This window comes from Lissotriton helveticus, chromosome 1_1, assembly GCF_964261635.1.
Source record: "Lissotriton helveticus chromosome 1_1, aLisHel1.1, whole genome shotgun sequence".
Classification (NCBI taxonomy): domain Eukaryota; kingdom Metazoa; phylum Chordata; class Amphibia; order Caudata; family Salamandridae; genus Lissotriton; species Lissotriton helveticus.
In genome coordinates, this window is record NC_136057.1 from 1,422,650,146 (window position 1) to 1,422,938,503 (window position 288,358).

General features: G+C 47.1%; 1 protein-coding gene across 1 annotated transcript; it reads left to right on the top strand.

Annotated features, from left to right (window-relative positions):
- The first annotated feature begins 76,916 nt into the window (after nucleotides 1-76,916).
- KRI1 (KRI1 homolog) lies at nucleotides 76,917-237,622 on the top strand. The gene is made up of 19 exons (XM_078685298.1): nucleotides 76,917-77,087; nucleotides 134,931-135,007; nucleotides 136,333-136,438; nucleotides 151,463-151,556; nucleotides 152,651-152,708; nucleotides 154,353-154,402; nucleotides 178,516-178,615; nucleotides 179,053-179,130; nucleotides 180,038-180,156; nucleotides 194,504-194,636; nucleotides 195,501-195,596; nucleotides 215,763-215,933; nucleotides 218,143-218,215; nucleotides 220,947-221,062; nucleotides 221,244-221,397; nucleotides 221,844-221,974; nucleotides 222,504-222,568; nucleotides 234,581-234,676; nucleotides 236,541-237,622. Exons 1-19 carry the CDS (start codon nucleotides 76,979-76,981, stop codon nucleotides 237,082-237,084), a joined length of 2,370 nt encoding a protein of 789 aa, XP_078541424.1. The 5' UTR covers nucleotides 76,917-76,978; the 3' UTR covers nucleotides 237,085-237,622.
- The last annotated feature ends 50,736 nt before the right edge of the window (nucleotides 237,623-288,358 follow it).

The window sequence follows — 288,358 nt, forward strand, 5'->3', positions numbered from 1 at the left end:
CCCACTCTGGTGTAGATATTTTATTCGCTAAACCTGCTATATTCCATGAGAGAAGGGACAGTAATGATGTCTCTTGGTGTTGTGACACCTGACATTTCTCAGCATTATTGATAGGTGCCTCGTATTCAGCAATTGGGGTTTCACCATCCATCAATATTATTTTACTTTCATTTGCCTTACTAGCCCTGTTTATACTTTTAAGATCTAACTTTGTCCCTCCCAGGGCAAAAATTGGGGGTTCCCTAGAGCCTATTTTCCGGTTATTTGGTTGAGTACAACTCATAATTTCTGCTTTTTCATTATTTAGGATTATCTGTTTTCTAGGAGAGACAGGTTCGTAACTTGCGAGTCAGTCGCATTCATTTAAATCAGATAAAGCTGAGTAGCGATTTACCATGTTTAGTCCCCAGTCACAGGTGGGATCTACCCTGGCCCTTCTATTTCCCACTACTGACCACTTAGTTCTTAGTATACTTGGCTTGGCTACAAGACCTCTTCTAGTATAGAAAAAATCGAACATTAGCGGAATTATTTCTGCCGTTCTACGTTGTGGAGGGAAAATATTATGCAAAATGTCCGGTAGTACCTCAGGGCCCTTAAGGTTTAATACCACACAATCACCTGCGAATTTCTTCGATTTAGTCCCTATCCACTTTACCCGTCTCGCTGATAGCAGGTCGTCTAAAAGCTTTTCTTTTCCCCGGGGAGATATATGCATATTGTTACTCAACCACTGCGAAGCTTTGTTTAATAAGGAATCTGGCGACTCACCCTGGCCTGTTTTTAGAGGTGGGACATTAGCAAGTACTAATATCAATGGTGAAGCTTCTACAATTAATTCCATGGGACTTGTTTCAGTGTTAGGGTCGGGGGATAAGGTATTCCCTTGATTTGACAAAGGATCTAGGGTTATATAGTTGCTAGGGACATTGCTAGGTCTGGTACTAATTGGTTGATTAGGAACTGGAATATCTTCTATTCCCTCAGGGATATTTCCCCCTACTGTGTTGCCCATCACTTGCTTTTCATCAATTTTATTTAGTACCAGATTCGGTATCTCTCCCACACTATCATTTGTTGTTTTTAGGAGGGACTCCAATTTATTAACTTTATCAGTTAGGTGATCTATTTTAGATATGAGTGGTTTGATTAACCGAGATATCTTGGATTCCAACATGCCCATGAACTTACTTGATAACATATCATCCCATCCATTATTGCCGTTCCCCTCCTCCCCTATCCCTTCTGAGGAGCTCTTGTGTTTATTTCTAGGCGGATTTGTTGGTTTATTCCTGCTAGACCGAAGCCCTTCTCTTTTGGGGGGGGCCTTTGTAGACCCTCCTGTTACTCTTGGTGCAGGTACAGGCATTGGAGGAGAGATGCTTTCCTTGTCTATCCCTGTCTCGTTACAAGATATATTTAACTCCCCCCCAATCAGTAAATCGAGATTTGTATCGAGAACTGGAACAATAGATGCCGAGGAAACATTTAGCGCTATACAATCATTGGTCTCTTCCTCATGCAAATCAATGACATTTATTTCGTCTGAGTCCAATTGGGTTGCACCAAGGTCTACTAGTTGAGCACAAGGTGGTGAGCCTACTAGTTGCGCACATGGTGGAGAGTCACTAAGCCCCAGGGAAGACCTTTGTACACTGTTAATTTTTGTCACCACTTGGACTAAATAATTGTCCATTGTATTAGCAGGCGTGATGGGGGTCTTCTGTCTCGACATATCGAAACCACTCAAAACCTAATACGAACAAAATAAATTTCTTTCCAATAGCAAAATTATCAGGTTTAGGAAATTTGAACAATTATAACAGCTAAATGAGAAAGCAGCTAACTCACAGCACAATCGATGATAGAGTCCTGGCCCAGTCCAGTCGTGGCCAGTCTTGGACTGTCTTAGACTGTCCGCCCTTTGTCCGGGCTTCGTCCGGCGTCCCGCACACGCGTCCCGCTATGCGTCAGTGGTACGTTTTTATAGGAGGAGAAGGGGGCGGGAAGAGGAACCAGGTGCGCGCGGTGGACGGCGCAAGCACTGCTGGACCTCGCAGTCCCGCTCCCTATGCAGGTGGCGTGTCAATCACTCCCCCAGCCGAGATGACCGAGCCGAAGTGCTCCCAGGTCACTAAGAAAGGGCAGTCACAGGGCTCCGCTACAGGTAATGCCTCAAAAACGGCCAGAAACAGAGTCCAGTATTCCTCACGCAGCACGAGCGGCACCCCCTATAACTTTGTTATACAAGCTAGCAGTAAGGAAGACTGGCTAACATTATTCTGCTTGAGTTTTGTTCTTTAGGGATGCCACTAAAATGTTGTTTCTTCTTCCTTTTACTTTTTTCAGTTTTGTGGCCTTTGATCTAAAGATGCAGGGTTTAGTTTTATGTTTTAGGTCTAGTTTAATTATTTTATAAACTGTAGAGAATCAGAAAATATCAAACTCATATTTGATATTTTGGCTGCATTTGTTTCTTTCACTGATAGGTAAAATGGCTGGTTTCATAAAAATCTTTCCTAACATGTGTCATCACATTTATCCACAGAGAATGGGTAAAAACCCTTAATACATCAGACCATAGTTTCTAGTGGGTCAGTATTGATAGTAGGTGAATTGCCAACACCTCAGGCTTTAAACATTAAATGCAAGGTATAGTGACAAGTATATATATCACCAAGCATCTGGGATAGTGGTGAAAACATGACACCAGACTTTTGGAAAGCATTGAACTCAGAGTCACTTGTAATGCTCAGCAAAAAAGGTGCTTTCCCAGTTCAACAAAGATTGGAGTGATATTGTTTGTATTTGCAGTGATTCAGCTACGTATATAAAAAAGTTGTGTGATGTCCTGTCAAAATTGATACCCGAGCTGAAGTGATACCCTGTAAGAGATCGTTCCCACTTGTTAGATTGTATGCTGAAAGTATCTTTACCATCTTCAGAGTTAATGAAGGATGCTATTGACTTTTTAGTCCATTCTGGTGCTCTGTTTTCTTATGCACAGGAACTAAAACGCAACTATCTATCATTTTGTGCTTTATGTGGCATCAAAGAAAGAGTCATCCCAACTGTGTCCCTTAGCTGATGGTTCTCAGCCCAAGGGGCTGTGAATTCTGAGAGGGGCTTTTCACAGAAGATTACATGGGAAGGAAAGAGTGAGCGCACATGACCCAAAGACTCACTGAAGAAGTATTTCATGGTGTACTACAATAAGATTAATTTGCAAAAATCTATTTGGACCTCATATACACTATAAGTACATTGTCTATATACTATGTTCTTTCAGTGCAGAAAGCAAGCAATAATAAAAGCAAAACGTTCCATAAACACCGGAAAAACACTTTTTCTGTTTTTTTTAGTGGCACGAAAATGTGTAACCACTGATAAGTACTGTTTTTTAAGATATTGAAAACACTGAAAAACCCCCACCAGAATTTACCAAAAATAGAAACTGAAAACAGGAAAGCCTAACCATATACAAAAATAGTGGTATAAGAACCACTATGGGGAAAGTGAAGAGGCCTAGGGCCTGGGGAATCGCTGGAGCTGTTCGGGACTAGCGGTGATGAAGTCGGGAAAGGCCCGCGGGACTCAGGTGCAGTGCGGAAAGTGCACGCACGCACCAATGTAATGTCAATGGTGCGTAAAAGTTACAAAGTTAGTTATTAAGGAACCTTCCGAGTGACCTAGAAGAATGAAACTTTAGACACAGACCCTAGAGGTGTGTACCAGTGTGGGAACACCGGCGGTGCTGAGTTACCTCACCCACAGGAAGCGGGTGCATAGAGTCGAAGTAGTGTTGGGTTTCGTCACGCAGGTCGATGGTGCTTGGAGCTGAAGATGCTGCAGGCGACTCGATGTGAAGAGTTCCGGTGGATCCAAGGGTGGATCTGAAGAGGTGAAGACCTGAAAGCAGAGGGGACAATGTTCAAAGTCACTAGCAAGTGACTACCGTGGAACCAGGAAGGAACCAGGCGATGTTGGGTGCAAACAGGTGATGTCATGAAGATTGTCTCTGCAGCCACGTGGACACGAAGAGGTCAAGGACGTCCAGGAGTCGGTCACGAGCTGTCCCACGTAGGTTCTCGCTGTTGGCGGTGTCCGCAACTTGATTGGAGCAAACAGGCCTTGACTAAAGCAAGCCACACAGGAAGTGATTCAAGCTTCTCACTCGGACCAGCAAGGTCAGAGCGGGTGCTCCTTTTTAGGGGAGCAAGGGCCAGTCTGGAGCAACCAGACCAGCGGTGTAGTTTGTCGTTTTCGTCGCCAAGATGGCCGCTAGCCACGTGGCAAGTGGCCGGGATGGCGCGTTGAGTGGCACAGTGCAAAAGGGCCCCACGCAGATCGTGGAGATGCTGGGGGGCTGATCTTCGGTGCAAGGGCTGCTCGAGGTTGGGGCTTCTCAAACCCCAAAGCACAGCGTCGAGGGTGCCTCGGGTGCTGCGCAGTCAGCTTCTCGGGGGTCTTTCAAGAGGTCCGGTCCCACGTCTCTCGGTGCCTGCACGGGTCCCTTCTTTGCAGGGACTGTGGATCGGGCTGTGAGAAGTCTGGGAGTCTGGGTCTTGTCAGGCTCTGGGCTCGGGCTCCGGCGGGAGGCGGTGGCAAAGCAGATGTCGAGTTGCTGGATGGTGCCTGTGTTCACAGGGTGGCCACTCCTAGGCCACAAGGGAGATGCTCTTCAGTCTTCTGTGCAGCAAAATGTCGAAGTCCAGTCGTCTTCTTAGTTTCAAGTTGATTCAGGATGATCTGAAGTCTCAAGACACAGCTCCCACTCTTATTCGAATCTGGGGGGCCGGATCACCTACTAGGTCCCTCCTCTGGGTGGGACCAGGATGGGGAGTGGTTACACCCCCTTTCCTTTGTCCACTTTCGCGCCAGGACTGGGGCTGGAAGGCCCCAGCACCGGTTTGAACTGGCCTATGCACAGGGACACCTGGTGTGCCCCAGGCATGTCTGATTCTATTCAGCCCTGTCCTACCCAATACACAAAATCCTGTCTGGGGTGGTGCTGGCACCTCCCAAGGCAGGAAACCCTTTGTCCAAGCTGCCCTCGCTGGAAGGACTCCCAGCAACAGGAGGTCAGACTTGTGTCTGTGGTGGCAGCATCCATTTTGTGATGCTAAGGCTCAGTTTAACTTTAACCGGGGTTCAGGTTAGGTACATGTCGTGTCCCTCTAGAAGGGTGGAATGCTACCCCCGTCGCCAGAATTGGCGAGGGGGTAGTATTCCAATTCGTATGACACCTTACTTGACATGTTTTGATAAAGCCAAACCTAAGATAGCATTTAACCGCGAGGATTATAATGCACTTTAGAGTATATGGTATGGCAGTATCATGAAACAGCTAAAGGACATGGTTCCGAAAGCTGCAGACAGGCTCAGCTCATGCCAGAGCACCATCTCACATATTTCCAAGCACTCTGCCTCCAGGATTGATGAGGCCTTCCATAGGAGTGACTGATAGGAACATATGTGTCCATTTTAGGTTAGGTATAGGCATACTACACCTAAGTAAGGGGTGGTTACACCGACTTACCCCAGCTGAGTGATCAGCCAGTTGTGTCAAATATGGAGGCCAGGCCAGGGGTGCACAATACGTTATGCAGCCCCTGGTAGGCCTTGGAAGCACCTATGTCCTGGGTACCTGGGTACACTGTTACAGGGGCCAATAAGGTGAACCAGTTCCAATTTCGTTATGCACCTAAGGTACATGGGTAATAATTTAGAGAGAGAACAGCAGGCTGTGGGTCTGATTAGCAGGCCCACAGCCACATTAAGTCATAAACCAGTGAAGCAAAAAGCAAAAATGTGGGGTGACCATAGCATAGCAGACCCTACTCTCCTACAATCTCCATATCTAGTCATAGCCCATGCAGTCCAAATACGGTAAGGCTACTCCCTTAGACTCCTAGAAAGTACAACGCGTTCTTTAAACAAACCAAGCCTCCAGCAGCCCGGGAAATCCCCCTGCTTTTGTTTTGATTTGCACAAGAACTCCTGGAGTCCAGAAAGAACTGTTAGTTCTTAGTGACGTCTTATGTCCAACCTTACGTCAAACTAGGCACCTTTCAGGTATAAATATACCAACAGTTGCCTTAAGCAAACACACGGTGGTTTGGAGCAGAGCGGCTATCTACTTGCCCGACGCCCAGCTGATGCGAGTGCCGAAGGAAGCCGACCCTCCCATTTGACGCACTGAGAGACGCTGTCTTTTCTCCTGCCGAGAAATCCAGCTCCAGTGTTTCCAGTCACCCGTGCGGGTTGCTGGGAGATCGAGTCCTGAGAGAGAGATACAAGACCTCCTACATTCTATTACCAAGGTACGGAGCTGACTAAACCCTTAAGAGAATTCTTGATTCAGATTCTTGGCAAAAAACCAACTTAACTTAAACTGCAACTTACTTACTCCTTCCCACGTATTAGGCTTAGGTCAGGTACACCGGGGTAGGCGTATTATAGAAGCACCAGTTGAGTACGTTTAGTCAATGTTTTTATGTATGTATATATTTTATCCATTTTAAAGTATCATATGGCTAAGAAACCATATCAATGCTTTTACAGTATTATTTCATAATACTCCTTTTACTGTACGCACTTTACTTTATGATAAGTATTGCATTTGTGGCAATTCATTTGTCTTGCATGAGAAAGAAGACTGCTCAATAAATAACACCTTTTATTGAAAACTATTTCTCTGCACTCCTGGTGAAATTAAGCATGCACGATTGACTGAGTGAAATAACTGTCTATTGTTTTCACACGACTCCAGAGATATACTCTTTATTCTGAGGGAGCAAAGTTGTCATGATTATGCGGTTGTCAGAAACTAATCCCTTCTTGTCTATTCAGGAAAGTTAACCCCTTCCTGTTCACTCGAGAAAGTTTCTAGTGACCTCTGAGTTAGCTGGCAAAACTAATTAAGTCTAACATAGTCAGTAGAGACCTAGATGACCTCAGTCCTACGTCTAAACTGCTGTTTATGTTATTCCAATGCGCAGAGCCTAATGGGAATATAGGAACTACACTACAGAGCCAATTGAGGCTTCTGAATGGTTGCCGCTCATTGTAGTCGCGCCAAAGGATGGTGGAAAGAAGATTTGTTTATGCATTGATCTCCGCGATTTAAACAAGAATATATGGGTAGATCGCCAACCCCTACCCAATATATCAGAAATGCTCACTGCAATGGGTGGGGGGAGTGTGTTTAGTGTGATAGATATTTCGGCAGCATTTCATCAGATAGACCTTGATGAGAAATCTAGACACCTGACATCGTTTGTAACCCCGTTAATGCATTCCGCTACTGTCGAATGCCATTTGGCCTGGCATCGGCCTCAACGGTTTTTCAAAGAGTCATGTAAAAAGTGTTGCAAGGTTTGAAAGATGTGCTATGTTTTCAAGACGATGTACTTATTGTAGGCAGGGATTATGAACATCATGATATAGTGATGGAAAATGTTCTCTCGCATGCAACAAAATGGTTTAACAATTAAGAAGGAAAAATGTCAATTAAGAACAGACGTAGTATGTTATTTGGGTCATGAAATTTCTAAGTATGGAATTAAACCGAAAAAAACATTGTTTTGGCTATTAAAGATGCACCTACACCTAAAAACAAAGAACAACTTAAAAGTTTCTTGGGATTAGCAGAGTACTGTTCGAAATTTGTGAAAGGGTTTACGAACATTGTTGTACCTCTGCGATTATTAATGAAGACGGGGGTAGAATTTGTTTGGAGTGATGTTTGTGAAAGAACATTCAAAGAAGTGAAGGAGGGGATTTTATCTGGCCCTTGTCTAGGACATTTTGATGTTAAGGCGAAAACGTATGTCACAACAGATGCTAGTGCTGTGGGCATTGGGGCGGTGTTGTCACAGGTAAAGGATGGTGAAGAGAAGGTAATTGGATTTGCGTCCAGGAGATTGCAGAAAGCAGAAACATCATACTCTGTGATAGAAAAAGAAGCTCTAGCGTGTTGTTGGGGAATCAAACACTTCAAGTATTTTGTTTGGGGCATTCCTTTTAAGCTTCGAACCGATCACAAACCCCTTGTGCACTTATTTAAAGGAGGGAAAGGATTGGAAGGGAGTGTAACTCCGAGGATTTCAAGGTGGATTCTTTCTGTATTGGAATATAATTTTGAAATTGAATACTTGAAAGGTTTAAAAAACATTGTGGCTGATTGCTTATCAAGGATGCCTATTAAAATGAGTAGTGAAGAGGAGGAAATTGAGGAAGATTTGATATGTTATACTGAAGAACAATCTTTTGATAAGGAAGAATGGGATGCAGCAACGTTGGAAGATGTTGTATTAAAGGAGGTCATTCTAAGGGTGTCTAATGGTTGGAATGGTGATTCTAGTCATGATTTGTCTTTCAAGGGTTACAAGAATGTGGAAGAAGAGTTGAGTGTAAGAGAAGGAAAGTTATGGAGAAGGAATAAACTGGTACCACCTCAAGGTCTTAAAGCCAAGATCATCAATATTGCACACAAGGGTCATATGGGAAGGAATATGACTTAAAGACGTATACGTCAGTCATTTTGGTGGCCAAAAATAGATAAGGATGTTGAAAATACTGTCAAGGATTCTTATGCTTGTGCTGCTAGCGACAAAACCAAGGTTGTTCGTCAACCACCCCTTTCTTGTGTTAAATTTCCTGATCATCCTTGGGAAGGAGTAGCAATAGATTTCCTAGGTCCCATTTCTAGGTTAGGGTCAGTAGGACTTGGCTCTTTCCCCAGAATTTTTCGTTTTTTATTCCTTTAATTTAGGGTGCCCCCTATTGTAACAACAGGGTATATGCCTTGTGTAGTGAAGAAAGCCCTGTGTATGTCAAACTAATGTTAAGGTTCAGGTGCTTTCTTCCCCTAACATGGCTGCCACTGACCCCTGCTACTGCAGCGCGGTCTTTGTGGGCGCATTCTAGTAGTCAGGAGCTGGCTAGAACCCTCAAACAATGTATCCATACTAGCCTGCCAGCCTGTCCATAGCCATAATGGTGGAACCTCCTAGAACCTCCTGGAACCTTCTGGAACAGGTGAGGTGGCACCAACTGCCACTGCCAACTGTCAACTGGGACTAAATAAGGAAAGGGAGGGAAACTTTCCTGTCAGACTGAGGGAGCACAGACCTGGGGAAGAACCTACGCAGGAGTTTTAGGCAATGGGGCCCAGACAGGGACCTATGACACTGGGAGTGACAGAGCCTAGGTGCTGCCTACCAAGTGTTGAGGGATCCTGAACTTGCTCCCTGATCTGGCCCGGCGGGAGGGGAACCCAGAGTCCACCTGAAGGAGACCGGCTGAGGAGATTTGATACCAGCCATCAACTCCAACACCCCCACCCCCCTTCAAGGAAACCGGAGACTGCAATTTACAAGGGCGTAAGAAATATAAAGCGCCAAGAAGAAACCAAATCACCACAGGACCATTGAGAAATCAACCAGGTATTGGCGCTGTATCGCTTCCCGCGCTCCCTGACGCCACCTGGGATCCCTTTTGCTGGTTTGCCACTGTTGTGTGGCCTGTCCTGTTGGTCCTGCTGACCTGCTTCCAACTAAAATAAACTGTCTGCTGGCTGAGCGCTCTTATTCCCTGGCGCTAGCATCCTGCACTACCTGTCCTGAGGAAAGTGCCCCACAGAAGTGAATGCTAAGCGCTATCTCTGCGTAGCGCTAGCCTCCTGAACTGCTAGCCTAACTGAATTGCCTGAGGCTCAAGCACTGTAACTAACCCTGAGTGCCCAGCGCTGTCATTTGAGGATCTGTAGCTGCCAGGAGCACTATTGTGGAAACTGCCCAAGCGCTACTGCTGTCTGAGCGCTAGCTCCCAGAACTGCTGTGTCCCCTGCGAAGCATTGTACCAGAGAAGCGCTATCTCTAGGACTGCCATATTCCCTTCCCCTACAACTGACACCAGAAAGCCATTACCAGCGCTGTTACTGCGAAGCGTTGTGAACCTGAGAGCTCGGCTGCTGCCTGGGGACCCTTGAGGTACTGTCAAGCGCTGTACATCCAGCATCTGTCATTAACTTCAAGCGCTGCATCAGCGAGGCGCTGTGTGCCCAGGACCTGAATTTGCTGCCTGGCGCTGTGTCAGAAGGCTCCCTGAACTGGGGAATAGCTCCATTGGCCCCTTCAAGTACTGGTACTGGGCCAGGGCCCCCCCAAAAGACACCGAGGGGGCCTCAGCTAATAAAAGTTAACCCCTGCCTGGGGTACAGTTGCATGCCAGTTAGTGTAGCCCTATGCATCTTTATGGCTGAGTAATGCAGCGTTTATTCTCTCATGAAATGTCGAGCCTTTTTATGGGGTACTTACCTAATGGAATGTTTTATACTCCTGCCCCAGTGTTCTAACTTCTACCTACCAAAAACGGATACTCTTGAATACTGAAATGTTTTATCCCTGCGTCAAGAACTGCAGAGCAAGGAATTTGTTAATTGTGCCTGTCTAATGAAAGGTTTTGTTCCAACCTGAGAATTCCTGCTCATGTGCCATTGTCTTACAGGTTCTTAGGCACAGGGTTTAGATATAATTAATTGAAGGTTGATCCCTGCTTGAGGAGAATGTTATTTTGGGTAAATGAAATGTTTAGTCCTACATAAGGGGCTGTTATTTTTAAGCTGCAGGAGCTAGGAAAACCTTATTACAGGCCCTCCCGATTCGAGGACTTGCTGCGCAAAATTGCTAATGGGGCCTGGGTTCTAATGACCTGTCTATTCCTGATTAACCACTTGGCTGCTAAGGTACATCCCCCTCTTCCCATTGACTTTCCATTGAAATCAATGGAAACTCCATGACGAGTTACCCTTGTCATTAGCACTGAAGGGGTTAAGGAAATGGTTACTTCTGCTAATTGAATGTTTTAACCTTATTTGAAACAAGTTATTGCTATTGAGAATATGAATGGCTCCACATGAAATGTTGTTCTTACCTGCGAACAGGATAATTCCTAATGAAAGGTCCCTTCTAGATTAGGGGGGTGTTTACCCTGGTATTGGACTGTTTTAGAGGTCCCAAGGCCCACAGTTTATAGGCCTTAATTCATAAAAAGGTTAACCCCTGATTAGGGGCTGTAATAGAATGCCTACAGTACCAGGATGAAGAGAATTAGCGAGGGCTAGGCCCAAACCTTGGGATTATCCATATTCCGCCTAGTGTCCTGTTCAGCCTAGGCCTTATGCATGGTTTACCTGTTATTAAATGTTTACTTCTGCTCAGAGAAGTAGTTACTTCCTGGATGACATGTTAGTGCATAACTAATGAGAAGTTCTACTTCTATTATGGAACTGCTTAATGCTCATTCTTGCTGGGAGTGATTCTTAAAATGGCTAATCCTGCACAAGGGGATGTTTATTCTTAATGAAATGTTTTTCTCCCACTTAGTGCTGTATTTACTGGTAGCCTACAGTTATTTATTTACATGTTTACTGCTGTAAAACGCTCACCCTTGCTTGGTGAGAAGTGGGTAGAATGCCTGCAGAACCAATGAGATGCAATGTAATTTGGTTGTCTCCTTAATGTATTTCTTACAGGTGCTGACAAGAAGCAAGGCTACGGTCAGGCCTGTGGTTATCTACACTTAATGTTATCTAATATTCAATATTTATCTGATATTTAATATTTATTCCTCTAAGTATTTATTACAAGTGTTGAAACCTATGTATTCTGGAGGAAAACTAAAAAGTAATTGATACTGTAATTTTTGATTACCCTGACTCTGCGCTATATAAAAGTTATCTAATTTTTATACAAACTAACTGGAGTGGTGTCACTCATTGCGTGCCCATTTTTACCGTCTCAGTGGTTGCGTGTGCTGTATGGTCGCTTTACACATAACCTTTCGGATGCCTACCCGCTCGTGCCATGCTACCCTCGGGGAACTGGTGACCCCAGTTCCAACATATTGGTGTCGAGCGGTGGGATCCAGGACCTGTGACCATGCAGCACCCTCCAGTGGGACAGGGTGCACAGCAATTAGCCTACACACCTATTGTGTTTGCAAGCCTGAGTATTTGACCCCTCCACTGTCTAGCTTGTAGAGTGTATCAAGACCTGTTTGACCTAATCCTGTCACCCACGTCCTGGTATCTTTTCCCAGATTTATCTGAGTCCCCACCTGGCATAATGGAGTTTTGTCAGGGGATGGGGGTGCCTGTTGGGCGGAGAACCGGGAAGAAGGAACTCCGTACCGCTTTGAGGGCATGGATAGGAGCCCACCCAGAGGGGAAAGGGGATGGGGGACAGGAAGGGCAGGTCACACCCAGGGAGGCGGGCACACCAGAAGACCCAGGCCTACTCGACATTGTTGTGTCTGCTAATGTGCTTCCGGGAAGATGTTCTGGGGCAGGGAGTAGAGTATCTCGGGGGTGTGCGCCGTCGAGGATGCTAGAGCATGAGAGGGAGAGGGAGAGTCTTGCAATGGATGAAAGGTAGCTGGCGCACCAGCTTCAGCTAACAGAGTTAGAGCTGAAAGCCTTGGAATTATGGGCGCCAGGTACTCCTAATGGTGGCAGCGTACCCGAGGTTCGGGGTTCAGACCAGTCACAGGGTGTAGAACCTGGACTGGGGTTTCAGGTTCAGGAGTTGCCTGACCTGGAGGGTGGGGTACCGGTAACTAAGGACCCTACCGGTGTGACTTCCAGGGGTACCTCTCCGGGTAGGAGGGTGCGGAACCCTGGAAGGGGGTGCGGAGGGAGGAAGGACTCTCCTCTGGCACCGGTCCAGCCACAGGGTGCAGATCCTGGGTTGGGTGGCCAGGTTCAGGGGTTGCTTGACCTGGCGGGAGGGATCTCTGTAATCAGAGTCCCCCCGGTTGTGACTCTTAGGGGTACTACTCCAGGTGGGAGGGTGAAGAACTCTGAGAGGGGGTACAGGGAGAGGGAGGACTCGCCCCTGTCACCAGTTCGACCTAAGGGTTTAGACTCTAGGTTGAGAAGAAGAGTGGTCCAAAGGTACCACGGGCCCGGGGCTACTGCCCCCACTCTGAGAGAAAGCAAGGGCCAGAGGCTTCTGGATTGCCTAGAGGTCAGTCCTGGCCGCATCCCACTAGGAAACACCAGTGGGGTGGTTTGATTGGTGAAGAACTGGCAGATGCCATTGAAGTAACGGGCCTGCGACCACCTTTTTCCGCCCCAAGCAGGGAAGCCCATCAAGGTGATGATCAGTCTACCCTGGCTTTTGGCTGGGGGGGAGACATGTAGGACTTGGACCTTTCCCCAGAATTGTTCGTTTTTTATTCCTTTAATTTAGGGTGCCCCCTATTGTAACAAAAGGGTATAGGCCTTGCGTAGTGAAGAAAGCCCTGTGTATGTCAAACTAATGTTAAGGTGCAGGTGCTTTCTTCCCCTAACATGGCTGCCACTGACCCCTGCTACTGCAGCGCGGTCTTTGTGGGCGCATTCTAGTAGTCAGGAGCTGGCTAGAACCCTCAAACAATGTATCCATACTAGCCTGCCAGCCTGTCCATAGCCATAATGGTGGAACCTCCTAGAACCTCCTGGAACCTTCTGGAACAGGTGAGGTGGCACCAACTGCCACTGCCAACTGTCAACTGGGACAAAATAATGAAAGGGAGGGAAACTTTCCTGTCAGACTGAGGGAGCACAGACCTGGGGAAGAACCTACGCAGGAGTTTTAGGCAGTGGGGCCTAGACAGGGACCTATGACACTGGGAGTGACAGGGCCTAGGTGCTGCCTACCAAGTGTTGAGGGATCCTGAACTTGCCCCCTGATCTGGCCCGGCGGGAGGGGAACCCAGAGTCCACCTGAAGGAGACCGGCTGAGGAGATTTGATACCAGCCATCAACTCCAACCCCCCCCCCTTCAAGGAATCCAGAGACTGCAATTTACAAGGGCGTAAGAAATATAAAGCGCCAAGAAGAAACCAAATCACCACAGGACCATTGAGAAATCAACCAGGTATTGGCGCTGTATCGCTTCCCGCGCTCCCTGACGCCACCTGGGATCCCTTTTGCTGGTTTGCCACTGTTGTGTGGCCTGTCCTGTTGGTCCTGCTGACCTGCTTCCAACTAAAATAAACTGTCTGCGCGCTCTTATTCCCTGGCACTAGCACCCTGCACTACCTGTCCTGAGGAAAGTGCCCCACAGAAGTGAATGCTAAGCGCTATCTCTGCGTAGCGCTAGCCTCCCGAACTATTAGCCTAACTGAATAGCCTGAGGCTCAAGCACTGTAACTAACCCTGAGTGCCCAGCACTGTCATTTGAGGATCTGTGGCTGCCAGGAGCGCTATTGTGGAAACTGCCCAAGCGCTACTGCTGTCTGAGCGCTAGCTCCCAGAACTGCTGTGTCCCCTGCGAAGCGCTGTACCAGAGAAGCGCTATCTCCAGGACTGCCATATTCCCTTCCCCTACAACTGACACCAGAAAGCCATTACCAGCGCTGTTACTGCGAAGCGTTGTGAACCTGAGAGCTCGGCTGCTGCCTGGGGACCCTTGAGGTACTGTGAAGCGCTGTACATCCAGCATCTGTCATTAACTTCAAGCGCTGCATCAGCGAGGCGCTGTGTGCCCAGGACCTGAATTTGCTGCCTGGCGCTGTGTCAGAAGGCTCCCTGAACTGGGGAATAGCTCCATTGGCCCCTTCAAGTACTGGAACTGGGCCAGGGCCCCCCCAAAAGACACCGTGGGGCCCTCAGCTAATAAAAGTTAACCCCTGCCTGGGGTACAGTTGCATGCCAGTTAGTGTAGCCCTATGCATGTTTATGGCTGAGTAATGCAGCGTTTATTCTCTCATGAAATGTTGAGCCTTATTATGGGGTACTTACCTAATGGAATGTTTTATACTCCTGCCCCAATGTTCTAACTTCTACCTACCAACAGGGATACTCTTGAATACTGAAATGTTTTATCCCTGCGTCAAGAACTGCAGAGCAAGGAATTTGTTAATTGTGCTTGTCTAATTAAAGGTTTTGTTCCAACCTGAGAATTCCTGCTCATGTGCCATTGTCTTACTGGATCTTAGGCACAGGGTTTAGATATAATTAATGGAAGGTTGATCCCTGCTTGAGGAGAATGTTATTCTGGGTAAATGAAATGTTTAGTCCTACATAAGGGGCTGTTATTTTTAAGCTGCAGGAGCTAGGAAAACCTCATTACAGGCCCTGCCGATTTGAGGACTTGCTGCGCAAAATTGCTAATGGGGCCTGGGTTCTAATGACCTGTTTATTCCTGATTAAGGAAATGGTTACTTCTGCTAATTGAATGTTTTAACCTTATTTGAAACAAGTTATTGCTATTGAGAATATGAATGGCTCTACATGAAATGTTGTTCTTACCTGCGAACAGGATAATTCCTAATGAAAGGTCCCTTCTAGATTAAGGGGGTGTTTACCCTGGTATTGGACTGTTTTAGAGGTCCCAAGGCCCACAGTTTATAGGCCTCAATTCATAAAAAGGTTAACCCCTGATTAGGGGCTGTAATAGAATGCCTACAGTACCAGGATGAAGAGAATTAGCGAGGGCTAGGCCCAAACCTTGGGATTATCCATATTCCGCCTAGTGTCCTGTTCAGCCTAGGCCTTATGCATGGTTTACCTGTTATTAAATGTTTACTTCTGCTCAGAGAAGTAGTTACTTCCTGGATGACATGTTAGTGCATAACTAATGAGAAGTTCTACTTCTATTATGGAACTGCTTAATGCTCATTCTTGCTGGGAGTGATTCCTAAAATGGCTAATCCTGCACAAGGGGATGTTTATTCTTAATGAAATGTTTTTCTCCCACTTAGGGCTGTATTTACTGGAAGCCTACAGTTATTTATTTACATGTTTACTGCTGTAAAACGCTCACCCTTGCTTGGTGAGAAGTGGGTAGAATGCCTGCAGAACCAATGAGATGCAATGTCATTTGGTTGTCTCCTTAATGTATTTCTTACAGGTGCTGACAAGAAGCAAGGCTACGGTCAGGCCTGTGGTTATCTACACTTAATGTTATCTAATATTCAATATTTATCTGATATTTAATATTTATTCCTCTAAGTATTTATTACAAGTGTTGAAACCTATGTATTCTGGAGGAAAACTAAAAAGTAATTGATACTGTAAATTTTGATTACCCTGACTCTGCTCTATATAAAAGTTATCTAATTTTTATACAAACTAACTGGAGTGGTGTCACTCATTGCGTGCCCATTTTTACCGTCTCAGTGGTTGCGTGTGCTGTATGGTCGCTTTACACATAAGCTTTCAGATGCCTACCCGCTCGTGCCATGCTACCCTCGGGGAACTGGTGACCCCAGTTCCAACAGGGTCAAATTGTAAATTTTTAATGGTTTTGGTGGATTACCATTCCAAATGGTTTGTTGTGGAAACTGCTGACAGTATTGTATCTGAGAAAGTAATAACATTTTTGGAGAAAGTCTTCATGAATGAAGGAATTCCCAAGATTCTAGTGTCAGATAATGGTCCTCAGCTGGTTTCTAGGGCTATGCAAGATTTTCTTCATAGCAAAGGTGTGAAACATGAAAAAGTTGCCATATTCAGACCTCAAGCGAATGGTTTGGTGGAGAGATTCAATCGGTTAATAATGGATAACATTCAACTTTCCTTGTGTAATGGGTTGTCATGGTCAGATGAGTTGAAAAAATTAATATGGTCTTATAGAGGGACGCCACATTCTGTGACTGGTGTGTCACCTTTTGTATCACTCAAAGGAAGGGAGACAGGGCTTAAAGAAATACCTGGATGGTTAAAAGACAAGGAATGTGTGTGGGTGGACCGGGAGAGAATTAGTAGAAATGTTAGGTGTCAGCAATTAGCTGCTGCCTCTCGGTACAATCAAATGAGAAGTATCAGGTTTCCTACTATCAAGGTGGGTGACTGGGTAGTGGTGAAACGGGGTGGTGTTGTTGTCAAAGGCGATAGTAAATTCTCTAAACCTTTTCAAGTCAAGGAAGTGAAGAAAAGTGTGCTGGTCTTAAGTGATGGTTCCATTTGGAGTTATGGAAGCATTTCTAAATGTTCTTCACCTTCATTGTTGCCATGTAATTGATTATTTTGATTTATTAGTATATGTATAGTATGTATATAAGTAATTTAAATGTTTTAATTACCATTTTGTAGGGGGGAAGGTGTGTAGAGATGTCTTTATTAGAATGTTCATATGTTGCTAGGTAACATAGAATGTGATCATTAAAAAGGCTGTGTACAGTACAGAGTGAAGCTGGTGGATAGAGAAGCTGGAGTTTCCTGTGCCTTATCTTCAATAAAGGATTTATATTTACAAACCTACAATTTTCCTGCTTTCATCTTTACAGCTCCCACCCCAGGGGTCCAGAAACATGTCTTGTGGTGGCAGGCTGGTGTTTACCAGTCAGGGAACCCACCAGAGGCTGGTTGTTTTTCAGGGGGCATCTCTAAGATGCCCTCTGAGTGCATTCTTCATTAAATCCCACACTGGCATCAGTGTGGGTTTAATGTGCTGAGAAATTTGATACCAAACGTCCCAGTTTTCAGTAAAGCCATTATGGTGCTGTGGAGTTCGTAATGACAAACTCCCAGCACCATATACTCTTAATGGCATTACTGCACTTACAATGGCTAAGAATCGGTCTAGATGCTGTAGGGGTACAGGGCTGATTCACCTGTACCCTCACCACTGGTATAGTTCACCCAGCCAGAGGGGTGGCTGACCTATGCCAGGGCAGTGGGTTGTAGACATGGCACACAGAGATGTGTGCCATGTCGATTCTTCATTTTGTTCTGCACCAAAACATGCAGCCTGCAAAGAGAGCAAGAGAGAGAGAGAGAGAGAGAGAGAGAGAGAGTGTATGTGTATGTGTATGTATATGTATGTATGTATGTATGTATGTATATGTATGTATGTATGTATATGTATGTATGTATATTATATATATATATATACAGGGCCTCTAAGGGTGCCACAATAAGTGACTCAGCCCTAAGGCCTTCCCTGGCCACAGTACCCCTGGTACCTTTTACAAGGTACTGACATGTGGCCAGAGAGGTGCCAATTGGGGGTACAAGGTACAGTTTTGGGAAAGATCACAGGCCCTGAGAACCTGATTGGCACGGACACAGGGCATATAGAGTCAAAGTCCATCAGTAGTCTGGCAAAAAGTCGGTGGGTTACTGCAACAGAAAGCCAGCTTCCTACACAGTTCAATGCTGGAATAAGACAATCTGCAATTGAAATGCAATCTGTTAACTTTTGCAAGAGGTTTGGCTTTTTGTAACTACCGTCTCATGCGTTTGTGCTGCTAATATTTTTATATCATAATATATATATTAATACATTTGTGAATTTTGTGTTAAATGTGGCAAATCTGTAACTATGCTGACGTCACTGCCACAGACTTGCATAATTTGGAAGTCAGGACTGTTATACAGCCATACTTGATTTCATCCGTTTGAATGTAGATTTTCCTAGTAATTTATGAAGGAAAGTCTCAATTTTATCCTTCTCTAATCTTGCATTTTCTTAATAGCAGCGTAGTTAGGCAAAGCCAACAACACTACAAATCCCACGAGACCTAGAAAAAATTAGCCAATGGTATAACCAAAGAACAATCTCTATCCACTGGCATTACAGAAGTGACTATGTGTGCCCCCTTGACTACAAACAGCTGTCTTTTCTTGTGAGAGAAAGTCAATGGTCTTTGAACAAAGGAAAAATAGATATCATAATAAAACAAGCCATAGAAAGAGCAACATTTCTTAGCAAATGTCCTTGAAACGGAGACTTGTAGAAGAAAGCTGAACACCAGGTGAAAATCCTCCAGGTGAATCTAACGACAGTGATGTGAAGGAAGAAGAACCAGATCCAAACAGAAACTTGTTAGGGTTAAGGAGGCAATGCTAGAGGAACTAAGGGAGGGAAAAGAAACATGTTAATACAGTTTGAGGCAGGATAATACTTGCATCCGTGTCTTTAATTAAATTAAGACTTTCCATCATAAAGTACTACTGAAATCTACATTTTATGTCAGCACCGCAGGCTCCTATTATACTTTTTTAAATCAAATCAGAAATAACAGAAGATGCAGTGTGAACAGGTTTGCAACAAAATGTGCGAAATACATTGGACCAATCTGCTGATCTCAGAATGTCCTCAAGACAGGAACCAGCCCAAAAGGCATTAGAAGCCATAGGCCCTCCGGAAAAATGGGCCCCAAAAATGGAGGTTTTAATGTAAGCGAGGGACATGAGCCAACGAGCCAGGGTAGGGAAGGAAACCGGTTTGTGGGGTTTTCTGAAAGAAATCAGGAGTTGGGAATGAGAGGACATTCTGAGATAAAGTGTTTTTTGCTCATACACTTTAAGGCACTGTTCAACACATATTTTAGGTTGATCAGGAAAGTAAGGATAGAACACTGTAGTTAAGTTTGTTTTTGTTTGTTTATGAACTGAAAAGAGAAGCCCTGTAGGAGTAAATTGTCGAGAAGTAACATCCAATGCTTTGATGTCAGAAAGGCGTTTGATAGAAATAAGGCAAAGAAGCATTGTAAGTTTAGCAGACGACATCTTAAGAGAGAGATCAGAGTTATCAGGCCATGAAATGAACAATTTCAAAGCCACATTTACACCCCACAGTTTGCTGTATTTTGGTACAGGAGGATTGCAAAATGTCAGTCCCTTTAAGGGTCGACAGATAAGCAATTGCTCTCCCACTGGTTTTCCCTCGATAAAAAGGAAGGTTTGTAGAAATTGCGGACCTGTACAAGTTAATCATATGGAAAGTTTATCTCTGCTAGCTTGGGCTGCCAAAAAATGTACAATGTACACTATATTGGATGAAAAGGAATTGACAGATTTTCCCAAACACCAGGTTATCCAAAGAGGCCAGGCCGAGTTGTAATCCTTGGTGGTACCTAGCGTCCAGGATTTGTTAATGTATTCTGAAGCTTCTGGCGAAATGAAATAGCAAGACCGGGGATCCCGCTATTCTCCAGGCAGAAAGGGTTAGAGAATTGTTCAAAACCAGGTCGGGAGGTTGCCCTAGAGGATTGAGAAGTAGGGAAGGAAAATGCAGGAGAAGAACTGGAAAGTCTATTGCTAACTTGAGGAGGGGAGGGAACTAAACCTGAGATTGCCAAGAGTCTTTCACTGGTGTCTGACCTGGGAAAGGACCCTATTGATCATAATGAAGGGGGGAAACGCATAGTTGCTGTAACTGCCTCAATCTTGTAAAAGCATGTCTGTGGCAAGGGCCAAAGGATCTGGCCGCCAACTGAAAAACTGAGGAAGTTGTGCATTGAGTCTGTAGGCAAAGAGGTCTATGTGGCACAGCCGCGTAGCTAAGGGGGGGGCGGTCCGCCCCAGGCGGCACCTTTTTTGAGGCGGCTGAGGCGGCCGGGCCAGCGGCACTCACTCACTGACTGACTGGAGGAGGAGGAGGCCCGGCCGAGGCCCGTTGCGGCCGCGGAGGCCTGTGACTGTAGGGCGGTGGCCGGTGGCGCTTTACACACACAGTCATAATCACCACACACTTTGAGTTTTGACCCGTGACACCCGTCGGTTACACTCACAGTGACAGCCATCTCCTATTCTGATTTCTGAAGTTAATAGCACTAAGGCTAAGCACACAAGGCATGCATGCAATTGAATAAATGTCGGTTCCTAATCAATCACATCATCAACTCAGTAGTGTGAACCCGACCGTTGTTGGGGGGCCCCACCTCCCAGCCTCGCTCACAGGGCCGTCAATCAGTGGTAGCGTGCGCGGTGCGCACATCCGCAACCAATGATGGCCCTGTAACATTTTGGGCCAGCCCTCTTGCCGCCGCACCATAGCCAGCCAGCCAGTGTGACGCGTTACGCGCTGCGCGCACACCGCCCCTTCCATCGTGCCAAGGAGTGTGGAGACAGGAGACCACCACCATTCTTCTTGCCTGGCCCTGCTGCAGCTGTCCTGTTGCTTTACAGTACTGTCTCTCTGTGGGCTGTGGCTGCGGGCGGGCGGCACTCTGCGCGACAGACACACACGACTATAAAATAATTGAGGTGAGAGAGAGTCGGTCGGACTCGGAGTCGAGTCCAGAGATGGGGGCAGACATACCAGGGTGGTGGGGCTATGATGCATAGCTGCCAAGGTTTCAAATCGCTATGTGTGACGACATCTTCATAATTTCAGTGTAATTATGAGTGACATTTCAACTACTACGAGGAGTGACACTGTCGTGCAAGCAGAATATCATGCAATGAAGACGAGGGAAACTTATAAATATTTGAAATTAGACTCACTTGAGCATAGAGAAACTCTGAGAAGATCTTAAAACTGCTGCAAATGCCCGAGATGGCTGACTCACAATTACGAAATAAATTATCAAAATCATGTCACACCTAGCAATCTGAAACCTTGGCAGCTATGAAAGAGGGTGGGCATCACTTCACGTGACAAAGCTTTGAAGACCATGCCCATACTTACATATTTCATAAAAGTGTCGATAGGAAGTATGTGTTTTATTCTATTGCTATTTAATTGCTGGCCTTGTACAATGCTGCTTGTATAATAAACTCGTGAATTTTGGATAGAATAATGTATTGACTAATAAGGAAAAAGGCGAAAATAATGCTAATTAGGCAAAAATAAAAGAGAAGGAGCATGTTAAAACAAGGAGAATAAAACAAATCACTTTAACCATGTGGTGGCTGTTGTCCAAGTCGGGATCATGCAAAAAATGAATGTGATGGGAAAAGGTTTATCTCATGGACTGTTGTGAACGTAGTCGGTAAAGCTGCACTGCAGGGGCCACCTTATTCATAAGCAAATGTTGTAATCTGGAATGTAAGACGTTTCAAGTAACTACTAATATCAGCCTCAGATGCCACCAAATAAAAAGCAGACATCTCTAAAACAGGTCACGTGGCTCTTCTAAGAATGAATACCAAGAAGAGCAAGGACTAGCGTTTAGACTGCAGAACCATAGGACCCTAAACCGGATGTGATGGTCCGAACACAGAGCTAAGCTGCCTCAGGCCTGTACCATAAATTAATCAGAGTCAGCTGACTCACCTACACAAGGAATTAAGGGAGTAGTACGCTTTAAGATTACACATATTAAAATCTTTGCACTTATGTAACTCACATCTATAATATATGAAACCTGTGGTGCCCATGCATTTGTGAAAATAGAAGATGCTCACATGTTCTCAGTGATTTTTATGGAGCGTGGTCCAGTCCAAGCATATATACAATTCACCCATATCTAAGTCAAAGGCCTAACTCGACATGTTCCTTTTTCAATCTGTATTGAGTTAGCATAGGTGGCAGGGTTCTTCAGTCTATCCTAACACATTTTGCTTTTGCACACAAACATATTTTCTCAAAGCCGCCATCTGGATTTAAAAGCTCTGTGTCAACTACTGTATTAATAAAATCCTTTAGGGATTATTTTTAAAAATTCCCTTGCATACATTCATTAGTGGCTCTACCCAGTATGTATTTGAAGGAGAAAGAGTGCATTCTTATGCCCAAATTGTGGATACCTGCAACGGTGTACAGTTCTGGTTGTGCATTTTTGTATTATTACTTGCAAAATGGTCTTGTGTGCATTTCTGTATGCAGTGGTGTGGCCTCAATTGTGCTGTGTCTGTAAGAGTTTGCTGCGGCTTGCACTACCACACTCCCACCAATTGCAGCTATCGAGCAACATAACAGTGTGAGTTTAAGGAATGCAGAAGTCTGCTCATCTTAGCCAATGTAAGGCAAGAATGATGGCGGGCGGCGGGCCTCTTAGGATGACTGCAAGGCTCCTAACTTGGATTCAAGCTAGATGTGTCTGACTTCAGACCTTAAAGAGGCCCTGAAAGACATCAAGAGCTGAGATTGAGATAACATCCATAACGTTGTATAGGTGCCTGATTATTCTCTACAGCTTGTGGCCGATTCTGTATGAGTGAAGATTTCCAGAAGCGCTGTGTAGGGAGGTGCCTTGTCAACTTTTTTGAGGGGTTCATCATGTGTCATCGCTATCGCCCTTGGCAGGCTCTTTTGTCCATTTGCTCTGATGCCCGGTATGGATGTTAAATATCAGTGGCTGAGCCACTGACACATGACCTCAGGACATATGAATTTCCAAGAACAATGACATTACTAGGGGTTTAACATATAGATGCACTGAGCAGGCAGCTTAGTTTTAGTTTTTTATTTATTTGCAAAGAGGCTAGCCCAGAGCTGCAGTGCCAAGTGCGTTAAGTTGTATGAGAGAGGAGCGAGCGCGGCGCGCAGCATTGATGACATTGATTAATTACACACACTGTGGAGACATTTTAGATTCAATGTATGCGGTGGGTTGCATAGTGCGCTCAGTAGCTCCAGAAGTTAGTTACAAAGATGGACAGCCCTACAAATGTTTTACTGTTGTTTCTAGAGCATTATATTGCCCAAAAGACCGCCACAATTTAACAAGCATTTGCAATGCAATAGGTCTCGCATTAGGAAAGTTTGAGCTATTGGTATTGTAAATGGCAAAGTTTTTATTTATGTTTTTTTTTTAAATAGCTAAATTAATAGCTTTGTCATTTACAATGCCAATAGTTATAACTTTCGCAAATGTGATACCTATAGCATTTGTAATGCAATATGTTTTGTATTTACAAACCGCGAGAGGACAAAAATACCGCAAATCAAACATTCTCGACGACAGAGAGCCCCTGAATTTGGTGTTGTCCTTGTCATTTTTCAACCCAGGTCATGCCAAAGTCAGTGGCGGAACCTTATCCGTGCGCTCAGGCTACCTGATCCGAACCCTAGTTTAAGGAATGCCGTCTTAAAGCTGAAAGCTTATTAAGTGCTATGGTAACCAAACAGCTTTTAACATCTAGTCATAAATTGCAAAAAACACCACCGGAGATGAATAATAGTGAAGGAGCAGCCGAGAGAGTGAAAGTATGGAGACATGCGTGACAGGGTTTAATGGTAAAGATGGGGAAGAGTGGGAGTGCAGACGTGGTGAGAGTGGAGGCGGCAGTTCCTGGCACAGAGCAATTTACTTTGGTTATTCATCGAGTCAGATGAGCGGAACATCTGTGCATTAGTGAAACAAATGACTAGAACAGGGTTTAAGAAGCACAGAGTATATTAGAGGGCGCTCTGCCTAAAGGGTACGCAAAAAGTTTAGAGGTGAAAATCTTGAGTGTGGTGCAACTGGCGAGTGGAAAAACCCCTTAACCACTCTATTTTTTGTATGTCAGGGCAAGCGGACATGCAACAGTGTAAATCTAAGAAATGCCTATGCACACACCAGGAGTAAGACAAACTTGTCTTACTCCTGGTGTGTGCATAGGCATTTCTTAGATCTGTGCATTAGGGAACATTAATTGCCCTTGTCCAGCAGCATTGTGCACTCGGCCAACCATGGTGCATTGTCCTACACACGTCAGGAGGTTTGACAACGCTGGTGTAGGGGCTTTTAAAGCAGAGAAGACGACCACTCCTTTCATAGCACCGTCCTCAGTCACCTATCATTGATGCCACTGTAACCAGCAATCCAGAAATAGCATTGCGCGCACGACAGTGCGACACTGTGCACTTTAAGTCCCCACACAACACAAGTGCACGCGATCAGACCCTTCACACCACCGGGCATACAGCGCACCCTCTCTCCCCCCACCAAGCGCCATAATCAATGTCAGCCACGGACACCCTGTCACCTTAGAAACAACAGTGTACACATACTATCACTGAACAGACCCGTGCACACTCGCGGCACTGCACACGTTCAGCGCTGATGCAGCAGTGTGCAGTGACACCTCCCTCGCTGCACTGTGCACCTGGCCAGTGAGTTTGCAGCGCCGCCTTGCACAGCACGTGCGCATTTGCACTGGCGCCCTGTACAGGACTGTGCACACTGCCAACCCCGAAAGTGTCAACCCTGGCACAGAACTTTCAAACTCTACCCGCTCTACAGAACCCACCGAGCTACCTTCCGGGGCCGTGGCCGCCCAGCCTGCAGGAGGGTGCACAGAAGGTGCCTTTATGCCCAATCTGCACTTTTTCCGCCGTAGCGCTTAAGCCTGAGGACACTCACTCACCCAGCCAGCACCAGCCTGAAGTTTGCCATCCCGGTCTCGGCTCCGCGGGTCCTACAGTTGGAGATGCCCAGGGGAGGCCCTAGCCCGTGCCCAGGTACCCGAGGGGTGTGGCGCAGTATCCTGCAGTGCCAGCACCTTCCCCCGTGTGCGCCTCACTCACTCAGCTCCAACCCTCACAAGTCCCGGCCGGTACACTTGGGCTCCCCGAGAGTGCGGCCGGCTTTAAGAGGTGGGAGGGGCAGATACCCGGCCCCGCCCGCTGGAGCCGCAGCTCTCACTGGATGCTGCGGGTCTGGGGGAAAGTGAAGGACTAGTGCACTGAGCTGTGTTAACCCGTTCCAGAGGGTGCGGAGAGGCCTGGACCACAGGGAAGGGGAGGGGGCACTGGGGCAGGATGGGTCTGGCGAGAGAGACCCTGGATCAGAGTGGAGAGAAGCCACGGGCGAAGGAAGAGAGGCCACGATCGGTCGGGGCAGCGTCACAGCACCCGATGGGAAGCAAAATGGGAAGCAGGCAGCCCGAGGTGAGGCTGCCGTAGCCAGTGCGAAGAAGATGACCTGTCTAATTAAGAGTCAACACACAGGCTGCTTAAGCGCGTGCTGCAGTCGCGCCGCCGGCCTGCGACCAGGAAGTCAGGCAGGCCGGGCGGGACAACAGGAAACAGGAAGTAGGAGGGCGGGAGCCTACCCCGCCTCCCACAGAAGAGCCGCGATTGTTTGGAGCACCGGAGCAGGCAGGAGCCTACCCTGCGCCCCGGTGCCGAAGAAGGAAGGAAGAGTCCTGCTGCCGGTGAGAGCCGCTGCACCAAGGAAGCCGGTGAGTGGGGCTTGCTGGGCGGCGGGGGGCATGTGTGTGTGCGCGCGCGTGCGGCGGCGGGCTGGGTGTGAGCGTGCGTGCGTGTGTGTATGTGTCTTGGAGTCTGTGTGTATGCGTGTGTGTGTGTGAGACTGTCTGGGTGCCTGCGTGTCTGTGTAAGTGCGTGTGCGCCTTGTGTGTGTCTGTGTGCATGCATGCGCGCGCGAGAGGCTGACTGCAGTGAAAGTGGGACAGGGGATGTGCACGGCGCCGGCCTGGGCGCGCGTGCGTGCAGGGGGGGGGAGGGGGGGCTGTGTATGTCTGTGTGCGTGCGTGCGTGTGTGTGTATGTGTCTTGGAGTGCGTGTGTGTGACTGTGGGGGAGGGGGTGTGTGTGTGAGCGAGTGTTTGTCTGTATGCGCGCGCATGTGTACGGCGCGGGACGCGACGTGCGCGTTCGCGCACACAAATCCAGGCAAAAGCTTGTCCGTCCTTCCCCCGTAACAGATAACTATACGTCTCCAGCTGGACACATGCATCCTTGCGGATGCATTGCCAGCGAGACCCAAAAAGGACATCTAGTTTCCATGATGTAAATGCTTGTTCTACTCTCAATGAAGACACTAAAAGTGCGACAAATTGTACATTAGAATGCCATGCATACCACACGCATGGACAAGTGACTCACAGATGATACACAGTAGGAAGCGTTCTACTGTGTACATTGTTGTTTTGAGTAGTTCCAACGTCAGTTGGTAAAGAGCAGCCTCAAAGTGCATAGCTGCCAAGCTTTCGGATTGCTAGGTGTGATATTTTCATAATTTTATTGTAATCATGAGTCCGCCGCCACAGACATTTGCACCAGTTTTAGTCCTTTTCGAGTGTCTCATTGCTGACTGCTCAAATGGGTGTAATTACACACACATTGTTTTTATTAGGTACTAGCAGCCCGTCCCGACGTTGTCCGGGGCAGTAGGGGGCTGGGGGCAGCACCGCTGCAGGAGATGCTCAGCAGAGTGGCCAGCAGCGGGAGCAGCAGGAGCGTCGAGTCTGTGTCTGTTTTCCTTAGGGAACCCTTTGCGTGGCGTCGTGAAGGCTGTGACGTATGTAATAGCAATAGGCGGGCCATGAATGTAGCGTTCCTACGTAACGCGTCTTGTTGATGGAAGCCACGCCGTTGATGGAAGCCGCGCCCCTTATAAGGCGTAGTTACAGAACTGATGCGCCGAGTGTGTCTGCCTGAAGTGAATACACATCAACTTCTACATTCATGGCATATGTGAATGTTTTTTCCGTTTACTTACACATGGCGACGTCCCTCAAACCCCAGACCATGCTGTTTATGTCACCTCCCTCAGTAAGTTACACCCGCCCACGCCCACGCTCTTTATGTGCCCACCGTCACTATCGCTTACTTCTATAGATGCTTCAATGTTGCAGCGAGTTTCTGTCTTCATGCAGCGAGTTTCTGTGTTACTGAACTCGCGGTGTTTTGTGTGTGCCTGCTGCGCTCTGTGTGCCGCAGCCCCTGGAAGCGAGTGACGTTGTATGGGCCATGCCCCTCTGCCAATGTTGCCGCCCACAGGTTTAGTTTGACACGCCCATGCTACTCCCTAACAGCAGAAGAACGCCCACAAGGAACTACTTTACCCCGAATATTGTTTTCACTTTGTAATGTATATGTTGCCCAAATGTATAGCCTATGTCCATCTCCTGGACCTCCCCTTTACAACGCTTTATTGGGTGTTGTGATTGGTGGTGTACTTTTTGAGTTTACCTGGCTCAAAGGACACAGTTCTCTCTTTATAATAGTAGTATAGATATGAGTGCATGTAAGCCCATTATGAGATTTAACAAACTGGATTTTGCTTTGGGGTTGTGCTAAAAAGTGGCGCAATCCCAATGCAACATCTGGGCCTCAACTTATTTTACATTTTTTTTAAAACCCTGCCACAAAGAAATTAATTGGCAACAAGGAGAAGCATGTTAGTAGATCTTTTATGCTTAATTGGTTACAAAGTCTGCATTTCCTAATATTTTTATAGGGTTAAGGCATCTGCTTCAGAGGTGCCCAGTAACTATCAGGGAATAACAATTGGTGAGATAACCCTGGAGGTTAAAGTATTTCTTGGAGAAATTTCTGTTTTGTGTACTCTCAGATCTGACTCGAAGTAGTATAGAAGGTTAATGTGCCTGCAAAGCACATCATGTAATATGCAGGTGACATATTTTGTTTTAATGTAGCTAGGTAAGGTTACTGTTTTTAACACAGTCAGATCCTTTGGTTACTTGCAGTTTATAAATAGTAAGCCTTTTAATATAGCACAGTGAGCTATGTAGGATATGTGACTGCTACTACTTTTAACCCTCACAGACTCATGCAACAACACATCTTGTTCACTGATTTACACGCTTGCATGATTTATTTTCAATCTGTAGGTGTTATTAAAATCGCTCTGACACTCTGCATTGGGATGTGTAGCGTTATAAAAGAAAGTAAAATAGTACTATTTAAATTGTGTGTAAATACTGGGACAGACCAACACATCTGAGATACTTTCAGTACATGCACTTACATAAAGGGGCCTAACAAAGTCAAAAGCATGCCTCTTAAGTACCTGTGAAGAGATAACCAGCTGTATGCTTTTGTCTCCGTTGTATTTACATTTAAGTGTGATGTTCCGGGCCACTCGATCAAAAGGAGGCCTAATGGCCCCTTAACTGAGCCGCGCTCTGACAGCTGGGACGTGATGTGACGCCCCCCTATGTATGGTACTCAACGTACAGGCTGTGTCAGATAACAAGACAGTGAGGGTTACAAGGTGTAGGAGTCGCATGCCCTTCTTGTCTCACTTTATTTTATTGCAATTGAAATGGAGCAGACTACAAGCTAACATTTTGAAATTGGATGTATTTATCCGTTATTCTTTTTATTATGAATATCTTTTTCTTATTCTTTCAAGCTTAGAGATGAAGCGAATAAAAGAAAGCGGTGCAGCCTTTAGAAAAAAGAAAAAGGCTAGAGAGGAAGAATTAAAAAAGTATGAAGGTTCACTACTGAAATACCTCAGTCACGAAACAGAAATTACTAGTACTACTACTACTACTGTTACTGAAGCAGAAACTACTAGTACTACTACTGTTACTGAAGCAGTTTCTGATTTTGAAGTCAATCCATCATCAAAGTCAAGTGATCCTTCAACTTCAACAAGTGATAAGGGGTCTGATGGACAACAAATTCCAGCTGTTGACTTAAAAGATGTTGGTCTTCGGCCAAGTAAGAAGATTAAAGATGCCACACGTATCTTGCTGGTACAACAAGGGTCGTCTGTGGTTCAACATCTAGATTCTGATTTTGGTGAAACAGAAAGTACTAGTACTACTACTACTACTGTTACTGAAGCAGAAACTACTAGCACTACTACTGTTACTGAAGCAGTTTCTGATTTTGAAGTCAATCCATCATCAAAGTCATGTGATCCTTCAACTTCAACAAGTGATAAGGGGTCTGATGGACAACAAATTCCAGCTGTTGACTTAAAAGATGTTGGTCTTTGGCCAAGTAAGATTAAAGATGACACACGTATCTTGCTGGTACAACAAGGGGCGTCTGTGGTTCAACATCTAGATTCTGATTTTGGTGAAGTCATTCGTGAGGGTGCTTTGATTAAAGGACGAACCAGAAAACGTACACGCGAGTGTTTTTTTCAAACTCTGCCAAATAATGAAAAAATGTTGAGGTCATGGTTGGTGTACTCTCCTTCAAAGAAAGCTCGTTACTGCTTTTGTTGTAGACTATTTGCTGACAGAAGTCATTCAAATTTTGATTCTGCAGATGGATTCAACACGTGGTGGAAACTGAATCCCAGAATTTTCGATCATGAATCTAGTGTTGCCCATGTTCGATGTTTCACACAATGGAAGGAGTTGGAAATTAGAATCCGATGTGGAGCTTCAATTGATAAAAAGGCACAAGAACAAGTTGAAAACGAAGTAAAGAAGTGGAGGGAGATACTTTCAAGATTGTTGGATATCATTAGATTCCTAGCTAAACAAAATTTGGCTTTACGGGGTCACCGAGAAGGAATTCATTGCAAGACTGATGATGAACCTGAATCAACAGGAAATAGAGGAAATTTTCTAGAATTAGTTCATTTGTTGGCAAAATACGATCTAGTGCTACGTGAGCATACTGTAAGAATTAAGCTGGGAAAAAAGTATGCTAAATCATATATGTCGCCTACTATTCAGAATGAGTTTGTAGAAATTTTGAAAGAGAAAAAGTTATTGAGCAAGTGAAAGAAGCAAAGTATTTTTCTACGATGTTCGACAGCACCCCTGATATTTCTCATAAGGATCAGACGAGCCAAGTTTTACGCTACGTTGTGATCAATGGAAATAAAGTAATGGTTGTGGAATCATTTGTCGATTTCATTGAAACTAAAGGTAAAACCGCTGAGAATATTTCAACTATGATTTTGCAGAATTTAGAAAGCAACGGAATTGATATTCAAAATTATAGAGGACAGGCATATGATAATGCTGCTGTGATGGCTGGTCAACATACTGGCGTTCAAAGACGCATCAGAGAAATTAATGGAAAAGCAGAATTTGTCGCATGTACAAATCACTCGCTGAATTTGGCTGGTTTACATGCAGCTTCTGTTGCTGTGAATTCTGTTACCTTTTTTGGAACTGTGGAGCAATTGTTCATGTTTTTTTCTTCCTCGACCCATCGCTGGGATATTCTGACTTCAGTCACTGGTCAGAGTGTCAAGCGTGTAATAGAAACTTGGTGGAGTTCACATGGAGATGCTGTGAGTGTTGTAAAAAAGAATGACTCAAAAATCTTAAGTGCTGTAGAACGTTTAACTGCGGAAGAAGAAAATAGAGTTACCAGGTCAGATGCTGGTGTGCTGCTTGTTGCTTTACAATCTTTTTCCTTCCTGTGTTTGTTTTCTTGGACTGTTGGAATCTGTCCTTGCAGAAATTAACGACACTCAGGTCTACCTCCAAACCAAAGTATTGAATATACAACAATGTGACATAAAGCTCAATGCTTTAAAATCATTTCTAACTGAAAATAGATGTGAATTAGTTAACAAATCAGTAGCTTACGCCAAATAAATTTGTGATGATCTTGGGATAGTCATGGATCGTCGGTGTAGAAAGAAGAAACGAATGGCAGGTGAAGAATCACGAGGTGCTGAATTGTCATACGAAACTGAGTTGAGGAGAGAAATGTTTTCTTCACTGGACAGAGTGATCCAAGAAATCACCACAAGATTTCAACAACTTCATGTTCTTGCTGAAAAATATGCTTTCCTTACTCCATCAAATCTTTTGGGTGATAAATACGAATGTCAACTAAATCATTATCATGATGACATTAACGAGGAAGAGTTCCTGGTTGAGAGAAAAAGACTTCAGAGTTTTATTTCTGTTGCTGCTACGCAACACGAAACAGAGACATGGAAGGACAGTCCCCTTGAACTTTTGCAGTTTATACTAACATACAGTCTTGAGAACTCCGTTCCAAATATTGTAATACTACTGCGAATTTTCCTTACAATTGCTGTAAGTGTTACTAGTTGTGAAAGGAGTTTTTCTTAATTGAAATTGATTAAGAATTACCTAAGATCTACAATGAGTGCCTTACGTTTAATAAATCTTGCCATACTGTCTATAGAACAGCAACTGAGTGATGAACTAGACTTTGATGATGTCATCGATGATTTGGCTAATAGAAAAGCAAGAAAAATAACAGTTTAGAAATTTAGGATTTAAGTTTTACTTGAAAATTCAACATGGTGTTTTCATTTACTTTCCTATACATCATTTTGAATTTTTTGTTGTAATTTTGATGTGTATTAAGAGGGGCTGCAAACTAAAACAATATTTTTTATATTATTACAAGACCGAAGAATAAAATCATATTAACCTGATGTGTTCTTTGTGCTGAGGCTGCTCTGAAGGAGAGATGCACTATTACAAGCTGGTTTTGTGTCCCAAGAGCACACGTCTTTTCAGTCCCAGGGAGTTGGTTGCTGCTGCTTAGAAGTAATGACAGGGCGCGACCCCTGGTTGTTGCCTTTGGGCCTCCAGAATGGGCTGTGTATCCAGTCTGTGTTGGCAAGATGGAGCTGACTGACCCCTTTGTGCTGTGTTTAGTTCTAAGGGCACACAGTGAGTCAGTCCCTGTCATAATAATTAATTAGCTGTTTTTGAAAGGTAAAGAAACACAGGCTTCGACACTGTTAAGTTGGTTTTGGGTCCCCAGAGCACATGACGTGTGTGCAGGTCCCCACTGCTTTAATGGGGGGACTATGATGTATGGTCATTTAATGGTCAGCTGTAGATGATGGATCCCTGAATAGTGTCATATATGTGCATGTTTGCTTTGTGCTGAGGGGTAATTGTTCACACAGCTCTCCGATGGATGTCACATGTGGTTTTTCTGAGTCCCCAGATAGATCATGCAGTCTGTGTGTTCTCTTTTGTACTGCCAGTCACCGGTGTATTCAACTGTCTAGCCATTGACCGTGTCATGTATGTGCATTTTTGCACACTTTGAACTATTTTTCCATCATCTCAAGAGTATCCCTAGTTTACAATATTGTGGCTTTTTATCATTATTGGTCTTGTGTTAAGTCTATGCATAAAGATACGTATTTTTTATAACTACTTGCGTGGTGTCCCTTTGTAATGTTCTTCACTGTGTTACTGTGTATGATCATAAATGCTTTACACACTGCCTCTGAGATAAGCCTAGCTGCTCGTGCTACGTTACCACAGGGTTGAGCAGGGGTTATCAAAGGGTATAGCCCCCTTACTCTGACTTAGGAAGAAGGGTCCCCACTTAGACAGTGGCAAGCCATTGCCAACTAGAGACCCCCATTTCTAACAAACAACCATTCTGATTTTGAGAGGAGTAAACATCTCAATGCCCATTAGATTCCCCATGTTAGACTAATGTTCTGATTTGTTACCTTTGCCTCAAATTGTAAAGCGCTCTGATATCCTTTGGGTTCAAGTTCACGCTATGTAAAACTTTATAAATAACTAAATGTTACTTTCATGATCGAGGTAACTGTTAGCAGCAATACTACGTCTCTCCTCGGATACTCTGACATCTTTCAAGTGCTCACCGTCCTTTTTCCCCAGCACCTCCCCTCCCCCAAGGGGCGGCAATCTGAGGGGTAGCCCCGGGCGTCACAAGCTCTAGCTACGCCCCTGATGTGGCAGGGACCGCATTTGTGCATTAGCGGGTTGAAAACTGAAGGATGAAGTTTCCAATCGTTTGAGTCGCGAAGATAGCGGGAATACCATTCGGCCATGACATTGAGGTTTCCGGGTAAGTATCCTGCACAAACCAAGATTTTGTTGAGCATACAGAATTCCCCAAAACTCTTTGCTTATTCTGCAAGAGGCCTGGATCTGGTTCCTCCGACATGATTGATATACTGGACCGCTGAAATGTTGTCCATATGAAGAAGGATAGAGCATTGTATTCTGTTTTTCACCAGGCTTTTGATTGCAAAGAAGCTTGCACGCATCTCTAAACAGTTGTTGTGCAATTTGGACTCCTCTGGGAACTATGCACCTCCAGTCAAGATTTCTCCACACCGGGGCCCCCAGCCCATCAAACTTGCATCTGATTCTAACACAAGATCTAGGCCTGAGTCGAAGATTGTTCTGCTGTTCCAGGTATCTATTTGATCTATACAACATTTGAGTTCTAGTCAAGACTCTGGGTCTAGAGCTATGGTGCGACTCAGCCAACCCTTTTTTTAAGTGACAAATTTGTACTCTTTGGAGGGCCTGATAATGGAGGGGGCCCGGGAAGATTGCTTGAATGGTGGAAGATGGAAAGCCTACAATTCTTGCAAGAGACCTTAGAAAAATAACAGAACTCTGAAGAATCTCTGACTTCATAGCCCTGACATTTGACAACGGGAGGTGGAACGTGGCAGTTGCAGAATTTATTAGACACCCTACAAATTCTGTCTGTTTAAAGGAGAAAAAACTGACTTGTCTGTGTTGATAAGAAACCCCAAATCTGAGAGACGGGTACACATGAGTTAAAGTTGGGATAGAAGAGTTTGTAGGTTTTGACACCTCAGAAGAATATCTTCCAAATACATTATAAGCCAGATCCCTCAGGACCTGAGGTATGCTACCACTGATTTCATCCGTTTTGTGAAGCACTGAGGTGCTGAGGACAGACCAAAAAGGAGAGAGGAAAAACAATAGTTCTGGGCCAACCTATGAAATTGAAGACATTTCTTGCAAGAGCGATGATTGGGATTGTCAGATACTCATCCTGAAAGTCTAAGCTGACCATGTAATCTTGTTGGGGTAAAGCATCCCTGAGATACAAAATCATTTCCATTTTGAAATAGCAGTAAAGGACAAAGTGATTGAAATGCCTGAGATTGATGACCAGTCTCATTGTTTTTTCTTTTGAACAAGAAAGATGGAAATGAAGAAATCGGAAGGATCTGGGGAAAAGTGTTGTATCACTTTATTTGCAATAGAGTCTAAATCTCTTGCGAAATCATGTTGGACATTTCCAAAGAGAATCTTGTGAGGGGCGGAAATACAGATTGGAAAGAATGTTTGTAAAGTTCTATAATATAACCTTGTATTGTGTTTATTACACAAGGGTCTGAAGTTAACATCTGCCACTTTGTTAAACAATTTAACCGGCGTCCTCCTACGGGAGGTTGGCCAGAAGGAAGGCTTATGTTGTATTCTCTTATTTAATTTATGCTTGTATGTCACTTTAATGGAGTACATTCTATCTTTGCTGATGTCATGATGCTCCTTGTAACTTGGGCATTCTCTACTTGCCAGTTGCTCCTAAGCCTGGACAGGGAACACCAGCTTAACCTCTGTATCTTCATTAAACTACCTATTCATCCATATTGCTTCCATGGCTGTTATCTTCAGTTACATCAGATGGCGACGATTGGCTTGAGGAGCAAGTTGAATACAGAGTGAGTTTTTCATAGAAAACTCGACTGGTGGAAAAGAACCTATGCGGTGAAATCGTAGAGAGAAGGTACTATTCAGAAAGAAAATACAACTACAAAAGGAAAAGGAGCGAAGGAGAATTGGTCTGCTCCTTGATCAATACACAAGAGAAAAACTAAACTGGGTACGATAACGAGCAAGCAGAGAGAGACCGTAATCTCTTCCAAAGAAAAGGTAAACTGAACGAAACGAAGAAAAAAGAGGACGATAACAAACATATTCAGCTACTAAAGCGGTGAGCGAGTAATTTTTAACATAAAGAAATTGTTTGTTTGGATTGCCGAGATTTACAATATCGAAGTATGTTTGAACTGTCATCACTTATTTGTGCGTCATTCAAATAACTATCCGCGCAACCTCACCATACTTTGGAGTCTTGGTCTCTTCGCTCTTTCTGACGTTGCAATTTGGACAGACACGACACGTAAGCGTAGAAAACGTCAACGCGCATGCGCAGTGCGTGAAACAACGTGGCGCCATTTTTTTTTGCGACTCTTCTTAGTGTATCCTAGCAACGGAACGAAGAGTGTTTCCGCAACGAAGAGCGTTTCGGCTCGCTTTCACTCTCCGACGAGAACTGACATTCGTGTGGAAATAGAATAACGCTTTGTCAATAAATATGACCCTGCTTGCGACTACTTAAAGGAATTAACCCAGGAAAAGACAGTGAGTAATAATTTGTCTTATTCACCACATATGCATTAAGGCGAGGAAATAAAAAGTGGAAGTAATTACGATATTACCTGTTAGTGAAGAGATAAACCAGTATGGAGAACCCAAGTGTCATTGCACCTCCCATGTTTTTACAGTCAAGTGGGGAACCTCCAATAGAGTGGGATGAGTGGATAGACATTTTTGAAAATTATATTGAAGCACTGGATGGCAAGGACTTCAGCGCAGTAAGGAAAAAAGCTCTGTTACTAAGCGTGCTTGGAAAAGAAGGTCAACATTCTTTCAAATATTTGCCTTTGGGATTGAACCAAGATGGCAGGCCGATTAACAATGTTTATACTGAAGCTAAAGCGCGAATGAAAAAACAATATTCGAAGGAAGTGAATATTGTCATGGCCAGGCATAAATTTTATACGCAACCACAGCGTGTTGATGAGTCCGTTGACCAGTTTGTAACTAGACTGCGCAAACTCTCCTTGAAATGCAATTTTGGCGAGATGCGTGACGAAATGATCAGAGATCAAATGATCGTCCAATGTAAGAACAAGAAAATACAGGAAAAACTTTGGGCAGCGAAGAATCCCACCTTGCAAGCTGCTATTGATATTGCAAAGGTCGTTGAAGAGTCCACAGCTTGTATGAAGGAAATGGAGAAGAAAGATGTTGCAAAAGAGGGTGGTAGTGGGTTGAATGTGTCGTCAGTCACTCAAAGTGAGGTTGCAGTAATGAACAAAAAACCCTTAGAACTTAATGAAAGAATAGAAAAGAGAGGTCCAGGAGGATACAACAGTGGAGAGAGGGGAAGGTATCAAGTTAGAATGTGCAGCAGGTGTGGCAGCACCTATCATGGTGCAGATTACAAATGTTGTTTTGCCATTGACAAGGAATGTAGGAAATGTGGTAAACGTGGTCATTTCTCAAGGATGTGCAAGACGTCAAATAACTGTGGAAAAGTAAATTTTGCCATGTTCTGTGTCCCTACGTGTCATCCATCATATGTTATGTGTGCATGATTAAATATGCATATGCATTCCCCATGTTCGATTAATGACGCAATTATAGTCGTGTCCACCTCTAATATGCCAGTTTCCAGTTCTCGTGAATACTACGAATATCAGGCCTATGTAAAGCTACGTTGCCACGTTTCTCAGAGTGCACGTTTTTCTATTATAAAGTCCCCGTTTCTAGGCCTCAAAAGGGCCTGGACACCAGATTCAGCTCCTGTCTCCTGAAGCCTCGCTGAGGAGCGATACAGCCCCCACCTGTATCCTCGACCCTTCACTTACTTCCTGCCTCGCAGTGCCCGGCCCAGCCTGGCTCAGTCTCTGAGTCTGCCAAAAGTATGTTATAGTTCCAGTTATCAGTTCAGTCCTCCTTCTCTGCATTCCTAAGCTACTGAACTGCATCAATAGTTTCCGTCATTGTCTAGCCTTCACGTCTCCACGTTAGAGAAATACTGCATTTAATGGTCATTTAATATTCTTCATCACGCACTACATGTAGAATAATGCATGGTCCAGTCTTAGAATTAAGTCAGCCTTTCCCCTCCTGACTTCTAGTTTATATCAACATGTTCTCTAAACATCAGATACTAGATACTGTTTAGGTACATGTCGCCCTGACTCTCCAGACTTCAGTCTCTGCTCCTAGCACAGAGTTCATAGCCCCCAGCTTCTCCTAGTAACACGTCACTGCTAGTTTGCGCGCACCACCAGGTTAGAGGTCCCGGCTCCTTAGGTAGCCCCCTCCATGGTTTCCGCCCCATTCATGACATATTCTGTTACGTTTGCATCACATGTCTATGTATACGCCCTGTTACACCTCTTTTCCCCCTTATCTTTCGCGACTGCTACGCGTCACGCCTTCTGCTCCACCCACTGCTACGCCTACTGCAATGTAATGCTATGTGTTTGCGTTATGTATATATGCTCATGTATTGTTATTAAAAGTCAGCGCGCTCATCCCAGATCCAGCCCCAGCAGCTGCTGGGCCCTGTCATCCTATTCCTATGCAGGTTGTCCTGTTCCTGTCCTTATGCTGTATTAAACCTGCAGAAACTCCTACTACCTCGAATCTTGACTCTTATTTATTGAGCTATCTGTTATGATATATGTCTAGTCAAAAAGAGAGGTATTATTTATTTATTTACCACATAATGGCGCCCGAACAGGGACTTGCCCTTTCCCCACGCGTCGGTGAAGCCACGCCGACCCCCTGACCCTCTGCAGTCGTGACGGAACTCTTCTGTGCACCGGCAGATATTTCTGCTTCAAGTATCCCTCAGGCCCACGGAGGAGACGGAGGAGGCGGTCCAGCATCCAAACGAGACGGTGGAGGAACGCGGCGAGTCCCGACCAGAGCCCAAGCCAAGAGTCCAAGGTCCGAGGTATCCGGAGGCCCACCCGTAACTGAAGTCCGAAGTTCGTCGTCCGTCGTCGTAGCAGTCCAGTCCAGTCCGAGGCCTTCCGTTCGTGCTGCCCGGTGAGTACCATTACTGGGGTAGTATCTAGACAGGGTCAATCTAAATTGACTCTGGTCCGTGGGTTGGTGGTACACAGACTCACAAACGAAGTGTTCACCTAGGTGGATACGGGTCTTGATGCGTCCCTTTATGGGACCGGTATGTTCCGTACTGTTTCAGCAGTGCATCCAGTAACTCTAGTCTGTTCCGTTCTCGAGAAATTCTTGTGTTTCTGTTCTCAGTATTCCAGGTAATATTCTGTCCGAACTGTTATGTTATGATGTTGTTCAATGTATTCCCAATGTCGTGGTATGCCTGAATTGTTCTCCAAATTGTTATTGTTTCTCGTGTATTGTATTGTGTTCCGATTCAAGTTTACAATGTCTCTCTTTTCGAGATTACGTCAGCTAAAAACTAGAAAGGGTTTGTTAGAAGAAGCAGTTTCTGTTCCGCCGAGGGACAGTCCAGGTCATTTTATGTATCAGAAGCATGGCATAAGCGCCATATTGTATCTAGATTTATGGGTAGAGTATACCAAACAGTTAGAAGAGAAGTATAGATGGCCCGTATCGGGTACATGGGATGCCGAGTGCATCATGCGAGTAGAAGAAGCATTATGGAAAAAGAAAGCCAGACAGTCACAGAAAGATGCCATCGAGTTATGGCGCAAAGAAGCTTATAAAAGAACTGAAAAGGAAATCAGAAAGTCAGAATTAAGTAGAGAATCCTTAGAACGAGCACAAGAAAAAGAACTAATCGAGATTGGTGAACAAGTCAAAGCCGAACAGTCAGACAGACAGAGGCATGCCCTTATTAGGGGTATGTATCCTCTCCTTGCCGAGGGCTTGCCAAAAGCGACCCCAGAGGCATCCAGTAATTTTCCGCCACCATTAGTTCCGACCAAGCTACGTCACAAACAGACCGCAGCTGATATTTTTATTTCGTCCTATTTGGACGACACAGTCCCAGAATATGCAAATCCTGTTCGCGCTCCGCCAGTCCCTGTAAATCAGGCACTTCCCGCTCCTCCAGACACCGGAGTACCTGTTACGATACCCCCGGTCCAGTCCGTCATACAAGTCCAGCCTGCATTTCCATTTCCCACTCTGCCAGGACGAAGAGCCTCAGTAGACCTAGACTCCAGTTTAGGGGCCGCAGGGGGAGGTACTCCTCAAACCCCGCCGCCACACAAGCGTTTAACGTTAGCCGAATTACATGCACAAGCGTCACAGCGTACGCCCAGACATCAGACTGTAGCAGAAATAAGAAAATCCCTTGCCGAATGCGGCTATGATCCAGTCCCAGGCGAGGATAATATGGTTTTATATTCATTCCGCGTAAGAAAGGTGGCCGAGTATCTAGTCACCTTACCGAATATGAAAGAAGATCTAGACAGAATATATCGTTTCATCCGTACAGGGGATGATCCAGAAAGTATTAGCGAGGCCATGTCTCAAAGGAAAGCCGAGATCCAGCTCATGATATTAAAGTTTCTGATCAATTGTCTAATAAGAGAACAAGATTACCCGTCTAAAGATCAGGCCGAAATGAAAATCCTGACAAGGTGGAGTGATAATATAGCCGAGGGTAAGCACAAGACCGTCGGTGCTATGGAGAGTATGTACAAGAAAATCCGTAGAGAAATAATAAAGATACACGAACAACGTAAAGCAGCACAAGTAAGCGAGAAAGAAAGTAACTCTGATACTGAAGAGGTAGAGGACGAGAATCCCGCCAGAATAGCGTATGTAGGAAAATCTAGATTTCCAGATCGCCATTTACGCCTAGAACACAAGTCTATTTTCCATTCTCCAGCACCAGAACAAGGTTCACTAGAACAAGTATTCCAAGCTACCGATCACATTCTGAAATCACGAATCGGTTACAGTGAGTTAAGTACCATGCATGAACAAGAACTAGCCCGATCAGCAGTCCAATGGATTACTGATTCTACCACTTTTCCAGACGAAATAGTGGCACAAATGTTTCTGAAAATGCCCCCAGCCGAGCAACGACTGGTGGGTATGTATATGATTCAGCACCTCATTACTTTGTATGAGGGTCAACATTCTGATCCAGGTCCGTTACATGATGTCCTGAACGAGTTACTCCAGTATAGATGGAAAGGTCTAGGTACCGATTTAATTAGTGTCATTCTAGAACAGCGTCACAAATATAGAACGTTTCTGAACCCGCATTTTGTTCATGCCTCACCTCCAGAAGGTAAACCATTTTACATGGAGAGACAGAATCCGTTACGAGAAGTCCACCCAGTTAAAGGAACGGGTGGCGAAATGCAGCGAGTGTTTGTTTACACTCCAATTACAAAGATGGAACTCCTCGAGATGAAGAAATTAATTCCCTGTCATGACAAAGATCCAGCAGGGTTCCATAGAGAATTAAAAGACATGCTCCGTATGGGAGAATACACGTACCCAGATATAATTAAAATGTTAAAGGTTCTGCTGCCCGCAGGGGTGTATGAAAAGCTCAAGGAAAAAGAATGGGAGGTGGGAGAGAAAAAGATCGATTGGGCAGTTCTAGAAGCCGAAGACAAGGCACGAGTACCAGGTACCGGTCTTGGAGATAAATGTAAAGAATTACCAGAATTATTAATACAAGTTTTACCTAGATTATTGACAACGAGAAAAGAAGACTGGGATGCAATCTCAGCCTGTAAACAGAAGCAAGACGAGGATATTAGTGATTTTTATTCTAGATTGGAAAAGTGTTTTAGTATCAACAGTGGCCTCAAGACAAGTAGTGAGTCATACCCTCACCTTTTTGTTACTAAATTAGTCGAGAATTCAAGCCCACCAATTAAAAATCGAGTTCTGAAAGTCGAAAGTACCTGGCAAGCTAATACCCCGTCCCAGATGTTGCAAATGCTTCAATACCACCAGAATAGAATCAGAGAAGAACAAGAACACGAAAGAAAACGTATGAAAGATACGAAAATGAAAGTACTAGTTGCACAATCTGTTCCTCAAGACAGTCAGAAGAGGGGTCCGAATCAAGCCAGTCATCCTGCAGCTCCCGTTAAAGGGAACTGCAATTATTGTAAACAGCCAGGTCATTTCATAAATGAGTGTGCAGTTCTGAAACACAACATAGCTACTGGTAAGACTAAAGAAAGACCACGTCCGCCTAGACAAGAACAAGTTTCACAGATTCTTCAGCCACAGAATGCACCACAGACAGTTACCGCACCGCAGCCTATCGCTGCAACACAGCACGTTACATCGCAGATGTACCAGTATGCACAGTCTGAGTATCCAGAGTACCAGCAGTATTCATGAAACAGCCTAGAGAGGGAGGTAGGCTTGCCTCTCATCGAGATACCTGTAGATCAAGAAGGTCCCTATGTTCACAGTCAAGTATTAGGGAAAAACAGAAAGTTTTTGATTGATACAGGGGCAAGTAGGACCACAATTAGTCACGCCGAAGTTCCAGGGGCTCCGCTCTCAGGCTCAAGAAATGTTTCCCTTGGATTTTCAGGAAAACCTATCGTAAATGAGATTTCAAAGCCAGTTACTCTAGAAGTAGGTCCATTGTCCCGCACTACTGATCTGTTACTTACTAAGTCATGTCCAGAAAACCTATTAGGCATTAGGACACTGAAAGAGTTAGGTGCAGTTATATGCTGTTCCCCAGAGGGAATACGATTGTTCCTACGTGACTTTAAGGGTCACTATGTATTACGAGATTTTGATTCAAGACTGTCCAATGTTCCGCAGCATTTATGGGCGCAAGGTCCAACTGATGTAGGTTACATGCAAATCACACCCTATCGTGTGACTCTCAAGCCAGGTGTAGTGTTACCACGAATCAGACAGTACAGATTGCCACCTGAGGCTGTAGCAGCCTTATCCAAAATTATTGACGAGCTCATGGCTCAAGGAGTGGTTGTAGAAACTGACTCCAATGTATGTAATTCTCCGATCATTCCAGTCATGAAACGTACTGATCCAAATGCACCCCCAGTATATCGATTAGTGATTGACCTACGAGAGCTTAATAAATGTATTATTCCACAGTACCCAGTTGTCCCAGACATCTCTTCCCTATTAACGGCCATTGATTCCGAAGCCACGTTCTTCACTGTCATAGACCTCAAGAACGCATTTTTCAGTGTTCCTATTCATCCAGACAGCCAGTTCCTTTTCGGATTTTGTTTAAATGGAAGGAGCTATATGTTCACACGAGCTCCTCAAGGTTTCACAGAAAGTCCTAGTATTTACAGTCAAGCACTCAAGAGACAACTAGACAACATTCACATGCCAACTGACACTGCCCTGCTCCAGTATGTCGATGATCTACTGATCACAGCCCGTTCTGAACGTGCTTGCGAGCGAGCATCCCTTACAGTTTTGTATTTCCTAGCCGAGATGGGGCACAAGGTGTCCCCTTCTAAGCTTCAATTCTGTGTCCAGCAAGTGGTCTACTTAGGACACTTACTGTCCAAGAGGGGTAGGCAGTTGACACCAGACCGTATCCAGTTAATAGCGAGTCTTCCTCAACCCAAGACCCAGAAGGAGGTACGTGCTTTTATCGGCCTTACTTCTTACTGCAGACAATGGATTCCCCAGTATGCATTTCTAGCCAAGCCACTGATACAGTTAACGACACAGGAGGCAGCCGTATCGACTGTCCTCCCTTGGACATCTGAACATACACTTAGTTTCAATGAGTTAAAGAAAGCCCTATGCCAAGCTCCAGTTCTAGCGACACCGAACTACAGTAAGCCTTTTACACTTTTCGTCACTGAACGCGAAGGTACAGCATTATCTGTTCTCACACAAGATCAAGCAGGACAATACAAGCCCTGTGCTTATTTTTCGAGCACATTAGATCCTGTAGCCCAGGCTCTGCCTGCGTGCCTCAAGTCAGTTGCAGCCACAGCACTAGCTATCAGACAAAGTGATTCCATAGTCTTAGGACACTCTTTGACAGTACAAGTTCCACATTCTGTGGAAGTTCTTTTAAACCGAACACAAACTCAGCACTTGACAATTGCACGTTTAACAGGTTATGAATTAACACTGTTCCAGCCACACATAGAAATCAGACGCTGCAACATTTTAAATCCTGCTACACTGTTACCATCAGTTAATTCAAATCCTGCCACACACGACTGTGTGGAAGTAGTTAACATTATGACAAAGCCAAGACAAGATCTGACAGATATTCCGTTACCAGATCCCGACCTGACACTTTATGTGGATGGTTCATGTATGAGAACAAGTACAGGAGAACTAGTCGCCGCGTATGCAGTGACTACTGACACCGAAGTTATTGAAACACACCGTATTGATACCCTGTCCGCTCAAGCAGCAGAGCTAGTTGCTCTGACACAAGCCTGTATACATGCCAAGAACCAGAGAGTTAATGTTTACACAGATTCACGTTACGCATTTGGAGTTGTACACGACTTCGGAGTGCTCTGGCAGGAGAGAGGTTTCATGACTTCTCATGGAACCAAGATTCAGCATGGTCTCCTTATTCAAGCTCTGTTAGATGCCATACATTTACCGACATCTATTGCTATCATGAAGTGCAAAGCACATACGAAAGTTACTGACATTATTTCCCAAGGTAATGATCTAGCAGATCGCACAGCCAAGCTTACAGCACAGACTCCAGACATTCAAGTTAATCCGACACAGACACATGCTCCAGATCCGACTACATGTATGACAGTTAAGGACCCTACACAAGATGTCATAGATATCCAGTTACATGCTACTCCCGAAGAAATCAAGAAATGGTCCGAACAAGGAGGGGTCCAGACAGATCAAGGATGGTTAACGAAGGGTAGAGCCACATGGTTTCTCCCCGACTCTATGGTTCAAGTCATTATTAATACCGCACATAGTCCAGCACATTTAGGAGAAAAAGCTATGTTAGACAGTATCCAGAACATTTGGTTCAACAAGCATTTACGAGCTGCAGCCAAGCAGAAAGTCCGTACCTGTATGATATGTTGTCAGTTTAATCCAGGTAAAAGTGTCCCGGTGGAACAAGGTGGATTCCAGCCCCCTGACCACCCTTTTGAAGTCCTCCAGATGGATTATATTCAGATGGAGCGATGTCGAGGTTTCAAGTATGTCCTTGTAGTTGTATGCGCTTTGTCCAGGTGGACAGAAGCATATCCAGTCCCAGATTACACAGCCGCGACCACTGCCAAGCAGTTGGTTCGTGAGTTCTTCCCCCGTTATGGACTCCCTAGAGTCGTATATTCTGACAACGGCCAGCCATTCTCATCTGAACTCATGAAGCATGTTTCCCTTTTGCTAGGGTACCAGTGGAAGTTTCATTGTGTACGCCATCCTGAAGCAGCCGGTCTCGTAGAGAGACATAACCAGACCCTGAAAATCCGTATTGCAAAAGTGTGTAAAGAAAAAGGTGTGGACTGGCTAGTAGCTCTGCCAGTCGCTTTGTTTTATATGCGCATGGTCGCACATTCCAGATCAGGTCTGTCCCCGTATGAGGTCGTTTTCGGCCGCCCCCCTAACATGTGGGGTACTCCTAGACCCCGAAGTATTACCGATGTTTCAAGTAATATGCTGACAGATTACCTAGCTTCCTTGATGTCTGCCCTCAACTCATGTCGTTCACAGGTTGCCGCCGCATTTCCAGACAATACCGAGGTGGCACCGCATGAAATCGTTCCAGGATCCATGGTGATGGTCCGCAACTTTGACAGATCAAGTCCGCTGGAGCCTCGTTGGAAAGAGCCCCGACAGGTCCTCCTCACCACCCGTACAGCCGTGAAGTTGGAAGGACGCAAAGGCTGGGTACACCTTTCTCATGTCAAACTTTTTAATGGACTGAAACCCGTCTTAAAGAACATTTCCCAGGATTTGAAGGATTGCCAAGGCATTGTTCTCAAGGACTGTCCCGCAAAAGACATTGCTACAACCCCTCCCCTGTTAGAGAAAACTCCGCAACAGGAGTATAAGCTAAAACTCCGGTCTAGTAAAATAAGTCAGTCAGTTTGATTGTCTAAGTCCTCCCCTAGGTGAAACGGTTAGACTGTTTCTGACATGTATAAAATAGACCCCCATAGTGAGAGAGTTAGTCAAAACTCAATCCGATGTATCGTTTTTCTATGTTTCATATTATTTCTCAGCCTTATGATTTCCTGCACCAGTTATGCATTTTTCTTGTATTTCCCAGTTCTTCATGTAAATAAGTCTGCTAATGCTACAGTAGAGCACACGTTTAGTGATCTGCCTCCTCATGAACTCTCTTACCGCCTCGCTATGCGAAATAACTCATTTATCCGTATGTTACATTACTCACACCAGACCAGCAATGCCACTAATTGTTGGGTGTGTGGTCGACTCCCCCCTTTCCAGACACCGAAGGGATTTCTGCCACTTTTTCCTTATCCATTTTCACATAATGGTTCGTGTGGAGCATGGTCCACGTTAACGTCATCCTCAACAGATATGTCTTCTCTTAACAGTACATGTTTTCCAGACAAGCAAGGTCTCCCCCACAGAACAGGTTTAGATCTAGAAAATGAAGTGTATAATTTAGGTAATTATTCGTCGAATTTCATGGTCTTGAATGTTCAGTCTGATACTACTCCAGACTTACCTGCTATTTCAGTACTACCAGTCAAAGGCGAATTATGTGTCCGAAATAAGGGTTCCATACACGTAGGACATAGTGATTGTACTACTATTGTCAAGTATAGTGACAGTGGGAAATCTATTTTCAAAGCTTCACGTCATTCTTATTTTATTTGTGGTCAAACCGCATATGTTCGTCTGCCCCTCGATTGGGAGGGAACCTGTTACATTGCCTTCCTACTGCCACCAGTTTTCCTAGCCCCATCTGATTATCATAGGAATACACATCTAGTACACATTAGACATAGAAGGGAGTCCCCAATTGTCGATTATACTGAAACTGCTCTAGAACAGTATACAGATTTCAACAGAGGTTTCTTCTTCTTTATAGGACCTATCCAGAATAGTAAACTGATCCGCAGGTTAACCAGAACCCTCGAAGCTGTAGTAAATGAGACTGCCTCTGCTCTAGGTAACTTAACCGAAGAGCAATCTGCTATGAGATTTGTCGTTTTACGGGGCCTGTAGAGTCATCGGATCTAGTTGCTGCATTTTCATTCCAAATAACGCGCCGTCTGTTTATTCAGCTATAACCAGACTCCATAAAATTGCCCATCTGATACACCAAGACCCAGGCACCTGGACATGGTCCGGTTGGTTCTGGAATATAATTTCCGCATGGGGATGGAAAATATTGTCCTTCCTAGGTATTGCAGTAGCGATCATATTCAGCTGCTGCCTCTGTATACAATGTGGCCCTGCGATTTGCGGCATTTGTGCTACCTCTTGTATTCCTAGTCCCAAGCCCCGTTCTAAATCCCGTTCCAGGATAATTCGAGACGAGCAAATGATACTGTATGAAATAATAGACGGTATCATGAAAATTGATGTTTCCTGATGGAAACGTAGTGACAAGGAGGGAATGTGGAAAAGTAAATTTTGCCATGTTCTGTGTCCCTACGTGTCATCCATCATATGTTATGTGTGCATGATTAAATATGCATATGCATTCCCCATGTTCGATTAATGACGCAATTATAGTCGTGTCCACCTCTAATATGCCAGTTTCCAGTTCTCGTGAATACTACGAATATCAGGCCTATGTAAAGCTACGTTGCCACGTTTCTCAGAGTGCACGTTTTTCTATTATAAAGTCCCCGTTTCTAGGCCTCAAAAGGGCCTGGACACCAGATTCAGCTCCTGTCTCCTGAAGCCTCGCTGAGGAGCGATACAGCCCCCACCTGTATCCTCGACCCTTCACTTACTTCCTGCCTCGCAGTGCCCGGCCCAGCCTGGCTCAGTCTCTGAGTCTGCCAAAAGTATGTTATAGTTCCAGTTATCAGTTTAGTCCTCCTTCTCTGCATTCCTAAGCTACTGAACTGCATCAATAGTTTCCGTCATTGTCTAGCCTTCACGTCTCCACGTTAGAGAAATACTGCATTTAATGGTCATTTAATATTCTTCATCACGCACTACATGTAGAATAATGCATGGTCCAGTCTTAGAATTAAGTCAGCCTTTCCCCTCCTGACTTCTAGTTTATATCAACATGTTCTCTAAACATCAGATACTAGATACTGTTTAGGTACATGTCGCCCTGACTCTCCAGACTTCAGTCTCTGCTCCTAGCACAGAGTTCATAGCCCCCAGCTTCTCCTAGTAACACGTCACTGCTAGTTTGCGCGCACCACCAGGTTAGAGGTCCCGGCTCCTTAGGTAGCCCCCTCCATGGTTTCCGCCCCATTCATGACATATTCTGTTACGTTTGCATCACATGTCTATGTATACGCCCTGTTACACCTCTTTTCCCCCTTATCTTTCGCGACTGCTACGCGTCACGCCTTCTGCTCCACCCACTGCTACGCCTACTGCAATGTAATGCTATGTGTTTGCGTTATGTATATATGCTCATGTATTGTTATTAAAAGTCAGCGCGCTCATCCCAGATCCAGCCCCAGCAGCTGCTGGGCCCTGTCATCCTATTCCTATGCAGGTTGTCCTGTTCCTGTCCTTATGCTGTATTAAACCTGCAGAAACTCCTACTACCTCGAATCTTGACTCTTATTTATTGAGCTATCTGTTATGATATATGTCTAGTCAAAAAGAGAGGTATTATTTATTTATTTACCACATAACGACAAAGTTGCAATAGTTGATATGAAGCGGGAAGATGGCATGCAAAACAATGTTGAAGGTGCTAATAAAATGTTATGTTTAGGTGGTATGAACACATTCCAAGGGGAACCTGGTAGAAAAAATAGACCCAAGGCAACCTTCAGCATCAATAATAAAGTGGTTGAACTGATGGTGGATCCAGGTTCATTTTGGACCATAGTACCAAAATCAATGTTTAAGGAAAATTGGGAGGGTACTACCTTATTACCTAAAGATATCTGTCCCTGTGGTTTCCAAGGTGAATGCATTGATTTATTAGGGTACATGGAAGCTGTGATTGAGTTTCAAGGACGCTCTATCCATGGGAAAGTTTACATTGCAAGTTCTGGTCCTGCAATATTAGGTTGGGGTCATCAATATGACCTTCATATCGTCATTGATCCCAGGGCAAGTCAACAAGTGATGGTTGTAGATACGATGACTGCTGAAGTGATAGTTGGAAGTATGCCAGACTTGTTTGCTGAACGCATTGGAGAATTGAAAGGGTTTGTCCACAAAATTGTGCTCAAGGAGGGTGCAGTTCCAATGCAGCACAAAGTGAGGAAAGTGCCATTTATAGCCAGACAGGAAGTGAGGAAGTTGTTGGATGATATGCTCAGTAATGGTGTGATTGAGCAGATAGAAATATCTCCGTGGGTTTCGCCAGTAGTGATCACGACAAAATCTGATGGCAAATTTAGGTTCTGTGTGGATCTTCGCACACTCAATCAGAATATCGTTGTAGACAACTTTCCGCTCCCAAATATCAATGAATTGATTTTGTCATTGAAGGGTGGGAAGTTCTTCTCAAAACTTGATTTGAGGAGTGCTTACCACCAAATAAAGCTACACAGTGATTCAAAGGCCTTGACTGCTTTCATCACTACGGAGGGAATTTACCAATTTACTCGCATGCCATTTGGTCTCGCGTCGGCGGCTGGTGTTTTTCAGAGGATGATGAGCTCGGTCTTGAAGGGGATAAATAATGTTGTGTATTTCCAGGACGATGTTTTGTTGTTTGGGGAGACAATGGAGAAACACAATCAGATTCTGAAAGAAGTTTTGAGTAGAATGGAGCAGCCAGGGTTAACCTTAAGGAGAGAGAAGTGTAAATTTGCAGTGGAAGAAGTAGAATATTTAGGTTACACGCTTTCTGCTTGTGGTGTGAGACCTAAGCGGGATCTTTTAGAATCAATAAAGAAAGCACCGACACCCTGTGATAAAGATCAATTAAGATCTTTTCTCGGTCTTATCGAATACTATGCTAAGTTTGTAGAGAATTTTGCAGCGAAGACAGAGATGATTAAACTGTTGTTGAGGAAAGGGTGCAAATTTGTATGGGGTGCCGAGCAAGAGGAATGCTTTGTCAACATCAAAAAAGCAATATGTGAAGCTAAGATCCTTACCCCATTTGATACCAGACGCAAATCGGTGTTGACAGTTGATGCCAGCGCGGTAGGTGTAGGTGCTGTGTTAGCACAAGAACATGGCTCCAAGTTAAAGACTGTTGCTTTTGCCTCTCGAACACTTACCAGTTCTGAAAGGAACTATTCTATCATTGAGCGTGAAGCATTGGCGGCTGCTAGGGGCTGCGAGTACTTCAGAATGTACTTATGGGGATTTGAGTTTAAGTTGTTGACAGACCACAAACCATTGATCAAATTGCTATCTCCAGGGGGTGCTGGAAAAGGATCAGCGCGGTTGGCGAGGTTAGCTGCTAGACTTCAGGAGTTTTTGTACAGAGTAGAGTATATTCCTGGGTGGCAGAATAGTCAGGCGGATGGTCTATCTAGACTTCCTTTACATTGGGATGTTGTTGACAAAGTGGGTGTTGAAGCTATGCAATCGGAAGGTTTGGTGACAGCTATTGAGGAGTTAGCAGATATATACTCTGGTGCCATTAACAAGGAAAGATGGAACTCCTGTATGGCCGATGATGAAGTGATGAAGTGCGTAAAAGATTTAATTGTGAAAGGTTCAAGGAGAGAGAGTACCCTACCTTTGGCTGCACGTCCTTATCTGAAAATCATAGAAGATTTGTCTATCTTGGATGTTGAGGGGAATATTATTATGAAAGATGATAAGTTTATTCCTCCTCAGGAGTTGAGGTTTGACCTATTTAAGTTGGCACATGAGGGACACCTGGGTCAGTCCTTGACGAAAAGAAGGATCAGGGAATTCTTCTGGTGGCCAGGAATGGACCTACAGATTTCTGAGTGGGTTGAGAAGTGCACGGAGTGTTTCGAGAGTGAGAAAAGGTTGAGGGTTGGGTGCCAGAAGGATTTTGGAAAGATAGATAACCCCGATTTACCCTGGCACACCATGTGTTGTGACTTTATTGGTCCTTTTTACTCATTAGGTCAGGACATGAGGTTTGGTTTTGTCATGATTGATGTAACTTCTAAGTGGCTGATTGTGAAATTCACTAAAGAAATATCCACCAAAGCAACAATTAACTTGCTATCTGACATTTTCAGAGAGGAGGGTTACCCCATGAGATTGGTGACTGATAATGGGACACAGCTAGTTTCGGAAGACATGGTAAGATTCTTGGATGCTTGTGGTATCGTTCACACCAGAACCTCGTTATACAACCCTCAAGGTAACGGTATCGTGGAGAGGGCTAACAGGATGGTGAAGGGAGCGATCCAGATGGCACTCTCTTCAGGTGGATCTGTAAGGGGCATGGTCAATGATTTAGTTTGGGCATATAGAACTACGGTGAATGGTGTCACTGGTAAAGTTCCGTTTGAGTTGATGAGGGGCCGTTTGGCAGGTACTAAACTTGTACCGGCTTGGATGAAAGAGTGTTTAGGACCGGCGGATGTGGATGACATACCCAGGACAAATATTCTAGAGAATGGGTCTGGAGTGTGTGGTAAGTTAGGTGCGGAACGTTTGGCGGTGAATGATTGGGTAAAGGTTAAACCGGGTCGCGTTTGTTCTGGTCTAACCAAGTTTAGAGGCCCATTCAAAGTAAAATCAGTTCATGACAAATTTGTCACACTTTTCAATGGCGAACACTGGAATTTCAGGAGGGTTGCCCTCTATAAGAAAGCGAAGAATGTTGATGGTGGTGATCTCCACCCGTGTTCTTCTCATCATAAAGAAAAGGGTAAAGATCCTGTCATGAGTGACGAAACCAGTGTTTCTTCGCAAAGGGTTAGAAGGCAACCTAGTTACCTTCGAGATTTTGTGTGTAGTTAGAAAACATCCTCATTTCTTTGTACTCTGTTTAGATTGCATATGGAAAGCCAATGCATATATTCTTGTTCTTTTAGTTTGCATATGAATAGCTGTTCTTTTAGTTTGCATATGAATAGCCAATGCATATATTCTTGTTCTTTTTATGGGTTTTTTTGTTGCTTTGTTTTATTTTGTTTACCTTTGATCGGAAGGAACCAGGATATGTTGTATTCTCTTATTTAATTTATGCTTGTATGTCACTTTAATGGAGTACATTCTATCTTTGCTGATGTCATGATGGTCCTTGTAACTTGGACATTCTCTACTTGCCAGTTGCTCCTAAGCCTGGACAGGGAACACCAGCTTAACCTCTGTATCTTCATTAAACTACCTATTCATCCATATTGCTTCCAAGGCTGTTATCTTCAGTTACATCAGCTTACCTTGCTGAAGTTCTTCTGTCCCTGAACTCTGTAGCCACGTCCTCTTTGTGGATTGAATTGGGGTTTATACTCTTGGTAGTAGGAGTTGTTGTAGCTATTTGAAGGAGCCTTGGTAACCCTGGTGGCTGTAACCACGGCCGGTAAAGCAGCCCTGCCTCTACCGGCCCTTCCAAAACCCACTGTGAAAAAACTTTTTGGAGGGATTGGTGAGCTTTATTGATGGATATAAATGTTGTGACATATTTACTAAGCTCTCTGATGAAAGAATCCCCAAACAAAAGTCCTTTTGCTTTCGTACCTGGGTCCAAGGAAGCTAAAAAAGGATCAAACATAGGGATACCTTCAGCATCTAAAACATTTTTTGTAACAGAAATAGAGGACAGAAATTTGGTAGAGGGGAGGAAGAAAAAGGGTCAGAAGTTCCAAAGATATGTTTGACGTCATCAGTGTTGGTATCCTCCATGTCGTCATCGGTATCCAAAATATTCGAAATTACAATTTTTGATGACTTATGTTGTATATTCTTTAGTTTAGATTTGTACTTAGAAGGTGTCTTAGTATTCCCCCTCCTTATTAGGAGGCCTGGTAAGAGCGCGGTCCTCCTCCATATGTGAGGAAACCTCACTGGTCAAAAGTGCAATATTGGGGGAGGAAGAACCTGAATGCACTTTCTTAGATAGCTTGGGTAGTGTAGTAGATTTTCTTTTATCTACTTTCCCCCACAGAATGGGCCATGAATGCCATAGACATTATATTCACTACTGAATTTTCAATATTTTTTGACATTTTCTTTATAGAGGATGCCACAATCTGCTCCACAGAAGAATGTGGCTCATAGCACAGAAGCTCATGTTTGAAGAGTTCTCCATCATCTTCCACAGTTTGGGACAAAGGAAAACTATCCAGCTCCATATTTCAGTAAAATACATTTTTGCAGTAAAATGAACACCATAAGTATAATAAATAAAATATGGAATGTAAGTAACTTTTTTGAAAGGGTGAAACCCTAACTGGAGTAAAAGAATAACATGTCCCTCCCACTGGGCGTGGATCAAACGGCAGTCTGTTTGCAAAAGGGGGATGGCTGAACCCCAAGGGAGTGACTACACAGCACTGTCGAAACCTCGAGGCCGGAGCTAACGGCAAAGACGGGTTCCGACACGGGACAGTTGTGAATGCAGGAACTTCTGAAAGGGGAACACCACACGAGGCTAAGTGCGAGCGGCGTGTGAGGAGATTAAAAATGTACGCCGCATATAGTCACTCCTGTAATGCCATTGGTTGGATATTGTTCTTTGGTTATCCCATTGGCTAGTTTTTTCTATGCCTCATGGGAATTTTTATTTTGTTGGTTTTTCTTTACTTTCTGTTTTGAAGATGACTCTCTGGACACTTCAATAGGTGAGTACAAGTAGTTTATTGTAGAGTCCAGCTAGAATCAACACAACGCCTGCTGACCAAACTACTAACTGACACTCTCAGAACATTAGAATAGAATAGAGAATACACACAGGTATTCTGGAAGGGTAAAGAAAGGAAACATAGAAGAAGGCACACAAGCAATACATTGCCAATATTACAATAAGTAACATGTACAACACACCTTCTTCCCTTATAGAAAAGAAATTTAAAAAAACAATAAAGAAATACTATAAATATATGATTAACAACAATAATCATTAAGATATGCTGGTGGTCTGCGACTCCTTGTGACTCTGGTGTTTGTAGACAAAGAAGCATCCTGAATATTAAGAAAGTTGTTAGAATTAATACTAGAATAACAAGTATTGCTTGAGTCATAGGCATCACCACCACCTACGCTCCTTCTACTGGCGGTAACAGACAATATGGTAGTATCATCCATAGTAGAAAACATGTAACCACTATTACCACTGTTAACTGAAGAGTGATAAGACTCTTGACCAACCACATCCTTACAATCAAGAGATTGTTTTTGATAAAGAGCAACACAGCGAAGGTTCCATTTCTCACCATTGGTCAAGACAACATAGTGAGGAAACACTTCTTTAACACAAAACGTACCTTTAAATTTAGATAAACCTTCTGAAATTCTTCCAGGTTTTACTTTGTCAAGATTACCTTTAGAAATATTAGAACCCACATTTTCTTTTTGAATGAATGACATGTGAGGACTCAATATGACCACGTTTAGAAACCCACTCTTTGAACCAGCAAGGAGTACGTTTTGTATTAGGTAGTCTGCCACGCATCAACTCAAACAGTGATTTTTCATTTGAACCATGTGTCATGGTACGATAGGCCCAAGCCATATCTTGAACCAAAGCATGAGCAAAAACACCACTAGAACAAGCCATTTGAATTATACCTTTAACCAATCTGTTAGACCTTTCACATAGACCGTTACCCTGTGGATTGTACAAAGATGTGTGATGATGTGTGACACCCCAACTAGATAAAAAAAAATACATGTTATGGGACACAAGCTGAGTACCATTATCTGTGATAAGAACATTTGGATATCCCTCTTCTTGAAAGATTACTTTTAAAAATGTAATGGTGCTTTCAGTAGTAATATCCTTAACAAAACTAACCGTAAGCCATTTTGAGAAAACATCAATGGAAACAATGGCAAAACGTTGACCCAAAGGTAGCTCTTCCATTGGTCCAAGAAAATCAAGACAAATGCTATGCCACGGACTACCAGGATTTGTTAACTGACCCATAGAAGAACCAACAGCGACCGTAAGCCTTTTTTCACCTTCCTTACATGCTGAACACTTTTCAATCCATAAAGTCACCTGTGAATCCATGCCAGCCCACCAAAAATTGGCTTTAAGTCTACGTTGAGACAAAGTTTGGCCCAAATGTCCTTCATGGGCAATGTCAAGTAACTTTTCTCTTAAATTAGAGAGAGGAATACATTTGTCACCCCACATGAGTATACTGTCTCCACAAATTGATAATTAATGAAGTACTTTTAAAAAAGGACGAGCAGAAATATGAACACAACTCTCCAGTCTGGAACTCAATTTAATAAGAAGAATAACTTCTTTGAGCACATGGTCGTTGGCCATAGCTTTGCACCAATCATCATGTGTAAAAGTGCCTTTGCTGAATGCTAAAACGTCTTGAATAGAAGCAACGGCCTCTTCTTCATTATCCAAATCAAAAGAAACATCATCAAGGTCCTCCCACTTAATAGGAAGTCTAGACAGACAATCCACTTGGAAATTACTCCAACCCTGAACGTGAGAGATCTCATATTGGTAATCTGGCTAACCTAGGAGAACCCTTGCCTGCACCACCAGGAGACAAACTACGAATTAAGGGTTTGTGGTCAGTCTTGAGATGGAATTTGGTGTCCCATATATAGGTGCGGAAATACTGGACACTCCAAGCAGGTGCTAACGCCTCTTTCTCAGTGACAGAATAATTCTGTTCTGAAGACGTGAGAGTGCGAGAGGCGAAAACAATTGCATCGATGTATTTCTGCAAAAGAACAAGACCCAAACCAGTGGCCATTGCATCAACCATGATAACAGAAATACTTTTTATGTCGAATGGAGCTAAAACATTGGCTTCACATATTTTTCTTTTGATTTGGTTAAAGCAAGAATTATGTTCATCCCCCCACACAAATTTTATTTTTTTATTTATTTTTTTAAAACTCTTTTTAATAATAAACAATACAACAAAATAAAATAACTCTCAGGTGAAGGCAATCAGTCATATCGCATAGGTCTGCATGGCACAGTGCAGGATGAAACAATCAAAGTTTAACACTAGGATTATGGGGATTCCTGCGCGACTAGGTCTGATTCATGCATAGGCGGTTCGCAAAGTCCTCCTCGATGGCTATTCCACGCTCCCCATATCTTCCCCCACTCCCGCGGACAACCCCTGGCTACATAGACTGCCCGCTCTCTGAACATGCACCAATCAAGGTCTTCCGCCCATTTATTGACCTAGGGCGGCTGGCGAGCACCCCATAATTGTGCAATATTGCGTTTAGCCACCATACATGCCAACGTGACCCATTGCTTCTGATAGTCGTTTAGATCGGTCGGCTCCCACACATTCAACAAACATCTCCGGGCCTCCAGTCGCACCTCCAGCCCCACCACTTCTCTCAGCTCATCATGAATCTTCATCCAATATTCTTGTATCACCACGCAGTGCCAAAGGATATGCATCAGGGTGCCCTCCTCCCCACACTCTCTTCTACACGCTCCACTCTCGGCTCGCCCCATTCTCACCAGACCCGGTTATATAGGATCTGTGTAGAATTTTCAGCTGCACCAAACGGAGCCACATCTGGATAGCGACTACCTTGGGGGAGGACACTGCTTCAGTCCAATCTTCATCATCTAATTCCAACCCATCCGCACTCCGCCCCACACAAATTTTGCACCTTTTTTTAACGGTAGTCTCAAATGTAACGTCTTGTTGGAGAAATTCTTCACGAATTTGGAGTAATATTCTATCAACCCCATGAACGACCTGAGCTGGACCTTATCAGTGGGACATGGGGCCGAATGAATTGCTTCCAAAAGGTTTTTCTTGGGTTTGACTCCCTGTGCTGATATTTCATAACCAAGATACTCTACATGTTGCACAAGAAAGGAACATTTCTCCTTTCGCAAGGTAAGACTGGATTCCAAAATCCTGTGCAAAACATCCTTGAGTACAAGATTGTGATCAGCAATAGAGTCTCCAAACACAAGAATGTCGTCTTGGATAAACGCTGCCTTCTGAATTCCTTTAAAAATTTCTGTAACGATGAGTTACAACACACTGGCCGCTGAAATTAGACCAAAAGGAAGTCACGTGAACTGAAACGTACCTTCTGTAGTTATGAACGCAGTAATATGCTTAGACTCCTCATGGAGTCTTATCTGATGGTACGCGCTCTTAAGATCTAATTTCGAAAAAAATGTGGCCCCTTGCAAAGTAGATACTAGTTCTCCAATATTAGGTAGAGGAAAAGTATCAGCAACAACCCATTTGTTTAAGGATCTTAAATCCACACAGAACCTCAATTTTCTGTCCGATTTTTTAGTAATAACAACCGGAGACACCCATAAGGAAGCTTCAACAGGCTCAATTACCCCGCTTTGTAACATTTCATTCAACAAAGATTTAAAATCATCCCTAACCGATAAAGGAATTTGTGGGAGTGCAGGGCGGATATACAAACGAGGAGGCTGAATATATTGTCGAACAGGGGTTTCTTTGTTATCAGTTGACACAGTTTTGGGTTTTACTACAGTTTCAGGAGTCTCTTCCTCGGGATGAGTCTTATCGCATTCCGGGTGGATGGATGAAGATGCCAGCGTTGGTCTTCCCTCTTCGGTTGGGAGACAGAGTTGATGGGGAGTTGGTGTATCCGTGACGCTAGTTTCACCCGGAGGCTCGCCAAGAGGAGAGAAAACGGAGCCTGTCAGTTTTCTGGCCCAACTGTTTATACCCGTCACCTACACCCGGTAGTGCAAAAGGATTGGATAGGCTGTGACCGGGAAGCGGTAGAAGGTAAAACGAATAAAGGACGCAGTGCCAAAGAAAAGAGACTCAGGAAATTAGTTGGGCATAGGGAAGTGATGGTATGACTACTAGCAATAATGATGTTTCCATGAGTATTTTAAGTTAACAAGTCTTGTGTTCCTTTCTTTACCCCAGTCCACTCTTCCACCCGCCTCCCTCAACAGTTCACTCTCCACCCACCTCCCTCAACAGTGCACTTTCCACCCGCCTCCCTCAACAGTGCCTTCTTCCACCCGCCTCCCTCAACAGTGCCCACACGCTTTCCCAGGACCGGCGTCACTCACCGGCTCTGCTGCAACTCTCTGGAGTTGCGGCTCGCTCTCCAGCCTCCTCCGGGGGATAACACCACTCCTCTGTCCAGGGCTCATCGGTCTCCCCCGTCTCCTCGCCGTTTGTGTCGTTGTCCTCACTCCCGGCGTTCGACTCCGTCTCGCGTTTCCTACCCTCGGCGTCCTGCTCCACGCGTTCTTTCTCTTCCGTCTTCGGCTCCTCCTTCAGCTCCGCCTTCCTGCTGGTCCAAGACGCCTCTTCCTGGGTTGCGTCTGTTTTCACGGGTGGACCGCTAATGCTTCTGGGTTCAGCTCCTCCTTCTGCCTCCGGACCCCGCTGCGGAGAAACAGGAGAGGGGGGTGTCTCTTTGCGTCTTTCCGGCTGGGGTCTGCTTTGTCTCCGTCTGGCGCATGCGGAGGATTCTGGGTGTGGTAGTCCCGGGCAATGTCGTCCCCCCGAAGGTCCCCCTCTCACAGAATTCTTCTGAGTTTATGTTGGATGGGAAGACTATTTTTCTTCAACTGAATTCAGCGTGAATAACCTTTCAATTCACCTAACTCATCATTGAATACAGACCTAGTTTCCTGTAATATGTCATCTAAAGAATAATCATCAACAATCATGACTTTAGAGGGTGCTCTGGGATTAATGATAATATGTAAATCATATTGATGAACCATCCTAGTATAGCAGGGCCATCAACAGAGACATACATTTTACCATAGATGGATCTGTTTTTGAAGAGTATATTAGATTCAAAATAACCTAAAATGTCAATGGTGTCACCCTGATACCCAGTTGGAGATGTGTCACTTTTAACTAGAGATTTAGTTCCCCATTGACTTTCCAACAAGGATTGTGGAATAATGGTGTATCTTGAACTAGTGTCCACCATTAGGGACACTTCCCTACCGTCAATCATAAAGAGAGCTTCAGACCTGTTTTGTCTCTTTTCGTTGTGAGAAACAACATCTACATCACCAATAGTTAACAATCTGTCTCCCTGTTTTTTGGTTTCACCCATTGAGCCTTGAATTACTGCAACTTTTATTTTATTTACCCTTTAGATCAGGCATTTAAGACACAATAAAAAATAGCATGGTTATGGTACATTTCATAAACATTCTTAACAATCAAGTTAACAATAGAAAAAAAGAAGACAACAGTTCGTCAGGGCCACCAGGCCCATAGGTACGAGAAAATGGCTGGGTTTCGCAGATTGGATAATAATAACAAACACAAATTACATTTTACTTCAGCAAATATCTGTTCCAATTTCATTGAATCCAATCTGATATTGGCAACCAAATTTGGCATCCCAGAGCTCTTTTTCTTCTCCCTTTAGTCTTATAAATAGATAGCTCTAGATTATACATAGCTAATAATCTTCACCGCTAGTTACTAAAAGTGGGCGGACCAGGACTGATCCACTCATTGGTAACACAGGCACGTACCACCGCCATAGCCATAAATACAAATGCAGTTGTAGGTCTTGATCTTAGATTAGCCTCCCTATCCGACCCTACCCCAGTCACTACTTATTCTCCTGTAATAGTAATCGGGGCTCCAAATAATGTGTTTAAGAACTTTTCTATCTCTTGAAAAAACCGCCCCAATTTAGGACAAGAAAAAAACATATGACTCGTGTCCGCGGCCAATAGTCCACACCTATTACACTATACCCCGTCGATGCTCCCCATTTTGCTAATTTTTCAGGTGTATAATAAAGATCAAAGAGGGCCATATAATGCTGACTTCGTAATCTTCCAGTCATTAAGACCTGAATAGCAAGATCAAGAGATTTTTCTATATTTATATCTTTTACTCCCAATTTACCCCCCCATTTCGTGTTCCACGAGCCAAGATCATCAGGGAATATTTCTAGTAGTTGTTGATATATCTGACCTATTGGCGTTTTTTTTCTCATTTTTTCAATTACGGGGATTTTTTCAATCTGTTGTCCAATTTCTGGCCCTATCTGATTCAGAAAACTCCGAATTTGGAGGTATTTTAAAAAATCCTGTCTGCCTAGAGTAGACCATACTTCTCCTGTAGATCTATAAATGACAAAAGTTGGCCTTTGTCGAATAAATCCCCTAAGCATGACAATTCTTTTTGACCCCATCTAAATGTTACTTGATCCCGGAAGATAATAGGGAGCAATCCAGAAGAAGAAAAAGGAGTATAGACATTTAGATTTAAAACATTAATTTTACGTTTAAAAATGCGGCCTTTAGAATCTTAAACTTTCTTTTTTTTTTAAAGTAGCTGGGCTCTATTACCCTAACTAAGCAGCGGGTGGTCTCATCTCCCAGCCCAAATTCATAAATTGATGCTCTGTGAAAAAGGGGGATCTCGGCTTTAGCCCCGACTACAAGGGGACCAATATATTGCATCATAGCGGGCCAATAATACAGCTTAAAATAGTGGATACCCCAACCCCCACGATGGCTGGGTAAAATCATTTTCTGATATGCCCTTTTCGGACTTCGATACCCCCAAAGAAACATAGAACACATCCTCTCTAGATTAATAAAACATTTAGAGGAAAATTCTAGGGGAATAGTTCTAAACATATAAAGTAATTTCGGAAGAACTGACATTTTTAACACATTACATCTCCCATGAAGGGAGAGATGAACATAGTCTAATCTTTCCAGTGTTACATTCACCTTTTCCATCACCCTTAGTAATGTTCAGGTCGGAAATCTTATCAACTTCCAAAGTGATTTTTATTCCAAGATATGTTGCTTCGGGGACACTAGGCAAATACCGGGGGATCTGTACCTGAATAAAGCATCTGAGTTTTGTCTACATTTAATGTATAGCCGGAAAAGCTACCAAACTGCATAGCTAGGAACTTAATTGTAGGAAGTGATGTAGATATATCACTGGTGAGTACAACCCGCAGACCCGACCGACGCCGCAGCCCACAGCCTCAGACAGTGGATCGACGACTGTGTCAACACCCTCGCCCCGCTCAAGAAACCCCCCAACACCCACACCAGCAAGAGAGCCAGCTGGTTCAGTGAAGACCTCCAGTCCTCCAAGCGAACCTGCCAAAAAAAAAAAAAAAAAACTGGACCCGTAAACAAACACCGGAAAGCTACACAGCTCACAAGAACGCCACCCGTAGACACCACCGCCTCATCAGATCCGCCAAAAAGACCTCCTGCAAAGACCGCCTAGACAACATCACACACAACAGCAAAGAGCTCTTCAGCATCGTGAAGGAACTCGCCAACCCCAGCTCCAACACCAACGACATCCCACCGTCTCAAGACCTGTGCGACTCACTGGCCACCTTCTTCCATCGCAAGATCGCCGTCATCCACGACAGCTTCAATGCCGTCACCACCCCAGAACCGCTGAGACCCCCGCTACCACGAACACCACCCGCACCAACCGCCTACTGGCCTGGACCAATATCAACGATGACGACACCTTCAAGATCATGAACACCGTCCACACCGGATCCCCGGAAGACCACTGCCCACACCACATCTTCAACAAAGCCAGCAGCACCATCGCACCCCACCTCCGGAAAACCATTAACATCTCCTTCGAGACAGCGACTTTCCCGGAGAGCTGGAAGCACACAGAGATCAACGCCTTACTCAAAAAACCCAAGGCGGACCCCAAGGACCTCAAGCACTTCCACCCATCTACCTGCTCCCGTTCCCGGCGAAGGTCCTCGAAAAGGCCATCAACAAACAACTGACCAGCTTCCTCGAGGAAAACAACATCCTGGACCCGTCCCAGTCCGGGTTCCGCAGCAACCACAGCACCGAAACTACCCTCATCGCCGCCACCGAAGACATCAGGACCCTGCTTGACAACGGAGAAACCATGGCCCTCATCCTCCTGGACCTGTCAGCCGCCTTTGACACGGTCTGCCACCGCACACTAAGAACACGCCTCCATGACACCGGAATCCAAGAGAAGGCCTTGGACTGTACCACCTCCTTCCTCTCCGGCAGAACTCAGAGCGTCCGACTCCCCACCTTCCGCTCCAAAGCCACCAAGATTATCTGCAGTGTCCCCCAAGGCTCATCCCTCAGCCCAACGCTGTTCAACATCTACATGGCACAGCTCGCCCACGTAGCACGGCGACACAACCTCACCATAATCTCCTACGCCGACGACACCCAACTGATCCTCTCCCTAACCAAAAAACCCCGACACCGCCAAAACCAACCTCCACGAAGGAGTGCAGGCCATCGTCGACTGGATGAGAAAGAGCCTACTGAAGCTGGACTCGGAGGTCCTCATCCTCGGACCCACCCCCTCAGCCTGGGACGACTCCTGGTGGCCGACTGCACTAGGAGCACCCCCTACACCTACCGACCAAGCTTGCAACCTAGGGTTCATCCTCTACTCCACCCTCTCCATGACGAAGCAGGTCAACGCCATCTCCTCCTCCTGCTTCAACACCCTCCGCATGCTCCGCAGGATCTTCAAGTGTTTCCCCACCGAAACGAGAAGGGCGGTCACCCAGGCCCTCGTCAGCAGTAGACTGGACTACGGCAATGCACTCTACGCAGGAGCCCCGGCCAAACTCCTGAAACGGCTCCAAAGCATCCAGAACGCCTCCGCCCGCTTGATCCTTGACATTCCTCGCCGCAGCCACATCACACCCTACCTGAGAGACCTGCACTGGCTCCCCATCAACCTTCAACCTCCTTACCCACGCACAAGGCTCTCCACAATACCGGACCAGCGTACCTCAACAGCTGACTCAGCCTCTACATCCCTACCCGCAGACCGTGTCCTCGCCACCGTCCCCAGCATCCGAAGAGCGACCGCCAGCGGCAGATCATTCTCCCACCTCACCACCAAGACATGGAACATCCTCCCCATCTGCCTGTGGCAGACCGAAGACCTCCTAACCTTCAGGAGACTTCTCAAGACCTGGCTCTTCGAACAGTAGCAGCATCTCCCCCCCCCCCCCCCGCCACCCCCTCCAGCGCCTTGAGACCCTCACGGGTATGTAGTGCGCTCTATAAATGCTATGATTGATTGATTGAATGTCATAAGCATAGGCCAATGCTCTATAGTCGATGTTGTCAAAGCTCACTGGTTTGATATCTATACTCTGGTTTAGTTAATTCAAAAATAAATCAATATATAAGGGCAAATAATAATGGGGAGCATGGGTATCCTTGCCTTGTACCCCTGCTAATACCAAATGATCCTGACTCCTGTCCTGAGATACCTATAGATGCTTCCGGGCATATATATAAAGGTCTGACTGCTTGGATAAACTGAGAACTAAACCCTTTCCAACGCAAAACATCCCACATATATTGCCAGGAGACCCTGTCGAACGCCTTCTCGGCGTCCAACAGGATGACCCCCAATGAAGATTCAGATCCCTGGGCCCAGTCTAAAAGAGCTATGACTCGTCTTACGTGATTAGCGGTATCGCTACCGGGGATAAACCCATGTTGGAAGTTAGAAACTAGAGGGATAATAACCAATCTTAGCAGACAAGACAACATTTTTGAGAAAATCTTGCTATCTGAATTGATTAATGAGATGGGCCTATATGAAGATGGATATAGCTCAGGTTTATCCTTTTTTTTTAAAGCAATAATGGTAGTTTTACGCCAATAGTCTGGCGCTGATCCACTTTGGGCAGCAAAAAACAGTATCAAGAGTTCTGGTTGGAGCACCTGCCGGAATGTGTTTTAAAACTCTAGAGGGATACCATCCGGGCCTACAGCTTTTCCTATTGCTAAGGACAATATTGCTCCCTCCACCTCCTCCCAAGTTATGCATGCAGCAAGTTTCTCCTTTTGATCTTGTGTTACTTTATTCGTTTCAATTTCAAGGCCAGAATCCTTCATCTTCTCCTCTACACCAATTGTTTCTTCCTCTGTATATAGGTTATAATAGTACTTGCGAAACACATTCAAGACTTTGCCCGGGGAATCTTGAATCCGGTAAAGATGGTCCTATATCCTATAAATTGTATTCGTTATTACCCACTGCATAAGTCTCTTGGCTAAAATCCTGCCAGAGGTTTCCCCTGCTTCATAAATTTGGGTCCTATATGAAGCCTGTTTCGTGGCTACTTTCATAGCAAAATGTTGATGGATTTTCGTATTTAAGATTGCAATGCCCTTTAAAGTAACTTCAGTGTTTTGGTGCCTAATTATTTCCCCCATAAGCTCTGTTTTTAATATCCTTAACTGATCAATCCAACCCTTAATTTAAGCCGAAATTTTTCGCTGTTTTACTATAGAAAAACTGAGTGTTTCTCCCCGAACACCGGCCTTAAATGCATCCCAAACAATAGGATCTGAAGCTGTATCCCGATTGTTTAAAAAAAATTCCTTGATCCAGGCCTCCATATACGTACAATATTCAGGATCAACCAAAAGTTTGCGTTCAAAAGTCCATGCTTTCGACTGTAACCTGGGACTAATATCTATCTCTAAAATAACCGGATTGTGGTCTGAGATGATCCTGGGTGTAATCTTTATTTTGGCACTTAAAACTTTTTCAACAGAGATAAAAAAATAGTCCAAACGAACATATTTCCTTCGTGGAGCTGAATAAAACGTGGCTCCCAGATCATCATTCTTGTGAGTATACCATACATCAGCCAATCCAAGTTCTTTAACTAAACAACAAGTATCTTTAAAAACTTTAGTTTTCTTACCCCTATATGGAAGATCATTTGTGATATCAAAGCTACCCTCCAAATGAAGATTGAAATCCCCGCAAAGGATTAAGGGGGATGGCCAAAGCTCTAATTCGACACTCAAATGATGCATCACTTCAGGGTCATCTACATTAGAACCATAAATGGAACATATCGTCAATGGAGATTCATTAACAAGAATCGCAGCAATGGCCCGCCGCCCCAAAGCATCCTCTTTTACCTGTTTACAAGTACCCAGGCCATGTTTAATCAAAATCGCAACCCCTCTTGTAGTTGTACTCTGTCTAGTACGTGCCACTATTTCCATGGCCAGGTCTCTCAGCTACTTGCGGTTATTCCAGGAAATATGGGTCTCTTGTATACAGAGTACATAAGTACCCATAACCAGTAGAATTTGGGCCATCACCCCTCTTTTCTTTTTGTCATATAAACCACATACATTCCACCTACAAATAGATAATCTACCGATCATTGTCATGGCAAAAAGACTATCAGATCCTGTCTGCCCAGCCCCAGACCTGGACTAATAGGCATATTATCAAGACCTGCGATAAAATTATCGACGATTTAGCGCCAGGAAACTGCCGCTAAAATGGCGATAATTGGCTTGATAATATGTCCTTGTGAATTCCCATAGCAGCCCAGGTTAACCTGGGCTGCTATGGGAATTCACAAGGACATATTATCAAGCCAATTATCGCCATTTTAGCGGCAGTTTCCTGCGCTAAAGCGGCGATAATTTTATCGCAGGTCTTGATAATATGCCCCTAATTTCTTTAAGAACAAAACAAAACATTATCTCTCTGATAAGAATAATTACCGTAACCATTATGCAATGTAGAAATCAAGTGCCGACAATGTCTCCCCCCAACCCCCCCACCCCAACAACCCCTTGCCCACCCCAACAACCCCTTGCCCACCCCGAGCTACCCCACCCCTCGCCCTCCCAAATGAGGCATAAGGACTAAGTCCTCTGTGATGGGAAGCGGATTAAGAACACTCTCCCCAAAACTCCTCCCCCCACCAATTAAATAACAAAGATAAGAAAACAAAAATCATTCATAAGGAGGGATCCCCCTGTTATTGGCTAAACCTCTAATCTTCCTCTTATCTCTTGAACCAACCCCCCTCAAATTGTATTAAAAAATCCTTTGCTGCAATTTCAGAAAGAAAGAAATGTGTTTTTTCTCTATATATGATTTTTAATTTGGCCGGATTGAGTAGAAAGGCCTGTGCTCCCTTCGCCTGAAAAAGTGGAATCAATTGGTGAAGATGCCACCTCTTTTGAACCATGGCCTGACAGAAATCTGGGCGAACGAAGAATTCACATCCTTTACCACTTCTCTTCCTATCTGGCAGTGCTAAATCATATAATGCTTCCCGCAGCAGAAAATTGCTAATACAGATCAATATAGCTCTTGGTTTTTCTGATGATTCCCCCCCCCCCACCTCCTCTTGCCCGCTGATTAAATGGGAACCTATGCGCTCTCTGAAGCTCAACTTCCCATTTCCATTGTTTCAGTTCTGGAAAGGCTTCTGAAAAATATTCGATAACAAACTGTCTTGTGTCTTTGCCTTCCCGTCCTTCGGATATTCCCAAGATATGTAAATTGTTCCTTTTAGAACGATTTTCCAATTCCGTGAGCTTCTAGGTGGTGTTGTCTTTTTGAGCCTGTAGAGATGCTATTGTAGCCTTCTGCTGAAACTATTTCGTCTTCCATAGCTGATATCCTTTCCCCAGCTTCCCCAACTCTCGTAGAGATCTCTGTACAAGTTTTTGCGACTCGGCGCACCGTGTTTTACAGTTTTCGAACGGCTCCCTGTGTCCTAAGCCACTCCGCCCTGGTTTCTTCTTGGTGGGCCATTATAATTTGATATATAGTGGATAGGGTGATTTCACCATCAGAAGCTGTGTCCATACTAGTAACTTCACCAGGATTACTACCGGGGTATTTGCCCTGTCCTGCATTTTCGTCAAATTGAGGAGAAAACGAGTAAACCCACACTAAAGAGCCGGCTGCTCCCAGTGTCTCTTTCATCAAAGGATTGTGAGTTTCTCTTAGTTTACGTAATGTCCCCTTATTTATTGAGACCTCCAAACCCAGTTCCTCTTCATCCGGCTGGCAGCTGCTTAAATCGCTCTTGTTGTCTACCCAGTCACCCCCAAGGCTCTCATTCTCGGAAGAGTTAGAGGGGTCCGACATGGAGTAGAACTTCCCCTCTGAATCACCCGAATCTAGATCTTTAACAGTGTCTTTGTTTACCTGATCGATAATTTGTGGAGCCTTAGTCTTATCCCGCCTCGCATGTTGTCTAACATCAGCATTCAGATTGCGTGTATTTAAATGTCTTTCCTACAGAACCTGATCGTCCCTCGATGTCTGGACAGGAAAAGATGCTGTCGGTATGGCCACGGGCATCTCCAATTCTTTTACTGGCTCTTTTATAATACTAGGGTTTCTATTTCCATCTGCCGACACCACACTCTGCGATGTGGCAGGTTGCGAAACATTTATCCTGCAGCTAGAGTCACAGTCCCAGTCTCATCGCTCCACATATCTCTATTTACATCCGCCGAACTCCCCTGAGCTCCGCCATCGGTAAGCAAAGGTAATGTTGTTGGTATCTGAATCGGTACATCTGTAGCTCCATTGTTACCTAGGATAGGCGCTGCAATTTCTCCAGAATTCGTAGAAGTGGTAATTTCAGTCTCCACCAGGCTCTTACCCTTGCCAATCTGCTTCCTAAATATCCTGGGAACAGTTTGGGGCTTCCTTGTAATGCCGCCACCTTTCTGCAAACCGGAAGAGGCCCCATTAGCTCCTCGGAGCGCTTCATTGTCTCCACCTCTGGCAGGTTTGATCGAGCTCACCAAGGGGGAAGAGGCAGAAGCAGAAGCAGAGGAAACTGAGGCTGTAGTAGCAGCGACCCCCCGGGTCTTAGCGCCTCTAGCTGCGGTCTTAGAAGTCATTGTAGCCGCCGGAGAATGCAGCGGAAGCTCGGTACGCTCAACACGCCACCAACACAGAGAGTGCAGACCGCGCTGACTCAGTGAACAAAGCAGAGTGGGGTGCAACGAACCGTAATACCCGGTACGTGCAGCTTTTTGCAGGCGGAAAAGACTATACTGCCACAACATCTTAGAAAGGGATCATTTTCTTGATCTGTATCTGATCTGTATCCAGCTTGACGGGGAGGGGAGGAAACTCCGGGAGAATGTCAGAGCTCCCGCTCACTCGGGCGCCCCCGCGACCGGCATCTTGCCTTCCGAATTACTGCAACTTTTGACTGACTTTTTGTTTTACACATTTTAGAAAAATGTCCCAGGCGACCACATTTTAAGCATTCTTTGTTCGAGGCAAAACAAAACCTAGAGTCTGACGTGTGACCATTACTGCCACGTCGTGAACAAAATTTATGTATGGTCTAATTTTATTCTTTACTATGGCAACTGATTCATCGTCACGTGGATCACTATCATCACCTGGATTTTTCTCAGATACTTCAGACACTTCTTATTGAGTGCTGTTTTTCTTTTGTATTTCCTTCATACAAGACTCAGATTCTTCAATTACTTTGGCAAGATCAATGGCTACTTTCAATGTAGGATTTTTTGCGGCCCATAACATTTGCTGAATCTTTTTATTATTGCATGAAAAATTAACTATTCCCTAATGAGTTCATCATTCATGGGTCCAAATTTACACTTAACGGATAGTTCTCTAAGTCGAGCAACAAAATCATCTATCGATTCTTCGTTCCGTTGATTATGAGTATAGAACTTATATCTATTCATCACTAGATTTTCTTCCTTTGAAAATCGTACTTGTAATCTACATATAGCTTCCTTGTATTCACCAGGCATGGGCTGCCCATTGGCTTGTAATGCTTGAGGAAGGAATCTGAAAATGTGTTGTCCCTCCTTCCCTAGAGTGCTGAGAAAAAGATCTTTTTTTCGCTTCCCAGAAAATTCCTGCCCATCTAAAGCATCCAAATAGTTATCAAAAATGCTGATCCAATCTTTCCACGGTATAGAAGGAGTACCAGGCTCTTTCAACAAGCATTTACAATGCAATGGTCTCTGCATTATTAAAGGTAGAGCTATTGGCATTGTTCATGAAATTTTATTTTAAATATTTATTTATTTATAAATCATAAATAAATGGCATTGTCATTTACATTGCCAATAGCTTAATTGTTAAATAAATGGCTTTGTCATTTACAATGCCAATAGCTTAATCGCTCGCATATTCATGACCTATTGCATTTACACCCACACAGAGCCACACACAAAGCCACCCACACACACATACAGAGCACCCACACAGAGTCATTCACATAGAGCCACCTACACAGGCAGAGCCACCCACACATAGAGCCACCTACAAAAAAAGCTATCCACACAGAGCAACACACACACAGAGCCACACACATACACACAGAGCCACACACATACACACAGAGCCACACACACACACACAGAGCCACACACACACAGAGCCACGCACACACACAGACAGAGCCACACACACACACAGACAGAGCCACGCACACACACAGACAGAGCCACGCACACACAGACAGAGCCACGCACACACACACAGAGCCACGCACACACACAGAGCCACACACACACACAGACAGAGCCACGCACACACACACAGAGCCACACACATACACACAGAGCCACACACACACAGACAGAGCCACACACACAGACAGAGCCACGCACACACAAACAGAGCCACGCACACACACACAGAGCCACGCACACACACAGACAGAGCCACACACACACACACTGAGCCACGCACACACACACATAGCCACACACACACACACAGAGCCACGCACACACACACACACACACACACACACACAGACAGAGCCATGCACACACACACAGACAGAGCCATGCACACACACACACACAGACAGCCACACACACACACACACACACACAGACAGACAGAGCCACTCTAAGAACTGGACATCAGTTAAAAATACAAGTCAAAGCTCTTTGGGATTTTAAAGTGTCTGTGGAATTTTATTTTCGAGACTAAAACTCCCCCCCCCACCCCGATTCACACATATATTTGGGAAGGAAGTAGAATAATGTGCCAACAGTAGAACACGGCAAAGTGTGCAACTGAAGCTAAAAAAAAAACACAAATAACTCTAAAGTGGGGCTATACACTGGCAAATTACCTTGCTGTAAACAAGGCCTAAAGTTAGAGATTGATTGTATTTCTTCACCTATTTAACATTATGACTGCACTCGTGTGCCACTTATTTTGTTGCCGGTCTCTCCTGGGATATCTCGGCTTCTCCCTTTGTCCTACCATCCACCCTCCAGCCCTTGGCTGTCTGTTCAACAGCGCCATAGCTTGACAGTCGCCTTGGTTTGGCACGTATAATATGCCCGTAAGGGCGTTTGTTTTTCTCTTGGCTGGTGATGTCACAGCAGCGGGGGCTATAACATAAACAGCAACTTCAGGAAGAAACCGCATTCCACACAACCCACAACCGCACAATGCTAGCACAATGCTAGCTGCCTACACAAACGTAGTGTGCACAACTCTGATTCAAAAACAATAGAGGGGCGACGCGCTGAGGCCAGGGGTGCTTATAGGTCCCAACTGGTGGTAAACAAGGTCCAACGGAGCTGAACACATGCCGTAAACAGAGTTGGACTCCCGCCTGCGGTCCTCCCCGCAGACCCTGGGAAGTCGCGTGCCGGGGCAGGGGAAACATTCGGCAAGAAGAATAGAAATAAACATGCAGGTGTGCGGTACGTACCCTGCCGTTCCCCACCTTCGGGATGCAGCACAGCGTGCGCTAGCCCCTCCTCCCCGTCTGGGATCCACTGCCGAGTCGTGGTATTCGCGTCCCGCCGAAGCCCCGCCTCCGTGGGCTCCTCCCGCTGGCTGCCTGATGTAAACAACCCTCGGCTCTATTTACAATCACTTGACTGGACGGGACTCGTGCCAGGATCCATTCGTTGAAAATAACAGTGCGCAACACGGTAAAAAAAAACAACAAAAAAAACACAACACGCAGGGACTGGCAATTTAAAGAAACGCACAATGTTGAAAAATTGTTGCAGTAAGACAATCAAGTGAGAAATGTTAAAAAAAAATATGCACGCGGAAATATTTCGAGCTCCACAAATGCTGAGGAACTGGATTCTCGGTATTCTGCCACCAGCTAACGACCGACGCTTTTAAATAAAAGGCATGTGCGGCGGTGCACACAATGCAGCATTGTTAATCCCGCTTGTATATGGGGATTGGCATTTGAGGATGATGGATCCTGGTGTGAAGGCTGCGACGCCCTGGCGTAACCCTCACAAACACACCCACTCCAGACGAGACACATCCCCGTATTCTGTGGCCACCAGCGCTGCAAACCTCGCGCTCGGGTCCGAGTGACACACATGCCTTCAGAGACCCACCTGCGTTGTCCCTGCCGCCTCGCGCCTTTGTTCTCATCTTAGAATGTTAGGATGCCGAGTAGGGAATGACGCAGCAACACTTGACAGAACGTGACTGTCGCCCTTTTTCTGTTTTTATTAAATCTTTCTCCCTCTGCCATGTGATGGAGTTTGGAAGAAAAAAAAACTTCCGGGTCTCATGACCAACTGAAACAAAGCAGACGAGCCAAAGCTGTCAAGGAGGGTCGAAGCACAACCATGTTTCTCCAAGGCGAGGAAGAAATGCCTCGGAGAAAGCACAGTCATTTTCCGATTCGGGGCGTGGTTTTCGTTCTCTCCTCTTCCCATTGGCTGGAAGATAAAATTCCAGCCAATGGGAAGAGGAGAGAAAGAAAACAAGAAAGAAGCTTAAAAAAACGCCCCCGAATCCGAAAAAGACGGGGTTTGAACCGAGTGACGCCCCTCTCCTCCAATGGTTGGCCAGCATTTACTAGGCCAGCCAATGGAGAAGAGGGGCGGGTTCCAAGCCCCCTCTAAGAAACATAAAATCTTCAGCTCCGCCCACTGCTACGCAGTGCGGCGGTCCTCGACCTAAAAATGGTGGTGGAAGAGTGCCAGTTATTTGTTGTGCCATGACAGCTGATAATACCAATAAACTTAAATGAAGGAGTAAATAGTTAATAATAAATGAAAGGACAGTAATGTAAAAATATGTACTGTTGAAACTGAATGTTATACAGTTAAAACTGGATGTTTACTAATTAAGGAACCACAGAACAACAAATGTTAAATAGATAACAACAGTACTATTGCGAAATGCTGAATATGTTGAAATGCTTGAAATACAAGGGTACGGAGGTGAGGATTATGCTTCTCATTTTCTTTACTAGGAAATGCGCAGCAGCCTGTCAGAAAACAGTAAAGAAAAATAACACTACAATACCAATGAAAACTCTGGGTATGACCTGACAACCATAATCACTATAAAATGTCCCCTAGAGAATACCATATCCTCTTTCTTTGGTAACGTAGAACAGTTAAAATGAAGAAAAATTCAGTCCAACATGAAGAACGTGGAAGAAACGATAAGCAGTGACCAACAGCAGTCCCCTGGGATGAAACGGAAGATGAGATGCTTGCATCGGTAGAAAAACTGGAACCTGTAGGTAGCCATCAGACAGTTCAAAGAGACAGGACAGGAAGCTTCATTTGGGATCAGAACCTGAAAAGAGACATAGAGACGCAATTTACCATTCCCCCATGGTAGAAAAAAGGTACTGCAAAAAAGGGGGGTGGAAACAAGGAGTATATATAGACAATATACAATTTACATCTGCAATAAATGCCAATAATGTCCACACATCTGAAATACTGAAAACTTCGGTGGGATAATCCTCGCCTCTGTGTCCTTAATAGAATTGAAAATTCTTGTCACGTATGTTTGCAAATTTTGAATTCTATGTCAGGACCGGAGGCTCCGATTATGCTTGTTTAAAGCTGCGCCACCACAACAGATGCAACATCTACAATTGGTTTATAATAAAAAGTTTTAAACATAGAATCAGTCGACCAATCCGCTGCCTTCATAATGTCATTTAAACTCACTCCCAATGAAAAAGCTTTGTAAGCCATAGCTCCACACGCTGAATGTGCACCAAATTTGGTAACATCAATACCAGCTTCATTCATGAGTCATCTTACCCATCTTGCCAAAGTAGCTGGGGTCACAGGACGAAAAGGCTTTTGCAAAGCAAGCAACAACTGACCATGCATATCTTGTCGAAATGGAGCAGTACTTACCTCATAATCCTTAACCACTTGGATGCTAAGGTGTTTTATGGCTTCGCATGTAATTTCCATTGAAATCAATGGAAACTCCATGACGAGTTACCCTTGTCATTAGCACTGAAGGGGTTAATACACTGGACCACACAAAGTTTTAGATTATTGGGAAAAGACGGATAAGTAATCGAGGACGTATTACACTTAGTGCGCCTGGAGAGAACAAAAGTAACTCTCTCAGGTGAAAATCTACGACCTGCAAGATCTAGAGCACGAAAATCGGAAACGTGTTTGCAAGAAACCAGGCACAATAACATAGTCAGTTTTGCTGAAGGTTGTTTGGGGGATAAAGAAACATTGGATGGCCAAGCCTCTAAGAATCGTAAAACAATGGAAACATCCCATAAATCAACATACTTCAGACAAGGTGGTTTTACCAGCCTGATACCCTGCGTAACTTAGAAACCAAAGGATGCTCTCCAGCAGATTTGCCATTGATAGTTATGTGGCCTGCAGAAATGGCAGAACGAAAATTATTAACCGTCCTATAAGCAAGACCGGAAGAAGCAATGGATGCTAGAAAATTCACAATCAAAGAGACATCTGCTGAAGCGGGATCCACCTCCTGTTGATCGCACCAACTACACCATTGTTTCCAAACTGCTGCATAACGTTTGTGAGTGTTGGGAGACCAAGCCTCGCTGATAAATCTGGTAGCGTCTCGTAAAAGGCCTGGGATTTGCCAGCGTTCCCCGAAACCCGCCATGCAACTGGAAGGATTGACCTGACTCTATCAGTGGATGCGGGTTGCTGAGAGGGTCCAGCAACAGATTCCACCGCTGCGGAAGAATGAGCGGCACTGCACAACTCATCTCCAGAAGAACTGGAAACCAAGCCTGAACCCTCGACAGAGGAGTGATCAGAATCAGTTCTGACTGATAATGCTTTGTGCAAGCCAAGACCCTGGGGATCATTACAAACGGGGGAAAGGCATAACACAGGTGAGACGGCCAGATCTGCAGAAATGCATCCGTAGCCAGGGCTTCCGGATCCGGACGCCAACTGAAAAACAGGGGAAGCTGAGTGTTGAGGCGAGAGGCAAACAGATCGATCTGACACTGACCCTTGAACCGGGACAGGGACCTGAATACTCGAGGATGAAGCCTTTAATCGCTGAAATCTCGGAGGTGACAAGAATTCCAGTCTGCAATCAGATTGTTGCAACCTGGAAGATACTCTGCAATAACTGTGATGTTCCTCTGAAGAAAAAAGTGCCAAAAATCCTTGGCGATTTCTGCCAGAATCTTGGACCTAGTCCCCCCTAACTTGACATACCGAACCGCTGATATATTGTCTATGCGGAGGAGTATGCAACAGTTCGTCATGCGCGGAGACAGACAACGAAACGCAAAAGACCCCGCCAGAAGCTCCAGAAAATTTATATGGAGAGACAACTCCTCCGGAGACCAGCGACCTCTCGTGGACAGTTGACCACAACGGGCTCCCCATCCCCACCGACTGGCATCCGATTCTATCACCACCTCCAGGGACACTCCGAACAGGGCACGCCCATTCCAAGACTCCATGTGTTCCAACCACCACAACATCTCCCACCTCGGTTCCTCCGAAAGAGGAATCTGATCTGAATACCGGAGGCCTTTCTGGAGATGGCAGATTTTGAGTCGCTGAAGCGCTCGGTAATGGAGAGGACCCGGAAAGATGGCTTGGATCGAGGAAGCCAACAGACCGACAATCCGAGCTACAGACCTCAACGACACAATCTGTTTATATAAAATCAATCTCAACTCCCTCTTGATAGATCTGATCTTCTGATTGGGCAAGAGGAGTTGGCAAGAGAGGGAATTGACGAGGAAACCCAGGAATTCCATCGATTGAGAGGGAACGAAAACAGACTTCTGAGGATTCACCAGAAATCCGAGTGACTGTAATAGATCTATTGACCACTCCAAATGAGTCATCAACAGATGAGGGCAACGAGCCATGATGAGAATGTCGTCCAGATATATTATCAGACGAACACCCCGGGCTCGCAGAGGTTCCACGACAGGCCTCAGAAGTTTCGTGAAGCACCAAGTTGATGACGAGAGGCCGAAAGGGAGAACTCTGTACTCGAACCAGATCCCCTGCCATTGGAATTGCCGAAACCGATAATGAGGAACGGAATCGACAAGTACGCATTTTTCAGGTCGAGACGGACCATCCAGTCTCCTTCCTGAAGAAGATCCCTCAGAAGATGGATACCCTCCATCTTGAAGTGGCGGTACACTACCCAGCCGTTGAAATCCTTGAGATTGAGAACTAGTCTGGAACTGCCCCTTTTTTTCTAGACCAGAAAGACGTTGCTGGAGAAACCGTGAGGATGACGAGAAGTCCGGACTATGGCCCCTTTTTGTAGAAGAGAATCGATTTCCGCGGAAATGACTTCCTGATCGTGAAGGGAAAAAACAGGGGCGAAGGAGGATGGGGTTGATTCGAACAACTGTAGAACTCTATCTTGTAACCCTTGACAGTCTCCAACACCCATGCATCGCTTGAGATCAGATGCCAATTTGGAAGAAAAAATAGAATTTTGCCCCCCAACACGACCTCTGATGCCGAGATCAAGCTCACCTGAAGTTGAGGAATCGTGATGTCCTCCTTGGTTACCACCATAGCGTCCTTTCTTGAACTGACCTCTTCCTTTGCGGGAAGGATAGAAGGAAAACGTATTGTTGGCATAGCCGGAATCCTGACCTCCTCCACGCTGGGACTGATATCCACGCTGGGTATTTTGGTTAAACCCACGGCCGAACGATCGTCCCCTATATCGTCCGGCCCGCCCAAAAACCGGGCAAAATGCCCTCCGAAGAGAGGACAGAGGTTTGTCAAGCCCACTAAATGTAGCCACAAATTTAGTTAACTCCTTAAGGAAAGGCTGACCAAATAACAAGCCCTGAGCCAAAGGGCCAGACTCCGAAGTAGACAACTCATCTAATTTGGGATCCAATTTTAACAGAATAGAGCGACGACGCTCGCAGGACATAGCACAATTGGCATTGCCTTATTAGCAAATGGCCCTCTGAGACCACCCAATCAATTAATCCGGGTCAATGACAGTGGAAGACTCCTTGGCCCGAAAGCCTAAATCCAAAATTTTTGTGAGTGGACCCAGTAAATCCAATAATTTGTCTTGACACGAGCGCCATGATCTGTCAATACCCTTTTTTGGATCCTTGGCATATTTTTTAAGGTACGTCACCATGGTTGGATTCACTTCAGGAGTGTCAGCTAATTTATCCACTAAGTCAGGGCGCGGACATTCCGACCGAAGACGGGTCCACACTTTCTTCTCAAATGGCTGGCGAATATGAGCCTCGACATACTCCGCCACCTCCGGAGACGGAAGCCAAGATGAGGAATTAGGGTGCACAATGTCAGCAGGATCAAATGTAAGAAGTTGGGGATGTGACGGTGCATCAACAAAATGCTCCTTACGAGCTTTCTTAGAAGGAGGAGCTGCGTCATGATCTGAGGACGAGGTAGAAGATGTGTCTCCATCGTCCGTCTGGTGAGCTTGAGAGGCCAGAGCCTCCTTGGAAGAGTGACCATAAGAATGCTCAGTAGACAGCGCCGTGGCCAGTTTTACAAAGTCAGATTTATGAGGATTCTTGGGAGACTTTGAAAAAGAAGAATGCCCTGAAGATGTAGGCAGCCAGCCCTGCTGCAAAGCAGAAGTTGACAGGTGACGTTGTAAGAGCTCAATAGCACGAACCAGCGCCTTATTTACAGTGTTGAATGGCCTGGTCCAGAGCCTCTACCAAATTCTGCTCCAAGGAACCGGAGGTGCCATCATCATAATAATATTCTTCCTCCTCATAATATTCTGCCATAATTGCACAAACGTAAAAATAATGCCCACAAGAGGAAGGAACAATCACTGCCAAGAAATATGCTGAAGGCAAATATAATGGGGGAGTGTCAAAACCCCTGAAGCAAGCCAAAGCAACAGGTAGCCACATGTAGTATTACAAATGTGAGTGCAGAGGGAGGGCTTGGCAACAAAGAGACCACTCTAGGCAAAGCCTATGCTTAATTATACTGCCCAAATGAATATTTAGCTAGATGGGTGTAAATTGGGAGCGTGACACACGCTGTGGGCAAAGAGCGTTTGAAAAGCGCAGCTCCCGCGCTGCAATAACCGTGTTTATCACTCAGATCAATAAAGAAAATGGCCGCCGCGCATGCGCGATAACGGCCGCCTTTATGAAAATAAAGAAAGGACTACGCGATCTATGCGCGTAGCCTTTCAGACCCCACTCTCCCGCTCCACAAAGAAAATAAGCGAACCGGGATGGTGAGCGCACGCTCCCTTCAACAGTGAAAGCCTAAATACTCAAAGGAAATAAAATGGAAAGGGGGCAGCGCGACGAGCGCCAAACGGCACAAATACAAGGTGCTAGTAGCAAAGCGCGAACAGCGCAGGCATAGAAACCGGTATGACAATAAATTATACACATGCCAAGAACTCAAATAAAGGCAAATCGGTAGCAACACAAGAAGAAGGAAAAAGCACTTCAATGGCGGTTGAGCATTTCCTAGTAAAGACAATGAGAAGCATAATCGGAGCCTCTGCGGTCAACAGAGCAATTAGGGGAGGGGGGGGGTCACTAAGACTTCACCAAAGCAGTGTTTATTTTTCAAGTCCACTTTCTCCACAACTGCTGAGCGGATTTTCAAGTGGTTTTCAGGGGTTTACTAATCTGGATTGACCTAATTCCGCGGTTGTCCCGGTGTAGTCTTTTTTCCATGTCGAAAACTGTAGGTCTGTGACTATCGCTCCAAGTTGTCTCTCTTTAATGTCTGTGGCTGTTGACACAAAGTTCAGTCCATGCTTCAGCATTCCTTGGACGGAAAAGGCGGAGCTAGCCTGTCTCTGTGCGCCGATTGGCTAAGCGCATGTCCGCTGTTTCCGTTTCAACCATGCCGGAGTCCTCTGAACTTCGAGTTAATGCCCGCTTCGCCTCTCGGTATGAGACGTACAGGAGGAAGGAGGAGCTGCAGCGGCGTGAGTGCTGGGGCACCTGGGTGGGGATTGGGGACTGTGTTGCGACAGACGACGCCTAATGGACTAGGACCCTCACCGCATGCGTTTGGCATTCTACACCCCCCCCCCTCCTTTGGCCGTCTAGCCATCTGTATGAGAGGAGGTTATATGGCGTTGGGTGTAGTTTACAATTGAAAATGGCTGAAGCGTTTTTTATGAGCCGTGCAGTATCCTAGGTTGGTGGGGGACAACTTGCTTGAAAACTATGCATTACCCAATACTGTCACTGTTACTTTCCGGAAATCTTTATTATCTCACAGTCAGTTGCTCGTGAGGTGGACTACCTTAATTGTCAGCGGACCAAAGCCGGTAGGAGTGGACTTCACCTAATCCCACTCCTATTAGCGTGGTATAAGATGTTGTAGTTCTAGTCTTTATTCCCATTGCTCCCTCCCCATCGGTTATTTCTTTGCGTCACTTGGAATGCTCACTCAGTATTTATATTACGTCACCACATTCCTCTTTGTCAGTTTCTAGACTCTGCCTAGTCCACCTCTTATCTCACAAGGGCTAGTATTAATAAATAGTAATAGAAACTTCTCAGTTTACGTGTCTTCAGTGATTGTCACTACATAAGATATGAACAATTTTGTCCTACTAAACCATGTAAGGCCAGAAGCTCCTGGGAGGGCCATTATGATTGTGACAAGGGCTAAGAGCAATGAAGATTATCGTTAAATCACCAGGACATTATCCATTCCTCCCGTGTTCTATTCCCAGTCAATTACTCATGAGGAATACCAAAGCGTACACTGGTTGAATAATCACTTCCTTCATTACTGCACTTAAATGTTTCCTTTAATAATAAAAGGAACAATAGAAAATCAAAGCAATATGAACCCTCAATGAGTGGCTGATTCCGAAACTTTATAACCCAAAGTGTCTTTCTCCACATGGTTCTAAAAGGTACGAGGAGTAACTCCTGTGCCTGGTCGGCAGACCTCTGCCAAAGAAACTACTTTAATGTCTGCCGCAGAAGCAGACACCTCTCTTGTCAAATGACCTTGGATACTCTTTTGTGGGGGGGGGGAGGGGGGAGATTGGCAGACTCCTAGGATGAAGACATGGTCTCTCAAACCCATCGACTTATAGAAATACTAGATGCTTTACCACCCTGGTTACCTCCCTTAAGGTAACAAACAATCTGTCTGTTTTCATGAAAGACTTAGTACGATCTAAGTGAATCACTATTGCCCTTTTCAAATCAAGCAAATGAAGCAGTATTCCATTCAGTAAGGAAGGATTAGGCAAAAAAGAGAGAAGAAAAATGTCCTGTTCTCTGTGTTAAGGAAATGGACCTTGGTTACTTTACAAAACTGGGATCAGTTCTCAAAATGATTGCATCTCCCACTATCCTCAAACCAGGAGGTTTCCAAAATAATGCTTCTAGTTCTTCCATCATCCTAGCTGAGGTGATTGCAACTAGGAATACAAGCGTCTAAGTTAACCATTTCAACTTCACCGGGGGAAGAGGTTCAAAGTAAAAATTTGCATGACTTTTGCACTTACGGTAAATCCAGCGGAGGACAAATGGGTTGTACCACAGGTCTAGAAATGGCAAAACTCTTTAGGAGCCTACAGACTAGAAGCCCATTATCATGGAATCCACCCAGACTCCTAAACGCCCTGATATCTGCAACCTGGGCTCTTTGTCCCAACTGAAAGGCCTTTGTTAAACCCATCAAATAAGAACTGAAAAACGATTCCGATCTCACAAGAAGAGGAAGAATGTGGTCACACTTCACATATTTTCTGGAAATTTCTCCAGTTAGACACTCTGGAGGGACATCTAGATTGTTGATTAACCCCATCAAGTTGGTCAGGAATGCCCTTCTTCTTCAACCCCTGCCTTTCAATTTTCAGACGAAAGAGATAGATAAGTGAGAGGAAGAGACCCCTGAAATTGCAGACGAGATGGAAATAGTGGCATTCTCCAGTGAGGGAGAAGAGACATGGACAAAAGAGGGAACCACTATAACGTCTGCCCCCTCTCTCTGAATGTGGAGGGAAGGTGTATAGGAGCTTCTGAGGTCAAGGGGTGGCTAATGCATTCACGCCTCCAGAGTTGGTGCCTGTGAACAAAACATCTTCAGTTGTGTGTTGTCTGGAGAAGCAAAAAGGGCCAGGTAAGACTTTCCTAATCTGCGACATATGTCCCTGACTCCTCTTTGACAGATGTTGGTCTCGAGATGTCACACATTTTCTGCTTGGAGTATCTGCTTGTATATTGTCTCTCATTGATGTATCTGGCTTCCAAAGACAGAAGTAACTGCTCTGTCCAATTCACAATCTTTACTGCGGTCAGATTCAAAGAGGAGGATTTCAATCCCCCTCTTTTTAGGTCGAGCCTAGTGCAGCGCATGCGCTGCTTGCTCGACTTTTAGTAAGGGGGTTTTCAAAGTGCTACTAGAGGCTTTTACTGGCGGTAACGTGTGCATGTGTAGCCGCCATCTGTGTTTTCTCCGTCACTGGTAATTGAGTGCATCGCGATCCCTTTCACTTTCGTCAATTAAGTGCATCGCAATCTTCTAGTTTCTGTACCTCCTCTCTACGGGTTTCAATGTGTAAAAGGAGCTAATCAAAGAAAGTGGAGGAACAGCTGGCTAGAAAGGCGCTATTGTGTAGTGTGTTATGTGTTATAACATTATTTTCAATCTGCAGAATGCACTTTTTATATTGTGGGAGAAGTGCTTGAGGAGATTTTCATAGCCTCTGTGTTTGGTATCTTGCAGAAGATGTTTAATATCGGACTTGGATGGTTGACTGCTTCATTGTGGCTGTTCGTGTAATAGCTGTAGTGCTTGCATTACATTTTGTCTGCATTCCCGTGGGAGCTTGCTATATTCATTCCAAATTCTAATGCATTGCACAATAAACAATGACGTTACAGTGCTTCATTCTGCGCCCCATACATACGGTGTGTGTGTGCATTGCAGAGAGCAGCATTCAATGAACACACGGCGGGAGGCTATTCACAAAGAAAATTGAAACTGTACGAAATGTGGCGGGCGCAAATTGGCACTTAAACAAGTGTGTAAAATGCTCCATGAGGGTGATTCACAAGCTCTGTATAGCACAAAGTGCAATACAAATGATGGCAGAGCTAGTTCTCATTATTATCGTCACATAATACCCACAATATATGTATAAATGCCTGTTACAAAATGAAAAGGTGCTCATGTTTCTTATTCTGTTTTCTCACACCTACGTTGTGTCCGAGTAAAACGATTTTGTTTATAAAATGTGATGGTGGCAGACGAACAGTCTTTTATTTTCTCTGGCCTGATTCCCTGTACCGTTTGGTTTTGTTATGTCCGTTAGTTTAAGAAAACAAGCATTGGCATAGCCAATAGGTCTCGCCTTTGGGACCTTATAAGTGTTTAGTTATCCAGCACAATATCCTTGGTGCAGCAACAAGTGTTGCATGGCTAAACACTTATAAGGTCCCAAAGGCAAGACCTATTGGCTATGCCAATGCTTGTTTTATGTAGACCATTGCTACCTGATTGTTCCTCTGATCCAGCACATGATGATGATGTAGGTGCTTCTGGAATTATTTCAGAGCTTTCCAAATTGCCGATATTTCTCTCCAGTTAGATGATTGTTGTTTTTAACTCCGTGACGACTTTCCCTGAGCGGAGAGATTCCAGAGTAGATCCTGATCAGCTGAAAATCTCTGGCCAGCGATGATTGCTTCAGCCACCGCTGATGTTGTGTTGAAACTTGATTAGTTAGAGGTATTTCCTTATCATACTTCATGGACCCTGGATTCCAAAAGTTGAGATGGTCTCGTATGCAACCTCGCCCAAGGCACCAGAAAAACACGCAATGCCAAGTGTCCTTGAATTCATCTTCAGACACAATCTTGCTGGGGCTGTGTTTTGCCAGCAACTGGGTTAAGACCTGTCTCAACCAGACAGTTTTGTCTTAAGGGAAATAGACCATGCCTTCCTGAGTATTTAAGAGATTCCCCAATAAACATTCTCTCTTGGCACAGGGTTCAACTTATATTTGGCATAGTTGAGAATGCAAACGTGTCTTTACACATTTTTCCATCTGCTGTATACCTTCCACAGCTTGCTGCTCTGATTCAGTCAGCAGGAGCTAGTCATCCAGGTATGGAAAAACATTTAACTTGTTGTAATATGATAGACTGTAGCCGAGTTATGCTGATTAAAGATGGTTTATTGATGAATTATAAAGGTTAAATCATATAATCATTAAAGCCCACCAGGAGCAGCTCTCTTGCTGCTCAGCCTTCTCTTCCAACTGTCATCCATCCACCAGGCATCCCACACATTCCAAATTACCTCACACACTCCAACATTCCACCATTCATCCGCATAGGCTGAGCAGCAAGACAGGTTAGTGAGAAAGGCACATGGCATCCAAACCAGTGTACCACACCTGTGCATATGTAGGGCAGCTATCAGAGGCACCATCATTTTTGTGAATACCCTGTGGAAGATTTGATACTAAAGGGCTGAAACTGATAGTGGATGCCAAAAACACAGAATCTCAGAAACAGCTGGTGCTACAACACAATTAGTATATGGAAGTATGCATCCATCAGATCTATGGTAATTAGAAAGTTCATAGGAAAACCATGGGAATTATCTTTTGTAGTACCTCAATCTTGAAAAGTAGATTTTCACCTGTTTGTTCACATTCTTCGGTTCTATGACAAGATGGAATCCTCCAGTTACTTTCGGAACCAGAAAAATGTGTGAGTAAATTACCTTTCCCTGCTGATGGTGTGGAACCTCAATTGTATCCTTCTTTTCAATTAGTGCTTGTATTGATGATTGCAAGGCCTCCTCCTTTCTTTGCCTATCAGTTCTCGAGTAAGAATGGTCCCCTTATCTGGCGGAGTGAAGAGGAACTCTATTATGTAGCCATTCTCCACTATCTGTAGGGCTCAAGCATTAGAGGTGGATTGTATCCAGGCTTCCAGAAAGCGAGCAATCCTTCCTCCAATTGGCTAATGTGAGCCATTTTCAAGTGTGGTCAGGATCTCTGTTTGTTATTCCCTGAAGGGCCAGGTCTGTTCTTACGGTTTATTCTGAGACTTGAGGGACTTCCCCGCCTGTCTCTTTAAACCTTGATTATAATTTCCCGAGATGGTTGGCAAAAATACTTGAGATTTAAAACTAGAAGAGACTGATGATGAAGATTGGTATTGTCTAAAAGCAGATCGCTTTTTCTCCTTAAAAAGTTTATGAAACGTCTCCTAAAATTCCAGTCCAAAGAGCCTAATACATTCAAAAGTCATTCGAAGGCTTGCATTCTTTTGTGCATAATCTGTATACCAGTCTCTGAGAAAAACATTACTTCATGCAGCTACTGTGGCCCCCGTGAAAATGCTGCTGCCCGTACAACTACAAAAGAAATGTCGGACAGAAATTCGGCTTGTTTATCATGGCTCTGTCAGGCCTGAACATTCTTCTGCCTCCTGAACTGCTTTAAAAAGCTCCTTAAAACCAGCCAGCATTGATTGGGTCGTATATGCTCCATAAATCTCTCCATTCATTGCTAGATTGGAACCTGCATTTGATTTTTTTTCAAAGACCAATTCCTTTTTTATCAGTAGGATCTTTGATAATATTTTCTGAAGCCATTGAAGTATTACCAACTAAACTGTCAATCAAGAAATCCACTGAAACTGATTCAAAAACGTATTATCTATATCTTTCAGAGGGTAGAGCTTTGTTATGAATCAAGGCATCACAATTCTGTCTGTCCTTCCATTCTCTCTGAATCACATCAGACTCATATTTATAAATAGGTAAAGAAGGTGTTTGAGATTTTACAAATTGCCTCAAGGCTGGTTCAATAGAAGTAGGAGGAAGCTCAAACGAAGAGAACCCCCATATTAATTTATACTCCGGACAATTTTTCAGGCACCATATCTTTAATTAGTTGCCTTTAAACTGATGATTGAGTAAGCTCTTTCTCTTTTTCATCACCACTGTAGGAAGATGTCAGTCCTTTTCTTATCCACCTTCTCATGCACTTCTTTCAAATCCCACAAGGTATCCAGTAGCATCTCTTAACTCTTTCCTCAAGAGTTTATCCCCATGAGGATCTAGAGATATTTTGTGCTTCTTCCTGGGGTGAGACCTGTACAAAGATAAAGAATCCAAACACATACCTGATGATTGCACATGCTTACTTTTTTATGAAGCTTCCCCATCTTGGCAGAGTATCGAGCAACAAAACAGGGAAAAATATTGACAGCAACTAATTCTAAGAAATCTGTAGAACCAGCAGTCAAAACAACAACTTACCTGCTTCCAGTGTTCCCTTAAATGGGCAGAAGATGAGCGCTGAGAGAAACAAAAGCCTGAATATGTGCATTATCCTAAAATAGCAGTGTGCAAGCTTCGCTAGCCGATACTGCTCTCCACACGCATGCACTTATCAGAGGGTGAAAATAGTTCAATGGCACAACATCGCCTGCACCAGTGGAGCGACTGGTACTAAACAACTATTACCAACCCCGGTGCTTCGATCGAGTTCACAGGTGAGAGAGCCACAAGAAAGTTTTTCTTCTCCCTAAACTACCCACTTCAGAAGAAAAGTATCTAAAACAATTGCCACGACCGTCTCGGTGGAGCTACTCACTTTCTCAGTGCCTTCTTCATGCTCCCCTGTAGGATAGAGGCACCACACCACAGCCCGGTAAGGCATGGGCTTCCTCTGTCAACAGTAGAGAACACCTGCTAGGCAGAGATCTAACTTCTACCTCCTTTTCTCAGTTCTCGACACAGGAACAAAAATCGTCAAGAGGGGCAAGATTGCCCATATTCTATATCAGCCACATCTGAGTGGAATTAGGTCAAGTCCACCCCTACTTCCTGACTTGGTTCTTGTCAATGAGGTGGGTCCACCTCACGAGAAATTGACTGGGCTGAAGACCAATCAATCAATCAAGGACCTTTATAGAGCGCACTACTCACCCGGAGGGTCTCAAGGCGCTTGGGGGGGGGGGGGGGGGTGCTGCTGCTACTGCTCGAACAGCCAGGTCTTGAGCTTCTTCCTGAAGGAGAGGTGGTCTTGGGTCAGGCGCAGGTCGGCCGGGAGGGAGTTCCAGGTCTTGGCGGCCAGGTAGGAGAAGGACCTTCCTCCTGTTGTTGTTCTTCGGATGCGGGGGACGGCGGCGAGGGCGTGACTGGCTGATCGGAGGTGGCGTTTGAGAGCGTAGAAGTTGATGCGGTTGTTGAGGTAGCTCGGGCCTTGATCGTGCAGGGCTTTGTGTGCGTGGGTGAGGAGACGGAAGGTGATTCTCTTGTTGACGGGGAGCCAGTGCAGGTCTCTCAGATGTCCGGAGATGTGGCTGCGTCGGGGGATGTCGAGGATGAGTCTGGCTGAGGCGTTCTGGATCCGCTGGAGTCTCTTCTGGAGCTTGGCGGTGGTTCCGGCGTAGAGGGCGTTGCCGTAGTCCAGTCGGCTGGTGACGAGGGCCTGGTTGACCGTCTTCCTGGTCTCGGTGGGGATCCACCGGAAGATCTTCCGTAGCATGCGCAGGATGTTGAAGCATGACGAGGAGACGGCGTTGACTTGTCTGGTCATGGAGAGGGAGGAGTCCAGGATGAAGCCCAGGTTGCGTGCGTGGTCTGTCGGTGTGGGTGCGGTGCCCAGGGCGGGGGGCCACCAGGAGTCGTCCCAGGCGGAGGGCGAGGAGCCCAGGATGAGGACTTCCGTCTTGTCTGAGTTCAGTTTCAGGCGGCTGGTCGTCATCCACTCGGCTACATCTTTCATCCCTTCGTGAAGGTTGGCTCTGGCAGCGGCGGGGTCGTTGGTCAGGGAGAGGATCAGCTGGGTGTCATCGGCGTAGGAGATGATGTTCAGGTTGTGTTGGCGTGCGATGGGCGCGAGGGGGCTCGTGTAGACGTTGAAGAGGGTGGGGCTCAGCGAGGATCCTTGAGGGACGCCGCAGATGACTTCGGTGGCCTCTGACTTGTACGGTGGTAGACGGACTCTCTGTGTTCTTCCGTCGAGGAAGGAGACGATCCATTCCAGTGCCTTCTCCTGGATTCCGACGTTGCTGAGGCGCTGCACTAGGGTGCGGTGGCAGACAGTGTCGAATGCTGCGGAGAGGTCTAGGAGGATGAGGGCCGCTGTTTCTCCATTGTCCATCAGGGCTCGGATGTCATCGGTGGCAGCGATGAGGGCGGTCTCGGTGCTGTGGTTGGCTCTGAAGCCAGACTGTGAGGGGTCGAGGGATCCATTCGTCTCGAGGAAGGCGGCCAGCTGTTTGTTGACGGTCTTCTCGATGACTTTGGCTGGAAACGGGAGGAGCGAGATGGGGCGGTAATTCTTGAGTTCGGTGGGGTCCGCTGTTTGTTTCTTTAGTAGAGCGCTGAGTTCGGCGTGCTTCCAGCCCTCCGGGAAGGTGGCGGTGTCGAAGGAGGTGTTGATGATGTCCCGCAGGTGGGGTGCGATGACAGTGTCGGCCTTGTTGAAGACGTGGTGAGGGCAGGGGTCGGTCGGAGATCCGGAGTGGATGGGGTTCATTATGCGGACGGTGTCATCGGTGCTGATCGGAGTCCAGGCGCGGTGGGTGGTGGTGGGCGGCGTTGCTGCGGTCGTTGTGTGCGATGGTTGAATGCTGAAGCTGTTGTGTATGTCCGTGATCTTGTTGTGGAAGTAGGAGGCGAGGGAGTTGCAGAGGTCTTGCGATGGGGTGATGTCGTTGTTTCCGGGGTTGGAGAGCTCTTTCACGATGTTGAAGAGTTCCTTGCAGTTGTGTGCGTTGTTGTCCAGCCGGTCCTTGAATGCAGTTCTCTTGGTGGCGCGGATCAGTTGGTGGTGCTTCCGGGTGGCAAGCTTGAGGGTGGTCATGTTGTCCGGTGTTGGTTCCCTTCTCCAGACTTTCTCGAGGGCTCGGCAGTTCTTCTTGGAGCTCTTGAGTTCGTCGGTGAACCATGGGGCTTTCTTGCTGCCGGGTCTGCTGGGCGGGGTCCTCAAAGGGGCGAGTTCGTCCGCGTAGTTGCTGATCCACTTCGTGAGGTTGTCGGCGGCCTGGCTGGGGTTCGCTGAGCTGGCGGGAGGGTGCTGACTCAGGGAAGCGGCGAGCTGGTCGGCTGTGATCTTGTTCCAGCTTCTTCGAGCAACCTGTTGCTGGTGGTGGTGGATCGTCGTTCTTCTGAAGGTGAAGTGGACGCAGCTGTGGTCCGTCCATTGGAGTCCTGTGGCGTGGCTGAAGGCGATGTCTTTGCTGGATGAGAAGACGGCGTCGAGTGTGTGTCCGGCGAGGTGGGTGGGGGTGGTCACCAGTTGCTTGAGTCCCAGGTTTGCGAGGTTATCCAGCAGGGTGGTGGTGTTGCGGTCGTCGTTGTTCTCCAGGTGGAAGTTGAGGTCCCCGAGGAGGATGTAGTCGGCTGAGGGGAGGGCGAGCGGGCTGATGAAGTCGTCGATGTCCTCGCTGAATTGTGTGCGTGGTCCCGGGGGTCTGTAGATGAGGGTGCCTCTGAGGGTGGTCTTGGGGTTGACGTGGATCTGGAAGTGCAGGTGTTCGGTGGGTGCGATGGTGTCGTCGGTGTTGGTCGTGATGCGGATGGTGTTCCTGTGAATGATGGCGATGCCTCCTCCTGTCTGGTTGACGCGGTCTCTCCGGATGATCTTGTAGCCGTCCGGGATGGCGATGGCGATGTCGGGCGCTGAGGAGGCGTTCATCCAGGTTTCCGTGAGGAAGGCGACGTCTGGGTCTGTGGTGTCGAGCAGGTTCCAGAGCTCGACGGCGTGTCTGTGGACGGAGCGGGTGTTGAGCAGGATGCACTTCAGGTGGCTGCTGTTGTTGTCCGTCTTGGTCTTGGTGGGTGCGGGTGTAGTGCAGGTCCGGATGCAGGTGAACTTGCAGGAGCGGCAGCTGAAGGGTCCGTGGGTGCGTCTCGGGGTGGCTCGGTAGCATCCAGGGGTTCGGCCGGCGTTGAGTGCGTTGAGGGTGGCGGCGTCGTACGTCCGGCGGGTGGGCTGGGGTCTGCGGGGGCCAGGGGTTCCGACGCTGGGCGCGGTCCAGGCGCGGACGGGCGCAGACGGGCTTACCTTTGGCGTGCCTTCGGCGCACAATCGGCGCGCCCGCTGCGCGTACGCACGGTCGCCATATATGGCGAAGTGCGAGGGAGGGCGGAGCAGCTGGGAGGCGGGAGCGGGGAGGGTACAGAAGAAAAGTGGGCGTGGTTAGCGGCGGAGGCGGGAAGCGGGCAGGGAGGACAGCGCTAAACAGGGGGACCGGCAAACAACGAGCACAGTACAAAAAAAACAAAATAAAGACCACAAATGCACAAGATAACTACTCAACAGTCAGGGGGCACACAGCAGAAAAAAAGGGGTACAGGAGTGCAGCGCTATCTCGCAGGAGACCACGCCGCTCGGTGGCAGGGGGCGTGGTCACACGGCGGGAGCAGGGGCAGCGAGGAGGCACACGCAGCAGCTGGTGGCCGTGCGGCGCGGGGGTGTCCTAGAATAGGACACACTCGCCTGCGTCGCACGGTCGCCATATATGGCCAAGTGCGAGGGAGGGCGGAGCAGCTGGGAGGCGGGAGCGGGGAGGGTACAGAAGAAAAGTGGGCGTGGTTAGCGGCGGAGGTGGGAAGCGAGCAGGGAGGACAGCGCTAAACAGGGGGACCGGCAAACAACGAGCACAGTACAAAAAAAACAAAATAAAGACCACAAATGCACAAGATAACTACTCAACAGTCAGGGGGCACACAGCAGAAAAAAAGGGGTACAGGAGTGCAGCGCTATCTCGCAGGAGACCACGCCGCTCGGTGGCAGGGGGCGTGGTCACACGGCGGGAGCAGGGGCAGCGAGGAGGCACACGCAGCAGCTGGTGGCCGTGCGGCGCGGGGTGTCCTAGAATAGGACACACTCGCCTGCGTCGCACGGTCGCCATATATGGCCAAGTGCGAGGGAGGGCGGAGCAGCTGGGAGGCGGGAGCGGGGAGGGTACAGAAGAAAAGTGGGCGTGGTTAGCGGCGGAGGTGGGAAGCGAGCAGGGAGGACAGCGCTAAACAGGGGGACCGGCAAACAACGAGCACAGTACAAAAAAAACAAAATAAAGACCACAAATGCACAAGATAACTACTCAACAGTCAGGGGGCACACAGCAGAAAAAAAGGGGTACAGGAGTGCAGCGCTATCTCGCAGGAGACCACGCCGCTCGGTGGCAGGGGGCGTGGTCACACGGCGGCAGCAGGGGCAGTGAGGAGGCATACGCAGCAGCTGGTGGCCGTGCGGCGCGGGGTGTCCTAGAATAGGGACTGGGATAATGCACCAAAATCCTCACCATAAACAATGCTATCTAGTTCCTACCAACCCAGAGGTCTCTCCAAATATTAGATGTGAACTTGCTTAATAACATCTCTCGCATTGTGAGATAAGCCTCCACTTCTGCCCCTCCTTACTGGTGGTGTTTCTTGGGTAGGCCTGCTATTAGGAGGGCCATTCTTTCTGTGAATTACCTCCTGTGGGAGATTACTTTGGCTACAGAGTTTATTTTTCCTACCAAGTACTGAGTCTCTATCAGGGTTGTCTTTTCCATCCCCACCATTGCTGCTACTTTACCTTTAAGTGCTAGGACCTTTTGTCTTGGGGCAGGCAGCAGTCACAGACTCCAGCTAATGAGTGCATCTCAATGCCCAAGAAGGAGAGGCAGATGACTGGATCCACCCTCTTGTCTCCAGCCAGAGAGATACTGCAGAATTCTGCTAAAACCTGAAAAGCCTCCAGCAGCTGAGCACATTTCCTCAAATTTGGTTCCTCAGCAAAGAGGAAGTTATCCATCTCATGACGCTCCACCTTTCTGGGTGCACCGTTCCGGGAAGGAGCTGAACATCTGTAAGTATGCACAGGAGATGGTGCATCCTGTAGGCATGAGTTTATCCAAGCAAATGACTGCCTTAAACTGAAAACCTAGAGACTGAAGCACTCTGGGTGAACTGGCAGGAACTCAAATGCAGAATTGGTATCAAATTTAGCCATCAGCGCTCCTTGCCAGTGAGCCCTCACCATGTCTGCCTCACCAGCAAATGGCTATAAGACTGTCCACAACTGTTGGTCTGGCCATCCTTGATTGAACCATCCCTGGCGAAGGTGAGGATTAGGTAGCACTGATCCTGTTCGACTCTTTTGGCGTCATCCACAAGAAGGAAGTCAGCAAAAGGGAGGTCAGTCGGTGGGCCCTGAAATCTTCCTAAGCACAACTTCTTCCTAATTTTATCTCTCAACACTCCTGGGAGATCACATTGCGATGGCGAACAGGTCCAACAGAAGACCTGTGCCACTAAAACTTGTTTTACTTGGGGCTGACCATTGTGGATTGGTGTTCAAGCCCCCCACCAAATTTGACTTGACCAAACCTGTGGTAGAGTTTTTGCTGACTCTCCTGGCCCCCTGCTGATCCGTTAACAGCGCTGCTTCTAGCATCTTCCTTCTGACAATGGCACTAAAATCCTCCCTCCTCTGCACTACAATCAGTGAAGTTACTCTCCTCCCCTTTGAAGGCCCTTGCTTCACGAGCCGGACCCCAGCCTTTGTCAAGGCTGTAAAGCTGACATTTGCATATGTATTCACCCACCCAGTGATTGTGGAGTTTGACAACTCTGTATTTGTAGCAAATGGCCACCACTCTGAATAGAAGTTTGGGTGCTAACTAAGTTGTGTACTTTACATATCTGATAGAGACTTCTTGCTGCAGATTCCTTTCCTCTTAATTTCCCAGGCATCAGACTCGATCCAGAAACTTTTGCATGAGCAGGGCCCCTGCACGCCATCGGGTAGCTCCATTTGGCTCTGTGTCGCAGTCGCCTAGATAGGCTCCACTCTGGCGCGTGGACGTCAGTTTAACACTGATCTGGAGGAGAGCTACCACTCTGTCTCTTTTTGACAGACTTTTTTCGAAGTTTTGTCAGTTTTCTTTCCTTGTGTGTTGAGGGATGATCTCCCCTTGTCACCATGCCATGTCAGTTACCAACCCAACCCATACCATGTGTGCTTATGGTATCTTAAGCGCGACCATGACTCGAAGTTGTGGCCATGGGGCCAAAGGCTTTATTGAAGCGGTCCCAAAAGGTGCTTGAGGCCCGGCATTCGACACCATATAGTGCGCCTCCTAGGAGGTCTCGATCCAGATTGAGGAAGAGAAGGTCACGGGACCGCTCCAGGAGCCCAAAGTCGTTTTCATCACACTCCGAGTCCTCCGGACACTCGGGGGGGAAAGCAGTCTAGACGTACTTTGACTTTTTTCTTGAACGTTGAGGATTGATGAGTGTGGAACATTGATGTTTAGACATGGTTTTGCTGAGCCTTTGCCAGGTCTGACTCTGTGCCTTCCCCTGTTTCAGTGAGCTGGAGCGACCCGCTTAAATAAAAGTTTTACGAGGCCATGCACCAAGTATTTGAGCAGGCGACTCCGCCGGTGCGCTTCCGGGCCCTGCGGGGTTGGAAGAGGCCCCATCAGGTTCCGTGCAGACTGCTCCAGACTTTTCTCTCGTGGGGTCTCATGGATCTAGATCGGAGCAAGTCATGCCAACGCAACCTTCCCCGGTGCCGGTCCCAAAGTCGATCCGTCCGACACCAGCCCCACTCTGATTCCCGACAGATTGATGCCGATTCCAGTGCCAACGGAGCCCAGGAGCTCTAGGTTGTTGCCTGAATGTTTTGAGGTTACAGGTATGGGAGAAGAGTGGGAGGGGTCACTGGACCCTATAGAACACCAGTTAGACATTCCTGGTGAGGAGCTGGACTGTATGAGGAGCTGGCGGAAGCCAGTGGACTTGACCCCTATCCAGATACTAGTACGCTCCCTCCACCTACGGTGGGTACAGAGGAGGGAGCGTCTTATGCTATGGTGGTGACGAGGGCAGCGGAGCTCCTTGGCCTGGACCTGCCCTTGGTGCAGGTCAAGACTAACCTGACTGAAGTGCTTCAGCCTGGGGCTTCCCCACCCGAACCTCTTTTGCCATTCAGTGAAGCACTGATGGATGCCAATCAGTTAATATAATCTTTATTCGGTCTTTGAGATAAAAATCATAAAGGTGATACAAACAATAGCAATCACATCAAATATGAATCATCCTCAATATGATCACATTAAAAACCCGCGAAGTAATAAATACCCTGATAAAAGTCCTAGAAGAAGTACTAAGAAAATGACGACTGTCCTGCCCACCCCAGGGATTTAATCACAACAATTCTCAGTCTAACAGCAACTTTTGAAAAGCTGAGAATGTTAAGAGTAATATCTCCTTGAAGCATTTGTAGGTACACCAGGGCGGGTTGAACCAGGATAAAATTGGCCCTTTCCAATACTGGGAGGATATATTGTTTCCTAAGTGCAGTATAAAAACTACAAAACGTGGTAAAACGTAGCGTGTCCTGCAGAGACTTACTGTTGTTGCCGCAGGACGGAAGATTAATGCCCCTATTCCCCTCCCATGAGGGTAGGCTATCAAGAAAGGTAGTAGGTACAACTGAAACCTAGTTAATAGAATGCGATTATACCTACTTTTGACACACATGAGGTAAGGCTTGGTGGAGGACACTGTTTTCAAGATTACATATCATTGAACACTAGGCTTCATGATAGCTCTCTCCTCCCTATCCAACTGCCTCTTTCTGAAAATAATGTATTTCACCCAGTTGTGTTCCTGCTTACCAATCCTATCTGGGTTCCTAAGTAAGTCTCCCCTGCCTAGCTTAGAAAAACAGTCCCTATTATATTAAAGCCAGGGGATATAAAGGGAGTAATCCAGGGCCAGGCAATCTTTATCTTTTTGCTCAGTTGGATCCCAGGTCAGGTCCAGATATTCATCCAGAGGGAGAGCGGGTGAAAGGCAGTGATGTCTGTTAAATAGGCCACTCCCATTTCTTCATGCCCTGAAAAAGTTGGGGTACTTTGCGGGACACACAAAGCATCTCAGAAAAGCGTTTTCCATGATTGGCAACTCTTTCTTAGTGGTGTATCCCCAGATTTTGCTCCCGTAAACTGCTTTTGAAATGCACTTAGACCTATAAATCTGTAAAAGAGCTCCAGTGGGTCTGCTGCCCAACCATGTAGCAAAATTAAATACGGCCGCGTTTGCCCTGACAAAATACTCTTTTTTTTTTTTTTTTTTTTTTTCCTGTTAACCAAGGGGCTCCAACTCAGGGCAGTCGAACAATATACCCAGATAAGAAAATACTCCGGTCTTTAGCACTGGAGAAGACCCAACTTTAGAGGAGATCGATATGATGGATCAGGGGCCTACAACCATAACAAAAGATTTTTTTATCATTAACCGATAAATCCTACTCCTCCCTGAAATGAACAAAAGGATTAAATAAAAAAATATGCAGACCCATGGCAGTTCTGGTCATAAGGACTGCATCATATGCTTATAATAAAGCTGGCTTATGCCGGTGCCCCAACTGCGGAGAATCTACATTTGAGCCAGAAGGAACCTGCTCCAGGTTGTTATCGGATGTCCTTCTAGGCATTTGGTCCAAGCATAGCACAGGAGCTCCTGTGAATAGGACAATAGCATGCCACCGTCGCACTGCCCCAGGTGATCCAAGTTTCCTCAGCTAACATCTTACCCCTGAGAGCTTGATAGTCCCAGCCTCAACATCCAATGGCGCATTCTCTTTTGCTCCCCGGACAGGAAATGCAAAAGGCTGGACGCACTTGGGAAGATGTTTTCTTTTGTCAGCCTAGCCGTCCGTGAATACCCATGCCTTTTAGCCCGTTTCTTGCATACCTTATGAGAAACGGTTGCGCAAGTGCTACCACGAGTCCTGACTGAGGCCCGGACTGTGCTCTCTCAAGCAGTGAGAGATGGGAGGGATGCAGCAAAGTTCATCATTAGATGTGGTCTGAATACGATTTATTCACTGGGCAGAGTAGTTTTGTCGATGGTAGCCTTGCAGCGCCACGCCTGGCTGAGAACATCTGGTATTTTGGGGGATGTCCAGGCCAACCTCATGGACATGCCCTTCGATGGGACTCTTCTCTTAGGAAAGAAGGCAGACTCAACGCTGGAGCGCTTCAAGGACTTGCAGGCTACGGCCAGGTCCTTGGGCCTCTCAGTGACACCTTGCTCCAGTCTGCCTTTTGCTCCTTTCGTGACAATGAAAGGGGCTTTTAATAACCGCGTCAGCCAAACCCCAGCCACCATCCTGCACATTCTTCCCAAGTTGTGAAAGGACATGGACGCTGTGCTTTCCGACCTCTTGGGAATGGTAGCCAGAAGTCGTCCGCCACTAAGCCGCCGTCCGCTGCAGGCTCTAAATCCTCCTAGTTTGGATCTGCAAGACCATGGGTGTCCAGTTGGAGGGAGAATCAAACATCATCCCCTACACTGGCAGTCCTTAACATCGGACAAATGGGTTTTGCAGATCATTTAGAGGTGTTACTCCCTCCTTTTCCAATCTTTCCCTCCCAGTAGGAAGCTGGATCTGTGTATATACTATACCAAAGTAAGGTATAGTGTGCACAGAGTCCATTGGATCCCCAGAGGTATAGCAGAGGCTAAAGTCGATAATACCTTACTCTCTTTTGTGGTAGTGTGGTTGAGCAGTCAGGCCTAGCAGAGGGTAGTGTTAAGCATTTGATTTACGCACTCGGGCAAGAAATGTCACATGATCAACAAACTGAATCCAGACCAGTTGGTTGTATAAAAATTTGTTACTTTGTTATTTTAATTACTAGAACCAAGATTTACTCCATAACAAGTATGTGATACTTTCAATACTTATTTTTATTAAGGAGTTTTATATAGCGATGGCCTGACCCGAAGGTATTTGAGCGCTTTATAACAATTCGTAAGGTGGAAATCACACGATATAGCAGTAGTAAACATATTGACTCATAGCGCATTGGAAGTCTCAGCGCTCTGTACAACATTGAAAGCAAGAAGGCCACATATTCTGGCAGTAGTGTGCACAATGACTCGAGCCCCACCTCCTTCAGGGAGGGGGGATAGAGGAATTAGCCGGGATAGGGATGAATGGGGATAGTGATACTGCTAAAGGTACAGTGTGTACTGGGTTTGTAGAAGCATACAAATTACTTTGCAGTCGAGAAAATGGGATGTAAGCTCTTTTGAATACTTGTAACTACTTTAGATTACTTTATAGTTACTTTGTAGTTACTTTTCTGGTTTGGGGTGAAACAAACAAATAACACAGTTTAGGGCAGACATTACAGTATATCTATAAGCAGGTTAACTCTTTTGAAGACACTAAGTTACTTTTGTTGCAGTACATGACAGGGTCAACCCGTAGATTATTTTTCAGTGAAAAACCACCATACAATCCTATGGAGAAAAATGAAGTGTTAAGTTTGCTGGTGCAGGTATGTAAACGATTTTGCAGTTCAGCATCGGGCTGGTAGCTTTGACACTGGGCAGGGATCAGGCAGGTTAGGAGAGTGCACCCTCAGCGGCACAGGGGTGGCCAGGTGCAGAGGTCAAAGGAGTGGTTGGGCCTGTTGCAGTGCTATGGAGACAGGGGGCACTCAGAAGATCACCGATCAATGGTAGGTGCCTGCGGTTTCTTGGTCGGGGCCCAAGGATCAAAGGTAAGCACAAAGGGGGCCTCCAGTTGGCCCCTGCAGTGCACCTCCAGCGGTACACAGGCTTCAGGGTGCAAAGTAGGCATCGGGCTCCCAATGGAGGATGTCAGGAAGAAATGCTGCAGGCTTGGGCCAGAAAGCTACACGAAGGCGACCGCTGGCTGGACAGGTAAGTTGGATAGCTGGGGGATACCTGGGCACCATCAGCAGGGCTCCCCCGAAGTCAGGGGGCAAAGGATGCATGGGTACCCTTTGTGTCTGGTTTCTTTAGCTGGCTCCGGTCGCAGTTAGGGAGACCCTACTGACAGAGGCTGCAGGTGTCAAGGATGGTCATCATCATCCAGATTACTTTATTCAGCATAAATCTAATATCATAAAAGTACAGTTAAAAGGAACATCACAGAAAAGGATTAAAACCGGGCTAGAATACATGTGCAATCAATTCACAGTAGGGCCGCTTCTCCAGTGTCATTCTTCTTAGGGGGTCATACATGAATTGTCCTGGGATAGAGTGGGTTGGCGTGCGTTTGATGGCGGGTTACATGTAAAATCAATCATATGTGCACAAGTAATTAATTCATTTATACTAAGAAGTGGCCCACCCCCACACAGTTCATTATTAAAATTACTAACAAAGAGGTACTACAATCATGTATATTCACCCCTCGCCTCTTGTATTTCAGAGTCTCACAGCTGACCTTAAAAAATGTACAGTACAAAAAAGTGTTAAAACCTCTGTGGACAGTTTCAGAAACAATAGGGCCACCTTTGCTTGCTTGAACCTAGCATTCTTTAGAATACGTTTTTTTTTTTTTTTTGGGGTGAAACTTTATTTATCATTTTCCAAAAGAAATATGCAAATAAAGGTGAGCATACATGTTGAGAACATTCAGATGATTCATAGTGTGTCACTCTGGTCACATACATGCAGTATACAATAATCCAAACATACTCGGATATCAGTCTTGGGTCAAAGTGAAAGGCACCTGGGGGGACGCAATTCCAATGATGGATCTCGGAAGGGGCGAAACCGTACATCAGTAGCAACTGGATATAGGCTGCGCCTGGGCTCCCCAATCAACTGGTGGTAAAGGTTAAAAGAATACAATGCAGCATACAAATCAAGTGGCACAGTTAGTGACCCTGTATAGTCCTTCAACCAATCCCCTCGGGATCCATATCATTAGTGGGGGTAGTCTGACCCTCGGCCACGATGCCGGCGAGATATGAGCGATACGGGCCCCAGATATCCTTGGGTCTGGAAGTAGAAGGAACCATATTGGAGTATTCCTCACTTTTGGCGTGGCAGTGCGCCATGCTCCGGAGCCAGGAATTGTGTAACTGGGGGCGACGGTCACACCATCGCAATGCCACCTCGCGTTTAGCCAATAAAAACCCAGCGCCGCTAGTCTGCGCACCGCCCTCGGAAATTCGGCCATGTAACCCAAAAGGGCAATCTCAGGAATGGGAACCAGATTCAGGAGCAGCATATCACTAAGTGTGCGGTGTACCCTAGTCCAATAGTCCTGGAGCACTGGGCACGACCACGAGAGGTGTGCAAAGTCCGCATAGGGTCCACCGCACTTGGGGCAGGCGTGGGGTCTTGCTGAGTCTATTTTATGCAGTCGCGCTGGAGTGTAGTATAATCTACGCAAGAACTTGAAATGTAAAAGCTTATGTTTACTATTGAGGGAGATGTCTTTGGTCGCCCTACAGCACCACTGCCACTGCTCATCTGAGATAGGGTAACCCAAATCCGCCTCCCACGCGGCCCGCACCCCTTGGTCCGGGGAAGGGAGAAGGTCGCAACACATATGATACAACTTAGAGACTAAATGATTCCCTGATGGGTGTTGAATAAGAAAGGTGAGGGGGGCATCTCCTCGGGGGGGGGGGGGGGGGTAACGAGGGGAACGAGGCACGCAGTAAAGAGCGCAGCCTGGTCTGTACAAAGGAGTCCATAAACGTTCTCTCTGTAAAGCGATGATCTTCTGTAAGTGAAAAGGCATGGCCGTCAGGGAACAAATCTCCAATGGTGGAAATGTGGAATTTGGTTAATGTTTGCCTCACTACAGACTCCCCAGTTATTGTTAGCCAGGTGGGATTGGGTAATGGGATGGCCGGAGAATATAGCTGGTCAAGACCAATAAGTCGGCGCAGCCTTCCCCACGCCGTAGTGTGCACAATGACTCGAGCCCCACCTCCTTCAGGGAGGGGGGATAGAGGAATTAGCCGGGATAGATTTATGCCAGTTTATACGTAAGCCCGAAAACTTGCCAAACCGGGTTATTTCTAAGATCAAAGGCTCACGGTTGATCTGGGGTTGCCTGACATAGAGGATGGTGTCATCCGCATAAAGCGAAATCAAAAGTGGGCCTGTGCGAAACTGGAGACCACGGTGTAAATGCCTCTCCTGAAAGTGACGGACCAATGGGTCCATTGCTAATATGTACAATAGTGGCGACGGGGCAACCCTGTCACGTGCCACGCGACAGGCGGAACTGGTTAGTGATGGTACCATTTAGGCGCAGCCGTGCCGTAGGAAGAGTATACAATAACTTCACTGTATTCACTAAGCACTCAGGTATTCCCATACGGCGCATCACAGACATAAGGAATGGCCACTCTAAAGAGTCAAACGCCTTTTCGGCGTCTAATAGAATCGCTGCTGCCGGGGTGGCAGGATCAACACGGTGCAGAATGGAGAACAGAGTGCAGAGATTGAGTGAAGTGGAGCGATGTGGTACGAAGCCAGATTGGGCCGGGGATATAATGGACTCCATTAGTAACGAAAGGCGGATGGCGATGACTTTCGCTAGGATCTTGTAGTCTAGGTTTAATAAAGAGAGAGGACGATAAGAGCCACACAGTGTGGGATCCTTTCCCGGTTTGGGCAAAAGTACTATGACCGCCTCCCTAAGAGTGGGGGGCAGACAACCCGTTTCGAGGGCCTCGGCGTACACTTCCACTAAGCGGGGGACCAACAGTTCTTTATAAGCCTTGTAAAAATCAGCCGAAAAGCCATCCAAACCAGGGGCTGAAGACCCCCTCATGGAGTCAATAGCCTTGATGATATTGTCAGGCGTGATAGGATCGGCCAGAAAGTCTCTCATCCAATTTTCCAAATACACCATCGCTATCTCATTAAGGTAGTTCCCTCGGTCAGCGGCGTCATCCGCTAACGTGGAAGTGTACAAAGATGTGTAATAAGTCAAAAAGGCATCACAGATAGCAGGTGTGGTGCGCAGAGTGTCTCCTGTCGGGCCTATGAGTTCAGTGATGTAGGAATACTTGTATGGGGGGCGAAGTAGTTTTGCCAACAATTTGCCCAGTCGGTCGCCCTCACCGTATTGCCTAGCCGTGTGTGACTGAACCAGGAATCTAAGTTCCCTCTCAGCTTCCTCTCTAAACTCCATCAATTGTAAGCGTTTTGTCTCCTTCTCCTCTCTATATTGTTGAAGTTGTTCTGCATGTAGTGTAGCTATGTCGCGCTCTGTCCGGTACAGGGTAGCGCGAATATCGCGCAGCACTCCAGTGTGTTTAGCAATGCATACTCCCCCAATGGTTGCCTTAAATTCTTCCCACAGGACCGCCCAGGTGTCTACCGTACCCGTGTTGAGCTCAAAATATTCCTCAATGGCCCCCCTGATTTCTTCCGTGAATACTGGATCCGATAAAGCTTTTCCGGGGAACGCCACTGCCTTTCATAACCACCCGCCCTAGGAATCTTCAGTCTCAACACTATGGGAGAATGATCCGACAGGGTACGAGGGAGTGTAAGGAGGTCGTCAACCCACCCAACCACTTACGGGGAAATCAGCCTATAGTCGATCCTGGTCCAGGTGTCATGGAACCCAGAGTAGTCTGAGTAAGCAGGTGAAGAGGCATGCAAAGACGCCTCGATGTCAATGAGGGAAAAGTGGGAGCATATATCAAGAAGGACTGACCGTGAGTGGGGTCTAGTGTCTGGAGCCGATGATGTACTGTCTCTGGTCGGGTTAAGCAGCAGATTAAAGTCGCCACCGATTATCAGCAGCCCCGGATCCGAGTTCAGCAGATGTACCTGTAACTCATTGAAACAAGCATTTGCAATGCAATAGGGCTCGCATTATTTACGTTTGAGCTATTGGCTTTGCTAATAATAATGCAACACCAATAGCTCAAACGTAAATAATGCGAGCCCTATTGCATTGCAAATGCTTGTTTACCGTTTGTTTTAAAGCCACTCTTGTTATTCCTATTGTTGGATGTCTTGGGGCCATTTCAGAAAAGTATACAAGAATACATAAAAGAGTACTACGGGGATTACTATTTCAAGTATTCCAGAATGCCTTTGTTAATTGGCCCCTATAGCCCTGCCCTAATTTGTAACTGACAAAATTCCACTCTGAAAGGGCCCGCAAAATGCACCAATCACAACTCTTACGTTTTCTGTCTGCGCGGGTATTGTTGGCCAGGCTCGAATGATGAAACAGGACAGGGCAGAACTCCCACTTCAAAGCACCTGACCAGCACAGAGCATAATCAGTTAAAGAATTACACAACGAGACATCTGCAGCTGCAGAGGGCCCGCCCGTTGTTAACTCTTAGATAACAGGAGTTTTGGAAAACAGATTGCCGATAAAAACATGAAACTTGTCAGCAAAGAGGGCAGCCTGACCCCAGGGAAGTGGGCGACCTTTAATTGTTATTTATTAATCTAATTCCTCGGATTTTCTTCCGATGTTGAATGCTGTGCACTTTTTTGGGAGGCGGGGGGTAAACGTTTACGTACATCAGGTACGTGGTAAAAGCGTGTGCATGAATGGCAGATCGTTGTGCCCCAGACGAATAGTTTTCGATTCAGCCTGCAGATGTCAAGGGTACATGTTGTGTGAGTTAGTGCACACCCACAAACTCGCTCGTAGTAGACAGTGTGCTCTCAGAATAGGGAAGGTACCGTACGGCTAGTAATTGATCTCAGTCTAGGTAACAGTTTTCTGCAGACGAAAAGAATACTTCTTTAAATAGAGGGGACAAATAGTTTGCTTCTGGAAGAAAAAGAAAAAAAATATAAAGTGCAAATGAGAAGAATTGAGCCCAGCAGCCTCACCGGAAGTCAGGCAAAGTCGCCTGTGACGGGGGCGGGGCTGCATCCGGACCGGAAGAGAAGGCGGAGTGAAAGCGTCTCGAGTCGCGACGCCAGAAGGAGAGCGGAGTCCCTCAGAATTCACCTGGTAAGTTGAGGGGGGCTGGGGCTCGGTTCCCTCGTTGTGTGTGTGTGTGTGTGTGTGTGTGTATGCATGTGTGTATGCATGTGTGCATGCATGTGTGGGACGGTGGGGGAGAGGGGGGTGCACTCGTGTGTGTGTGTGTGCGCGCGTGTGTATGTGAGCTGGGGAGGGTGTCTCTGTATGTATGTGCGTGCGTGGGCGCTTGTGTGTGTGTGTATGCGCATGCGTGTGTGCTTCTCGGGAGACAGCGCCTGGCCGCAGCGCTCGTTCGCGTGCGCGTGTCACTTTGAAATCGCCTTCAGGGCGATGCGCGCGGCCAGGATTGTCTCCTGGGAAGCACACACGCCGACAAAAGAGCTTCGGCGGAGACGCGCTTCCGCGCGTTCAGCCGAGCCCTAAAAAGCAGGAGTGTCTGTGTTGGGGCCATAGACTCCAACGAGTGCGATCTTGTGGCCCAAGAGGGTCCTTGCAACAATAACATATCTGCCCCCACTGTCAATGACCGTGTGAGATAGTACAAAAGGTATTCGCTTATGTATACAAATAGCGACCCCCCTGGAATATCTGCTATAGTGGGAGAAGAAGCGGTGAGGTCCCCAATTTCTGGCAACTTGTGAAGCAGCATCCGACGATAAATGAGTTTCCTGTAGGAAAACTACGTCAACCTTATGTCTGGCAATGTAATTGAAGACTTGCTTACATTTCCTGGCGTTGTTTAGTCCCCTAACATTCCAGGACATCAACGATAGGTCAGAGGGGCCGAGCTGTAACCCTAATCTGGCCATGAGTACAGGGATAGGAAAGGCGACCTATGACATGAGCAGCTCAGCACGAAGACTGCAGTTGTGAAAATGTCGTGACACATTCTAACAGAACAAAACCAAACAAAACCCCACTCCCACCCCCCCACCCAACCTCTCACAAACCCCAAAGAGGAAAACCCATCCCAATATGGCGGTGAAATGTAACATTGTGTGGAGAAAGAACATTGTAAACTAAGTCCACCGCAGTAAGCGAGTCAACAAATTCCCAGTGAATAAAGGCGTTCGCCATGGGGGGTAGCAACGCCACGACATCCGGGCAAACAAATACAAATATCCGTGCAACAGTCAAACCAATGGACCTTCAGACAGTTCCCAGAAAGTCCATGCCATTAGAGGAGAATCAAGGGCAAGAATCAAAGTGTCAGCCAGGGCCGGAGCTCGAGAACAGTTCCACGCTGTGCTGTGAATCTTCCTGTGCTGGAGAGGGTGCTCTGGAGTTAGCAGCGGCCTGTGTGTCTCTGGACTTATAAGAGTGACAAAACTCTTGGACCTCCGTCGGGGTGTCAAAGATGCGGGTTCTGCCGGCGACTTCCACCCTAAGGCGCGCAGGATAAAGCATACCATACTTAAGACCTAAATTGCGTAGAGCAGCCTTGACCCCAGTGTATTTCCGGCGTGCCTCTTGGACCATAAGGGTGAAGTCTGGATAAAAGGACAGGGAATCGCCTTGCCATCGTATCTTCCCTTTTTCACGAGCCGCTCTGAGGGCAGCATCTCGATCCCTTAAGTTCATGATCCTGGCTATGATGGGGCGCGGCGGCAGACCCGGTTTTGGTCGGGGTCCCACGGACCGGTGGGCCCGCTCCACCACAAACCCTGGGGTAAATTGATCCCTGCCGAACAGGTTTATGAGTAATTTTTCCACAAAGACGTCCATCCGACCAGTTTGGGTAGATTCCGCCATGCCTAAAATACGAACGTTATTGCGTCGTCCGCGGGCCTCGAAGTCCTCATTTTTTATGGTCACTTCCTTCAGGATCTTTTCAACTCGCTCAAGTCGCTTCAGTTCCTTGGCACCCGCGTCCTCGATCGGAAACACTGGCTTCGACAACATCTAGCGGGCGATCCATGTGCTTGCACCTTGGAGCCCGTGTCGGCCAGTTTTTGTTCTAAGGTGTCAAATCTGTTGTCAAGGGATTTGAATCCAGCCCTCATTTCGGACATCATGGCCGTGACCAGAGAGGTGGTGGTGTCTTGAGGGGGGGAGGCATCGATTCCGATGAGGATCCAGTTGCGGAGTCCGCAGCCAGCAGGGAGGCCTTGTCAAAGCTGAGCTTTCGTTGATTAGGGTCTCTTTTCCCCATGCTGATCAGTGGGGAGCTTGTCGCGGAATAACAGCCCGCAGGACAGGTGTAGAGTAGGCGAGTTAGTCTCGTGCAGGTGATCAAAAAGGGGAGTGCAGAGTGGAGGCACAGCAACAGTCATGTAAACTCCTCGAAGAAGAGGGGCCCTGCGGAGGTCAGGCGGTCAAAGGCAATGGAGTGGCGCCTATTAAATCAGGCAGTCACGAGGGCAGGCCACACACCGGGAGAGACACCCCCGCTACTCCGCATCTGGTTGTGAAAAATGCACCGTCTCCAGGTTCCAGAATGCTCAAGGCCGCTATGGAAGATTTCCCCAATAAAATGGCGGACCAAGACTGGTGCGTCGTCAGGTAAGGAGCGATCTATTTTGCCGCTTCAGCGCTCCGCTCATCATGTAGCTACAGGGGGAAGCCACCGAGGGAAGGCGGGGCCACCCAGCCCCGCAGCGGTCCAAGTCTCCGAGACGCCCACCACCACCCCCGCGTCCCCCCGGGCACCGGGGCCAGACCGTGCAACCCCCGGAACCGGCCGGGAGCAGCCGTCACCCGAGTCCCCGGCTCCGGCCTACGCCCCAGGCCCTAAGGCCACAGTGCGCCCCGGAGCCCCGGAACCAGCACGGGCAGCCCCCAGGCCGGACCGAAAGAAGCGTGACCAGGCCCCCAACGCCCCAGGCGAACCCGGGGGGGAAAGGCAACGCGTCCCCGGCGCAGAACTCACCGGATGACCAGGCGCAGATAGAGAGGACGCCGGTGGGGTGGCGCTCCGTCTCCTCCGGCGAACAGACCCCCGAGCCCAAGTCAGGAGTCGGATGGCGGCGAATCGCCGCTGCTACAGGATGGAAGTGCTGGGCGGGATCAGGTCGGGCGTATGCCCGCAGGATGGAGTAGATTGGCCGCCCGGACGGCGGAGCTTCAGTCGGTGGCGGCCATCTTGGTCGCCTCCGTGGCCACGCCCCCTAGATTACGTTTTAAAAATAACTTCTTAGGGCGGCCATAATAAAACAAAGTGAAGGATATCCTGCGTAGGCAGTTGGTCGCAGCCGCAGGGGCCCTTCAACTCTATGGATGGTTTATATCCAGCGGGAACAGCCAAAATATGATGTAATAGGTTCAACCTGAAACGGGTCATTATGAATCTGTCTTGTGCGTTGTGAATAAGGGCCAGATAGGGTTCGATACCCAGACAGGATTTGGTCAGCAGGTGTGCTCTCACAGATGGTTTAGTCCGCTCGCTGTCTTCCCTGAGAGATGCCACATACTTTAAAAATTCAGCCTTAACATGCGCCTTGTCCCGGGGTAGCAATTTTGTCGGGTTGTTAAAATAGTCCGCACATCCCAGGCCTGTTAAAGTTTCCCTCACATACTTAAGCGAGGGGATGTTCCGACCCCGGTCCCTGGTGATGCAGTCCATTATAATCTGTTTATAAAGTAGGGCTTCAGGGTTTGTCCAAATTTTAATCCAACATGTTAGGGGTTTAAGTTGCGACCTGTCTCTAATGTAAGTAACACCCAATTCCTCGTGGATAATACGGGAAGATGTGCTCTGGGGGACTTTCAGCAACCGCCGCAATTATTTATTCTCTTCAGTTTGTAACTGTTGTAAATCAGTAAAACCCCAGACCTCACTGCCATATAGAACTTTGGCACAACACATGGAACTATACAGCTAGCTAGTGTGCGGCATTTCTCATCTACTAGGGCTTTAAAACTGAGGCGGGTGTCAAATAAAATCCCCAAGTATGAGAGTGCATGCACTTTTTCCAAACAGTGAGTGCCAATCCTATAATGAAATTTCCTTTTCTGGGTTTGGTGGGACTGGTCTAAACTCTCCATATAACGGACAAAACCATCTATCAGGCACTGGAGCCCACGCGAGAAGCACCGTGTCATCCGCGTATAGCAGAACAGGGATCCCTCTCATTCCTATCCTTGGGGGAATCCACCCCTAGAGCACCAAGCGCCTGATCTAGGCCATTTATGTACAGAGTAAATAGAAAAGGCTCCAAGATGCAACCCTGTCTCACTCCGCTAGAACATGGAAAGGGTCAGTGGTGCTCCCCTCCTCATTATATCTAACCTGGGCAGAGGTGTTCTGGTGCAATACTCTAAGGATGTTTACCAATCCTGGATCTACTCCAAGAGCCCCCATTAATTCCCACAATTTCCTGCGATTTTACCCGGTCAAAAGCTGCCGTCAAGTCCATAAAAGCCAAGTACACTGTTTCTTGACTAGCAACAGTGTACTTGGCTACCAAAAGAAATAGATTAAGGCATTGATCGGTAGTTGAGCGGCCATACCTTAATCCATACTGAGTGTCAGTGATTATTTTGTGTTCATCCGCCCAATCCATTCGCCGATTGAGGATGACCCTATCTAGTACTTTCACTGTCACACAAAGGAGGGAGATGGGCCTATAACATAATGGGCTATCCCTATTGCCCTTTTTTAAAATAGGGACAATTGTAGCTGTGGACCAGGATGCTGACATACCGGACTCCACTGCTGCATTAATGACTCTAGTTAATATGGGCGCCCAAAGTTGTACCTGGCTCATGAAGAGATCAGGTGGGATCCCATGGGGACCCGGGGCCTTATTCCGTGTCAGGCCCTCAATACCCACCGTTATCTCTCCCAGGGAAAAAGATAAGCCCACACTCCCCTCCTCTGCTTCTATCTGATCATTGGTGCTGCCGTGATTGTAAAGGCCTTGGAAGTGCTCAAACCAAGACTCTGGTAGAATAAGACTTACTACCTTTGGCTTGTTTGTGTCTTGGAAACAGGGGTCATTTATAACTTTCCAGAAAGCGGTCGAGTCCTTCGACTCGGCCGCTTCTCTCCGGTTCTCCCACGCCTGCTGCTGCAATGTAGTTTTACGTCGTTTTATTGCCTGTTTGTACAGAGCCCTACATGAGGACACCTTCGTTTTATCTTTAGGGAGAGTTTTTAAAGCTGACTTCAGTTCCCTCAGGGCAATAGAGCATTGACGGTCAAACCACCTTGGGATATCCAATCCCTTTTTTGGCGTTCTACTCCTAAGCAGGCCATCAAGATGTTGGGAAACACCCTCAAAGGCTTTGATCCAATCTGCCCCATCCACTGTTAAATCTAAACACTTACAAACCTGCTGTTCATTATCTGAGATTAACGCTCTATAAAAAGCTTCACCATCGATGTGGGCCCATCTGAGTCTCCTTCCTTGGTCGGTGGCACTTATCGTGCCACTGGCTCCCATTCGCAAGGAATGCTTGTTCGGGTTTGGGTCCCTGATCGACAGGACCAGGGGATTGTGATCACTAAAAATACTGACCTCTATGTTAAAACTTGAAATCCAACACTTTAACGTGTTGGTAACGAAAATAAAATCAATAAAAGAGTCCCTTCCCCTACTTTTAAAAGTTGGATGGACCGTTCTGTCCTCCCCCACTCTGATCAAGTCCATAGTGTATGTGAGGGCGTGTATGCCCAGCACCTTACTTAGCTCTCTTCCCTCCCTAGTATGCTCCAAGTGTAAGCCCTCTTCCAATGGGCATGAGGACCAGTCCCCCCAGCTAATTTTCAAGTGGGGGCACAGATGGCAATTAAAATCACCCAGTAGCACCAACTGGGACCTCATCGTCCCTTGCTCTTGTATTCCTGCCAACCGGCACTCCAACTCAACCAGTCTTATTAAGGTCTGTCCCACTAATATGGCGTTATAAAAGTTAATAAAAATTAATTTTAGGCCCTTATTGTGATATCTAATCCCTTGCATAAAATCCAAATCCCAGCCCAAGTCATCCCACCTCCCCTGTAACCTCAAATCCACATATGTGATCAAACCTCCCCTAGCTCTCCCAGAGGCTGCCTTACGTGCTGGTACAAAGTACATTTTATATCCTTCTAAAGCGAATGCACTGCTGTTCACCTCCCACGTTTCCTGTAGGCAAATGACATGGAATTTCTTTATATAAGCTAACCAATCATGGTTTTTAGGTCTCGCCTAGACGAAAGCAAAGCGAAGCTTTGCTGTCTAGGGCGAGACAACTTATGGTGTTACTTTTGGGGGAATGTGGACAGCAAAGTGCCATGCGCTTTTTCTTGCCGAGATTGTACCTCATGAGCGCGCACGTCGCCGTGCCTCATATTCCCATGCGCAAAGAAACATACACAGCCATACACACACTGCATACACACACGCACCCCCCCTTAAACAGACACACGCGCACACAGACAGACGCACGCACAGACACACTCAAACAGACACACACGCGTACACCCCACCCCCACTCACCGCTCCTCTCCCTCAACACACTCACCGGTTCTGGCGGTGCTCGGCGGCGGTTCTGCCTCTCGGGCGGCGGTAGCGCTTTGCGGGGCTCTCTCACCACATGAGAGCCCCGCCTTCCCCATGCGCCCGGCCGCTCTTCACCCGGTCCCCCATCTCGGGACCGGGACTCAATCAGGAGCCTTCGTGTCTCCTCGGGCAGTAGTTTCTCTCTCTCTCGCCGCGATGGGGCGGGACTTGAACAAACTCCTGGGCTGCGGTGGTGAATTAATGGCACACGAGGGGTGGGCTCCCTCCCTAATTTAAATATGCCGCGAGGAAGGCACTCGCTTGTTTTTTTGTTGCTTTTGCGATTGCTTGTCTTGACGCCACGCCTTGTGTATATATGCTAACGTATTGCAAGACCATTTCCCTGCTCAAATTCAGACCAATGATGAATTTTTATAAAACACACAGTTTGCGCCTTCTGCATATCGGTTTCCACTGATGAAACACTTCCTGAATGTTTTACGTTCCAGACAGAGGAGAAGCTTGAATCATAGGAATTTGTTTTAGTACAAGGAATGGAATGCGTTTAGGAAATGTGTCCTGGTGGCTCTGGAACTGCGTATGCATGAGGTAATGCCTTACTGTGCCAGGAAGACATTAGCTAGCTTTCATATTTAAACCATGACTCTAGCAAAGCGGGAATCTCTACAAAAGAGCAAGACATACAAGGGTGCTACTTCTGAAAGATTAAGCCAGCACCGGTTGACATGTTTGCAATCTAAATGTTCAGTTTACCTCCAAAGGCAGTATACGAGTGTACCACAAAACACTGCTGCATTTTAATCTCACCATTGTCGTCCTGCATGGAAGTGAATACGATATCGGAGCTGTATTTCTCACTCTGCTCATGTCTGACACTAGTTCCGATGCTGTTCCGCAGCAACTGTCTACAGTACAGAAGGGTGTAATAGACCACATCGCTGTCACAGGAATGTGTTTGCTCACGATCAATAGGGTGAAAAGTGGGAGCTGTGGTAGACTTTCAAGGACACCGTCGGGATAGAAAGTCATGTGGCAGTAAAGGCCACACATGGCGCTTAATCCAGGAGTTTATAGGAAGTGAGGAAGAAGTGAACAGGAGGTCAGCGACTTCTGATGAACAAATCTATTTCTACTTTATGACTTTGTAAAGTGCATACTAACAATGGCATCCCTTCTAGGCAAAGACCAAAAAGCAGCACATCAGGAGGACCCTAATTGAACAGAAGAGCTTCCATCACTATTCTGAGATTAGCCAAGATGATAACTTTTGCATATATCTGCGAGCTTATGCGAAAGCCACAAGCCAAGGACTGCAACGTGCAAGTTCTCTCTTGAGATGCACCTTCTCAGATGAATGCCTACTTTTTGTCAATGGGCTGACCAGAAGGGCACACGCTGAATTTCATAGCCCATCTAATACCAAATTATCCTGACTTCAAGCTGGGGGCGCTGGGAGATGGGTTTAACACAGCATACATTTGAAAGTAAGAACCAATAGCTTAAATTTTAATATAGTTTCTAGAGCTCGTCAATGGAGGAAAAAGCAGTTTAAAGAGGAGTATCCGCCAGTTGCAGAGTTACATTAAGAAGGGTTAAGGCGGGTATGACAAATGGAAGGTATGCATAGGATGCAAGGTAAAAAGAGGATCACTGACACTGACTCTCACTCACACTGACTCTCACTCACACTGATTCTCTCACTATCACTGACAGACTCTCCCACGCTCGCACTCACTCACTGTCACTAACAGACTCTCACTGACTGACTCTCCCACTCACTAACTCACTCACTGTCCAGACTCTCACTGACCGACTCACCCACTCTCTCTCACTCACTAACTGACTCTCTCACTCACTGACTGACTCGCCCACTCATTCTCACTCACTCTCAACACATATTGCAGTACAAGTGCAATAGGTGTCACATTTGTGAAAGTTATAAGTATTGGCATTGTCATACACAATTCCAATAACTCAAACTTTAATGCTGCGAGACCTATTGCATTGTAAATGCTTGTTTATTTTGGAAGATAGTCCTGCTATGTTCCAGGAGATTATCTCAATGTCACCCTGTCTTGGTCCGACTGGACTTTCTAACCTGGAACAGATATTGGCACTAGGGGATTCATAGGGTACTTGGGAATTCCCCACGGGGGCAGACCCAGTGTACTCTCCGTATCCTGCGGGAAAAGTGGACTCGTTAGTCTTTGGCATGGCTATCCCTCCTGCACCTACATTAGGGGGCAAACTTTCCTGTCCTGGACAATTCCCAAATGACAGCCCACTGGTCAGTCAATCTATTTCATTTAGGGCTGAAACACTGTGAAGCGGTGCATACCGATTAGTTAGCGAGACAGTTCGGCCCACCCAATCCGGTCCAACTAGATGTCGCCTATGATCATCATGGTTATTCACACATGTCATGTCCCTATAGAAAAAACCCAGGGAGAGCATTCTGATACTTGAGGAGCCACCCTCCTCCTGGTAGGGCCCCTTGCACTGATTAAGAAGATCCCTTGCCAGCCCTGGATACCTTAGGTTTAGGATCACACAGTCTCCTGGGAAGCACTTCCTACTGTTTCCAATCCAGGACACCCTTCTTGCCATAAGAATGTGCCTATGGTGTGATATATTAAAACCTACATTCTATTCAGCCAATGGGCCGCCTTATTAATCAGGGTTCGCAGAGTTTCTTCTTTATCACTGCTACAGGCGGGACCCCTGTCAGGACTATGATGTATGGGCATGAAGCCGGGGGTAGGTCTAAAACCGGCAGGCCCGAAGTACACCGTGCAAGGTCAGCAGGTATAGGTGTTCTTCCCTCTGAATTTCTGTTGGCTGTATTGGAGTTAGGCTTTTGAGCTGACGTTTCCATCCTTATATGCCTGTAATCTCCTGAGGCACTGTGTAGTCTAGGGGCATTTCCATCGGTAGTCCCCACAGTTAACGCTTTACTTACAGCCTGCTTTGTGCCATCAGACTGTTGTGTTTTCCCCCCTCTATTTCCTCTTGGGTGGTGACTACATTGGAGCGTGTAGAGCCTTCTGGTGCCCCCACACTGATGACGTGTTGCCCCATAAGCACAGTAGTCCGAATACTGCTCTGTGCAAGAAGCAAAGATAGTTTCCCTTCTATAACATTTATTTTCTCGTACGGGCCCTAGATGGGTCGTTAACATTATTTCCAGCCTAGACCACAGTTCCTTGTCCGCCCCACGATTCGTCTCTGCCTCCCCGCAATTTTGACACTGATGGTTAGCTGCGGGCCCCCCTGTTTCTTTAGCCCTGATTGCTTTGGTTGCACCTTTCTGTTCAGATTGAGCTATCTGCATATGGTGCCCCCCCTGGTTCGATTTCCTAGAACCGTAGGATCAGCCAGAGGGGTGGCCACACTGGGTATGCCTGTGACTTTCAAAGCCCTTTTGGATCGGGTGACCACTGAAGGACTGGACTTTTAACAGAACCAGCGGTGCCAGGGAACAACACCTATAACCTTCATGGGATACCTGTTTCGGCGCACAAGTGACAGAGACACGGGACACTTCCTTCGGCGTCAAAGATCAGCGTTTATTTACTGCAGGGAAACAAGAGTCATTAGAAGTACAACGGCATGTAGGTTCTGTGAGTCTGCTTCAAATTGCATATGTGGGTCGCTCTCCTTTATACAAAATGTTGCCATTGCACAACATGTGAACAAAAGGTTACAATCCAGTTCCCACAGTAAACTTCCAAAGGGTCGCTTTCATGTTTTCAGAACCCCGGAACATAATTACAGTAGCAATGCCGGTTCCCAACTGTAAAAGCACATCTTCCCACCATTAGGCACACCCACTTGAGTTGTAAATGAGCAAGAAAAAAGAGACAAACAGCTGCAAGGAAGTCAGACACGTGTAGAGAAAAGAGTGTGGGGGTAATATCGGAAGCATGATCGTAGGATCAAAGAGCTGGATCCCATCACCTGCACGGCTGTCACAATAGACCGGCACGGCCAGATTACCCTCAAGCTGAGCCATCTGCCTTCGCTGTGTCATTCCTCCGGCCATAAAGACGCATGAAAGGAATATGCGTCTTCCGCAAGGCTTGGGAACTAAAAGGTCAGGAGGCGAACAGTTGCCTGCTCGCTGACTACGTGTGGGCAAGAAACAAAATGGATGCCGTATCTAAAATGGAACCCGAGGGTTCAGATGAAGAACACGTAAATTAGGCGAACCCTATCAGGTAGTGTAGCGAAAACGCGTACACTTATCGAACTTGCCATTTACGGTTCGTAGATACCAAACTCGTCCATATTCGGTAATGCCCAAAACGTCGTAATAATTTTTACGGAACCTCAGACGCTCCTTTTGCCCTCATGTAGGCAAGCACTAGTCGGAATCATAATCGATCTCGATATTCATCAGATCATTTAGATGTTGCTGATACATTATTCTATCCATCAATGCCTCTTTGGTGACAACTGGCTGTCTTATACACGTTGTAGCACAAAGGCCACATAAGGCAGGACCACACTGCACACAAAGACAACATGTGAACAGAAACGTCACAACAACCCCTATAATCATCAGAATCTTCCAACCCCAAGTCGACATCAGGCCCCAAAACCATCCTAGAAGCGTCCAATTTCCTTCGTCCACGTGTATGGACTCCGAGATTTTGTGCAACTTAGAGATGGCTTGATAAACCGTTGGAGCGTTATCAGGTATGAATATGCAGCAGCTCGAATGGATGACCTTACACACACCACCTCTATCTGCTAGAACAACGTCTAGAACCATACGGTTCTGTAACGTCCTCAGTCTATCCGCCTGAAGCTCGGCTGTCAAATTACCAAGGGCACTTGCAGTTATGTTGGCAGTTGATTCTACTACACAAGTTAACTGTCTCAGGTTCCTGCTATTGACCATAGGGCCCCAAAACGGTAGGAAACCCTTAAAGAAGTCTCCTGCTTCTTGACCGGCAGTATCTTCTTTGTTAACAACACCTCTCACAACTCTAGTTCTGTGATAATCTGAGGCAACAGTGAAAGTCGGAGGCAAAAGATTTGCAATATAGCAGGTACCCGAGAAGTCATGAGGTAACCACGTATAGGCTCGATCATAACATACAAAATAGGTACCCTTGGCAGTTAGGAAGACAGGGGATGAGAGCGTCGGTAAGACATACGTCTCAGTACAAGCACTCTCCCCAAACTGAGCTCTCGGATTTCGACCAAGACCTTTCAGGCAGAAGTGACCAAGGTGAGGTACAATCCATATCGGTGATGAGCTTTTAAGCTGTCTATCACCCACTGATATACTATACTCAGTCTCACTTAGTTCCTTATATGCTCGCACCTCCTCCTCTGGGATAAGCGATGCGTCAAAAATATCTCTATCTAAATCAGCAATAGCTATCGCCAGAGTCTTGTGGTACGGGCCAGGACCAAAGTTTGCTGAGCGTGGTTCTCGATGGGGGTAGGAATCTAGTGCGCTGCGGAACATAGTTTGGAATGCTCGAGCTGACCCTTGGGAACTATAAGGCAGAACCAAGTATGGAATACCCTTATCCATGGTATGTGGCATTAACCCACACACCCAACAATTGGTAGTGTTTACCACTAACTGATGCTGATGCAAGAGTTGAATAAAGGAGTTGTTTCTAAATTCCGCACGTCTGGCTTGTTCGTGTTGAGGCAGAAGATGAAAGGAATGTGGAGAGACAGTTGAAACGAAACTTAGATCATGAGATGGAGGAGTAGGTATAGTAGAAGGCAGTAATAATTGGGACCCAAAATATACTCCCCCCCACCAGCAACATAGATACAGTCAGGAACAACATGAAAACCTGTAGCAAAAACATTTTGTACGAAACACCTTATCTAATGCAGATCTTTGCGCCGACATTTTCTCTCTTTTCGACAGCTCAGACAATGACGATTCCATCCTCTAACGACCGTCCGCGACGTTCTTGACGCACTTCGTTCTGAGTAGCGATTATCAATTCCCAGGAGTTCCCAGAAATTGACAAAAGAAACCGACCTAGTGTCGATAGCTGCTAAACAGAAGAAAGTACCCGCACGGCCCTACGGCCAACCTGGATGATAGGTTCTAGCTAAATTGAACATTCAATTTATTATAACATTCTTGGCTGTACGAAAAGGAAAAAGGTACACAATATACAATGTCCACTATGTTCAGGGCAAGTGTGAAACCTAAAAACAAATTTTTTTTATTAGTCTCTTGTACGTGGACGAAGAAAGTATCGGCTGCTCCCAGGGCGAGTCTGATCTTCAAATAGTGGATTGGATGGCAAATGAGTGTTCGATTGTTCAGATGATTGTTCAGCACTCGAATTCTCCAGGGTTGACGGAAAGGAAATTGTTTGAGGGGAATCAACAAGGGTGTCAGATATAAGCTGAGCTTCACTGAATGGGACAAAACGTTGTGGAGCGTCGGTTTCAGATGAAGAAAAACCTCTTCTCATCCAAGTGTCCGCCGGCAAGGGAAGCGGGACCTTTTTGGTGTGGGTAGCATGTACCCAGTGCTTCCGTCCCTCCAGCCGAACTGCTGTCCTCGTTGCTAGTTGCACCTGGTAAGGTCCCACAAACCTCGGCTCAAGGTTCCGTTTTCGGCCGAAGTTGCGGACGAGGATCCAGTCCCCGGGTTGGAGCCGATGACCAGGACCCTCTGTTTGTGACGGCAGAGCCTCAAAGACCTGTTGATGAATCAAACTCAATTTAGCAGTCAGATCATGAAGATAATCAATCAGCATTGGATATTCAATTCTATCAAATTCTTTAGGCCTTGGGACTCCCCATATATTAGCGGGACGGCCGAACACAATCTCATATGGGCTAAGCCCTACTCGTAAGTGTACAGTTGCCCTGGTCGATAGGAGAGCTAGAGGCAAAGCGTCGGGCCATGATAAACCAGTTGTTGCCTGAATTTTAGCCAGTTTTAGTTTTAGGGTGCCATTGTATCCTTCCACCAAGCCCGCTGACTGAGGATGATTAGCACTATGAAATTTCTGTACTTATACCTAAACCATGACACACACTCTTCATCACACTTCCCACGAACTCACTTCCGTTGTCCGACCATACAACCCGAGGCATTCCATACCGGGGGAAATACTCCTTGAGCAAAATTTTTGCCGTGGATAAGGCAGTATTATCCTTAAGGGGGTAAGCCTCAATCCATCTGGAGAATGCACATACCACAACCAACACATATTTCAAATTGTTGCATCTCTCCATGTGGATGAAGTCCAACTGGATAACTTCGAAAGGGCATGTAGGAGGGGCAAAATGGCCAGGTGGAGTGGGAGTGCCCTTACCGGGATTGTGCATCAAACACACCATACAATTCTTAACCACTCTCTCTGCACACTTAGTAATCCCATCATTCTTCCATACATGAGACAACAACTTGCATATGCCTTTTGTGCTTATGTGTGCTGTACCATGGGCCATTGTAACAACAGCGAGCACATATGCATCCATCTGTTTCTCTGACAAATCAACCCAACATCCGTTCTCATCCAGCCTTCCCGTGCTCTCTTTCCATTTAGTCTTTTCCGTCTCAGTGGCTTCATTCTGTATTCCCTTCACACTCTCAGTCGTGTCTTCGCACATACTAGTCTCCGTTGGCCATCTCACTGAACTCGTAACATACATTCGATTTGTCAAATCTTTGGCTGTCTCTTTAGCCGTTTCATCCGCAAACGCATTACCACGACCCACATCATCCGTCACTTTCCGATGCGCACTACATTTGATTACGGCCACCTGTTTAGGCAATGTGAGTGCATCTAAAAGGTCATTCACAAGCTTCCCATGCTGAATCTTCGTGCCATGCGACGTAAGGAATCCTCTTTCTTTCCACAATCGCCCAAAACTATGGGCCACACCAAAAGCATACTGGCTATCTGTAAACACATTCACCCGTTTATCTTTAGACAACACACACGCTCTTGTCAAGGCGATCAGCTCAGCAGCCTGAGCCGAATTCTGACTCAATCTTGCGCTTTCTACAACCGTACTCAATGTTACTACAGCATACGCAGTCGTCACATCACCATTCGGCAACTTAAAACAGGAACCATCCACATACAAAGTACCATCGGGATCTACCAATGGAGTATCTTTCAGGTCAATACGACCCTTTGTTTCCTCTTCAGTTCTCAGATAACAGTCATGTAGTGCTTCACCACTTGACTCCGTGTCGATCGGCAGCAATGTTGCTGGATTCAACATATTACATCGTTTTATGCGTATGTGACTGGCCAGTAACGTTAACTCATATCCAGACAATCTTGCGCTCGTCAAATGTTGAGTCTTCGTTCTGTTCAAGAGAGTGTCAACTGCATGCGGAACCATCACCGTAAGCATATTATCCATGACCAGACCTGCGGACTGTCGAATGGACGCCGCAGCTGCCGCTGTTGCTCTTAAACAACTCGGCAAGGCTCTAGCTACTGGGTCTAAAGTCGAAGAAAAATATGCGCATGGACGTTGTTTGCCACCAAAAGGTTGTGTCAGAACACTCAACGCACAGCCATCCCTCTCGTGAACGTATAGTGTAAACGGCTTACTGTAATCAGGAGTACCCAACACAGGAGCCGAACACAACGCATCACGCAATTCAGAAAAACCTTTCTGACACTCTTCAGACCAAGGCAAAGGAGATGAAACATCCTTGCACGTAAGGGCTATCAATGGTTTCGCCAACAATGAAAAATTTGGAATCCTTTGTGTGCAGTAGGACGTAATACCTAAAAAGGCACGTACATCTCTCTGGGTTTTTGGCACAGTCATTCGGGAAATCGCTGCGATTCTCTCTGGGGTCAACCTTCTCCCTTCTTTTGCCAATAAGTGACCTAAATAGGTAACTTCTTGACAACAATATTGTAGCTTAGAAGGTGATACTTTGTGATGTAAGTCATGTAGATAATGCAATAATGATACTGTAGCCGTTTTGCAAATAGCTTCTGTATCAGCTGCCACTAGCAGGTCGTCAACGTATTGAATCAAAGCCGCACCCGTCGGTAACACAAAGGCATCAAGGTGACTTTTAAGTGCTTGACTGTAGATTGACGGACTCTCACAGTAGCCCTGTGGAGCGCGTTTTAGCCTAAAACTGCGACCACCTAATGTGAATCCGAATAGGTCTCTGCTTTCCTCAGCAATCGGGATACTAAAGAAAGCATTCTTTAGATCGATCACCGTGAACCAGGAGGCAGAGGCCGGAATCATTGTTAGCAAGGCCGTGATATCAGGGACCACGGGAAATTGTGGAATCACTATTTTATTTACTTCTCTCAAATCTATTACGAAACGATACACAGAAGGTTTGGATGGATCAGTTCGTTTCAAAATAGGCAATACAGGGCTATTACACACGTTTCCACGAGTTTCTTCAACAACACCTTTCTTAATTAGATCATGAACGATTGCTAACAGCGCTCGCTCACCATCAAGAGATACGATACTGAGGTAAACGTGGTAATCGCACATTTGGTTTCAATTGAATCACATAAGGTGGAATGTCTAACAGACCCACATCATTGGGACCTGTGGCTCATAGAGACGCAGGAAGGGAACTCAATTCCGGTGGGAATTTATCGATCGACAAGTACATAGGAGAGATCACTCTCCGACCTAATGTAAGCTCCACTCCTTCGGGAGAGCAATACAAAGTCGCATATAGTCGTTTCAACAAATCCAGACCCAAAAGATTCTCACCACAGCCGGTAGATAGAATCAGCGGAGCCTCCAGCTCACGAGGGCCAATCATAAGGGGCAAAGGGCTAGAGACAGGATTGCTAACAGGGGCGCCAGAGAATCCAACGGAAACATTCGTTAAGCCAGACAAAGGTGCGCCAGGGAGTTTCGAATGCGTGATGGAACTTTTCGTCGCACCAGTGTCTAACAGAAAAGGCTCAACTACGCCCGATGTAGCCACTGCGACGTAAGGCCCACTCTGATCAACCGGAACTAATACTACTCCCTCTCTTTGTCGGTGGCTGTCCTAGTAATGGTCGTTTGCAACAGTCTCATGTTCAATGTAATAATCGTCCACATGATATTGTGTAGATCGAACTGACCCCGCATTTCGCTGGTCAAAACAATTATTCGTATCTGATGGAATTTGAGGGCGATCAATTTGATTTTGGGGGGCACCGCGACCTCTACCTCGTGATGCCTGTTGAGGACCACCACCACGGTTTCCTCGTGTCGACACACCGTTTAGACGGTCACGTAAAGCGGGACAGTCGTATTTTATGTGTCCCTCTCTTCTACAATATGCGCACTGATTATACCCAAGTGAAGATCTATAGTCAAAGTTGTCAGAGCGCGGCTGCATCCTATCGGGCTGTGCTCGTGGTCGATACTGCTGTTGTGAATCATTTTGATTTGATCGTGGAGGATACGCTTGCTGCAACAAAACCTTCGTTTTGAGCTCCTTCGTTTTCTTATCCGCACGATCACTTTCTTACTTTTCCCTATTCTCATAGTATTGAGCCGTTGCTAATATCTGTGCAGTGGTTGACACCGCCCATGCACTTTCTGAATTCTTCAATTTGTTGCATAGTTCAGGCAACAGATTCAACACAAATTTATCGACAAATAACCGCTGGCCTCCCTCGGAGCCCATGTCCTGACCACTGTGGTCGACAAACGCTTCCTCAAACCTTGTAAAGAAATCCGAGACACTCTCGTCTTTCTTTTGTTTACAGGCTGATAATTTATCCCAGTTCACCTTCATCCCCGGCATGAGAGTTTTCATGAGCGTAATGATTTTCTGAGGTAAATCCAAAATCAACTGCTCAGGCTTAGCCCCTCCAACTTGTAAAACATCAGCCGCTACTAGTGCAGCCCAATCACCACCTAACTCATTTGGATGATTGGTTAGGCGAATTTTCGCCCAAACCGGTTGCGGTACGATATTACCGAACAGCATGTCGATGTCGGCAAGGTTCATAACAGAAGCGTCCACCAATTGGGATAACTCCTTATAGTAACCAGCCGGATTCTTACGCGGATCAGGCAAGGATTGCTTTACTTGCAAAACTTCTGATCGTTTCCATGGGAGGTGTATCCAAACTCTCGGAAATGCGGTAAAACCGGAGGCTGAGCTTGTGGATTAACTGGCACCCAAAGTGGCGGAACCTCTCGCATAGGGTACTGACCAGGAGCCGCTTTCCAAGTGCCTAGGTCGTCACCAAATGGTACTTGAGAATGCACGGTGGATCTAAGTGCTAACAAGCGCTCCATGGCACGTCGTACATCACCCCCTACAATCATACCGTTCAAAAATTGACTCTGGAGTTCAGTCATATCGGGCGGTACGTTATCTAAATCATCGTTATACCATTCTTCCCTCAAAAAGTTACACATTTCTTCGAACACGAATCTCTGCGTAGGCTCATTAAACTGAGAAAACGTGTCGAAAACCATGCGTGGAGGGTAGTTAACAGGATGTCTTATCCATCTACGAGCCATAGTCGCTAACGTTGCACTCTCCCTTCCACCAGGGATTTGACTCCGTCTCTGGGGAGTTTCAGAAATATCGGATGGGAATAACTGACCAGAAAGCGGTGAATAAAGGGTAGCAACAGTGTTAGGGATACGATTACGAACAGAAGGAGAAAGAAGAACAGGAGCAACAACATTAGAAGTGAAGCTAGGCGTAGTAGAAACAGACAAGGTAGTCGGGGTAACAGGGATAACAGATTGAGGAGGTACAGGGGCAGTAGGAACAGGGACAGGTGGTAGGACAAACGTAGGATTAACAACGGGCGGACCCGCAGCCGCTGGAACTACGGGAGGAACTACAGGAGGAACTACAGGAGGAGCTACAGGAGCCGTAGCACCCTGCGCATAAGGAGGTGGCGATTTCATCAAATACGCCAACAAGGAATCCTCCTTCGAATCTTCTTCTTTCTTATCTAGACCAGTCGGTAAAACCGGATAACATTTATCTACACTCATGTGATGTAGTCTAGTGGAAACTTCTATTTCTTTTTCTTCTTTTTCTCGCTTACATTGTTGTACAACTTGCATTATCGGAACAAACCCTTCTCTTCGATCCTTTTTAAGCTGTTTGATTTCTTTCTGCTTGGCCTCTTTACGCCACAGCCGAAAAGAATCAAACATAGCTGGCCGTGCTTTCTTTTGAAATAATTTAGCTTCAAGATTATCTAAAATCGTAAGTTCAAAACTTCCATGTGGTGGCCAACTAAGGACACCGTCTTTTTTCGTGTAACGGACCCAGTATTCATTATATATAATAGGGCCCACACCGTGTCGACTATAGAGCTCATATATCGGGGTTCCAACTGGAGGTATCGGACACGAGTCCTCCAACCGGGAATCCATTGCGCAACATTTGAAGAAACCAAACAAACCACTATGGCTAGGCATCGTGCACACTAACCTAGTATCAAACTTCAAGGGTTACCGAAGTACTAAATCTTCGTGTAAGACAAAACCCTCGGTTTTTGGCAATTGCAACTGTCAAATAACCACTAAGAACCACAACTAAGAACCACAAATGCAATGGAACCATGCAATACAACAAAGCTTCAATAAGCTACAACAAAGCTTCAATAAGCTACAACAACCACTAAGGACTGGGAGCGACCCACAAATACTTAACTCAGAACTTCAATGGCGTCACCAGGAAGGCCCGTCTATCGTCTCGCTTGTACGAAAGGTCTGCGCCGGGCGTCGAAGACAGGTCGACAGTCAGGGCATCGGTCCGTCGCAGCCGTCAGGAGGCGGGAATCTTCGCAGGGAAAATCTTCGGGCCACTTATTTCGACAACAGGATCGATGAAGCGGGGTGCACCTTCCCTCGGAGATTTCACACGAAGTTCCTCGCAATCGTCAGGCTTTGGACCGGTACCACTAATGTCGCCTTACGTTGGGCGCCAACTGAAGGACTGGACTTTTAACAGAACCAGCGGTGCCAGGGAACAACACCTATAACCTTCATGGGATACCTGTTTCGGCGCACAAGTGACAGAGACACGGGACACTTCCTTCGGCGTCAAAGATCAGCGTTTATTTACTGCAGGGAAACGAGAGTCATTAGAAGTACAACGGCATGTAGGTTCTGTGAGTCTGCTTCAAATTGCATATGTGGGTCGCTCTCCTTTATACAAAATGTTGCCATTGCACAACATGTGAACAAAAGGTTACAATCCAGTTCCCACAGTAAACTTCAAAAGGGTCGCTTTCATGTTTTCAGAACCCCGGAACATAATTACAGTAGCAATGCCGGTTCCCAACTGTAAAAGCACATCTTCCCACCATTAGGCACACCCACTTGAGTTGTAAATGAGCAAGAAAAAAGAGACAAAAACAGCTGCAAGGAAGTCAGACACGTGTAGAGAAAAGAGTGTGGGGGTAATATCGGAAGCATGATCGTAGGATCAAAGAGCTGGATCCCATCACCTGCACGGCTGTCACAATAGACCGGCACGGCCAGATTACCCTCAAGCTGAGCCATCTGCCTTCGCTGTGTCATTCCTCCGGCCATAAAGACACATGAAAGGAATATGCGTCTTCCGCAAGGCTTGGGAACTAAAAGGTCAGGAGGCGAACAGTTGCCTGCTCGCTGACTACGTGAGGGCAAGAAACAAAATGGATGCCGTATCTAAAATGGAACCCGAGGGTTCAGATGAAGACACGTAAATTAGGCGAACCCTATCAGGTAGTGTAGCGAAAACGCGTACACTTATCGAACTTGCCATTTACGGTTCGTAGATACCAAACTCGTCCATATTCGGTAATGCCCAAAACGTCGTAATAATTTTTACGGAACCTCACCACCTCCCCGCCTTCCCTTGGGATAAGTTCTACGCCTGATGGATCTATGGCTAGAACGACCTCTCCCGTCCCTTCCCCGTCGGGTGACAGAGTTTAATTCAGCGACCCCCCCCTCTGTTTCTTCTATGATTATCTGTGGCGGACTTAAGTCATCCACTAACAAATCGATAGGTTGAGTTGACAAGCCTGCCCCCTGTAGCGAGAGAACTGCGGGGGTTAAGGCCTTTATATAGTTACCACTTTTGGATTTAGCTTGGCCTAAGGGAGCCCCAGCATTAGGTGATTTCCACGTAGCTATGATGCCCATAGAAGCTCGCTTTTGCTCTATAATCGAGTCCAAAGATAGTCCACGAAATACAGCTTACAGAAAGGAGATTAACAGAGATTCCGCTCTCATGAGGAAGGCATCAAGAGTCCCCTTTACCCCCCCCCCCCCCCCCACCAGAGAGCTTGTTGCCTTGCGCTTAGTCATCCCAAAAAAATGAAGGCCTTATATTGGGCTATTATTTGACGAGATATTAATGAAAGAATTAGAAATGAGTACCTTGGTGGCTATTATAGTTCTGTCCCAGAGGCCTTGGAGTTTCCTGAGTCCTTAGTGTCAAAAGAGGGCCCTTCAGACGCCTCCTGGCAATGATTGGTAAGATGCTGGACAACTGATTAGTACTTTAAACCAGTCCGCAGAACCTCTTCCTGACCAACATCGCTTTGGGGTTCCAGTGGAGTCGTAAGGGGGGTGGCCCAGCCCAGCCTCTTCCGGCCCCTGATGGGCACGGACGGGCCCGCCCGCGTTCCGCGTGCCCTGCGGCGGTTTTGAGCGCCTCCTTGCGCTTCCTGATGGCGCTGCAGAGTGCGCCGCCGGGGGACTCTGGGAAGTGGAGTGTCCAGCACCCGGCCCTTCCCCCTGGTCAGCAGCAGTGACGGTGCAGTCCCCCTCGGACTGTTTTGGCAGCAGATAGACTCGCGGTGAGGCAGGAGCGGCGAAAAAGGGACCCCAGTGCTATGGACACTCAGAAGAGCACCGATCACAGGTAGGTGCCTGCGGTTTCTGGGTCGGGGCCCAAGGATCAAAGGTAAGCACAAAGAGGACCACCAGTTGGCCCCAGCAGTGCACTTCTAGCGGCACACAGGCGGCAGGGTGCAAAGTAGACATCGGGTTCCCAATGGAGGACGTGAGGAAGAAATGCTGCAGGCTTGGGCCAGAAAGCTACACGAAGGGCACCACCGGCTGGACAGGTAAGTTGGATAGCTTGGGGACACCTGGCACCATCAGTAGGGCTCCCCCGAAGTCAGGGGGCAAAGGATGCATGGGTACCCTTTTGTGTCTGGTTTCTTTAGCTGACTCCGGTCGCAGTTAGGGAGACCCTACTGACAGAGGCTGCAGGTGTCTAGGATGGTCAGTCACTGGTGCACACAAGGTCCGCAATTGTAGAGGAGACGTTTCAGGGTAACTGGTTCACTCAAACTCGGCCCGTGGGTGTCTGGTGCAGTGTCGCAGATCCACCTGGATCCGTAGACTGATGTTGGTTTCTTTGCTAGACAAATCAGGTGTCCACGGGAGACTGGAGTCTTTGTCGAAGACAGCAAAGGTCCTCTGGGGTTCTTGAGGTTGCTGGCTGTGGGCCACGCCAATTTCGGGAAGCGGGGTCGCTGGTGGAGGAGACAGGATGGTAGGGCTGGGGGCCAAGTCAGTCGTCGTCTTCTCCACTCATGCACGGCTCTTTAGTCCTTCTTAGGTCGTCGAATCTGAAGTCTGGGTTCAGGGCTGCTCCCTAAATACACTATTTAGTGGGTGTTTTAGGGGTCTCGAGGTAGTAGCCAGTGGACTACTGACCTTAGGGTGACTACACCCTTGTGTTCTAACCCCACGCGGGGGAATGAGCACATTCCCTAAACCTGATTGGGGGATGTTCCTCATCAGCAGCATGGCAGGCACTGAGGGGTCGCCTTCACCTCGCTTCCTCCACCTGAGGGAGTGAGCTGGCAGAGGTGGGCACACCACCTGGGCTTGCTAAAGTTTCCTGCTCCTGATAATAGGAGAGACTGGGAGTCCCGTTGCAAAGGCGGCAAGGCCTTTGAAGCTCCCCTGCCACAGATGGCTCTTCTTGACCTGGAGGAGATGTGAACACCTCTACCCAGGAAAGATTTTTTTGTCTCAGCCCTGGGAGGGTAGGCTCCCACCGTAGGGGTCCAGAAACCTGTCTCGTGGTGGGAGGCAGGTGTTTACCAGTCAACTACCCTTCAGTGGTTGGTTTGGTCTAGAAGGGACCCCTGAATGCATGGGATAATACATCGGACACTGTAGGCTTATTATTCTGAGATGTTTGATATTGAATATCCTAGGATTCAGTAAAGTCATTATGGTGCTACGAAACTCATAATGACCAGTTTCCAGACCATATACTCGGGATGGCTTTTCTGGGCACTTATAATATCTAAGAATAGTCTTGGATATTATAGGGACCTGTCTGCTCATGCAGGTAGGTCCTCACATGAGGTATAGGGCACTTTGCCTTAAGGGGGACTTACCTAGGCCTCATGTAGTGCTGGGCAGGCGTGACACACAGGGATGTGTGCCATGTCGACTCTTCACTTTTAGCTGTACAACAACACGCAGGCTGCAATGGCTGTGGTGCATGTTTGTGGTGAGAGGTATCTGAGGGTGGCATAATACATGCTGCAGCCCTCAGAGCCTTTTCCCTGGCTACCATGCCCTTGGTACCATAGGTACCCCTTACAAGGAACTTGCAGGTAGGCCAAAGTTGTTCCGATTGTGGAAACAATGGTATAGGTTAGGGAAAGACACAGTCCCTGGGTCACCGATTGGCAGGGACCCAGGGCACACTTGGTCAAAGAGTATCAGAAATCTGGCAAAAAGTGGGGGGGGTTATTGAAACAGAAACCCACTTTCCTGCACGGCCCCTTTACTACCATCTCAAAAACAGCTGGCGGATGATCAGATCTTGGTCCGAGAAGAATTTGCAGCTCTCTTGGCCAAGGGAGCATTAGAAAGGGCTCCGATATCAGACGTAGGCAGTGGTGGTTGTTTTTGCTACTTTCTGATACCCAAAAAGAACAAAAGTTTTCGTCCTATTCTAGACCTCTGAACCTTCAATCTCTTTCACAAGTCAATTCAAGATGCTCACATTAGCTCAAGTCTTACCTGCCCTAGACCAAGGAGACTGGCTGGTAGTGTTGCACTTTTAGGATGCATATTTTCACATCCCCCTTTCTGCCTGCCCACAGGCGTTATCTGCGGTTCAAGGTAGTCTACAAGCACTTTCAGTTCACTGAGCTACCCTTTGGCCTAACCAGCACCCCTCGCATGTTCACCAAGGTGATGTTGGTGGTTGCAGCTCATCTGTGCAGGTTGGTGGTTTCAATCTTCCCCTACCTCAACAACCTGCTGTTGAGTGTCCTCGCCACGGGCTGTTTTCTTCCTCCAGTCTACCGCTGACAAACCTGCATTCGCTGGGTTTCACTATAAACGTGCCGAAGTCACACCTGACTCTTTGTCAGGCGCTAATTTCATCTGAGCTGTTCTGGATACAGTGCAGTTTCAGGGTTATCCTCCAAAGCAGCGAGTCGAGGATATTCAGGTTATGATGCCGATGTTTCAGCCTCTATCCTGGATTTCGGTGAGAATGAGGCTGTTGGGCCCCATGGACTCCTGCATCGTGTTGGTAAATCATGCCAGATGGTAGATGCCGGCTCTGCAGTGGGCCCTGAAGTACCAGCGGGCGCATCATCAGGGGAATCTCTCTGATGTCGTCCAGATCTTGGAAGGAAGTGCAAAGAACCTGCAGTGGTGCCTTATGAACTGTGATTGTTTCAGAGGCAGACCCCTCTCCCTACCAGATCTCACAATAGTGACTGATGCGTCACTCCTGGAATGAGGCGGCCATGTGGGAGAGGTGGAGATCAGAGGACACTGGTCTCCAGCAGAATCGGGACTCCACATCAACTCTGCTCTGTGCAATCCCACTAGCATTGAAAGCATTTCTTTCCTTCGTCAAGGGGAAGTTAGTACAGGTGTTCACAACATCGCCGTGTGGTACTGCACCAAGCAGGGTGGGGTGGGGTCGTGGACCCTTTGTCAAGAGGCCCTGTGCCTCTGGACATGGCTGGAACAGCAGGGCATTACCCTAGTGGTTCAACACCTGGCAGGTTCTCTGAATGCCAGGGACTCAGCCATTGGTGCCTAGCGGATCACGAATGGCGTCTCCAGCTGAGGGTGGCGCAAGGTCCCTTTCAGCCGTAGGGAGGGTCTTGGGTAGATCTGTTTGTCTCCGAAGAGAACATTCAGTGTCCGCATTATTGCACGTTGGAATTTACAAGCTGGATATCGCTCAGCGACACTTTTTGTCTCTAGTGGAGCTCAGGCCTCCTGTACGCCTTCCCGCCCATACCACACCTGCCCAGAGTTCTCAAGAAGATCAGGAACGACCAAGCCCAAGTCATTGTTGTGGCTCTGAACTGGGCGCTGAGTTTGGTATCTTGAGCTTCTGAAAATGAGCATGGATCCTCCAATCAGGCTACCCCTTCGGAAAGATATTCTGTCACATGAGAGGGTGCGCCACACGAATGTGTCAACTCTCCGCCTCCTTGCGTGGATATTGAGCGGTGACAGTTGATGGCTTTTTACCTTCCTAGTTTGTACAGTTATTCTGGTGGCCCACCACCAAAATGGTATATGCCTGCCGTTGGCAAATTTGTAAAAATAGTGTATAGAAAAGTCTATCGCCCCTCTTTCTGCCTCTCTTTGTGATATTCTTCTCTTTATTCTTACCCTTGCCCAGCAGGGCTCCGCTCTGGGCACTGTCATGGGTTATCTTTCTGCTCTGTCCGCTTTCCTACGACTGCCTGACCAACCCTCTTTGTTCAAGTCCCATATTTTAAATAGGTTCCTGAAAGGGCTTGTACATATGTTTCCCCCTACTTCCTTAATTATGCCTCAGTGGGATCTGAACCTGGTTCTCACTTACCTCACTGAACAGCAGTTAGCCACCTTGTGATAGGCCATCACTAGCAACTTTTGTCCTTTATATCCTGACTGGGAGTATGTGCAAACCAGCAGTGGCCTAGCCAATAGGTCTCGCCTTTGGGACCTTAGAAGTGTTTAGCCGTGCAGCACATTTTCCTGGGTGTTGTGCCGCCAGGAATTGAAGAGCTATACAACTGCTACACACTAGTTCAAGTAGTCTGATTTAGAAAAATATGCTTGCTTTAGAAAACATTTATGGACACATTGTAAGGCACTTTAAAGCACAAAGACAAGTGTCTTGATGCAAGTCAACCGAGCTATAACATTCTGTATGCGGCCATGTAGAAAGGGGCTAAACAATTCCTCGCCTACACCGGTGAATGTAAAGGGACAGGCAGGGATATCGCAATTTTGAATAATGTTCAGGGGCAGTACAAGGCTGCCGCAAGCACCGCTGTGCCTTGCAACAAAAGAATGTTCATCACATAAGATATTAATCTATTTTGCCCAAACCTGAAAGTGTCACATAGGCAATGCTATAATATTGGTGTCCACCATGCATTGTAATGAACATTAAAATGCAGATTACAATTCAAGTGAAAGGAAGTTGGCGATTATAATGAACACACGTTTTTTGCAAGGGAATGCGCAAAGTGCATTGTCATGTTGGGTCCGTCAGATTAATACCAAATATCCAATTGGAGGCTGACCGCTTTGAATTAGCAATTAGAGGGGTCTGATTTACTGCGAGAGATCGGGTGCGAGTGCTGTGATTGCTGTTCATCACGTGCACAATGCACAGCCAAGATGAGAAAATATTAACATTGTGCGTTTACTCACAGCAATACGCAGATGCAAGCAAACCCTCACGCTTTGATTTTAGTGTCTGTTAGCCGCGTGAGTAAAGAAAGGCAAAAAATAAATAATAACCTTTGCTCGCCTTTGATAGGCATTTAAGGAATTTACACAACTGGGAGCCAGCAATGTAAACAAGCATTGGCATAGCCAATAAGTCTCGCCTTTGGGACCTTATAAGTGTTTAGCCATGTAACACTTAATGTTGTTGCACCAAGGATATTGTGCTGGATCACTAAACACTTATAAGGTCCCAAAAGGCGAGATCTATTGGCTATGCCAATGCTTTTTTTTTTTTTAGCTTTCTGCTTTTGTGAAATAAGCCACTACATTATAAGTATTATTTTTAAAAACATGGCGTTTGTTATCTCTACACAGAAAGCAGTCTAGGTATGCAAGGGTTTGAAGTCAAGTGATTTTTTTGTACCTTTCATCGACCAATCCTGTCCTTTCTGGCACTTGTATAATGGCAGGGTTTCGAAGCTTCATTAACATACAGAGCAGGGACATATGACGGTCATTAGCAGTGCCAGCTTTATTTGCAAACAGACCTGTTAAAGTAAAGTGCGCCGCAGCACAGCTGTCTCCGCAGCCCCTGTAAGTGGACATTTACAGCATAAAGGATGACAAGCGAAGGGAACCAAGAATAAGAGTATGAGAACTAGAGAAAAGAGAAGAATGGAGGAGAGTGGGCATGAGGGTGGGGAGGGGAGTGCGGTGACATGGTGGGGGTTTGCGAGTGAGGCCTAGAGAGCCGGAGAAAGGGATGCACAGGGGGTGAGAGCCGCCTGTGGAGCAGGAATGAGCGTTGTTGAAACGCGAGCCTGGCGGAGAGCGTCCAGGCCTGCACCGCAGCGCAGCCACCGACCCCCGTCAGCAAACTGAGCGTTCAGCCGCATTTTCACTGCGTGGAGCATCACTGGAGGCCAAGCGAGGCACCAGCCACGCAGCTGGCCTAGAGCAGAGACTCAACACTGTATATTATCAAACCAGCTGTTCCGAGGTCTTGTTTCCTTATGGCCTGCTGTATGATGGGCTCGAGTGCGCAGAATCCCGGGTGGCACCCACAGTCCGGGCTAAGGACCGGGGGAGGCGCAGGAAGGGCCAGCTGCGTGTCTGCCCATGGCCCGCTGCCGCAAAAGACAGACAGACGGCTTCCTAATGGCTGCCAGCGATCCACGGCAGTGTATTTATAAATGCGCGGATTACTGTTTATCTGCTAAACAGATGCGTGTTGTACAACACACAATAAAAGCCAGCACCACCAACACGGGCTTACAGCAGCCCCACAGCTTTGTGTGCAGACAATGACGCTGCCAGGCTAGAGAGCCGGAGAAAGGGATGCACAGGGGGTGAGCGGATAGTAAAGGGAGGTCGGGCAGGAAGGCAGTGAAAGTGAATAAGACTAGAACGAGAGTGTGAGGGAGGGGAGGGGAAGGGAAGGGGCGAGAGGGGTAAGAAAGGAGGAAGAGAGTTGGATAGAGAACAGTGAGACTGAGAGGTAGAAGGCGAGGAAGACAAATGAAGTAAAAGAGGGAGGCAAGGAAGGTTTGCAAAGGAGAGAGAGCAGAGGAGAAAGTGGATTAACAGAACAGAGATGGAGAGCGGGAAGTAAAATGGGGATGAGAAAGGCTTAGTGTTAGTGAGATGGGAGAAGGGAAAGGGGAATGAGTTGGAGTGGAATAAAAAGAGTGTGTGTGTGTGTTCGTCCGTCCGTCCGTTGAAATCCAGTATTGAGAAAGACATAAGTAAATAACAAGGAGAAACACGAGAGACGGCCTGCGGCCGTCAAAGTGAAAGTACGAGGAGAAATGCGACACGGCGGGCAGGGGAGGGGGCGGAGCGGGGAGAGCGGCATGAGGGTGTGAAGCAGCAGGGGCCTGAGACGAGGCCGCCTTGCCTTTGATGTGGTAATGCGAGGCAAGCGGCTGGTGGCATTGTGCACGCGCTTTCACGTGCACTGGAAGAAATCGCCTGGGAATCGCCTGATCTCGGTAAGCTCTGTTTAAGCCGCAATAGATCGAGCTCCCGCTCTCAATGCGCATGCGCATTGAGATAGGTCGCTCTGATAGAGCGCGCGAGGCCACCCGACCAATAGTTTTCGCCGTTTCCGGCTTCAGGGCCCATATACTTTCAAATCACCATATACATCGATCAGGTGACTTCACGAGCTCTACCAATTTGTGTGTGTTTCCTACTATTTGTTTCTCAGTGCACCCGACTTACCATCCACCGATGCGGGTATCTAATGACCACAATGAATCAGGGAGCTAGCTGTAAAAGGAAAGGCAGCAAAATACAAACCCAACCAATAACATTCAAATACTGTTGAAATGACCACTGACAACTGGAAGTTTTAAAATGTTTATCTAAAGTTCATTTGCTTCATTCATAAGGTACATCAATATAAGGCAATCAATAACCAAGATAACGTAAATGATGTAACTGTAAAGAATTAACGACAGAGTAATCATTGAAATATTGATAAAAAATGTAACGAGAAGATACTATGCTATTCAATAATATTTAAGCATGGGCGGACTATGTAGGTATAACTACAGGAGGGCCTATAAAGAGTAACACGCTTCACTTAAGGTGAACGGGCCTTTAAACAATCTAGGCAATGAGGTTCTAGGCCATATCAGAAAATGACAAACTGCAATGCAAAATATAATTTCTAACAAGTGAGAAGACATAGGAACAAACTTATGGAAAAATGCAAATGACTTTCAATAGTTGCGGAAAGACATGGAATAATAACATATGCAATGGTAAACTTTATTGAAGCAAAAGTTAGAAATTCAGAAGGTGCAAGATTTAAGAGGTTCAGAGCAATATTTACCTAGAAAGGTGTGGAAACCAAACCCTGGCCACGGGTCAGTTAAGGACAGGAAACCCTCAAGGAAGGATACCCCTCAAAGGACAGCAGGTGCAGAATGGACACCCCGGATAGGACAGGATACCCTCGGATTAGGAATCAGGACAGGACCTCAGGACAGGACAGCAAACCCTCAGGACAGGACCGCTCAGGACAGGACCGGAACCCACAGTTCGGAAGCAACGCCTGCGCTCCACCCGCTCTGCAGTTATCGATCAAGACCCCGATTGGGTCAGCGAACTCCCAGCAAAGTGCTTCGCCAGCACTTTAAGGTTCAGTAGAACCTTAGTCTATGGTCAAATTCGGACAGAGTGCTCCGCAGCGCTCTGTATCTTCAGTCACCTATTGAGTACGATGGGTCAGTGACAGGTCAGCTAAACCAGACAAGTCGGACGGTTCCCTAGGTGAACCCAGGGTAGATATACAGTTTGGGGACAGTGTACCACCCCCCAATGTTGCAAAGTGTCAGAATCCCTCAATTTCGATTGGTCCTAAGGTAGGATTTGGGTAACACACCAATCAGAACACGCTAATTCGAGCCTATATTAGCATACTTGGGTACCGCCTAGAGAGATTGGGGTTCTCATGAGAACTGTGCAAAAAGACAATGGCAATTTTACAATGTATCATATGAGGAGCAACATTCGCCGTTCTTGCAGGGCAGAGGTGACTTTCTCAGGAGCATCTCGCCCATCACTGCCAACTGGCTATGTTCCATCAGTCAAGGTCTACTGTGCTGCCGAAGTTGCGCAGGCGCAGAAGGGACCTCCAATATGGCTCTCCTTTCACTCAGACCCCCATTCCCCGCGGTACATGAAAAGTAAGCGAAAACGAATTAATACATAATAATGTCATCATGAAAACACATCACATGGTTGGTACTTTAAACTTATCATCAAGAATTATACTTATGCAGACTAAATGTTAGCTACATGGAAACAATGACACGAGCGAACTGCACGAGCAGTATAAGCTATGTATTACGCATGCGCATAAATTTCCCTCCACTTCTGCAGGCGCGTCAGGACACGTGAGTGTGGCTGACGCATGCGCAGTAACTAAAATACAAGCGGCGGCCATTTTAAAGTACACGGGTTAAATGTATTAGAAATACACGTAGGCAAGCTTCGCACACTTTGCCTAAACAAAAATAAACGTTAGTAAAACATACGTTTTGTTACCTTATTACACATAAACGAGGTTCTTGACTTCGGCAAGCCGCAAAATGTGCGAAGTTTTGCTTCATCAGCTCGACCTAATAAACAGTATGGAAAGAACAAGGCCAATTATTGTTTCTGGGAGCTTGAAGTATACACATAATTATTGCATGTTGCTGCTGTGATTTGACCAACATTTTCAGCATTTTTAATGGTCTCTGATGGACGTCTAATGTACACGCAGGCTCACATACAGAAACCAACGGGTATATTAAAATTCAAGTGAAAGGAAGTTGGCGATTATAATTAACACGCAGTTCTCGGAAAGGAATGCTCAAAGTGCACCGTTGTGTTGACGCCAGCAGATTAATACCCAATATCCACCTGGAGGCATACGGGTGAATTAGCCATTGGATGGTGTTTCATTTATTGTGAAGGAGCTAGCGCGAGTGCTGTGATTGCTGTCACCACCCGCTCAATACACAGCCCAGAATTAGCAAATATTAACATTGTGCAATTATCACAGCGATATGCAGCTGCAAGCAAACCATGGCGCTTTGATTTTTAGTGTCTGTTATGCGTGTGACAAAAAAAAGGCGAAAAGTAAATAATATTTGCTCACCTTTGATTGGCATGTGAGGAATTTGAACAACTGGGAGCCAGCAATGTAAATAAACAGGGTGGGAAGCATGAGGCCAATTATCCTTGTTGAAAACTTAAAGTACACGTGCGTACACCTATATTTATCACATGTCGCTGTGGTGATTTGACCAACAGTTTGAGCATTCCCAGTGGTTTTGGGTGGAAGTTTTATGTATATGCGAGCTCACACACAGAAATTAACGCCAGTCAAGCATATAGTGTGCCTCCGATGTCTGAATCATGAGCACCATTTAAATGCACAAATCAAATCAAAGGACGACAGAGTTCAAAGCCCTGGTGGAAACAGAGAGAGAACTAGAGTGGCTCCCTGCTTCGGCCCCGCAGGACCGAACTGAGTAAACCTTGTTTAATAACTCTTACCCAGCACCTGGACAGGCAGAAGATTAGACACCAGTACTTGAAAGGAGAAACGAAAATGAATGAGTGGTGTGCGCGGGTTGTACGGGTGAGACAAGGAAAAGTGTGGCGCGTTGTGTGTAATCTGACACATGAGGAATGCAGCTGTCACACTGCGCGCCACTGCTCGCTCCCGCAAACAAAACTCTGTGGGGGTGAACATATGCAAAAGAGGTGGGACATGCGCCCGCCTTTAGCCATTTGCAGGCTACAAAAACAAAATGATACACCAACCCAATGCGTGGGGGCAGTCAGACCCACACAGGGAAGTACAAGAAGCCTCGCAGAGCAGCAATTGCACACTGGCTCAGGCTCGACCTAAAAAGGGGTAACCAAGCCTAACTGATATGTTTAGATATATTTAAACATTGGCAATTTAGCAGAATAATTGTAAAAAAAATTTGAGGGGGGCCCAAGTATTTTTTTTTTTTACAGGGGGGAGCAGCATTAAGATGTTTCAAGACCGCTGACTTAAAGGGAAGCTCTCTGGAGACGAAGATTGAGTGGAACTTTGGTGCCCCTTAACCCAAATATAATTGGCCACCCATTTTCCAAAATAATGCAGTTCCCATTGAGCGGCGTCCTTGTATTGTATTAATCTGTCACGTATGTCCGCAAGCAGCTGCTGGTCGTGCCTAGCACGAAAGCGAGTCTCCAGGTCTCGAATGTCACGCTCCAGACGTAACCAGTCCCTGCGTAGCGCAAAGTACCTTGCCTGCTTAACAATGCAGGCCCCCCTAATGACCACCTTGAAGGCCTCCCATACTTTTTTTTTAACAGAGTTCTATATAGCGCGAACCTGACCCGAATCGGGTATCAGAGCGCTTTACATAGCACCAGTTGCATTACATGAGAACACATTAATTTTTGTTAGGCACGGGGAGATTAAATGATTTGCCCAGAATCACAGGATGTTCAGCGTCATTGCCGAGACTCGAACCCTGTTCTCCAGGTTCGAGGTCGACTGCCCTAGCCGTTAGGCCATCTCCTCTCGACAAACAGTGGCCCTGAAGATGTTCTCATATGTTAAAGTATTCCTCAATCGTCGCTTGTATATCATTGCGGAACACCTGAATGCAAAGCGTTCCCGGGAGGAGCAGCCATGAAAACGCCCGGGAGGCAGAATCCGGCAATGGAAGTTCTAACAGGAAGTTAGTGGCATTCGCACGCCAACCATTATGCTGCGTCTCGCGAAATGAGCCAATAATCCAGCCACGACTACGTTGTGTGCTGTATTTATACAGGTCCCTTCTTTCAGGACTGCGTGTCCAGTGCGCCAGATATCCCTCAAATGGAACTCCTGCATAATAAGGAGTAATTGAACCGCTGCGTGAGGTTGTGGTCGCCTAGCTTCGCTGGCCCTGTCCAGCTCAGGATTAAGAATTACATTGAACTTTCCCTCCCTACAGGGTTGCACCCAGTCCCAGCGCCTCCCCTTTTTGGCAAATCTCAGTGAAGGATTGGGGATCATCAGTGTTTGGCCCATATATAGCAAGTATCGTGACTGGGTGTCCCTATATGTGACCCGCTAGTAGCGAATACCAACCCTGTACTTCAAGTCTGATCGTATGCTTCTTCCACGCCAGTCCCCTTCTATCCAATCGCCGCACCGCAACTATAATTGGAGTATATAGCAACGTAATGTTCACCTAGCCATCCCGATCTAAGTCTGGTGGAGGTGCTTTCTGTGAGATGAAGCTCTTGTAGCATATAAATATCTATAGAGTGTTTGTGTAAATATGTAAAGACTTGGTGTGCCTTACGATTGTCTTTAGGACCACAAATATTCAATGTTAGTAATGTAATGGTGTGCATAAGAGCGAAAAAGTACTGTTGGGCAATCAAACGCACATTCCCTCATCAAGTGTGTAAAGAGCCTAATGGCGTTGAATGGAAAAAATGCAGATGCTAAATAACTCAATAACCCCTCCCTCCCACTGCAACCCACCCAACTTGGTTGTGAGCAATCCCAACCCATCCAAACCATGCATAAACAATTTATTGGGAAACGTCCTAGGGATCGGTGAGAAATCAGGCAAACACCCCTTACCATGTGAGGCAGGATGGCAGTCAAGGATATCCATGGGCTATATTTGAGAGCTGACAATAGGCAAGAGCACATTACATAAAAGAAATATCTGTGTGAGGATGCGAACAGCATATACACTAATATTCAAACCCGGGTTAGAACATCATAAGCAGTTACATGAGCAATGTATCAAAATTGTTGCTTGTAGAGAAGCAGACGGAAAACAACAATAACTTCAATTGGTAATGGAAAAGTGAAAGCATCAGTCATCGTTCAGGGAGCACATATTCTCTGCAGTATGAGAAGTTCAGGGGGTCCCTGAACCTTGGGAATGCATTTAGCGAGTTTCAGAGCCGTCTTAGCATCCGAGAAAAAATGTAATTTGCCCCTCTGAAACCTCCATGTCACTTTCGGCAGGGTATAGCATGGTATATGGGTTCCGCGTCTTTTAAAGCATCTTTTTGGCCGAGAGGAAATCCTGGCAGGCCGACTGGGCCCTCAAAGTAAAATCAGGGAAGAAGTATAGATTGTTCCCCTAGTATTGTAGGGCGCCCAGTCCAACCGCAGGACAGCATCTCAATCCTGGTAATTTAACAACTGTGCCATGATTGACCTTGCCTGAGCACCGGGAGGAGGCCTGGGTCCCAGCGACCGGTGGGCACAGGAGACTATAAACACCGCAGACAGACTTTCTCCAAAGAGTTCCTGGAGCACGGTCTCTAAAGTTCTCCATTTTTGCAGTGTTGGTGGACTCCAGAATTCCCGTCATCCTGAGGTTATTGCGGCAGGAGCATGCCTCTAAGTTCTTGTTTTTGGCCCTAATCACCTCGAGCACTTTGTCCATTTTGAGTAGTTGTTCCATGACCTTTACGTGCGAGTCTTCCTTTTCCGAGACCCGTTGTTCCAAGTGGTCAATGGGGTTGTCGTGCTTATCTACACGTTGTTTAACATGTTGCTGCCGGCTAGTAAGGATATCTAACATGGTGTCGATTTTTTTGAGGCTGGAACAAACTTTAACCAGAATCTCCTTTTATGTCAATGTCCTGTTGCGCTCACCTTCAGAGCATTGTGGCGATGCCCCAGAGTTTGAGCACGCATAGCCATGCCTGGTACTACACCTGCTTTCAAACTGAAGCTTTATCTGCTTAGTGTCACTTTTTCCCATATTTGCTAGGAGCAGGCAAGGCCCGGGATTAGCTATAAACAGTGGAGATGATGACAGGAGAAGCCGGGTTGGTGTCCGGCACTAGAGTTCTACAAAAGTGGATTGTGTGGCATTAGGGGAGTGTTACCGCCAGTAGCAGGAACCAACGGAGCAATCCCGCCACCACCACTGCCCCCACCGCCAATTGTCCAGGGACCATCCCATGCAACAATATGAGGCCAGACTGTTATCTGAACACACACCCCCAGGGAGGTATCTCTATGACACTACGGTCTCTGCGGGCTGCAAAGCTACTCCCACGAAGCTACTAACAGTAGATGCTCAGGGGCAGTCCCGAGGAGTTGAAGGGCCCGGCCCCTATAGTTACCCAGAAGGAGTGTACTGCACGGTGGTGGGTTAGTCAATCATTGCAGTGCCGTACAATAGACCATGCATTTTGATGAAATTTAGACCATGCACAACAAGGATGGACTTCGAGTGCCTAATAATGAAGTCTAGGTACTGTTGTAGAACACAGTGGTGGAAATTGTGTCAACTCAGTTTTGGAGTTGGATACACTTCGAGTGTTGGCAAACTTTGGGTGGAAACTTTAGGGGGGACGAGTTCACTGTTGACCCAGTACAGTAGTTGGCTGCTCCATACACGTGTGGATTCTGACACCTTTTTTTATCTTCCAGTCAGAGACCGCTATGGTGACCTGCAAGAAGCAGAAGACTCCTCAAGTTCATCGTCTGAGGAGGAGGAGGAAACTGTGGTAAGGGTGGTGATAATACCATGACAGCCAATAACTGTTGCCATGGGTATCCCAGAAGAGTATTCAGATTTTTTATTTTTTGTATGCTTGTTAAATTGTTATGACTTAATGTTCTCTTCCCTCTTAATCATTGTGGACCATTACTATCCGAAGACTGCATAAATCAAAATTGTTCATGTCCTTTACTGCCTCATGCAAATCTGGGAGTGATTATTTCAGCTTTTTTTTTAAATCTTATCATACATTTAAAAACATGTGACCAACCCAGTTTTGTTTATTAAATAGATGATTTTAGTTGTATTCAAGTTGTTCAGCCATAGTTGGTTGTAGCAGTTTAAACAGACGCCTTTTACAGGTGAAAGCATTGCTATTGTCTACAGTATGTAATTGATAGTTACATGTTTTATTGGGAATGTATTTGAAATATTTAGGGAGTCATAAAAGTTAGTCTAGCAACTTAAAGATCTTTTTGAAGTGATCCGTTTACAAATGCTGAAACACACTAAAGGTGATGGGAGGATGCTTGCAGTAAGTCTAACCACTGGCAATAGCTCGGGGTTGCATTCCATAACATGTTTCATGTACCACCTTAAGTGGGATTGGTATGCCCAGACATGCTCCCCTTGTTTACTGTGACACTGGAACCAACCTACACCCAACCGAAAAGACCCAATCAGAGCGAAACCAGTCTTTTTTTTTTTTTTTGAAGTTACTTTTGTTCCAGTTCTTAGAGGGCGAGGCTTGGCAGTTTGGGCTGGACTGTTTCTATTGTAGCAGGGTAAAAACTGATTTGCAAATAGCTGGTTCTAATCTGAGGTGGCACAGTGGCACAGACGGTGGGTTGGGGTCCCAGAGCAATTGCCAGTGGTTACTCATTGCAAGCATCCTCCATCACCACCGTTTGCAGTTTTATGTACCTCCCTAAGTGGCCTCGGGTATACCCAGGTGTGGTTCCCTTGCTCACTGGGCCCTGGAACAAAGCTACACCCAACTTAAGAGCCCCAATCAGGGCAAAACCAGTCTTTGGTTGCTTCTGTTCTGGTTCAGAGAGGGCCTGGCTTGGCAGTTCAGGCTGGACTGTTCCTGTTGTTGGAGTATGGCAAAGGCTGATTTGCATATAGCTGTCTCTAATCTGAGGTGGCATGGTCGGCAAATGAACGATAGGTTGGAATGCTACCCCAAGCGATTGCCAGTGGTTAGAGATATTACAAGCATCCTCCCATCACCTTTTGTGGTTTTGTTTACAAATGCTGCTAATCTTTATTTGACCCATGTCCAGTTTCAATCTCTGACACCTTTTTTTTTCTGCTATATTTTACCCGAAGAGATGGGATCCTAAACTTGATAAGGATTTCTACCGCACGCTTTCCTTGTTGAAGACAAAAGATCCCAGAATCTACCAGCAGGATGTCACTTTTTATCACAATGAAGGTATGTACCACTCTAGTTCCTGTACGAATGACCCTCCTTGCTACAATTACATACAGATACTGCCTAAATAGATATTTAGGTTCCCACCTGTGATTAAACGCACACCACTTTCTTTTTTGTTTTGTTTGCTTTAGAGGTACTTAATGAACTGCTTCCCCTTTATTCCACTGCATTGCACCAATATCTTCCATTGTAAAGAAACAAAGACCTTATTTGACTTTGGGATGGGAGTGCATATACGCTGTCACCGTCTGTTGAAGTACATTCCATCTAGTATTTGAACATAGTCGCCCCATTCCCCCCCAATTCCCCTTAAACCCAGTGCCAGGAATTACTGTGAAGAGAGGTACAACTTTAGCTGCAGTTATCATTGCTTGAAATTTATTGTTCTCTACCTTAGTTTAAGTACATTAAGATTTTTTTTTTATTATTAAAAAAAATCTGACTTTTTTTTAATGAATATGGGGTGGTGGACCTGATCAGAAAGTTAAGCTCAGATATGTAGATCAACAAACTAATTCTCCGAAACCCAGACTAATTTGTATCTCATAAAATAACCCAGCTAATTCACTTGTGTATAAAACAACACTGTATATTGAAATGTATTTAGGTCTGGCCTACAGGCAGCTGTAGGTGTTTACCAGCGTCCTGTTTTCCAAATAATTCATAATAAACCCATGTGTATGGTTTTGGTAATTCTTCTTCATCCATCGACCTGTTCAAGTATCATTCAGATTTGGCTTCTGTCCACCACTGTATGCTGCCTGAGGTAGTGGATCAGCCTACTTCAGCAAATAGCTTTCCTCACTGTGAGTGACAATTTTTCTTGTGCCCGTCTACCTAAAAATTAGTCCACTTACGTGCCAAGGTTGGTAGGCCAATCTTGCAGACTTGCCAGGGCTAGGAATTTTAATTTTAATTGTGGTGTACATTCTAAGTGATCAGTTGAAGTAGCTTAGACACCATTTGTGAGAACTGCACAAAAAACGTGTAAAAATAGAAAAGCGGTGGAAATTCGCTACTACTGATGAAATTGTGTGCTGTGGAAATTCGCTACTACTGATAAAATTGTGTGCTGTGCTCCTTATGAAAAGAGACAGAAGAACATCCAGTTCTGTTGCATGCCAATGCTGTAGGGGTGTAACAGTTGTGCAATGTTGCTGCCAACTATGTTGTCTTAAATATTGGTTATATGGCTCAGCCTTTGTCAATTGTCTTTCATTTTGGCAACCTGGGGTTGCATAGGAAGCCTGTTGACCATTGAAGTTGCATTTGCGTGGGAAGTCTGATCTTGAGACATTCCGCCTTATCTGTGTGGGCGTAATCATACAGTTTTTCTAGTGTGACGCCCAGTGACGTTAACCCTCCCACCCCTCCACCACGAAGTGCACTCCAAAAGTGTGGGGGAGGATGGAATTGGCCTTGTATCTTTCAGCCAGTACTCTGTGTGCGAGTGATCAGTCGTTTGTAGAAGGGTATGGTGCGATCTGCTCCCTAACCCATTTGACTGCTCAGTAAGTAGGTGTCATTTCTCAGAGATTGTTTTCTTCCTTTGTACCAGCTCATGACTTTTTGCTTTTCTTCATCTGTCTCTTGTGTGCTTTGCCACTGATAGTTAATCATATCCATGGCATGTGTTAACTTGCATTATTGTTGAGAGGGATGGAGGGCAAAAGCAGAAGGAGATTGGAAGGAGGAAAGTGTATGAGTGATCGGGAGAGCTGTCCTATCGGCAGCCAGTGTGCAGATGCCAGAGGGTTAGTTTTAGGTAGGGAGGTACCCTTGCACACCTGTAGGACCATAGCCCAAGGTTCATTTGATGCCACATTGAAGGCGGTATGACCGAACAGAGTAAAAGCAAAATGAGACCAAAACAAATATGTCGTCTAAAATAAACATGGTTCTTTTGATGCATTACTATGTGTGGATAGAGAACTTTCTTTGTAAAAATAATGGGTTGTATTTTGAGACGTTGATTAAAATTCCATAACTATTAACCCAGTAGCAGTAGTAGCACTTATGGTACTAGGGAAGAGGGGGGTATATTGTGGAGTAAAGTGTGAAAAACTATGAAATACAAAGCTGAACAGAAAAAAGCAAAAGACATCAGTATAAATATCCTTTCTGTACATAAACTGTCTCATCCCATTTGTGTCTTGATTATGCCAATAGCGTCTACAATGGACTCTCTAGAAAGCTAAACGGCAAGCTTTAAAGTATTCAGAATGCAGCATCCACGCACTTTTAAACCAATCAGATGGAATCAATTTATGTAACTCCTGGTTCCAAGACATTACACTACTTACCATTTGGAAGGAGATCATTCAAAGCACTCTGCGTTTCAACTTCCTACAATCCAAACTCGGATTGTATAGCCAAGGTAAAAATCATCAGATTGAAGATACCCACAATGGTGATAAATTTTTTTATTTTTTTCTTAAATGGTGGAAGTTCAGAACTTAATAGGTTTTTTAAATGCTAATTCCTAACTATAACTGGTGTGAAACCTATGGTTTTTTCAGTGAATGAATATATATATATATATATATATATATATATATATATATATATATATATATATATATATATATATATATATATATATATATATTTTCTATGGCAAAATGAAACCCCTCATTCTGATAGATACATCTGCCGTGTGGATTCCTCACCTTGTGAATATCCCCTTGCGTCAGCAACATTCGGAAATTCTTTTGTAGCTTCGCGCCGATGTGGATCCGGACGTCACAGAGGCACGGCATCGCACGCGACCCCGCTGACGTCACCGGCGCCTATAACAGGCCCACGCCGGCGTGATGACATCAGTTCCCTTTTTTCCGCGTCGTCGACGCTAACGGTTTTCAGGGATCGTGTAGTAGCTTACAGTAACTTTGTTACTATTTCTTCGTATTTGTGTCTTTCTTCATTCTCTTCGGGATGTCGTCGAAGAAGGATTTAAAGCCTGCGGTGAATGTGGCAAGACCATGTCAATCACCGACCCCCACGAATGTTGTGTCTGAGCTCCGACCATGATGTCGAGGACTGTTACTGCTGCAAAAAGATGACTCCAAAAGCCTTAAGAGAGAGGGAGACAAAGCTCCTCGTGGCGAAACTCAAGAGCAAGAAAGCTAAGAAGTCATCGAAATCTCGATCTCGCCGATCGAGGTCGAGGTCTCGTTCGAGGTCACACTCGGAGTCATCATCGGCTCACGCTTCGAAGTCTTCGAAGAAAAAACACAGGAGGAAGTCCCATGAGTCACGTCATCACTCTGGGAAGGACTCTAGCTCAAAACCGAAGTCCCAGATCAAACTCGTGAGTAAAGAAGTGGAGGTTTCAGAGTCGGAACATGAAGAGGCTTTGCATCCGAACCTCAGGAACAGGTCCATTCTCCGATTCCATCCAATCCTTCTGGTCAGGAGGATGAAGGTGAGGAGCAGGGGGCTGGTGGAGCCGAAGTTCCGGCACCCGATGGTTCATCGACTCCGGTTCCGGCGCCCGAAGAAGAGGTCGACGTCGTATCGACTCCGCCTCCCCGGGAACAACCGAGAGGTCCATATCCTGAGTTTCCGACTCCAGGTCAGGATCCTACCCAGTTCCTGAACGCCATGTATGGTGTATATTCAAGGGCAATGTTCCCGTCTGGTGCACCTGTTGGTCCCACGGGTCCTATGGCCTTTAACTTAGGGGTTCCGCAGGCTTATGCCCCTGCACCCTTCATGCCTTTTATGCCGGCTCTACCGCCGCATTGGCATTTTCCGACACCACCGGTGTCGTCGACGCCGAAGCGCACGACGCTGGCTCCATCGACGCCGATACCCGTGACTCCGATACCCGTGACTCCGAGGCAAGATTCTGTCCGACCTCGTGTCGAGAGGCCTCGTCCGACGTCGGGTTCGACGCCGGCGGCGACCCCGTCGGAGTCGGTTCCGAATCCTTTGACTTCGGTTGTGAAAGAAAGGTCTCGGAGAAAGGCCCAGAGACTTCTAGAAGAGGAGAAATATGGGTATTCTGATACTGAGGAAGGAGAGTTACAGGATTCTGAGGATCCCTTTGATGACTTATGTGAGGCCAGTGGGCTTGAGCTATCACCTGAATGGGAGTTAGCTTCTGTATCGAATGCTCCATCTAAGGATGTGGTGCCTTACCACACTGTCATTAAGAAGGCAGCGAGTTTACTAAACATTACTCTACCTACGGCTGATTATAAGCCTAATATTTTAACTGAGGTGCTTCATTCACCCTCATCTGTGATCGAACCTATGTTACCATTCAACGAGGCATTGTCTGAACCTATCTATGAGGTCTGGAAAAAACCCTTATCTGCTCCTGCGGTTTCTAGAACGGTGGCGAGAAGGTATAGAGCTGCACCGGAGGATCCTGCATTTTTGACAACGCATCCTCTTCCTGAGAGTTTGGTAGTGCAGGCTGCCTGCTCTAAGAAATCTGCTGGAGCATTTCCACAGGTTCCTGGAGACAAGGAATCCAGGAAACAGGACCAAAATGCCAAAAAGGTTTTTTCATCAGCCAGTATGGCATTAAAATCAACCAATGCTACGTGTCTGATGGGGAGATATATCCATGCTTTGATGGACTCTGTCAAGCAACTTATTCCAAAGATTCCTGAGGAGGACAGGAAGGATTTTCAAGAAGTAATCTCGGACACCCAAGCAGCTGCGAGACAGGTCATCCAGAGTGGTTTGGACACTGCAGACTCGGTGGCAAGAGTCATGGGTTCCTCTGTGGCTACTAGGAGAGCTGCTTGGCTCAAATCTTCAGAGTTTTCTGCTGATGTCCAGTCTGCATTAATGGACTTACCTTTCGATGGTTCAGGTCTGTTTGGAAAAAAAGCTGATACTGCCTTGGAGCGTTTTAAGGACAGTAGGGCCACTGCAAAATCTTTGGGCCTTCAGTCCAGGGGTACTACCGGAAGATGCTTCAGAGGATTTGGCCGATCTTCCTTTCGATCTTACAGATCGTCCCAGCAGCAGCCTCAGCAGCAGCAGAACACACTGTACAAGTCGTACAGAGGCAGACAAAGACCCCGTCCTAGAGGTCGTCAAGCTTCCTCCTCCTCCTCCTCCTCTCCTTCCCAACCCCCGGCCAACGCAGCAAAGCAGCCCTAGATCCGCCATTCCGGATCATGTGGGCCCAGTAGGGGGTCGGCTTACTCATTTTCTACAAGATTGGGAATTTATAACATCGGATCTTTGGGTTCTCAATCTTGTAGAGAATGGGTATGCTCTTCCTTTCCAGGAATTCCCTCCCAATTACCCTCCTTGCCAGGGTTATTGTTCGGAAGACCACCTGCTTCTCCTGCAGGAAGAAGTCCTGGCACTATTCCGAAAGGGTGCAATAGAGGTGGTTCCAGAGCAGGAAAGGGGTCAGGGGTGCTACTCCCGGTATTTCCTGATCCCCAAGAAAGATGGCAGACTTCGGCCAATCCTGGACCTCAGGATTTTGAACCTTTACCTGAAGCAGGAAAAATTCAAAATGCTCACTCTTGCACAGGTTCTTCAAGCGCTGTTGGAAGAGGACTGGATGGTGTCGATCGACTTGCAAGATGCGTATTTTCATATTCCCATCTTGAAGTCGCACAGAAAGTATCTCCGTTTCACGGTTGGGTCACAGCACTACCAGTTTGTGGTCCTTCCGTTTGGCCTTACTACTGCACCTCGAGTCTTCACCAAGGTGATGGCGGTGGTGGCAGCTCATCTCAGGAGAAAGGGGATTCATGTATTTCCGTATCTAGACGACTGGCTGATCAAAGCGGAGTCGCCAGAGAAGGTGCTCCATCATCTGCAGGAGACAACTCAGTTGTTGCACAGGTTGGGTTTTTCGATAAATGTACCCAAGTCTCACCTGGTGCCCTCACAGCGCAACCTGTTCATAGGTGCGGTACTGGACACAACCGTATGTCGTGCATTTCCTCCCCCTCAAAGGATTTGCGACATACGGGAGATGATTCCTTTATTTTACAATGGAGCGGTCGTTCCAGTCCTGAAGGTCCTTCGCCTGCTCGGTCTGATGGCTTCATGCATTCTGTTGGTCAACCATGCACGCTGGCACATGAGGGCACTCCAGTGGTGCCTCCGCAGGCAGTGGTATCCACACAATGGAGATCTCAGGGAGTCAGTGAGGATCTCCAGAGAAGCTGCGGCGGATCTATCTTGGTGCGGCGTGGAAGGCAATCTGTCTCATGGAAAGCCTTTCCAACTGCCTCCATCGGTGGCCACAGTGATAACGGATGCATCCACTCTAGGGTGGGGTGCTCATCTGGGGGATCTGGAGGTCAAGGGTCTTTGGTCTCCAGAGGAAAGGTTGCTTCACATCAACCTTCTAGAATTGCGGGCGATACGTTTGGCGCTCAAGGCCTTCCTCCCTTCCCTTCGCGGTCAGTCAGTCCAGGTCCTGACTGACAACACGACCGCGATGTGGTACATCAACAAGCAGGGAGGAGTGGGGTCGCAGTGTCTCTGCAGAGAGGCTCTGCGTCTCTGGTCCTGGGTTCAGGACCATCAGATTTGTCTGATGGCAAATCATCTGGCCGGGGTTCTGAACGTTCGTGCAGACAGTCTCAGTCGGCAGTTCTCTGCCGATCACGAGTGGAGGCTTCACCCGGAGGTGGTTCACGACATCTTTCAGATGTGGGGGACACCTCGGGTGGACCTGTTCGCCACTCACGAGAATGCTCACTGCCTGTCATTCTGCAGTCTCCAGTATCCGATGCAAGGAGCCTTGGGAGGTGCGTTTCAGTTGAGTTGGGACTCGCAACTCCTTTACGCGTTTCCTCCCATACCCTTGATTCCTCGGATTCTGAGGAAAATTCGCCAAGACCGGGCCCAAGTCATATTGATCGCCCTGGATTGGCCAAGAAGGGTGTGGTATTCAGACCTTCTCCACCTCTCCTCTCACCCGCCGCTCCGTCTCCCTCACAGGGCAGATCTCCTCTCTCAGATGGAGGGGCAGGTTCTACACCCCCACCTCCAGACCTTACACCTTCATGCCTGGAGATTGAGCGGGGCAACCTGATTTCTTTTTCTCTCCCTCACGATGTGGTGGATGTCATTTTGTCAGCCAGGCGTGACTCCACTAAGTCCATCTATTCTTATAGGTGGTCTAAATTTGTTGTTTGGTGCAGGGAGAAATCTATAGACCCTTTGAGGTCCCATTTATCTGATGTGCTCCAGTTTGCCCTTTCCCTGGCCCAGCAGGGGCTTGCTGTTGCCACGGTGAAGGGTTATCTTTCTGCGCTGTCGGCGTTTATCTGTATGCCTGACCAGCCTTCTCTTTTTAAGTCTCCCATTGTTTTAAGGTTTTTGAAGGGCCTTACTAATAGGTTCCCTCCTACACCTTTTGTTGTGCCTCAGTGGGATTTGAACCTAGTTTTGACATTTTTAATGGGTGCTCCCTTTGAGCCTCTTCACAAGTGTCCCATGAGGCTTCTGACTTTGAAAACGGCTTTTCTCGTTGCAATCACCTCGGCAAGGAGGGTAAGTGAGCTTCAAGCTCTTAGTTCCAAGCCCCCATTCCTGACCATTCATGCTGAACGAATGGTTCTTAGGACCAGGGCTGCTTTTCTGCCTAAGGTGGTGACTCCTTTCCACCTTGGTCAATCCATTACCCTTCCTACCTTTTATCCTCCCCCTCACCCTTCCAAGGAGGAGGAGAGATTACACCGTCTTGACCCCAAGAGGGCGGTGTCTTTTTACTTGGACAGGACTAAAGACTGTCGAGTGGACGACCAGCTCTTCATTGGCTTTGCTGGCTGCAAGAAAGGAAGAGCGGTCCATAAGAGGACTTTGTCGAGATGGATCGTCCTCTGCATTAAGATCTGCTACTCTTTTGCTGGTAAGGACCCAGCAGAGGGTATTAGAGCACATTCGACTAGAGCAAAGTCTGCAACATCTGCTTTGTCTAGAGGTGTACCTGTTGAGGACATTTGCAGAGCCGCGACTTGGGCCTCCCTCCACACTTTCGCGAAGCACTACTGCTTGGATACCGAGGTGAGGAGGGACGGCCACTTCGCTCGCTCTGTCCTCCAAGATTTCCTGGTATAGCAGAGTGGACACCCTCCTCCGGGAGTGGGGACTGCTGTGGGACTCTATTCACAAGGTGAGGAATCCACACGGCAGATGTATCTATCAGAAGAACAAGTTACTTACCTTCGGTAACGCTTTTTCTGGTAGATACAATATCTGCCTGTGGATTCCTCACTGACCCACCCGCCTCCCCGTTGTCCACTCTTCTATGCCAGAGTTTCTATGATGTGTTATTTTATTGTCATGGAAATGTTTATTTCAAATGTTTTTATTGCATTTGCTTCACACTGTGTGTGTTACCTTGTTTTCTATACTACGTATACTGTGTATATTTCTACTGTCATCGGTCCGTCCGTGTGCCTCGAGGGCACGGAAAAAAGGGCGGAACTGATGTCATCACGCCGGCGTGGGCCTGTTATAGGCGCCGGTGACGTCAGCGGGGTCGCGTGCGATGCCGTGCCTCTGTGACGTCCGGATCCACGTCGGCGCGAAGCTACAAAAGAATTTCCGAATGTTGCTGATGCAAGGGGATATTCACAAGGTGAGGAATCCACAGGCAGATATTGTATCTACCAGAAAAAGCGTTACGGAAGGTAAGTTACTTGTTCTTTTGTTCATTTTCAAATTAAATGTATTAAGCGTTACCACTTACATGATATGTAGGTGTGACATCATATGTCCAATCAAGATGACTTCAGGTGTGCCATACGTTCTAGTTGTTCTTTAGAACACTCTGGGACATTCCGTCATTGGGCTATAGTTGGGCTACATCTGGCTGATATTTGGGCTACATTTGGGCTCTTTTGTCTCTGGTGGCCATCTTGGGAGACTGCATATCAGAATTTTTTTAATGAAATATAAGAGGATTTGAGAAGTCACTCAAAATGTGCCCTAATTTTTCTTTCTTCAGCACTAATCATAATTTCTATGGCAAAATAACCCCCCTCATTTTGTTCCTTTGCAAATTAAATGTTTTAAGTGTTAACACTTTATTCCAATCAAGATGACTTCAGGTGTGACATACTTTTGTCATAAGTAAGACTGTTAGCGCTCTAGTTGTTCTTTAGAACACTCTGGGACATTCCGCCATTGGGCTATAGTTGGGCTACATCTGGCTGATATTTGGGCTACATTTGTTTTTTTTTGCCTCTGTTGGCCATCTTTGGGCTACATTGGGCTACATTTGGGCTCTAACATATATGTAGCCCAATATATATTTTTTCAAAGTTAATTTTCGTAAAAACCACTGGAGCATATATCTTGAGACATAGCAAAGGCACATCGGGGTACCAGTCCCTACAATTTTGCCAAGTTTGGTGGAAATACATTCAGCCGTTCGGGCTAAAAGTGAGTCCAACCGCCCTATGGAAATTAACATGGGGAAAACCCGTTTTGGGACCCCCCTTTTATCTCTGCCCCCGCTTGACGAATCCCCCCGAAACTTTCAGGGAAGGAGCGCAGCGAGGCAAAGTTAAGGAAATTACAGGCAGATCCCTCATTCGCTGCCAAAGTTATTCCCAATAGAATGTTGCGGATTTCCTATGGAAAACAATCCTAACTATAACTACCTACTGGCGACCGCCAGTAGGAGATATATATAGATATATATATAGATATATATATATATATATATATATATATATATATATATATATATATATATATAGATATATATATATATATATATATTTATATATTTATATATTTTTTTTCCAGGAATAATCCGGTAAGGCACAGAGTTTTCAGTCTGCTGGCAAAAACGGACGTGAACCCAAAATTCAGTGCAGAAGTAATTTATTTAGCAGGTAATGCTCCCAAAGTCATCACGACGCGTTTCGCGCTTCACAGAGCGCTTGATCACATGACACAGGTAATCACCTGACATACGTTTAAATACAGTCTACCAATTGAGGCCAAACTACAGGTTAAATGGAAATAGAAGAGTTTGCTCCCTATGAACTACTCAAATCTTTACTCAAATGCTTTGCAAATGCATTCATAGGTTGCAATGTGCTGGAGTACATTTTAGCATTAATACAATAAATGACCAGTTGTAGACATATAAAAAACGTGCGAAATACATATTTGGTGATGGTGAATTAAAAGTGAGTTAAACCAAAGAAAAATTGCTTATGATTCAAGACAGAAAAAATCAATTAAAATTCATTATCGGTTTAAAGTGCGGTTTTCTATAGTGTTCGATTTCAGATATGCATATCAGTGAAATACTTATTTCACAGGAACCCTGCTTTTGCGGCAAATGACGATATGGAGCCCCATATATTCACAGATGCCCGGTGTAATGTGCAAAAATACAAGTAGTGGAAAGAGCTATAGAGTGCTAATGCAGAGTGCATGGACGGACAGATTCTGAGGACCTATTTACCACTGCAGCACTTATAAAGTGCGAATGCCTAATATTTGGACAGTTTCCACCTGTCTGAGTATCTAATTTCTACTGGCTCCAACGACATTGCACAATAGGTAGAAACAAGTTTTCTTAGTTGCTGTAAAATACCTAATGTTTGCCTAAGTGCTTGTCGTCTTCACAGAGAAAATATTAACCAAGTATACAGTGTTAGAAAAATCGTAGCATTATTCACGAAAAATCAATTGTACAGTATACCAGAGTTGGCCCAGAGATTTTAAAGACATGAAACATTTTATAATTCATACATAAACCTATAAAAACCTTAAAATGATTATTTTTATGGAAGGTAAATGAATATGGATCATAGTCTAAAATCTTGAAAGTTTGTTAAAATAACAATTCTTCGATCAATATGGTAAAAAAGTGTACAAAGAGACATAAATAATCTAAAATATTCTGTATGTTGGGGAGGCCCTTAAAGTACTTTAGTAGGGTTTAAACTGAGAGATACAACTCTAATCTGTGCGTTTTTTTGTATATCATAGGCAGGTATATAAGTCTTCTGTGATATTCAGACCTGAGGGATGCTTGGTGTTAAGCTCAATAATATATTGCGTCTCGAGGCGGCGTAGTTTGTCTTCTCTGTTGCCCCCTCTCCTGCTGGCATGTACACAATCAATTACATAATATCTGAGGTCACTGCTTCTGGAGTTATGTTTTGACTTAAAGTGCCTCGCTACAGGATAAGTATTATCCTGATTCCCAATTGCCCTTAGGTGCTGCAGAATTCTTTTGTGTACCGGAAGCTTGGTGCTCCCGACGTACAGCAAATTGCAGGGACATATTAACACGTAGACAGCATATTCTGTCTTACATGTTAATAATTTGGTGATTTTGTGTTCCCTGCTGTCAAAAGGGGAATGGTAGCTCTTTTTATTGATTGCTTGTTGGCATGCTTTGCAGACTTTACAATTATAGAAGCCTGTGTGTGTTAAGTACCAGGTTGACTCTTCCAGTACCTCAGGGCTGGTTTTGACCAATTCATCCCTCATTGACTGCCCTCTACTGTACGTTATACTGGGCCTCTTAGGGAGATCCCTCCCTATCACTGGGTCACTCAGGACTAATGGCCAATTTTTGTAGATGATCTTAGCTATTTCCTTATGTTGGGCATTGTACTGTACAATGAATCTGAATTCACAATTAATAGTGGTAGTGTCCTCAAGAGTTTTTATTTGGGATGAACCGCCAACCAACAGAGTAGATCTATCTTTCTGATTGGATTTCAAAATTGCTGCCTCTATGATTTTATGTGAATACCCTCTAGCTAGAAATCTCATTTTGCTGTCCCTCTGTGCCAAGTCAAGGTCAGTTTGCCTGCTGTGTATCCTTTTAAGGCGTAGCATCTCGCCATAGGGGATACTATTTATGAGGTGCTTAATATGAGAACTTGTAGCATGAAGAGTAGAGTTACCGGCTGTTGTTTTGCGGTGTAGTCTTGTCTCTATCCTGCCCTGTTCTATAAACACCTCAGTATCCAGAAAAGTAATGGATGATTTGCTCAATGTGGCTGTGAACTGGAGGTTTAGATTGTTGTTATTAAGGTCAGAGATGAACTTTTCTGCTGATGGCATATCCCCCTTCCAGATCACAAAGAGATCATCAATGAAGCGTAACCAGGTAACTACCTGGGCCTGCATAGTTGTTGAGTGTGAAGCCATGAGGACCCTCTCCTCCCACCAGCCCATGTGAAGACATGCGTAGCTGGGGGAGAAGCTGGCCCCCATGGCCACACCCCGCAATTGCCTGTAAATAAGATTATTAAACATAAAGACGTTGTTGTTCAAACACATTTTGACCATTTCCAACAACATTGTCCTATGTTCAGGCATATTGGGCAGAGATCTCTGTAAATAGTAATCGAGAGCATTCAGTCCATCAGTATGTACGATGCTTGTATACAGCAAGCAGACGTCCAGAGCAATGAGTATGTAGTTTTCCTGCCAGTGAATGTCTTTTATCTTGTTCAAAAAGTCGCTAGTATCGCTGACGTATGATGGGAGTTTTTTAACCTCCCCCTGCAAGAAAAAATCTACATACTGCGACATATGTTCCAGACAGCTATTCCTGGCTGAGATAATGGGACGTCCCGGAGGGTTTACAGGATTTTTGTGCAGCGTGGGCAAAAAGTATATGGTCGGTACTACAGGATGATCGTTTAGTAGGAATTTGTGCTCTTGTTTAGTAATGAGTCCTTTTGACTTCCATTTGGAAAGATTCTTGTGGCAGCTTGAATACATATTCTTGAGTTCTGCACCGGAAAATATAGTGTAACACATTCTATCATTCAACTGTAGAAGTGCTTCTTTCATATACATCTCTCTTGGAAGTAGCACAATGTTCCCACCTTTATCTGATGCTCTGATAATTACTTTTCGATTGTTCTGCAATTTGGAGATAAGAGCCCTGTAGTCCGCTATTTCTTTATTGTACTTGTGTTTGCCTCTGTGTATTTTGGTATTCAGATTTTTCAATTGGTTGGTAACTTGTTCGTGAAATAAATCTATCGAGTCCTTAAGCATGACAGGAGTATATGTGGATTTTGCTCTAAAATTAGTTAAGGGTTTCTTTATCCGTTGGTCTGCCGGGGGCATCCTTGGAGCACATTGTTTGCAATTTATGTAGTACTGGCATCGGTATATTCGTAATTTTAGCTAATGGTCTTCTATGAAGGAAAATGGAGGTGAAAAAAACGAATTCTGGTTGCTCTCACTGTATATGCATCTGAGCCTGGTATGTCCGAACATATAACACAATTTTGTTCTCCAGTTTCAGTACTATTTGTTTTTCATTGGAAAAGGCTGCCATTCAGGAGCACACCTACATATGATGTCACATGCACACAAAGTCATACTACGTAAGCAAATGTATAAAGTTCTGCTGGGTGGAACACTAGATTGAGTAAACAATTCCTCCAAATTTCAGAAAAAATCACTGTCAGTCGGGGAATGGGATGTACCTTTAAGTGCCAAAGTGAAACTTCCATATGTGAGGAGGACAGAGGAGGCATAAATAAGTAGACACACCAGTTTCAGCTGCATAAATGTAAAGAGAAATAAGTATGCCTCTTTTTCCTTCTCACCCAACTTTCCTTCATCTAAGACCTTTGGCTAAAAATATGATTATATCAATGCCAATACTATTTATGTTGCAGCCAGTGTTCTCCATGGCCGACCCTCCAATCTCCTCTATGCGGCCATATAATAACTTATTAGGGTGAGCCTTATAAATAAATTTACCAGTTAAAATACAATGTTTCTGATATGTAAGTGTCTGTCACCATGTATGACTTCTGATTGAGTGTTATGATGAGATATATTCTGAGACTGCAAACAGACCTGTGTTAGGTCTCGTCTGTGACGCTGCATGCGCTCTCACTTGCAAGAGATATTGTATACAACAAAGGGCTTGCAGCCTGCCCATTGGTCACCATTCGTTGGCTACATATCCGCTCTTATTTGCTGCTTTCTAGTTGGCCAGTGTGTGCTGGCTTCATTTCCTCTTCTTTTGGCTTGAGCATGGGGCAAGTACTGATTGTTTCAGATTGATTGTTATCCTTCTGCTAATTGTGCTGTGATTGAGGTACTATTTTTTATTTTTCTCCGGCGAGACCTTTTGGCTTTGCCAATGCTTGTCTTGTCTTTTAAATCCAAGTTCTAGGAATAACATTAGCCCTCTCAGTAGCTCATAAAAGTTGCCTCCAGGGGCTCCCAGAGAGTAGTGAAGCCCGAGAAAGCCTATCAGTCAAGGAAAAGAGCAGACCCAATAATGCATTATGTCACCTAGGTGGTTGAGGGTCTTGCATCCTAATATGAAATGTCATTCTGAAAACGTCATAACCACCAGCACTGCATTGAATCAGTATGCCCCAACAAATGCTTTGCATGGACTAATTGTGTCTTTCACACCTTTTTTTAATTATAATTTAGCAGAGTGGCTCTGTTACAGACCGGTACTGTAATGTTTGATTGTGCAGATCTAAAATAGTCTCTTACATGAATTACCTGCCCTTGTATTATTTCTTAATTTTTAAGGAATGTGTCAAAACCTTAGCAGTGGTCACATTGTGCGGATGACATGTAGAAGAGATATTGTGGCTAGACCTGATTAGATTTTTGGACTAATATGAAAAGTACTGGATGGTCAAAAGACATTGACTATGAAGATTTTGTAAGGGTTATTGAGGACAACTCTGATTCCAAGATATAAAATGTCTAGTTGTCTAGGATAATGTAGGCTCAAATTCCTGGGAGGGTCAGAGAATTTAAGAGAGCTGGGATCTTCAGCAAAGAGCAGTTGCGTATATTAATGGGTTTTATGGCCAGCTGGATTTCTGGAATATTGAAGAGTATCTGTTAAGTTTAGTTGCTAATCTTGTGTACGCTGTTTCATCTTTTTGTTCCCTAGGAGTTCTGATTGCTGCCTGCTATTTGCTTTTTTTGATCTTGCTAAATAAATATTTTAACATGGACTGACGTTTTATAGCTGCAAGCATGTAAGACTTTTAAGTGTCTGTCTACCCACACTCGATGTTATTCTTAAACCTGTTTTAGATTTGTCTTCAGAGAGCGAGGATGCCCAGAAGAAAAAAGAGAAGCCTATGTTCCTGAAGGACTATGAACGGAAGGTGATCCTGGAGAAAGAAGGGTGAGAGTGCTATTCCATTCTGGGCTGGAAAGGGAACGGACCACCCTGTATGCCTTCCAGGGAGAGGCCAAGCACTGGGCCAGCACAGACTGGCCTCTTCTGTCACCCATGCCCTGGGCTCCATGCCAATATATATTGTACTCGTGCATCATTTCCCCAGGGAGAAAGAGAGAGAGAGAGAGAGAGGCAGAGCATGTATACATTAACCTCTCCTGTCTGCTTACCCGTTGGTCGGGCAAGGGTTGCTAGTTTACTTTGTGTGCCGACCCTATAGAGGGACATGGGACTGAGCATGTGTAGTCTTCTTTTCTCTATCTGCCATTCTCAAAAAGCTTTGCCAAGGTCAGTAGGTATGGCTTTATAAGAATATTGTATGGAATTGTGAAGCATAACATGCAAATAGAATGGGAGTGAATATGTATGTGTGGAAGCAAAGAATTGTAGAATACTGTTAGTGTAGGTTAAAAGGTCAAGTGACAGTTTGTCTGTCAAGCCAGAACTAATAATCGATGTAAGTTAATGACTGCCCTCCACCCATCTGTGGTGCTGCCAGAGAAAAACACCATACATTATCTAGTTCTAGAAGACAATTTAATAGCATTTGTGTGCCCTTGAAAGTTCCACCTCAGACAGCTGGACAAATTAACAAAATGATCACAGCTGTGTGGATGACGAGCACTTTTTTTGGGGAAGCACACAAATGCTGCCCAATCAAAACATACAGTCCTGGCTCCCAACATGTGGGTGGGGCCAAGGCCCCTCTCCTGGTGTTCTCACATAGTTGTCTGGCGACCGCTCCGTGGTCAAGGCAGACCATAAGAAGAGACCAGTTACTGCAGTCCTGGCCTCTACTTTCTACTATACAAACAAAATGCCATCAAGGAACGAATGGTTGCCCAGTGCTCTGGTTTTCGAGCCCTATCCTGTATGTAGGTGGTTGTGAGAGGTGTTGGAAAGGCAGGTGACCAATTCTATGAAGGCAGGTTCGTGGTGCCTTTGCTTTACCTGTTCTACTGATAACCAAAAGCCATTTTGGGGGATGGTTGAGTAACATGGGTCACATTCAGTGGTTTAATATTTCTTTTCCATTTTAGGAAATATATCGATGAGGATGACGATACTGATGATGAGGAAGCGTATAGACGGCATGAGGTAACATTCTGTTTTTTTTATTATTATTTTTATTAAGAAAATGTTATCACCTGCAGCACAGCACATAAAAAAAACAAAATACCCGTACTGTATTTATACAATCAAAATGCATTGAAGCAACAAAGAGATGAATTAGCAAACAGAGCATCAAAAGGTAACAAACAAAAAGTTTAGATAAACGAAAAACATATGCGTAATATATTCTGAATCCTTCAGGAGAGCTCTCTCGAATGTCCAACCGTTATCCCTAGATGTCACCCCCTCCAAATTAATCGCCAGGACCAGCGGACTGTGGTCTGATATGATCCTTGGATATTTCTGAATTCTAGATTTTGCCAGCACAGAATTGGAAATTAAAAAGTAATCTAGTCTTGCCAAAACTCTGTGAGGTGCGGAATAAAATGTGGTACCATCTACCTGCGAGTGAAGCGCTGCCCAGACATCACAAAGTGAGTTATTTTGCGCCATGGCTGTGACTGCTCGAAGTACCCTTTTTTTCCTACCAGCATATCCCTGTCCTACTTGTACTCCACTACCAGAGGCCATGCTGATATTAAAGTCCCCACAGCATATTATTGGTTCTTGCCAATGCGCCAACTCTGTGTCAAGGAATTGAAACAACTCTGGGTCATCCTCCGTCGAGCTTTAGACTGAAACAATTGTAACCTTCACCCCCTTATGCCTTATTTCAGCAATCACCCACCTACCCCACTGGTCTTCAAGTTTCTTAATCACTACACTATCCCTCTCTTTGGCTAATATAGCCACGCCCCTAGTCCTGGAACCCTGCCTTGTGCAAGCCAGCATGTTGAAACCCAGCTGATCTAGGAGAAATGTCCTCCCTCCCTCGACATGCGTTTCCTGCAGGCATACAATATCTAATCTCATTGTTTTAAGTAGTGCGGCCACCCGAATCCTTTTCTGAGGGTCATTCAGACCGCAGACATTGATTGAGGCTATTCTGCAAATCATCTAAAATACATCAGGAGGTTCCTCCAAATATCTATCTAACTCTGTTGCTAAAGAAAGAAAACAAGTGCTGTGCTGTGTGTTCAGAATGAGGTAACATTCTGAAGTGCAATTGGTTACAAGCGCCAGATCATTCTAGTTAAGTGGTTATTACATTGTAGGTCCCGTAGCTTGTGAAGGTTTGCCCACGGGCACAAAGCCCTGGCAAAGAGGAGGACTGAGGCTGCTCAAGCATCTCTGAAAAACAATCCAGTATTGCCAGTGTGCTTGGTATTATATGCTTGTGACCAAAAAAAATAAAAAATGAACACCGTTGTAATGTTAGAAATGTTAACAACTGTTACTATGATAAACTAAAGGGTATTGATAAACAACCATTTTGTCAAAATCATTGAAGACTATTGTTTTCCCCTCAACGACGCTGATTTTTTTTGTCGGATTCTAAATGTTTTCCAAAAGCAACTCAGTACCCCTGTGTTTGGTTTTCAAATGTGGTTGCATTCAGGTCATTGGGGTCTGATGAGGTTGGCGCATCCAAGAGCGGTGATTTGGAATCTGCCTCCTGCACAAAAGGGGGAGGAGGGTTCTCTCCTGTCTGATGTTCTGCTGTGGACTGGTGTTCTGGAATATAATAACTTAACTGTACTCTTTATCTGCTTCATGTGGGTTCTGCAGAGAGATGCCTCGCCAAGTTATGTGGAAGAGCAAAAGCGGATCCAAGCCAGGTAAGTTTCCTTACCTTCGAAAGGTGCAAATATCCTTTATGATCTCCCAGAATACCGGTGCCTCTTTTTTGTTTCTAAAACCGAATTGCGTGCTGCAAAGTTGTTCCTTTACTTGCACACTAGCCTTTTTTAATTAATCTTATTATTCTTTTTATAGACTTTTTCAGATGACTGTCGCTTGCTGCCTGTAATCGTCTCATATTCAGAGACTGCCAACTCGCATAGGGCTATTGCGAGCTGCATTACAAGGGTTGCTAGCTAACTAATCTTTCACTCTTTTGCCATTCTGGCTCCTCTTTGAAGTAAGTTATTGGTAGTGTGTGTAGTCGGTTGGCTTTGTCTGATTCAAGGATTAGTGATCTACCCCTTTTTAGCATAACTGCACCAAAGCAAGGGAGAAATATAAAATACTGCTATCTAGAATCCAGACTCTGGGAAGAAGCGCAGAAAAATGATGGTTATGAATTAATTTTTGTGGAAATTGCACTGGTCTTGTCATGACCGGTACATTTGTCAAGATCACATCTAACATGGATTAAATCCAGTCATATGTGCAATCTAGCAGTTACTACAAGTTATTGGCATGTTCTAATTTGACACATTTATTAGACTAAAAAGATTGTGAGTTAACTCTTGAGTGCTGCTTAAAACAGGACTCCGTACTTTCATATGCCTTGCCCATTAATGTTTTATCAACTCGCATAGACAAAAGTACTACTTATCAGCTGAAAATTCATAATGCCCCTATAAGTCCCCTTATATTCATAAGTTTCTTTACCAATGCACCTTATGTTCCGCTAGTGTATCCAAAAATAAAAGAATGGGTTGTTGATTTGATCAGCATAAGAACGTTTTTTAATAAATGACAATTTGAGGGATTATGAATAAAGAATGCTGAAGTGTGTAAGTACACAGATATTTAAATTATATCTAACAGAATTTGCCTGAGACGAAAGGGCTGCTAGTCTTGCTGCTTTTGAGACCATAAGAGCTTTAAGAAGATATTTAATAAAGTATGGAAATACTTTCTGACCTTCTGTCAGACAAATACCAATTACTCCTTTATTTTACTATGCCCATGAATGCCTGCTTTACTGCACAATAGGAATTTTCCACATGGTCACAAGAGGGTCGTTATAGGGACTTGTGACATAACCTTGGTATAGCTAGTATAGCTATAGTTTCACACTGTGCTTCCACATGTACAAACTATTGCTAATGCTTCGTAAATTTAAAGGGTGATCCTCCCTGGCAAAGTTTGATACCCATGTTTGATATCCTTACGTGTTGATAGTCCTATTTGCAGGAAAGTCTCAGAATATTCCATGAAAGGGTAACCTCCTCCATTCCTTTCAGCAAAGGCACTCCAGAAATAAATTAATTTCTGAGTCTCCTTTCTCTGTTGTAATTAAGATTCCCCAGAGTTCATCAAGCCCAAAATACCCTGCCCACTTATTTGTTTCAGCCTCATTTCCTTATGCTCCCTCTCTTCCTATTCGTAACAGTAGTTTTCCTACCCCTGAGTCTCTGGCCACACCCATATTAGTAAATTAAAAATGCCCTTTTCTGGAGAAAAAGAATCCCTTCAGATTTGGGAACCCTCGGATTTTTAAAGAGAATTTCAATCGTAAGCATCTTTTTCCTTCATCTTTGGTCTTACATAAGGTATATTTAAAAAATGTATATGTTATTTGCATGCAGCTGCTATACCTTGGGGGCACGTTGACTTTTCCAAAATGTTTGAATGTGCATTTTTCCGTCCTTGGCAGAAGAGGCTTGACGGAACAAATACGATTTTCCTTTGAATGGGGACAAATTTAAAAACTCCACAACAATTAAGAAAGGAGTATCATTTCCTTTTTTTTTTTATTTATTTTTTATTGAGCTGTTTCGGCATATTGAGGTAAAAAAAATTCATTACATATATCAATTCATTACACAATCTGAATAAATAATACATTGGCAAGAATAAATAGAAAATACAGGAAGTAAAAAAGCAGGATTTGAAAAAAAAACACTGGGATAGGCATGGGTAAACATAAAAACCATCAAATCTTGTACACAATTCCGCTTGTTTCTTCAGTACCTAGTTTCCCTCCATTTTCTGACAGGAGCCCATATGTTTCTACCCAATTCGCGTGTTTTCTTTCCCTTAAAATCATACAGGCACTCCTCAATGTTATGCATTCCTAAAAGTCTAGTTAACCACTGTTGAAATGTAGGTGCTGTAGTGTCTTTCCATCCAGCGGAGATTAACAAACGCAATATAGCCACAGATATAAAAACCAGGGCTTCGGCTTCACCTTCTGCCTTCAGTTTGCCGTCCGTGCCTACTAAAACCACCGTAGGGGATAGAACGATGTTTTGTTCTAGCAGCCCCTCCAAAAATAGCTGTATCTCCATAATAGTCGGCGTTAGATTCGGGCAGTTATAAAACATATGGAGTAGGTCTGCTGGACCCGTATTACACCTAGGGCACCTGTCATTATCTCTTACGCCCGAGGCGAACAATTTTGCTGGAGTAAAATACAGGTTAAAAAGGGTCTTATAGTGCTGAGCCCTCAAATTTGAGGACCGAAAGATCTTGTTCAGTACTAGGGCTAAATCTAAATCCACATCTGGGTCGCCAATTTTATGAGCTAGGGTAGTTTCTGTCTTTTCCAGATCATCCTCAAGTTCTTGTAGAAGGTTATTATATCCTATTCTGATTTTATTGCCTCCCTTTTTCAAATAGTCTACAATTGGGTTACTTGACAAAGAAAATGACCTAGACCTGAATGAACAGAATGTTTGAGCAATTTGCCCATATAGAAGCCATTGACTGGCTGGGAGCCCAAATTTTTGCTGCAGTATGTTGAAACCAAGGATCTCATTGTCTAGTATAACATCGCCTAGACACCTAACTCCCAGCTCCCTCCAAAGACGACTATTTCTGTTTTGACCTAAATGGGCAAAGATGTTAGATCTCCAGAGATCGATGTTGACATGGATTTTTGGGATGTTCAAAAATGTCATTACTGACTTCCAAGTTCCCCATGCCCCCATCAGAACCTTATATCTGGCTCTCTTATAATACCTTCGGTCAACTTCGCACATCAGTAGCCCTACTGCCTTCCTTCCCACTAGGAGCTCAAAGATAGAGGGGAGTACTTGACTGCCAGGCTCGGATTCTGGTGTTTCCAGATCACATTGAAACAATACATTCATTTGTACCAAAAGACATGTCCAATGATACAGCCTGATATTAGGCATCGCCAAGCCACCTCTCAGACATATGGGCAATCGACCTTCTAACTTTCCCATACTGCCAGATAAAGCGGATAAACATTGCCTCAATTTTCCTAATCATCCCCTCTTCCAATAGCAATGGAATGGCACGGAACAGATAGAGTAGCTTGGGAAACATAGTCATTTTCAATACGTTTACCCTACCAATCAATGATAAGTGTAATACATCAATCCTCTTGAGCTCCTTTTCAATAGAACCAATCAGTGGTGGATAATTATCCGCAATAATCTTATTTTACATTGGCATTTACCCTTACACCCAAATACACAGCTGATTCCACATATCTTTGATCCAGCTTGGTGATGTTACTTGTGCATATGATCTGTGTCTTTTCCTCATTCAAACAATACCCTGACCGCACACCAAAGTCTTTAGCCAGCTGACATATCTCGACCATGGCTTGTTGGGGGGCTGTTGTTATAATTGCCAAATCATCAGCATATGCCAAAAGTTTGGTAGTATGGCCATTGAGTATCACTGGGATGATCTGTTCGGACGCCAGAATTTTTTGAATAAGAGGATCAATATACAGCGAGAATAAAATCGGGGAGCAGGGGCACCCTTGCCGCGTCCCCCTTCTGATTATTATTTCATCTGAACTTTTACCCATAACTTTAATCTTGGCAACCGGATCACTATACATCGCCTTGATTGCCCTCATGCTCTTATTCCCAAAACCTCTTCCGGCCAAAATCCCCCACAGACATTCCCAGGTCACACGGTCGAATGCTTTTTCCGCATCGAGGAGGATCATGGCCATATCCTCCCACGCGGCAGCATGGGCATCGAATAATGTTATAGCACGCCTAATGTGATCCGTGGTACCTCGACCTGGTACGAACCCATGCTGCCATGGAGAGACCAATCGACCAATGACCGTCCCCCCCCCCCCCCCCCCCCAATCTTTTCGCCCAAACTTTGGAATATAATTTTGTGTCTGCATTTATAAGGGAAATCGGACGGTATGATCCTGGATTGTTCTTAGGTTTGCCTTTTTTATGGAATATGACAATATTTTTCTCCTACCATGAATCTGGGATCAAACCCGAACACACTATACCGGTGAAAAGATCCAAAAGGATTGGGGAAATTTACTCCTCTAAGCATTTATATACTTCAAGGGGGATCCCATCAGGTCCCGCCGCTTTACCAGCCGCCAGTTCCTGAAGCGCCATCTTTATCTCAGTCAGAGTCAAGTCGCATTCCAACATTTCCCTACTTATCTCTTCTAATTCTGGGCCATCATCTTTGAGGGCTGGACTTTGTACATTCCCCCCACCCTCTTCATCATATAGTTTCTGGTAGAAGGTCTGGAAGACTCTTAGTATTTCTTTAGGCTCAGTATGTTCAGTCCCATTTTCCTGTATACTGGAAATCAAGTTTATAGTTCTCTCCTGCCTAATCCGGAGTGCTAATGCTCTTCCTGCCTGTTCCCCTGTCTCGTATCGCTTTGCCCTAGAGGACTGATACTCCCTAGACTCCTTCTGCATCACTACCCCCTGGAGATCTGCTTTGATGGTGGCCATTCTGTTTAAGCTTGCCTGACCATCTGCCCCCTGCCCTATCTCTTCAATATGTTGTGTTTCTGCTAATCCTAGCTCCCCAATCAAAGTCTCAACCTTCATCCTATCCTCCTTCCTCAATCTAGCTGAGCAGTTTGTCTCCCCCCTCAGAGAAGCCTTAAAAGTTTCCCAAACCACATTGCGGGCAGCGCTATACCTATTAATCTCGTAAAATTCCCTGGCCCATTTTCTTATATGTCTCACAAACCTGTCATCTGCAAGGAGCTTTCTCTCAAATGACCAGTTAGTTTGACGCCTTTCGATATTATCTACCTCACATATTAAAATCAAAGGGCTATGGTCCGATAGAGATTTGGGTAACTTTTTAATCTTAACTTTACAGAGCCTCTCCGAGGATAGCAGAAAATAATCCAGCTTAGAGTATTTCTGATATGGGAACGAGTAATAAGTGACGCCTGGATCGACAGGTTCTTTTGCACCCCAGACATCCTTCAAACCGTGCAATCTCATTAAAGAGGTCAGGACCCGATGCATTCTTGGTTTACCCCCTGAGTAGTTACTTGGTCTATTCCAATCGATCGAAATATTGAGGTCTCCACAAATTATAATGGGAGTTGGCCAATCTGCGAGCTCCCCCTCTAATATATCAAACACTTCCGGATCATCATGATTTGACCCATATACTGTACATATCGTATATCCAAGAGTCAGTTCCACTATTACCCATCTTCCTAAGCTATCGACCTTAGATCTCTTAACCCCACCTAGAATTTGTTTGGCAAGGATAGCCACCCCCCTAATCGTCGAAGTTTGAGTAGAGCAGGCCAATAGCTCATACCCCCTTATATTTAATAGGTTTCTCCTAGCCCATGGAAGGTGGGTCTCCTGCACACACAGAACATCCAGATTATTAAATTTGGCAAAATGACATAATCTTTGACGCTTTCTCAAGTCATTTAACCCTCCAGCGTTAATAGAGCAAATTTTAATGTGCGACATCCTCTTGAGATAATCTTTCCTCTAGGGAGATATCCAATACACGTGACTTGGCCATTGTTATCCATATTATCGTCTGATTGTTGCCTAAAACCTCTTTATGCCTAAACATCTCATTTTTTATTTTTTCCCCCTTCCCACCGCTTTCCCTTCCTTCCCATCCCCCTCCCATCAGCTCCCCCCTTCCTCCCTTCCTTACCCTCCCCTCCCTCCCCACCCACACACCCACACATGTGAGGCGCTCAGACCTGGTCTGTGCATGTAATGGAAAAAGCGTCTGAAGCAGTGGGGATGAGATTAAACCAAACCATACATAGAATCCATACCCTGAATTTAAATAACCAGAAATTGAAATCCCTAAATACTGCAAAACCCATCACACCACCCGCCTGCATCCGTGAATAATAGTTTAAAGTAAATTTCATTTACCCACCTAGTAAGCTTATTAAGCTAGTCAATATTCCATTGAGCGACTCTTAAAGCAAGAACAAAAAATGGAGTAGATTATTGTCCAAAATCAGACCCCATGAGAATCTAAATATTCTTTAGCCTTGATTTCAGAGGTGAAATATAGAGTTCTACCATTGTTGATTATTTTTTTCAAAACCGTGTTTATTAAGAGTTCAAGCAAGAGTCAGGACAGCCCTCCACAGTCAGGAGGAGACTGTCAACAACACAGACAAAGAAAGGCATGGTAGCGAACTCAGAGTTTTATGGAAACAAAAGGGGGCACGCCCCTAAACCCCCCCAGCCCACCCATACCCAACAGCATCCCCCAACTCCCCTTCTGACTACCCACCCCTTATCCCACCCTAACCCAGTGCACGTGATCGCTAGTCAGCAACAGGAGACGGAAGCAATGTCAGAGCTGGCTAGTAGCCTAGGGCCCGGGGTCCGCATCAAGGGCCAGCACATCATCAATGTCAGCTGGGGGATCGAGGTCCAGATCCCTGTAGTCCGCCCACCGCTTCCAGATCTTATAGTGTTTCCGGGGGCACCCCCTGGCCTCAAACACGGGTAATTCTAAACCCATCAGGTAGTCCAACCCTGCCTTCCACGCACTCAGGGGGGGGGCACGTTCGCACTTCCATGCTTGGGCCAGGTCACGCTTAGCCACCACGAGCCCCAACAGCAGTAGGTGGCGCTTGTAAGTGTTACCCCCAACATTTTCCAGAATATGAAGGAGACCCAGCCTAGGGGTACGGGGTACATCCCACCCCAGCACTTCCGACAGGCAGTCCCACACACCCGCCCAGAACCGGGTCAGCCTCTCACAGGACCACACGGTATGGAAAAGCGTCCCCCTCTCAGCACCACATCTCAGACATTCAGGGGTAGCTATGAGGCCCGCACGCCACAGCCGATCCCTAGTATAATAGGCCCTATGGAGGTATTTAAATTGAATGAACCGAAGACGGACGGCTATAGCTGCACACCGAGGAGATTCGAGGGCCTCCCGCCAATCGTCCTCATCCAAGGGGCCAACATCACTCTCCCAGGAGGCCTTCAAGGTCGAAAGGGAGGGGGAGCAGCTGACGACCAGGGATCGGTATATCTGAGAGACTTTCTTGTCGCCCAGGTCGCCCATAAACAATTTAGCCTCAATGGGACTAAAGTCGGGGAGCTGTTCCAACCCCACTAGGCTGGGGCCAAGGGCATGCCGGAACTGAAGATAGCGAAAGAATTGGGACCTGGACAAATTATACTCGGAGCTAAGGTCCTGAAAGGACTTAAGCGTGGTTCCGTTGAGGACATTACCGAGGGACGAAATCCCGATCGCGTCCCAGCCGCCGAACCCGGACAAGGAGGCCAGCTCTGGGAGTAGACCGTTATGCCACAGTGGCGTCTCGGCCGTCAGCCTGCCCCACCACCCCATGCGGCGCAGAGCCTGCCGCCAGATCGCGAAGACCACCTGAGTGACCCTCGGCAAGGCCCTCCTCCGCCTGGCCGAGTACAGCAGAGTGTGGAGAGTGGCACCATCCATCAAGGAGTGCTCCAGAGCATAGGCCGGATCGCTACGATCCCCATACCACCACTCATTGAGCACTAGAAGATGGGAGGCCTGGTAATACGATAGCAGATCAGCGGACGCCAAGCCGCCACAGTAGGTAGAGAGGAAGCAGGTACGCAGTGCCACCCTAGAGGCACCCCCGGCCCACAGAAACCTGCCCAGCACCGAGTTGACACCACGGAACCACTGCGGGTCTATTTTATACGGGTGATTCTGTAGTTGGTAGAGGAGCCGAGGCAGGGCCACCATTTTGAAAATAGCCGACCGGCCATAAATATTGAGGGGCATACGCGTCCAGGTCTTAACATCAACCTGGACCCTGTCCCACACCGGCTGGATGTTACGGTCCCATGCCACAGCAGGCGAGGCCGAGAGGTGTACGCCCAGGTACTTCATGCCGTCGACCGCCACCTGAAGAGGCGCAGCCCACTGGCAACTCACCGAGGCACCCCCCAGAATCCACAGGGTAGACTTGCGAGGGTTAAGAAAGAGCCCCGACGCCTGGCCGAACTCCCGCATTATGTCAAGTACACGGGGACCTGTACGGTGTAAATCGGTCATGAAAAAGAGCACGTCGTCCGCATATAGAGCAATGCGGTCCGAGTGGCCCGACCCCCACACAAAGCCCCGGTAAAGCGCGTCCTGGCGCACTCGGGCGGCCATGGGTTCCATGGCCAGCGCAAAAAGGTACGGGGAGAGGGGGCACCCCTGACGAGTGCCCCTGGCCACGGGGAATCACGCGGAAATTGCCCCAGAGACGCGCACAGAAGCGGTGATATCGGTATAGAGTAACTTCACATAGGAGACGAAAACCGGACCCAGGTTCAGAAGTGGCAGGAGGGTAAGGAGGTAGGCCCAGCTGACCGAGTCAAAGGCACTATCTATGTCAGCCAACAACAGCGCCGCCTGGTCCCCAGTCGTCCCAATCGCGTCAATCGCCGCCTGCGCCCGCCGAATGTTGTGCCGTGTCGCCCGGTGCGGCATGAATCCCGCCTGATCCGGGTGGACAAGGGCCGATATGTGGGGAAGCAGGCGATTCGCAAGCGCCTTGGCCAGGAGTTTGGCTTCAAAATTAATAAGGGAGATGGGTCGGTAGGACTCGCGGCGCTCGGGGGGGTCTGCCCGGCTTTTGAAACACCACAATCTCGGCGTGGCGCCAGTCCGGGGGAAGGCTACCCCGCTCCCGAGCCAGTTCCAGAGCCCGCCTGTAATGCGGCCCAAGCTGCAGGTGGAATTTCCGGTAAAAGTCACTGGGGAACCCACTAGGCCCAGGTGCTTTACCCGTATTGAGTTGACCCAGCGCGTCACCCAACTCCTCCGCCGTCAGGGGGAGATCCAGGGCATCGCGGACCTCATCAGGTACCGCCTGCGGGCGAACCGCCGCGAGGTAAGCCGCAATGCCATCGGGGGAGAGGCTCTCACGAGGGGCATACTGACGTTCGTAGTAGCGCGCGAAGCTCGCAGCAAGGATCGAGGGGTCTGTTATTGCCACCCCCGCGCCGTCGACCAGCCCCGGTAAAGTGATCGGCTGAAAAGTCTGCTGACACAACCGGTGGAGCATGGTGCAGGACTTGTCGCCCCACTGGTACACCCTACTACGCGTAGCCAGCCACGCTTGGCGGGCCTCGTCCAACAAGACCGAGGAGTAAGACCGTTGTGCTTGTAACAGCAGCCGCAACGTCATATCATCGGCCGCCTCCCTGTGTCGTGCCTCACGCCTTTCCCCACACTCCGCCGCAGTGGCGATACTTTCCTGTCGGGTCCGGCGGGCAGACGCGCACCAGGCAAGGTCGACAGCCCTCATGGCGGGTTTCATGGCATTGTTGATTATTTTGAGTTGTGCCGGATTGATCAGATAGGCCTGCATCTTTTTATCTTGGAAGGGTTTTATCAACTGTCTAAACCTCCATCGTCTCTCTACTGTTATGACAGAAGTCAGGTCTGACAAAAAACGAAATCCCTTCCACGATCTTCCTTGATTCAGGTCTTGCTCTTTCCGCTATCGCCTGCCTTAGCACAAAATTGCCTAAGAATATCAAAATATCTTTTGGTTTATCTCCTTCCTTTGAATTCCGGCCAAGCTTAAATGGAGTGCGGTGGGCCCGCTGAATTTCATCTACCCAGTTCCAACCTGGCAAATCTACAAATGCTTGCTTAAAGAGCTTGATGACGAATGCCCTCATATCTGTCCCTTCGACCCCCCCTCCTGTACCCCCAAAATCCTGAGATTATTCCGTCTCTGACGGTTCTCCAGGTCCTCCAGCTTCCACTGGATATCTGTTATTTGGGCGCTCTGGGCATCTACTTTATTTGAAGCTGCTGCTGACTCCGCCTCAGTTGAGACTACTCTCTCATCTAAATTAGAAACTCGATCACCCAAGTTAGTACAAACTTTGGACAGTTTCCTCATAGCTCCTTGCATCTTTCTGACCGCAGCCTGTGCCTTGCAGCTGTCCTGTCGAGTTTCTTCCCTATGAGCTAGGATCTCCTTGTGTATCACCTCGAGGAGGGACATCTGTGCAGCTTCTCCATGCGGGCTCCCAACTAGTGGGGTGGCTGACGAATTATCCCAGCTGAGATCCTGCGCTTTAACTCCGACAGGTGGTTTGGCAGAGGATATTAGTGCCCCAAGATCAGGCTCAGGCTCGCTTTCGGAGTCCCGATTACTTCCTTCCTGTTCATAACTGTCTGCATCGTCCGACCACTCTCCTCCTTCTGAGACAGAAAAGAAGCATTCACTGGGAGGCTTATCCTTGTCATTTAGCTTCTTAGCCACCATATTTATTGTATTCTCAGTCAACCGGGTCCCCTGGGATAAAGCTGTTCCTAACTCAGGCTTATTCTGCCCTTCTAGACTAGGATTTGCAGGTCCTAGGTCTTCTCCCACTCCTGAGATCACCGGGGTTTCTTTCAACAGAGGCAGGGCATTATCCTCATCATCGTTCTTCAGATCTGCCTTTAATAGGCTCAAAAGGGGGTCAGGCGCTGGTCCTGGTGGGGGAGAAGGCGCTTCTGCCAGCTCCCCCCTTTCCGCATCTATATCTGCTGGTACCTCCACAGCAACCATCTCCTGCCCCTTTTTTCCCAGCAAAGCATCCGCTTTAAGGCCCTTCTCCTTGCCTATTTTTGCGAAAATGTCAGAGATAGGAGACCCTGTCTGTTTGGTTTTGGCAGCAAGCTGATTCTTCCTTACCGGTGTCTGCTTCCTCTGCCGGCTGTCTTCCTCCTCAGCTTCAGCCGCTGCCTCGGCAGCAGCTTTTCTTTTCATGGCTGCTTTGGAGCTCGTGACCGCTTTTGGAGCCATATCTTCACTTCGCCCCTTCTTATCGTTATTCCGAAGGCTCCATGAGGCTTGGACACCTTGGTTGGTTGCAGGTTTACCCGCCGTCTCGGCAGCAGCCCGCACTTTGCACACCGAGCTCCGCGAGGTTCGCGACGGCACCCGACTCCTCCCCTTCCCCTTCACCTGAGCCCTGCCTCCGGCCGCCAGCACTCTCACGGCCAGCGTCAGCTCCCGCAGCAACCTCCCAATGGCTCCGTGGCAGGTGTGAGGCAGTAACATGTAAGCTCGCCGCTTTTCCGATGTCAATGTTAAAAACTCCGAGAATAATGCCGCGGGCCGATCACTTTACTCTTCTGACATGATCCCTTTGCGGTAGCGTGGTGTCATTTTCTCTGGTTTTCAGGGCAGCACACGCATCCCCACTGCTTCTCGCTCCCGGCCGTTCTACACGGCCGCCATTTTCCCTCTGTCCCGTGTCATTCACTCATCTGTCCTCCACTCAAAAGGAGTAGCATTTCCTAATTTTACTTTGCTTAAATATTTACAAACAAGAAATCATGTAGCCACATATTCTGCTATTTGTTTAGACAAAGTATCTGTCAAAAGAGTTTTATGAGCCTCTACCTCCTACAGAACCTTCCCCCTCCTCCCTTCCAGATTATTTCAATCTTTTATAAAGCATCATCAAAGAGAAATACAACTATCCTATCATGCTGGGAACCCCTAGCAATTCTATAAATAGGCATGGTCATTACAAGAATAAAAATCATTCTTACACAAACTCACTTAAGAGCGCTACAGTAAAGTAAAATGTTTGATTTCTGTGTCACTCCTACCATTATTGTAAAAAGGAAATTGTGGAATGCACGATAATGTCTCAGAGGATGAAACCTCCGGGTCCAGCCAGTGCTATATAAAACTCAAGTAAATAAAATAAATTCATACATTTGCACTTTGTCTTGAATTACATGTGCAGATATCCTCAGTGTTGAATATCTGAAAGAAACAGGTTAGTATTAGATTCCTTACCTTAGAATATCCCCAGGCGTCAGTCTGGATCCGGAAACTTTTGCGTAGCAGTACCCCTGCGCGTCGGTAGGCGTCGTCTGCAGGCGTCTCCTGCGGCTCCGCGTCCGTCGTCGGCGCCGTGCGCCGTGATGACGTCGCTGGAGTATATAGACGCCGCCTCCGCGCGCTGACGTCAGTTCTTCTTCATTTTTCCGCGCCAGTTAGCGAAAGATCCGAAGAGCAGTGCTCCGGTCTTTGACCAAAGTTTTTGAATCTTTCCTGTTACTCTTAAGGTGCCGGTAGGATGCCCGGTTTTAAGAATTGTGACGGCTTGACCGCACGATGTCGGTCACGGACCATCACCGCCTCTGCCTCCGGTGCCCGGGCCCGGAACACGACGTGGACGCCTGCGTCGATTGCCGGGCCTTGACGAATAAAGCTAGACGGGAGCGGTCCCGCAAGCTACTCGAGCTCCGGGTGTCTGCCCCGCGTCGGGAGCGGTCCCGGTCCGGACGGAGGTCTAGGGAGCGATCGAGGGAGCGGTCGGGGAGCCGTCACGAGCGCTCCGGGAGTCGTCACCATTCCTCTGGTTCCTCAGGTAGGAAGCACAAGAAGTCGGGGCGTCGTCATCGTACTCACTCAACCGCAGTCATGCCCACAGGAGCCACTGCTGCCGTTCAATGAGGCCTTAACTGACGTTCTTTTGGGCACGTGGTCCAGGCCCGCTTCAGGTTCGCCTGTTGATAGGAACGTGGCCAGACGCCACCGTCCGTGTACGGATGACACAAAGTTCTTGTCCACCCATCCCACCCCTGAGAGCCTGGTGATCCAGGCCTCGACTTCCCAGACCGCATTCCCGTCGGCCCCGCCCGACCGGGAATCTAAGAGGTACGACCAGTATGGTAAGAAGGTCTTTTCGTCCCGGAGTCTGGGACTGCGGTCTTGCAACACCGCGTGCCTCTTAGGCCGCTACACCCACTCTCTGTGGGATACGGTCGCGGAACTGCTGCCTGAATGCCCGCAGGAGGTACGGGCTAAGCTCGGCAAGGCTATGATTGAAGGCCGAGACGCAGCAAGATACTCCATAAGGTGTGGTCTTGATACGACCGACTCACTGGGCAGGGCGATGTCCACGACGGTGGCGATTCGTCGCCACGCCTGGCTGAGATCCGCCAATTTCTCGGCAGATGTCCAGAATGCATTGATGGACATGCCGTTTGATGGCAGTCGCCTGTTTGGCGACAAAGCGGACCACGCGCTGGAACGCTTCAAGGACTCCAGGGTCACGGCCAAGTCCTTGGGTCTCTCGACCCAGTGCCAGCAAACTGGTTCGTTTAGCTCCGTTCGTGGCCACGGAAGGGGCGGTCCCACACGTGCTGCCAGCCACGCGCCGCAACAGACTTCTCAACGCGGCGGCGGCCGTGGGAACCGCCGTGGTGGCGGTCGGGGACAGCGGCGAGGTCAGACCACACCTCCCCCCGCAGCATCCGCCTCTAAATCCTCCTAGTCCGTGCTTTCAGGCCCATGTGACGCCGGTGGGCGGCAGGGTTCGCCATCACCTCTCCCACTGGCGCACAATCACATCGGACAGGTGGGTGCTGCAGCTCGTCCGAAGAGGCTACTCCCTCCCCTTCGAGACCACTCCTCCAGCCATGCCACCGCAGAACCACCGTGTGTCGGGGGACCACTTGACACTTCTGCAGGAGGAAGTTACGGCCCTCTTGGCCAAGGGGGCCATCGAGCGCGTTCCTGGGCCAGAAGTAGGATGTGGTTGCTATTCCCACTACTTTCTGGTACCCAAGAAGGACAAAGGGGGTCTACGTCCTATCTTGGACCTAAGGAACGTCAACGGCTTCCTCCGGAAGGAGAAGTTCAAGATGTTGACATTGGCTCAGGTCTTGGCTGCTCTAGACCCGCAAGACTGGATGGTAGCGTTGGACTTGCAGGATGCGTATTTTCACATCCCAGTCCTGCCGGCCCACCGGCGTTACCTGCGGTGCACGGTAGGCCAGGAGCATTTTCAGTTTATCGTGCTCCCCTTCGGCCTTACCAGCGCCCCACGGGTGTTCACAAAGGTGATGGCGGTGGTCGCAGCCCATCTGCGCAGATCAGGGGTTTCAGTCTTCCCCTATCTAGACGACTGGTTGTTGAAGGCGGGCTCGCCCCAGACAGTCGTCCACCACCTTCAGATGACGGCGGACCTCCTGCATGGGCTGGGGTTTTCCATCAATGTGCCGAAATCACACCTGTGTCCCTCCCAAAAGCTCCTTTTCATCGGAGCGGTTCTCGACTCGGCGCAGTTTCGGGTCTATCCACCGGAACGGCGGGTCAAGGATATACAGGCTTTGATTCCCATCTTCCAGCCGTTATCCCGGGTTTCGGTCAGGTTGACGCTGCGGCTACTGGGGCTGATGGCTTCCTGCATCCTTCTGGTGCATCACGCCCGGTGGCGGATTCGGGCTCTGCAGTGGGACCTGAAGTTTCAGTGGGCCCAGCATCAGGGCAACTTGTCCGACCATGTCTTGATCTCGAAGGGCACTGGGAGACAACTGCAGTGGTGGCTTACGGACCGCGATTGGGTCAGAGGCAGACCCCTCTCCCTTCCCCAGCCGGAGCACGTTGTTGTGACGGACGCGTCCCTCCAGGGCTGGGGAGGCCACTTGGGAGAGGCAGAGATCAGAGGCATCTGGTCTCCGGCGGAGTCCCGGCTCCATATAAACCTGTTGGAGCTACGGGCGATTCGTCTAGCACTGAAGGCATTCCTCCCCTTTGTCAACGGGAGTGTAGTGCAGGTGTTCACGGACAACCCCACCGCCATGTGGTACTGCAACAAACAAGGCGGGGTGGGGTCGTGGACCCTTTGCCAGGAGGCCCTGCGTCTCTGGCAATGGCTGGAACGTCAGGGCGTGACTCTGACGGTTCAACACCTGGCCGGTTCTCTGAACGCCAGGGCGGACGAACTCAGCCGTCGGTGCTCGATGGATCACGAATGGCGTCTGAACTCTGACGTGGCGCAAGGCCTCTTTCTGCGATGGGGAGAGCCTTGGTTAGATCTATTCGCCACAGAAGAGAACGCGCAATGTCATCAGTTCTGCGCGTTGGAGTTTCCAAGACGGCACTCGCACGGCGACGCCTTTCGGCGCGAGTGGAGTTGCGGTCTGTTGTACGCCCAGAGTGCTGAAGAAGATCAGGCGCGACCGGGCCCAAGTCGTCCTTGTGGCTCCGGACTGGGCTCGAAGGTACTGGTATCCCGAGCTACTCAGCATGTCGGTCGGTCCCCCGATCCGCCTGCCCCTTCAGGAGGACCTTCTGTCGCAACAGCAGGGGACGGTCCTCCACCCGAACCTGTCCAGTCTCCACCTCCATGCGTGGAGATTGAGCGGCGACAGTTGAGGCCATTCGACTTGCCTCCTGAAGTCTGTGATGTGATACTGGCAGCCAGGCGTCCCTCCACGAAGTCGGTATACGCCTGCCGGTGGAACAGATTTGTGGCATGGTGCACAGCAAAGGCTGTGGATCCTCTTTCTGCCCCTCTTTCCGAGGTTCTCCTCTTCCTTCTCTCTCTTGCCCAGCAGGGCTCTGCTCTGGGCACTATCAAGGGCTACCTTTCTGCCCTTTCGGCCTTTCTGAGGCTGCCTGATCAACCTTCTTTGTTTAAGTCCCCTATTGTAACAAGATTCTTGAAGGGCATCACACACATGTATCCACCTGTCCCGTTTGTGATGCCTCAGTGGGACTTGAACCTGGTTCTGACCTTCTTGATGTGTGCTCCCTTTGAGCCACTTCATTCCTGTCCTCTCCGTCTCCTGACTTTAAAGACGGCCTTCCTGGTTGCCATCACCTCTGCCAGGAGAGTGAGTGAGCTCCAGGCTCTTTCTGTCAAACCTCCCTTCCTGTCCGTTCATCCAGACAAGGTTGTTTTGAGAACTAGACCTTCTTTCCTGCCCAAAGTTGTCTCTGCTTTTCACATCGGGCAGGCCATCACCCTCCCCTCCTTCTTCCCGCCTCCGCATCCTTCAAAGGATGAGGAGCGGCTCCATCGTCTGGACCCAAAACGTGCGCTTTCATTTTATATGGATCGCACACGCCAGTTCCGGGTGGATGACCAACTGTTTGTTGGCTACGTGGGTGCGAAGAAGGGACGGGCGGTACATAAACGGACCATCTCTCGGTGGGTCGTTCTGTGCATCAAAGCGTGCTACTCTTTGGCTCGGAAGGAGCCTCCTGTTGGGCTGCGGGCCCATTCCACTCGGGCCACGGCGGCTACTACTGCCCTGGGCCGGGGAGTCCCTTTGCAGGACATTTGCCAGGCGGCTACGTGGGCCTCGCTGCACACTTTTGCGAGGCACTACTGCCTGGACAGTCAAGTCCGGAGGGATGGCTTCTTTGGCCGTTCGGTCCTCCAGGACTTCCTGGTGTAGGATTGTATCGGTTCGCAGACCCACCACCGGGGTTGGTATTGCTGGGGTATCTATTCTAAGGTAAGGAATCTAATACTAACCTGTTTCTTTCAGATGAACAAGTTACTTACCTTCGGTAACGATATATCTGTAAGAAACAGTAGTTAGTATTAGATTCCTTACCGCCCCGCCCATCCTCCCCGTTCTGCGAACTGATACCTAGGGTTAAGGACATCCCTTTCAGGGCCCTAGTTTCAAATTGCACCAGTGTTGGTTCTCACATGGCTCTGCGTGTTCTGGCGCGGAAAAGCTATGTACAAAGAACTGACGTCAGCGCGCGGAGGCGGCGTCTATATACTCCAGCGATGTCATCACGGCGTACGACGCCAACGACGGACGCGGAGCCGCAGACGACGCCTACCGACGCGCAGGGGTACTGCTACGCAAAAGTTTCCGGATCCAGACTGACGCCTGGGGATATTCTACGGTAAGGAATCTAATACTAACTACTGTTTCTTACAGATATATCGTTACCGAAGGTAAGTAACTTGTTCATCATGACAAGAGGTAGAAACAAGCTAGATTTGGCCACTATGTTCGAGGCATATGGGCTGCAGATGGTACATTTATGAATAGATGGCCATCTGGTGTTGGGCTCGGATGATTGCACTTGTTTTTCTTCTGGAGAAGTCTTTGTCGTCATAGATGACTCCTCCTCTTGGTGTTAGTGCGCATGGGCATCGGCTCCATCCTTAGATTGTTTTTTTCCGCCATCGGGTTCGGATGAGGATCGAAGCGCTCCGGACCGACTTCGATAAAGAAGGTTATATTCGGCGCGTAACCCTTTCCAATTCGACGGTATTGTTATCGAACGCGACTTCACTTCCATACCGACGCGTTTCGAAGGACGACGACTACGAGAAACTCGACGTAGTCCAGCCCGGAGTCCATGGAAAGGACTCCATTCAAAAAATGTCCAACGTGTGGTGCTAAGTTCCCACACAAGGACCTACACGAGGTGTGCAACCTCTGCTTGTCCCCTGAACACGAATCCAGGGACTGTGAGGCCTGTGCAGCGTTCTCTTCAAAATCGACGATTAGAAACCGTCGAGCCCGAAGACACGAGGTATCGAGAATGCAGTCACAAGCAATCCCGGAGCTGTTCGAGGACCAGCACCCAGAAGAAGACGAAGAAGAAGGCGAAGAGGCGGGGTCCGGCGCGGACGAGTCCGACGTCGAGGAAATGGACGTCCAACAAACCGTGAGTGACGACGTCCCTTTACCTAAGAACAGACCCCGCACGGTGTCGACCCCGCCCTCGAGCCCGGTCAGACAACCGAAAAAAGTTTCCGACGCCCCGCCTTCGAGCCCGGCAACGAAACCGAAACCGAAACACTCGGTCTCCCATCATGGTGGTTCCGATAAACGGACCACATCGACACCGAAGCTCCAAGTCAAGGAAAGCTCGAAGTCGAAGCAGTCCATGTCGACACCGAAACACGTTTCGACGTCGAAAACACCCTCGACACCGGGGACATCTTCGATACCGAAGACATCGGATCCGAATAAAATCTTGGTGCCGAAAATACAAATGGACAGTCAGAAGAAAAAACACCTTTCGGACCCGAAAACTGCGGTACCGACACAGGAATACAAGACCGATCCTAAACAAAAGACTCTGTTTATTGATCCAAAAACTGGCAAGGTAGTCACAGAACTACCTAAAAAGAGGAAGAATGAACATTCGGACGACAAAACTCATCCGAAGAAGAGAACAATGGGGACAAATACAACTCCTCCCCCTTCTCCAAAACCTAGACACACACCATCTTCTCCTCTTCCTCACAATAGACCAAATATTCCTCCCACACGACCATCTACACCTACAACAGATGTAGAGAGTGACACAGGGGAGGGGGAACATCCTGGGGATGATGAAGACACAATCCCAGAGGAGGCAGACCCATGGGAAGAGTACAATGTAGGGTCAGATAACGATAACGACCCTGAATTGTATCCTTCAAAACCTTCACCTCCTGATGATAATACTGGTTTTGCGCAACTCATTAATAGAGCAGCAATATATCACAAGGTAGAACTACATGCAGAACTTCAAATAGAGGATTTTTTATTAGAAACACTACCTACTGCACAAAGAACATCAGAAACACTACCAATGCTTAAGGGCCTTCTCAGCCATACATCAGAGATATTCAAAGACCCAGTGAGGGCTAGGGTACTGAACCCAAGAATCGATAAGAAATATAGGGCAGCTCCAAAAGACCCAATATTCATTAAAGGGCAAATTCCTCTAGACTCACTAGTGGTCACAAACGCTCGTAAGAGAGCAAACTCTTTATCTACAGGAGAAGCTCCACCTCCTGACAAAGAGTCTAAGCTAATAGATGCCTCTGGCAAGAGAGTAGCATCTCAAGCGGCAAACAGCTGGCGCATAGCTAATACACAAGCACTACTTGCAAGGTATGACAGAGCGCATTATGATGATTTAGAAAAACTCATCACACATCTCCCTAAAGAACATCAAAAGAGGGCAGATCAACTCATACAAGAAGGGAAGTTAATTACTAACACTTCAATCAAGTGCGCCCTAGACGCGGCAGACACTGCAGCAAGATCTACTAACACAAGCATCATGTTAAGGAGACATGCATGGCTCAGAGTATCAGGGTTCAAACAAGAGGTACAAACATCGTTACTGAACCAACCTTTTGATGGGAAAACACTTTTCGGCACAGGGACAGATGAGGCCTTAGAAAAGATGAAAAAGGATACCGAAACGGCTAAATCAATGGGAGCATTGCAACAGCCGACACAAAGAGGTTCCTTTCGTAGGTCCGCCTATAGAGGAGGATCCAAAAATACAGGTACAAGCCAGCAACAAACCTCTTTTACACCTACATCACCCAGAGGTAATTCTAGAGGTGGCTACAGAGGTAGCAACAACAAGGGTAGAGGTCGCGGAAACAACAACAACCGCAACTCTCCAACCCCAAAGCAGTGACTTCATACAGCTCCCCCCAGACCATATAACACCGGTCGGGGGACGCCTATCACAGTTCCTACCTGTCTGGGAAAACATCACATCAGACAGGTGGGTGAGACAAATTATCGAACATGGTTATTGCCTGGAACTCACATCTACCCCACCAAACATCCCCCCCAAACAGCGTCCAATGAAACAAGATCACCTGACACTGTTAAAGCAGGAAGTACTATCCCTGCTAGGAAAGCATGCCATAGAGAAGGTTCCACAGCACCAACAAGGAACAGGAGTATACTCCCTATACTTCCTAATTCCCAAAAAGGATGGGTCTCTAAGGCCAATTCTGGACCTAAGACCTCTCAACGCATACATAAATTCGGAACATTTCCACATGGTCACGCTCCAACAGGTACTTCCTTTACTGAAAAAAGGGGACTTTCTTTCTACACTGGATCTAAAAGACGCTTACTTTCATATCCCGATTCACAAAGCCCACAGGAAATACCTCAGGTTTGTGGTAGAAGGACAACATTATCAGTTCAAAGTCCTTCCGTTTGGTGTCACAACGGCACCAAGGGTGTTCACAAAATGCCTGGCAGTGGTGGCAGCTCACCTAAGAAGACAACAAATACATGTCTTCCCTTACTTAGACGACTGGCTAATAAAGGCCAAGTCACAAGAGGAATGTCTTCAAAACACACAAAAGACAATTCAGCTATTACACCAGCTAGGGTTCACGGTGAACTACACAAAGTCACACCTACAACCAAGCAAGGTTCAACAATATCTGGGGGCTACTATAGACGCAGAAAAAGCCAAAGTATACCCCAATCCAGTCAGGATCCAAACAATGCTTACAATCATTCAAAGATTCCAGCCACAACACTCACTACCAGCAAGAGTGTTCATGCAGCTATTAGGGATGATGTCATCCTGCATACTGCTAATACCATATGCCAAACTACAAATGCGTCCGCTACAAGAATGCTTAGCGACACAGTGGAATCAGGCTCAAGGACAGATTACAGATCTGGTGTTGGTAGACGACCGCACACACCGCTCTCTGAAGTGGTGGAACACAACAAACATTGCCAAGGGGCGGTCGTTCCTAGAACCAATTCCACAGGTGACAATAACAGCGGACGCATCGCTCACAGGATGGGGAGCACATATGGAGAAATACACAGTACAAGGAAGGTGGAGTGTGCAGGAAAAAAGACTGCACATCAATTATCTAGAACTACTAGCGGTGTTTCTAGCATTGAAAGCCTTCCAGATACATGTTACCAACAAAGCAGTCCTGATCAGAACAGACAACATGACAGCAATGTATTATATTCAAAAACAGGGGGGGACGCACTCTCTCCAACTATCCAGACTAGCACAGGAAATCTGGAGATGGGCCATTCCTCAAAACATCTATCTGTTAGCCGAACACCTACCAGGAGTCCAAAACCAGATAGCAGACATCTTAAGCAGACAGTCGGAACAAATACACGAATGGGAACTGCACCAACAAATACTGCAGCCATTCTTCCAAAGATGGGGACAGCCAGAGATAGACCTCTTTGCCACTCATCAGAACGCAAAATGCCAAAGCTTCGCGTCCAGGTACCCACACCACCTGTCGCAGGGCAATGCGTTATGGATAAATTGGTCCAACAAATTTGCATACGCTTTTCCCCCTCTCCCACTAATCCCATTAGTGGTCAGAAAACTACAACAACACTCAATGACCATGATACTAGTAGCACCCACGTGGGCAAGACAACCGTGGTTCACCACGCTCCTGCAACTCTCACAAGTGCCACATCAAAAGCTAAGGATTCTACCCATGCACCTTACACAGAACCATGGAGAAATAATGCACCCAGATCCCACACAATTGAACCTAGCGATCTGGCTCCTGAAATCCTAGAATTTGGGTACTTAGATCTACCCCCAAATTGCATGGAGATAATTAAACAAGCGAGACGTCCCACCACCAGAGCATGCTATGCAGCTAAGTGGAAGAGGTTTGCTATACACTGTACTAATAATAATATCAACCCTCTGGACGTATCAACAAGGGAGATTATTTGCTACTTATTACACTTACAGCAGTGTAATCTCGCGTACACATCTATCAGGGTACATCTAGCAGCTGTAGCAGCGTACCTACAAAACAGGCAGCATATATCACTGTTCAGAGTGCCAGCGATAAAAGCCTTCATGGAAGGCCTTAAAAGAGTCATTCCACCAAGATTACCACCTTCCCCGGTCTGGAACCTCAACGTAGTACTCACCAGACTAATGGGACCACCTTTCGAACCTATGCATAGGTGCGAAATACAATTCCTTACATGGAAGGTGGCTTTCCTTATAGCCATTACCTCACTCAGGAGAGTAAGTGAATTACAGGCATTGACAATACAAGAACCATTCCTACAGTTACACCAGAATAAAGTGGTTCTTAGAACAAACCCAAAGTTCTTGCCTAAAGTAATTTCAGCATTTCACATCAATCAGCCAGTGGAACTACCAGTCTTCTTTCCAAAGCCACAGACGGTAGCAGAAAGGGCTCTACATACACTAGATGTCAAAAGAGCCATTTTGTACTACATAGAAAGAACACAAAACTTCAGGAAAACTAAACAACTATTTGTAGCATTTTCCCCAACACATAAGGGCAATCCTATCTCTAAAGCAGGCATCGCTAGATGGATTGTAAGATGTATACAAATATGTTACATTAAAGCAAAGAGAACATTAACTGTTCCTCTTAGAGCTCATTCTACACGAAAACTAGGAGCATCTATGGCATTCTTAGGGAACATTCCCCTAGATGACATATGTAGAGCAGCAACTTGGTCTACACCACATACATTCACAAAGCACTACTGTGTTGATGTACAGGCTGCACAACAAGCCAGAGTGGGCCAAGCTGTATTAAAAACTCTATTTCAAACAGTTGCGACAGACACTGTTGACCACCGCTAGGGAGGTAACTGCTGTACAATCTATTCATAAATGTACCATCTGCAGCCCATATGCCTCGAACGGAATATGCTACTTACCAGTATGCATCTTTTCTTGGCATAGAGGGCTGCAGAGTGGTACATGCCCTCCCTGCCTCCCCGGAAACCGGTGTCTGTCCCAACATTATCTTATTTAGATACACTTACATGGGCATATCTTTATGTATTATACTACACTACTCCATCTAACCCTACTATGGCAAAACAATCTAAGGATGGAGCCGATGCCCATGCGCACTAACACCAAGAGGAGGAGTCATCTATGACGACAAAGACTTCTCCAGAAGAAAAACAAGTGCAATCATCCGAGCCCAACACCAGATGGCGATCTATTCATAAATGTACCACTCTGCAGCCCTCTATGCCAAGAACAGATGCATACTGGTAAGTAGCATATTCCTTTCTTTGGAACTGATGCTAACATTATGGTGTTATGTGCATTTCCTGGTGCCAGGAACTTCATCTCTCGAACTGGTGGGGAAACGTCATTAAGGACCAATAAATTCAAGGGATCCCCTGATTTAAAGGAGTGTGGAAACGGGGGGGGGGGGAGGGGGGAACAACCACACCGATATTGACCACCCGCTTCCCCTTAAGGATACTGAAAATCAAACAGTATCCATCTTACTTTTTATCATTTATTTTATAATCCTTTATCATGTTGCAAAATCCATTTGGCACATCACGTTTGCTGGTTATTTCATTAACCTTTAATAAATATTTAATCTTGGCTTCATACCCTGCTGTCAGACATTCATACCTCGTACTCCACTCAAACCGTACTAAAATCAAACTAAATCCCAATATGTGAACAATTTCAAACTATGGTATTGGTAAAAAAAAAAGCGCAACCTTCTTTTAAAAAGATCGCTTTTTGGACAAATACAGTGGTTTGAAATTGTTCACATATTGGGATTTTTGTTTGTTTTAGTATGGTTTGAGTACAGTATGTGAGGTATGAATGATTGTTGGCAGGGTATGAATTCAGGTTTAAAATTCATTAATGGCTAAGAAATAACCGGCAAACATTCTGATATGTTAACTGGATTAATTTGAAACATGACATAAAGGATTATAAAATAAATGATGAAAAGTAAGATGGATATTGTTTGATTTTCTGTATCCTTAAGGGGAGGCGGGTAGTTAATATTTATGTGACAGTTCATTGAGGCACACACTTAATAAAACTAGGTTGCTACGTCTAAAGGCCTTCTTATGAATTTAAAAAGCTTCTATATAAAGCACTCTATTGATATAAATGTGGAACTCTGTCATTCTAATTAACTATTTGTTTTGTATCCCCTAAAAAGACTAATTAAAAAAGGAAAATAAACTTTCCTCTCTCTTCCCAGTACCAAGGCATGAAACGGGATTTAAATTCTCTCAAGTATATGCGACTGATTCACAGGACAGCCTGTCGCATACATGACCTAGGAGTACTAAAAAATTAATATTAAGATGCTGAATTTCACTGCGATGGGTGAAGGCACACAACATTTTTTTTTTGCATTCCGTCTCTGGCCTGAGTTGTGTTGCTGTATCTCGGAGGAAGTCAGTTGTGCTTGTGGTTTTTTCCCTACAGCTTCAGGAAATTTGTGGAGGACAGTGACGGAGAAGAGAGTATTGGAGACGAAGGGACTGCGGGGCTTCTTCAGAAGCGCAGCAAGAGCAAGGAGGAGATGGTGAGTCTGCTTGTGAATGGAAATAGAGCACAGCCTCTACCAGGGACATTAACACTTGTTGTTTTTTTCAAATAACTAGCTAGCCCTGTAGGCTGTAACCACTATGGAATACTAGTGTTCCTTGTCTCCTGTAAAAGAAATCATAAATTGTTTTCAGAGCAGAGTTGCTTCACTGCTTTCCTGTGTTTGTCTGACTGGAAATAATTCCGACTTCGTTGTAGCAGCTGTGGTGACAGCATTGGGTGGAAATGTGAGGTGATACAGACTTGTATATCTACCAGACTCCTGCTCTACTATGACTGCATCTCGTGTTTCATTGACTGAGGTGCAGAACATTGAGATCAGGAAGTTTCTGTTGGACGCCCACCTGCAAGAAGTCCTCAGATTTTGTGTCATTGTGCCAATGTCGGATCACTCTTCCTTTCCCCCCTGAACAGGATAAAGAGAAAGCTGATTACATCAACTGGCTGAAAGGGCAGAAGGAACTCGAAGATGCAGAGGAGGTGAAGGAGCTGGTAAGCGATACAGAGGGGCCAGGTGGTGGGGGTACAGAATGTGACCATCGCAGTGTCTCAGAGCGGCAAGATGGGTGCACCTAGAACATGGGTACTCCCAAGCATTTTCCTGGGGGCCTCAAAGTTTGGTCTATGGTGTGACTGAGGGCCGCACTGATGTCAGCGGTGGAGTAAAGTGGGTGTAGGGGAAGCAAAGCATGTATATATTGTGGCTGTCTTTAAAATGAAGGTGTTCTTAAAGTTAACGGCCTAGTTACTTCCTTTCCCTAACTGCAATTAACCTTTAACCCGTTCGGTGCTGATGACGGCTCCCGGCCGTCATGAGTTACGGTGGGAGTGTCTGATGACCACGCCCGCGATCGGAATGTGCCGCACAGGCGCAGAATTCCGGCCGCAGCCAGGGGGCTAAATACATGCTTGCTGTATATTTATCTTTTTTTTCATATTCGTGCGGAGTCGAGTAAATAGCAGACCAGTGCTGCTGTTGCCCAGGGGGCCGCATACAGTCCCCGGGCCGTACTTTGAGTATCACTGGCCTGGAAGGTTTCCAGCTTTAGAAACAGTATGTAGGAGGCATCTTTGGTGGGTTACATGGAGAATCGTTGACATGTGGGTTAGTATTCCAGATGTATTGGGTGGTAGCGTTTTGAATTGAGGTGCATTATTGAAGGTGTGAGATTACCTTTCAGCCGATGGTGCTCAAGTACTTTATTGAGGTCCATTATTTTGGATTTGTGAGAGAATCTAGTATTAGGAAGGGGTTATAGAGTATTTTATTGAAGCGCTTTGCCCAAGGTGTAAGTGTGGTCTTTTTGATGACCGGTGTTCCTGGTATGTTTGAACTAGGTGCACTGGCATATGTTTTACTGTTTTAGTGATGCTCATGGCCATGTTTCCCTTGTATCAGAAACCTCTGAAGGACTACTGGAATAACCCTGAGCTGGAGGAAGGGGAGCAGTTCTTGCGGGATTATGTCCTGAACAAAGGTTACCTGGAAGAGGAGGAGAAAGCACAGGAGGAGGAAAGGCAAGTTGCGTGGTATGCTTTAGCCCTCCCCCACCCCAGGTCTCCCTTCTTTCCTAGATTACTGAACCCTCCACTCCATGATGTTGGCCTTTCCAGGCCCCTCCTTGCTTTCAACTTCGCAGATAGCTGTTGGTGTCAGGGTGTCGCCCATTTGCTCGAATCATCGCATTCCCTCTCCTTGCTCTAGGCCCTGCAGAGTCCTCCAGTACCTTTGCATCGCACCTACCCTTTTTTCTCTGCGTCACAGGCACCCCTTTTGACGGGCCTTATGCTTTTTGCATCCAGAGTCCCTACAGCAGTGTCTGTTCTATCCAATGAAAGTGCAGCTTTATTGCTGCTGATCCCGGATTATTGTGCCCGGCACATGGGGCCCACTATATTAGGCTTGTGTCAAACAGGCCAGTTAGGAATAGGTTCCGGATCCTCCCCTTTAATATTGTGCAAGTGATCTATGTTTGAGAAGTCAAAACCGGACAGATGTGTTCAAATACAGAGTTGTAACCTTCTATACGAGTTTACACTTTAGCAATGTTCACTTCAACCACGTTGCAATTGGCCTATAAGGATCAAAGTCTGGAGCTTTGTCCTCTCTGCCTCTTTCAGCGGGGGTAGGGGAGGCTGACAACTGTCAGTCTGTTCTCTCCCTGAATGGCTTCAGCAGCAGACAGGTTCTGGAGGAGGAGACTGACAAAGTGTGCCTATTTCTCACGTATACAAATTATTTTCACCTTTTTGCCTTGTATTAACTTTATTTACATTCAGTATATTTGTATCTCTTTATGAATAGCTGAAAGGCTGAGACTTTCTGGCTGTGGACGCAGCAGTCATTTGTTCTGGAGTTTCTGTAGCCATGGTTGCTGTAAACTTATAGTGGAAGGATGTAAGGCCTCCTGTAAAAGGGATTGTAAAAGGCTTCACTGCAGGGAAAGAACAAACACAACAAGCATTGGAAATGCAATAGGTCTCGCACCATTAGAGTTAGTGTTTTTAGAATTGTTTATGGGTTTTTTTTGTAAATGTTTAACATTTTTGTTTCCTGTAGCCAATGCTAAAGAATTACAAATAAAAAAAGCCATAAACATTTCTAAAAGCTCTAACTGAAATGGTCTGAGACCTATTGCACTGTGTGAGGGTGAGGGGTTGAGGGTGAGTGAGGGTGAGGGTGGGTGAGGGTGAGTGAGGGTGAGTGAGGGTGAGTGAGGGTGGGTGAGGGGTTGAGGGTGAGTGAGGGTGAGGGTGAGTGAGGATGAGTGATAGTGAGGATGAGTGAGAGTGAGGGTGAGTGAGGGGTTGAGGGTGAGGCGTTGAGGGTGAGTGAGGGTGAGGGGTTGAGGGTGAGTGAGGGTGAGGGGTTGAGGGTGAGGGTGAGTGAGGGTGAGTGAGGGTGAGGGGTTGAGGGTGAGTGAGAGTGAGGGGTTGAGGGTGAGTGAGGATGAGTGAGAGTGAGGGTGAGTGAGGGGGTGAGGGGTTGAGGGTGAGTGAGGGTGAGGGGTTGAGGGTGAGTGAGGATGAGGGTGAGTGAGGGTGAGGGGTTGAGGGTGAGTGAGGGTGAGTGAGGGTGAGGGTGAGGGGTTGAGGGTGGTGAGGGTGAGGGTGAGTGAGGGTGAGTGAGGGTGAGGTGTTGAGGGTGAGTGAGGGTGAGTGGTTGAGGGTGAGTGAGGGTGAGGGTGAGTGAGGGGTTGTGTCTTAACTTTGGTCCCAGCACCATGAAACAGGAGTCTCTTGAGGGGATAAAGGTGGGCCTGGCAGTCAAATGTGTGCTGTCATTGGCGAGGAGTCAAATAATCAGTGATGCCTCTCGTTGCTCTTAACTTTGGTCCCAGCACCATGAAACAGGAGTCTCTTGAGGGGATAAAGGTGGGCCTGGCAGTCAAATGTGTGCTGTCATTGGCGAGGAGTCAAATAATCAGTGATGTCACTTTCGCTATCCTCAGCGAATTAATGAGCTGATGTCCATGTGCATATACATTCCACTCTGTACCGCGAGGATTGTTGTGGGTGAAAAACGCTCTTAAACTTATATCCTGGAGGCGTGATCCAAACCAGGTTTTCTAGACGCACAACAAAAAGCAACGGTTTATAAAAAATATATAATTGGAGAGGTTAAAATGTGATTCAAATAGTAATTCAATTCCCCCCCCCCCCCCCCTCTCTCGCGGTCCTTGCTTCCTGGAAGGGAGCCAAGCCCTTGGGGCGGGGTGCTGCAAAGCAGGACAGGCTGTGGTATGCACGTGCAACAGGAAATGAGGCAGCCTGCGCCCACGAGGACTCTCTCGAGCAGGGTTAGGTGCACAGTTTGTTTAGAATGTGTCCGTCCTATAAGCTGAATGTTGCACCTTTGAACTTGTCGCGGGAAAGGCAGAGTTTTGTTTTTAATATACAAAATGTTTTACCTCTGCAGAGACGTCTGGTCCTCGAGGAAGGAATGCATGGTTTCCCAAAGTCCAGCAGCATGCCCTACTCCCAGAGTCGAGGCGAACATCCATCACCCCATAAACCGTTTCCCACGGCTTTTTACGAAAGTCAATAGATTACAGATATAAACAAGACGGAGGGAAGGAAGATAAGGGGAGGGGGGAGGAGAAATGCGACACGGCGGGCAGGGGAGGGGGCGGAGCAGGGAGAAGGAACAGACGAAGGAACGGCAGATAAGGGGAGGGGGGAGGAGAAATGCCCCCTGGAGGTCTGAACCTGGTGCTTACTTCTGGAGGGCGTTGGAATCACCCTGTGAGAAGCGGCTTATTGTGGCTCGAGGGACGGAGGGAGAGAGCAGCAGCCCGGGTGGGGCTTTTTCCTGTGAGCGGGATGTTTGTCAAGCATGGTCGCATTTCAGTTACAGGAAACGGTACCCACGTGAGAGCCGGCATACTGACCGCGTTGCTCAATGTGGGAAGCACGTGGTGGCTGACGGGGGGTGGGGGGGGGGGGTATATGGGATGTGTGCGTTTGAACATTGTGCACCTAAAGCAACTGCTTTCAGCGTTGATGAAGCAATAAATGTTCACGCTCTTGAGCAGTCATCTGTGCAACTCCCAAAATGCACAGTAATCGGCCGAAGCACACTTGCGTGCAGTTGTGACATTAATAACTCCCTTTTAGGGTTGGACGCTTTGCTGTGAACTCCGTGAACTGCAAATTATTGTAATGTTTCTGAAGAAAAAAAGCAAAACTCACGCTTTTTTCAATGAAAAGTAACAATATAGATACTTCAAAGTTCTGCTCAGACTGTGGAGTATTCCCCAATCATCGGTGTGCTTATACATTGCGAATTCAGAGCTACAGATTTATCTATACTGGCCGTAGGCTGCTTTGGAGCGACACGGCGGGCAGGGGAGGGGGCGGAGCAGGGGCCTGGCAGCTGGCAGGGGTCAGGGCATATCTAAATTTGAGTGACACAAAATGGGACTATAACTAATGTGGCAGAGATATGGGGAGTGGGTGGGCGAAGCTAATCCCCATATGTACGTTAAAAATGCTAAAAAAATCTGCTGCTGTTTTTATCTCACCATTAACCGATTTCCAAACTCAAAAACCGTGCAAGAAAATAGCAGCAAGGAATTATCACAAGCACTCAGTGGGATTCCATGATGGCGGTACATCAACTACTGGGCTGAGGTGGACTGGAACTGACCTAGGAGGGGGGAGGAGGGAGGAGAAATGCGTCTCGGCCGGAGCAGGGGGCGGAGCAGGGAGAGCAGGCTTTTAAAATGTACTTCACACGGCCGGCCGGTCGTGAAACTGAAAGCATGGCCGGCCGGCCGTGAAAGCCTTTGATGCCGCAGGGGGTGGAGCGGCACCAGCTGGGAGAGTAGGCAAGGCAGGCGGCTGGGGGCATGTGCACGCGCTTTTAAGCTCAATGCGCATGCGCATTGAGCTTAAATTTCTCGTGCACTGCAAGGAATCGCCACGATTCCTTGCAAGTTGGATAAAGAGTGGATAAGCCACCATAGTCTCGCTTGCTCGATGCGCATACGCATCGACAGGCGAGACCTAAAAAGCTGAAAGCCATCAAATAAAAAGCAAGCAAATGACCGTGATAAGAAAACCTTCGATAGTAAACATTGGGCTCTAAGCCCACTGTTACGTTTTTGATATGGTCCACAAAAGTCCTTCGACATCAGACGACACAAAACTGTTGGTTTGTAAGATATAAAAATTTACAGAATGGCCTTATGCCCCGAAAAATATACTGGGTATCTTATATTTATTAATACAACGGATATAGCTTTTTAAGCATTGAGGCAGTCCATTCACCGCACTTTCTTAAGCAATACAGGTTCAGCCACTCTAATCGCTCACGCTTCCACACTTCGCTTTAGTTTATGCACCAGAGTACACATTCCCTTTCTGAGTCTGGCAGTGATGCTTTGTGTAGGAAGCTGGCTCTCTATATAGTGTCGAAAACAAGTCAAAATCCTTGGGTCTGTTTAAAGAGGAAAAAAGGACAAGAAAACCACAGAATATATCACACAGACCTAGCTGTGGGAAATTCCCTTTTCAGGACGAAATCGCTCACTCACCAGAGGTGACCTGCTTCATCATTTAGGATTCTCCTCTCAAAGGAAGAACCTAGTTCCTTTGAGGGCTACAACCTCCTCTCTGAGAGGGAGGAGCACAAGGATGATTTAATGTCTACTCTGCTGGATATTCTCAATCCTCAAACAATGAGACATAAATTATGAGTGAGGGCGCAGCGCAAAGAAAGATAAATGTGAGGGAAGTGGTGATAAAACTAGCTAGAGAGGACACGATATAGGCTTTATTGAAATGTACTCCCTGCCAGGATTAAAAACAGTGCACCTGCGGTATGGATTTAAACCGCATGTGTGTGATGGAGTATCGTGCCTGTTGGCTAACAATTAAACATGCAGTTTTGTTTTTGGGAAAGAGCAGTGGCCCTTGGGCCTGGTTAGTCGGGACCCAGTGCACAAGTTGAAAAATATCAGTACCAGTGACAAAAAGTGGGGGTGACCATCTCAAAACGGGGATCTTCCCTACACTAGTATGTATATGCTAATGAGTGCGGCAGGTTAGGATTGAGATGTATTGGGAAGTTTCCTATGGAGCATTACGGTCATCTTCAAAATGGTCAGGGCAAAAATAGCAGCCCTGTCCCCCAGTCTAGCAAGAGAGAGGAAGCGCCAAGGTATCAGCACACTTTCAGCTTACAAGACTAAAGACGAGGCCTTAAAATAAAGAATAAAGCATTCTGTTAACACTCTTTTTCTCTGCGCTTCCTGGGATAAAGAGTTCACTACAGCTGATGCAAAGTTCTGTTGAGTGGATTTTTTATTTTTCTTTCAGTGAAACACAGAGCAAAGGGAATTTGTCAAAACACATGCTTAAATATTCCTAGCCTCTTGAACTGCTTTCCTTCTCTGGCTGCCGTGCACGCTGGTTACTCATGGTCATTGTTGCGTGTTCCTCGTGGAGTTTTTTTTAGGTTTCGCCCTGGGCGTTGCAACTGCGTAGCAGTTGCCCCGCCCATGGCGAAACCTCATGATCCTACATATCGACTTTGGTTCCGCCTCTGTCTCTCATTGGCTAGCTCCATAAATGGAGGCTAGCCATTGGGAGACAGAGGCTGTCAATCACGCTTTCTGGTGAAAACGCGATTCGGGGGCGTTTCTGGGACTTTTTTTAAGTCCCGCCCCTTTGTCCCGGACCGCGATGTCATTGGCTGCCGGCCCGGGACACCCCCGTGATGTCATTCCCCGGGCCGCGCTGTGATTGGCTGGCCGGCCCGGGACCTGACTTGTTGACTATCCGATCTCTTTCTCCTTTGGGCTCTTTCTGAGCCAACGTACAGCTAGTTTATTTTCCGGGGCTGTAATAATTCTGCAGTTGTTAAGGTTAGTAACTGACACTACGGAGACCAAACTGAGAAATGTTGTAAATACTCCTCCTGACTGGATATTTGTGAGGCTCTCTCTCTCTGCTGCTGCTTTTCCATAAAAACGATTTTATAGGGAATATGTATTGCTTAGGTTGAAAAAATGTGAATAAGAAATCCACCGAAGGTTAAAACCTGGCTACAAGCACAATCAGATTACATTTTCCCCTTATAAAAAAACGCCCTGCCCTGCCTTGCTGCGGCGGATGTAGCAGTTCGCTTGGCTACTGCTTATCTGCAGAGGCGGTCCCTGGCGTCTCTGGTGCTGGTAATGATTGTTTTCACGAACAGGGAAAAAAACCGGCAAAGCAAGGAGTGGGCGCGAGCTCCGCTCACCTCAGGTGACCCAAAAGCCGAGTTTCTGAGTCTGTGTGCTGACGTAGTTGGGTCACGAGGAGACCGTTAGGGAAGGTCAACAAAGTACTAAGAAACAAAACAAATAGATTTTTTTCTTGAGGGCATATAATATAACGTGTTTCGTGCTTTTTTGTACCCAAATTCCCTTCTCTGCCAGCATGCGGAATGCTTAAACATGTTTGCATCAGAGCTAAAGAAACTCAGCGGCCGTTTTCATTTCGTGGAGGGTGTCCCCGTAGCACCAATAAACGTGCTCCCTCTGGGTCATACCACCACACTGAAACAGAGGGAAAGGTACATGTAGGGGGTCAGAATCATGAAACAGAAACTTCTCAAACGACAACACTGCGCCTTTAAAACAGCTGCTAAAATCAATGCCAGGAAAATATGCATCCTTGAGCAAAATGGCCAGTCAGGTGCCCACTCTACCTAGACATCAGAACCATTTCATACTTTACAACTCTGGCAGGCTGAGGCTGATTTCTCGTGCTAAAGCAATAACCATTGTAAAACTGGGCGGATATTTAACATTCTCGAGTGGCACCTGTCATGATTATATATCTCGCGCACGTCATCGGACATGTGTATTTACAGAAAAAGGCCTATATGGCCAAGGTGCAGTTGACTGCACATAAGCATTTCCATTATCCATTAAGTTTCCCAATATGCTGATGAAATGTAAATTCTTTGACATGTTGGAGTGTGTTCCTACAATAATAATCCCTGTGGCTTGTGCATAACTCCATGTGCAGTTTAATATCATTTATAGGTCTGGCCATTGTTGATAGGTCTCGCCATCCTTGTTGATAATAATTAAAAATATATTTTTTTAAATCAGAAATAAAATACATACATACATACAGGGCCAATGGGTTAGCCCTTTTCATCCATTCTCTGTTCACGTAAATGTTGCTTTCACTTGGGTCAATGGGTTAATGAACTTCCGACATTGGCCCACCTGCACTGTGAATTACGGCGTTTTCCTGGTCACACGTGCACATATAGCTACAAATAAGTGCCAGGGATAGTGGTCAACACTATACTTTGACATGCAGGTTACAGCAATGGAAAGCCACTAGCACTTTTCTTTTGCACCCATTGGAATCATATTTTCCTCTTTCGTATTTATATTGATTCTTTTTGGCAAGTACATCTGCTTGCTCGGAAGCACCTGTACTGTTCTATTAAAATTAATATGCCATATTTGTTTAAATTTACATAAAAAGTAAAAATTTAAAAAAAAAACACTGCACCATTTTGCCAAGGACAGGCATATCGGTTTTGCCAATGCTTGTTACTATCTACATGGCCTTGCACCTGGATAAAATTATGGTGTATTCTGCAGATTTAACTAAACATACTCAACACGTGAAAGTAGTGGTATACTGAACTGGAGATCTAAAACTGGTTTAGTAAAATGTTGTTTCCACAAGATACTATTATAGGCGCTATTAAAGGATATTACATTCTGATAACATTGTTCAGTCAACTTCCGGTTAATAATACACATAAGCTCGTCGGATACTGCCTGGTTTAGCACACGCTGAGGAGCCTCCACGAGCAAGGTGAACACTGCATTCCAAGAAGAGATGAGATTGGATACAAGGGTAAACAAGCACAAGGAAAGCCAATAGTTCTTGATTAGGACAAGGTGCCTCTGGATACACCCATCCACGTTGTCACTCATCCACCTGTCAATGTACACGTCCATGTTCACAATCATTCATCGCCCAAACACTTATTCATTCCTGCACTCACACCTTCATTTACCCACCTCTTGTAAGGACCGCTACTAAGCTGAAGGGAAACATGCCTAATGGGCATCAATGTGGTGCTGAGGCGAACTGTATCGCCAATAAGACTCAGATACTCAAGGGGATAGAGAGGTCAATCTAGAGTGAGAATGCGATGGAGTGTAGCAAGGTCAGTGATGTGCAATGTGTGAGATTCCAGTGAAGTATAGGATATTAATGATAAGAAGGTGAGACTCCACTAAAGTGTATGAGGGCAGTCATGTGAAGTAAGACTCCAGTGAAGTGTGAGAGGGCAGTGATATGTAACAAGTGAAACGCTAGTGAAGTGAACAGTGATGTGCAATGAACGAGACTTCAGTGAAGTGTATGAGGACAGTTATGGGAGGATGAAACCCCGCTGCAGAGTACAAGGGCAGTAATCTGTAGGTGAGACCATAGTGAAGCACAAGCGGATAGTGATATGCAAAGCTTGAAACTCGCGTGAAGTGAATGAGAGCAGTGACATGCAATGTTTGGGACACCAGTGAAATGTATGAGCCCAGTGATAGAAGATGAGACTCCTCTTACCTGCATGAGGGCAGTGATGTTCAGATGACAGGCTAGTGAAACACAGCCAAAGCTGATAGGTAGGTCTGTCTTTGTTATAGCGCATGAACAACTCGCAACATGCATACTCTATTGCACAGGCAAATCTTCTGGGCACACGTGTGCTGAGAGACCATTACATCCAGTGCTCAACTGGAGCCAGTAGTTGCAGGTTAGGCCAGTGGCATTTATTTTTTGGGGGCCGGTACTTGTTATGTCTCATCAAACTTTGAACCAGAGTGGGAGATAAAAACACAAAAAAGGAGGAAAGAGCAAGGAAGAGAAAGATCGAAAAATAGTGACCACAGTAGAAACCACGGATAAAAAAGCATTTACAATGCAATGGTCTCGTCTTTGTTAAAGTTAGAGCTATTGGCATTGCTCATGACATTATTTGTAAAATATATAAATAAATGGCATTGTCATGTGCGCAGCCTACGCTAGCCGAGACCTAAAAAGTTTGTCATTTACAATGCCAATAGCTCTAACTTTTGCGAAGGCGAGACCTATTGCATTGTAAATGCTGGTTTTCATTTGTGGCTGTTGTCAGGGCAAAGAGGCGGGGGTGGTGGGACAAAACAATAAAGAAATACAATTTTTAAAAGTGACCGAATCCCGGCGCATCGCCGCTCTTCTGGCTCCACTGTAGGGACGGGCTCCTAGACTGCCCTGCAATCCTGACGCTGCTCTCACAGCATGAGAGCCGCATCCGAATTGGCCTGAACACCCTCTATTTGCACTCCCAGGGAGACTTGAGCCTAAGCCTGCTGTCTCCAACTGAGCAATGCAGCTGGGGTTGGAGACTGCTTCAGTGTGCATGACTGTTTGGCCATCCTGAGATGGTCAACCAACCGGTCATGCGCACTGACAGCAGTGCAGCCGTCACTCCCCTCGTGCCTGTCATCCCATTGGCCCAACCCCTTAGACTCCACAGTATGGTGAAAGATAAAATGATGATAAACATGCTTTATTATCGTTTTATTTTTCACGTTTTGCAGCTGCTGACGGGGGAAGAGGACCCTCTTCCACTGTATTTTTTTTAGCACTTCATCCAGTATTACTGTTTTCTCTCTTTTCCAGGGCTGCCAAAACTTCTTGAAAAAAGCAACACCTGTAGCTATAGCTGTTGGGTATCATATTTCTGCATAATATTTTCAAACATAGTGAACATTTCAGCACTGTTCACTCACAAATACAAGTAACACAAACAGTCTCTGTTAGGCGTTTGTATGCAGTGCATGCAAATGGGCAGTCTTTAGTAATTAGTGCAGAAAATGTCAGTTGTTTAACAATACTAGTGTTTGCCCCACAAATTTCCTTTTCAGACATACTATGTCTAATGGTGCAGAAACATGTTTCTGTATAAACCTACATGTATTGTTGCTTGTGGTTTTCAGTTAATGGTTTTGTGAAAGAACTGTTTGTACATTGAAGGGTTGTAATCCCCTCTATTGGGTCACACCCTTCGTTACATAGTTACATAGGCCACGCCCCGTTTGTTTGAGCCTAGCCCCCCCCCCCTCTTTCCATCCCGCTTAACGTAGTGATTGAGAGAGCTTGGTACTGGCATAGCAGGGAATGTGCAGATCATGAGCGAGTTGCAATCTCTTGTGAAGTAATTTTGTGTGAATAACAGCAGGAGGTGCTGCAGGGCAAAGTTTAGATGCCACCATAGAGATGAGCTTGCTGCAGCAGTGAACTAGCAGTGGGCGGTGCAAATCAAAATGGAAGAAGGTGGAAAAGCTGCTTCCCATTAGGAGAGAACCCGGAGCTGCTGTGGGTCGGGATTTAAGCCTGGCCGAGCTGTGTGGCTTCGTGCTGTAATATCTGTAGTACTGCACGTCAGGAATGAGGTGTACTGGCTGAGCTGTGAGTTTATGCTGTAATATCTATAGTATTGCACGCCTGGATTGAGGTGCACTGGCTGAACTGTGAGTTTGTGCTGTAATATCTAGTACTGCACGCCTGGATTGAGGTGCACTGGCAGAGCTGTGAGTTTGTACTGTAATATCTGTAGTACTGCACGTCAGGAATGAGGTGCACTGGCAGAGCGGTGAGTTCATGCTGTAATATCTGTAGTACTGCACGTCAGGAATGAGTTGCACTGGCTGAGCTGTGAGTTCGTGCTGAAATATCTGTAGTACTGCACGCCTGGATTGAGGTGCAGTGGCTGAGCTGCGAGTTTGTGCTGTAATATCTGTAGTACTGCACGTCAGGAATGAGGTGCACTGGCAGAGCGGCGAGTTCATGCTGTAATATCTGTAGTACTGCACGTCAGGAATGAGTTGCACTGGCTGAGCTGTGAGTTTGTGCTGTAATATCTGTAGTATTGCACGCCTGGATTGAGGTGCAGTGGCTGAGCTGTGAGTTTGTGCTGTAATATCTGTAGTACTGCACGTCAGGAATGAGTTGCACTGGCTGAGCTGTGAGTTTGTGCTGTAATATCTGTAGTATTGCACGCCTGGATTGAGGTGCAGTGGCTGAGCTGTGAGTTTGTGCTGTAATATCTGTAGTATTGCACGCCTGGATTGAGGTGCAGTGGCTGAGCTGTGAGTTTGTGCTGTAATATCTGTAGTATTGCACGCCTGGATTGAGGTGCACTGGCAGAGCTGTGAGTTCGTGCTGTAATATCTGTAGTACTGCACGTCAGGAATGAGTTGCACTGGCTGAGCTGTGAGTTTGTGCTGTAATATCTGTAGTATTGCACGCCTGGATTGAGGTGCAGTGGCTGAGCTGTGAGTTTGTGCTGTAATATCTGTAGTATTGCACGCCTGGATTGAGGTGCAGTGGCTGAGCTGTGAGTTTGTGCTGTAATATCTGTAGTATTGCACGCCTGGATTGAGGTGCACTGGCAGAGCTGTGAGTTTGTGCTGTAATATCTGTAGTACTGCACGTCAGGAATGAGTTGCACTGGCTGAGCTGTGAGTTTGTGCTGTAATATCTGTAGTACTGCACGCCTGGATTGAGGTGCAGTGGCTGAGCTGTGAGTTTGTGCTGTAATATCTGTAGTATTGCACGCCTGGATTGAGGTGCAGTGGCTGAGCTGTGAGTTTGTGCTGTAATATCTGTAGTATTGCACGCCTGGATTGAGTTGCACTGGCAGAGCTGTGAGTTCGTGCTGTAATATCTGTAGTACTGCACGTCAGGAATGAGGGCAGTATGCAGTGCACTGTAGATCTGTTTAGAAAAGAAATGCGGTGCAGCAGCTCCGGTTTGAGAAGCATTATCGGGGAGGTGTCCGGGTCCCAGCACAAGGGTCTGCGGCCGTGTTGCACACGGTTGCGGTGCTCCGCGGGTTTGCCGCCTTGGGATAGGAGAGGGTGCTGCACAGAGCACCGGCAGAGCAGTGTCCATAGTACTGGAATCGGGGCGCATCGAGCTGCTCTCGTGTATCTCACCGCTTCCTTTGCCGCCCTTTTCCCTGCCTGTTGCAGCCGTCTGATGCTAGAACTGCTACAATGCTTTACACCTGCCGACACTACCGGAGCTGCTCGAAGGCCGCCCCCAGAGCTCTGCTTCAAACCGCCCCTCGCCCAACCCAGGGCCCTTGCTCACAAAGGCGGGAAAGGCGCTAGCGCTGCCAGCATTACCCCGAGCTGCTTTGCCTTCCCCCCTTTACCTAGCTATTATTTATTATGAAGGGGTACGCGTACGTACCCCTTTTATCCTTTTTGTGCTGTGCCTGTTCGTGTTTATTTAGAATTTGGACTGCTGGTTCCGCCTTCCGGAGTGTTAAAACAATTCAAGGATAAGGGAATGCTGCCCGTCTAGTTCCGAGGGAGCCACACACACACCAGGTTCTTATTGCAGCAAACTGTCTTTGCTGTTGTAGAGCAAAGATGCTCCTGAGCACTGCGCCCTGCTGTATTCTGTTCCATGAATGGGTTTTTGGGACGCCAGTGCTTTAAAGTTAGCCCGTTTGCCACTTTTTAAAACTAACATTAAAAAAAATACTCAAGTGAGTAATTCGCAAAGACTGTGTATTAAAACAAGCATTGGCAAAGCCAAAAGGTCTCGTCTGTGCAACAGCTATTTCCTTTGCCAATGTCTTTTAGCCATGTTGTACACCAGCGTGGCTGCTGTTCATCATGGCTAAAAGTTAGTGGCGTCGAGGAGAGAGGTGTGGACTGCAGTGTCCGAGTGGAGTGTCGAAGTGTTGTGAGTGGAATTGAGTGCAGTGGCATGGGAAGGAGTGGCGTAGAGTGTCATGGGGTGGCGTAGAGTGGACTGTCATGGAGTGGCGTAGAATGAAGTATGGCTGGTGTGTCTGCCATTACAGACAACACATTTTCAACTGAAATGACAATTACATGTTCACATACAGTTTTACTGATAAGACTATACAGTGCACAAACAATAACGTGTGGGAATGGCATCCCCTAGTGTATTGATTTTGTTTTGATCGTATTAGAATTTTAAAAAATGTGCTTCATTTGTGCTGTCCGAATTCTGATATATTCTGAAATATTTGCACAGTTCTTTTACAGATATTAAAATGTTGTGTGCTAGAAAAACTCCTTTCCTTTCCCACCCCTTGTATCAAACAGTTTTTGTCACATATATCCTCTCAATTTAAAATCCGAGAAAGAAAAGTAACCACCTAGCTACCTGGAAGACTGAGCCTGACATTTGACCTCTGTCTTTGCACAGCAAATATGATGAGGACACATTTTATAGACTGTTTTCAGAAATTGAGCACTTGTGGAAGAATACAATAAACTGGCTTTGCTACATGGGAGGCAGAAAGAAATGCAGGAAGTGGCGTAGAGTTGAGTGGATTGTCATAGAATTGGAGTAATGTGGAATAGAAGGGGAGTGTGGTAGAATGGGGTAAAGTGGAGTGGAGTCATAACGTTTTGTGGTGTAAAGTGTCATGGTGTGCAGTAGAGTGGCCTGTGTGTGGTGGAGTGGTGTGGCGTGTACCTGTGTAGAAGCGCACTGCCACTACAAACAACAGGTTTTCAATTGAAATTACCATTTTATTTGCACATACAGTGATTAACACTATACGGCACTCACACGATAATGTGTGGAAATGGCATCACATAGTGCATTGATTTGTTTTGATAATATTAAAATATTTATTTCTACCACACTTCAGAATTACAAAACAAATTGCTTAATTTGTGCTTTCCTAATTCTATTACATTCTGAAATATTTGCACAGCTCATTACAGGTGTTTATATTTTGTTTTGTGCTGGGGGAAAAAACATTACTAACACCCAGCATCCAACAAGATCATCATATACATCCTCTCACTTTGAAGTTAGTAAAGTAAACACCAAGCTTCCTCGGAAGTCCGAGCTTGACATTTGACATCTGTCTTTGAATGCACAGCAAATGTGACAAGGTAAGAACAAAATTCTAAAGCCTGTTTACAGAAAGCAAGCACTTGTGTAAGAATATAATAAACAGGCTATGCTCCGTGGGAGGAACAAAGCGTGCTGGACAGGCTTAAACAAAGCCAGCAAATAGAAAACCAGCAAATGTGAGTTACCAACCACCAAGCCAATAGTAAGCAATATGTGGACTGCAGTCCCAGGGTAGCTTTCGCAATGTCCCCAAGAAGTATTTTCATAATCAAACAGCTGTGCTGGCTGGTAGGCTTTAACCTAAAAAGGGTCCTGTTTGTGCAGTACTGTACAAGCTTGGTAGTGAAATATTCTCCAGTAATGCTCAGTGACCAGACCAGCCCTGGTAAACGCTAAGTTGATGGAGGGCTGTCTTTTTTTTCTTTTCTTTTTTTCTTTCTCCCAGAATTCCTACATATGAGGAAATCGTTATGCCTGCGCTGGAGGATTCAGAGGACGAAGGCGAGCTTTTCCTGAAGAAGCAGGAAGATTTTGAGAGGAAGTACAACTTTCGCTTTGAAGAACCAGATTCTGACATGGTAAGAGTGGAGCAGGGTGAGGTGTATGTGGGGTGCTGAAAAACTGAGGCGGTAAATGGTTCTGGGACAGTTGGAAATCAAACCACTCACCAGAATCGAGATTTCATCTTCTTGGCACTGCCCTAATAGCCAGCATGATCTAAAATGAAAAGTGTGCTCCTACCTGCCTTTTGCGCGTGTGTGCTTCTGCACCTTCATGCACACAGACTGATGGTTTTTTATGGCATTGCTGCTCTCATCAGGAATGTGGCAGGCTAAAAGACATCCCAAAAATGTGTTGCCCCACTCTTTGGTCTCCTGTGCTATGGAATCTGGTCCCCTGTTCCTGGCATCACCGTAATAGCCTTAGCATGATCCCATATGAGAGGTGTGTGCACCTGCGTGTCTGTGGTTGTGTGTACATGTGTCACTCGGTGCTCTAAGGCTGAACGTCTTGGTGGCATTATTGTTTGTTTCAAGAATGTGCAGTTGCAGAGAGAGCCATACTAATGCTCCTGCCACCAAACGCCCATTTCATTTTGGACTCTGTGGGCATCCTTGCAATCGGAGTGCATGGGGGATTTGGATTTGTGAGTAGGGTGACTTTGGAAATATCTTGGGTGTTAGCTCAAAGGAATAACTGAATGAAGGGATAAATAAATAAATAAACAAACAAACCACGTGCGCCTGGGAACTCCAGCACAGAGAAAATTGAAGAACACAATATTTCTCCCTGATCACCACAGCTCACATACTTCATGTGCCTATACAGGACCACTCTTTCGGGCTAGCTACAACCTCTAAACACTATTCCACTGACAAGAGTTGATTTGAGTCCTGGCAGTGATTTATTTGTAGTTTTTTTCCCCCTCACTTTTCTGACAGGTTAAAACCTTCCCCAGGACCATTGCACAGTCTGTACGCAGGAAGGACGAGCGGAGGAAAGAAAAACGGGAGGAAATCAAGGAGCGGAAAAAAAAGGTATATTTGCAGGACCAGTTTGTGGAATGCGGCAGAGAGTATTTTAAGAAGACTACAAATACCCACAGTGCTAATGGAATTTGTATAGTGCATGCAAGGATGCAAAAAACAAGCACACATTAAAAGAGAAACCACATGCTTGCAGAAAGAGCAACACCTGGACGCATCCTTGGTCACGTGCACAATCATAGACCAACTCTCAGGAACTAAACCTAATGACATAAAGCACACATGAACACCGCCTAAGAATCATTCAGACACACAGCCCAAGAAATGTAAAGGGACCTATGTCAAACATACAAGCACTCTCAAAGCCACCCATGCGTGCAGAGAGCAGAACATGTAAGCGCATATACACAGGTGCAAGTGAATTTAGACAGATGAGTGGACAAACTAATGACACATACTGGATTCAAGGGAAACCAAACAAACACACCTACGGTCATCCAATGCACAAACCAAACCAATAAGCCCTTCTGAGTAGAGTAAAGAAATATTCAGCATCCCACATACAAAGGTACACAAATAATTCCCATAACCATACAGGGATGTTGAGACAGGCTGATGTATATTTAAGTGATTGCTGGGTTAACCAACAGTCTCCTTGGAACAGAAATCCCATTTTGTAGAGAGAGCCGGGGTATGTCCTTGCCAATTTAATTATTGAGCTGTCCCGAAAGATTAAATATGTTAGTGTACATGCACATCCAATCCTCGCCGTCTTTGCAAAGATCACCTTGATAAAAATGCGTTCAACGATCCAAGCCAATTATATCCTTGGTCAGTTGTATATAATTATAAACCAAGGAAAACTCACTGTAATACACATTGATTTTTCTATGCTTACATCTAATTTTCATTGCCCTGGGATTACATTTCTTTATAGACCTAAATAGTTCCATATAGAAATTCATTTTAGTGAGGCATGAATGGTTCAAGAGCTGATGAATACCCCATTTCCATTCCGGCCTTGTTGTAATGTAGATCAAAACCACAAAAGGTGACGGGAGGATGCTTACAATAAGTCTAACCACTGGCAATGACTAGGTAGCATTCCAACTCATCGTTCTTTTGCCCACCATTACTTTTCACTTTGGACCCCGCCATATCCAAATCAGTCTTAAACCTGGTCCAATAGGAACGGTCTAGGCCAAACTGCCAGGCAGTGATGTAGACACAGACTATAATAGTCTAGCCCCAAAATGGATTCTTTAAAGAAAGGGCTTCTCTTTTTTAGCAGCACTGCTAATGGAAATATCAGACGTTATGTTTGAAAAATGAAACTGCGGGATTCTGCATGGGTCATGCCACCTACATTCCTCCTCTGATGCATCGGTCACAAAGCCTATAACTTCCCAGGCCAGACCACAGTTCCTTCTCTGGGTGCAGTAGATTGGCCATGAACGTTAAGCTTTGTGAAGCAAAACGTAACTAGCATTTGCAATACAATAGGTCTCGCAATTGTTAAAACTAGAGCTGTTGGCATTGAAAATGACAATGTTTTTTACTTTTGTTTTTTCATTTGCAGTTGATTAATTATATTTGCATAGCGATATTGGCATTGGTATAAAAAGGCAAAAGTAAAAAACATTGTCATTTTCAACGTCAACAGCTCTAACTTTAACAAATGCGAGACGTATTGCATTCCAAATGCTTATTTACCTGGCCATGTTGCAGGGTGCAGTTCCCATGGGACATCTTTTGGACTGGGTCTAGGGTTCCCAGATGGGTGTCAATGGAGCACAAGGACCCCTACATGTTTAAAACTCCACATCAAGACTCGTTTGTTAAAGATCTCCCAGAGAAGGCCTTGCACAAGCCAATTGCATAACCACGTAGGCTTAGTCACCCAGCCACCTTATTGCTTACTTGGGCACGGGTCAACTCTTGGTAGGCTACAACATGGAGGTTGGTGATGGTAGATACACTTTGCTTTTTTTGTGGTTCGCATGTAACTTCTGTGTCTGTGGTGGGCTTTGCATCTTTCATGTGGTGTTAATGAAAATTGTAGGGGTGTTCCTGTATCCTCCTGTGCTTTGCTGATTCTATGTTGACTCGTTTCCTGTGTTTTAAAATGTTTATGATTTGAAAATTGTGCAGTGTGTGTGTCTGGGCACGCATCTTGTTACTCTGGTGTATGCAATTCTGTCTCTGAACGCGTAGTACGTCTTTGTTACGACTTCCTGCTGAGGTAATATGGCAGTACATTAGGAGCAAACGGAAGATGCCTCTATGATCTGTGTACCTTCTGTAGTTTTCCACCCTGCGCACTGAACTGAAGGCTGCTATACCTGCACGTGGAAAGGCTGCACTATGCTGCAGTTATAGGGACTGCACTGGCTATCGCTGTGCATCCTCTTCGCAAAGTTATCTTGTCTCCAAGTGTATCATTTCACTTGTACTTACTTCATTTGAGGTAGTTGGCAATTCTATTAGACCGCATGTAGGAGGATGGATATCTGACTATGGTTACCCCAGATTTTTTGCCTTGTGTTTAGCTGGTTTTCAACTTAGTTGGCCTGGGATCCTGCTAATCAGGGCCCCAGGCTATCTGCTCTCTCTTTAAATGGACTCCATGTACCCTAGGTACATCACCAATTTGGTACTGGACACCTTATCAGCCCCTGTACATTGCACTATAGGTGCTCAGGGCATAGGTGCATTCAAGGCCTACCAGGGGCTGCAGCATATCTATGCTGGTACTTAAATCGACACAACTGGCTGATCCCTCAGCTGGGGCAAGGTGGTGTAATCACCCCTTGCTTAGATATAGTATACCTATATCTGGACACATATATACCTATAAGTCACTCCTATGGCAGGCCTTTACAATCCTGGAGGCAGAGTGCTTGGTTTTATGTGAGATGAGACTCTAGCATGAGCTGAGCCTGTCTGCAGAGGTCGGAACCATTTCCGTGCAGCTGTTCCAGTGATACTGCCATACCATATACTCTTAAGTGCATTATAATCCTCGCGGTTAATGCTAACTTTGGTTTGGCTTTATCAAAACATGTCGTGTTTGGTGTCATACACTTTGGAATACTACCCCCTCGCCAGTTCTGGCGACGGGGGTAGCATTCCACCCTTTTAGAGGGGGAAGACATGTTACTTTACTGAAAACGCGGTTAATCCTAACCAGAGCCCCAGCATCACAAAATGGATGCTACTGCCACAGACACGAGTCTGGCCTCCTGTGTCTGACCGAAACTTGGCAGAGGACGCTTGGACAAAGGGTTTCCTGTCACAGGGAGGTGCTACACCTCCCCAGACAGGAGATAGTGGATTGTAGCAGGGAGGGTTGAAAGAAACTAGACACTGCCTGGGGCGCACAAGGTGTCCCCGGGCAGATTCCAGTCAAACCGGTTCTGGGGCCATCCTGCCCCAGTCCTGGCGGCAAACTGGACAAAGGGAAAGGGGTGTAACCACCCCCTTCCTGGGTCCCACCCATAGGAGGGACCTAGCAGGTAACCCAGCCCCTTGATTTGGAATAAAGGTAGGAGCTGGGCTGATGCACATCAGATTATCCTGACTGAAACTTATGAAACGAAACTCTGGACCCTTCGACATCCTACTCGACGTAGAAGACTGAAGAATCTCCCTTGTGGTCAAGGAGTGACCACCCTGTGCAAACAGGCACCATCCAGCACCTCGACGTTTGCTTTGTTGCAGTTCCCGCTGGAACTCGAGCGACAGAGATCGACAAGACCCAGCGTGCCTGCCTTCTAACAGCCCAATCCACAGTCCCTGCAAAGCTGACACCCGTGGAGGCGACCTGAAGCGTGGGAGCGGCCATCTTGGAGGAACAACGAAGCGCTGACCGTGCAGCTCCCGAGGCTCCCTCAAAGCTGTGCATTGGAGTTTGAGAAGCTCCAGCCCCGAGCAGCTTTTGCACCGAAGCTCACCCCGCCACACTCCTCGAGTGCTGCGTGGGGCCCTTTTGCATTTTCCTGCTCGACGCGTTGGTCCGGTCGCTTGCCCGTTGGCTAGTGGCCCCAGTACCGACGAACCTTTGAATTTGCTCTGCTAGTCTGGTTGCTCCAGACTGGCCCTCGCTCCCCTGAAAAGGAGCACCCGATCTGACCTTCCTGGTCCGGTCAAGAAGCGATCTTCGAATCCTGCGTGGGTTGCCTTTGCCAAGGCCTGTTGACTCCGATCTTGAAGCCGACAGCGAGAGCCTTCGTGGGACAGCTCGTGATTCACTCCAGGACATCCTCAGTGCCCCAGAGTCCACGTGGCAGCGGAGACAAGCTTCACGACATCAACCTGATTGCGCCCGACATCGCCTGGTTCCTTCCTGGTTCCTTCCTAGTCACTGGCTAGTGACCCAGACTCTGTCCCCTCTGCTTTCAGGTACTCTACATCTTCGATCCACCCTTGGATCGCACCGGACACTTCTCCAGGCACCATAGAACTGCGTGACGAAACCCGACACATCTTCGCACCTGTGCACCCGCTTCCTGTGGGCGAGGTAACTCTTGAACGCCGGTGCTCCTGTAGTGGTTTACACCTCTAGTGTCTAAGTCTAAAGTTTTGTCCTTCTAGTCCAGTCGGAAGACTCTTAAAACTGTAACTCGATAACTTTTACGCACCATTGACGTTGCATTGGTGCATGCGTGTGCTTTCTGCACTGCACCCGAATCCCGCGGGCTACTCCCGTCCTAACTGCTGTTAGTCCAGTGTAGTCCCAGCGATTCCCAAGGCCCTAGGCCTTACCACTGATCGATTAGTGATTGTTATACCACTTTTTTGATATATGGTTTGAGTGGCCACCGGCCCTATCCATAACTGTGCAACTTTCATATGTTATATTGTGCTTTTGTTTAAACGCTTGTGCTTCATTGCTCATAAAGAGTAGTGGGGATTATTCTGAGAATAAATACATAAATTTTTATAATATATAACTTCTGTGGTGTCCTTTCATTTGATATTACAGGATTGTATATGGTAAAACAGCTGGCTTCACATGTCCTTTTGAGTTCAGCCTTTAAGGCTGCTTAGTCCATGCTACCCCTAGGATAGCTTGTCTTTTTAAGGTTGACTTACAACCATCACCATAAGAGATTGTTTGGACTGATACAAGGTGCCCACAGAACTGTGGACATCATATACCAGGCCAACTTCTCACACCGCAGGATAGGTCAGTGAGTTGAATGCTCACTGCTGAAACATGCAGTGCTTTGCAGGTCAGAAGTTTGTGTCCCAGAGTCTGCTAAATTGACTGGCAAATTGGATAATGTAAACACCTGTTACTTGCAGGGTTTAGAAACGGCCTACTCATAGTATAACGTACTGTATAAAATGCAATTATATTGTAGTGGTGGTTGTGGCAGTGTCATGCCACAGAATTTAACAAGATGATTTGTTTTTGAATTCAGCCCCCTAGAATGCCTCATTGTAATCCTATTTAACCATACAATTAGTTCTGATGTTGCTTTATGAAAGGTTATACCCTCCCAGCTATGATTGTTTGGTTGTTTTTCAATGCACAAGTTACTTACCTTCGGTAACGATATATCTGTAAGAAACATTAGTAGTGATAGAGTCCTTACCATAGAACTACCCCCAGGCGTCAGACTGGATCTGGAAAGTTTTGTGTCAGCAGTTCCACTATGCATTGGTAGGCGGCGTCGTGCGGCTCCACGTGCGTCGTTGGCGCCCTGAGGACATCATCGTAGCAGAGCCATGCAAGATACTGACCATAGGTGCCATGATACTAGGGCCCTGAAAGGGATGACCTTAACCATAGAAATCAGTTCGCAGAACGGGGAGGATGGGTGGGGCGGTAAGGAATCTATCACTACTAATGTTTCTTACAGATATATCGTTACTGAAGGTAAGTAACTTGTGCATCTAAAAAAAACACATAGTGATAGATTCCTTACATTAGAATAGATACCCCAGCAATACCAACCCCGGTGGTGGGTCTACGAACCAAGATCACACCAGAAAGTCCTGGAGAACAGAACGGCCAAAGAAGCCGTCTCTCCGGACTTGATTGTCCAGGCAGTAGTGCTTGGTAAACGTGTGCAGCGAGGCCCACATAGCTGCCTGAAAAATGTCCTGCAAGGGAACGCCACTTCCCATAGCAGTAGTGGCCGCCATTGCCCTGGTAGAATGGGCACGCAAGCCCACCGGAGGTTCCTTTTAAGTCCAGGAGTAGCAAACCTTTATGCACAGAACGACCCACCAAGAGATGGTCCGCACCAAGAGATGGTCCGTTTGTGCACAGCCTGACCTTTCTTGGCGCCCACGTAGCCAACAAAGACCTGGTTATCCACCCGGAACTGTTGTGTGCGACTCAAGATAGGAGAGCACAGGTTTTGGGTCCAGACAGTGGAGCCTCTCTTCCTCTTTAGAGGGATGCAGAGGCAGAAAGTGGGCAAAGTGATGGTCTGCCCGATGTGAAAGGCGGTGACAACCTTTGGCAGAAAGGAAGGACGAGTCCTCAGAACAACTTTGTCCGGATGGACAGAGAGAAAAGGAGATTTAGAAAAAAGTGCCTGGAGCTCACTCACTCTTCTGGCAGAGGTGATGGCAACCAAGAAAGCAGTTTTTAGACTCTGAAGAAGAAGAGGGCAATTATGAAGTGCCTCAAAGGGAGCGCACATCAGAAAGGTAAGCACTATATTCAAGTCCCACTGAGGCATCACAAAAGGAACAGGAGGAAACGTGCGTGATGCCTTTCAAGAATCTATTTCAACAGGGGACTTGAAAAGGGAAGACTGATCTGGAAGCCTTAGAAAGGCGGGAATGGCAGAGAGATAGCCCTTGATAGTGCCCAGAGTAGAGCCCTGCTGGGCCAAAGAAAGAAGAAAAAGCAGGACCTCTGAAAGAGGGGCAGAAAGGGGATCCACAGCCTTTGCTGTTCACCATGCCACAAACTTATTCCACCTACAGGCGTATACCGTTTTTGTGGAGGGACGCCTGGCTGCTAAAATAACATTACAGACTTCGGGAGGCAGGTCGAAAGACGTCAACAGCCGCCACTCAATCTCCACGCAAGGAGGTGGAGACTATACAGATTCGGGTGGAGGACCGTCCCCTGCTGCTGCGACCGAAGATCCTCCCGAAGAGGCAGACGGATCGGGGAATCGATGCTCATACCGAGTAGCTTGGGATACCATACTCTTCAAGCCCAGTCCGGAGCCTCAAGGATGACTTGGGCCCGGTCACGCTTGATCTTCTTCAGCACTCTGGGCAAAAGTGGTATAGGCGGAAAGGCATACAACAGACCGCAACTCCACTCGTGACAAAAAGCATCGCCGAGCGAGTGCCGCCTTGGAAATTACTGAACTTTTATATAGTGGTGCCTATGGTACCAATTCTCTACGCCTATTTGTTCAGACAGATACCGTGAATTAACTGTCTTCAATTTTAGCCAATAAATCTAGAGTTAATCGAACCAACAATCTCTCATGGTTCATCCAATCGCTATCTATTAAACTCATAAAATGAAATTCAACACAATTAGGTTTCTTTCAACTGCTTTTAGTCAGTCGTTTTTTTTAGAAAACGTAAATTTTTTTCATCATATTTCTTTTCTATTTACTTCATCATTTGTTTTTTACATATATATACATTCAAATCATAATTTTGAATCTTTGTACATTGTTTACATTATACACAGTATCTACAGCAAAAAACACAAGTACAACATACAGAAAACACTTTTTTTCAGTGCCCACTTATTTGTAACAAAGGAAAGGTATTGCACATATTTATCAACCTTATTCCTTTTTCATGGTCATCACAACGTTCAAACAAAAAAGAAGCCGGGAAGAAATAGCCCTTTGTACTTCCCTCTCAGATTGTGCCTCTTAAACAACCGTTTGATTAAATTCTATCTTTTAGTGATGCCGACATAAACTACATCCTTGGAAATTACAACGCCTGGAACTGATGACATTGCGCATTCTCTTCAGTGGCGAACAGATCTAACCAAGGCTCTCCTCACTGCTGAAAGAGACCTTGCGCCACGTAAGAGTTCAGACGCCATTCTGATCCAACATGCACCGACGGCTGAGTTTGTCCGCCCTGGCGTTCAGAGAACCTGCCAGGTGTTGAACCACCAGGGACATGCCCTGATGTTCTAGCAAAGCCCAGAGACGCAGAGTCTCTTGGCATAGGGTCCACAACCCCACCTGCCCTGTTTGTTGTGATACCACATGGTGGTGGTGTTGTCCGTGAACAACTGCATTACACTTCCCCGGCCAGAGGGAAGAAATGCCTTCAGTGCCAGTCGGATCGCACAAAGCTCCAACAGGTTGATGTGGAGCTGGGACTCCGCCGGAGACCAGAGGCCTCTGATCTCCGCCTCTCCCATGTGGCCGCCCCATCCCAGATAGACTCGTCCGTCACAACTGTATGCTCCGGTTGGGGAAGGGAAAGGCAGCTGCCATTGACCCAATTGCAATTCGTGAGCCACCACTGCAATTGACATGTAGTGCCCTTCAAGATCTGGACGTGATCGGACAGGTTGCCCTGATGTTGTGCCCACTGGAACTTCAGGTCCCACTATCTGGCATGCAGGAGCCATCAAGCCCAGCAGCCAAAGGGTCATCCTGACCGAAACCCGGGACAGAGGCCGAAAGATCAGAATCCTAGCCTGAATGTCCCGGACTCGCGGTTGGGGAGGATAAACCCAAAACCGCGCCAAGTCCAGACCTGCTCCGATGAAAAGGAGCTTCTGCGAGGGAATCCGATGCGACTTCGGCACGTTGATGGAGAACCCCAGCAAATGCAGGAGGTCGGCCGTCGTCTGGAGGTGGAAGACATCTGACTGGGGCGAGCCAGCCTTCAACAACCAGTCGTCAAGATAGGGGAATACTGAAACCCCTGATCGGCGCAGATGAGCTGCGACCACCGCCATCACTTTCGTGAACACCCGAGGGGCGCTGGTAAGGCCAAAGGGGAGCACGGTGAACTGAAAATGCTCGTGGCCTACCGTGAATCGCAGGTAGCGTCTGTGGGCAGGCAAGACGGGGCATGGAAATAGGCATCCTGCAAGTCCAACGCCACCATCCAGTCTTGCGGGTCTAGGGCAGACAAGACCTGAGCCAGCGTGAGCATCTTGAACTTCTCCTTCCGGAGGAAGCGATTGACGTTCCGAAGGTCTAAGATAGGATTCAGGCTTGCTTTGTCCTTCTTTGGGACCAGAAAGTAGTGGGAATAACAACCACAACCAACTTCTGGCGTCGGAACGCGCACAATGGCCCCCGTGGCCAAGAGGGCTGCAACTACCTGCAGGAGAAGCGCCACGTGATCCCCCCCGACATGCGGTGGTACTGAGGTGGCATGGCTGGAGGGGTTGCCTCAAAGTGGAGGGAGTAGCCCCTTCGGACAATTTGCAGCACCCACTTGTCTGCATTGATGTCGCGCCAGAGGTGGAGATGATGGCGTATTCGTCCACCCACTGGCGTCTGATGGGCCTCAAAAGTCGGACTAGGAAGGCTTTAAAGTGGATGCTGCGGGGGTGGAGGTGGACTGGCCCGCCCGCTGGCCCCCGAACCGCCTCGATGGTTCCCACTTCCGCGGCCACGCTGAGGTTGTTGCTGCTGTGGCCTATAGCTTTGTGAATGCTGTGGGGTACCCCTTCCGTGGCCACTAAAGGAGTGAAAAGGCAGGAGGCGGAGGAGGCCGTGTGGCCGACGGGCCCAAGGACTTGGCCGTAGCCCGGGAGTCCTTGAAGGGCTCTAAGGCACTGTCTGCCTTGTTGCCAAAAAGGCAGATGCCATCAAAGGGCATGTCCATCAAGGTGTTCTGGACATCCTCCGAGAAGCCAGTTGTCCTCAACCAGGCGTGGCGCCGAAGCGCCAATGTTGTGGAAATCGACCTGCCCAGTGAGTCTGCGGTATCCAGCCCACAACGTATGGTGAACTTTGCTGCATCTCTCCCTGCCGCAATCGCTTGGGAGAGAACTGCCTGGGCCGCCTCCGGGCAGTTGGGCAGCACCTGCGTAACCATGTCCCACAGAGAGTGGGTATGACGGCCCAAGAGGCATGCAGTGTTCACCGACCGCAGCCCTAAACTGGCAGATGAAAACAGTTTCTTGCCAAACTGTTCCAGCTTCTTGGATTCCCTATCCGGAGGTGCAGTAGGAAACGCGCTTTGGGAAGCTGAGGCTTGGACCACCAAGCTCTCGGGGGTGGGATGTTGGTTGAGGAAGAGGGGGTCGCCCGGAGCAGGGCGATGGCGCCGGGCCTCGTTCCTATCCACAGGAGCCCTTGTGTTGGGCCTGGACCAGGCGCCCAAAAGAACGTCCGTCAGCGCTTCATTAAACGGCAGCAAGGGCCCTGAAGAGGCAGCCGCCGGTTGAAGCACTTCTGTCAGGAGGTTAGTCCTGATGGCCACCGTAGGGAGTTCGAGGTGGAGAGCCTCGGCCGCCCTACGCAACAGCACTGCGTAACTGGCTCCCTCCTCCGTAGCCAGAGTAGGAGGAGACCGCATGCCAGGGTCAGGTGAAGTGTCGAGACCACTGAGCCTCCCCAAAATCCTCTGCTCAGTCTTGATCATAAGCACAGTCCTGTGCTAGAGGGTCCTCAGAGCCCTCCCAGTCCTCCCCTTCCTCCGAAGTCTGTGGAACAGGCTAAAAATAAGGAGGACGGACACAAGGCATGAAAGGCCCCATTGGCATCTGCATCGAGCAACGCCGATCCGGCACCGTGTCCGGGTCAGGGCTGAAGTTGGGGACGATGACGTCCTGAGGAGGGGTGAAGTCGGAAGCGGTGCCGGGGAGACCGGAGCCAGTGGACGTGTCACGAGGTCAATCGGGGTCCGATCCGGATCCCTGGGGGGCCTCCGGAGCCGCCAGCGACACTGGGGCTGGAGCCACCGGAGATGGTAAGGCAGGACCCCCTGTCGGGCCCGTAGGCGCACCGGTGGGTCCAGACGGCCCAAAGAGTCAGGCCATAGCCGCAGGAAGCTCTTGTACCTGGGCAGGCATCACCGCCGCACATGGGGGGGGAGGGTGGGGGTGTAGACTGGGAGCGACGTCGCAGGCTCCGCCTGAGCCGCGCGAGGGGAAGTCGAAGAGCGACTATGCTTCTTTGACTTCTTCTTGGAATGTTTCGACTTGCCTGACCCGAGTGCGAAGACTTAAATCCAGAGGAGTGGTGATGACTACTCCGTGACTGGTCCCTCGACCTCCCACGGTACTGGGACCTTGAGCGGCGCGGAGCCGACTGCCGGGCTTCAAGCAACTTTCGGGACCGCTCCCGCAAAGTCTTCGGTGCCATGGCCTGGCAGTCGGGGCACGACTTGGGGTCGTGGTTGCGCCCCAGGCAGTAGAGACACATGCGGTGAGGGTCTGTCACCGACATCATGCGATGACAGTACCCACAGTTCTTGAAACCGGGCATCCCTATGACACCAGGAGTGAATCTACTCGAAAAGATGAGGTAAAAGGCCTCTCAAAGTCCGTCAAAAATTGACTGGAGGTACTTGCTCTTTCCGGATCTGCCCTTGCTGGCGCGGAAAAAGAACGAACTGACATCTGCGCTCGTGGGAGCGTCTAAGTAGCTCCGACGTCATCACGGCGCCAACGACGCACGCGGAGCCGCATGACGATGCCTACCAACGTGCAGGGGTACTGCTGACGAAAAAACTTTCCGGATCCAGTCTGACGCCTGGGGGTAGTTCGAAGGTAAGAAATCTATCTCTACATGTTTCTTTCAGATAGATTAATTTGAAACACTACAAATATTAATATCTAGATTATGCATTTGCACGTGTGGGATATCCTACATTTTTATATATCTCCAAAAACTAACTGTTCATTTTCCCTTTGTATTTTTCCTTTGTCATCCGAAAACAAATATACTGCATTTGGCATGACTAACACAGGAAAGCAGTTTCCTGCATCCCACAGCAGAGGGAAGGGAAAGGTAGAGTAAGTGCTTGCTGAAAGCACCACTGTGAGGATCGGGTTGCACTGGTCAACCATTAACAGACCTGCAATGCTTAAGATACTGCTTCATGTCTGAGCAGGAGTCTGTGGCGCAGACAGGAGGTGTTTTACTAAGCAACAGAAAAAAACTAGAAAACAGGAGTAATATGCTGCCTGATTAAAAAAAAATATATATATAAAGTTAGTGACAGGATACGCACTTTCACCGATACAGTAGTACGCAATAAAATGAGCAGGGCTCGTTTTAGAGCCTTTACGATAATCTTGTTTAAAGTATCCCAGTCGGAGAGGTCGGAATGTCAATAAACTGGGTCTCCTCCCTCCACTACCCAGGCAATCGAGATCGCTCGGGCCCCTTAGTACCTGTATTTATATCAGTACTGCTGCTACGGGTGATGTTGGTGTGCCTCGAGGACGGGGCAAGCTCTGTGCAAAATAAAGTGAGGCATTCCGATTTTCAAAAATAAAAAAGGCGCGTTGTCCCTGAAGCGGGCACCGCAGTCATCAACGTTAACCCCTTCGCAGCGGGGGTAATTCCCCGCTGTGCGGGGGGGGGCGCGCACAGTGCTCGTGTGCTCATGACGACCACACCCGTTTCCGTGGAACGTTCAGCACAGCAGGGGAATTATCCCCGCGTGTGAGCGTTCCACGGCTCATGACGAGCTCAGCTCGTCATGAGCACCGTGCCTCATGACGAGCTGAGCTCGTCATGAGCATAGAAGCTGTTAAAAAAAAAAAGTAAACTGAACGCGGTGTCCCTACAGTGGACGCCGCTCTCAGCATACAATTTAGAGCGCATAGCAATGTTTAAGAAAATCGGCCGCCATTGTCCCCACTTTCAATAAACAAAATAGTACTCACCCCCTTATAATGCAGACCATGTAACAAGCCAAGTAAAAGGTCCAGTCCTTATGGGTGGTAGCAAATGGAGACAAGGTGGTACCAAGGAGGGACTAACAAGCCGCATAATGAATCTGAAGCAAGCATTTACGAAGGACAATGACACAAGCCAATTACCAATGTGGGTGGAGAGTGGGAAGGGCTTCCAGTGCACACCCTAATACAGCATGCCTCGTAAGAGCGAGCAGTGCCTGCTGCCACTAGGCTCGACCTAAAATTGAAACCACTCCTAGAAGTCTTAATAGAAAAATACGAGATCTGGATGAATGAATGGCTCCTCCCTTCATATGATTTAAAACATTGATATTGTGGATGTTTCTGGGACTGTAGGGACAGGGGAAGTGCGGTGTTCTTATAGGCCCCAAGACCGTGTAAGTTACTTATCTCCTCTTTAGCCAGTGTTGATGCAGAGGCCAAGCCTTGCTGGCATGTGACTATGTGGAATTTGTTTTGTTAGGACGAAGTGCCCTAACTCTCATCTGCAGCTGTCTTGTGATGCTTAGTCTCATCTGATGTGTGCCTTCACTGCAGCATGTTTGAATATGAAATTAATGTATGACATACTCTAGACGTAAGCAGTGTAGCTGGGTTCGGTATCCTCTTAGCTCTAACTAAGGCAAAGAACTGTGGAGAGGTGCAGAAATCCAAATGTAATTAAGTATGACCTTGCCCTGCCTACCCCTGGCACCCAAGTAACTGTGCTGTAAGAAACTAGTTACCTAACCTGAAATTCCAGTTCTCAAACATTGGTATCTTTTATATATTCATATGCATGACTCATTCCCCGTCGTCAGGTTGGCTAGGAATCCCCAGTTCATTAGAGTAAACAACATAGTATGTTTAGTAGCACATCCGCCTCATTTGAAAAACCCCAAACTTCAGGCAACAAGGTGGAAACCTAAGCTCTCCTACTCCCCCTTGAGGCCACCATAGGCCAGATTACAAAGCACAAGTGTGAGAACAAATATGATGAGCCTTTGACTGGGGAGCCGGGAGGGTTGCATATGATTATATAAAAGATAATGTTGGAAAACTGAAGTAACAGGTAAGTAACTCATTTCTTCTCCAGCATTGGATCTTTTATATCTTCACATGCATGCTTGAATCAGAATAACAAGCAGTATACATAATGAAATACAACTAAAAGGGAAGCAGGCTCCCCATTAATGAAACTGGTTTCTTAGGACTGCCTGTTCCAATGCTGCATCAGCTTCTGTATCCACATCTAGGCAGTAATGCTTTGTGAACATATGCCTGCTCCTCCAGTTGGCTGCATGGCAGATGTCTTTCAAAGGTTCCCCAGCACAGATTACTACAGTTGTAGCCATGCCCTTGGTGGGATGCACCCTCATTCTTCGCTGTAGAGGAAGCTTGGCTTTGGCATGACAAAAAGCAATACAGGCTGAGAGCCAACAAGCTATATCCCCTGTTTGGACAGGGTTTCACCTTTTCATGGTACACCAAATAATACAAATAGCTGGTCTGATGTGCGTTGTCCTTTGTTTTGTCTGTACAGAATTTGAGACCTCTATTGAAGTCAAGAGAATGTAATGATCTTTCTGCTGTTGACGATGGATTGGGAAAGAAGGATCTGAGAATGACCGGCTCAATTAGATGGAAGTTAGTAGGCATCTTAGGAATTAATTTAGGATTGGTTCAGAGTATCACGTTGACCTTCGTGAACTGGAGGAATGGTTCTCTGAGGGTGAATGCCTGAATCTCTCCCACCTTCCTAGCGGATGTCAGAGCCAGGAATAGTGCTGTTTTCCATGATAAACATGTTAAGTCTGCTCTATATATGGGCTTTAACCCCTTCCATGCTGCCGTCGGCCATTGGCCGACGGCAGCACTACCTCGCTGGTGCTGCCGCGGGCCGACGCGGCCCGCCCGTTTTTGAAAACGGCCGCACTGCCGCGAAATCGCGGAAGCAGCCAACGGGTTAAAGGAGGTAACATCAGCTGACTGAGAACTGTAGTAAACTCCCTTGTAACCGGAGGATGCTGCAGAGGTGGAAATGCTCTGAAGAGACCTTTCATAAACTGTTTAATGATCCTTTGGGAAAACAGAGTAGACGTCGATGTCAGTCCTTCTGAATCTCGATATTGCAGCCAGATGGACCCTTACAAAAGAATATTCCAGACCACTCTTGGCCACAACCAAATATAGAAGGATCTGAAAAGGCTTTATTTCAAATGGATGATGAACATCATACCTGCACCAGACACATAAACACTTCCATTTAGCGTAAAGTCTTGTTAGTAGCGGAAGCACAAGCCTATGCCAGAATCTATTTACCCTCCTGACTTAGATCCAGTGGTCCAAATTCTAGGTGGTCAGAAGATACCATGAGGTCAAGTTCAAAGACTTTGAATCATGGTGCAGAATCTCTTCGTGAGGTCAGGACAATATTCTAGGATGCATCTTCGTAGGGATGGCTGGACGCTGCCAACTGCTGTAGCTCACTCTACCAGTACTGGCAAGGCCACACCAGAGCAATGAGGATCAGAATGCAATGGTCTATCTTTGCATTCTTCAACACCCTGGGGATCAGGGGGAAATAGGAGGAAAGGCGTAGGCAAATATGTTTTTGTGTGGTCCATACCTGTCTTCCAGAGAGACACTCGAGATCCCTCTGCTTTTCATTGTTGGGCAATATCACGTCTGGCCATTGTAAGGCCGAGGACAAGGTGTCTTTTGTATCTGTTTCCGCCAACCCCATCTGTGTTGTGTAACATAATAAACTTGTGGGATCTTGTAAGTGTCCATGCTAAAACCTCCTCCAGACATGTCAGTACACCTCTCCAGAAGCGGTACAGGACGGGACATGTCCAGATCGTGTGTATAAATGTGTCTACCTCTGCCTGACACCGAAGACCATGCAGTGTCGCAATCAACTCTGCGCTCCAAAGTCTCTGCCTGGTAATGTATACTCTATGTAGATATTTGAACTGAATGTATCATAGTCTGGTTGAGATTGCTGGCCAGGCAGGGTATTTAGGGCCTCCATCCAGTCGTCCTCGTAACTCGGGCTGTTTATCCATATCTTATCCATGGAGTGATCCCCTTGGCGTTGGAGGAGGAGGTCGCTGTGATTGTTGCCTAGGAGGTGAAACTGGTGAAGGAGCATGGGTGTTGTAGGTAACTCCATGTTAGGATGATTCGTTTTTTTCTCTGGTAATAACTTATTAAAAGTATCCATCATCTGTTGCAACGTTAATAAGAAGGCCATTGGCGCTTGGACCATCATCTGGTTCTCTATAATATTTAAGTGGTTTCTGCCTTAAATCGGTGTGCGTACACCCAGTCTTGTACTCCTGTTGATGCACATTTTCACTGTAGGACTCCTAATCGTCCCTTACTTCCTTTCCAAAATCTGGGACATATCTCATATCCAATTGTGTTAGGCTATAAGCTGTCAGCGGGGCATAATCACTAGCCTCTTCTGGATCTGACTGCAGTATTTGCACTGGAGGTATATCAGTTTATTTATTTATTTATTCAAAGTTTTATATAGCGCGAACAAGATCCTTACAGATATCAGAGCGCTTCACAATGACAGGGTGGGGCAGTAGGAATGAACAGAGGTAATGGGAGCAATGTAGTAGTCACTAACATGAAAGGATAATAATAAAATACATAAAACATATCAATATACAGTCCGGTAAACAGGTAATATAATGGCACACGTCATTGATCCCATTACAGAGGTGTTCAGGTACACCTTGGGTGTGTGGAAGGCTTATACCAGTGTTTTAGTATAGGGAGCGCACGGAGTGGGGGCATCGGGAGGGTGAATCAGTGACCCAATGTGTCTCATATATTGGTCGGTAGTAAGAAAGTAGCGTAGTAGTATCTCCATCAAGTAGAGGTATAGTGCCAAAGGACAAGGTGAGCATTGATACAAGGCAATGCAGAGTCTCTGATCCAGCACCTATAAGGTTCAGGAGATCTTGGCCAGAAGGATGGTTTTCACCATTCATCAGTCACCCTTAAAGGTGAAAAAACATTTCCTCCGATGCCTTTTTATTTATTTTTTATTGGCTGCGTGCGGCTTGACGGTGATGCAGTCAACTGTATTGTCATTGTCAACGGTATGGTAATCGTCGACAGTATGGTCATCACCGTCAACGGAATGCTCAATGTCGATGGTGTCGTCAACCGTGTCATCATTGATAGCATTCCTGTTTTAGAAGGTATCTTCGTTGTCGATGATGGAGTTGAAGTCGGCTACGAGGCTTCCTTTGAAGACTTATTCTTTTTCAGTACAAGTGATTCTTTGTAGCTCTTAGACTCTGGTTTGTCAGCAGAGGGGGCTGGAAGCGCCAAATAAGTCCCGCTCAGGAAACTGTATATGCCTCCTCTTGTGTGATGCCTTCTTGGAAGAGCGAGGAGGGCACTTCTCACTGAATTTTCCCCTGAAGAGGGGACATCTTTATAAGGAGGAAAATTCTCTTTATTTATAAGAAATAATGCCAGCCTCCTTTCTCTGTCCTTAAGAGTATTCGTTGAGAGATGGTGGCTTATGTTTAGGTTAAAGACCATGAATATACTGAAAATGTGAATCATCCATGTACATTTTCTTGCTGCCACAAGATAAACCGGTTTTAAAACTAGATCTCTTCTCTGTGTCAGCCATGATGACAGTTGGTGGCGGTTCATTGTCAGACCAAATGATCTCCCTAGTCCAGAAATTGTAACAATCTTCCCTAAAAACAACTGGCAGGACATTGATGCTGAAGATAGGGCTGGTTCAATTCCTGGGCAGATCAAAATGGAAACAATTTAAGGTGCACCGAGAGGTTAGACCAGAGCTCTGACAGGGGACTTCCTCAAACACAACGTGAGGTAGATTTCTGAGCTACATTGGCCTCTAGGTGGAGTAGGGGAGCTAAATCTTCCACCTCTGAGTCAAAAGTTTGGGTTGTTTCAAATGAGGTTGATGTGCTACTAAACATGCTATGTTTCAGGCCTATAGCCATTTTAATTCACACTGTATACTGCTAATTTAATGTACCGGGGATTCCCAGCCTGGCGACTGGGAATGAGTCAAGCATGTAAAGACTTTAAAACCACAATGTTGGAGAACAATATATCCTTCTTTGCTGCAAATATTCAAAGTATCCATGACAATATCTGTTTATGGTTAATCTGTATCCTTGACAGGCCCTATGACCTGCAGATCTGGGACCATGTTCCCACTGATCATTTTGGCCACAAAAATCAATCTGAAACATGAGTTATCATTGCACTCACAGGGTTTCTGTCTGTCTTTTTCATGCTGTGTCCACACTAGGGACAAATTACTTGTACATCAGTCTCCCACAATATAGTCTGTAAAGACCACACTGATTAAGCCATGCAGGATGTGCAGGAAACCCCACTTTGTAATGAACCTATTACATTAGTCCTTGTGAGTCTCCATTATCTGTCTGCCAGTTGGCAGATAATAGACTTCACAGCCCTGTGCAGGCATGGTGGTCTAGCTCATAGATAAATCAAGCTGGTTTGTAATATCTCCAGTGAGCGGGCATTATTGCCACCCTATATATGTAGTCGTCCTGAACCAGTCTCCATAGTGAGAAATCTTTAAGGTCCTTCTTGATACAAAACACTCCGGACAGATATGCTCAGTCAATTAAATTGCTTCTTCCATCTCATGCATATTTTACTTTTTTTTTTTTTTTTTTTTTGGTAACACATGGTCTCTAATACTAATGCCTTTATTAATGTGCACATTGACTATTGCAGTGTCCTCTTCTCAGGTACTGAAGCTGAAAGTCTTACCAAATTGCATCATATTCAGGATGTGGCAACAGGACGACTTTTGGACTGAGCAAATTTGACGATGTCTCAGCAAATCTCTGTTGCTTGCACTAGCTGCGCATGGTGAAAAGGATTTATTTTAAAAGTACTCTGCTTCAGTCACAAAATCTTCATTCAATGCCCTCCTAGCTGCTTAACTTTGAATTGTACTCCATATAGGCCCTCTCATGCGCTACACTAAGCATCGTGAAGGCTCCAGCTTATCCCCCAGCTTTAAAAAAAAAAAATACATGTTTGGACTTGCGATCTCTTGAGTCCAAGGAGCTCGCCTCTTGAGCGAACATCTTTGATTGCTTACAGACAGAAGTGAGCTCTTAAAGTTTGGGAATATGGTTATTAAAATCTAGCTCTTCAACTATTATCTATAAGTAGCTTTTGAGTCATTCAAATGTTTTTCTGTCATGCTGTTCTTTTCCAAGAGACTTGTTTGGAATGCATGTTTATGCTTTGCAAATGGATAGCAGCATGGTTCTAAGTACGAGCTTGGCTCTACTGAAGGTTCAGGCCTATGCAAAGCTAAACATTTTAGCCAGAGTTATTTTGCGCACACAGACACCTTGTAGAACCACACTCACTATCATTTTTAACCTGATATCAGAACATTTGATACTGCAAGAGCCTAAAAACGTGGCTACACCACTAACCTTAGCGGGAGGATCACAACATGTCTTTTTAGTGTTGGATGCTTTGTGTGGCTTAGGACACAAAATCACATTTCATTACCACACACATGTAGCATAAAAAAGGGCCTATGGAATTTAACGCACACAGTGCTCCCTCTTGTTGGACACTAACAAATAACACAAAGATTTGAACTGTGCATAATCAGTAGCAAGTTTCAGTGCATTTTATTAGGGTCTATTGGATTTCATAAAACAACTTATAAGAGGTGAAAATTGTGTGTGCTAAGAGGACATAGCGATGTGAAGGATCTTCAGGTTTGCAGTACCGAACTGTGGTTTTTGAGGTGGAAGCTCCTTTTCCAAGTAGTGTCTGTCGTGTTGGGCTTTTGTGTATATTGTCTGAGTCCTTATGAAATAAAAAATAAACCTCCTGGTGGAAAGCCTCTGGTTAAGTTCCTAAACATCTAGGTTGAAGTATAAATCTTGTTGTGAAGTGAATGCAGTGCAAGTGAAAAACCTTTTTAAAAAGGACTATATATGGTGTTGAATAATTGGAAGAATAAAATTAAATTTAAAATAAGAGCTACTTCGGATGTTTGTAAATTCAGAAGAAAAAGCAGGCATTTTCAGGGTATCACTTAATAACCATTTTGAGACCCATAGACCTTAGTTATCCATGTTTTCTACTAATTGTGGGTAGCAAATGGAATGGATTTGTAAATACACTAATTGACATTAAATACTGTTGGTGGCTCTATAGTCCGCTCTTATCCTTTCTTCTCCCACCCTTTCCAGCTTTCCACAGATTGTTGCTTACATTGGTCTCACCCTCTTTGCACCCCAAGAGTATGATCTATTATCTGTGCATAGTTTCAGCCTGCTTAACAGACCCCTCTCCTCTGTCCATCCTTGTAGGAGAAAGAGCGCAAGAAGGAAGACTTGAAACAGCTCAAGAACTTGAAGCGGAAGGAGATCCTGAGCCGGCTGGAGAAGCTGCGGGAGATAACGGGCAACGAGAGCGTTGGCTTCCACGAGCAAGACCTGGATGAGGACTTCGACCCAGCCAAGCATGACCAGCTCATGCAGGTGAACTATATATTCAACATAAGGAGTACTTTTGTCAGCCTTTAGAGCAAGTGTGCGCACCAGCTGTGCAGGTTTGTGATGCGCTTTTAGAGTCTGTAGATAGTTATTGCCTTAATCTGTTATGCATCTTTGTATCTGCATATCTATGGCAGATGAACTAATTCTTTAAAAAAAATTCCACTCTTTATTTTCACAAACCATTCTCTTGTTGCCTTTTTTTTTTTTAACAAAACCCTCTGCTCCAGTTTATTCTTTTAGTCTTCATTTCCTCCTTCCATTTCTCCTCTTTTTCCTTCTACCCACTTGCTGCTTTCCTTCTCACATTATTCCTCTTTTCAGCTTAGTTTATTTCATTTTTACCATTTGCCCTTTTTTTTCTTGTGGTTCTTTTATCTTTCTCCTTTTGTCTTTGATTTTTTTATTCATACTGGGAATTTTGAACCGTGTTTTGTTGGAATCTGAGATAGTCATGAGGTCATCTTGCAGACTCTTCTTAGGTTTGAAATACGCTAATTTCTTTAAATCGGGACATATAGTAGAATACATCACTGATGAGAAAGGCTTGCCTTGTATGTAGTGCCCTTGGTACTCTCTTAGATACTTTTACCTGCAGAATCCTCACCTCTTGAGGTGCCGCAGGTGGCAGACTAGATCCAGAAACGTGTAATGTTCCTGCACAGGTGGTGGCTGCTCCATCTCTGGGCCAGAAGTAGTGTCGGAGTGACATCACTAAAGCCATTTAGTGCCACTCTGCCCCCAGTATGTCCGTTCCCTTTTATCCAGGCCCCTTGCGGATCCAGAGCTGCAGTCTGTGAATTTTTACATTTCTACAGCTAATTGGTGAAAACATTTTCAACTTTGTACAGTACTTAGGAGATGTCTCCCATAAGAAATTATGGTTGAAGCTCTGATGCTTCTCTCATAGACAAAAGTCCAGGTCCAGCACCTCCAGAGGCAACAAAATGACAACAGAGGGTGGGCAGGAGAATATGGGGAAGCAAGCTGACAGAGGAAGGCAGGAAGGGCTGTGGCAGCAAACTCATAATGGAAGGTTTGAGCAAGCTGACAATGGGTGGCAGGGAGGAGGGGCTGGGAGGGCAAGCTGACAACGAAGGGTGGGTGGGAGGGTATGGAGATGCAAGCTTACAATGGAAGGTAGGAGGGTAAGGGTAAGCACGCTTACACCGGACGGTGGGCAGGAAGTGATGGGGGAATCAAGCTGGCAATGAAGGGCATGAGGGGCTGGGACAGAAAGCGGATAACGAATTATGTGAGTGTGGGATTGCAGAAGCACATTGACAACGGTGGAAGGGAAAACAGAGGGATAGTGGCAGATGAGAGGGGATGGGGAAAAGCACGGACAACGAAGGCTGGGTAGTAGGGGCTGGAGAGGCAGTGGGTGAGTGGATGAGCATGGCTGGCGGCGCTAACTGAGAAGGAGGTGGTAGGGTAGCAGAAATGGCAAGGGAAGGTGGGCGTAGAGGAAGCCAGTAGAGCCACTGAGTGGCGGGGGGAAAGAGGATCATGATGGGGGAGGACCTGAGAAAGACTGCTGGAAAACTCACATACATTTGTAGAGTGATGAAACATATTGAGGGGGGAGTGTGCGAGCAGTGGAAGGACCCAAGTAATGGATTCATGCGCCAGGGAAGAGACAAACAGAAGAGGAAGGAAGGAAAGTCCACCGAAGCTGACGAATAAGAAACAAACAAATGAGTGACAATGAAACCAACCAGTGTAATCAGTGGGCGGCCTCAAAGCCCACTTTAAGCTAACATTGTCTTTCAACAGATAGTCCATGCGCTCTCTTAAGCCAGACCTAAAAAGTTGATCTAATTGACTTCTGTACTTCCTGTTTTTTCCCCTGAGTTTTTGATTAGTAAGTCTGACAGAGGATGGAACACTAATAGTAAAGAACATATTCTTTTGAAAAAGTTGAATATTGTAACTGGAAACTGCTCTATATGCCGACGGCGAGCATGGTTACATTCCCATCCTCGTTTTCATGACTCCGAGGTCAGTGCTCCTAAAATAACTGGTGTCTATTAGATATATTTTTAAGGTATTTTGTCTTACCATTATCCCTTAGTCTTCTATGCATTTCTGGTGTCAAATTCTACATTCTGATTGAATCTTAGCCAACAAATATTTGCTACATCTTTGTCAGTTTATTTGTAAATGATCTGATTTCCCTCTTACTTTAAACTAGAAATTCTTTGGCGACCAATATTATGAAGTCGATGAAGCAGAGAAACCTCAGTTTGAGGATGAGGAACTTGATGGTGAGTCTGTCGCTTCAAGAGGCATCTCTTTGAGAGGTGCATCAGGGCACTTTTTGTAGGTTTTATCTGTTTGATGGCTACATGCTGGTAAGCTGTGGTCATTCCACCAGAAGCCTGTTTCGAGAGATTTATGACGGTGATATAAATGTAATTTTTCAGTTTCGGTTTTCAAGTGGTGCACTAGTAAGACTAAGGGGAAACTATTGGATTAGAGGGGACCGTTCACTCTTCACATTCAAGAAGGTGTGTAGTGGAAGCTTTCCTTTCTTCCTACCCATGGGCCGATACCCTATTGCCTCGCACTCCAAGCATAGTTCATTGATACTTCTTAATAATGATTTACATCTTCCATATGATTAACTGGTGGAAGTGAGCAGGAGAGCTATGGACCAAAACTGTCAGGAGTCACTTTTATTTGTTTGTCTTTACTGTAGCAGGCAGTCAGAGAATGATAGAAACAGCGACGGCAAAAAGAAATCCCAGCCTTCATGCTCTTGTGCTTCTATACCTGATGATTGAAGCTGCGTACTGATTGATTCCTCCCTCTCCCCTCATGTCCACTCCCACTGCTACATTGATTCAGAACTGCGGCAAACATTGCTCCCACTTCCTTACTATGCATGTATGCTTCACTTTTCCATTATTGTGGAGGTGCTGGCGTTTGAGACCCAATTGAGATTCCTCTAGTGACCAGGCTTGCTTGCTGGGTTGTTCCCTGGCAACCCTTTTCTTCCCTTATACCTTCCCCACAAAAAATAGCTGTTCCCTCCCCCACACATCTACCGAGCTACATGTTCCAGTAGCTGTGCTGTGCCCTTTGGTGTCCACATGTTCCAGTAGCCGTGCTGTGCCCTTTGGTGTCCACATGTTCCAGTAGCCGTGCTGTGCTCTTCGGTGTCCACATGTTCCAGTAGATGTTCTGTGCCCTTTGGCAACCACATGTTCAGGTAGCTGTGCTATGCCCTTTGGTGTGCACATGTTCCAGTAGCTGTGCCCTTTGGTGTCCACATGTTCTTGTAGCAGTGTTGTACCCTTTGGCAACCACATGTTCCAGTAGCTGTGCCCTTTGGCAACCCCATGTTCAGGTAGCTGAGCTGTGCCCTTTGGTGTCCACATGTTCCAGTAGCTGTGCTGTGCCCTTTGGCAACCCCGTGTTCAGGTAGCTGTGCTGTGCCCTTTGGTGTCCACATGTTCCAGTAGCTGTGCTGTGCCCTTTGGCAACCCCGTGTTCAGGTAGCTGTGCCCTTTGGTGTCCACATGTTCCAGTAGCTGTGCTGTGCCCTTTGGCAACCCCGTGTTCAGGTAGCTGTGCTGTGCCCTTTGGTGTCCACATGTTCCAGTAGCTGTGCTGTGCCCTTTGGCAACCCAGTGTTCAGGTAGCTGTGCTGTGCCCTTTGGTGTCCACATGTTCTAGTAGCTGTGCTGTGCCCTTTGGCAACCAGATGTTCAGGTAGCTGTGCTGTGCCCTTTGGTGTCCACATGTTCTAGTAGCTGTGCTGTGCCCTTTGGCAACCCCGTGTTCAGGTAGCTGTGCTGTGCCCTTTGGTGTCCACATGTTCCAGTAGCTGTGCTGTGCCCTTTGGCAACCAGATGTTTAGGTAGCTGTGCCCTTTGGTGTCCACATGGTCTAGTAGCTGTGCTATGCCCTTTGGTGTCCACATGTTCCAGTATCTGTGCTATGCCCTTTGGCAACCACATGTTCCGGAAGGTGAGCTTTGCACTTTGGCGACTATTCTGTAGACATCTGTGCCTAATCCCATCCCATCTAGCCCCACAAGCCACGTTCTACATTGTATTATATGAAGGTCGAGGAAGTCCGGCCCTTTTAGTTATGTTAATTTAACCAGAAAAAAAGATGTTGTGCATCTGTATAAATGGGTCATGCCATGGTATTTTTTTCTTGTCCATTGTTTTGACTAAAATGATTTAACCAAAATCAGGTTGAAATATGTACATTGTGATAAAAACACTTTGAAGAGACTATTAGGAGAGTTGTTTCACTGTGTAACGTAATTGTTACATGCAATCTTGAGGCAATAAAAAGTGGTTTTCTCAGGTCAGTTTTTTTTACTGTTGTAATACACTCGAAATTTGCATTTGCACTGTAATAATACATGTGTGTTAGAACAGTTGCTCTAAATGATGTCTTATTTGGCCACATACACTTTCAATACCATGTCTTCGCCTCTTGTGAGTTATGACCCATCTCCACACTCAACAATGCTAATAAATAGCATATTACACTTAGCACATAACCAATCCTCATTTTGACTTTGAGGAGACTGAGCTTTCTCCTTAACAAATTTTAAAGTCCTGCTAATTAAAAAAAAGTTCAGTCACTTTGATTCCTCATGTGTCACAGTTTGATGTAATTTACATTTGAGGAAAAGCGTGGTCACACAAACAAAATATCAGTTTTAATAACAAAAGGGAAGCCAGTCACTATTTTTAAACTGCTTCCCTGTCATACAGCAAACACGTGCTGCAAGCATTTCTTTGAAATACACATGAGAAATATGTTTGTGTCACAGCCTCCCTCCGTCAGTGCCACTCTCTTAACGGATGACTGACAAAGGTGGGTGAAATGTGAGCTGCACAGTTTCTGGTGTGCTAAGTGCACTCTCTGGTAGGAGACTCTACCTGTAAATTGATCAGGTGCTTGTTAGACAAGATGTTGAACAGCCTATCAAATATGTTTCTCTTATTGTTTTGATGATTTTTTTCTATCTAGATCAGTGGAACTGGGACACATGGACTGGCAGTAAGGAGGGTGACCAGGAGGGTGAACAGGACACTGCATGGGATGATGAAAGCTTCGAGCCGCATTGCGAGGATCCCACTTTTGTGGTACATATGGCAGTGATTAAACTCTGTGTTCTGCTTGTGGAGCTGTCCCTTCATGCACTTGCGATAGTCCTGTTATACTTGCTTAGCCGCTCTTTCAAGGCTGCCAGCTGAGGTTGCCCTGGTGCACCGCTGCAACCATCTCTTCATGAAATGTTTCTTCATGCTGTGCTTTCTTTGGCAGATGGACGCAGACTATGATCCAAGTCAGCCTCTTCCGGCCACCTCTAAAAACAAGAGAAAGAAACTGCGACAGGAAGGTCCTCAAATGGGAAAGAAGAAGCGCAAATCGCGGTTTGCAGAGGTCATCAGCACCGAAAAGCCAGTCTTTGATCCTAGTGAGTAAATATGCTGCTGAGATCTCCCTCCACTTAGTTCTTGTTTCTTCAGAGAGCTGCCTGCCTTGTGCTTCTGCATCTGCGAAAGCATCCTGCACTGCGCCACCGACTACTGCAGAGAACAGCCTGCTCTCTACAGCTTCCAGTCTGCACTGCCCCAGTGCTACTGAGGGCAGTCTGCACTGGGATGACAGCAGCCTGCAGAAATCATCCATTACTGGTGTCCTGACAATGTATTTTTCATTACATTTTAATGTAGTCGACCGTTAATCATTATGTAATGAATTCATTTCTCCGTGTATAACCCTAAATGATTTTCTGTTGTCATGTACTGCCTTTGAGGGCTTTGAATTCACAGTTGCACCTTAACAAACGACGAATCCTATTTCTGCCTTCTGTATACTTGGGACTGCACATGGCTTGTGATTGGTCCTCTGTCTTTGCAGGCGATAAGACATTTGAGCAGTACTTCGATGAATATTACAAGCTGGACTACGAGGATATCATCGATGATCTGCCATGCCGCTTCAAGTACCGGCCGGTGGTGCCCTGTGACTTTGGCCTTTCGACAGAAGAGGTATCTGCCATGCAGTGAGCAGTTTGCAGTTCTTGCCAAGCTGCTTGTGGGCCCCTCATCACTGACTTTTAACTATGCGCTCTATGGGTTTCACCACGACTGACCTGAAACGTTTCAACACCTCACCTCTATTCCCTTTGTTTTTATCCCTGTACCTTGTCTCACACTCCTTATCTTTGGCCTATATCCTTGAAAGCCTTCCCTCCTTCACACCTAATCTGAGCGCTGGCTTCACCACTGAGCTGATCCCTGCTTCCATACTGCTGAGCTTAGCCAGCCTTCATTACCAGCAGCCTTGCTTTGATCACTTTAGAACCTTTCCTCAATAACCATGACCTGAGCTCTGCGTCCATCAACCCTGAGCTGAGCCTTGCCTCTACCCAATGCCAGTATCTTTGTGATTTCTCTACACGTCCTATAATGCCATGCCTTTCACTCCTCCTCTATGCAACACTGTAGTTCCTACGTCGCTTTTTCTTCTCTTCTTCGATTCTTCATTCACTGTTATTTCCTGTTGCCTATTCTCCAGATTCTAGCAGCAGAAGACCAAGAGCTCAACAGATGGTGCTCCCTGAGGAAGACCTGTATGTACAGGTAAGAGAAGAAAACCAGCAAGCAATGGATAAGTGGTGGTGTTTTTTCTGAGTCTTTTTAATCGAATATACAGGATTAGTCAATACCTCACATTCAGTGGCAAACAAAGCATGCTGCAGTTGGTATCCAGTTAAGGCACATTTCAGCACACAACTCATGGACACCTAGGTCCATACTCGCTATGAAGCAGTGTTCCAAGCAATAACTACCCGTGTTAAGAATAGGAACATAAGGGGAGCTGTAGATTATAAGAAGACATTCCAAAGTCTTCACAGTGATACCAGTTTTAATAGACATGACTCCATTTTAGACTGTAGGCCCATTGGGCATAGGCCTTATCTGTCACACCTTTAACACATCATATTGTAGCAAAGACTGAAATTCCAGCGCCACAAAAACAGTGTTGAAGGGAGATTCTAGGTAGAGACTGCCTTGGTTTTCCCAGCTATCAATATTCTATCCCTTATCACTCTGTCAAGCTTGCTTGGATTCTTTGGTCAATACAGTCTTTGCAACTTTTATAGCCCTTTTCTCATATCAACAAAATAATTACTTTCGTCAGGGAAGAAAAGCAGACTCTGATCTTGTACATTACTTTTCCCTTCCTTGCTGCCTAAGTATAGAAACTTGTTGTGGTTCAAAAAGCAAAGACCGTACTATACCCTGGCTGTTTCCAAAATATTTCTTCCCCATTGCAGGCAAGCCAATTCCCTATTTCATGATGCTTCCTTGACCATGAATGACCAGTTCCTTTGCATTCCTCATGAAGGTTTCTAGTGTCCTGGAAGCTGCTGCAGGTTCACTCCAGCCAATGAGCTGATAAGTTAAAGTGGCACCTGCTTCACAGCAGTTGTGGATGGCTTGGTCCCCAACGATGACTTGGGTAGGAATAGTCCTCCATCAGTGTTGTGGTCCTCACCTTCATTCTAGACTGTCCCTCTTCTCCAGTGAGCCCACGTTCATGGTATTTGCTTGTGTTCCCCTTTTGAAGGGATGGTATTCAACTGTCTGCTCAGCATTGCTGTGTACTTCTCCTGCCAGATAGGCAGCTGTTTATGCCAGCTGGGTCCTGGCTAGCTAAGGTTTTATAGGATTGTAGGCCCTTCAAGGGGAAGATGGAAAACACTCTCACTACCAGAATCTCACTTTCCCTCCCAAAACAAGCCAGCTGTTTCACCTCCCCCAACCTTCCCCGTCTAGCATTCCTTTTGACCCCAACCTTCTCGATGGAATGTCTCTCATAATTGCTGAGGCTCCACGTTGGTAGACTGATGATAGGCACTGTCAGCTTAATTTCCACAATCAGAACAAAGGAGCTGTGTTGCTGCTCGTGATCTGAACGGAGCACTTCTCTAAGTTCCTTGCTTCTCGCTTTAGTAGCAGCTCTTACTCCACAATCTAGTTTCTCCTTCACTTGAGCAGCAGAAATTGACCAGAAAGAGCCTCTGTAACTGAGTGGTTGTCTGGGACTATGTCTGTAACACAGTCGGGGACTATGTCTGTAACACAGTCGGGGACTTGGGCAAGGACTGGCGACTGGGTAGAAAACGTAAGCAGAAAGAGGAGTACAGCGCTGCCCAGGATCACACAGGAAGTCAGAGGAGAAAAGGGATCCAAAGGGGGAAGCCTGCACAAGTGAAAAAGATGGCCAATACTCAGAAAGGATAAACACTCAATAGGCGATGTAGCATTCAGAATAACTACACCCAGAACGGACGTGCAAGACTTGTATATATACCACAACATAAACAACAAGCATTTGCAATGCAATAGGTCTCGCATTAGGAAAGTTTGAGCTATTGGCATTGTAAATGACAATATTTTTGTATGTGTTGGTTTTGAAAATGGATACATTAATAGCATTGTTATTTACAATCCCAATAGCTTAAACTTTTGCAAATGTGACACCTATTGCATTTGTAATGCAATATGTGTTGTGTTGAGAGTGGGAGAGCGGGACAGTGGGAGAGTGGGTGGGAGAGTCAGTGAGTGGGTGGGTGGGAGAGTCAGTGAGTGGGTGGGAGAGTGAGTGGGTGGGTGGGAGGGAGAGTCAGTGAGTGGGTGGGAGAGTGAGTGGGTGGGTGGGAGAGTCAGTGAGTGGGTGGGAGAGTCAGTGAGTGGGTGGGAGAGTGAGTGGGTGGGAGAGTCAGTGAGTGGGTGGGAGAGTCAGTGAGTAGGTGGGAGAGTCAGTGAGTGAGTGGGAGAGTCAGTGAGTGGGTGGGAGAGTCAGTGAGTGGGTGGGAGAGTCAGTGAGTGGGTGGGAGAGTCAGTGAGTGGGTGGGAGAGTCAGTGAGTGGGTGGGAGAGTCAGTGAGTGGGAGGGAGAGTCAGTGAGTTGTAGGGCTGGATTACATTCCATGGCTTCCAATTAAAATTACCATCGGACAATGAATCCAGCAAATAAGGACTTTGGCTAAACAGCTCCCCCATTACCTGTTAAGACATTTTTCATCAAGTATCACTTGGACGCTCATGGACTGTGTGCTTGTGGCAGCTGTATGGGGCATTTGTTATTAGCATGCATAAGCTACTGCTGAAGGTCTTCGAGCAGTTTCCGGTTTTGCTTTATTATGCCTGAACATTAGTATGCAAACTACTAAAGATATTTCAATGTGATTCTCTCGAGGCTCGTTAGTCCCTTATCACATCCCCAAATTCTCCTACAGACTTTACAGACTTTAACTTAGAGATTACTCTCCAGGTTAAGAGGGAAAAAAAAACTAAACATACACGGCGTTCCTGGCGATCAGAATCACGGCAGTAATGGTAACTGCTTTTTTGCAGCGTGAATCTTTCTGGATTCACTATGCTGTGCATTATTCCGCGGTCTTGTGGTTGGGTCCGGATTCGTAGTCTTTTCTTTGTTTTTTTTTTTTTTTTCTCTTTGCCCAGGTGGGCGTCGGCGTCACACCCCCTTTGGGTGTATTTCCGGTGACGTCGGCATGCTTCCTGCGGAAGCTCCCACTCTTGGGCGCCATCTTCAGATTCTTTTTTTCCGCGGTCGGGTCTGGATCGTTCCCGTTTGGGCTCCAGACATTTTTGGAGAAAGAAGAAAGAAAATACAGAAAAGACGAGGAGAAGTCATCTGAAGACTCCAGGGGACTTCACCGACGAAAGACAAGCAAAGATAAGGCGTTTTCCATCCAGATCTTCGACGACCGTCGACGAACACGCGACCAGAGAGGCCCTGGACGCTCGAGGATGGACAACACGCCGTTCAAGTTCTGCCGTAACTGCCACCACAAGTACGCGCAGAAGGACCAGCACCCGGTATGCAACCTTTGCCTACCGGTGGACCACGAAAGCGGAGACTGCAACGCCTGTTCCGCCTTCACCCCGAAGACCCTTCGTGTGAGAGAGAGGCAGAGGGTAGCACACGCCGCCCTGCAGGGGAAGGCCCCGACCCCGTCGCTCTACGAGCTGGGGATGTCCTCCGAGGAAGAAGACAACGCTGCCGCCGAAGACGACAGCTACACGGTCGTAGAGACCGATTACACGAAGACTTCTGACAAGGTAGGAGACTCTTCGGCCCCCAAGAACCCGAGAGACTCTGAGTCTCGAAAAATCGAGGGCAAGACCCCGAAAGCGCCGACGCCAAAAAAGGCGGCGTCCGCGACTACTCCCAGGCCCAGCGGATCCTCAGAGAAGGAGTCCCCGGCGCCGAGAGCTGCTGATCAGCAGAAGACGTCGAAAATCGTCCCCGAAAAGGATCGATCGACGAGGGAGAAAGACCCGAAACTGTCGACGACGACCAGAGACCCGATATCCGGTTCGACGTCGAAAACTTCGACTCCGAGAGGCACGGCGACGAGCCATCCGTCGAAGAGAGCGGCGGAACCATCCGACGCGGAACACGCGGCCGAGATGGAAAAGAAAAGAAGGCGCCTCGAGGCAGAAATGGAGAACTTCATGCAGCGGAAAAAAGATTTCGACGCAAGGATGAAGGCCTTCACGATCCCTCACAAGACCAAGCCACCAGTGCTGGAGGCGGTCGAGGAGGAAGAAGAAGAGGTCGCCGAAGTCACCGAGCAAGACCAGGACGTCGAGGTGTTCGACGACCAGGAGGAGTACGAGAATCCCCACGAGAGCTACAGCTATGGGGAGGAAGATGAGGGCAGGACAGACACAGAGTCGGCGCCCTATGACCTTCAGGAGGTAGATTACATCGATGTCGACACCGACAGCCCGGAGGAGGTGGTCGACACCTACCCCTCGAGGCCCTCGCCGCCGGACGACATCGGGGCCTACAACGCGGTGATACAATCTGCCGCAGCAGCTTTCAAGCTCAAGCTCGACGAAGAGAAGCAGAAAGCAGACTTCCTTCTGGAAACATTGCTCCCAACACAAACGAGGAGCCAGTTCCTCCCGATGCTCGAGAGCGTCTTGGCTCAGGGGAAGGAAGCTTTCAGGGAGCCCGCAACATGCAAGGCAGTAACTCCCAGAACTGAGAAGAAGTACAAGCATGCCGCAAAGGACCCGGCCTACATTCAGGGCACGGTCTCCGCAGACTCCATTATCACGGCCACAGCAAGGAGGAGGGCTAACGTACCCACTACCTCGGGCCCGCCACCGGATAAAGAGAGCAAAAGGATGGATCTGGTGGGCAGAAGGATCGAACGGAATGCCGCGACCCACTGGCGCATGGCTAATTCCAACGCCCTGGTAAACAGACACATGTACCAAATCATGGAGGGACTGGGGCAGTTGGTGAAGGACTTGCCCCAGGATGCCAAGCAGAAAGCCGAAAAGCTAATTGAAGAGGGGAAGAATGCTGCAAATTCTTGCCTTAAGACGGCCCTGGATGGGGCAGACACCGCCAGCAGGCTCATGATGATGGGCGTCACGGAAAGGAGACACGCCTGGCTCAGGATATCCGGTTTCAAACCGGAGGTGCAACACAGCATCCTGAACACACCATTCAACGGCAGTACGCTTTTCGGACAAACAGTTGATGAGCAACTCAGCCAACTTAAGAAGGATAACGAAACAGCAAGATCCATGGGAGCATTGCAGTTCAGAGGGAACAAGAGGGGCACCCCGTCACGGAGGCCCGGCGGAAGAGGCGGAAACCAGCCAGGTACATCACACCAGGCTTTCCAGCAAACGCACCAGGCAGACTCGCAGGGTCAGCAGGGCCATCAGAAACAGCCCTGGCAGTACCAACAAAGAGGCCAGTCCTTTCGAGGGAGAAATGGACGGGGACAAAATAGAAGAGGGGGCCAGCAGCCCACCTCCAAGTGACTTCAAAAAAATCCGTGTGCCCACCCACAAAAAAGATCCCAGGGGGCAGCACGTACAGATGGGTCAAGACAAACTAGACACCTACGACCACAGGACACCAGTGGGAGGAAGATTAAGATTCCACCTCCAGGAGTGGAGAGGAATCACATCAGACAAATGGATCCTCAACATTATCCAATTCGGATACTGCATAGAGTTGGAGGCGAGGCCAACAAGCAGAAAACCAAGAAGAAAGCCGCTAGCAAGCAAGCAGCTGCAGTGCCTTCAGGAAGAAGCAAAAGAACTCCTGCAGAAGCAGGCCATAGAAAGGGTACCCTTCAAGGAAAGAAACACAGGAGTATACTCAACATACTTCCTGGTACCAAAAGTAGACGAGACAATGAGGCCCATTCTCGATTTACGGTTCGTGAACAAATTCATAAGAACGCAAAAATTCAAAATGACCTCCCTGCAAGAGGTGCTCCCACAGTTGCAGACCGGGGACTTCATGGTCACTATAGACCTCAAAGACGCATACCTGCACATCCCAATGAACAGGAAGCACAAGCACATGCTCAGGTTCACCGTCGGAGAAAGCCACTACCAGTTCACGACACTGGCCTTCGGTCTAAAATCGGCACCAAGAGTTTTCACAAAGTGCCTCGCAGCAGTCGCAGCGCACCTAAGAAGGCAGGGAATACATGTATACCCTTACCTGGACGACTGGCTGGTGAAAGCAAACTCATACCAGAAATGCAAGCTGCACGCACATACAGTGACCAGCACGCTCATAAACCTGGGGTTCTCCATCCATTGGAAGAAATCATCAATGGAGCCGGAACAAGTGAAGATCTTCCTGGGAGCACAGATCAACACCTTACAGGGCAAGGTGTTCCCCAGCGAGAAGAGGGCGAGGGCGCTGGTGAAGGAAACTCGCCTCTACCGGAAGGGACAAGCTCGGACAGTGAGGACGGCGAGCAAGATCATGGGGATGATGGCATCATGCATCCACCTGGTACCGAATGTACGACTCCACATGAGACCCATTCAAGAATGGCTACAGGAGCAATGGTCACAAGCTACAGGCAGTTGGGAGGATCTAGTGGTTGTAACGCACGCAGTGCAGAAGGAGATGACATGGTGGACCATGGAGAACATAGCAAGGGGAAAGCCTCTAACGCCCCCAACGCCAACAGTGACCATCACCACAGACGCATCCCTGAAGGGATGGGGCGCTCACATGGAGGAGCTCAAGGTGAGGGGACTGTGGACACCGACGGATGCCACAAAGCACATCAATTACTTAGAATTGAAGACAATCTTCCTTGCACTGAAGGCCTTTCAAACAAGACTGTACAAGCACAAGGTATTGATACAAACAGACAACACCACTGCGATGTTCTACATCAACAAGCAGGGGGGCACACAGTCCGCACCGCTTTCAACGCTGGCGCAGGAGATATGGAGATGGGCCATCCCTCTCAAGATAGACCTGCTAGCCATACACCTACCAGGGAAGGACAACATACAAGCCGATTGGCTCAGCAGGCAGACATCGGCATCCCACGAGTGGGAGCTCAATGCTCAGGAGACAAGATACCTGTTCGACAGGTGGGGGACACCATCGGTGGACCTGTTTGCCACACGCCAGAATGCAAAATGCCAAAACTTCGCATCCAGGCAGCCCGAGGAGGGGACACTGGGGAATGCCCTATGGATAGATTGGTCAAGGACATTTGCCTACGCCTTTCCCCCGATACCACTGATGCACAGAGTACTGAGCAAGTGCAGAGCGAGCAACATGACACTGATACTGGTCGCACCGCAGTGGGCGAGGCAGACCTGGTACTCGCAGATCATGGAGATGACACAGTGTGCACCCCACAGATTCAGCAGGAGGAAAGATCTACTGTCCATGCAGAACGGAGAGGTACTGCATCCAGAGCCAGAGAGCATGAGCCTAGTAGCGTGGCTCCTGAGGACATAGAGTTCGCACATTTGAGACTACCAGAAAGCACCCTGAGGGTACTTCGGGAGGCACGAAGGCCCAGCACTCGAAAGTGCTACGTTGCGAAATGGAAAAGATTCACAATATGGTGCAGACAGGAAAGACTCCACAATAAGATGAAGAGGGACTCCACAGTGCTAAGGTACCTGACGCACTTACTGGAGAAGAACCTTAGCTCATTCTCGTTAAGAGTTCACTTGGCAGCGATAGTAGCCTACACAAGGGGAGAAACGTGCAGGAGCTTCTTCACATCACAGGTGGTGAAGAGATTCCTAGAAGGAGCGAAAAGGATCGCACCACCCAAGCGGGTGCCGCCACCTGCATGGAACTTGAACACAGTCCTAACGGAACTCATGAAAGAGCCCTTTGAACCACTTCACAAGGCCTCCCTAAAGATGCTAACTATGAAAACAGCCTTCCTGGTTGCGATAACGTCCTTACGCAGAGTAAGCGAGCTTCAAGCGCTGACGCTACAAGAACCATACATACAAATACACAACGATAGAGTTGTGATGAGGACTGACCCACACTTCATGCCGAAGGTGGTATCCAATTTTCACATGAACCAGTCTATACAGATACCGAGTTTTTTCCAAAAACCCACAACCAGCGCAGAGAGAGCTCTGCACACCCTGGACGCCAGAAGGGCAGTCATGCACTACATTGAAAGGACAAAGGGGCACAGGAAAACGAAACAGTTTTTTGTGTCCTTCGCAAACAGCTTCATGGGCAAAGCAGTAACCAAAAGGACCATTGCACGATGGATCGCACAAACAATCCAACTCTGCCACAAACGGGCAGGACAGGAACTGGCTGAGGGGACACGTGCCCACTCCACCAGGAAGAAGGGCGCTACAATAGCCTTCCTGGCTAACACACCCATAGAGGACATATGCCTGGCGGCAACATGGGCTTCGGTGCACACGTTCACGAAGCACTACTGTGTGGACATACAAATGAACAAGGAAGCTCAAGTGGGACAGAAGGTGCTACAGCACATATTCAACACCCAACGCTCATCTTCCACCCAGCCGCCACAGAGATGAGAAACCGCTACAAAATCTATGCACAGCATAGTGAATCCAGAAAGATTCACGCTGCAAAACGAATAGTTTTCTTACCTGTCGGTGTAGTTTTGCAGCTTGAAGATCTTTCTGGATTCACTAGCGAACCCACCCGCCTCCGCCAGAAAGATGAGGCTGGAGAGAGAAGAGGTGGTTAACTAAAGAATAGACTTTGAAAATACAAAGCGGTAAATACAAACTAAGAAGAACATTGCCATTACTTCGGAAACGAAAGAAACACGGAAAAAAAGAACCCGAAGATGGCGCCCAAGAGTGGGAGCTTCCGCAGGAAGCATGCCGACGTCACCGGAAATACACCCAAAGGGGGTGTGACGCCGACGCCCACCTGGGCAAAGAGAAAAAAAAAAAAAAAACAAAGAAAAGACTACGAATCCGGACCCAACCACAAGACCGCGGAATAATGCACAGCATAGTGAATCCAGAAAGATCTTCAAGCTGCAAAACTACACCGACAGGTAAGAAAACTATTCGTTGCTACTCGAAATGCGAGCCTTAGCGATTTTATTTAGGAGTGGCTATAATTAAACATAATGCATTTTATTTTTCTTGACTGCTGTACTGACCTGTGAACAAAAGAAACTAATTCTGACTGCCAGAAGAGAGCATCATAGTTGCATCCCAGAATCATGCAAGGTCAATAGCCACTGCACAGTATGCCTTTTACAGTAAAATAACAAGGAAGTGTCAGCACAGAAAAGCGGGCGAATAAAATAAAACACAACTTTTACACATATCGAAGTCCTATGTGCTGACGCGGTGCCCAGGGTGATGTGTCTACAGACAGGAAAGGGTTAAAACGCAAACTCACCGCAGCAGCCCGGCTTCAACAGGAAGCCAGGCAACCTTTGTTGGGACGGGGGCGGGGCCGGACACGCGACCGGAGCTTCCCAGGAGGCAGGCTGCAGTGGCTGGCGCATGGCTCCGGTGCAGAGAGAGGAGAGCCCTGCGTGCAGCCGGCGTCCGCCCGGGAAGCCAAGGAGCGGAGTGCCGGTGTCCCTGTGCCCGTTGACGTCGGAAGAGTCCTGCGGAGTAGAAGTCCCGGTGAGTGGGGCTGCAGCGTGTGTATGTGTGTGTGTACGCGCGCGCGCCTGTGTGTGCGTGCGTGCATGCAGAGGGGTGGGGGCTGGATGTGTCCGGTGAGTGGGGCTCCGTGCTTGCGTGTCTGTGTGTATGCAGAGGGGTGGGTGGGGGGCGGCAGCGTGTGTGTGTGAGCGCCCGCCTGTGTGTATGCGTGCATGCAGAGGGGTGGGGGCTGGCTGTGAGTTACTCTGCGCAAGCGCGGCTCAGACGCGCGCTCCCGCGGTCAAAACTGAGACTGCAAAAGCGCGCGTCTGAGTCGTGTCCACTCTCCTGAATACGGGTCACATTAGGTCTGTAGCAGACACTCTCAATGCTCACGCATTGAGAGTACGTCTGCTCGACCTAATAAAGGGAATGTAGTGTAAAGCACTCAGGAGCTCCACACAGTAAGTCTGAAGCTCAGTAAGTTCCAAACCCACAATTGCTGCTACAGATACTGACTGCAAATACCTACATTTAGGATACACATGCAAAGACAGGGTCTGTGGTGTTGATACCTATGGTGGTGTTATAAATGTAACTGAAAGACAATAGTCACAATAGACTAGAAACACCACCTAGGTTGTCAGCGGTGCCCAGGGATCCAGGCGATCAAACAGGCACACGCAAGGCAGTAACAGCAAGGGTGTAGAACTAAACTCAAGCACAATAGACACAAGGAGCTAGCAAGGAGGAGTGCTTGACAAGAAAGAAGGGAAACAGGGACACACTTGGCAGAAAGCAAGTAACAAACAGACGAGTAAACTAGAAGCAGGACAGTAGAACAGGAAGACTGCAACTAAGGATTGAAACAGAGGTAATGGGAAGAAAAGCAGGAAGTGGGACAAAGGAAATACAGGAGAGCAGATTTAATGCTGCATTAAATAGTTCTAGTTCAGGAATCAAAGCAACCAAGAATAGCTAAGGTTCAGGAATCAAGGTAGGACTGAAAACTGTGCTAATTCAGGAACAAGGAATGCTATAGCCCAGGAACAGTAATCTAGGAAACGCTGAAGCAAGTGCTAGTTCAGGAACAAGGATAGCTGTACATCAGGAATCAAGAGAGTACTGCAAGCAATGCTAATCAGGAACAAGGAATAGCTGCAACTCAGGAACAAGGAATAAGTATAGCACAGGAATCAAGGAAAATTAAAAGCTCAAGATCAAGGTTTGGTCTCACCGGTACAGAGCTACATTGACTGACCCTGGACTGAAGGGAGCTGGGGTTTAAAAGAGCTCACATTAATCATGTGCATTAGGCATGAGCAGGCTAACAGGAGCTAGCCACAGGTGAACTGAATTCCTCCACCCATCCTTTGCCTGCAGGGGTGGAGACAAAGTAGTGAGCAGGGGATTATAGGTAATGGAGTTTCCAGCATGAGCAGACTGGCTTCCACAAAACCTGGCGTGGATTGGAAATGGATGTCAATTCCCAAATAGTGTCCAAATGGCTGGAAGTCAGGATATGTATGCAGGGGAGTTTCTGGAAGCCTGTTAAGCCACTGGAAAGTGACACTATGCCCCCCCCCCTAGTGGTGGGCATGCGAGCACAACAAGCAAATTGTGACAGTGGTGGTGGTTTGAAGAATGATGCAATATTTGGGCAAGGTCATGAATAAGTCTCTATTAAGCCTCCGTGGTTGCCAATCAAGCGCAGTGCAATTCCCAAGGTGGGCTTGGTGGTGCATGAATGTCTGGAGCAGAGTAAGACACTGCCCTCTGGGGAAGTTAAGAGGGCAGGATATTCTCCATTAAAGCATTTGTATCTAGGTCAGTATACAGTTGGAAGGTTACTGCTGCACATACTATGCCCGGTGACTTCCCTGGGGTGTGTTCGTCTGAGGTGCTTCTATCCCTTTCCAGCTCCTTTTCTATATTATATATAATTATTTTTCTTCAGGGAATTTTCCCACTCCTTTTATTGTTTGGGGCAGGCCGCACAGCAGTGGAGGTTAGCCGTGAACTGGAAACAAAGATGGGATTGGCTTTGCAGCCCGGCTCCTAGGTGCTGCTTCCCTTTCCCGCTGCCCAACGTTTGGCCCTGTCCTGATGCCCCTTCCAATGTCACTACAGGTTTTATTTTTCTTTATAAGGTGTAGGAGGCAGGTTGTGGCAGGGAGGGTATGCTTTCTACACTCTGTGTTTTTTTCTCTGTTTTTTTTGGGGAGGGGGGGTACCCCCGTTCTCGTACTTATACTCTGCCTAACCATTTTCTAACCCCTCCCATGCCCAAGACGAGCTCAGCTCGTCATGAGCCACGGTGCTTTGGTGCTCATGACGAGCTGAGCTCGTCCTGGCCCGTGGAACGCTCGCACGCTGAGCTAATTCCCCTGCTGTGCTGAGCGTTCCATTAAACAGGCGTGTTCGTGCTGAGCTCAGCTCGTCATGAGCACCGAAGCACCGTGGCTCATGACGAACTGAGCTCGTCATGAGCATGGGGGCGCTGTGCGCTACCCCCGCCCCCCAGCACAGCAGGGGAATAGCCCCAGCAGCCAAGGGGTTAAATACATTCCTTATAACATCACTGCCAGTGTATATTCCAGTGGTGTGGGTGAGCTGGAGCAGCAATTGGCAATGAGACTGTACACTTGTTAGCATCCTCACAACAAAGTATTAACTGTCATCAATTGCTGTACCGTAGATCTGAGAATGAGGAGAAGCACGAGCAGAAAATCTACACAATGAAGGCTCAGAATCCGCGGAAGAAGCAGCTTATCTTGAAGTCACTATGTGAAAAGTGAGTTGTCAATACCTTGGGCTTGTGCATCGGCTCTGAAGGGCAATGTGCAAATTTGGGGCTGAGGGTGATAAAGTGCCGTGCGGAAAAAGGGATGAAGGTGCCGGGCGGGAAGAGTGGGTGGGAAATGATTTGCTGAGGAAAACTGAGGCATAAAAGGAAAAGTGGTACTTGGCAGTAAGAGAGGCGTTGTGCAGCATTCTCAACTGGTCCAACACTGGGAGGCATGCACAGCTCTGCCAATCCACCTGCGTCCTGATCTGCAGCAGCCTGTGCTATTAGAATTCACAAAGAATCCTTCTACTGCATCTCAGGACTTGTATGCAGACCCGGAAGACTTGCACACAGACCTAGTCATTTATAGAACTGGAGGTGCGCTCAACCATGGGACACCCACAAAGTGCTGCTAAGTCAGCTCATACCAAACCACCGCACAGTGGCAGGATGGTAGGCTTGCGTATCACAGCCTGTGCACCTCACTTGTCATCTGTTTCCTCTAATTCCAGCACTGAAACCCACACACAGCTCTGCCAGAGCACCTAATACTAACCTGCTAACATACCCTCTGGGTTCAGCCCTCTTTTAGGTCGAGGCTGCCTGGTTGTTGTGATACTGCAGTAAGTGGCAGTGAACTAAGTGCATGGATGTCTTCATTTCCAGATAAGAAACAGTTTATTGTTACCTTGACTGAAGATTTTGGTTGGGGTCCACAGGTATTCAAATCCACCCTGAGGCTTTCGCAGATCGTAGGGGGTATTGGCAAGTTTAAAAAAACAACCCAATTCAAGCCAGTTGCCCCTGCCCTTGAGATCTATAGTGCCCAAGCTAGGCCAGCTGTGATATATGGCGCAGAACTCTGGGGTCACACGAATACACCAAGTCTCCTCAAGGTGGAGCAGGCCTATATGGGGAACTTGGTGGGTCTTCCCCAGAGTACCCCGCTCACACCCCTGAGATTATACTTGGGACTAGAGCCCATTACAGAATTGATAGCCGCTCGACCTCTCCTGTATTGGAGAAGGCTCTGGACTGTACCGGAGCTTATGGATTATAGAGCTGAATTTTCTGCAGTTTGGGGGCGATTGAAGAACAAGAATATACCTTGGTTATCCCATATTAAAGCCCTTGCATACCAAATTGGCCTGCCCCAATTATGGGAGACCCCGGAGGTGAGTTGCCCAGTGGTACAGAGAACAGAGCTGTTGGCCTCCCTGAGACACTATAGCTTAAGTTTGCTACATTGCTCGACAACCATGGGCAGGCTGTCCGCAGAAATTCTGCAGGTAAAACTCGTACCCAAGAGGGAGGAATTTTTTGATCTAATACAGCCTCCCCTTGCAAGAAAATTATACATACAATTAAGACATGGCAGTCTGCCTATTGGGGCACTGACTTGTAAATGGGCCGGACGCGAAGAGGGAACCTGCCCAGCTTGTGTTAGCAGCAAAGAAGACATTGTCCATGTTTTATTCTTCTGCCCAGCATATAGTAAAATACGGAGGTGCTGGCTGGTACCACTGTGCAGAAACTTGGGTTTAAAGCAATGTGCACAAGCGTGTAGAATTTTAAGATATGACACCTCCCCCCTTATCGTGTTTTCGGTCTCCCGCTACCTATATGGTATGTGGCGCAGAAGGTCTACCCTGATTAACTGTGATTAATTGTGATGATTGCTACCCCTTTTGATAACTTACTGTTTAATAACTTTTTAATCGAATGTTTTTAACTATTTATGTATTTTATCTTTGTGCATGTATCTTTTTTTAATCTGTACTTTAATGGTCCACGACCGAAATAAAGTTATCAAAAGAAAGTTTATTGTAAAACTCTCCTCTCATAAATCTTTTTTGATCTCTTTTGTTAGAAATGAGGAGAGTCTGGGAAAGAAACCATTAATGAAGTCCGAGGCGGGCAAAAAACTAAGCGATAAGATGAAGAAACCTGAGGAACGTGAGGTAGACCTGAGCACCAGAGAATTACAAACTGAGAAGTTGGCCACTTCAGAATCTGAAGAAGATGGCTCATTCCTCATTCCCAAAGTTAAAGGAGAACAAAAAAAGCAAAAGAACCCCTCACATGTCGGTACTGGAATGGGCGAGAGCCATAAGACTACTCTAAAGCTCCAGAACAGCTGTGCAAAGGAGGGAGGTCTGCCTCTCCTCTCCCCAGCGGTCAAGAAAAAGAAGCCCAAGAGGAGCCTACAAGGACAGCTTTTGAGCTCCAAGGTTAAGCTTGGTGGCCGAGAGTTCAGTGGACAGCGACTGAGGGCTTACGGGCTTAATCCCAAGCGACTGCGATACAAGCAGATTTTACGAGAGAAAAAGAAAAAACAAGAGATACAGGGACAGTCTAAAAAGAGTACTCTGGAGAGGAAACAAGAGTCTCAGCCCAATAAAATGAAAGACTGAGGTGCAGAGAAGAGGTCGAAGCTCAAGAAGAAAGACTGCTGTAAGATGGAGCTTGGTCCCAAAAGCAAGGCGGAAAGGTGGGATAAAGATCTGAAGATAAAGTATACATGGCTTAAAAAGAAGAGAAACTCGCCCAGAGAGGAGGCAAAAAACCGAGCTCACGAAGAAAGATAGATGTGAAGAGAAATGAAATCTGAGGGAGCTGAGGTGGCCATTATGTGTGAATCTTAGATGACTGATTTTCTAAACCAAGGCGTTCGTGTGGTTTCAGACTTTTTATTTTTTTAAACCTGAGTGCAAACTGGTTGAGATACTGCCATCATGCTTACAACTAGCAACATCTGGGAAGTTTGTTAAGTCTCCTTGCAGCTTCTTTTCACCTATAACGATGTCCATTCCAGTAAAACAAACGCATTTCTTTCTCTTACTTTTCAAATTTGTTTTAAATTACGAAATGTATGCATGTGCCAGGAATTAAGGGAGCACTCATTTTATTCCCTACATGAGCTACATATTTATAAAAACCTTTGTCAAAGTTGTTTGGGCTATGTGATCTGTCAGACTGCAGTCATATTAATTGTTGCTGGTGGTGTCAGGATTGTGAGAAATGCTTCCCACCCAACTCTGTGCTAAGGTCTGTAAGCATTGGGAGCGGCTGAAGCTAAGATTTTTAGATACTTAAAAACATAACCCCAATAGTGATGTACTGTATGTCCTTTAATCTAATGTGGCCTACTATTGCATATCCTACCTTTTGAATTGTTTTAAAAAGAATAGTAAATCCACAGATTTTGTTTGGAGATGTTTACTTATGTGGGAACCAGGCGGAAAAAAGATCCAATTACCTTAAGTGTTTTTTCTATTGGATACTCATGCCTGCAGCTTCCTTCATTGAACACCATTCCAGGTGCCTATCTGGGAACTTTTCCACAATTCTATAGGTCACCTATGCTGGATGAGTCCACGCTGCGTGCCTCCACCTGACGTAATGTCCTATATATACATATAAAAGACCCCTGCTTGTTGTTTTTGTCCGCTTTAATCAATATGGACTTTTCAGGTTCTTTTTTTTTTATCCTTCAGCATTAGTGGATAACTTTGACTTAATGTGGGGTTTGTCCCCTTCGAAGTATTTGGGCTTTAAGCTCCTGTTGAAAGTGCTGCCCACAAGTTTTTCAATTACATTTGCTAAATTTGGGACCACTGACTGTCAAACCAATGTTGGTCATGACTCACATAAAGAGTGGTAATGATGTCTGGTCCTATCCCACGACATCACTTCATTGTTAATTGGTGTGTGCTCTTATGCACCAGAAGGTGACACTGAAAAGGGAAGCCAAGCTGAGGGTGGGTTCTTTGAACAACAAGTCTGTTTACCATTTCCAGAAGAGAGAGAGACGCACATTATTTTTCTTGAAGTCGCTCTTTATCTGGAAACACAAGTCATCAGAGCCCCATAGAGCTTTGCATGGTAAGAAAGGGAAAGGGCCCAAAAAAGGGACATAATCCTTCTTTGAACCAAATCCATTTCTGAAACCTTAGAAAAAACAGGTTAGTAGCATGTGCCGCTGTAGGTCACATGCTTTACATACTCCTTTTTAGGTCTCGCCTAGTGATGCAGCGCAAAGAGCTGCTCGCTACCGGCGAGATCTATTGTTGCTGACTTGGCTCGGAAGTGGTACAGGACCTGTGCACGCGGACGGCAAGGCCTGGACTGGAGATGTGCACGCGTATGGTGTGAGCAGGAGTTGTAATAAACCCACAAGCCGTACGCGGCGGCGCGCTTACCACGTCCAGCATGCCTCACCCCACTCACCGGCTCGTGTGGGGACTCTGCGCTCCTCCCCGGCTGTTCTCGCGTCTTCAGCCGGTCACTGCAGCAACACGCGGGGCTCCGTCTTGCTCACAGGAGCCCCGCCTGAAATCTTGCTTTGGCCGCACCATGCGGCATTCACAAAGGCGGGGTGGGCTCCTGCCGGACTTCCGGTACTACTTGTTTCGTTTGTCACCAAGAGGGATTCCCAGCACACCACTTCTCTGAAATAGCAACTTCTGTAGTAGGGGATCTCTGTGTATAGTCATAATCTAGTGAATAGTCCCGTCCATGTGCGTGGACCCCGGAGCAATCAAAAATAACCTCTTAAGGTGTCGAAAAATGCAGAACTGCACAGACACTTAAGAGAGAATTAAAGACAGATAATGCAACCTATATCCACAGGCTACACTGTCCAGCACTTCAACTAGAAATTCCACCAAAAATCCACAAACAGCAAAGCCTGTCCAGATTTCCCTTGCTTTAACAGCAAAATCCCTCTGGAATGATAGAGAGGAAGACATGGACAGACAAGCCCCATAGGCTGCCATTATGTGGCTCAGAACAGGATACTGTGCCTTTAAGAGAACTTTCCAGAACTTCACAGTATCCCAGAATGCACTGCAGGTCCCTTTTACTTTCAGTTCTTTTTTCCGGCTTCTGCAAGCAGGACCCTGGAGCATTGAGCTCTCCCTTTTCTAGGGTTTATTGGTGATTTTTTCACTTTTTTGTCAAGTTGAGTGCTCTCGAAGTACTTTGGTGCCTTTCTTCTTGTTTTTTGCACTCTTTTGTTGTCAAATATGCCTGCATTATTTGACAAATGCCCGGAGTGCTCCAGGAAGAAGGCCAAATCAGATCCTTATGAGGTGTGTATCCTCTGCCTTCCTTCTTCCCATGTCCCAGAAGAGTGTGGGATTTGTCAGGGCTTCTCTGGCAGGACCCTGAAGGACAGAAAGAAGATCAGGCTTCAGGGCCTTGAGGAAAGAAGGCTGAAGGCGCAAGGTGGGTCTGGAGGGGCTTCCTCTGCCCGTGCTGAGGCCTCTTGGGGGCTCCCCAGGGGCAGGAAGACCAGCAAGCGTCACCATTCTCCGTCTGGGTCGATTGCACCGACTACGACGTCGAGAGGGATAACTACAGTCTGTTCCCCGTCTCCCCAGGGCTCTGGGTCGAAGCGCCGTCGACGCTCGACGTCAAAGGAACTGAACAGACCGCCGTCGAGGTCTCCTGTGACGATTTCGTCGTCTGAGTAGACGTCGAGTGATCGACGTCGAAAGGCCCGGCGTCGGCGCTCGCCGTCGAGGAGACTTCGCCGTCGGCTAAAAGGAGAAGATCGTCGTCGAGGGGATCCACGTCGTCGAGGAGAAGTTCGCCTCCGAGGCGCAGATCGCCGTCGAGGCGAAGGAGGTCGCCGTCGAGGCGCCGAAGGTCGCGGTCGTGGCGAAGGCATTCGCCGTCGAAGGGGAAGCGGTCGACATCGAGGAAAGGACGCTCGACGTCGAGGGACCCACGCTCGCCGTCCTTTGACGCCGAAGAGACGAGGAAGGAATTCTGGCTCCATGGGGCGTTCGCCTACGTCCCAGGCTGGGAAGGAAGGCGGATCACCGGGTTCGGTGTACTCCATGGTGTATACTCCGTCACAGAGGCCGGTTACACCTCCGCCTCCATTACCGAGGGGTCTCCCTCCGAGGGACCCTACTCCTCCTCTACCACCACTGCCTCACACTATGCCTCGACCTCAGCTACCTGCAGACAAGCCGCCTCCGGTTCCTCCGAGGTCGTTCTCGCTGCCCAGGCTTCCGACCCCTCCCAAGGGGACCCCTAAGCCGAAGGCCCCGGCCAAGCCGAAGTCGCCCGCCCCGGTGGAACCGGCAGATCGACCAAAGCCGAGGAAGTCACGATCACGCTCCGGACGGAGAGGAAGATCGAGGAGTCGACGTAGATCCTCCACCAGGTCCAGACGTCGCCATAGGAGGCGTGGATCGAGGTCCCGCACGGACTCCTCCAGGACCTATTCTCCGACCTTGTCGGAATCCCCGGGGACAAGGGTGTCTCCGGTGGACGACATCAGCACGTTCCAGGATGTTCTCCTGAGGGGGGCTGCAAAATTGGGTATCACGGTGACGGCTCCAACACCCACGGCGTCCGTGATATTTGAGACGCTTCACAAGAAGCATTTGTCTCACCCTCTCCTGCCACTAGTGCCTGGTTTGGTAGAGCCTGCGGAGGAGCTGTTCCTCACGCCAGCGGTGGTGAAGGCCGCTCCCTCCTGACTTCTGAAGAAGTACAGGGCCCCGGATTCAGGCCCGGCTTTCCTGCGGATAGACCCGGTGCCTGACTCTGTGATAGTGACGGCGGCCAGGAAGTTACATTCTACCTCCCCGTCCTCCACCGTACCGCCCGATAAAGAAAGCCGATGGATCGACTAAGCTGGTAGGAAGGCTTGTGGGACTGCATCCACGGCCATGAAGGCTTCCAGCGATGCGGCGTTACTGGGGCGATTTGACCGTGCCCTCTGGGAATCCCTGCAACAGTTCACGGAACTCCTGCCACGAGACAAGAGGGAGGACTTCCAGGAGATACTCAAAGAGGGGATGCTGGTTTCAAACCAGGTCATCAGCGCAGCTGCGGATGTCTCTCTTTTGGCTGCCCATGGGTACTGTCATGGGATCAACCAGCGGTGCCATGCTTGGCTTACATCACTCAAGCCGGAGGCCCAGCAGCGGGTGGCCAATCTGCCCTTCTTGGGGGAAACCCTGTTCGGAAAGCATGCCGAGGATGAGATGGCCCGCAAGAAGGCGGAGGCAGATTCCGTGGCGGCTGTGGGCTTGGAGAAGCCCAAAGAAAAGAAGGCCTAACGCCCGTTCCAGAGACGGTTCGGGGCACAGGGAAGAGGACGAGGGCAGTTTTCGGGACAGCAGCAGCAACAACAGCAGCAGTTCCGGAGGCCCTTCCAGAAGCGCCTGAAGGGTAGAGGAGGTCAGCAGTCCTCTACAGTGAACAAGGGCGCGGCCGGGTCCCGACCCTGAGCGGTTACTTCCCCTTCATCCGTTACCCGCTCCGGTGGGGGGAAGCGTTCAATTTTTTCTGGCAGAGTGGAGAAAAATTACTCCGGACAAGTGGGTGCTGAATATTGTTTGCAATGGATACAGTCTTCGGTTCACCAGCCCGCCTCCATCAATTCCTCCGGTCAGCTCGCAGTTTCAGCTGCGCGAGCTCCAGGCGGAGTCCGATATCCTGTTAAGGAAAAGGGCGATAGAAGACGTACCTCTGTCTCAAAGAGGAAGAGGTCTGTACTCCCGGTTCTTCCTGGTTCGCAAGAAGGACAAGAACGAGTTCAGGCCCATTCTGGATTTGCGACAAGCAAACAAGTGGATTCGCAGAGAGAAGTTTCGCATGCTGTCGTTGCATCAGATTTATCCTCAGCTGCAACAGGGAGACTGGCTGTGTGCCCTAGACCTACAGGATGTGTTCTTCCATGTGCCCATTGCACACAAACACAGGAAGTTCCTGCGATTCCAAGTCGGCGCCAATCATTATCAGTACACAGTACTGCCATTCGGATTGAAGTCTGCGCCCAGGACGTTCTCGAAGTGCATGGCAGTGGTACCGCACACCTAAGGAAGAACAAGGTGTTTGTCTACCCGTACCTGGACGATTGGTTGATCAAGGCCTCCTCCTTCTCGGAAGCTCAAGCGCACTTCCAGAAGACGTGCGTTCTCTTGAACAAGCTGGCGTTGCACATCAACATGTCCAAGTCTGTCCCGACTCCGGTCCAGTGCATACAGTACTTGGGGGCCTCCATCAATACGCTGTCAGCAAGCGTGTCGCCTTCGAAGGAGCGACGATTATCACTCCTTCGGAAGGCTCAGGCTCTTATGACCGCTCCATCTACAACAGTGAGGCCGGTGTCTTCTCTACTGGGGTCGATGGCCTCTTGTATCTTCCTCACGCCTCACGCACGACTGCACATGAGACCATTGCAGGAGTGCTTGGAGGATCAGTGGGATCAGAGGAAAGGATCTTGGGATGACAAGATACGACTGTCTCTGCATGCTCTTCAGTCTCTGAATTGGTGGTGTTCAGCGGAGAATCTCCTCAGAGGGGTTCCCTTCCACAAGGACATTCCTACGCAGACTATCGTGACTGATGCGTCTCTCCACGGCTGGGGGGCGCACTCCGGAGACTTACAGATTCAAGGGACGTGGTCCCCGATGGAGTCCACGTACCACATCAATTTCCTGGAACTCAGAGCTGTTCACTTGGCACTGAAGGCCTTTCATCCGTCCTTCCGGACCAACTCTCTGCTTGTTCAGACGGACAATACGACCACGATGTATTACCTCAACAAGCAGGGGGGGTCGCGCACTCTGTCGCAGGAGGCGCAGGCGATCTGGCACTGGCTTCTGGCCAGAGGACGGACGATAACGGATACCCATCTGCCAGGTGTGCAGAATGTTCAGGCAGACGCACTGAGTAGGCTGATTCAGGAAAACCACGAATGGGTCATAAACGACGAAGTGCTAGGAGAAGTCTTCGCAAGGTGGGGGACTCCAGACGTAGATCTGTTCGCCACCACCAAAAACAGCAAATGCCGAGACTTCGCCTCCAGGTACTACCAGCCAGGGACGCTGGGGAATGCGCTATGGATCAACTGGTCGAACAGCTTTCTGTACGCTTTTCCACCCATTCCCCTGATTCCGGCGGTGCTCATCAAACTGTCCCAGTCCAGGGCGCGGATGATCCTGATTGCCCCGGAATGGCCCAGGCAGTGGTGGTTCTCGGACCTGCTTCACCGGTCTCTCCTTCCTCACATGCGGCTGCCGTGCAGGCCGGACCTTCTCACGAAGTTCGGGGGGCAGATGTTGCACCCCAACCTCTCGTCTTTGAGTTTGGCGGCATGGCTCCTGAGATAGTGCAATATGGCCATCTGAATCTCCCAGAAGATTGCATGGACATACTGAAGGAGGCTAAGCGACCTTCCACTAGGACTTCTTATGCTTACAAGTGGAAGAGGTTTTGCATCTGGTGCAAGTCCAAGAACTATGACCCGACGACATGTAAGGAAGATGTCATCCTTCCATATCTTCTACATCTGGCGCAGTCTGGCCTTAATGTCCATTCCATTAAGGTTCATCTGGCTGCATTGACTGCCTACAGGAAATGCCCTTCACAGACTTCCTTCTTTCAGATCCCTGTGATCAAAGATTTTTTGGAAGGCTTGAAGAAAGTGTTCCCTCCTGTCCGGCTTCCTTCGCCTTCATGGGAATTGAATGTGGTGCTGTCCAGATTGATGAAGGAGCCTTTTGAACCTATCCATAAGCACCTGTCCTGGAAGGCGGCGTTCCTTGTGGCCATTACATCAGCCCGCAGGGTGAGTGAAATTCAGGCGTTGTGTTGCCAAGAACCTTATACTGTATTTCATACTGCTAAGGTTGTTATGCGTACTCATCCTAAATTTCTTCCTAAAGTTGTATCTGACTTTCATGTTAACCAGACCATAACTTTACCTACGTTTTTTCAGAATCCTTCCTCTCCAGCGGAAAGGTCCCTGCATTCCCTGGATGTCAGGAGGGTGTTTTATCTGGATAAAACCAAGGATATTCGTAGGTCAGACCAATTGTTTATCAATTATGGATCAGTCCGGACAGGTCTTGCTACCTCTAAACAGTCCATTTCTAGGTGGATTGTGTCCTGTATACAGTTGTTACCAAAAAGCTGGTAAGACCTTGGGGGGTAAACCTAAGGCTCCTTCCACCAGGGGCAAAGCTGCGACGACTGCTTTGCTCTGTAATGTTCCAATTGCAGAAATCTGCAAGGCGGCCACTTGGAAGTCGGTCCATACCTTTGCTAAGCATTACTGCCTGGACACTGATGCCAGGGCAGACGCTCAGGTTGGGCAGTCTTTGCTGCGAAATCTGTTCGCACAGTAGTGGTGTTATTTCTCTTTTCTCCACCGCCGCTTTGGTGTGGGGATGGGCTTGCCATTCTATTCACTAGATTATGACTATACAGAGAGATCCCCTACTACAGAAGGAGTAGTTTCTGTCCTGTAGCTCCAGTTCTGTAGTAGGGGTATCTCTGTTATAGTCATAAGCGCCCGCCCGCCTCCCCGGTGGAGAGAGATATTCATGTAAGGAATGCTACAGGTCTGGTGTGTTACGCCTTCAAAAAGAACTGAAAGTAAAAGGGACCTGCAGTGCATTCTGGGATACTGTGAAGTTCTGGAAAGTTCTCTTAAAGGCACAGTATCCTGTTCTGAGCCACATAACGGCAGCCTATGGGGCTTGTCTGTCCATGTCTTCCTCTCTATCATTCCAGAGGGATTTTGCTGTTAAAGCAAGGGAAATCTGGACAGGCTTTGCTGTTTGTGGATTTTTGGTGGAATTTCTAGTTGAAGTACTGGACAGTGTAGCCTGTGGATATAGGCTTAATTATCTGTCTTTAATTCTCTCTTAAGTGTCTGTGCAGTTCTGCATTTTTCGACACCTTAAGAGATTATTTTTGATTGCTCCGGGGTCCACGCACATGGGCGGGACTATTCACTAGATTATGACTATAACAGAGATACCCCTACTACAGAACTGGAGCTACAGGACAGAAACTACTCCCTCTCTGTTTAGCAGCCAATGAGCGGGTACAGCGATCTACACAGCTCGCCTACTCCCCTCGTCGTCCCGCCTCTCGTAGCAGCGGTCTAAGAGAGGGAGCGTGGTTACAGCGCGCGATCCCCGGGGCAGACGGCGGTGGGAAGGACGCATGCTCCCAGGGGTTGGAATTTGTGTTTTCACTGCTTGGAGGACCACGTGGGCAGCAGGCGCGCGCTGGATGTCCTTCGTCTGCGTGTGGGCGCTGCAGTTGGTGAGCGGCACACGGGCTGAGGGACTGGCAGAGCGTGCGGTTCGAGTGCTGGAGGCGGCGGTGTTACGACGGTCCCAGCAAACTTGTGAAGGGCGGGTCCGAAAGAGACCGCACTGGGGTAGGCAAGGCTTGTTGCGCGGCAGAGCCGCTTCTCAGGTACCCAGAGGCACCACATTGGGACCGGGGATGTTGTATCTACACTGATTTGTCTGGAAGCAGGTGGGTGAAGTTAATGCAGTGCCCGCACAGCTTCCCTTGCTGTAACCTGTTGTGTGATAACCTTTCTTTAAGGATTGTTCTGTGGGTAGTGTCTCGCTGTGGGGGGGGTTACCTGTTGGTGCAGTGGGCACAGTGTGGTGGCTGTCAATGCTGGAGAGAGCAGTGCAGCATTCAGTTTTCCTTAGCTTTAAGTTGATACCGGTTAGTAATGCAGCACAGGCTTCCAGGGGTTGCGTTAGATGCCCCCCCTTTACCCCCGAGGGTACAATAGTGCATCTTCCCGTGAGTGAGCACAGGACAGAGGAGCTACCGTGGACGCTCGTGGGTTTCCTGGGTGGCAATTCAGCTAATAGATCGCCCCTGTGGGCTAATGGTGGTCTTCCTTCAGCTGGACTCTGGGGTCTAGTATGTATGGTTGGTAGGGGACAGTGGATTTAGAGGGTCAGTTCGGTTCACCCTTTCAACAGTGGTGGAACTTCCCACAGGGTTGTGGGGGTGTTTCTTGAGTTGGGGTTCAGGAGTGTGTTGGGGGAAAGGATTTTGCAGAAGGTAGTGGTCTCCTACTGGCAGTGTGTTTAATGCGTGGGGGGGGGGGGGGTGTTGCTGAGGATCTCCATTACAGTGGATGGGGATTTCTCATGGGTGCTGGGGACGCCCCCTGTGTATTTGTAGTCGGTGTTTTTGGCTGTTTCCTGGGTCTCTCTTGCTGGCCGATGGTAGTTTTCGATTGGCTTGTACCTGGTGTTTTAATTTTGTAACCACGCAGTGTTACCACGTCTGTAAAATAGAGTGGGGTTTGCCCTATCCAGAGTAGTATTACTCACTCACTCAATCCTATTGGTTGTTTGAAGCTTCATTCATACTCATATAAGTGGTTGCTTAGCAGAGCATGAGACTATTTTACATCTCAAAAGTACACTGATTCATAGCACGTTAAATTATTTCTCTAGAAATACATCAATTGTATAATTACTGTAATTGCTTTTACTTCTCTCCTCCCAGATAGCGAAAGCTGTCTGGTTGAGAGACTGCTAGCTGTTTTATGGTTTGCTTTCCTCTGTTTGTGTGTGTACCTTCCCGGAGCCTCTTTGTAGTTCATTTAGTTAGCTGAGTTGTGATATGTTCCCGCCAGGCCTGGGTATTGAGCGGGTGCACAGTGACTGACAGGAGCCGGTGCTTGAGTAGGTTACTTTTTTTCTGCAAACCCTAGTAAATCCAGGCATAGGGCCTACTCCTACTAAAGCGATCATCCGATATGTGGGTCGAAGTCCTCAGCCGTACTTTTGTGCCCTTACTTCCTGTCCCTGCCCCCACCATGAAAGGCCAGTCGCCAATATGCTAGAATGCTGACTCCCCCTGCAGTGTACCTAGCTTTGGGTGGAGTTTACATCTGGAATCCTTTCACCGCTTCCATTTAGAGGACTCCGTATTTATTTTTTGTTTGTTGTCAACACTTCACAAGCGTGTGTTCATTTTCAAGCTCTCTCCGTCGTGTGATGAACCACCTCGCTCAAATCCACACCTCTCCCTGTGCTGTCTTGCTTCCCACCCCTCCAAACTTGTCTTAGAAAGCACACCATCCGTGATATTATTTCTGCTGTCTGGCTCAAGAGCAGACTTTTAAGTTTGTTGTTTGTTTTATTACCTGCATTGCACACATTGTTTGAAAACACAAGCTTTGGCACACAAAGGCGTTAAAGGTGCTGGGGGAAGAACCGGCCGTGTACTGCACATACAGAGCTGTTGCCTGAAGAAGGTGTAAGCATGACACTTCTTCTGCAGGGCCACAAATCTGTTCACTGGGCTATTGCAGAGGGCCAACAGTTGAATCCTGTGAATACTAGATTGGCCTTGACAAGCATTTCCCTATACATTCTGACACTTCCTGTTTCTTTTTCAATTCTGTTTAGAGTTTCTAGAGTGAAAAGTATTTGAAAAATAGACCATGCCACTTATTAAAATTTGATTCTATGTATAGTTTTGAGATACTATAATATATGCTTGCTTTTTCTCCAGGATTTACCTTTTTTTTTTTAAACAGTACTTTTCAGTCAAACATTGGGACAGCCAAAAGATCTGCTCTCATTATAAAGGCGACACATGTTTGCTTTCCCTACATTTGTTTTCCACTGCAGTAGACTGCTTTTAAATGTTCGCCTCAGGATTCTGAGTGGAAGTCAAACCTATTGGTGTTGCCAATGTTTTTTATTTATTTAAAGAGTTGTGGGAAAAAAATTTCAGAAATCTTATATTGGTAGTTTTCGTACCGATGAAAGGAGAAGGGATGTGGAGTCATATGTCCAAGTGCCCCACTGAGTCACTCCCTAGGCAGCAGCTGTGAACTTGTCTACATGTTGCCTATTGTTGTGCATCCATACTGCGCTGAAAGGACCTTTGCAGATTGTGCTCCATATATTTTTAGGTGGAGCCTAGAGTCAGAGCGCATGCGCTGCTCTATGAGACGATGTATTGGAGTATGGAATTGAAGCCCCGCCCACTCGCCGCTCATATTTGTCATTGGCTTGTATCATTGCCTTTCGTAAATACAGGCTTCTGATTCGTTATTTGGCCCTTTTGCTTCGGTTGTTACACGGTGAGTCTTTTTAGGTTTTGCTGGAGGGCGGAGCTCTTAGCTCCGCCTCCAGAGAAATCTCTTGATTTCAGTAAGGACTCTGGAATACGCCCCCCTGTCCCATTGGCTAGCTCCATAAATGGAGGCTAGCCATTGGAACAGAGATCTGTCCGTCAAGGCCGGACCAGATTCGGGGGCGTTCCCGAGATTTTTTCCCAGGGCGGAGTTACGTTTTTTCCCGTTCCCTCCCCTTTCACTGAAAGTCTGTCCATTCCCGCCCCCTCCGTGTGCCTTTCCGCCCCCCCCCCCCTCGCTGTCCTGTGCACGTTTCCCGCCGTCCGTGTCCTCTCCCGCCCCCTCCCGCCGTCCGTGTCCTCTCCCGCCCCCTCCCGCCGTCCGTGTCCTCTCCCGCCCCCTCCCGCGTCCTCTCCCGCCCCCTCCCGCCCCCTCCCGCCGTCCGTGTCCTCTCAGATGGCGCTGGCCAGAAGACTAACTTCAGTAAATGAGGGCTGCAGTCAGTGTCACACCCTCTTCAATACAATCACAGTAAATTGTTGCTGTTTCCCGCCGTCCGTGTCCTCTCCCGCCCCCTCCCGCCGTCCGTGTCCTCTCCCGCCATCCGTGTCCACTCCCGCCCCCTCCTGCCGTCCGTGTCCACTCCCGCCCCCTCCCGCCGTCCGTGTCCTCTCCCGCCCCCTCCCGCCGTCCGTGTCCTCTCCCGCCCCCTCCCGCCGTCCGTGTCCTCTCCCGCCCCCTGTGTCCTCGTAGGTGCTTGTTTCATTTGTGGCGCTTGTGCCAAAGTCTGCGGCAGTTTTCGTTCTATGGTATATAGCGCCGTGCGGGTTTATTCCATAAGACTCCACAGTGATGAGAGGCGCTGCAGGGCCCGCATTTCATCCTCGCTCAGACTGCAGGACCCGATCTATGGTGGCTGCACGGCGAGGGGGGGTGGGGGGGGGGTCCCATCCCATCCCATCCCATCCCATCCCATCCCATCCCATCCCCGGCAGCACGGGACAGGGTTTTAAACACGATCTGTGCTGCTGGAGGGCCGAGGCGCTTTATGACTGTGCTCAGCGCTTTAAGGCCCTCCCTGGCACTGACCCCTCATCCACTGTGTTCATCGAAGGTGTTTGTGTCTATTCTAGGCGCTACAGCGCCCAGGACAGATCAGTGCTGCGGCGCTGCTGCTGGAGGGCCGAGGCGCTTTATCGCAGCGATTTATGTCTGTGCTCTCTGGCTCTGCCCCAGGGCGCCGACCCCTCTTCCAAGGTTTGATTGAAGGTGTGTGTGCCTATTCTCACTACAGCCCCCGGCAGGGCTGGGAAGAGACCGGAAGCCGCAGAGGGGCGGGGCTCCGTTTTTTACTGATTTCTCAAGATAGAAACAGACAGAAAACATCGAGTTTCCTGTCTGCGTTTATTTATAAAAGCGGAAAAATAGAGAGATTGTGGCTTCTTTTGAGTGGCTACCCTGCTGAAATAAAAGGGTTTCAGACCAACAGCTGCACAAGGTGGCAGCCTGGGGAGTGACACAGCTGGCCTGATGTGCTGATGTCACCGCATGCCTCCGTGTGCATTTGTGCTATTACGGTCATATTTTAAAGTGCTTTATTCCTCTTGGCAGTGTGGTATGCTAAAGCCTGACAGAGAGCACGGTTATCTGTCAAAGAAATGTGGAAATACACGTCTTGTCACATCATCTGTTCATAAAACACAAAATAATTATGGATTAATACCAATAAAATGGACACATTCAAACCGAAATCAGCAAAAATAAATACCATCAAACAGGGAGCCCTAATCATAATATGAATATTAACAAAGGTACTGACTGCCACATGCCCTTTACTACACACGCTCACGCTTGTCACGTGCTGGTGCCGCCTCCACTGCCGGGCTGCGCATGCTCCCTTTGGATGGGAGGCACCCGAGCTCCTCATAACAAAGGTACTGACAGCCACATGCCCTTTACTACCCACGCTCAGGCTTGTCACGTGCTGGTGCTGCCTCCACTGCCAGTGTGTGCAGGGTCACCCTGGAGGGGAGGCACCCGAGCTCCTCATAACAAAGGTACTGACAGCCACATGCCCTTCACTACCCACGCTCAGGCTTGTCACAGGCGCCGGTGCCGCCTCCACTGCCGGGCTGCGCAGGCTCCCCTTGGAGGGGAGGCACCCGAGCTCCTCATAACAAAGGTACTGACAGCCACATACCCTTCACTACCCACGCTCAGGCTTGTCACAGGCGCCGGTGCCGCCTCCACTGCCGGGCTGCGCACGCTCCCATTGGAGGGGAGGCACCCGAGCTCCTCATAACAAAGGTACTGACAGCCACATGCCCTTTACTACCCACGCTCAGGCTTGTCACGTGCTGGTGCTGCCTCCACTGCCAGGGTGTGCAGGGTTACAATGCAACGGTTTCGCCTTTGGAAAAGTTTGAGCTATTGGCATTGTAAATGACAAAATTTGTATTTATGTATTGGTTTTGAAAACAGATAAATAAATGGCATTGTCATTTACATTGCCAATAGCTCTAAATTTTCCAAAGGCGAAACCGTTGCATTGTAAATGCTTGTTTTTGTCTGTAAGCAATATTTTCTTGAATGAGTTTCTCATACTGCAGGCATGATATGCTTTCCTGCAACATTCAGCGTGCCATGCGTGCTTTCATTTTCCAAGCAGCCGGGACAATGGCGGCCGCTTCTTTGAATAGGTCTTGCATTTACAAGAGTTTGAGCTATTGGCGTTGTAAATGACAATGCCTTTTATTTATGTGTTAATTATCAAATAAATAAAAGGCATTGTCATTTACAATGCCAATAGCTTAAACTCTCGCAAATGTGAGACCTATTGCATTGCAAATGCTTGTTAGTATCTGGCATAGATGTTTGCAAATTGCTTTTCTTCAAAGAAGTCTTCGGTCTCGAGATAGGTTGTGACTCCTACCTTATCGCACAAGGGCAAAGAATTCACCTCAGATTGTTTTTGTTTTATGCCATCAGGTTCAGTCGTTTAAGCTCAACCTCCAGGAACACTGACCACATCTCCTTTCTTTTCTGCTCCAGTCATGAAGAATCCACCGTTGTACGAAGACCTGATCTGTGATTTCACCATTTCAGATTCCTACTGCTGCAGCAGTTACAGGGCCAAGTACGCATGAGGATGAGGGTCCCAAGTTCCCGTGATGGAGTGTGCAACCCGTGCCTTCTTCAAGACTGTGACACATCTAACTGCACAGCCTACCAGGCATTCAAAAACGACCATCATACCAAAACACCTGCCACTTTCATCTCTGAGGATACTGAAGGAGCCTTCAAAGAGGTCAAGGACCTATTTGATGCATCGGAGCCTCAAGAACAGCAGTGCCTCGAGTCCTTTCTTCCGAGGGCTCCAACAGTGAGGAACAGCCCGCTCCTCTGCAAGAAATACCAGAACGCAGTACAAAAAGCCAGACACCTATGTACTCCATTCCTCAACCCACACCAGAGGATCAATCTAAAAACCAATCACAGTTGGCAGCTATGCATTGCTACATAGGGAGCTGGGCACTAAGCTTCCAGACTGGCCCCAAGAGGCATCCACCTTCGGGTCTAAGACACCCTCTCCACTCTGGAAAAATCTCAAGCTACGCATTCCAGGCCTCTGCACCAGCTCGGTGAAGCTTCTGGTCTGCCCAGCTTCACATGAGCCAGAGACACCACAGGCAGTTCCATGGAGGACTACGAAGGAGGGCAATATCCGAGGAGTTGGCGTTTTATCCCATCACAAGCAAAAGCAGAGACCAGGCCACCAGCCCTGTGACACAGCCTTCTCAACCCTAACCATAACAGTGCACCACCACTTCAGCCACCACGCAGGACATTGTCACCTCAAGAGTCTGCATATACTTTCCATATACATTATGGTCTTGAGTCATTATGACCCTCTGGATCCCTACTTTGACCGTGCAGCACCTGGGGATGCTGATGATCAGTGATGGGATTATAATGTAGAGCCACAGGATGACCATAGGCTGGACTTGTATCCATTGAGGGCAGCACTCCAGATGAAAAGATAGTATAGCGGGCTAATATGCAAGAGACTGCTGACTGTCACAGGTCACACTCCATGAGATGGAAGAGGATGACTGCTTTCTCATGGAAACACTTGAAGTCCGAGATTTGTGCAGTTTTTGCACTGATGAAAAGCATGTCCAATTGTGCCAATAAGAACTTTAAAGAACCTGTCAAGGTCTGGGTGGTGGTTACCCAGATGTCGAGCAAATTTACACCCGATGACCCTGTGTACAGCAAAGGATACGTGACTGGACTCCCTAATCATCCAGGAAGAGAGCAAATGCCCAGGCGACTGAGGATGACCGTCCTAACAAGGAGAGTAGGAAAACCAATGCTGCTGGATAGCATGTTGCTGTAGGGGTGGCAAAACAATGGCCCATCGACAACTCTGTAACCCACCTCTCGTTATCATTGGGAGGAAAGGGAACATCTGATCAAACATGTGCCAGATGTGTAATATAAGAGGGAGGAAGCTAGTAGATGAGGGCAAAATAATATTAAAAAACCAATATTTAGTGTGGCCTGGATGCTGCTCAGCTAGCCTTCAGGGAGGTCAACACCAGCATTAACCTCTGATATCACGCTTGGCTGAGTGTCTGGGTTTTGCTCTGAGGCCCAAACAGCACCTCATCAACGTACCATTTGATGGGCATGCACCCTTCAGAGGCAAGGTAGACATTATGCCTCAGAAGTTCGGAAATTCATTGCCAAAGCCAAGTCTCCCAAAACTGGGTTTTGTAAACAGCAGAAAATAGGAGGTACTCAGACTGCTACCACAACGCAACGCATAGGGTTTCGGCAACCGCAATCCTTTCAGGATGAGCACACTTTTAAGTCATACCGGTGAGGTGATTAGGAAGGAAACCACAGAGAGATGGTTTGAGGCAAGTCCAGCATGGGTGCCTCACCCTCCAAGCAGTGACTTATTATCCACCCTCCTGATCACAAGGGTGAGGGAATAATGTTATTTCTTCCACAGTTGAGGAATTAAACCCGGGTGATTCCTGCCTGTTGTTCAATCAGGATACTGCTTAGAGTTCCACACCGCCAAGCATTTCTCCTTAACAGCGCACAGTCACTCTAGAACACCAGCAATTATTGCAAGAGGAAGCACAACTCCTCCCAAGTGAAGGTGCCACCAAGACTATGCCTTCACATCAGCAGGGTGTACTTCCTGTACACACTCATTCTGGAAAGGACAGTACCCTGAGGTGTATTCTGACCTTACCCTATGAATTTCTATATGTTGCTGGAGCCCCTCAAAATGATTACATTGCAGGAAATAATCACTCTGCTCAGCACTTAACCACATGGTGAGCCTTGCCCTCAAGGACACCTACTTTCACATCCCCATACATCTGGCGCATTGAAGCTACCTCCATTTTGTGGTAGGTGGACAACACTGCCAATTCAAAGCTCTAACCTTTGGGTTGCTACAGCCCCAAGGGTGCCTACCAGATGTATAACACTGGTGGGAAGCACAATGGCACCTGTAGCAAAATGGGTTCTGCCCATTTAATCAACCCCAATTGTTCACTTTTTGATCACCTGGTTTTCGGACCTTTACTGCTGGTGAGTCTCACTCACTTTAATCACATGGTAATTGAACTGCATGTGTTTACGGCCAGTGTCTGCCTTTTAACATAAGGCTGCATGCGACACGGCTAGCGTAAGGGGTTCTGGGCTGGTTACATTTGAACATTTGTGCACACGTGTGCGGGCTGCACGTGTGAGACTACTGTTGTATGCAGCCCAGTAATTGCGCACAGGTGACTTAGTACAGAAAGGACTCCGCTGGGCTAGATTTTGATCTGAGGTAGGCCTGTAATATTAGTGGACACTCATTGGTAAGGTCAGTAGGGTTTACTGGATTATCTGCAGTGCCACTGTATTATACACATAGGGGGAAATCTGCCTTAAATGGAAGTTTCACTCCACATAGGCTTACACACGCCAGTAAGGTATAAAACTGGTGTGAAACGCAGAGTTTGAATATGTAGAGCCCCAGAACCTACATGTACACCTTATGAGTCGTCCAGTCATATTTCTCTGTCTCATTTTAGGATCAGATTCCAGGCCTTTTGTCACAGTGCTGGGCCAATTTAATAACCCTGCTCGCCAGCAGAGGGAACAAAGGCCTTCCTCACAATAGGAGCATTTTTTTGTGTCGGTAAATGTAAGCAAATGCATCTTTTTGTATGGGCACCCACTATTTTTGTTTGACTGATGCTGCTGGTTTTTCAACTCTCCCTGAGGCCTGCTAACCAGACCTTAGTGCCATTGCCTAGACCCTACAGTGCATGTTAAGTTGGCTGTACCCAATTGGAAATGGCTAACTTACCTGCAAGTCCCTTGTAAATGGTACCCTGGTACCCAGGGTATGTACGTTAGGGGTGTTACTCCAGTACTGGAAGCACTTATTGTGCCACCCTGTAGGTCCCCCAGGTGAACACGTCCCCCAGTCCACCACTGTAGACTGGTAGAGCAGCCATGCACTGCTAGCCCAACTTTGCCACTGAAAGCAGTAGCAGAGCCACCACTTCCCCTGTCCATGTGTGTAAGTCACCCCTCTGGCAGGCCTACTGAGTCCTAAAGGCAAGGTGCTACATGTGATAGGCAGGACATGTACTTTATATGTCCTGGCAGTAAAGCACACCAAACTACTGTTTTTACGGTGGGAAGACTTGGCGCCCAATTGGCGAGTACATGGTTACACCTTAACCCCTCAGCTGTGCAAACTCCTTAATGGTGCAACTAAAGTGGGCACTCCCAAGTTATCAAACAACTTGTTACATTAAGCCTGACTTGAATCTCAAGTTCAAATTAATGTAACTGATTGCAGTGTGCAGCTTTAGCAAAGCTGCCACTTTGTTGCCCTTAAACCTTCTGTGCATACCTGGAGCGTGCTTCACGAGACTGTTTTCTGCCCTCCTGGAGAGAAATACTAAGGAGACTCCGGAAGGAGAGCAACGAGGGATTGCAGGCCAAGGAGGTGTCACACCCCTTGAGTGTTAGCCCCAAAAGGCATGCTTCCAAGGTGGAGCTGCCTTTGAAGGGCAGAGGTATAACACGGGGGGGGCTGCCTCATTGTTGAGGTAGACTGGCTGGCATGGGAGGCAGAGAGGGGAAACCAGTTGCCAAACTGGTTTCCCCAGGGACATGCAGCCACACCCCTGGGAAGGGCTAGGTATGTCTGAACACCGAGCGAGGGGTTTCGCCATCTTGGGAGTGGGCAGAATGATGCATCCTGGGATAGCCAGATGCACACTCCACAGGAAGTGGTCACCAGGTTGTAGGGAACCTGGTAGCCCATCATCTACCAACCACATCCTGTCGGAGGGTACTTTATGAGCATAAAGGGGGCACCCAGACCTCAGATCTCGATCAACTTGGAAGAAGGACTATCCTACTGCACCGAGGGACCAGCAAAGAGACTCTGCACCGACAAGGACTATACCTGGTGGCCAGCGAAGAGGGGGACTGTGCCTGCCATGTCTTGCTCAAGGAGAAGCTGTCTCCAGAGCCCAGTCAAGCCAAGAGAACTCAATGGGCTAGCTGACTGGCCTCCTGTTCGAGGCACGGTTACACAACACCTGAAGAAGTCTGCTGTGACAAGTGGTAATGTTCCCAGCTGTCTCAGACTGGTGCCTCGCCTTCTGAGGCATTGTCCCCGGAGTTCCAGTGTGGGGACTGTCCCAGGGTAGGGGAGACAGCTAGGCTAGCCTCGGGGCTTGTTGGACTAACCAGGGGGGAAGAAGGTAAGGTAGAGACTGAGTCTTTTAATAGTGCTTTTAAAGAGGGTTTTATTTTTATATAGCAGCGTCTCTGTGAGAAGTTGGCCTGATAGGTGATGTTTCCAATTCTGGAACCACCTGTTATCAGACCAAACAATCCCTTATGGTGTCTGGTTGTAAGTCAACCTTATTAGACAAGCTATCCTAGGGGTAGCATGGATTAAGCAGCCTAAAGGCTTAACTTAAGAGGTCGTGTTAAGTGAGCTGTTTTACCACATACAATCCTGTAATATCAAATGAAAGGACACCACACAAGTCTATATTATAAAAATATATGTATTTATTACTAAAAACAATTCTCAGTATTCTTTATGAATAAAGGGGCACAAGCGTTAAATCAAAAGCACAGTTTAAACATACAAAGTTGCACAAATATGGATGAGGGCGAGGGGCCACTCAGACCATATACTAAACAAGTGGTATAAGAGATACCAATCGAACAGTGGTTAGGCCTAGGGCCTAGGGAATCGCTGGGAGCAGTCGGGACAAGCAATGCTGAAGTCGGGAAAAGCCCGCGGGATTCGGGTGCAGTGCAGAAAGTGCACGCATGCATCAATGTTAACCAATGGTGCGTAAAAGTTATAAAGTTTAAGGACACTTCCGCTGAGCCTAGAGGAACAAAACTTAAGACACAGACCCTAGAGGTGTGTACCAGTGTGGGAACACCGGCGTTGCAATGTTACCTCACCCACAGGAAGCGGGTGCACAGGGTCGAAGTTGAGTCGGGTTTCGTCACGCAGGCTCTTGGTGCTTGGAGCTGAAAGGGCTGCAGGCGGGGTGAAAGAAGTGTCCGGTGGAGTCCAAGGGTGGACTCGAGTCGAACAGTACCTGAAAGCAGAGGGGACAGAGTCTGGGTCACTCAGCAGTGACCAGGGTGGAACCAGGACGGAACCAGGCAATGTCGGGCGCAATCAGGGGGTTGTCGAGGAGCTTCTCTCCGCTGTCACGTGGGCTCTGGGGCATCTACGAAGTCCAGGAGCAGGTCACGATCTGTCCCACGCAGGCTCTCGCCGTCGGCTTCAAGATTGGAGCAAACAACACTTGGCAAAAGCAATCCACGCGGAACCGGGAGATTGCTTCTCACTCGAACCAGGAGGGTCAGAGTGGGGGCTCCTTTCCAGGGGAGCTGGTGCAAATCTGGAGCAACCAGAATCGCAAGTCGAATTTCAAGTTTCGTCGGCACAGGGGCCACAAGCAGGCTGGCAAGTGACCGGACCAACGCGTTGAGCAAAAAGAAGCAGAAGGGCCCCACGCAGCACTCGTCAAGTGTGGAGGGCTGAACTTCGGTGCAAGAGTGGCTCAGGGTTGGGGCTTCTCAAACCCCGGTGTACAGCTTCGAGGGTCACTCGTGGGCTGCACGGTCAGCGTCTCGTGGTCTTTCCAAGATGGCGTGCCCCCCGCTTCCGGTCGCCTCCACGGGTCTCAGCTCTGCAGGGACTGTGGATCGGGCTGTTAGAAGGCAGGCAAGCTTGATCTCGTCGATCTCTGTCGCTCGAGTTCCGGCGGGAACTGCAACAAAGCAGACGTCGAGGGCTGGATGGTGCCTGTTTGCACAGGGTGGTCACTCCTTGACCACAAGGGAGATTCTTCAGTCTTCTACGTCGAGTAGGATGTCGAAGGGTCCAGAGTTTCGTTTCTTATGTTTCATCACGATAATCTGAAGTGCTTTGGCACTGCTCCCAGTCTTATACTAATTTTGGGGGCTGGATTACCTGCTAGGTCCCCTCCTATGGGTGGGACCCAGGAAGTGGGTGGATACACCCCCTTCCTTTGATCCAGGCCGCCCTGGCACGAGGGCTGGAGTGCCCCAGAACCGGTTTGGCCGGATTTTGCAAGGGGCAGCCTTGTGCTCCCCATGCAGTGTCTGGTTTCTTTCAAACCTCCCTGCTACAATCCACTATCTCCTGTCTGGGGGGGTGTAACACCTCCCTGTGACAGGAAACCCTTTGTCCAGGCCCCTTTGGCTGAGTTTCGGTCAGCTTCAGGGGGTCAGACTCGTGTCTGTGGCAGAGGCATCCATTTTGTGGATCCAAGGTCCTTTTAGAAATTAACCGCATTTAAGTAAAGTAACATGTCTTACCCCTCTAGAGGGGTGGAATGCTATCCCCATCGCCAGAACTGGCGAGGGGGATAGTATTCCAAATTGTATGACACCTTACACGACATGTTTTGATAAAGCCAAACCAAAGTTGCTATATAACCGCGAGGATTATAATGCACTTAAGAGTATATGGTATGGCATTATCCTGAAACAGCTTAGGGAGTTGTTCCCGACAGCTGCAGACAGGCTCAGCTCATGCTAGAGCTCCATCTCACATTAAACCACGCACTCTGCCTCCAGGATTGATGAGGCCTTCCATAGGAGTGGCTCACAGGTTTATGTGTGTCCAGATATGGGTTTAGATATAGGTATACTATATCTAAGCAAGGGGTGATTACACCACCTTACCCCAGCTGAGTGATCAGCCAGTTGTGTCAATTTAAGAACCAGCCAGGGGTGGCAAAAGATATGCTGCAGCCCCTGGTAGGCCTTGGTGGCACCTATGCCCTGGGCACCTATAGTGCATGGTACAGGGGCTGACAAGGAGTCCATTTCCAATTGTGGTATGTACCTAGGGTACATGGAATCCATTTTACAGAGAGAGCAGATGGCCTGGGGCCCTGATTAGCAGGGAACCAGGTCAACTAAGTAAAAAACCAGCTAAACACAAGGCAAAAAATATGGGGTAACCATAGTCAGGTAGCCACCTTCCTACAGTCTCTGCCGACTAGTTATCCGTTGTGAGAAGTTGGCCTGATATATGATGTTTCCAATTCTGGAACCACCTTGTATCAGTCCAAACTATCCCTTATGGTGTCTGGTGGTAAGTCAACCTTGTAGACAAACTATCCTAATGGTAGCATAGACTAAGCAGCCTTAAAGGCTAAACTCAAGAGGTCGTGTTAAGCGAGCTGTTTTACCAATCACAGTCCTGTAATATCAAATCAAAGGACACCACACAAGTATATATTATAAAAATATGTGTTTATTTCTAAAATAATCCCCAGTACTCTTTATGAACAAAGGGGCACAAGCGTTAAATCAAAAGCACAGTATAACATACAAAGTTGCACAATTATGGATGAGGGCGGGTGGCCACTCAGACCATATATTAAGAAAGTGATATAAGAGATACCAATTGAACAGTGGTTAGGCCTAGGGCCTAGGGAATCGCTGGGAGCAGTCGGGACAAGCAATGCTGAAGTCGGGAAAAGCCCGCGGGATTCGGGTGCAGTGCTTAAAGCACACGCATGCACCAATGTTAAGTCAATGGTGCGTAAAAGTTACACAAATAGAGTTTTAGGATACTTCCGATGAACCTAGAAGGACAAACCTTTAGACACAGACCCTAGAGGTGTGTACCAGTGTGGGAACACCGGCGTTGCAATGTTACCTCACCCACAGGAAGCGGGGGCATAGGGTCGAAGTGGCGTCGGGTTTCGTCACGCAGGTTCTGGGTGCTTGAAGCTCAAGATGCTGCAGGCGATGTGAAGGAGAAGTGTCCTATGTGATCCAAGGGTGGATCAGAGTAGAAAAGTTCCTGAAAGCAGAGGGGACAGAGTCTGGGTCACTCAGCAGTGACCAGGGTGGAACCAGGATGGAACCAGGCAATGTCGGGCGCAATCAGGTGGTTGTCGAGGAGCTTCTCTCCGCTGCCACGTGGGCTCTAGGGCATCTGCGACGTCCAGGAGCGGGTCACGAGCTGTCCCACGTAGGCTCTCACCGTCGGCGCTGTCGGCTTCAAGATCGGAGCAAACAACACTTGGCAAGAGCAATCCACGCGGAACTGGAAGATTGCTTCTCACTCGGACCAGGAGGGTCAGAGCGGGTGCTCCTTTTCAGAGGAGCGTGTGCAAATCTGGAGCAACCAGAATCACAAGTCGTATTTAGGTTTTCGCCGGCACAGGGGCCACACGCCAACTGGCAAGTGACTGGGCCAACGCGTTGAGCCAAAGAAAGCAGAAGGGCCCCACGCAGCACTCGTAGAGGGGTGAGCTTCGGTGCAAGAGTGGCTCAGGGTTGGGGCTTCTCAAACCCCGGTGTACAGCTTCGAGGGTCACTTGTGGGCTGCACGGTCAGCGTCTCGTGGTCTTTTCAAGATGGCGTGCCCCACGCTTCCGGTCGCCTCCACGGGTCTCAGCTCTGCAGGGACTGTGGATCGGGCTGTAAGAAGGCAGGCAAGCTTGATCTCGTCGATCTCTGTCGCTCGAGTTCCGGCGGGAACTGCAACAAAGCAGATGTCGAGGTGCTGGATGGTGCCTGTTTGCACAGGGTGGTCACTCCTTGACCACAAGGGAGATTCTTCAGTCTTCTACGTCGAGTAGGATGTCGAAGGGTCCAGAGTTTCGTTTCTTATGTTTCATCAGGATAATCTGATGTGCATTGGCACTGCTCCCACTCTTATTCGAATCTGGGGGGCTGGATTACCTGGTAGGTCCCCTCCTATGGGTGGGACCCAGGAAGGGGGTGGATACACCCCTTTCCTTTGATCCAGGCCGCGCTGGGACTGGGGCTGGTGTGCCCCAGAACCGGTTTGACCGGATTATGCAAGGGGAAGCCTTGTGCTCCCCAGGCAGTGTCTGGTTTCTTTCAAACCTCCCTGCTACAATCCACTATCTCCTGTCTGGGGTGGAGTGACACCTCCCTGTGACAGGAAATTCTTTGTTCAGGCCTCCTTGGCCGAGTTTCGGTCAGCTGCAGGAGGTCAGACTCGTGTCTGTGGCAGAAGCATCCATTGTGTGGATCTGAGGCTCTTTTAAAAATCAACCGCATTACAGTAAAGTAACATGTCTTCTCCCTCTAGAGGGGTGGAATGCTATCCCCGTCGCCAGGACTGGCGAGGGGATAGTATTCCAAATCGTATGACACCTTACACGACATGTTTTGATAAAGCCAAACCAAAGTTGCCATATAACGCGAGGATTATAATGCACTTAATAGTATATGGTATGGCATTATCCTGGAACAGCTTAGGGAATTGGTACCGACAGCTGCAGACAGGCTCAGCTCATGCTAGAGCACCATCTCACATAAAACCACGCACTCTGCCTCCAGGATTGTTAAGGCCTGCCATAGGAGTGACTGATAGGTATATATGTGTCCAGATATATTTTTAGATATAGGTATACTATATCTAAGCAAGGGGTGATTACACCACCTTGCCCCAGCTGAGTGATCAGCCAGTTGTGTCAATTTAGGAACCAGCCAGGGGTGGCAAAAGATATGCTGCAGCCCCTGGTAGGCCTTGGTGGCTCCTATGCCCTGAGCACCTATAGTGCATGGTACAGGGGCTGACAAGGAGTCCAAGCCAATCTAGTTATGCACCTAGGGTACATGGAATCCATTTTACAGAGAGAGCAGATAGCCTGGGGCCCTGATTAGCAGGGAACCAGGCCAACTAAGTCGAAAGCCAGCTAAACACAAGGCATAAAATCTGGGGTAACCATAGTCAGGTAGCCACCTTCCTACATCCGTTCTCGGGCAAAAGCTGCAGAGTCAAAGGGCGTCTTTCGCGGTGGCTCCAGTTTGCTTCACAGGATCCACGGGGATGTTGTCTTCTCTCCTCGCCTCCACTCACGCCGGGTTTGCCCAAAACAAAAGAGAAACGGGGGTCAGGCAGCCATACGCGACCATACAGTTCTATAGGGCGGGGGGTGAGGAAACAACCGGTGAAGGTGCTCAGCCTGTACAAGCGGTGAGGGAGTGCTCGTGCAGGGAAGGGTCTTGGAGGGGTCTAATTTACAAGGGGCTGTACAACTACTCAGTCGGCTGGACGTGTTGCGCCACCCAACCCGCTACACGGCCCCGTACCTGTTGTAACCACGCCCCTCCCGTGGGTGCGTGGCGGGGCGAATCGTGAGTCCGTTGGCCTCCTGGCTTCAACTCGGCTCCTCCGCTCCACGCCTCTCGTCTCTGTCCTCCTTCGCCAGCCTCTCCTCTGCTCTCCGCTCTCGATTCACCTCTCTCTTCAAGGGAAACTCCGTCCACCATTTCCGGGGCTGGTCTCTCTTTTGATGTTCCCGGCCTGTTGGTGGGCGGGGCTTCGTAAGTCCATGCCGAAGATTGAAAGGGACCGCCGTCCACAGTCTCACTCGGCCAACCTGTTTCCTGCTCTTCCGTCCATGGGGGGTCAGGCAGCTGTTGAGAACCAAAGGTAGTGGGTGAAAGAGGAGTGGTTTCCCACCAATTGCTGCTTTGCTCATTGTCCGGAGGACGGACCCCGTCACAGGGACGAAGGCATGTCTTTCATGGGGGTGGGGGGTCCCACTCCAAAGGGCGGGCTGGAGTCACTTGTCCTATGCTTCTTAGTCTGAGAATCCTGATTGTCTTCTGTTTCGGGTGACTTTCCTCTGGGAGCATGGTTTTTGAGGGATATCAGTCACCAGGCATGGGACCTCAGATCACTGAGGGCTACGCTAGGACTGTGCCCTCAGTGATGTGAGGTCTTGTTCTATTGCACACTCCCACGCTGCTTAAGGGGGTTTTCAAAGAAGTGTGTGCAGTCTTGAAAAATTACTTTAAGCTGTGCAGGATAGTTCAGCACGTGTTGGATATTGAGAGCTCAAAGTTATTGCTTGACCCTGTCAAATGACTTCCTTTGCAACTGGGTTGAGCTGGAGTGGTCGGGGATGATTATGATGTGAGAGGATTGGAACTTCATGGGACCTGCTTTTCAGGCCTCCCGCAGGATAGTGTCTCAGTCCAGGTAGTTGAACACCCGGGTGATCGTTGAATGAGGTGGCCCCCCCGGGGGTTGGCAGGCGACTGTTGACCTCGATCCAGCACAAATAACAGCAACAGTGCCCCGTACGGTATCCACAACTTCAGCTAGGTCTCAAGAAACATCACAAGGACTGGGTTTCTGCCCCCTCAGGGAACACCATGAAGCAAAGGTTAGTTCTTCTTGATCTGTTCTCAGCATCAGCTGCTCGAGGGTGACTATTCGTGAGAGCGCCTTTGCCATGTTATTTTTGAGGGTGGTTACATAGTCTTCACTGTGGAGATCCTGTCCTCGTCCACTGTCAACCTGGTAGCCATATTGCGGAGGTCTTGTCTGAGGAGTGCTACCTCCACCCAGAAGTCTCGTACCTTAGTTTGAACTGCCTTTCTGGACATTTGGATGGCAGAAAGGATGGTGTCATATCTGCGCTGCAGCCGTGCTGCAGCCTTGTCCTTCCTCATTCCTGGGTTTTACAAAGGGAGAGGGGGCCCCGGTAAGGGAGTGACTGGGCAATCTAGGGAGTGTCCGGTGCAGATGGTGTTCACATGAAGTTCAGAGTGAGGGCAACCCAATCCCCATGCTGCCGGTGAATCAAAGGTCAAAGGGCCGCCTCATCCAAGCCTGCTGGAACTCATAGTAGGCAGCATGTGCAGCTGGTCAGGACCCACAAAGTCTCCTGTGCGGAACCAGCACCCCACATTCAATGCAGTCCAGTAGGCAGTCGGAGGTCTGAGGCCGACCATCCTGCTTACATCACGTGCAGCCATGGCCAAGTCACAAGGCTGAAACCTGGCTGAACATAGGACACCAATTGCTACCACCTGCCATTCCCACCTGACAACTGGAGGGCAGGAGTGAGGGGGACCCTTCAGTCTCCTAGGAGGGAGAAAGGTGTTCTTCTCCCAGGGACCGCAAATCTCTGCTGCTTCGGTCCAAGCCGCTTCAGCCGAGGACCTTCGTGCAGTGCTAGGTTGGGCCCTGGTGTCCAGAATGGGCGCGTAGGCAATGATGGAGGGGAACTGAGGGACTAGTGGAGCTCTCTAGACCACTGGCCATGCGGTGCTCCCTCCGTCTGCTCCAGGGAGGGGGGGGGTGCACCCACACCAAACGGATCATGGCCACCGAAGGCCCAGTGCACAAGCAGGATCATCGCCTGCGCAATCCTCCAGTCACCATGGGTGCAGAGTGTGGAGTCGGCTCGGCACCTCAGAGGTGTCCGTTCTCTCCCAGGAGGGTGAATCTGTCAGGTCAGTCATAGATTGAAAAGGATGGCGGAGGAGGTCTCTGAGCATAACTAGTGTATGTCAGGCATCTTTGCTAGTCAGGCCAACTAAGTGAAAAGGAGCAAGTATTTGTGCTTCACTTAGCTTCTGAGGAGAAAGGGATGAGGAGGTAACTCTGCCTCTGGCAATTAGCTGTCAAACTGTACCGGAGCAGTGGGAAGATCTAGTGTAGGTTGAGCCCACAGTCCTACACAGTCTCAAATGGTGGAATGCCACGAACTTGCCCCCTAGGCAGGTGTTGCATTTCGAGGATGCAAGCTGGGTTGAAGACCCAGGAGGCAGGAATAGGTACTTTAGTAAGGAACATGTTACAAGTAAGGGAACCCTACCAGGTGCTAAGATGTAACCTGCTTAGCCCACCTGTAGACAGAAACTCCAGCTGACAGAGCTATAACACTTGCAACTTACCACATCTGGCTAAAACATAAGACTGGATACACACGACGTCGCTTCTGGATCCTCAACTTCAAGTGACCAATACCGCACATGCCTTACTACTGGGGTGCAGAGCATATCTCAGTCACATGCCTGTTCACCTGAACGATGGAATAAAGGGGCTTGCACATAAATTACTTCGAGCTATCAGCAATTCATTTCGCGCTCCAACTTTGACATGCTTTCTCATGGGGAAACAGTCCTTCACACCATGACTACCATGTACTACATTTAGAAAAGGGGGTTGGGGCTCACTCTCCTCAGATGTTAGCCCTAGCTCAATCTGGTGTTTGGCCATTGGCAATCACATTCAGGTCCTAGTGGAGCATTTAACCTGGGGTAGAAAATGACTTGCAGACCTACTAAGTAAGACGCGTCAGCACATATTCAGGTGAGAATGGTACTTCAGTGGTACTTTCGGAAATGGTGAACATCCACAATCAACTTTATCGCCACTACTGAAAACACAAAATGCTGAAGCATTGCTTCCTGTTCCCCACACCCACATTACATGTTCAACACAATATGTATGAAATGGTCAGGGATATTAGTTTATGCTTTTCCTTCAATGCCTCTGAATCCAATCATAGTGAGGAAGATGAAGCAGACGTTTGTGACTAATTTAACCTCCCCATTGTTTGTGAGTACCATGGTATCCAATGCTGCTAGAACAGTTGTATCTGCAGTAAAAGTTTCCTTTCAGACCAGTCCCTCTGAATCACCACCAGGGTCAGCCCAGATATCCAAAATTCTGGTAAATAATCAGTGATTTGGCACCTGCGGTTGAAGGTTTGGCTACTTAAAGCTACCCCAGGAGCGATGCCTATCCTGCGTGAAGTACTCATGCGGTCGGTCCGCTATGCTCCAAATGGAAACAACTTGTCCATTATTATATAAGGAGGTACAACCTCTAACAGCACCAGTCCAAAATCTTTTTTGTAACCTTCACTTTTAGAAAGCTGCATTAGCATATACTTCAATTATATTACATCTAGCTTCCGTTGCAGTTTAAATGCTAAATAGAAAACAGGCTTATTTGTTCAAAATACCAGTCATTGGGGGAGGAGCCAAGATGGCGACCTGAGCGGACGTACAGCCTTTCGGCTCCGCCGGTCCCTGAGTCCCGCACCGCAATCCTGTGTTTTACTACTGACCTTCTTCGACTTGAATGTGCGGGACACGGAGCTGATGCTGTTGGTGTTCCTCCGGCCTCTCCACCCGCCCGGAGTCGGAAGTTGTTGACTGGTTTGCTCTGGCTCGGGACCCTGCCTGCTTCGCTGCGCACTGCGGGCCTCCCACCCCCCGACCCCGCCGATCTGCGGCGGCGGCGGTGCGACGGTACGGAGTCTCCTCTTTAGCGCGTGGATTGCAAACCGCCTGCCGCCTGGGACTATCGTACGTGCGCTGGGTCGCACGGAGGTGAAGGGGAGAGGTGCCTGCTCTGCGAGTCCTTTGTTCTTGGCCGCCATGTTCTTCGTCTCTACTCGTCCGTCTGGCCGGTAACGGCTATCCCGGCTTGGTTCCGCCTGCCTCACCACACAGCTGCCGGCTTTCAGGCTCCGCTGCGGATCGGGCGAACTTTTGCTAGCCCGTAGCACGCCAGCTGCTGCCCGGTCGCGTTCTGCGACCCCCTTTACCCCCTCCACAGTATTTCGTCGGATAGAGGACAAGATGGCGATGCCTGCGGTTCCCCGCTGTAAGGACGGCTACGCAACCTCTCCACGACGCAGCGGGCTCGCTTATGTGCCGGGGGATGGAACACACTTTTTCCCTGTAAGTGCGGAATTGGGGAACCTACAGCCTGATTGCACTACTACAGACGTGTTGGCGACCCTGGGCGAGCTTAGATTGGCGATGTTACATAGTTATAGCGCACTGGGGGAGAGACTCGATGCATGCGCCCATGCACTCAGTCAGGAGCAGGGGAATCGTCCCCAACAAAATTTCGGCTTGGATCTGTTACAGTCTACCGGCTCATCGTTGCCTCGGAGTGATACATTGGATGTTACAGTAACCATCGCAGTGGCGGGTAGCGACTTGTTGCCAACTACCAGTTCACTCGTTGCTACTATGTTTCTCCCTTGCTCCATGCCTGACTGTGTACATCGCTTCACGGCGCCACGACCTAGGATATCAGTCGCCCGCTCTCTTGCTTCTTCGTCAGACTACATCTCGCGGACTTTGATCGCCCTGGTATGTGACTTTTGTGACCTGGACACGCCGGGAAAGCCTGTGACCGATGGGAACTCTTTTTTTGGGGCCAGACGTTGTTCTCTTTGTGTTTATGCGCCTCCCCTCTCCTCCAGGCGGCCATTTTTCTTCGTCCCCTCGGACTGCACTGGACTACCAGGTAGAATGGGTGAGGGGCCGTGCCCTAGATCGGGCCAGGGCTAGGAGATCTCCTTTTGTTTAACACCCGGGCGGGTGGGTGGAGGCTGTGTGGACTTTGAATTTGGCCAGTTTGACCACGGACTGCGCACGGCTCTCCCTAATTGATAGATTGCTGCTGATTCTATTTGATGTTCCTATTGGGGTGGAGAATGTTTTTTGGGCCGGCGGAGTCCGCATATATGTGTATTTGGCCCTCCTCCCGGTCTTCTTTTGTGGGAGTTCCAGGGTAGATTCTGTTCTTACTCCCTCTGTCACTGGATTATATCTCTTTTACTTTTCTTCTCTTCTCCTTTCTTACTCTCTCTTTCTTTCCTCTTCTCTTCTTCTATATTTCGGGAGACTCTGGGCGACAGACACGCTATTTAGTGGGGTAGGCCGTAGCCATTACAGTGGTGTAGGGTGGGGGGGGGGTGTTTGTTATTTTAGTTTGTTTTCTTCTATGGTCTCTTTTTGCCTTTTTCCAGGGGGTGGGCTATGCCCCTTTGTTTTTTATTCCTTTGTTTCGTATGCGTCTGCACTTTCTCCTTTTTCGGGGCGGGAGGGCTGTCTATGTGGCGTCCAATTTTACTGTTGGCTATGAATAGCCCTTTCTTTTTTGAACCCTTGCTGGGCGTGGGACGTCTCTGGGCTTCGCCCTACAGTGGTTATTTGCTTGCGTGAGGGGCTGTATCCCTCCCGCCCCCCTCCCTCTTTTTCGGTGTATGTAGCATGACGCCTTGGTAGACATAGTTGCTACCTCCTCTATACTTTTATAATTTTTCCCTACTCTTTGCCTTCCTTTCCTCTTTCTCCGTTTCTTATTTCTCTCTCTTCTCGGTGTTATTCCTTTTCTTTTTCTATATTTCGGGTGAATCTGGGCGACAGGCACGCTGTTAGTGGGGTAGACCGTAGCCATTACAGTGATGTAGGGTGGGGGGGGTGTTTGTTGTTTTAGTTTGTTTTATTCTATGGTCCCTTTTTTGTCTTCTTCAGGGGGTGGGCTGTGTCCCTTGGTGTTTATTCCTTTGTCTCGTTAGCGTCTGCGCTTTCTCCTTTTTCGGGGCGGATGGGCTGTACGTATTGCGTCCACTTTATTTGTTTGTTGGTATTCTTTGTCTATTTTGTACCTAATGTGGACGTGTGTGGTCTTTGGGCTCTGCCCTACTGTGTCATCGGCTTGCGTGGGGGGCTGATCCCTCCCGCCCCCCCCTGTTTTTCTTTTCGGTATATGTTGCATGACGCGCTGGTAGATGTGGTTACTGCCTCCTTTATATAATGTAAAATGAAACCTCTTTATCCTGGCGCTGGCGATGTTATGTTTGTTGCATCCATCCTGTATTCATCCTGTCGTATACATTACTATGTTTTTTGACTCTCCTGACTTTGCGGCCGGCCCCTGTGGTTGTGGGCCAGCGCTTGTACTTCTACCTGTTTTTCAATAAAGGTTTTAAAAAAAAAAAATAAAAAAAAAATACCAGTCATTAAAGCTTTTATGGAATGGTCATTTGTCTGCCTGCTTTCGTGCCTTTTTCCTGCAACCAGCTGCACATATCCCATTACTTACCGCTTGGGGGGGGCTGGATTAGTTTAGTGCCCAGTGAAAGTTAGAACGCAGTATAACACTTCTGGGTTTAGCAATGATCCTGTAACAGTCATAGTATGGCATGTAATATGTGGGCTCATTGTTTTTTTGTGGGTCAGAGGGGTCATTTGTGTGGTTAAGGCGAGAAAAGGAGGCTCCATTTTTATGATCCACTGTAAAGGGAGACAGTAGCACATTGTAGCAGACCAAGTGCTTTTAATCTAACATTGTCACAGGTCCCAAAGGTTGGCGCTTTCTCCCCATAAAGGAGCCCATTGTACACATTCTAACCCTTGACACCGAGGGATGAGAAAGGTAGGCGCGCTTCAGAGGACAGTTAGGAAGAAAGCCTGCATGTGCTTCAGTAAGTGACAACAGGTCCTTTGGTGGTAACACTGAACAGGACTACATCGCCGGGTCACTGTGGCCATGCTAGGGGCAGCCCCTGAAGTCCATGGAAGATGATGACTGAAAGGCAGGAAGAGCGTATGTCATTATTTGAACAGTCCTAATTGCTGATCTTACCACAGCCTAGTAACTAAGACGCCTATTAAAATGGCTGTCTTTAAGTCACTAGAGTCCAGATTTGAGAATGAATTGTTATTCTCTGGGTAGATGCTCTACACCATTCTGATCAATAATATTGTCTGCGTCTTTTCCACCTCTGCTCAGCAAAGTATGAGCACTTGTTTTTTAAATCACCAAACTGCTGACAAACTCACTACTGAGTCCTGTAGGATGTTGCCTCTTCTGATTCACCATAATTTTGAAGCTCAACAAACGTTTTCATGGTCGGACTGCTGATCGCATCGTACCAGCCCTGGCTGGTGTCTGGGATCCTGGAACTTAGAAGAAGCGACGGGAAACCTACAACCGTATATCTGCCTAACGTGTTCCAAGCAACATTGCGCCACGACTGTTGATCAACCGGCAGAAGCAAACGAGGGGGATCCTCAACAAAAGGCCGAACCGAGAGGGCTTTTCTTCGTTGCAGTACTGTACATCCATCTGTTCTGGATGCTTAAGCCAAATCAATGTCCTCATGCTTCTTCCTTAAATGACAATTCCTTACATTACCCTTAATCAGAATGTTGGCTCTACAATGAAATCCTACAATATATGTTCTTCCCTGCCTCATGGAAAGGACCTAATATCCACTCTTTGTATGGTTTAAACATATAGGTAGATTCCATCTTCTCATTTCAGAACATAAGAAGCATTGCTGGATGCAAATCACAAACCTGAGGTCAACCGTACATGGAGGGATTGTGGGCACATGGCTACATCCATGGTTTTTAGTGTTTCTTAAATTCTTGTCCGGCAATTTCCTTACTAACTGATGGCCCGCAAACCAGGCCCTACCTACATCTTTTTTTGGCTGAAGTAAACTTGAGGAATAAGTGAGATTGGATGCACAATCTGCAACAGCCACAGGAACGGCGACATGGAAAATCCGTGCCAGCTTAAAAAATAATAGGCAAAGCCAGCCATGAGTTTGGCTTGTACATCGAGCTAGTTATTGCTGTGGTTGTGGCAGAGGGGGACCAGCAGTCATGGCATAGTAAGGTTTAAAAACTGGTAGGTGATTCAATGATCACTGACACATGGAGGAGCATGGCCATCAACCAAACAACATAATAGACTAGGCACTGCAAGAGAATTGACCAGGCTGAGAATGTTGGGAGGAAAATGTTGTCCACTCTCAAGCTAAGAAAATGATGGTGGTGAAAAACAAGGGCACAGTTGAAGCTCCTGAAGCACCTATGGCAGAGCCAAGTTTATGTACAGCAGAGGTACCATCACTTAGCCACCAGGACACTACTCAAATAGAAGTCAGAGAGCTGATGAATGCCTTCATGACAGTGCATAAAATCATTAGAAGAAGCCTCGTGTGGCAATCACTAGGATGATCAGAATGGCAAAATGAGTGATAAATCATTCAGGGCCGTGGACCACTTGTTGGTGGGGCTCCTGTAAATGTGATACAGCCATCATTTACAACATATAAGGCAAATGGGTCCACTTGGAGCAGGGCAGTGGCATCAATTTGCAAAATACATTCAAGTGTCACAGTGCTACATTGGGAAACAAATGTATAACAGTCTTCCGCATGCGTTTAGGACCCATGCATTTAGAACGCATCTTTAGGATGCATTTGTTCAGCATGCAAGTCGTTTTAACGACGTGCCTTAGGGGAGTGGTGGATGTTGGAATAGTTTATTTACTATTCCAACTCCAGTCTGCACAACAGTAGGGAAGGCATTGGATTTTAAATTCATCACCATTTCACCAATGCGCCCCCCTAAATGACTTGCGTGCAAAACGAATCTGTGCTAATACAGCATTCCTTCTATTGCAGGTGCTGTGTTGGCACAGTGTGATTCCGGCTTTGTTCAAAAGGATATTTCCCCTGGGAAACATGCAGCAAGTTATTTCCGGTGAGAAAGAATGAGGGTGTCAACAAAAAGGTCATACCCTACAGCCATCTTTCGGCTCCGATCTCCTCCTGTAGTTGGTGCTGATGTGCCCTGAATAACCTGGGCCATCATCGGCCCGGCAGCAAGTAGCTTCTGTCTCCCTTCACCTGGATGTCTCCCAGCGGGCCCTCCTACAACTGCCCAGTTAGACCTTTTCCCAGTACTGTTCCAAGCCTATGCCAGCCCCAAGGTCCAATCCGATCCCATCTATTTTGCCACCAGTGCCAACTTTGCTGGCCGAGGAACAGATTTCAAGTCAAGTCTCCGACCCCAAGCCATTGCCTGCTCACTCCAGGTCTATGTTGCACTATAAAATCACAAAGGCACAACCAGTCACGTTTGCTCACAGACTATAATGCTTGACCTCTGCCTCGATGACAGTACTATCAGAGGCAGGAGGCTTTATTTATATCCAACTCTGACGTGGTTCAGGCTATGCAAAACGTTCACAATTACACAGATGATGACGAGGAGGTAGACAACCCACTCCCCCTTCTCTATACTGATGATTGGCAATACCTGGAATTCAAAATGCAAATGAGCTGGATATATCCCCAAACCTGAGCTAGACTCCCTACCAATGGAAGAAAGAGATTCTTTTATAGTAGTTGTGCGAAAGACGGAAGATTTACAGTTGCCTGCCATTATGGCAAAGGCAAACTTGTTAACCAAGATCTTTCAATCAGATCCAACTTCTTCTGAGCCACTATTGCCATTCAGCAAGGCTCGTGCAGAGAACTTTTATGGCAACTTAGTCCAAGCCGTGCTCTGGCCCACCAGTCAGTTGCTCTGGTGCCAGGCAAAACAGACCAGCCTCCGGTGATCCTGACTTTCTGACAAGGCACCCTAGGCATGAATGCTTAGTGGTACAGGTGTCGACAAGTAAAGGCACTCCTAATCCTTTCCGTTCAATCCTCTGAATAGAGAGTTAAAACAAATTGATGCCTTCAGAAAGAGAATGTTCTCTTGAGGTAGGTTGGCCTTGATAAACCTGAATGCAGTCTGCTGTATGGGTAGATAGAGCTGTGCTTCATAGGACATTGCCAGAGAAATCTTGCAGGCTGCCATGATCAACCTCAGGCCCTCGCTAGTTCATATGATACATGATGGTCAGGACACAGCAAGATGTCTTTTATGCTGATTTGAACACCACAGATCATGTGGCCAGAGCTATTAGTGTCACAATAAACAATGTGGTATTCAACTATACTGTAACAAATGCAAACATGGTACCGGACTAAATTTATATCAGATATACCAAAAAGAATGTATTCAACCTATTTCCCACAGTCAAATTAAATGCTAATTTTATATATACTTACAATACATCTGGTTCACAAAAGCTTTTCTCTAAAACCTAACCCAAACATACTCTCATTCATTAATCATTAATAACTGTGGGTAATAGAGACTGCAGGATCCTAACATTGCCTCCTATTTCCACACTCCAGAGATTGGACAACAGAAGTATTATTTTTTGTGTTCAAAAGATTTTTTATTAGGAGCTGCAAAGAGAATCATCAGTACAGGAATAGTCGGTTCAGTACGAAAAGTTACAGTCACATGAACAGGAATACAGAAAGTTGGTATCAATAATGCAATTGAGTCCATAAAACAGAAAACAAATAGACCATCACGGTACATAAAATTCCCCTGAAAGTGTCCACATACATTCCGATGATAACTGGTGTCATGTATAGCCTGACCTTGAAGTAGGTAGGCATCACCCCACTATCGCTGAGGCTACATAAGATGTACATTTTCGTATCTCAAACCTGTAGTACATGTGGAAGTTGGAGACCTCACTCTGTGGTTAAGAATATACAAAAACACAGACTGGTTAATAATCAGAATGAACCATTGTGAGATGACACGCTCTAGGACCTTGTAAACAAGATTCAAGGAGGTCTGTATGTATCAAAATAAGTGTCACGCTCTAGGACCTTGTAAACAAGATTCAAGGAGGTCTGTATGTATCAAAATAAGTGTCTAGCGAGGACCAGATTTTCCTCGATGGGGGTCTCCACGGGGTGGAGGTCAAGGATATATTGTCAGCACCTCTCAAGTACGATACCCAGTTCAACCAGTGAGGAAAGGAGGCTTTGGACGTGCTTTTCCAGTTGTTAAGTATGATTTTAACCCCAGCCGTCAGCAGCAGGTCCAGTAGGGCTTTATCGTTTTCATTGAGAGTGACGGCTTTGGCAAAACCTAGAACAAGCGACGAGAATTCTCTTGGTAGAGTAATATGTAGGACTTCCTTCATGAAACCAAAGATCTTGTCCCAGTACGAGAGAACACAGGGGCATTTGAAGACTAGGTGCTCCAGATCTCCTCCCACCCCCAAACAGTTCCAACACGTGTCATCGTCCTTAATTTTGTGAAGAAACAACCTCCTGGGAGTCCAGAATGCTTTATGTAGAAGCCAGAACTTGGTTTGAGACAGTGTAGGGCATATTTTGTGGCGGGTGGTGGATTCCCACGTTCTGGCCCAAATTGTGTCCGAGTTCGGTACGGAGGAGAATGAGTCCCAGTATCGTTGGATGGGTGCATTTAGGGAGGACGCTTGAGGACGCATTAATTTGTATAAGCTAGAGACTTGGTGTCCTTGCTTGTTAAGGGAGGGGAATAAATCTAGGAGGGATGGAGTGGCATCTTTCAGGTTAGCCTTTGCTAAAGCTACTTTAATGTGTAGGAAGTTATAAAATTCAATATTATTGAGGTGGAACTTATCCTGAATTTCTTTAAAGGTTAGGGGTAGCGCGTTTCCGACGAGTTGGTGGGGGAATATGACGCCCTTGTCTATCCAGGAGGGGTAATTGAGAGGTTTCCCTTTGTATGTGATGGCTGTGTTGTGCCATATTGACTCCCACTGTGAATGTCGGAATTGATGTGGTAAATATTTACTGACTTTTAAGAGAGCCATTTTAGTGTTTTTGAAGATTAGACCTGGACCTAGGTTGTGGTTGGGTTTGACAGTGAGTAGGGCGCTGGGGCTGAGCCCCTTCAGTATCGATTTTTCTACAGACAGCCATACTGGGCTATAGTCAGGTTGGGAGGATATCCAGTAAGACCCCTGTTTTGCTAAGAAGGCTATTTGGTATGTTTTAAAATCCGCCAGATTAACTCCTCCTAATTTCTTATCCAATCGAAGTTTTTTTAAGCTGATTCTCGCTTTTTTGCCCTGCCATAGAAAAGCCGAGATGTGTTTATCTATTTTAGCATGGAATTCTTTGGAGAGGACGAGTGGGAGCATCGTGACGAGGTAGTTAACCATGGGGGATATCATCATTTTTATAGTTTCAATACGGCCCCACCAGGTGATGAATCGGGGTGACCATCCGTCCAGCAGATTTTTGATTTTGTTCAGGATTTTGCTTTCGTTATGTTTAAGGGTACTCAATAAATCATCCGTGAATTCGATTCCCAAATATTTGATCACTCCTGTTTGCCAGAGAAGGCCGGAGTCGCCCAGCACCTCTTTCGAAGTGTGGACATTTAGAGGTTTTACCTCGGATTTATCCCTATTTAATTTGTATCCGGAGAGGGAGGAGTATCTGTCTATCGAGGTCATTAGGGCAGCAATGGAGGTAGTAGGGTTTTCGGTCGCAATCAAGATATCGTCTGCATATGCAGCTAACTTGACTCGCGTGTCCCCAAAGGAGATACCCTCGATGTCTCTGTTAATTTTGATGTCTGTAATGAGGGGCTCAAGGGCTAAGAGAAAGAGTGCTGGTGAGAGAGGGCAGCCCTGTCTTGTACCTTGGTAGAGACGGAACGGTTCCGAGAGGGTGCCGTTTATAGCTATCCTAGCCGAAGGTGCAGAGTAGAGGGCCATCACCATCCTGGAGTAGGTATCGCCCAGGTTGAAGGCGTACATACACTGGCGCAGAAAGGACCATGAAACCTTGTCAAATGCCTTTTCCGCGTCCAAGGTTATTGCTACCATTGGCGCGGAAGAGGATTTTGCCTTTTCCAGGATGTGGCATAGTAGTCTAGTGTTGTCGTTGGACGTCCTGTTCTTTAGGAAGCCAACCTGCGAGGGGCTAATTATTTTGTGGAGAATGGAGTTTAGTCTGCTCGCCAAGATTTTAGCATAAATCTTGCAGTCCAGATTTATCAAGGATATGGGACGGTAATTTTTAGTGAGTAGTGGGTCCTTTCCCTCTTTTGGTATTACTATTATTGTGGCTTCGCTCATTGATGGAGAAACACCGCCCCTGTTTGCAGTGGAGTTAAAGAGTTTTAGGAGTGGGGGGCTAATTTGGTCCGCAAAGGCCTTAAAAAAGGGTGCGGTGAAGCCGTCTGGGCCGGGGGCTTTATTGTTCTTCAGGGTGTTAATCGCTGTTATGATTTCCGAACCGGATACTGGGGAGTCGAGATGGGATTTGTCAGATTCCGAAATTTTCGGGAGGTGGAGTGAGGAGAGGTAATTTGCGCAGGCAGTTTCATCTAGTACCTTGTCATTTTTGTAGAGGTCTTCATAGAATTTTTTAAACGTGTCAAGGATGTTAGATTGTTTGGTGTGTGTGACGTTGCCTGAGTCTTTGATGGACGATATGGTATTCAGTTTCTGTTTGTGTTTGAGATAGGAGGCCAACAGTTTCCCTGCTTTGTTGCCCTCGCACAGTTTCAGGGCCTTGAATCGGTTGACCCAAACCCCCGCCCGTTTGCTGGTGATGGTGTTATATTCATATTTTTTCTTGGTCAAAGTATCAAAGACAGTAGAGTCAAGCGGGTTGGATTTGTGTTGGGTTTCGAGTGTGGTAATCTGCTGCTCTAGAGCTACTAGCTCATTATTGAGTGTCTTGTTTGCCCTTGCCCTAATTGTGATGATGGTCCCGCGGATTGTGGCCTTCAGAGCATCCCACAGGGTGGTAGGTGTAGTGTCGGGGGTGTCATTTAAAGAGAGATAATCTTCAATGGCCACAACAGAAGTATTATAAGGTGACAAAGTATTCAAATATAAACCCCAAGGGAAGGAATATAGAAGAACATTAGATGTAATGAGCATATAAAGCTGAACCTGGTGAGAAGATTGTCTCTTACAAATCTTTCAATTTTCAGTGTAGGAAGCTGCCTCTGTATATACTATACCAAAATTAGGTATAGTGTGCACAGAGTCCAGTGGAACCCCAAAGGTAAGCAGTGGTAAAAGTAGATAGCACCTTACTCTCTAATTGTGGTAGTGTGGGCGAGCAGTAAGGCTTTATCAGAGGGTAGTGTTAAGTCTTTGTTCTACACACTCAATCAGCAAATGATGTCACACACTCAAAGACTGAACTCAGACCAATTTTGTTTGTATAAAAATATTATTACGTTTTGTTATTTCTAGAACCAAGCCAAGCCTGGTACAGTTAAGTGAAATAAATGCTTTGCAAAATCTTACGCAGTGTTTTACAATTGAATGCACGTTCAAATTCAGTTGATTGAAATACAGGTAAGTCAAAGTGTCAAAATTCCTTTTCAGGTTTCTTTTCAGTTACTTTTCAGATTACTTTTTAAGTTACTTTTTCTACTCAGTGTGCTATGTCTAGATCACACTGGGACATCTCCTAGAGAAAAGGTAAGTCAAATCAGTTTTGTACAAATGTAGTTTCTTAGGTTTTCATACAAATCAACTCCACACTTAAAACAATTTTGAAGGGAAAACAGTCAATGTATTCCTATGGAGAGAAATTAAGTTATCGGTTAACAGAGAAGTACTCTGTCTTTGGGGTTGGGTTTCTGGGGTTAGAACAAGGGTTCCCCCAGGATCAAGGATGCACAAGCACAGCACCCCCAGCAGCACTAGGGCAGCCGGGTGCAGAGTACTGACGCCCAATGTTATCTAATGGGGGATAGGGGACCTCCGGTTGGAGGCTGCTCACGAGCAGGCCACAGGGTTGTGGAAGCAGAGCTCCTGGTGTTAGGCTCAGGGCAAAGGGGGATCCGAGTCAGCACCCAAAGTACACCTGCAGCGGCGCAGGGGCGGCTGGGTGCAGGGTGCTGTTTTGGTGTTGGGTGTCCTGTTGGTTTCAACTGTGATTCTCTGGTTTTGACAAAGACTGCAGGCTTGGGGATGAAGATCTTCTGGAAGTAACCACTGGCTGGAGAGGTAAGTTGGGATGTCTGGAAATACTGGGACACTGTTGGTTGGGCCACCCAAGGCCCTGGGACGTCGGTGCAGGGGTGTCTTTAGGCGTCTGGTTTTCTTACCAGCTTCGGCTGTGATCGGGTGATCCTTCAGAAAGAGACTGCAGGTGTCATGGAGAATGTCGAGGCAGGTCAGAGATCACCAGATCTCGGGTCAGGATCGCTGGGGAGACCTCCTGTGGTGTTGGGCCATTCGGGCCGTGGGCGTCGGGTGCAGACTTGTGGATTTGGCTGGAGCCAGAATCTGTGGATGAACACATCCGGTGTTCACGGGAGACTAAGTCTTTGGGGTGGAACTAGGACAGGTCCTTCGGGTTCTTGAGGCTGCTGGCTGCAGGACACACCGGGATTCCACTTTTGCAGGTTCAAGGTGAAGACAGACCGGTAGGGCTAGGGCCAAGTCAGTGGGCGTCCTCCTCTTCTTAGCTTTAGAAGGGCTTCTTCGGTCTTTCTTCTTAGTCGGTTCTTGCCTGAGGAGGCAAGGTTCAGGGGTGCCCCTAAATACTAGATTTAGTGGTGTTAAAGGTAAGTAAAGGTTGGGACCAATAGGTCCCTTCCTTGGGGTGGGTACACCCCCTATTATGTACAACACACGAAACACAGGGGGTCTACCAGCTAAGTTTAAAAGCTGCACTGTCGCTACCGAGTCCACAGGATCTCAGAGTGTATGTATCACATAAAGACAGGTCCCGTACACACCCCCTATTATGCCTGCCTCTTGTGGGAGGGGGCATATGCCTCACTCTGGTTGGCTGGGTCCCCCCCATCTGCAAGATGGCGGGGACTGAGAGTTGTGCTTCACCTCACCTCACCCACCTGACTTGGTTTCCCCGCTGATTCTCCTGCCCAAAGTGGGGATCAGAACCAGTGGGGTCCAGTTGCTGGTAGCGGCAACAGGCTTGGGGAAGCTCACAAAGGCGGCAAGCTGCCCATCCTGGGGGAGGAGGCTTGGCACCTCGCCACAGGAGACCCCTGAGAGCAGCAGACTCTTGACCCAGGGGTCCAGAAACATGTCTGATGGTGGCAGCTGTTGAGCAGCCACTCAGCCTGAACACTAGTGTTAGGTCGTTTTTCAGGCGGAATCTCTAAGATGCCCTCTGTGTGCATTTTTCATTAAATCCCACACTGGTATCAGTGTGGGTTTAATGTGCTGAGAAGTTTGATACCAAACTTCCTAGTTTTCAGTAAAGCCATTATGGTTCAGTTGAGTTTGTAATGACAAACTCCCAGCACCATATACTCTTATTGGCATTATTGTACTTACAATGACTAGGAATTGGCTTAGACACTGTAGGGGTACAGGGCTCATGCACCTGTTCCCTCACCACTGGTATAGTGCACCCAGCTAGAGGGGTAGCTGATCTATGCCAGGGCAGTGGGTTGTAGGCATGGCACTCAGCGATGGGTGCCATGTCGACTCTTCACTTTGTTCTGCACCAAAACACGTAGCCTGCAAAAGCAGTGTGTGTGGGTAAAGGTACAGGGCCTCTAAGAGTGGCACAATAGGTGTAAAAGCTCTTAGAGGCCTTCCTGCCCACAGTGCCCTTGGTACCTATTGTACCATTTACATGGGGCTGGCCTGTGGCCAGAGAGTGCAATTTGGGTTTTGTTTTCAATGCAGTTTTGGGGAAAGAACATAGGCACTGGGTACCTGTTTGGCAGGAGCCCAGGGCACACTCAGTCAAAGTAAATCAGCAGTTTAGCAAAAAGTGGGGGCAACCATGCAAAAAGAGGGCACATTCTTACAGACTACGTTTCAGCAGTGGCCCTCCCAAGTGCCTAAACGCCTAATAATAAGACACATCTGTGACACAGTTGTTCAAATGGATATGCCACCCTTAGTACCTATTAACCAGATGAAGGCTAGAATAATGAGATTGCCAAAACTATGACATCATATTTGATAACTCTCAAAATGACTAGGAGAAGAAGAGTCTGTAACAAATGAATGCACAGGATTATTGATGGTGAAAATAGAGACTGATGAGTATGTCCTCAATTGGGTCTCATGCAAAACACTGTGCCATTTGAACCAAGCTATAACCGGCTGATGAGCCCTGACAAGGGCAAAACTGGTTTTGGGTTGCTTGAGTTCTGGTTCAGGGGGTCAGGGTAAGGGGAGTGGAGGGTCTGGCCAGGCAGTTTGGTCTAGACTGTTCCCATTGGAGAAGGGTCAAGACTGATTTGCAAAAATATGCGTCCAAACAGAGGGGGCCTGGTGTGCAAAATAATGGTTGGCTGGGATGCGTACTGAGTAATTGCCAGTGGATAAAATTAGTTCAAGCATTCCATCCATCTTTTTTTGTGTACTTGCACTTGCAGGCCCATAATAGGCCAGTAAAGGCAGGCAACGATTTCCTCACCAGCTGGAGGGATTGGTCTTGCAAATCATTCAAAAGGGCTGCACCCTGTTTTTAATTCCTCCTCATCCTGCCTTCTCCCACCTCAGAGCAACTGTTGGCATACAATTCTGCAATCTTGCTGCAAGAAGTCAACCCTCTACTGACCGAGAGTGCCATCAGTCAGCTTCTGACTTCAGAGGGAGATGGGTACTAGTTGTGCTACTTCCTCATACTGAAGGACAGAGGCCTCACGCCTCTACTAGACTAGAAAGCCATCCTCTGAATTCCTTCCTTGGAAGGACAAATTCAGAATGTTCAACCTGCCTCACATTCTTTCTGATCTGAGACCAGGAGACTGTATTATGTCCCTGGGCCTGCAGGATGCGTATTTTTTATATAAACGTTGTAGAGTCCCCATAAACATCTGCAGTTCAAGGTGGCTCTTTGGCTCATACTGGGTCTTGGTGATGCAGCTCTGTGGTTTCTTGGACTCCTAGTATTGTACATCCTCCTCGATCTCAATACCAAATGGCATATGTGGGCCGGCAGAGTAACCTCAGCTTTCAGTAGGCCCAGCATCAGGGCTGCCTCTCCAACTCTACCAGACTTAACATGCAATAACTCAGAATCTTCTGTGGTGGCAGACCAGCTCCAACCTGACTTGCAGTTGCCAACTTTCCCTCCCCCATCAAAACTTCACAGCTACTACAAGTGCATCATGTTTGGGGTGGTGGAGTCATTTGGAGAGAATGTGGCCTAACGGCTAGGGCGGTCGTCCTCGGAGCTGGGGTTCGAGTCTCGGCAGGGACGCTCAACATTCTGTGATTCTGGGCAAATTACTTAATCTCCCCGTGCCTAACGAAACAAAAAAACAAAAAATTGAATGTGTCGTCTGTAACATACCTGGTGCTCATATAAAGTGCTCCGATACTTCTGGGTCCAGTTCGCGCTATATAAAACCCTACAAAAAAAAATGTGGGCGAGCTGGCGGTCAGAGGCCTCTGGTTTCTGGTGGATAGGCAGCTCCATATTGACCTTTTGGAGCTCCTGGCAATCTGTCTATCCCTGCAAGCGTTGCTGTCTTCCACCAAGGGGAGGCTGGTGTAGGATCTTATGGCCAACACAACTGACAAGTGATATTGCAACAAACGGACTGGAGACCTGAGTCCTGTGCCAGGAGGTGCAACATCAAGGAAAGTGGCTGGGCTAGCTGAATATCTTTTTGGAAGTCACCCACCTAGAAGGATCTCTGAATGGAAGAGCAGATGAGCTAAGCAGATGTCACCTGGCGGATCACGAGGTGGCAAGGGGCATCCCTGACCATTGGTGCATTCTCTGGTTAGATCTGCTTGTCATTAGCGAGAATTTACAGTGTCAACTCTACTGCACACTGGAGTTTCCTCTGGGAAAGACAGTGGGAGAAACATGCCAACTGTGACGGGACTTGGGTCTCCAGTACGCGTTCCGGTCACTGTCTCAAGTTCTGAGTTAAGTCAGTCCTAACAGAGCCCAAGTCATCTTAATTCCCCTGTACTAGAATAGGAGAGAATGGTACCTGGAGCTCCAGAGCATCAGCATTTGCCCTCCGACTGGTCTACCACTTAGGAAGGACCTCCTGTCTCTACAACAGGGGAGGGTCTTGTAACCGAACTTCCCACAACCTACACCTCTGAGTGCATACAGAAAAATTCTATTTTGTTTATAAAAGAGGTACTGGGACTACAGCCATAAAAAATGGTAAAGTATTAACACCACTGGGGCTCTTTCTGGGAGGTTTATGAATTTTGAACATAATATGCAGTTTGAGGAGTTTTTAAACTGAATCAAACCTCTGCAAGCAAAATCACTTTACTTGGAGTTGAGATATGGTATTCTTTCAGTAAATGGGGTGTGCAGTAGTTGGAATGGCTGTAATATCGCACCAAACTGCCCATTATGCATGAATCAAATTGCAAAGTTATGATAATGAACTTCTTATTCACTAATGAATTATATTGCTAAGTTGATTTATAACTGAAGAGTTTGCTAGTTTTTGCGAATTGTTTTAACCCAAAGAAAGAGTGGGTTGCTAACTTTCCAATCACAAGTACTATAGAAACTTTTCAAATCATTTTTGTTATTTGCAAATATTCATAAATGTGCAAAAAAACAAATCTAGATGGACGGTATCGTTAATAACGAAATTATTTGCTAGGGTTGTACTTTAGAAATGGCATTCTAGGAATATTCAAAATTTTCTCTTGTAATTTGCAAGTTTGATACCAATTGATCTATGTTCCCCTACCAAAATCGATGCCATATATATATATATACTACGTGTTGTTCTATGGATTTCGATTTTAATTATGTTTTTATGTCGGGAGAGTACTATTTTAAAATGTGCCATTATTGTAAAAAAAAGCTGTTACAGTGAAAATTCATGTTGGTATTTTAATGCACACAAGCATTTTTACATGTTGTATTGTGTTATTTTATAATACCCCAAACAAGTTCATAGACTTTAAGGCTGTACAGTTGTGTAAAAGCTCTAAACCGGAATGGGTAGTATGGTTACTGACGACACTACATCCTAAGCCTGTAGGGGTGCTATCTGTAAATATGTATATGTTTTTATGGTTACTTTTAACCAAATAAACAATATTACTACTATCACCTCAGTGCACGGAGAATATGCGGCACCAGTTAACTACATTTGATCTGCCGGCCCCATGTTATCCAAGCAGGCAAGGCCCTTCGACTAAGTCCATCTACGCTAGAAAGTGGGAGAAATGTGTTGCCTGGTGTTGTGCTCGTCATAACCACCCTCTGCAAGCCAAACTTTTGGATGTGTTTGTTTTATTGTTGGCCCAGCACGGCCTTGCATTAGTTACAGTTAAAGGTATAATATTGGCCCTTTCTGTGTTTACATGAGCAACCATCTTAACTTAAATCACCTGCTGAGGCACACTTATTCGAAGGTCTAAGTGCATGTTTCCCCTGAAGCTGTTTGTCATGCCACAATGGGACTTGAAATTAGTGCTGGAACTTCTTATGTACACACCGTTTCAGCAAATACACGGATGTTCACTGAGACTACTAAAACTCAAAACAGTCTTATTGATTGCTCTCTAAGTGCAACCACCCTACGCCACATTCTTTCCTAACAAGTTAGTGCTGTCGACTCGGATGGCCTTCTTACCCAAAGTTGTATCTACTTTCCATTTTGACCAATGTTTTCTTTTTTTTACTCTAACTCCCCCTCTGCAAGAGGAGGAGAGACTCAATTGGCTCAACCCTAAAAGGTAACTGAGCTTTAAACCCGACTGCACAAGAGATCATTGTACTGATGACCAGTTCTGCACTTGATTGTCTGGAGCATTAAAGGGAAGGCAGTGCAGAAAATTTACCTTGTCATGATCAAAATCCTCTGCAACAAAATCTACTATGCACTGGCTAAGTAGTAACCCCCCTGAATGCCCGTGGTGTCATTCCACCAACACCAAGTCTGCTAAGGCAACGTTGACAAAGGGGGTGCCAGTTCTGGAAATCAGCTAGAATGCCATGTGGGCGTCAATGTACATTTTACAAAACACCACTTCCTTGACAGCCATGTCTATCTAATGTATGTGTCTCCTCATAGTTACTTAAGAATGCAGAGTTGGGGATAGAGACAGAAAAATACAGCAGTGTGGAGCAATATAAGAACAAACTGACCTTAATGTATATTAGTGGGCACGGATGTGTACAGTGCGTTTAACAACTTCATTGGCTACGGCTCTAGTTGGAGATGGTGAAGAAAGCGCTATACAGGGAGGAACATTAAGATGTTGTGTCTGCAGCATGGACCCAAAAACAGTCGACTCTGAGCTCTGGGATTAGGGCACCTGCCAGGTGGAATATATGCTCCAACAGAAGAGTAACTTGGTCAAAACCAGAGCTTTCATTGCAAATGGAAGCGATGGAAAATACAAAGCCGGCCTGTGTGAGTTAAAAAATAATCAGTCAAATAATTTATTGGTGATTAATTAAAATGTTACAAAAGTTCAATAGAACTAAAATTACAAACTAGGTTCTAAGTCTTCACAATGGAACCTGAAGTTCCATCACCCAACACTATTAATTCCAGTTCCATCTAAAATTATTACAAGTTCCATCAATAAAGCAAAAACTGTACAAACAATTATCTTTCAGTAAGAACCATCTTGTACCATGTTAAATTAGATGAGCAAATAATTCTATCAAGTTTTCAAACCTACAGGCTTTTTATAATTTCAGAGTCTGAATGGTTAAGTTGCCATAACGTTCTGCTAAAATCAATTAAATAATAGTATCATTAAAGTGAGCCTAAGTATATTCCATTGACCTCACCGTGCAAGCAGTCCTCTTCTGTCGTGCTGCAAACGTCATTCAACTGAAAAACAATTCCAAAGCCATTTATGCTTTGCACCTATGGGTTTGCCACAAATGCAATGCATGCATATCAATTTGTCAGGGTGACACTAGCAATAGCAACATCAATTATTTGTTAAGACAGCTGACCTACATGATTTCCTACTTTCACGACCGGAAACCAAATCCAGACAAAGCTAGTGTTGTAGGAAAGTGTTCCGTTTTGACATGGTCACCCCCACTTTTTGCCTGGTATTTGTTGTGATTTAGGCTAGAGGTGCACTGGGTCCCTGCTAACCAGGTCCCCATTGCCAGATCTCTTTCCCAAAAACTGTACAATTGTGTCCACCATTTGGCAATACCTTTAGCACTCTCAGTCCTTAGTAAATAGTGCCCTTATTAGCCTGAGATTATAAAGATGGTCCCTAAGGGATGCAGCATGAATTGTGCCATCCTAAGGGACCCATAACAAAACACATGCAAATCTGCCATTGCAGGCTGCATGTTTTAGTGCAGGCAAACGTTAAAACACAACATGAAACACATCCCTGTGAGCCATGTCCCCTAACACTGCCTGTAATATTTGTAAGTCACCAGTACAGCAGGCCTGACAGCCCTAAGGCAGTGTGACTAATATTACATGTGTGGCATACCTGCATGAGCAGATCTTCCACTGTGCTGTCAGTTCCGTTACTGCCAGTGCAAGTGACCAGGGAAGCCATTTTAAGACATGCTGGACACTGGTGAACACAAGTTCCCCAGCTACATGATGGCTTCACTGAAGATAGGGATGTTTGGTATCACACATCTCGTATTAATAAACCCACACTGATTACAGCGTTGTCTTTATTAATGCATACACCCAGAGGCCACATTAGAGATACCCCCTGAAAACCTACCAGACCCTGGTGTGTTGACTGACTGGTTTATCCCAGCCTGCCACCAGAGACGAGTCACGAGTGTCTTACCCCAAAGGGTGAGAGCCTTTTCTCTCAGGAGATCAGAAACAAAGCCTCTCTGGAAAGAGTGTTTCCACCCTCTGTCACAGGATGACCTGCTGATTAGCATTCCAAGGCAGGGGAGATTCAGAAAAGCTACCGCCTTTTGAAATGCAAGTCTGGCTCCCCTCACAGATGAGGAAGCCGATTCCTCTGTTCAGAGCCCTTTGGCAGGTGGGAAGATTAGCTAGTCAGATAGGCGTGTCACCCCCAGGCTCGTGTGACCTAATCTGTGGTGGACATGACTTTTCAGAAGTAGCCATCTTTGTGATGCAAACTTAGGAACTCTGGGACATGATTATGTCCACTACCCACAGGAAGTGGTCCTATAGGGGGTGTAGTGACCCTCAGAGTCAGTGGGCCATTGGCTACAATCCTACACTCTCATACCAACCCTAAATTCAGTATTTAGGAGAGCCACTGGCACCAGAAAATCGGATCCTGCTGACCTGAAAGGAGAAGACGGATGTGAAGAGTCGAACAGCGCAAGCACGCACAGAAGATCCAGCAACTGACTTGGCACCAACCCTGCCGGCCTGCCTGCCTGCTGACTTCAACAATTGCACCAAAGGATGACTTATCCTGCAGCTGCTGAGTCCCCAAAGCCCAGGAGACCAGCCAACACTTCACCCTGGAACCAAGACCTCGCGTGAATTAGCCGACCTACTACCCTGCAGACATCCCAAAAATCCTGAGAGGACTTCGTGACCACAGAAGCCTGATGCCTGAAGACACCACTGCACCCGTTGCTCCAAACCCGTGTTGAAGTGGGCTAACGGTGTCATTGTTGTCCCTCAGCCCTCCAGAGACCGAGTCCGTCATGGTTTTGCCCCCAATTAACTCTCCGACGCCGCCTGCAGCCTCTGTATGCAGGTCCCCTCTACCACGACTGCTCCCGGTAAGAAAAACCCGACAGCTAAGGAAACCCTGTCGCCCCCTGGCTGTGGAGAAGAGGACCTAGGTTTCCCTATGTCCCCAGCATCATGAGGCCTGAGCCCCCCTGTTGGTTCAGGCCGACTGGCCCCCCAGTCAAAGCCTACAGCCTCTTTTTCAAAGACCAATCTCCATAGAGTAACATTGGGCACCCAACACTGTTTTGCACCTCTGCACACGGCCACTCTAGTACTGCTGGTGGTGTTCTGCTGGTGCTGCCTTGGACCCTTCCCACCACTCACCTTAACTCCTGGAGACTGGTCCCATAAGTTGCTGTACTATACGTGAATGCCACACTTGCTTTTCCTCCCATTGGCTAACATTACAGCTTCTGAAAATTGCACTGTTGACTTTTGGAACTCAAATGTATTTCTCTTTGAAAATGTACTTACCTGAATTAATAGATTCTGGTGCCTAAACATATATAAAGATACCTGTTATATCATATAAAGAGCCGGCTTCCTACATCTGCTGAATGTGCTTTGCCAAAGATAACTTCAGGCAAGTGAGTAAAATATCATAAGACTGTGTGTCTGCGATACACCAACTTCATTTGTTTAACTTATAATCTTCTAAATTTAGGCTAGGGCGAATGTAAATTACTATAAAGGTGTCAGAGGGCAAATTGCAAAAGGTTCTACATTTTTAACTTTAAGACTTGGTTATTTGGAAGACCATTCTCGTCTAATTACCAATTTTGACCCCTTTTATTAATAGATCTTCACCTTTACAGTGTCTCCTGCTAAAGACCAGGACTGAAGACTTTGTTTTCTTCACCACTTACTAGTTCTTAAAGTCATAAGCATTTACAGCTGAACAGGAACGCTCAGGCAACCAACCACATTGTTTTAAAGCCTCTGGACCGGAGTTATTGACAACCCTCCTCAGCATACAACAAATCTGCCATCCACACTACCAGCAATAGCGGTCAATTGCATGACTGGAAATGTAAATTGAGGGACATTGTATTTAAAGTGCCTTCCCTAGTTTTTTGTCAACTCCGGGCAGATCTCCTTATTGAATATAAACAACCGCACTGCTGCGACTGTTACAACTATTGTCAGGCGGCACTCTGCGGAGAGGCAAGTTTTACACACTGTTTCCAGATCTTATTTTAAGCCCTTATATTCTATACTACTGTGCATTAATTGGGGGGGCGCTTACAGAACATGACGGTAAGACAAAGGGTGGCTGTTAGAAATGGGAATTTCTGGTTGGCTGAGGCTTGTGCCAAAGCCAGGCAGAAACCACCACTCTAGTCAGGGCAAGGAAGTTACCCGCCAAGATAACCCCTGCTCACCCCCTTGGTAGCTTGGCACGAGCAGTCAGGCTTATCTCAGAGGCGATGTGTAAAGCGTTTGCGCGTGCACCCAGCAACAACACCCAAGGCCCACCACAAAGGAAACTCCACACAAGGGTATATATAAAAAATAGTCTTTGTATTATACCACAAACATTAGATAATAAACATATGCTTTACAAGGTGCCATGGGCACGGGCAGAATGTAGAGGGGATTATTTACATGGGACAGGGCCACCTGGACCGCTGTCAGGAGTAATCACTTTTAGAACTAGCACGTGTAACATATAACTGTAGTACCAAAATTAACACATGTAGCACACAACCAGTACTCACTGGTAACAGGTAAACGCCACCTACGTAATCCTAAAACACCTTAGGTAACTATCACGCAGGGCGCCATGACCTCACTAGCATCACTCTTCTAGGGCAAACAACCTCCTAGGCATAAAAACACATTTTTAGAGGCATGGGCAAAAGCACTGCATCGATCACATTAGGCAGGTACACCATCTGCGCCCAAGCATTATAAAACTGACCCCAGACCAACCTGGCCTCTCGAGGGCTCACACGCCCTCTGTCCAGCAAAGTCAGGGCAGGCTCCGCAGGCAGCCAAAGGAAGATTGCGCACAGAGATCGGGCCTAAACGAAGCAGCTGCCCACTAAGTGCTGGGCAGCTGGGGATCTCCTCTGGGCTCTCTGTAGCCCTGTGAATACTCTGTGCCACGTTGGAGCCCTCTGGCTCAAGAAACAAATGCCCTCTGGAGCCCCTCGTGGGCTTGACAGAAATGTGTGCCCGGGAGCCTCGTGGGCTCTGTAACAAATATGGCCCCCTTAGAGCCTCGTGGGCTCTGTAAACAAAGCAATGCCCCTGTCGTCGGAGCCTCGTGGGCTCGAATGGCAATGCCTCAATGCCCCCTGAAGCCCTCGTGGGCTAAATCAAGAATGCCCTCCACACGAAGATAGCACACGGGGGGGGCA

Excerpts from the sequence above, each read along its gene's own strand:
- KRI1 (XM_078685298.1), top strand. The coding sequence starts at position 76,979 with ATGTCCGCTGTTTCCGTTTCAACCATGCCGGAGTCCTCTGAACTTCGA. Across the intron at positions 135,008-136,332 it reads AGGAGGAGGAGGAAACTGTG|AGATGGGATCCTAAACTTGA; the intron begins GTAAGGGTGGTG and ends TTTTACCCGAAG. Across the intron at positions 221,398-221,843 it reads AAAGCCAGTCTTTGATCCTA|GCGATAAGACATTTGAGCAG; the intron begins GTGAGTAAATAT and ends CTGTCTTTGCAG.